The 236,554-nt window shown below is 54.9% G+C and overlaps 9 protein-coding genes across 25 annotated transcripts; 2 read left to right on the top strand and 7 right to left on the bottom strand.

Annotated features, from left to right (window-relative positions):
- The first annotated feature begins 5,581 nt into the window (after positions 1-5,581).
- On the top strand, positions 5,582-61,371 carry GPATCH8 (G-patch domain containing 8). Of its 3 annotated transcripts, XM_083877563.1 has the most exons (9): positions 20,922-20,996; positions 26,688-26,705; positions 28,774-28,846; positions 38,789-38,833; positions 40,833-40,900; positions 41,330-41,416; positions 45,597-45,740; positions 54,996-55,126; positions 55,497-61,371. In XM_083877563.1, the coding sequence occupies exons 5-9, from the start codon at positions 40,874-40,876 to the stop codon at positions 59,311-59,313; spliced, it is 4,206 nt and encodes a 1,401-aa protein (XP_083733689.1). In that variant the 5' UTR covers positions 20,922-20,996; positions 26,688-26,705; positions 28,774-28,846; positions 38,789-38,833; positions 40,833-40,873; the 3' UTR covers positions 59,314-61,371. The 3 variants fall into 3 exon arrangements, with proteins under 3 accessions (XP_083733688.1, XP_083733689.1, XP_083733690.1); XM_083877562.1 differs by lacking the exons at positions 26,688-26,705; positions 38,789-38,833 and adding an exon at positions 5,582-5,667; XM_083877564.1 differs by lacking the exon at positions 26,688-26,705 and having other exon boundaries at positions 20,954-20,996.
- Positions 61,372-62,857: 1,486 nt separating this feature from the next.
- On the top strand, positions 62,858-76,891 carry ITGA2B (integrin subunit alpha 2b). Its single transcript, XM_083877848.1, has 35 exons — positions 62,858-62,997; positions 63,072-63,202; positions 63,298-63,395; positions 63,476-63,641; positions 63,712-63,761; positions 64,085-64,130; positions 64,294-64,419; positions 64,503-64,550; positions 64,798-64,841; positions 64,950-65,009; positions 65,164-65,216; positions 65,369-65,571; positions 65,678-65,860; positions 65,948-65,993; positions 66,071-66,175; positions 66,302-66,357; positions 66,456-66,607; positions 66,821-66,934; positions 67,671-67,741; positions 67,813-67,960; positions 68,436-68,528; positions 68,611-68,690; positions 68,811-68,891; positions 68,960-69,062; positions 69,161-69,313; positions 69,395-69,505; positions 69,646-69,759; positions 69,961-70,068; positions 70,144-70,266; positions 74,555-74,782; positions 75,541-75,633; positions 75,853-76,011; positions 76,098-76,274; positions 76,378-76,494; positions 76,783-76,891. Exons 1-34 carry the CDS (start codon positions 62,984-62,986, stop codon positions 76,405-76,407), a joined length of 3,567 nt encoding a protein of 1,188 aa, XP_083733974.1. The 5' UTR covers positions 62,858-62,983; the 3' UTR covers positions 76,408-76,494; positions 76,783-76,891.
- A 3,046-nt stretch (positions 76,892-79,937) lies between these two features.
- Positions 79,938-85,584, bottom strand: GRN (granulin precursor). 7 transcript variants are annotated; one of them, XM_083877752.1, is made up of 13 exons: positions 85,114-85,568; positions 84,457-84,560; positions 84,310-84,384; positions 84,126-84,210; positions 83,934-84,037; positions 83,704-83,851; positions 83,524-83,630; positions 82,744-82,858; positions 82,568-82,665; positions 81,739-81,981; positions 80,853-81,095; positions 80,166-80,450; positions 79,938-80,089 (listed from the first exon to the last, which is right to left on the bottom strand). In XM_083877752.1, exons 1-13 carry the CDS (start codon positions 85,169-85,171, stop codon positions 79,991-79,993), a joined length of 1,764 nt encoding a protein of 587 aa, XP_083733878.1. In that variant the 5' UTR covers positions 85,172-85,568; the 3' UTR covers positions 79,938-79,990. The 7 variants fall into 7 exon arrangements, with proteins under 7 accessions (XP_083733878.1, XP_083733873.1, XP_083733872.1 ...); XM_083877747.1 differs by having other exon boundaries at positions 82,568-82,858; positions 85,512-85,584; XM_083877746.1 differs by having other exon boundaries at positions 82,568-82,858.
- Positions 85,585-87,096: 1,512 nt separating this feature from the next.
- On the bottom strand, positions 87,097-91,886 carry TMEM98 (transmembrane protein 98; the record flags this gene model as incomplete). The annotated part of the gene is made up of 7 exons (XM_083877719.1): positions 91,806-91,886; positions 89,586-89,765; positions 89,039-89,170; positions 88,754-88,787; positions 88,323-88,438; positions 87,842-87,901; positions 87,097-87,304 (listed from the first exon to the last, which is right to left on the bottom strand). Exons 2-7 carry the CDS (start codon positions 89,744-89,746, stop codon positions 87,097-87,099), a joined length of 711 nt encoding a protein of 236 aa, XP_083733845.1. The 5' UTR covers positions 89,747-89,765; positions 91,806-91,886.
- Positions 91,887-93,133: 1,247 nt separating this feature from the next.
- ARHGAP27 (Rho GTPase activating protein 27) lies at positions 93,134-104,017 on the bottom strand. Of its 2 annotated transcripts, XM_083877707.1 has the most exons (16): positions 103,988-104,017; positions 102,926-103,715; positions 99,260-99,691; positions 98,365-98,580; positions 97,918-98,028; positions 97,759-97,826; positions 97,568-97,655; positions 96,201-96,305; positions 95,720-95,818; positions 95,559-95,649; positions 95,303-95,422; positions 94,811-94,909; positions 94,452-94,529; positions 94,194-94,328; positions 93,743-93,848; positions 93,134-93,633 (listed from the first exon to the last, which is right to left on the bottom strand). In XM_083877707.1, exons 2-16 carry the CDS (start codon positions 103,694-103,696, stop codon positions 93,456-93,458), a joined length of 2,697 nt encoding a protein of 898 aa, XP_083733833.1. In that variant the 5' UTR covers positions 103,697-103,715; positions 103,988-104,017; the 3' UTR covers positions 93,134-93,455. The 2 variants fall into 2 exon arrangements, with proteins under 2 accessions (XP_083733833.1, XP_083733832.1); XM_083877706.1 differs by lacking the exons at positions 102,926-103,715; positions 103,988-104,017 and adding an exon at positions 101,250-101,354.
- Positions 104,018-104,731: 714 nt separating this feature from the next.
- On the bottom strand, positions 104,732-126,146 carry PLEKHM1 (pleckstrin homology and RUN domain containing M1). Of its 5 annotated transcripts, none has more exons than XM_083877417.1 (13): positions 126,074-126,146; positions 124,969-125,395; positions 120,886-120,967; positions 119,175-119,422; positions 117,186-117,821; positions 115,664-116,015; positions 113,247-113,481; positions 111,897-112,799; positions 110,228-110,373; positions 109,865-110,058; positions 109,360-109,423; positions 108,771-108,928; positions 104,732-105,475 (listed from the first exon to the last, which is right to left on the bottom strand). In XM_083877417.1, the coding sequence occupies exons 3-13, from the start codon at positions 120,925-120,927 to the stop codon at positions 105,352-105,354; spliced, it is 3,102 nt and encodes a 1,033-aa protein (XP_083733543.1). In that variant the 5' UTR covers positions 120,928-120,967; positions 124,969-125,395; positions 126,074-126,146; the 3' UTR covers positions 104,732-105,351. The 5 variants fall into 5 exon arrangements, with proteins under 5 accessions (XP_083733543.1, XP_083733547.1, XP_083733544.1 ...); XM_083877421.1 differs by having other exon boundaries at positions 113,247-113,478; XM_083877418.1 differs by having other exon boundaries at positions 125,136-125,395.
- Positions 126,147-176,915: 50,769 nt separating this feature from the next.
- On the bottom strand, positions 176,916-181,137 carry LOC310918795 (somatotropin; the record flags this gene model as incomplete). The annotated part of the gene is made up of 5 exons (XM_083877771.1): positions 176,916-177,116; positions 178,716-178,877; positions 179,219-179,335; positions 180,088-180,251; positions 181,128-181,137. 5 exons carry the CDS (start codon positions 181,135-181,137, stop codon positions 176,916-176,918), a joined length of 654 nt encoding a protein of 217 aa, XP_083733897.1.
- Positions 181,138-184,007: 2,870 nt separating this feature from the next.
- On the bottom strand, positions 184,008-191,083 carry CD79B (CD79b molecule). Of its 2 annotated transcripts, none has more exons than XM_083877475.1 (7): positions 190,948-191,083; positions 189,074-189,115; positions 187,880-188,188; positions 187,250-187,368; positions 186,941-186,982; positions 184,889-186,603; positions 184,008-184,303 (listed from the first exon to the last, which is right to left on the bottom strand). In XM_083877475.1, exons 1-6 carry the CDS (start codon positions 191,012-191,014, stop codon positions 186,505-186,507), a joined length of 678 nt encoding a protein of 225 aa, XP_083733601.1. In that variant the 5' UTR covers positions 191,015-191,083; the 3' UTR covers positions 184,008-184,303; positions 184,889-186,504. The 2 variants fall into 2 exon arrangements, with proteins under 2 accessions (XP_083733601.1, XP_083733602.1); XM_083877476.1 differs by having other exon boundaries at positions 184,008-184,318; positions 184,905-186,603.
- A 2,402-nt stretch (positions 191,084-193,485) lies between these two features.
- Positions 193,486-235,906, bottom strand: SCN4A (sodium voltage-gated channel alpha subunit 4). 3 transcript variants are annotated; one of them, XM_083877342.1, is made up of 26 exons: positions 235,838-235,906; positions 225,614-225,912; positions 225,208-225,328; positions 224,179-224,275; positions 223,421-223,549; positions 223,231-223,322; positions 221,347-221,664; positions 219,629-219,692; positions 218,894-219,035; positions 217,937-218,149; positions 216,597-216,752; positions 216,253-216,376; positions 214,888-215,126; positions 212,897-213,070; positions 212,269-212,625; positions 208,746-209,177; positions 204,240-204,369; positions 203,771-203,925; positions 202,403-202,576; positions 201,640-201,762; positions 201,128-201,406; positions 199,856-199,909; positions 198,292-198,429; positions 197,675-197,779; positions 196,710-196,980; positions 193,486-196,272 (listed from the first exon to the last, which is right to left on the bottom strand). In XM_083877342.1, the coding sequence occupies exons 2-26, from the start codon at positions 225,875-225,877 to the stop codon at positions 195,083-195,085; spliced, it is 5,541 nt and encodes a 1,846-aa protein (XP_083733468.1). In that variant the 5' UTR covers positions 225,878-225,912; positions 235,838-235,906; the 3' UTR covers positions 193,486-195,082. The 3 variants fall into 3 exon arrangements, with proteins under 3 accessions (XP_083733468.1, XP_083733466.1, XP_083733467.1); XM_083877340.1 differs by lacking the exons at positions 225,208-225,328; positions 225,614-225,912; positions 235,838-235,906 and adding an exon at positions 202,028-202,093 and having other exon boundaries at positions 224,179-224,262; XM_083877341.1 differs by lacking the exons at positions 225,208-225,328; positions 225,614-225,912; positions 235,838-235,906 and having other exon boundaries at positions 224,179-224,262.
- Positions 235,907-236,554: the final 648 nt, after the last annotated feature.

Genomic DNA, 236,554 nt, shown 5'->3' with positions numbered 1-236,554 from the left:
AAGAGTCTGGTGGATCCTGTGTCCTTTGTGGAGCAGGACATGGTGCCCATGCAGTCCCCCACCTTGAGATTCCTCCAGTACCATGAGGTGCCAGGGTGCCTGTGGGGGCCTCCCTGCACCTACCAAAGCCAGAGAGGAGAGACACAGCTGGGAACACCCATGTCACACCCAACAGCACCTTAGCCCAGACAGAGGCTGGTGGCCTCTTTCTGAGCCTCCACCCTGGGGACAGGTACCCTGGGGGTGACACTGGGGGTGGCACCACTTCTGGCACAGAACCTGTACACGGCCCCATGCAAAGCTGGTGGCCAGCACCACTCTGAAGAGCAGTACTTTGAGGGGGCACTGGCAGCATCAGTTTCCAAGTAGGTGTCCCTTGGGATGAGCACAGAGGATGACAAAACAGAAGTGGGGAACGGAGGGGCTGTGGCAGGCAATGCCAGGCAGGACAAGGCCCTCAGGGGTCCCCCAGGAGTGCAGAGGAATGGAAGGGCCCCTGGCCCTGCCCTCGGCTTTGTTTCACACTTAAGAGCCTCTAATTAAAACCAGGCACAAAGGCCCTGGCTGGCGGTGGGTGTGAGGTGCCAGCAGAGGACGGGGGGTCTGTCACCAAGGGAACAGGAGTGACACGGGGTCCTGAGCATGGGCACTGCGGGGCCCCCGCGTGCCTGGGCATGAGCGGGCACACAAGTGCCCACACACACACACGTGTGCACACACACATGCTCTCTACCCTGTGGGCTAAGGAGAGCAGTGCTCAGGCCTGGTTTGTACTGGTCTAAACTGGTCGGTCTGATGGTCTGCAGTAGCTCCGTGCATGGGAGGGGTCTGTGAGCAGCACTGCCCGGGGGTTTGGGGCAGAGATGAGCCCTGGGGTCTGTGTGGGGTGAGCCAAGCCCTGGGGTGCCCCTGCCCTGGGGACAGCCTGGTAGGCAGTGGGCACAACTTTAGCCAAGGACCACAGAGGGTCCCCAGCTGGATCAGGGGGCTGGTGGGTGACCCCAAGACTGGCTGTGACAAGCTGGGGGATGAGCCTTCCCCACAATATGGGTCTGGCTGCCTGGATCCCTTGGGGTGGTGAGACCCCAAAGCCATGGTATCCCTCAAAGCCACCCGCAGTGCCGGCGGGGCATGGAGCCCACCGGGGTGGGTGTGGGGAAAGTGGCTTAAGCACACCTTGACCTTGCTGGCGGGGGAGGGATCCCCTCAGCTTGTCGGACACATCTCCTGCCAGCGCCGGCATTGAGAGCGCTCGAGCCCGCGCGCGGAGGAGCCGGCATGAAAAGGCAGCTTAGGCATCTCCTGCTGCGAGAGATGGATTAGGGGCTTCGGGGAGGCCGGGGGACAGCCAGCGCCACAGCCACCGTGCCGCGACGGCCGCGTGCCGGCGGCCGGGCCGCGGGGCCGGGGTGGGCACGGTGGGCACGCAGCCACTCCCCCATGGCACCATCCCGCTGGGATACCGGGGCAGTGGGGCGGGACCCTGGGGGTCCCCAAAAATGGAGAAAAGCGTGTGTGTCAAAGTGCCAAGGGCTGTCCTGGCAGGGAGGGGACACCCGCGGCTGGCAGCCCCGGCCCCCCTGCGGGTCCCCCTGGCCCGGCCGCAGCTGTCACTGTCAGGGCTTGGGTATTTTTAGAGCCGTCCTGGACTGCAGTGACCATTTCTGCCCATGGAGTGCATGGGATCGGGGGGAAATGGGCACTAATTTCCCTTTCTGCTTTGCTCTGGGGTTGGAAATGCCCTTTAAGTCCCCAGGGAAGCACCTGGAGCTGGCAATGGGTTCCCATGGGGTGCAGGGACCCTATACTGGGGGGGTGGGCATGGTACAGCCACTTCAGCCCTATCTGGTTGGGGTCTGTGTTCCCAGGGAACTGACACTGATGGCCCCACAGGGACAGCCTGGAACCCTGGATGTCCCTTAGGAACTGTTCCAGGTCTGTGGGTGACCCCTGTGGTGGAAGTTCAGGAAGGGATGGGGTGCCCCCCTGGTCATCCCTCCCTCTCCCAGGAACAACTGTGCCCCCAGCTGGGGGCAGGGGACCTGCTAGCACCAGGCATGTGACAGGAGGTGATAGAGCTGCTATTTATACCCTCCTGTGTCAGGGCTGGGTGTGGGGACATCAGCGAGCCCATGCCACTGGCCCATGGTGACTCTCAAGGTCCCTTGAGTGCCAATCTGTCCCCCAGCACCAACGAAATTCTCCTGTAGGGAGGGGTGGGCTCAGTGCAACCAGAAGTGTCACACTCCATGGTGTCACACAGCCATTCCAACTCTCCCCAGCCCATTGGGGACACAGAGTCACCACTGTGCCAAGTGGGGCACAGAGCCGACACAGGGACATTGAGCTGTCCCCACACCGAATAGGGACAGAGTTGTCCCTATGCTCAGTGTGGACACTGAGCTGTCCCTGTGTCTGACAGTGGAATGAAGTTGTTCCCAACAAGGACACTGAGTTGTCCCTGTGCCCAGTGGGACACAGAGCTGTCCCAGTACCAGTCCCTCCAGGATAGAGGGGCAGATGTGTCCCTCAACCACCACAGGTCCTGGTGAGCACGTCCCCAGCAGCAGAGGCCCTTGGCACAGAGACAGTGCCAAGTGGGGAGGTATTTATTCCTGGCCTCCCTCCTGCTCCTGTCACAGCAGGGCTGGGGAGCACAGCCCAGAGAGGGCCCCACGGAGAAGAGGGGCCTTGGTGAATGCAGCACCAGCTCCTGGTCCTGCAGTGAGGGGCCTCTGCCCATGCTGGGGTCTGGGGTCCCCTGGCCTGGGGACACTGTACCCCTCGAGCACCCCAGGCAGAGAAACCCAGGGGTTGTCCCAGCTCATCCCTATGGCACCAGGTGACACAGGCAGGGCTGAGAGGCCTTGGGCAGCACTGTGAGCACCCAGGACCACCATGCTCTGAGCTCAGTGTCCATGGAGTGTCAGGTTCCCAAAGCCCAGGCCTGCAGGGCTGGGTACCCCCACCCATGGGTGATGATGAGCACCAGCTTTGTGCACCCAGAGGGGTGGGGGGATGTTGAGAAGAGGCAAAGGACACCAGTACAGCGGGGTCCTGCCAGGAGAGCTGCCACCTTCCCCACATTCCCTGTTCCAGGTTCATCCCACTTGGGTTGACACAGCCCCATCTGCTTGCAGGGCCTGGTTCAGCACCCCATGGTGGGTGGGGGTCCCAGTGGCCACCTGGGTGGGGTAGGAGCTCCCTGTTGTGGGCACAGCCCCTGCACTGGGCCCAAGGGTGCCCACCCAGGACTCACGGGTGGCCTGGGTTGCAGGACATTTGACTGAGTCACCCACAGGGCTGTTCTGCATGGGATGGCCAAGCTCCTGGGGCACGGGTCCATCCAATCCTGCCCACATGGACCCACCTGGATGCTTTGGAAGGACAAGGAGAGGACCACAGACCTGACATGGGACATTGGTGTTTTTGCAGGGAGTTGAGTAAAGCAGACAGGCAGAGCATCAACAGGACTTTCTCAGGGCAATGAGGAGCAAATTCAATCATGTTTCTGCCCAGCAAGAAACAGACAGAAACACAGCCCTCCTGCAATGCAAAAGTCCCAGCTCACAGCCACCAAGCCCCTCTCAGCAAACAGGGCTGGCTGGTCCCAGGAAAGAGCCAAGATTAGAATCATAGGATGTTAAGGGGTAGGGATGGACCTTAAAGACCATCTAGTCCCACCCCTTCCTCCACAGGCAGGGGTCACTCCCACTAGACCAGGTTGCTCAAGGCATTGCCCAGCCTGGCTTAGAACACTGCCAGGGTTGGGACATCCACAGCCTCCCTTTCCTGGGAGGTTTTAATTTCCAGGATATCCCGGGGGAATTCTCTCAAGGCTGCTGAGGTGGGGCAGTAGGCCGAGTAAAGCATTCTCTCCTGACAAATGAGAGGCACATGTTCCACGCAGGAGTTCTGGCAGCACAGACCAGCCTGGCTCACTGTAGGACCAACTCGAGCCTAGAACTACTCCGTGGAGCACAAAGCACAACTAGTGCTTCAGGACTCACAGCCTCACTGCGCAAGGCACAGGTGTCCCCTCAGGGACAGGTCTGGTGGCACATGGAGACTCAGAAAACACCCTGCAGACAGCCCCGATCTCAAACTCTCCCTCACCCGGCCCTGACAGGCAGCAGAGGGCAGCAGGGCCCGGGCAGAGCGGCTGCTGTGGAGAGGAAAAGCAATGAATGAATGGAGAGACAGATGGGATCCGTTTTTCCTGCTGTCAGGGGAGGTGGAGGGCCGGCGACACACGGCACTGTGCTCAGGGACAGCTGGTGACAGCTGTCCTGGGGGATGGGGAAGCAGAGACCTCTGCAGAACCAAATCTTAGACCCAGAACCCAGATCCAGACTCCAAAAGCAACTCTAGCCCACAAATCCAGACCCAGCCCTAGCCCCATCCCCAGACGCCAAACCCAGCCAAGGCCTCCAAATCCCACAGCTCCAAGTCCCCAGTCCTGGCCCCAAATCCAGACCCTAGAGCCGACCCCGATCCCGATCCCAAAACCAGACCCACACCCTAACCTAGCACCTGCCCCAGCCCCATTGCCCACGGCACTGCTGCTGTGCCACTGCAGAGAAGAACAGGGCTGTGGCTGCACGAGCCGGGCGCACATTTCCCACTCAGGAGCGAGGAGAGGCCTCTGCAGCCCGGCTGGAGGGCTGGGGCAGGAGCCAGGGATACGAGCACACTCCTGTCGGGCCCTGGGCTGTAGCGCGGGGCTGGCTCTGAGCACCGCGATCCGGCTCAGGATTTGTGCTGGGCACCGCCTCAGGGTTGGGTACGATTACTGCGATCTCCGTCCCGGCTCACCCCGGGTTCGGGGCCGCCCCCGCGCCGAGGGGTCCTGGATGCCCTCAGCCACGCCCCGCGCGGCCCCGCCGAGCTAGCTCTGCGCATGCGCCGCCTCAGCAGGCGGCACGGACCGCGGTTCACAGCGGGAGCGGTGGCGAGCCCGCGGTCCCATTGGCTCACACGACCATCACTCAAACGATTGGGACAGCTCCCATTGGCTCGAGTGGGAGAGCGGGAAGGCTGAAGCGGAGCTCGCGCTCCCCGTTCTCCGGATCGTGCCCTCGCCGTGTGATGCCTTTACACATGCGCGGCGCAGGGGGCGGGAAAGGGAGCCCCGCGCTGCGGCGCAGCTCCCGCCCTAATTGGCTGCTAGGCACGGGCATGCGCTGCTCGCGCCCTCATTGGTTGTCGGGCGCGCGCGTGTCGCCGCTTGCGTCCTCATTGGCCGCCGGGGCGTGCATGCGCGCTGCCATCTGCAGTCAGATGCGCAACGAGGCTCGGCGGGACGTGATCTGTCCCGCGGCGCAGGCCTGAGGGCGCGGCCGGCCGTGCGAGCCGGTTGTGCCGCCTTGGTGTGCCAGACCCCGGCGTGCCGCTGTCTCCAGGCCGGTCCTGCCGCCGCCGCTCCGCCGGGTTCCGCTGCAGCAGCCACTCCGCTCCGCGCGGTGGCGCCGCCGAGAGGGACCGCCTTCTTACAGATCACGTGACCCTGGTTGCTGCGCACGTGACCGGTGGGCGGCGCATGCGCGGTGCGGCGGGGGCGGTGCAGGCGGGCGGTGCTGAGGGCGGAGGCGGCGGCGGCGGCCGGAGCGGGGCCGGCGTGAAATGGCGGACAGGTTCTCCCGCTTCAACGAGGACAGGGATTTCCAGGTACTTCCTTCGCGCCGCCCCGCCCCGCGCGGTCACGGCCCCTTATGCCGGGCTCCACCGCCTTCCCCGTCCCCCCCACCTGCACACTGGGGCTTTGTGTGCGGGCCCGACGCTGCGCCGCGGCGGGGAGCGACACAGAGGGCAGCGAGAGGGGCCGAGGCCGGCTCTCAAGATGACCCGCGGCCGGAGAGAGCGGCCCGGGCACGGTGGGCAGCGGGCGGCGTGTTGTGACGGTGGCGGCGAGGGGCCGACTCCGCGGAGGGACCCGGCGGGGGAGTCGGTGAGGGGATCAACCCTCCACCAGTGATGGGGCCGACCACCCCCGTGAGGGGTTGGGCCTGTCCTTGGTGAGGGAACCAGCCTCGCGATGAGGGGATCACCCACCCTGCCGTGAGGGCTCTGATCACTCCCCCCGAGACCCGCACCTCACCGTCCGAACATCTGCCAGCGACCCCTTCTATGTGGAAAACGCCACTTCCTTCTCACACCCGGCCCCCCCGCCAAAACATCAGTATTTCGACGTAATTAACGCCACTGATGCTGTTTGAAAGGGGGTTTAAATAAACAATGGGAAAATTAACGTTGACTCATTAAGCTTGAACAATGACATGTTGTTCTCTGACTTCAGTCCGAGAGAGTCTCGGGGTTAGAAAGGAAAACAAAAGGAGCGAGGGTAATGCTGCTCGAGGAGAGCCATGGATGAGCTGTTCTGTGGGCCCTTGTTTTGGGAGCTTGGCGTTGGAATGGTGCCGTTCATCCTCACTCGGGCCTTTCACCCAAAAGACTTGGGAAGATTTTTTATATTGTGGAGCTTGTGTAATTCTGCTTAATCTGGCATTAAGGTGCAGTCTTGGAAGCAGTCAGGACATCCAGGAGTGACTAATTTATGTTGCTTCTAAGAGGTGCACGCTTCAAAAATTGTTATTTAACTGTGTTAGAAACACAGAAGGAAATAAATGCCAGCGTGGTTGTGTGCAATGTAGGCATTGCCTGCTCTGAGGAGGGAGGTTTTGCTCCTGCCACAGCCCCAGACATGGGCTCGTTTGCATCCTTCATTTCCTTCAATGAAGAAATGAGCCATAGTTAACGCTGAAATAGTCTCATTTGGCTTTGAAGTTTGTGTTTCAGGAAGTGGAGTGAGCCAGATCTTGGGCTTGAAAACATATTTCTCCTAATCCTTTGGTAAGGGAGAGATGCAGAACCTAAACCAAGTCAGGTACTGTGGCTGTGCCCAGGGAATGGGTGAGCTCTGCAGTCGTGTCCACATTTGCCTTTGGGTGTCCTTGTTCCTGTCCCTTTGTGGGGAAGCCCCATGGCAAGAAAAATAATTGTAGGGGCAAAACCTGTTACTGTGTCGTGGCTCTGGGCGCGCAGGGGGAACGTGTGGTGATGTCAGGGAGAAAACTTGGCTCCGTTACCTGATCCCAAGATCTTGGAAGCTGCTGAGTGTGCCTGGGGACAATAACTCAAGTCACAACCTTGTTTCCCCATGACTTTAAAAAAGGGCACTGTTCTAAATTGGGATTTATCTGTTCTAAATACCATGCTTTCCTTGTCTTTCCTATAGACTAGAGTGAAAAATAAAAAGATAAGGTTTGGTTTTATGTAAGTGTCAGTGCTCTGTTCTTCCCTGCCTGAAAATATGCCAGGGAGAAGAGAGAAATTTTATTTTGTGTTAAAGCTTCCTGTGAGGGAAAAGTGGAATCGATCCCTTGGGATGAGCAGTTTAGAGCTGATTGAGGCTGCAGAGGACTGAAGGTGAAAACAGTGAGCTGTGGAAGAGATGATCTGAGGGGGACTGGGCCAAGGTCACACTGAATTTTGGGAGGCAAGGGCCTGTGCACCTGCCCTTGACAGCTGGGCAATCTTAACAGTTTTTCCAAAACATATTGATGGAGGAAAGCTTTTTGATGAAGAAGAGGGAAAAATGGGGTTCAACGTCACTTTCAGAGAAGACTTCTGAATTTTCTTCTCTGTATTGAGACAGAGATTGCTTGAGCTGTAACATGGGTGTGGAATACAGGAAATGTTTGCTGTGCTGGGTATTTACAGGGCTGCTGTGGCCATAGGTAAAAATACTCTTGCCTGTGCCTCTGTAGAAAATCCTGGTCTGCACATATAGCAAAGACAGGAGCGTTTCTGTCGGTGTTAGGGATGCCCTTTTCACACAGTTATAGTTCTTTGGCAGGTGAAATTTCTGTCCTTTGAGCAGGTGTGACTCTGGATGCAATCCTGTGTCCCTGCCAGGCTGGTGAGTCCCACGGAGCATGGCCAGAGGGACAGAGGCTCTAAAATTACACAGCTTGATCAGGGATGGATGCAGTGTGGGGGGGGAGGCTGGGGACAGTCCTTGGATTTTGTTCTGGGGTGATCTACTTGTGATGTCCTTGAAGTGAAAGGGTGTGTAGCAGTTGGAGAGAGAAACAAAAGGTGAGGAGTAAAGAGTATAGGTCAAAGGAACCTTTTAGCTGTTTGGAAGAAAGGCAAATATCTTGGGATTAGTGATGTGGCTAATGGAAAAGTCACTGGATAAAAAAAAGGTGTTTCAGAGTTCTCATTATTGTTATCAGCTGCCTTTCTGAAGAGAAGATGGAAAGAGTCTGGGTTGGGAGGATCGGTTTGGCAAGGGTGCAAGTTGAGCATGGTAGGCAGGGGAGAGCTGGCAGTGCAGGGTTAGCAGAGGTTATCCTCAGATTTCTGAGCTTCTGATGTGCTGGAGAAAAGTGGATTAAAGGTGAGATCTGCTGGGAGCTGTTCTTCCCTCCCCTGTGCCTGACTGAGGAAAGATCGGTGCTATCAAGGGAGGCAGGAATGGAAACATACAACACTACAGGAAAATCAGGAAGGAAGGACCTAAATCAGCTGAGAAGGAGAAAGTATCTGTGGTCTGAAGTGCATGGAAAGGTGCTGAGGGGAGAAGGGTTATTGGGCAGAGGGATCAGCTGAGAACTGGAGAGAGAAGAGGGAGTGAGGGATCTTCCCATTAACTGCAGCCCAGTGATGCGGTGGGCATGCAGAGAGCTGCAGAGGGAGTGATGCTCCTCCTGGGGAGTTATAGGGACCCCTATAGAAAAGAGTGGCTTGTGTAAGGATAAGAAATCATATATCCCTAAGGATGAAGGTTGTGGTGTGGAGGGAGAGAAGAAAGATTGTATACACTGAAATTGTTGTGACTCCTCTCTGTGTTTTGGTGGAAGGAACCTTGAAGCTGAGGGTGATTTGGAAGTTGAAATTGCCGAAGGAGCAGGAACGGCGCTGGAGGATATCACTGCAGTGAGCCGATTAGGCAGCCCTGGGGTTTTTCTTCGCAGGATTGTTGTGCTGTTGCTGTGCTCTGCAGCTTTAGAAGCCACACTAAAGGCTTAGATCCTCTTCTCTTTTTGCTTTAAGCTCTGAAACCTTAGAGAAACTTGGAAAGCCCCTGGTTTTGAGTGTACTTTGCAGGTGCCGAACCTAATGACAGCTCCATAGAAAGGCCTTGAGCTGTGCTCTGCCTGTCGAGGGAGATCTTTCCATTACCAGATCAGCACAGGGCTTCATTTGGGAGCCTTGGACAGGGAAATAGATTAGTGGAGGGGAAGGGATATCCCTGACCTTCCTTCTCTTGCCTCTTTTCTAGGCTCTGCAATGGCAAGTGAAGTCTTGGGTGGCACTTTCAAATAAATCCCAACCTTTTTTCCATTTTCCATCCAGGAGAGGTTATTTTTGGGTTTCTGACAAGCTTAGTTCTTGGGGTGAAGGACTGGGGAGCTTGTCTGTCTCAGGCTCTGTCACTTGTCCGTGCCACTGTCCCCTGGACTGATGGGCTTCTCTGGCAGAAACAGATGGGAACCACCATAACTTTGAGGAATTCTGAACAATAGCTGTAGTTGATGCTAACAGATTATTGTAGGAGCATTAATGAAGGCTGTATGAACGTATGAAACTGCTGCAAAAAGTAAATATATTTTTAGTGCTATTTTTGCATTTGCAATGATTTTATTCTTCAGATCAGGTATGCAAGCTCAAAGAATAAATATTGTGGATGTCTCTCTCACTGAAAGCCAGTGGAACTCCCTCTTACTCCCAGATGTTGATAAGATGTTTTCTTGCTGCATTTTTCTCCTTTTCATTGTTGAAGCAGAAATATTACCAGCCATATGTGTCTATGTGTACAATAATTTCCTCTTCCTACGTACATTGCACTTACTGGCATCATTAGCCAGACGGAACACAGGCTGTTCTGTCTCTTGGTTTTTTGGTGTTGTGTAGTCTGTGTAATGGAATAACACTTCCACCCAGCAGGAAGAACCATGCCTGGTTTTCCCTGCTGGGTGGAAGTGTGGCTAGTCTGAATCTCAGCTCGGGTATTCCTGTTAATTCCAAGAAGATAGGTGGTTTTTTCTTTCCCTCCACAAAGGATTTGAAGAGCTAAGCCAGCACATCGCTGTGCTTCTGGCCCTGTCCGCTTCCAGCAGGTTGAGCTGAGTGCTGCTGGCAGGGGGATTTTATGCTTTTTAATTGGCAGAATGTCAGGGATAAGTTCTGTTCCCAAGCAGCTTAGGCAGCGCTTTACTGGACAGCTGGGCCAGCAGCGAGGAGGTTTAGAATCCATCCTTAATGAGTGTGGCCATGGCTGCAGCCTCACTTCACTTCCCAGGTACTGCCTAAGGGAAGTGCATTTGATTTTCATGTCCTTCAGCAGGCCCAGCTGCTCAGGGCGATGTGGCACTGGGAGCTGATGCCTGTGCTCTGCACTGCAGAGAGATAAAGAGGGTCATTTTCTCTGCCTGCCTTTACTAATTGGGAAAAGAAAAACTTAATGTGGGGGAACGAGGATTGGAATCTCTGCAAAATCTGTTACGCTGAGCTTTCAAGTGATCCAAGATCCTGGGGTGTGAGTTTGCCTTTGGCGGGAGTAGCTGCAAGCAGTCAGGCGGCAGCCTGTGCCTTTTCATGGGGTGTTTTCTAACTGAAGAATTAATCTGAGATTCTAGAAGATGTGTTAGAATTGTTTAGAGATCTTAATTTATCATTTGATTTGGGTTATATTTCTGGTGTGGGTCCAGCACAGGAAAAATACAGCTCTTACCTCCCTGCAGGACGTTCTGACCTCTCAGTTGAGCAAAGCAGGAACAGCAGAACTGTGACTGATTTTTTTTAACCTCCCAGTGTGAGTGAGGAGGGCAGGAGAAGTCTGGGGGAAAATGTGGTCTAAAGTAGATCAAGTAATATAAAAATTCTATAACTGGAACAATCCAGTTACAGAATATCGTAGTAGGGTCTGAAATTTATTGTGGATTTCTGGGACTCACGTGGTGAGGTAATTTTGTATAGATCTTTCCTGTCTTGGTTATGCCTTCCCCCAGTCTATGTTGTCACTTCTCTCCTACAGTGATGTTCTCTGTTGCCGAGGCCGAGTGAATGGGAAAGAAAACACTTTATCCTGCAGTTCCACAAGCCATTGCCGAGCTGCCTCGGCTTCTTCTGAGTCACCGCCTCTAAGACAAAACCCACCCCTCTAACCAGGCTCATGCCACCTGATGTGTGGGAATGTGGAGCTTCAGGAGCTCGTCTGATAAAAAGCATTGCAGCAGTTCTAGGGCAGTACTTCCTCAGCTGACAGAAGCTTTTCTGCTACCTCATGGTTTTAAACCTATAGTAATTCTTGCTACTTTCTCCTTTCAGGCAGCTCTGTGGGCAGTTAATTTGAGATTTTGGCCATTCACAGTTTTAAAGCCAGAAGTTAATATCAGGCTGCTGGCTTTGAATATCCAAGTATCACTTAGGTTTCAATTCCCATTGTTTGATCCAGTTCTGAATCCAGGAGTTTGTGTTTGGCTGCAGTGTCTCTCCCTTGAAGACTGCTGGTGATGGGAAACATTTTCCTTCGTAGATTGTTCTGGTAGTTTAGTCATTGAAAGCTGCATTTTCCTTAATTTTTCTTCTAGATTTTCTTTATTTTCAGCTTTTAGCTGAGCTTTATGTCCTTCTCTGCTATGCCAAAGCACACATTACTACTCTGTGTCCTCTTACGTGAAGGCATATATAGCATTTCTGCTCAATTTTAGCTTCTTCTGAGAGCCTTAATGGCTCTGAATTCTGTTACTCCCTTTGTGTTGTTACTACTTTCTGCATCCTAAATTGTCCATGCTTGTGATTGGAAAACTTGCTCAGAGGAGTCTAGAGCAGACTCTTAGCTGGTATAGCATACTGAGATAAACATCTTTTTTACTGAAAGATAAACATCTATTTACTACTTTTTTCGTGTTTGCCGTTCCTTTGTTGCACACCCTTGGACTATATTTTTATCCTTTCTGCTACCATGTTGCATGAGGAGGCTTTAACTGAGATTTCTCAGCCTGCTGGGTACAGCCCTGTGCTGTGGCTATGTTTGTACAGGGCTCTGTGAAAGCCGACATGGTGTGTTAGGGAGTTGAAGCCACTTTTACACGGGTCAGGTTGGCTCTGTACAAACACATCCTCACTCTTGCCTCCTCTTTGTTGGACTGCCTGGTCTGCAAATTGAGCTGGCAGGTGCTCTGTTTCCTCTGATCATTGATAACAGTATTGAATGGAGTTTGAATCGTGTTAATGTACTCCTGAGGGAGATTTTCTGTGAGATTTTGGTTTAGAAACAATTCTTTAATCAAGTCAGACACCACAGTAAGAAAGAGAAGGCAGATAATGTTATAGAAGCTTGGGAGTTCATAGTGGTAAATAGATTACACCCTCAATATTACGTGATTAGCACCCTATCCCACCAGGGTGATTTCTCTTTGCCTTGTACTATCTGCTGTGGTCACACACAGGAGGGAAGGGATGGACCAGAGGGACCTGAACAGGCTGGAGAGGTTGGTCGATGTGAACCTCATGAAGTTCAACAAGGGCAAGTGCACAGTCCTGCACCTGGGTCAGGTCAATTCCAAGCACAAATCCAGGCTGGAGGAGAATGGATTGAAAGGAGCTTTGAGGAGGACAGGTAGTATTGTTTGATGAGAAGTTAAGTGACTCAGCTCTGTGTGCTCACAGCCCAGGAGCCAACCATGGGCAGCAGGTGACGGGGGAATTCTGCCCTGCTCAGGTGAGACCCCACCTCCAGAGCTGCCTCCAGCCCTGAGGTCCCCAGTGCAGAAAAGACGTGGAGCTGCTGGAGTCAGTCCAGAGGAGGCCACAGAGATGCTCCGAGGGCTGGAACCCCTCTGCTCTGGAGCCAGGCTGGGAGAGCTGGGGGTGTTCATCTGGAGAGGAGAAGCTCCAAGGAGAGCTCAGAGCCACTTCAAGGGGCTCCAGGAGAGCTGAAGAGGGACTGGGAGCAAGGGACAGGACAAGGAGAAATCACTTCCCACTGACAAAGAGCAGGGTTATATGGGATGTTGGGAAGGAATTCCTCCCTGTAAGGATGATGAGGCCCTGGCACAGGGTGCCCAGAGTAGCTGAGGCTGTCCCTGGGAATGTCTAAGGCCAGGTGGAGCTGCCTGGGATAGTGGAAGATGTCCTGTCCATCCCCTGGGGGGGATAGAACAAGATCATCTTGAAGGTCCTTCCCCACCCATCTTCTTCCATGATTCTTGGGTTGTTGGAAAGTCCTGGTTAGCCGTGAAGTTGTGGGTGCTGGAAGCTGCAGCAGCTTCTGCATCAAGGCACATTAAACATGACAAAGAGAAAATTGTGTGAGTGAGGCCAGTGCTGGCTCTTGAGTAGAGCTTGCTGAAGGACTGCAGAGCATCCCTCGTGTTCTGGAACAAATCCACAGCTGGTGTTGGTGCGGCAGAAGGAATCTGAAAGACATGAAATTGTTCTTGTTTGGTGCCAAAGTATGCAAAGCAGAGACCTGCCTCTGGCTCCCACTCCTTGTGTGGTACAAGCTGTTTATCTCTGAACTGTAGAACATGTTTTTATTTGGAGAGCTCTAAGTGGGTATTTATATGCACGTTTTCCTGGTTTAAACCTCTTGACCTGTGACTAGTCTTAAATGTGTTCTGCTGAGTGAGTTTTCAGTGGGTTTGGATTTAGTAGGAAAAATTTTGTCAAAATTATTTTTTAGTTTGGTAAACAAAAGGTGCCATCAACTTCTCAATGTGCAATTCCAAGGTACTTCTTTCAAACCTTGCCAATTTAAATTCATCTCTGAGTCTCAAGTGATTGCTTTTGTTGTATTGACTTGAGAGGATTTTCCTGTTAAGTACTCTCAGAATAATTGATGTGTGTGTCTGCTGAAAATGAGGTTTTGCTGCAGCTTTCACAAGATGTTGACTGTAAATATTCAGCTGTTTCTGGGGGTGTGCAGATGTGCCATGTCCGTACTTCCCACTTATATTGCAGGGAGAGGTCTGGGAAAGCGATTCCTAACATGTGGAGGGTGGTGAGAACGTGTTGTTTGGGAATGCTTCACCTCTGTGTTGCTAGGAAAGAATCTGTGGGGTTTTTTGTGTCTTTACAGACACTACAGGGAACAACAGGAAGAAAGATAATTTTGTTCTGGGAAGCATTAACAAAGGCTTTTCAGGTGCCAATACAAAGTTGCTTTTGTATTGCTTTTTATAGCTTTGAGAACCCATGTATCCTTTAAAATTATCCAAGAAAGTTTCCAGGATTGGATGGAGCTGTCTCCTAGGTGCATGTCGATATTAATTTTTTTTTTTTCTGACTACATAATGAATATTCAGAAAACACTGTAAGCTACACTTTCCTGGAGTTGTTTTTGAGTTCTTTGAGTGGATTTCTAAACATCAACATGGTTGTCTGCATCAATTACGTTTTGGAGCCCTTCCATGATATAGAGTCATCAGGCCCTGCCGAGCTGCAAAGGGCAGCATGAATTACTGCTGTGATCTGCAGTCAGCCTGCGTAGGGAGGTGTGGATCTTGCAGAGGTATTAGAAACCCGTTACATTTTGATTGTGTGTAATAAACACAACGATCAGTCATGGGGAGCTGCATTTGGGTTTAACACCTTCCTTCCCCCACTGGTCTTGGCTGAAATTCGCTGCGAGATTGGTGGCGATGTTGGTGATAGAGCCCCACAAATAAATCAGAGCACTGGCAGACCTTGGCACTTTTATGTCTTGTGTCTCATCCACGCCTGGGATGAGCTTTTATCCTGCCTGTCCCAAACATGCTACTGCAGCTGCAGGTGATGGGTGTCTCACCCTCAGGCCGCGTGCAGAGAAGTGAAACCAGCATGTCTGGAAACAGCTGCCTGAGCTGGAAAGGTTTGTCAAAGGAGAACTAAATACAAAATAAGTGTCAATGGTGGTTTGCTGAAATTCATGATCTTTGGGTCAGGCAAGAGGCTGGTGCTCCATCAGGGCTTAACAGAGTGATTCCTGAACCTCTTGGCAGCTGTGCTGATGCTGGACAGGCAGCATTCACCCAGGTGTCCTGGATGTGGGATGTTTGCAAGAGTGCTGGGAGCCATCTTTGGGAAAAGTGGATGGATGTGAGGGTGCCTTATCCATATAAAGATTTTGTAATTGCTCCATCTCTTTTAAAAAAGAAACTTTCAATTTTAACAGGATATTTGCTTCTGAAGTCAGAGGGTTTTTTTCCCTGCTCCGTGGGAGTGCTGTGTGCATGCAGGGAGGGAAGATTTGCCAAGATGGCATTTGCTCCCTTGTGCTCAGATGCTGCGCCAGTTCCCTGTGCTCAGACCTTGCATCTGTGCTGACCCGTCCCGGGAGGGCTGCAGGAAATGTCAGCTGTGCTTCCCAGCCGCAGGAGCAAAACATTCTGGGATCTGCAGCTCACATGGCCTGTTCTGGCTTTATCTACACTAAAAAATGGCTTTTTGCGGAGGGACTTAGTTCTCTTTTTGGCTATTCCTGTGTCTCAGCTGCTGTTCTCAGCCTAATGCCTGCAGGGCTTTTAGGAGTGGGGAGTGGGCTTGGTTAAATGCTTTTAAGTGATACTTGTGGGTAACAACCATGAATTTTATGACTTGACGTAATATTTTTGGAGTTTAAGATTTATTGATTGAATTAATGGATAAATAGAATATGAAGAAGTGTTGCTGATTTGCTTTAGTGTTTTAAAAATCCATTTTCTAAGGTAAATGCAGTATAAATGTGATTTTTTTTTGAGTCTCTTTCTGGTACTCTCCTAGCGTAAAACTAATTTTTGAATATCTAAGGAGCACACTGCACTCTTTTCAAGTGCAGTTAAGCAGTCATGATCATGCTGTGCTCTTTTCCAGTGCATTGAAGAAATAATAACAGTGAGTATAGTAAGGCTTTTCTACAAAATTGCTTTCTTTAGATTGTCATTGGCGTAGTCTCACGAAGCAGCGTTTCTGAGTGCCTTCCTGAAAATCCAGTAGGGACGTAAATAGATTGTTTCTGCTGTGACGTCTCAGCAGCTGCATTCTGCCTGTTCCCTCCGCAGCCATCCCCGCTTTAATGCTCCCAGGCAGAGCCGCAGGGTTTTATGCCAGAATCTTTTCCTATTTTGCTCCGTTCACAGCATTGAAGGCGTTGTCCCTCTGCTTGGAACAGGCAGTGTTTTCCAATCCGGGGCTCTTGCTATCTGACTTGTGTTGGGCTTATAACTCACCTTATCCTCTCTGGTGTTAATAACAGCAGGCTGGTGTGACGGGGCTCTGCTGGAGCAGGAGCCCAAGGACAGCTGAGTGGAGGTGTCCTGGAAGGATCCCCAGACTCCATTGTCCGGCTCCTTTGTGTCCTGCTCCTAGCTCTCTGAGCTTCGTGTCCCCAGCTCTGGCCCAGCTGCCACATTTTCTTTGGGAATAATACATGGATAACTTAGGGCTGTTCATCAAAGAAACCTCTCACATGGAATGTGTTCTGCATGCTGACATCTTAATATGCTCTGTGTTTGGGCGGATTGCACAGAGCAGTCCAGTAATTAATATCCAGGGAGGTCTAATGGGCCTAAAGCAGTTGAAGTGACTCATCCTTATTTTGTCACTGTGTTGGTAGTGTTTTAGGTGACTTAGAAATTCAGGCAGTGCTCATGACCCAGCTCTAGTTTTGGATACACCCTTTGGGGTGTGAGAGGGAAGGAGAGAGCATATTTTCTTCTGCTTGTCATTGTGAAGGTGCTTTTATAGGGTTCTCCCTTTCAGTGATTCTGTGTACCGTATCAGCCTTGTGGTAACCCACCTTCCTGAAGGGGCTTCATGTAGAGGAGAGAGTGAATTCTGTGATACTAAACTGTGATAAATGATCTTTAATCAACAATTCATTTCACTTGCATTGAGTGATTTATTTGCAACAATTCTTGCCACTAAGGATTTTGGGGTGAAAGTGTAATTATGTTCTTAAAATTTTTTTATTATGCTGACTGGGTTTGGTTTCACTGCCACAATGTTTGGGACCTTGTAAGTAGGAAAGAAGCAACAATGCTCTTCCCCTGAGCTATTAACTTGAATTTCCCCAGAAATGCAGTAACTCTACTGGGTATGGTCTGGGACAAAATGGCATTTGTCAAGCCAGGGCTCCAAAGTATTTACAGTCCAAAAAAGGGAGAACAAGAGTTGAAATCCTGCATGGAGGCAGCTTTTATTGGTTGATTTTTCAAATGCCGTATTCAGTGTGTGAGAGCTCTAAGAAGGTTTGGCCGAGAGCTTCGAGCAAGGATCAAACAATGGGAAAGTGGAGGAGAGAGCAGAGAACACGTGACTATGAGTAACCAGAGTGGGTAGAGTGCCAAAGTTCAGATGATATTACACAAAAATTACAGGGCACAAACATGTTGGCTCCTGGAGATGAATGCACAAGGCAGCCAAGTGGTGTGTGTGGTGTATAATGAGGAGTGTTTGCATGCTGGAGTCTTGTCCTTGCTTCTCCTGAAGTAGGAAAATGTATTGAATTTCAGTGTGGTTGTAGGGAAGCACCAGTGTCGGAGCACTCGATGTAGCACAAAGTGAGAGCAATAAATGCTGCTTAAGTGGAAGCCTCTCATCTTACTTGCTGTGCTGTTCCAGGGTGGATGGAGAAGTGTCTGTGAGGAAGGGACAGTGCAACACATCTTGTTTCACAAAGCGGAAGTGAGAGACCCTGATACAAGCGGCTGTAAAATGGAGGGGCAGAGGATGAGGGGGAGGAGGGTGTTGCAGTCAGCCCCAAAATCCTTGTCCACAGGAGCAGGTGGAAGCTTTGCCATTTGCTCCCAGGGCTGGGAATTTACTGCATCTCTGTAACAGTCGTACAGGAAGAAGGTATGGGAGTAGGTTTTGAGTGGTGCTGGGTTTAATGCAGCTGTTATTTCATGTCGTAGTATCCATGGGGTTGAATCCAAGAGATTGAATCTTTCTTTAAGGTTTAATTAGTTGTTCATTTTAAGTGTTAAAACATTTTGTGTTCTTTGGATTCATTGTCTTGAAGATACAGCAAAACAGAAATGTTTTATGGTGCCTTTGATGCACCAGGTTGTAGGATTGGAAAAGAGGGAAACACAGAATTCCCCCCAACTTGTTCCTTAGCCAGTTCCAGTGATGAAGAAGCAAAGGGACAGATTCTGCTGCCTCCAGCTCCAAAAGGCCTGGGATCACCATGAAGACAAGCAGCACTGTGATCATAGCCATAGAAGCATTTTTCTCTTACCTGATTAAACATCACTGGGGTCTGAACCCCCATAAATCCAACCTCACAACAGTCACTGGGTTGTCTGCTTGCCTTTTTCCAGGGTGAGCTGCTTCATGATGGAAGGGAATTTTCCTTTTATCATTTATTCTAAATATTGATAAATAAAGAGCAGTGTCTATGATGAGTATTGATTTCAACTTGGTTTGGACACTTTATTATTTTGAGGCCTTGAATTTCCAAGCCTGACTCAGGAGCAGGCTGGCAGCATTCCCATGGGGCCTGTTCCTGTGCTCCATGGCCTTTTTCTGCCCAGGACTTCCAGCTGACAGGCAGCACCTGCCTCTCTGGAAAGCTCCAGTTTTAGTATTGCAGCTGTTTGGACCAGGAACAAGTAGATAGATGAAGTACCTAATAAATCCCAAAGAATAAGAATACATAAAATAACCCCCCAGAATACGTGGAGTGGGTAGTGATGGGATCACCAGAACTTAGAGATAAAGGCTTTGTTTGCTCTTTGTTTCTCTGGCCATGGCACAGGGAGTGCTCAGCCTTTTGCATAGTTTCAGGGAGGAGATGTTGTTTTAAGCATCAAAAAAGTGACTTGTGAAGCTTCAGAGCAGCAAGGCGTGCTCCCCTCGGACTGGGATTGACCCTTGCCTCGGTAAAAACAGCTTTCAGTGCCTTGGCAGGCAGCCCACCAGAGGAGCTGGCAGGAGTATTTAGCTGTTCCAGGTAATGTAGTGGTGTGTGCTGAGCTACCTACAGGCAGCGGGTGAAAGGAGGTACAGGGACGTGTCTGGGTTTGTGCTGTGAGAGTTTCAGCTGTTGGTGAACTGAACATTATGTGGGTATAATGTTTTAATAGATGAAGCTTAGCAATGTGGTTTTGCCAGTGTTGGCAGCATGTGCACTCCTGACTTGCTCTGGTTCTCTTGTGCACTATTTTTTGGGAGGCTGGGCTGTCCCTCAACCACTAAGGCAGGTTTTTGGTGTGTTTAGGTGTGGACTGTTGGATGCCTCACACCTGAAGTCTCTGCATCCACACTGTGCTGTTTCTGAATGTTGTTAGCTTTCCAAAGCAGCTCAAAGACGGCTTGTGCATAGTAAGTTTGCCTTCAGCTTGCTCCTTGAAGGCTGTCCAAAAAAAAAAAAAAGAGTGGGAGTGGAGTGCTGTCTTGCAGTTTAAACCCCAAATTTGCTCTGGAAAGGCCATGGGAAAGACGATGCCTGGGAGCAGAGCATGGACAGGGTGAATTTACCACCAGGGCCTGCAGGTGATGGATGGGCTGGAAGTTGGGGCACCAACATCAAAGCACATTCTCTTGGCACCAGGTTTTAGTCAAGATGTTCCCTTGCAGATTTGCATTGCTGCATAGGAACACTCCTTCCAGAGGATTTTTGGAGGCTGGTGCCTGGCTTGTAATATTCCAACCGTCGGTCTGTTACAACTGCAGTTTGCTCTTTCGCGTGCTGGCTTCCATTAAAATTCTTGCAGAAGGAAGAGTTGGTATTGGTGGAAGTAGGAGGGTGACAACATGTTTCTCTTGGCAGCAGTGCTGTGTATTCCTGCTCCAAGGGATTGTGGAGCTGGGATGCAAATAGAACCTGCCAGGGGTTTGGTGTGCACAGAGCAGGCAGAGATTCCAGTGGCACTGCGGGGACTGAGGAGGGAGTGGCGGGTGACAGCCAAGGCATGGCACCTCCTGGAGTTCCTCCTGTGACACTGAGCAGGGCCTGGGAGTGGAGGAGAGCCCAGTGAAACCATCCCCTTCAGTGGCTTTTGGTCTCATCCCAGCTGCAGGAATCTCACTTCTTTTGCTTCTGAGTTTGCAGCTGGAAAGTCCAAGTGTTTCCTTTCCAGGTCTGTGCTAGTGACAGTGGATGTGTTGCATCATGGACCTTTTGAACAGCCAAAAACGGTTCACCATGTTTGAAATCTCAGGAATTTGAGGTTTCAGAAACCTCAAATTATGGCAGAGCTGCAGTGGAGATGTTTGTTTTTCCTGAAATGGCCCTTACTCGTGTGTTCCTGTGCCAACACTTGCTCTGGAGAACAGAGATTACCATTGCCTTCCTAGCTCACGTTCTCAGTATCCAGCCAAAAAGGTGGGAAGATGCAGTTTTTCCAAGGGGGATGGTGGTCAGCTGGCAGGGGGACTGCTTCAGGTCAGGACGAAAGGCTGTGTGGTGTGTTGGGGGAATCACTTCCACAGACAGATTGCTGTTCAGATTTGTGGGAAGGGCTGCTCCACACCATGGACCAGCACTGTGGGCACAGGGACAGGTTTCTTTTGGTACCACTGCGGGGTTTTGTTGGCTTAAGGTGTATGAAATCATATGTATCTCTCAAGCAAATTCCTGGTTCAGGGAAAGCCTTCTAGTGGTGGGGACAGCCATTCCTGCTGCTCCTTGTTGCGTATGGTTTCCATGCTGGCACTGGTGCTTATGCTCAGTGTTTTTGTAGACTTTTCTAAGGAAAAAAAAAATCCAGAGGCATTGTTATTGTAAATGTTTGGTATTTTGCCAACTTTAATAGTTTATGTTTGTCATCAAATTGGCTTAGTTTTTAGGGTTTTTTTGTTCTTACAGCTGTTACACTGAATTGAGCCTGTGTTTAATAAGTTCATTTGTTAGCAAAATTATATGAAATATAACACTGTAACCAAACCTGTCTGGACACTAAACTGTTGGAAGTGTGTGCTGTGGAGCTGACCCTGGTTTTCTCTTGCAGGGCAATCACTTTGATCAGTATGAAGAGGGACACCTGGAGATAGAGCAGGCGTCTCTAGACAAGCCCATCGAATCGGTAAGGCCCCCCCTGATCAGCATCGTTCCCTCTGGAATTAGGCCATGCTCGGATGGTCCTTGATGTGAATGCAGTCAAATCTGATAGCAGTGGGCACCTTGTTGGCAGTGAGGGGTAATTGGTGGTAAACTGCATGCTGACCTTAAGTGGGCCTGGGATTTAATCTTGAAATAGTCTTAAAACTAAAACCTGAAAATTGAGTCCAACGTGATATTTCAGGAATTATTTAAAATAATACATTCATTCATAGATATTTGTTTTAAGTTTTTATACTTTTCTTTGAAGAATCAATTTAACTTAAATGTGAACCTGATGGAATAGTATAGTAAAACACATTTTGATCCTTTTTAGTTTATATTTTTGGAAAAGTACCAGTGTATTTAAAGTGTTAGAATGACACCTGGCAGGTGTGGAGAGAGGGATCAGTGTTAGTCCAGCAGTCCTTCCCCATGGAGTTGAAACTGCCCTGAGCCGTTCTCTAAAGTTGCTTAACCTTGAGTTAGGTGTGAAGACTCCTGCTGTAAGATGGAGGAAAAGTAGGTTTTGTTTAGTTTTAATTTTTAAGCTTTTTGGAGCTTTTTAATTTTTCTCTTTGCAAAGCACCTTCTGCTGGTTTTAGGCACAACAGCTTGTTCAGTCTAAGCTGGACCCACATTTGGCATTTAGCTTTAGCTAAGTTTCATTTGCAGTTTCCTTCAGAAACAAGAAAACTGGTAGTGAATAATCAAGGGACACTTAGTGGTGTTCTGATTAAGTCTAGATTTTTGTTAAGAAAGCACTTGTCAAGTGTTTATTTTTCCTATTTATTGAAGTTAAAGTTTCTCCACCTTAGCCCCTAAAAGAACAAGTGTTAGCCAAAGCCCACTATATATTTTTGTTGGTGTGTAGGTTGGTGTTGTGCGTGTTTGTGTGTGTGTTAGATGTTTACCAAAAATTTACACAACTTGGGGTGTTCGACATTTTTCTTCCGCAGCAGTTGGCCCATATTAGCTAAGCAGCCATGATCTGGTTTGTATTGCACGGTCTGCCTTTTTTAATTTCTTCTCTAGGGTTTCCTTTCCCTTTCTTATTTCTGTTCTTCTGGTCCAGTGAACACTGCATATAGTACCTAATGTCTTAATGTGCTGGCATGATGCTAGATTTAGGCATGGCAGTAATTGATGACGCATGAGATAATGCTGCAGAGATGGGAATTGGTATTCACTGTTCTCCTGAATACTTCAGTCTTACCTTGGGACACGGGGATTTGAATTAAAATGCCAAGCTGAATGGAAATATCATGGGAAATGTGTGTTGGTAGCCTAATATGGGCTACACTGGAAATTAGCATTTCAAAATAATTCAAATGCTGCTTACAGACTAGACTGGTTACCTGATTTCCAAATAGCTTTCCCAAGGAGAGGAGTAGAAGAGATCACAGATTACATTTCTGGTATTCCAGAGGGAATGATGCCTATGGAAGTGTATAAAGCATGAGCAGGTACCCTGGGCCCACGTAGGCTCACTGTGCAGCTCTCATCATCCACAGGAGTAATGCTTTGGGCAGTTTGATTAATGCTGAACTGCAGCAGAAAAAATAAATTAAATTACGGCTTTAATGTTTTATTCATGTATGTCGCTCACCATTCAAATGTCAGGACATTTTTAATCTTTACAACTCCTTGGTAGGTACCTAATTGAAAACCATGGGATGAAGAGGACAAGAGACTGGCTTATTTTGGGAGGAGAAAGAGTTAAAACCTCAAATTGTTCTTTAAAATCAAGTTTGTTCCACTCTTCTTTTGTCTAAAATAAGAGAATCATAGAATCACTGAGGTTGGAAAAGCCCTCTAAGCTCATTGAGTCCAGCCAATTGCATAGCACTGCCAAGGCCACCCTTAACCCATGTCCCCAAATGCCACATCCCCATGGCCTGTGAACCTTTCTAGGGATGGTGACTTTAGCACTTCCCAGGGCAGCCGTGCCAGTGTCCATCCCAGGATTTCAAAGCTGTGGCTGCTGCACCGGGTGGGGTTTTGGCCTCCTGAACTAGTGTAGCGTCAAAAACTGCAGTCAGAAACAAACTAGTCCCTTGGTCCACATGGTCTTTGTAAAAATACATTGTTGATTTTTAAATTCCCTATCAGGGAAGCAGGAATTACTTTGTTGTTTTTTTCTGACACCTGTGGAGGTGATTTTGCTTCCACACTATTAATGATAAGTGTGCTCTTTGAATTGGCAAATTACACACATCACCAGAAGGAACAGTTTCCTTGGCAGAATTCAGTGGGGCACCTCTCCTGCAAGATATTTCACCGAGAAAGAAGTGTTCATTCTGCTGTTTTGGCTTTTTCCCCCTTCTTTTTTATGCTGTTTGCTCACCCAGAACCAAAATTGAGAGGGAAGAAGGAAAGGCAAGTCTATGTTTTAGAACTACCATACATCTAAGTATTTTCAATATTAACAAATTGGGTTTTAATCCTTAACCAGTTCTCTGTTAGCAGTCCAACTGGCCTTTTCCAAGGAGTCTGCTCAGAGTCATGAGGGAGCCTGTGCTCCATGGTATGGAAGCAGTTTGGGTGATGAACATCCTGTGTTTATAACCATGGCAGATCAAAGCCCTTCCCAGTTAAAACGTCATTCTTTAAAATGAAGAGTGGATTAAGAATATTCTCATAAATGTGCTCCTTGCAGCTTCCCAAATCTTAGTGACAGGCAGGTGCTCCAAAGCCTGCAGGTGTTTGGGGATGGGAGGAGGGTTTCCTGTGCCATGTCCCTGTGACAGTCCCTGCTGATGTGAGTGGCATCCATCTCTGCAGCATTATCTGTTGAGAGGTGCTGACTGTACTGCTACAGCATGCAACTCAAAGGTGGCTGGAAAAATAGGTTTGGGAGTCTACAGATCATTACAATGTTGAAACGTGTCCTCAATTAGCCTACTGGTGTTGTTGTTCCTGTTGAAATCCTACTGTGTATAGCTTGTTTAGGCCAAAGATGTCTGGACTGGAACATGCGACTCTAACCAGAGTACATTTATGGAAAACAGTGCTGCCAGGAGCTAGGGATGGACGTGGCCTGAATGAGTGCCAGCTGTTTTCCATTACTAAATTGAAGAAAGTATTTCATATCAATGGACTCTTCAGAGCTACAAATACTGATATTTTTTCCCCCCACAAGTAACATTTTATCTTGTTGTGCTTTGAAAGATGTTGCACTTACACTGGCTGTTCATGTCAGTGCAATCACTGGTGTCCTTGAAAAATCAGAGCACTTCACCCTTTTTTCTAAATTCAAGAAGCTGCATGCATTTGTTTTGGGGCATTTTGAGTGCACTGAGTTCAGGTACTTGAACGGGAAGTCACAAATTATTGCAGCTTTAATAGAATCCAGATTTTCTTCACGTTAATTCCTTATCTCTACTTGTTTATTGAGTTTCTTTGCTGTAAATTCCTGGTTTTCCTCATCCCAGCAGTGCAGATGGAGTAGGAGACAGCGATAGAGCATTAGAGCCCCCAAGGAGCAGCCTTGGCCCCATGCAGACAGTGTCAGGGGTCGACCCACGCCGTCACCGCTGCAGGTTGGAGGCCAGACTGGGAATCACCCCCTTATCCTGGAGCTTGTTAGTTTGTCCTTGTCCTGACTAACAAATGTCCTTTCTCCCTCTCTCTAATGCTGCTCGGTGCCACAAGAGCGCCTTGAGCCCCCCGTGTCAGGCTGCAGTCGGTGGTGCTTTGGCACCAGGGGCTGTCGCAGCCTGGCCGAGCCGGAGCCGGGCTTGTGGCACTGGAAATCTGTACGGATCTGTGGACTCCACTAGTTCCAAAGTGTCATTTGATGAGGCTGCTGATTTGACATTTAGCAGCAGCCATATGTGGACAGCGCTATAAATAATGTGCTTCTGGAAGCTGAATGGTGTAGCATTACTATTTGGCTTTTCTCTCTGGTCTTCATTGTGTCATCTGTAGTGAGCTCTAGGTTTTGTTTTGGGAATCTTTTTAACCTCTTGTTTGCATGGGTTCACCCAGTAGCATCCAGTCCTTGCTTATAGATTCCTCCATACACAGTCAGCACAGTTTACAATCCACTCAAGAGAGGAATGGTTCCTACCCATGCTGGGATGAGCAATGGAATTGTGGGGATCTCATGGAAAAACTGGTGGTGTGGGTTACACCCCACAGGCATCATCAGACTTTGGGCTTCTTCTACCTATCTTTTAATTGTAAGCAATTTTTTTTTCTATTGGCCAGAACCTTTATCAGAAATGTGGGGTGGGGATATCCCACTCAGCAATCACTGATCCCCATGGAAAGCAAAGAAGGGCATTTTGTCAGGGCACAGGATGAGGAACTGGGGAGGCCAGTTAGAGCTTGTGGAGCCTGGTCACTTTGGATGAGGTTTTTCCAAAGCAGCTTATCCAGCTATGTGAAGGTCTGGTGGATCCAAGGCCTTGCATTTCCTACACCTTTGGAAAAGTTCTGCTTTGTCATTGGAGCAGAGCTTTCCATCAGTGCTGCCCAACTCCAGAGCTGGCATTGTCCCACTCAGAGCTGCTGAGCCCTTTTCCCTGCATGGAGCACCCCACAGCCTGTGCCCACATGGTCCAGGAGAGCTCCCTTGCTCACCCAAACACCTTTTGGGAGACTTATTTTGGCTGCCTCAATAATTTTTATTGTGGCTGTAACACAAGGAGCTCCCAAATAGCAGAGGAAGAAAGTGAAGAGACTCATGCCAGCCCTCTGCTGAGAAATGAGGGGTGTCTTCCTAGGGCTGTGGTGTTTCTGTGGATCACTGCAGCTCTTCTGTAGGAAAACTGCTGCAATGTGAGGATAGTCTGTTCAAAAGGAATGACAGCTCTTGACATGGGCAGGAAGCTTGCTGTGAAAAGCCCCATCTCTTCTGTATGAAAATACCTGTATACTTTTATGGAACTTTCACTTAAAAATGCACTTTAAAGAAAAGCTGTCAGCTGTTGCAACATTTGTTGTCCCGTGTCACATTTTGGTCCCAATATCCCTGGCTACTCCCTAGGCTCTGCAGACAGGCTCTCATGTAGGATTAAGCAAGCCTGGCCTTCCATAATTTAGTTTTTAGGGCAGCATTTGCACTGGAGAGCAGTTCTGTCAGTTTGCCTCCATCAGAGGTCTGGGTTAGCCATTGGAAAAGGAGGGAGGAGCTGAACATGGCCAGAAAGAAGCAAAGTGATGGCCAGGTCCCAACTCAAAAGTTAATTTTAAATTATTACAGTTGTTCTCCTTATTCAATGCAACAGAAGATGCTCCATTTCAATTGAGTAGGATCTAAAATTAAGGAGTAGTTCCACTGCATAAACAAACAAATTGAAAAGTTTGTGAGGAAGCGACTCCTTCCTGGGAACCGAGACAGGGCAATGTTCAGGCATAATTCCAATTTATGTCAAACAACTCAGGACCATCCTCTTGAGTGGGTCTGTAAAAGTGGTGCTAATGTGTATAACCTTTCTAAATTTTTCTTTTTCCCTTTAACATTTGTTTCCCCCCTCACTGTCAGTCACAACACACCGCTCTTGAATCTCCCAGCTGGTCTTGACTTGTTGAATTTATTTTATGCTTTCACTCTTCTTTAATAAATACATTACTTGCAAGCAGTGAATTGAAAACAAAGCAAAAGAAAAAACTACCATTAGTGATTGGACAGTTTCTTACTTTGTGTTACATTTAACTGTTCTTTTGACAGCCCAGTTTTTAAAGCCAGGTTCGTATGGAAATGCTTTCACTCCACTTGCACTGCTTTTGGAATAGCGTTCTGCTTCATCTGTCTTTATTTTAGTGCATTCATAACACACACAGTCAGCACAATGTCTCATCTCCACTTGGCCAAGATTGCAAAGTACTCCTTGTCCTTTGGATTTTTTTGTTTTTGTTTTTTTCTTTCTTTTTTTCTTTTGGAAAACGCAGCCATTTTTGTCAGCAGCGGCTTTTAGATTCAATGATCCTTTGTCAGGGTAGGGCAATTAGTGCCTTATCCCAAACATATCCCAAGCTGCAGCCCCTCTCTGCCAGGATGGGGCACTCTGTGGCCATTGGGAATGGTGTGCCTGCAGGTAAGTGTCCCTGTCTTCCCAACAGTCAGCCTTCTCCATGGTGCTTGTGGTGGGGATCCATCCTCAGGCTTTTTTGGTTTTGATTTTTGGGGTTTTTTTGCATTTAACCTTTTATCCCCAGAAGTTTCCTTATGTCTCCTGGTTTAATTTTTTTTTCCATGTAGCCCTAATTATGTCCTAGGGCAGAGCTGATAGTGTGGGAAAAATGTACATTATTCCTTGGGAAATACAGGAATACAAAATGTCTGACTTTACTAGGATATGAGAAAAAAAATCCAAAAATTGTACTTGATTACATCTTTTTGAGGAAAAATGTATCCATGCAGCCAATATCTTTGGGAAAGTTGTGCCTTTCAAGCTGATTCACCAAAGCTGTGCAAACCTTGTGGTCATCTTTTTCATTGTGGGGTGACAAAACCTACTCTGTTTTCTGTTGATGACTGTTATTTAATTAAAGAAACCTGTAGCATATAGATATAATTATTTTTTAGGATTCCATGTACCACTCAGTGTTCTGGAGTCACATCCTGTTATAATTCAGGATATTTCTGTGGTACCTCGGGTTGTGGTTTGCCTGATGATCATTAATAATCAACAAGTTCATATCTGATTTTGATTTTTATTTTTTGTGATTAGAAGGTGAACATGGTCCCAGCCAAGAGTCCTTTTCTGAGGAGCTGGTCACTGCTTGTAACTGGGTGAACTGGTCACTGAGGGCGAGGTGGCAGATTGAGATGGTTCAAGGGTGCTGTGAGTGCTCTGCTCTTTGTCTGGGGGCAGAAACCTTGCATAAAACAGTTTCCACACTGAGCCCTGCTCAGCCCCTGCTCATTGCCAAAAGCTGACACTTAATTGCTGCATCAGTACTTTTCCAGTTATTCCAAAATAGCTTTTTTTTTTTTTTTTTTAGGAAGATGAGACATTATGCTTATTGTTTCCCCTACATGCACTAATGGTTCCTTGCTGTTAACTTATTGCTAGGCCTGTTTCATTCTAACATCTTAGTATTTTTGTTAGTTTACATGTGAAATGCATCACCCAGTCTGTGCTTGAGCTCATTTTATTTAATTGATTTTCTTTTTTTACTAACCTCACTGTTTTTTCAGTTTAATATTGGCTGCATGCTAGTTTTTATATATATATATATATATACATATATTAAAAAACCCAATCAAGTCTAGCCTGGATTTTGCTCTGATTGTGTTTTGGTTTCTAGTGGTGGGGCAGTCTTGCACTTACAACTTACTCAGTATTATAAAAGCCTGACACACAAACAAAATGACTAAACACATTGTAGATTTTCTTTACAAAAAAAAAAATCTTAAGTGGTGCTGTCTAGGTGATGGATATGATTGTATAAATAGCTTGATTTTATGCTTTTTACTGTCAATTTTTATTGGTACACTTTATTTTCTCCCACATTGCTTTTTATTTTTATTATTTTTTTAATTTCTTTTAAACGTGATGCACAAAAGTTGCCCAGCACACCATCAGAAAGTGGCCGTCCCCAATACCCATTCCCCTGGAAAAATTCTAGCCAGCAATTTTTGACATTTGTCTTTCCCTTTATTGGGCATATATTGCCTTTTCAGTAGCATTTTTTTGCATGCATATATATGTAGAAAAATCTCTTGCTCATCACATGTTTAAATGTCAGCGGGAAGGGAAGAATATATTATTGGAATATTTTTGGTTTGTTTTCTCTGTTCTGTCTGTCAGGATAATATTGGACACCGCTTACTCCAGAAACATGGGTGGAAGCTGGGCCAGGGATTGGGAAAGTCACTGCAGGGTAAGTCCAGTCCCTTGTGTCTGAAACCTTCAACTCCAGCCTCTGTCTTTAATAAAATTATTTCTGCTTTTTGTTCCTAGATTAGATTTTCTTTCCATTATTAATATATCCAAACAAATGCACTGTTGAGTTTCATGTTCGGCAGTTTGCAAGTGGAATCTGCTGCCTCACTTGTTGGTGCAGGTTAGAGCTGTGTGTGTGGTGGATGTGTGAGAGTCAGTGTGGAGGGAGGAGGATTCACTTTCCACACTGACAGGGGGTTGTGCAGCTTCCAACTGTGCTGATGTTTTTGGTGTTAAAGGAATTAAAGATTGGAGGTAGTTCCCATGATCTGTCAGTTTTCACTGGGGTCAGAAGCCTTTAGAAGGCCAGGAAAGGGCCCACTGAAGATGGAAAGTGGTGGCAGATGTCTGCATGGGAGAGGCTCACTCCTGCTTTCTCCACAGGACTGTCACAAATTGGAGTTACTCCTGTTCCCAGCAAGTTTGTCAGGGATTAGCAAATCTCACTGGGGCACCAAAGTGCTGGTTTAACCAGCACACACCAGACCTTGCTGTCTTGAGCCTAAATTCTTCCTATGACACTAAACCCCATTTCTGTAGAAACCTGTCGAAGTGTTTGAGGCTCAGGTGTGCCCTGAGCCCCTTGATAACTCACTCATGTTCCCATGCCCGTAGTCTGAAGACCTGGGAGCTTGTGGAATCCATCTTCCATGAGTGGGCCCATTAGAGATGGGGGTATCTGTGCTGTGGAGGACTGTGCAGAGGTAATGAGTTCTCCAGACTCTGGGAATGTTTATTAATCCCTCGGACTAAGGCTCTCTAAACTCTCAGGCAGGACTGCCTTGCTGGTTAATGCTTCTGGCTTCCTCTAACATGGTTTCATTGGAGTTCTCTAGTTGATGCATGGTGCTCTCCAGTCCTCTCATGTCTCTGCTGAGCAAGACCTCAGGTGGGGTTTGTAGCTGTCACCTCTGGGCCTTTCCTTTGGCATGTGGGATGTGTATCATGGAGTGGAACTTGGTCTGATCTTTCTTTTGGGTTCCCTGTATTGCTCTGGGTGTCATTAGTGTGGAAACAGACCTGAAAGAAAGAAAAGCCTTGTCCCAGCCCTGGGTGGATCCCAAGGCACAGCCCAAGAGCCTAGGGTGCTGCAGGCTCAGATGTGATGGAGTGAACATGGAATACAGGACTAGGTCTGGAGTCGGGGCAGGGGGTGGTGGTATCACCATGTCTCACGGGCTGAGCAGGAATTTGCACTTTGAGTCTTGTCCAGATGTAGATGTTCCCACTGTACCTCTCACTGCGCTGGAGCTGTTCCGGATCTCTCACGTATCATTGGAGCTCTGCTGATTGGGACTGTGTGGAAGCTACAGGCAAATCACAGATGTGGGCTCTGAGGGCTTTCCTGTGCCTCCTGCACGGTCACAGGAACACAGGAGTGATAATAACCCACCCAGTTTAACCCAGTTCAGTGCTGAAGCCTTCCTAATGTAGACTTTGGAACATGTGCAGGAATTTCAGCCCTTTCGGAAGGGAAATGCCCTGACCATCTGCCAGCCAACTTCTCCAGAGGTCTGTGCAGAGGATGTGGAAGGGAGAGTGCTGCTGCTCCAGCTTTTCTCCTCTAAGTTCTCAGCAGACAGAGACTGTGCCTGTTGCCTGTGGCATTGGTGATTATTGTGTTGAGAGTGTTTAATTCATTATCCAGTGACCTTTCTGCATGAATCTTAGATTGGCCCAAAAATCCAAATATAAAATGTCAGGACGGAGGCATTTGCATCCAAATTCTGTCTTATTCTAGGAGTTTGAAGACTGAAGTCACTTGATATGCAGTGAGAAGGGAGGAGCAGAACAGAAGTTCTTTCCCTCTTCTGCATTCCCTTGTTCAGGAAAGACCAAAAGATGTAAAGAGATGTAGGTGTGTTCTTGTTAAACTCTTCTTGCTTGACACTGCTTGAGCCTAAAATGTTACACAGCCTATGATGAGAAGATGCAGCAGAAACAGAACCCCTTCAAGCAGCCTTGAGCTGTGTGTGTAGTGTCTGACCTCCTGCAGAAAGTCCTTACATCAAACTCTCAAAAATTTTGGGTTGCATCTACAGAATTGATACTGCATTCATCTTCTTTCTGTGCACTTTAACAGAAGTGGATGAGTTCAGTGTGCTGAGTTTTGTGATGTTGCTTTGAATTCTAGCTGTTCATCTGAGCTGGGGCTCCCTCTTTTGTTCTGTTGAATCCCAAAGTAATACTGTATTACATCTGCCAAGCAGAAATGTTTCTTGTAGTCTTCTGGTGGTGTTCAGCAAGAACCTCACACTGCAGGATGTTACCCTGTGATGGGTTCCTTCCTCCTCACTACCCACTGAGGGATGGAATCCAGTGGGGAGAGTGCTGAGCTATTCTCTTGACCTGCATCAGCCTAAAATCTACACTTGCCAATTGCTGGTGGTAAAAATCTGCTGGTGCAAGGTGGCTCATTCTCAGGAAAATTCCAGAGGTGGAGGCGTTCCGTACCCCCTGGGGCAGCTGCCTTGTGGTGTAAATCTTGTTACTGAGAAGAGCTGAGCCCTTGGGTAGGGAAGCACAGAGCCCCTGGCTTGAGTGATGTCGCTGTCACCAGCTGTGTTCTGGCTGAAACATCTCCATCTTTCACTGAACTTGGGTTGTGTGCTGAGGGGAGCATCAGGCAGGGACAGCGCTGTCGACTCTGACCACACCAGTGCTGGAGTCCTTGTTCGGAGATACAAGGAATTCAGCAGAGTCATCCTTCAGCTCATCTCTCTCCCTGATGTTTTTCATAATTTTTTCCCACAAACAACTTGTGTTATATTTGGAAATGGTGCTTCAGCTTGCTAACAGCCAGTGAATATGAAAAAGCAGGAGCGGGGGTTGCTAGTTGACAGGCATCTTTTTTTAATTTGGAAAATATGGCTTAGGGAGTCACTTTTCCATAGAGATATGTGATGGTTGCACTCTGACAAGTGAGAAAATGGTGATTGTGGCCTCTTTAATCTTTGAGGGAATGCCTGTAGTTGATAATCCAAACTTTTGTGGTCTCCTGAAAAAATGAAACTAGCAAAAGATTGGTTAAAAGCATTGCCTGACCTTCGTGTGAAGTCCTGTGCTAAATGAGCCCAAGGATTGTGAATAAATCAGGAGTTACGTAAGTCAGGAGGGGAATGAGAGGGCTGAGGGAAATCTGAATTCAACCACACTCTAATGATTTCTCTTGGAATGAGTATTTCCCATCAAGTTAAAGTAGTATTATGAAAAGCCAGGAGACTGACGTGCAGAAGTGGGATAATTTGAATCATACATTTGAAAATATTTTTATAAGCTCTTTGCCTTTTCCCTGTCAATTTTTTTAACGAGCCTTGTTTGAAAAAAAAATTGTGCTGAAAACTTCTGGATTTTTTTTTTTACTTGTGTGTTTAATATGAAGTAATAATACTCTAGAGGTACATCTGCAAGACTAAAACCAGTAGTCTAATCTCATTTAATTAGACCAGGGGAAGCTGAGTAGGTTATCCTGCTGCTTCCTGGGTCATAGCAGGGCCTGAGGAGGGTGGGCAGCTCTGCAGGGAGGGTTTGGAGAGGGCAGAAAGAAGCTTTGATGTTTACTGGCCTAACTACCCCTCAGAGAGGAGACTCTGAGGAAGGATTGACCAGCTCTGGTGGACAGATCCAGCTCATCCTTAGCTAGTCTGGGTAACAACTGTAAGTATTCAACCCAGATTTGCCTCTCCAAAGTTCTCTTTTGTAAACATTCTTGCCTGATTGCAGTCTCGACCCTTTAAAAACAGCCCCACTTGTATAGAAGCAGTTACAAGTTCCCCTAAACCACAAACTGTGTCCTGTATAATTAATTTGATATGTTTAAAGGCATTGATTTACTGTACATTCCCACAATATTCCCGAGACTAAGATTATCCTGATCTTTTGTGGTATCTTTGAGAGGTGAATCCCAATGTAGTACTTTGCTATGGCAACAGAAATCACACAATTTGTCATGGCAGAGCTGCTCCTCAGTGTCTCAGTTGTGAATCAAACGGCTCAGGTAACGTGGAGGCTCAGTGTAGCTCTGGAATTCCTGTGTTTGCTCCTCAAGGACTGAGGCAGCTCATTCAGAGCTTGGTTATTGTCGTGAAAATGCTCAGAGTGAAACCAAAAGAAGTTTCAAGGTGGCTGGCTGCTGATCCATACTGGGACTTGGATTATCTCCAGTACTCAGGAAATAGAAGCAGCAGGTTGTTCTGTTTAGGGCAGGGATGTCCCTTTTGGGGCAGATCCTTGCAGTGGCAGGAACTTGCCCTGTAGCCTTTTGTCCTGAAGGCCTTCTGTCCCCTGCTTCCTTGCCTATTTAGTAATAACTTCCTTCATGTTTGCTTATGTTTTTGGCCAAATTTTGGCATCATTTCAGTGTAACTGTTCTGGAAGGGCTGCTTTCATCTCCCTGGGGAGCAGCTCTGCTGATGTAACGCTGCGAGGAGAGGGCAGGGCTGTGCCTGTGTCATTGGCAGTGCCATGCAGACCTGGGAACCCTTCCTGCATCTTTGTTCCCTTCCTGCATCTTTGTTCCCTTCCACTCAGGCTGAAAGCAATAAACCCGCACAGACTGTCAGGGCAGTGCTGTTCCTGTTGACCAAGGTGTGCCCCACACTGATTGTATAAATCATCCTGGTGAGACAGGGAGCAGCAGTTAATAAAAAGTGCTTTAGATTTATTTTATCCTTTCATGAGTACATCCAGCTAGGTAGAAAAGTCAGGTATAGCAAATTTGTTAGCAAATGCTAAAATCCAGTTCCTCCATTAAGCTGGATTTTTGTTGCATGGTTTTCAATTAAAAGAAAAAGCACAAGTGGAATTGTGCTCTGACTTGCAAATTCTGTGCGGATAAATATAGTCAGCACTTTCTCCCTCAGCATCACTATGGTGCAGCTTTTCTTTGGCACATTCCTCCCCAAATCTGTTCAGAAAAGGGAAAACATTCCCTCTAGGCCCAAGGGCTGAGCAGAGCGGCGGAGCAGAAGCGTCTGACAGGTGCTGGAAGCTGCTCAGAGCTGCAGGTGAAGCCATGATCCCGTGGCTCAGGCAGGAAATATCCTCTCCTGGCAGCCCCTGGGGTGATCCCTGGCAGTGGGATGGAGCCGGATCTGAGTCTCCGTTCCAAGGCGGTGCCAGGTGGCTGCGGGCGCTGCCTTTGCTGGATATTCCTCGGACTATGGGGAGCAATAAACAGAGCTTTGACCACTCAAGCAACTGAGATCAGTCACAAATGTGATCAGTTGGCAGCTGCAGCCTGGAGAGATGAGCTCAGGGTTTGAATTCCAAGGTCTTGAATCCTGGTGCTGTCACCCGCTCACCAAATGGCTTCAGCTCAGATATTAATGTGTTTTCCATTTGTTGGCTCCTCTGATCTTGTGGAGGCAGACAGTGGATATGTGTCAGGCCTGTGAACATTGAACAATGAGCATCTGAGGGACTGAGGGGTATCAAATTTCTTTCTGGGTTTTGAAGCTTTGTAATAAATACAGGAAAATACAGCAGAGGTAGATAAAAATGCTTTACAGTGCCTTTATTCATTAGGTACGTGTTGGTTTGGTTGGTTCTTACCCAAGAAATAGCTGTGACCACTCTCTTATCTTCTATCTTCACGTGTCCTCACAGGAACTTCAATCCTGGCATGGAGGAACATTTTCATGCTTGTTTTTGCAACACAAATCATGCCAGTAGTTTTAAGAGTGATTTTTTTCATGTGAAATTAGCTTTAGAAACCTGGCTGCTGTGGCTACTGTCATCATACCCATCTTCACTGCTGTGTTAAAACCCAGAAGACCACAGACGGAATGGGAGGTTTGCTCAGTGTCCTTTGGGGGAAGCAGTTGCCCCTTTATTTGCTTTTGGAGGTGCAATATCCTTCCCTTGATTACAGGGGGTGAGTTTGTGTTGCTTGAGTGGGTGTAGCCAGTGAAATCTGAAATCATTGTGCTTCCAGTGCCACGTGTTTGTTGTGACAGCCTTCACCTGGCTTGGGGTGAGGCCTTCTGGCCCTTTGTGCTGGTGCTATGGAAGAGCATTGTTATTAAACCGGGAGAGAGGAGCGTGGGGAAGGGAGAGGCTGGGGCCATGCACAGTCTCCCTCACTCTTCAGTGCAGCCTTGAGTCAGACCAGACCCTTCAGCCCTGTGCACTTACCCAGATGAGCACAGAATGCAACCCTTACCTTGAATTCCTAATCTAAATCAACCAGGAATTGTGTTTTTGCTCCAACACCTTCTGTGTTGCTCTTTAATCCATTGCTCAGCATTTGGAGTAGGGATGTTTTTTGACCCAGGCTCCACAATGTTCCTTCCCCTGCAAAAGTTCAAAAAGCTCTGCTTGGTGCCTCAGTTTTAAACCTCAGCTTGATTTTCTCCAAGGGGCACCCTTGGTTTGTGTGTCTGTAGAGTTTTGAGCTCCCATTGGAAGTTTTCCATGTGATTGGGGTGTTTACAACTTGACTTTATCTCATCATTTCTCCCCTACTTAGTAAGCATTAAATTCACAGGGCAGTTTCTGTGTTCTTGGAAAACACTTTCTCCTCTCTGGAACTTTGTTTGCCACCAAGGATGATGGACCTTTGTTTGAATCTCTTGATTGTTTTGACCCCTTCCAGAAATCTGACATAAACAGGATGAGCTCACAAATCTAATTCCCGAAGGGGACTGGGATTAAAGCTTGCCCTTGTTCGTTCATTTGCTTCTTGCAGCAGTTGGATCGAGTTTGATAACGTGGTGTCATTTTTAGCCAGTGAGGAGCAACCCAGGCTTTTGCACCAGTGAAAACGAGTGGATTTTCTCCCCTCTCCCCTCTTGATGTGCTGAATGAGGAGTCTGAATTTTCAACAGGACAGCTCTTGGTTTCTCATAGACTCTTAGGGAGCCCAGTGCTGCCAAGGCTATCACTCATCTCTGTGTCCCAGGTGCCACATTGACACAGCTTTTAAATCCCTTCAGGGTTGGGGACTCCAGCACTGCCCTGGGCATCCTCTGCCTAGGCTGGAAAACCCCTCCTCCCATGAAGAAGTTTCCCCAATATCCAAACTAAACCTTCCCTGGCACAATTTGAGGCTGTTCTCTTTTGTCCTGTCACTTGTTCCCTGGAAGCAGCGCCCAGCCCCACCATGCTGTATCAAAACAATCCCAGGAGTGTTGAGTGTTGCAAAGTCCTCATCTTTTGAAAATGTAACTCATTCATGAGCACGGGAACTCCTCCATCTCCCTCTTCCCAGACAGTGCAGCTGAAGGTGAGCCCTGTCCCTTTGGATCCATTCGTGTAGGTGTTAGTTGCTGCCTGCAGGCACCTGCTTCCCTTCCAGAGCCTGCAGTGGGGTTTGTGCTGACTGAACAAACCACCCCTTATCCACCAGAGCAACCCAGTGCTATGGTCATGAAACTGCCCTGCACACAGCTGAGTCATAATCCCTTTCCAGGAGCAGCTAAAAGCCCCTGGAAGGTTGTGTCTTACTGTGAGTTTCAGTTGCAGAATAAAGACAACAAATAAGGAGAAATCCTCTGCGTCCAACAAGATCAGATGCTCTTGTCTGTGTCCTCTGGAGATGCTGAGTTTATGAAATTCTTCTCCTGTGACAAGTGTGGTATTAATCAGTCCTCTGGGATTGGATCCTACAAAGCTTGTACCTGGGGGGAATTTCTATGAAGATGTCAACAAAACAAGCAGGATCACGGTTCTTGTGTTACTTCTGTGATGCTTACACACTGTGCATAAGGGATATGCTGAAAGAGATTTGATTGAATTATGTTAACATAGAGGTTTTGGGATACTTTTTTTTTCATCCTGTTATATCTGAATGTCTCTTTAACGGAGGAATTTACCTGTTGGGATAGGACAAGGAGTAGATGTTATAAATTAAAAAATGTCTCTTTAACGGAGGAATTTACCTGTTGGGATAGGACAAGGAGTAGATGTTATAAATTAAAAAAAGGTTCAATTTATATTTGATGTTGGGAGGAAACTCTTCCCTGTGAGAGTGGTGGGGCCCTGGCACAGGGTGCTCAGAGCAGCTGTGGCTGCCCCATCCCTGGAAGTGTCAAAGGGATGGGAACTTGGAGCAACTGAAGTTAGTGGAAGGTGTCCCTGTTCCATGGAGGAACTGTTTAAGTTCCCTCCCAACCCAGACCATTCTGGGATTCTATTGCCAGGATGCTATTTTTGGAGGGAGGAGTTCCTCTGAATCTGCCATCTGATGAAAACTGTTTTCTGTATTGACTTGTTAAAAACAGGATAAAACATGGACTGGTGTTGACGATGCTGGTGTTTCCAGGCAGGCTCAAATGGCAGCTCCAGATAGGATATTCCCATTCCAGAGGGCAGAGCAGTATCCACACTGTGTCCAGAGCCAGAGCATGGCCCTGAACCCACAGTCCTCTATGTGCACCATGATCTATGTCTGATACTAGAGCCCTGAAGCCTTAGGATGAATTTTCCCAAGATGTATTAATTTATAGCACTGTGGGGAAGTATTTGCTCATATGCAGTAACTTCATGCAGTTAAAAAGGAGGGGATCTGGAGAAGCCTGCTTGGCCACGTACTCCCTTCTCCCTGCCACTGCAGGGCTTTGGGAAGGGGTGCCTGTCAGGGTTTGTTTGGATCTGAGCAATTTTTCACAAGCTGGGAGAAAGGTTTTCCCCATTTCTTGGGGAGAGGAAAGCAAAACAGGTACAGCCGGTCAGTTTGGGAATCTCACTTCATTTCTGAGTCCAGGGAATCATTACTAATCTAATTCACTTGGAGATTGAGTTTTCTGAGTTGTGACTCTTGTGTGAGCTGTTTGTTTTTTACATCCTGCTGGAGGTTCCTGCTCTATTCTCTCCACGAGATTTCCTCTGTGTGTGGAAGTGTTTCATGCAATAACCCTCTCTGCTTTGGGGTCTGCAGCCTGTGCAGTGACCAGTCTGTGAAGGAGTTGTGACCTGTCTCAAAAATAAAATTAATGTTGTGGGCTGCAGGGGGCTGGGACAAGGACACAGCAAGATTTACCCTGGGAATTAGCTGTCTGTGTGGCACTGCTTGCAGCCCTGCTGAGTGGCAGGAAGTGTGGGAATTCTGGGCCTTGGAAGCTTACATTCCCTTCAAAGCATGCTGGTGTACTGGAAAGGCTCAGCAGGGACCCCAAACCTGGAAGGCTCCTGATGTCCAGACCACATTCACCTACTGGGAAAGATCCAGTTGTCATGGTCAGCAGTAGGATAAACTTTCCTCGAGGAAGTTCCTTCAAAGGTGAAGTAATGAGCTGTACTTGGAGAGCCTCATTTCCCACTTTGGTTGCTCCCATGTCCCACCTGGCAGCCAGCAGGCCAGGGGTGGCCCTGAGCCTGTCCCTGTCCCTTCACTATCGTGGCTTTCCTTGGACTGGGGGTGAGGCCACCCCAGTCCCCAGCAGCATGTCCTGCTGCCCCAGCTGGCTCCATTCATGTGGGCTTGGCCCTGCTGCCATAGCTGTGTTACGTGCCTGGACATGCCACTTGTCACCTGGATGTCACACATGAGGTTCCATTCATAATGAAACGGTGGTTCAGTTTAAAACAGGCATCACTTTTCACATGGAATATTCTCCTCTTAGCTGCAAGCAGAGCTCCTTTTGGCCCAGAGTATTTGCTACTTCCTTACGATCCTGATTTGTTTCCTTTTTAAATTGCCTGCTTACCTGTGCCTCAGTGCCTCCTAGGAGGGGGGCTGTCCCCAGGAGCTCTCCCAACACCCAGCAGGAGCCAGAGCTGCTCCAGTGGCTCCCTGGTTCTGCAGGGCAGAGCACGGTCATGGGGTGGAGGGGTGAGCAAGAAGCCTCCTGTTATTTTTTGTAACCCATCCTCCCTGCCAAACGGCCTGTTTTCTGCCCCTAATGGTTTCTGCCTAACAAATGGTGTTTCTTTTTTACAGCGTTATGATCCTGGACTTGTTGTGGTGATGGTAAACTTAGCAGTGGTAATTTTTTATTTTCAGACTGAATTACTCCTTTTGTCATCAGTGCACCAATGTTAGGCTTACTTTCTCTGTTGTAGCCATCATCCTTCTGCTTGGTCTTTCATTTTCCTTTCCTTTCCTTTCTTTATGCACACTTGTCTGATCCTTGTTCATTAAAGGGTATTGCTAAGAAGGGATGTTTCTGTTTGTGTTAGAACTGCCAAAATCAGTTTAAACATAAATTTTTAATACTGTCCAAACTTGATTTTTTTTTCCCCCCAACACAGTGGGCACTAGCACTTGCTACTGCAATTTCTAAATAGATTTTGAATTAAAAAGAACCAACCCAAAAAACTTTGACTGCCTTAGAAGGCAAAAGTACTGATGCATTGTTTGTATACAGGGGTTTACCAGGGCAATGAGGCTGCATCAAAAGATCTCAATTGCTGGAGAAACAAAAATGAACCAAAAATACCCAAAACCAAAGTAGAACAAAAAGAACAAAAAGCTTGAAAAAAATTTGAATAACAAATTGTTGGCACTTGGTGCCAGCCATTCTATTTGGTTTCACCACTTACCAGTAAATCCCTGGCTGAGACGTTATGAAAGTGATATTGCACATAGGAAGTCATTTTTATAACCTGTCTTTAATTTGGTCCTTTTGCTAAAAATTGCAGTCACTGCTTACTGTATTATACCGTTGGGCATAAGAGAAGCCTTGTCAAAGATGAGCATTAAATATCCAAAGGAAAGCTCAATCCAAACCATTTCAGATTAATGTGATCGCTACTTTTGAACCTGCTGGATTCCTGCCTGCCAAATCCCGGGCATATCAATGAAACTGTAAAGCAATTAATTCAATGGATTTATTTCTGAATAAAACCACATATCTGTATACTTTAAGGTTCAAAAGCCCCTCTGGGGCTGTGTTTTTGGCAGGAATTATGGCTGATGCTGGCAAAGAGTTCACACCTATCCAGGTTTTCTGAGGCAGTTTTAAAGACTTTAACCTTTTGCACATGTGGATGCCAGTGAAATATTTCAGCATGAATCCAACCTGTTGATCTTTTAGCCCAAAGGTATAATACCTGTGTATGTGTGTATAACAAAAGAGTTGTTTACACCAAACAAGAGCAATAATAAGGGAAGTAAACATTCTGTTTTTTCACTCAAGGTTTGCACTGGAGAAGGTAAGTACTTTGTCAGTGGGTTACATCACAACCACCAGTGCCAGTTGTGATGTAAAAATCAAAATCATAATAATTTAAAAAAAAAAAAAAAAAAAAAAAAAAAGCTGTGGTAGTAAAGTGCTTGTCTGCCCCATTTTGCTTTGTTTGGCTGGTTATGAGTGGATTAAAGATATGTTTTTTTTAAAAAATAAATCTCCAGCATAGTTTGATTAGTTCAAAGTCAATTTTCTTCGCAACCAGTCCTTTTCACAGCTTACAGGTGACACGGCGGGGCCAGAGCATCACTCCAGGGCTGGGGGAGCAGGGACCCACCCCTGGCCTAGACTGGCTGTTTGGGTGGGGGAAGTTTGGCTTCTGTGCCATTGTGTCCTCAGTATTCCTTACTCCTGGGGAGGGCAAAAGCTGGTGGGAGGCAGGCTTCCACATCCTTTGGGAAGTTCTAATTGATTATTCATCACCTGCAACAGTGGACAGTGATTAGCAGCTTCTTCACTCTTATGAGGAGATGAGGAGCCTGATGTGGAAGCTTTGAGGAGAAGGCTCAAGTCCTGTTATCAGCCCTGCCCCAGGGCTTGTCATGGGGGAACATTAACCATGAGAAGCTTTTACATGAGCAGTTAATGTTCAGAAAATGCATTTATCATCCTGAGTGCCACTGGGAGCTGGGCACAGGGTTGGCTGTAAGCTGTGAGAATGGCTCGTGTTTGGTTCACTGTAGCTTTCTGGTCTCTGCACTCCAAGGCAAGATCTCTAACCACCCAAACCCAATGTGTACAGTGAGCTGTGGTGCTGGGCTGTTGCTGACCCTTCTCTGTGTGTTCCTCTTCCAGGGAGGACGGATCCCATCCCTATCGTTGTCAAGTATGATGTCATGGGCATGGGCCGCATGGAGATGGAGGTGAGCTCCCCTCAGCCCTGCAGGGCTTCTGGGGGTGGGGTGGGAAAGATACGGAGAAGTGAGAGTTTGTGCATCTGAGGTAAAGAACAACTTGCTCTTAAATCAGCGCAGTAAGAAAACGCTTGTCTGCAAAGTGCATCCTCTGTTTATCCCTTTGAGCCTGAGTTCTGGGGTTTGGATGCTCCCCAAAATCCCTGGGCTCTGAGATTTTCCCTCCCCAATGCTGCCATGGGCTTGCCAGGGCCCTCCACATCAGGGGGATTAATGACCTCTGTTATACTTGGGGTGACAAAACAGGGAAAGTAAAATATGACTTGCAGAGATTCTGTTTCAGCTGAAGTTGTTAAGTTGTGCTTTCTGGTAGATTTGATAGTGCAATGTATTTATGGGCCAAATTGCATCTCTTCTCTATTTTTTTTTTTTAAACAGCTCGACTACGCCGAGGATGCCACAGAGCGGAGGCGAGTGCTGGAGGTGGAGAAGGAAGACACCGAGGAGCTGAGGCAGAAGTACAAGGTACAGAGAGAGGGGCATCAACATCAGTGTCTGTGGGCTGGTTGGGAAAAGATCTGTTCTGATGGGGCTGAGTTCTCTTCGTTCTGCTGCAGTGACGGTGGTAGAAATTCACTGCTCTTGGGTTTGGTCATTCTGGAAATAATTTATATTTTAAGACACTGGTTATTCACTTCCTGACATCAACCTTCCTGTTTGTTTAGCTGCTGAAGAGCCCCCAGACAGCAGCAGGGCTTTCTCTGTGTGCTTTGCTCCTGTTCTGGAATGAACAGTCCTGGAGTGAGCAGGACATTTCCTTCCCTACACCCAGGGCTGCCAGATTTTTTGAGTGAGCCTGTCTTGTCAGGACAAAACCTGCAGGTGGTAGAGGGGCAGTTACCAGCTGGGAGGGGAGGAGCTCTTGCGTTGTACTGAGCGAGGAGTGAGCAGTACATCATGATGTTACTGCATAAATCCTGCTTGCTTTGGAAAGGTAGGACATGGCTCCCGCTTGAAGAAATGGATGGGCTGGAGCTCTTTGGAAGAACTGTTCAGGCAACATTAAAAAAAGGGCAAATTCTATATTTCTATAGGATTTACAAAACCAGTGGGGTTATTTTGTAAGCCAAGGGCTGATAAAAATGAGCTGTGGTGTTGGGACTGAGTGTGACATGCATGAGCATTCTTGGACTAGATGTAGCTGGGTTCTCTGTGGAGACATGGTCTCTGCTCATCATTTAATCCACTCTTCCGTTTCCCAGCCTCTCAGCCCATCAGCTCTTAGGAAAGCCTGCTTGTTAAATTGTCTGGAGATTTGGGGCGTACCAGGGTTGAGGAAGAGCCTGGGACATCCAAATGCAGTGTCAGTCTTGCATGAATTTTAATTATTTGGGAAATAATGGGAAAGTAGTTTCAGTGCCATTAAAATTAAACATAACCTCTGCAAATCTAAAATTCCATTTCCCCAGCTGAACAGTTAATTCTTCAGGCAGTTTGTTCAGCTATGAAAATTTATAGCCTCCTCTCCTCTTTTTTCTTTTTTTTTTCTTGAGACCTTGACTTGTTTGGTATGTGAACTGCAGGTGTTTGGGTACCCAGAGGGGCTGTGGACTCCCCATCCCTGGAAAGGTTGGATAGGGCTTGGAGCAACCTGGTCTAGTGGGAGGTATCCCTGCCCATGGTAGGGAATGGGACTAGGGGAGCTTTAAGGTCCCTCCCAAGCAAAACCATTTTGTGATTCTGGAGTTCTTGGGGTTTACAATTATCTTTCCAAATGCAGCCCAACCTGTGTTGCTCTGAGAGTCTTTTCTCTTCCTGCCCTCATCCAGCACGGGTTTTTCTCAGGAGCTCTGAAGCAGTAGCAGTCTCTCCCAGCTCCAGTGAGGTTTTATTAGCTCAGTTCATCCTTAGCCCCTTGCATTTTGGTATTAATCTGTAAAAAATGTCTGCAGCCATTACTTTTTGCTGCTCCACAGGAGTCCATTATGTAACTGCTGATGGTGGTGCATCCTGATCAGCCATTCAGGGAGCCTCAGAGGAATTTTGGATAACTACAGCCAAGAAATGTTTTTTTAATTCCCTTCTTTTGTATAGATTCTGATCACTCAAATGGCTGGATTTCATTGTTTAGCCACAGGATGCTTGCTCAAAAAAACCTACACATGGCACAGGAAGCTTGTCTGGGATTCAGAGGAACTGTAAACGTCCGTGTTCTGTGGAGCTCACGCTGCTCTGTTTTCCTTTCTTGTCTTCCTGGGGACCTGCTTCAGGCTCAAAACTCCAGATTTGTTGGGGTTTTTTTTTTGGTTGGTTTTTTTTTTTTTTTTTTTTTTTGCACTTAACAAGGGCATCTGCTAATAGATGGAAGCAGGAAGTTGCTTCCTTTTTTATGTAGAAATGAACAGTGCTTTAAATTGAAAACAATCCCAAACATGAACACTAAAATTTTTTAGATTTTTTTTTTTCCTGTCCTGGGATGTTGAAGTTTTTTATATAAATTTTGCATCATAAAACACACTCAGTAATTTTATTTTAATGCCATTTTGATGTAACTAGGAGATAAACCATATTGCCTTGAACAAGATCTGAAATTCAAAGGAAAAACCTCTCAGACTTTTTTGTCTTAAATGTTTGCTGCCTCTTGCTGAGGAAGGAAGCTTCCCATAGGAAGTTTGTATTGAAGATTGAAAAAAAAAAATCCTTAAGTGCTTTTTTTCTAATGTTAGGCTGTTTTTTTAATATAATTTCTATTTATTCCAGTTGAAATGCCTATGGTCAATGGTTATATGGGGAATGCTGCAGTGAGTACAGTGGGCTTTGTGATGCAGCATTTGTAGCTGATTTTGAGTAAAAGCTTCCACCTCCTCAGGGTAAACCTCCCCCAGAGAGCTTGTGAAAAGTGGTGATGTTTTATTAATTCTACTGGTGGGGTTGTAATTGATACAGCCTGGCAAGAGGGAACAGCTGCTTTAGCTCCAAGGTTCCTGTGTCCTGGTATCAGGTGTGTCTTGGAGCCCCCCAGATGTGCAGCAGCCCTGGGGGGCAGCACAGGCTCCTTCCACACCTGGATTTCTAGCCAATGCAGCCACTTAGAGACTGGGATTTCCCCAGTCCCAGAGCTCAGTGCATATTGAAAACCTGTAGCAAAAGAAGGAAGGATGTGGCTGTTGCCAGGTGAGCCACCTCATCTCTGCCTGGAGGTTTTGTTTTCTATTTGTGCAAATGTTCAGTTATAGAAGGGAAAAGACTTCTCAGCGCTCCAAGGCTGTCTCCCTCCCCTGTCCATTAAATGCAGCTCCCTGTGCCCACTGCAGTGTGAGTCCTGTGCTGAGCCCAGCGTGAGAGACAGTTCTGCTCCTGGGAATATTTCACTGGAGTGGATTGGGCTTGGCAGGCTCTGAAGGATAATTCCCAGCCAGAGCCATGTTCCTCCCACCTGAATTCAGGCAGCCAAACCAAGATGAAGCAGACATCTCTTAGCACTCAAAATGGAGCAGTGTCAGCTTTAGAGTTGTAAGGTTCTGTTCCAAAGGCAGGGATCCTCTTAGGTTTGATGTCAGTGTGTCTCTGGGTTAGCTCGAGGTTTTGAACTTCTCCTTGGAGCACAGACAATCCAGGAGGCTCCCATGAGGCAGAGCTGCCTTCCCCCATCAGCACTACAGGCCTTGTTTTAAGCAGTCTCCTTTCAGTGATACTTCTCCTATGACCAGGGGATGTTCAGTCCTTGTGGGTTCTTTGCAGCGCAGAATATTGTGATTCTGGGTAAAAATGGAGCCAAGTATTGTGAAGTTCTGGAATCCCACCTGTGAATTTGCAAAGGCTGCTCAGCTTAGTGAGCTGGGTTCAGTAGAGCCAAGTGCTGGGACCTGTATTTGCATCACAGCAACCCCATGGGATGTTCCAGCTGGGGGCAAAGTGACTGGAAAACTGGACAGGACCTGGAGATGCTGGTCAGCTGTGGCTGGACATGAGCCCAGGGTGCCCAGGTGAGCAAGAGGCCAGTGGCACCTGGGCTATCCCAGGTGGGGTGGCAACAGGACCCGGGCTGGCACTGGCTGACTGTCCCCTGAGCTGGCACTGCTGAGGGACCTCAAGTGCTGTGTCCAGTTCTGGGCACCTCATGATAGAAAGAACATTGAGGGGCTAGAACATGCTCAGAGAAGGGACAGAGCTGGGAATGGGCTGGAGCCCCAGAAAGGGCTGAGGGAGGTGGGAAACGGGCTGAGCCTGGAGAAAAGGAGGCTCAGGGGGGACCTTGTGGCTCTGCACAACTCCCTGACAGGAGGAGACAGCTGGGCAGGTCGGGCTCTCCTCCCAGGGAACAGGGACAGGAGGAGAGGGAACGGCCTCAGGCTGGGCTAGGCCAGGCTCAGGTTGGACATCAGCAGGAATTTCTCCATGGAAAGGGTGCTCAGGCCTTGGCAGGGGCTGCCCAGGGAGATTTGGAGTGTCCATCCCTGGAGGTGTCCAGGGAAGGACTGGAAGTGGCGCTCAGAGCTCTGGGCTGGGGACAAGGTGGGGATTGGGCACAGGTTGGACCCAGTGATCTTGGGGGTGTTTTCCAGCCTCACCGATCCTGTAATAAATATAACCAATGTACACTAAGTTTTTATTGAGCACTATTTTTCCTCAAAGGACTAACCCATCATCTTCCAGCCTGTACTACAGGACGCTTAACAGAAGCATTTTTTTGTTAATTTTCCAGGATTATGTTGATAAAGAAAAGGCCATTGCCAAGGCTTTGGAAGACCTCAGAGCAAACTTCTACTGCGAGCTCTGTGACAAGCAGTATCAGAAGCACCAAGAGTTTGACAACCACATCAACTCTTATGACCACGCTCACAAGCAGGTAACCAGTTGTAGAGAGCACAGTTCATCAGTTTGATACTCATTGTGGTGGTCTTGTTTGTGGTTAATACTTGGAATTTCCCTGGTGTCTCTGTTTTCCTTACTGGTCCAGGAATAGGTGTTTTATGTTGCTGGGTAAGATTTTTATGGTCATCATTCATTTAAGATCACAAACCAACAAAAGAGCCCCAAGCCTCACTCCATGGTTGGCATCAAGGAGCCCCAGTTCTGAAAGACCCATGGGCAGGAATGTCCTGGTGTTAAACCGAGGAGGGTACACGTGGAGGTGGATGGCTCCCAGCTTGCTTTTAGCATTAGTACAGCTTTGGGGAGTGATGATTCCACACATGTGAGCATTTTACTATCTGAGTCTGTGTTCTGTGGAGTTACTGAAAACAGACTAGGAAATAATGGGCTGTGTCAAAGGAATCCTAAGAAAGGAGCACTTCCCAAATTCTGTAATTCTCAGGAGAAGGTGGATTCAGGACTCTCTGTGGAGCTGTTTTTTTTTCCCAAGGTAGGGATGTACTGTAGTGTCTTCATGCTGCACAGTAAGTAATGGGAGTTCTTATGTTAGCCTGATCTGTTTGACCATTTAAACTGCTAAATGAGATGTAACTGCACAGCAGATAGCAGTGTTGGGCTCCTCCAGGGCTGGAAGGGCTCAGAGGAGGGATTTGATGTTCCTAGTCATAAATTCTAACAACACAATCATCAGACTGCTGGTAACTCAAGGAGGATGTGCTGTAGAGCTGCAAAATAGCAGTGAAAACAGCTTAAAAACAAGAATGTGGCTTTAGAGTATGATTTTTGTGTGTGTGTATTAAATGTAGGATATGACAGAGAATCTGCTTTGAACTAAGGGAGTCTTGTCAGGATTTTCATGGCAGGGCTGTTGGGCTCTGTGAAAATTGTGGTTTGGTAGAATTGAGCAGAAATTAATTTATTCCTTTGGTTATTGGGCAGAGGAGTGGTTTTGGCTGAGCTCAGCCGTGACACCTGAGAGCAGAGAACTTCCTTGGAAAGTCTCCATCAGTTTGGCTGAAACCTGAGTGCAGTGACCTGCATTTACCAGGTGGCAGGACTTGTTTGTGTCACATTCTTGGTGTTCTGATGCTGTGGGATTCCATGAACTGCTCCAGCCCTCGGTGACTGATGGGGCACTGACGTGAGCCTGGCCAGGCTCAGAGCTCTTCCAGCAGCTGGAGGCGCTGTGGAGGAGGAAACCAACCTGTGGAAAACAATAAAAGGAGTCATCAGCAGGAGTGGCCTGAGAGAAAAATGTCTTGTGCACCCACAGGGTGGGGTCATCTCATCAGGAGAAGGAATTTGGAAGTTACTTGGTACTGCTGATTATGTTGAGAGGAATTACATTCTTGGATAATTCCATCCATTGCAGTCACTTCAGGCAGGCTTTGGAGAAAATGAGCCTCCAAACTCTGGCTGCATCACCCAGCATTAATTTCTAGTTACAGAGGGATTTAAACAGAAGCAATCATGCTTTGCTTAGGGAAAAAATTGCTTGTCCAGCTTTGTCGGGCTGAAATGTGTGTGACCCCACTGGGTCAGCATTCAGGAAGTGAACTTGAAACCCCCGAGACAGAATGACAGTGAATTTGCATAAGTAACATTATCTCACTGCTGTGCTCCCTCCTCCTCCAGGGAGGCTCATTTTCAGCAGCCCAGTTTAAATTTTAAAACAGTTAAAAGCTGTGCTTTTGATATGTTGCATGTTGATGTTTCATAGTTTGTCTCTCTAAACAAGAAGATGAGGTTGCAGAAAGGTGAGCCTAAAGTTTTTGAGGAAAACCATGAACTTTTCCTAAAAGTAGGCCATCAGTTGGCTTTCTTGGAAAGAAAGGCCATTACAGTATCTTAGTTACAGCAACCCAGCTTGGTATACATCATCTGTGAGATTTTTTTTGCCTCAGTGGTAATTTTTGAGGCAACAGAGCTTGTTTTTGCCTTTTTCTTGGCTCAGCTTCCACAGCATTTTTGCTTTTAAGTATTTTTAGTTCCACGTCCCCCTGACGCTGGAGTGTTTGGTTATCCCTCTGTGGCTCAGCAAGCATTAGGCTGTCCCTGTAAATAGATGTTCCATCCTCAGATCCCTTTCCACTCCTGAGTTATAAAGACACTGTCTTGTATTCCAGGAAGGAACTCAGGATTATTGCCCAACAGGGATGATAGGTAAGTGTATTGATCCCAACCGGATGAATTTTGGACCCACCAAAATTGTATCAACACCAAACAATTAAAGGGGAGGTTTATTCTCTTTATTTCCTGCCTGTCCTGGTTTCATAAACCATTTGGCTACATCTGAATCACCCTCAACACCAACTTTCTCCAAAAGGCAGCATTTCCTTACCTGGGAAAAGATCCTAGCATTTATTCTCCCAAATCATTGGCATGTTTTAGCCATTGTGTTGGAGGTGTGCAGTGTTGTTCTGGAGCTGTTTTTAATTAGGTTGATACTTGAGATGAGAAGTGCAGCTGTTTTAAGGACTAGTCACCCTCTGATCAGCACATGGCCTGTCCCTCTCAGGGGACTGAAAGCAGCTGGAGCAGGTGCAGATGGCCTTGCAGGAGGGACAGTGAGCTCAGTTCTCTCACACACCCTTCAGTGAGCAACTGGAAAAGGCTGCATCTCATAACTTCTTGCACAGCTGCTGATGTCTTTAGTGGTGGGTTTTTTTAGCTGTAGATTTTGATCTTGAAGGCCTGGCAGGTTATGAAGGGCCCTCACTCCTGATGGTGCCCAGCCCTGACAGTCAGCAGAGTAATAATTAACAATAATCAAAAGACAAAAGGTGGCAAATGTAGAAAGAAAGCTTCTGCAGCTAAGAAGGAGCTTGGGTGGTGAAGATGGACCCCGTGTATATCCCTGGAAGTGTTCAGGGCCAGGTTTGACAGGACTTGGAGAAACCTGGGATAGTGCAGGGTGTCCCTGCCCATGGCAGAGGGTGGAACAAGGTAATCTTTTTCTAAGCCAAACCAGTCTGTGATTCTGTGATTTTTGTTCTGCTTTACTGCAGATCCACAATGTTGTGATCCTTGGCAGCTCCCACAGTCCTTAGAACACTCTGGACTCAGTGGGAATGTGTCCTTAAGGCATTACACCTGTGAGAGCTCCTTATTTGCTTTGGAGTTTTGACATTAAGATAAAGGCCTCATATTAGATTTGTGTGAAGATGAGTGCAAGCCTCTTATCTGGGCTGTGCCCAGTCTGTGTGTTCCTGTCAAATAAACCTGTATGTGCAGGGCTCAGCACCTGGAACAGCTTGCAAGAGTTACTGTTGGAATTACCTTGTGTGTCAGTTATGTAGCATTTACAGTCAGCTTTTACTGTGTGGGGTTTTTAACAATCCAAGAACTTGGAGAATCTCCCACCATCACTTTGTTCTGCTTGTGTGCCTGCTGAGGGCTCGAGCTGTTTCCTGAGTCACTGACCCAACAGAATCAAAACATTCCTCTTCTGCATTCCCTGTGAAAAACAAACATGTTCCTGAGTGAACCTGTGCCAGGTTCCCTGGGAGAACACAAACCAGCATTGAAATGCAGGCTTTTATGTAGCTCTTTTTTTCCCCCCAAGTGCGTGGTGTTTTGGAGGTATAGGTGATTAATTCTGCCTAGATTCTCTTTGTAAAAGGACAAAGGGAGTGTATTCCATAAAGAAGTTCTTTGGGAAAGAGGGTGGAACTCAGAACCAAAAGTATAGATGTGCAGTTCTCTTTGTGCCCCAATTAGCTGCATCTTCACCTCTCATGCCGAGGGGGAGGGATCTGTTCAAGCACAATAAAATTATCAAGACAGTCACTGCTGGGGTTGAGGAATACTCTGAATGCAAGCTCTGAACTGTGTTTTGGGGAAATTTGGGATTTCCAAAACCTTGGGCCTCCAAGTACAGCTTGAATGGAGAAGACTGAGGAGGGAATCTCTGAGGTACTTGGTGTTACATGGGAGGTTCTTCTGCTCCAGAAATGCTTTGCCCTCAGAAAACCCACCAGTTACCAATAAAGGGGCTACAAGAGAACTGGAGAGGGACTTTGGACAAGAGCATGGAGTGATAAAACAAAGGGGAATGGATTTAACTGAAAAGGGACTAGGTTTAGAATAGAGATGATGGGGAAATTCTCCCCAGTGAGGATGGTTAGGCCCTGGCACAGGGTGCTCAGAGCAGCTGTGGCTGCCCCTGGATCCCTGGAAGCGTCCAAGGCCATGTTGGACAGGACTTGGAGCACCCTGGGATAGTGGAAGGTGTCCCTGCCCATGGCAGGGAGTGGGACTGGGTGAGATTTAAGGTCCCTTCCAACCCAAACCATTCTATATTTTTCTTAACCCAGCTAAGAAAAATACTGATTTCTTCCAGAGAGGAAATTAAGATGAAATAAAACAGCATTTGCAGGCCATTTCCCCTCTGTTCTTTTCACTTCGTTTATAAGTGTGCAGAGAATGTTGATGACCAAAGATAAGCCAGGCTTGTGTTCTCACTTCAATAAAATGATCAAAGTTGCCATTCTTTGAGCTTATGTTTAATGGTGTCGTTCACTCGCAGAAGCTTTTGGGGCAAAGAATCGAGCAGACATCAAAAGTTCAGAAAGCCAGAAATCTGCTGGCACAGAATGAAAAGTACATTATTATTATTTTATTTAATGTGGGTTGGCAGAGAGACATGAGAACAATGGCAAGGGAGGAGGGAGCTCTGATGTCATGGGAGCTGCCTCCTGCTTCGAGCCCCAGAGGTGGATCTGCTCTGACCCATCTCAATGGGGTTTGGTATGAAAGTCTCACATCTTCAGGTCTGGTGACAGTGCTTTTGTCTTGTGAGAATAACAGGGATTCTTTCTGCTCTGCACTTTCAGGCAAAGACTGTCTCTCAGTGGGCCTCAGTTCAATGATTCTGGGTGGCTTTGTCACCTTAGACAGAAAATCCATGTACTGCTGGTGCTGAGCCTGTTAAGCTCTGCACCCCAGCTGGGTACTGGGGAGGTCTTACCTGGTATCATCAGCAAAATCTGGGGTGTGCTGAGATTTTTCATGGCCCTGAGGCTGCCAGAGCTCCAGGAGCACTTGGACAACTCTCCCAGGGATGCACAGGGTAGGATTGTTTGGGGGGTTGGACTGGATGATCCTTGGGGATTCTTTCCTACTTAGGACATCCTGTGATGATCCAGTGGTTTTCCTGTTGCAACAGTTCCTGACTCCTGCTTACCCCCCTGATTTCCCCACTTTGCTGTGCCTGGGATGGGCTCTCAGGAGCTTTTCATTAGTGCTGTAGTGCAGCTGCTTTAAGCTGATTTGTGAGAATTGGAAGGTACTGGTGATGTTTGCCAGTTTGGCCTCCTGAGCCACGCAGGGATTGGGAGATAATCCAGCACTGTGGCCTCTTTGTGCTGCAGTCCAGAGGTAGCTGCAGATTTGATACCAAACCTGCTCTTTAGGAGCTCGATTTGCACTCCTGTGGAAATGTGAAGGCGAGTTTGGAATTTTGCTAGAAACAAGGCTGGAAACTTAAAATACAATACTTTGTTCCAAAGCTGAGGGGGGTGGCAGCTATTAATAAACCCCAGGAAGGCTGGAGGTAGTGAACTACTGCCTACAGCATTTGAAAATCTGGAGAAATTTTATGTAAGTGCTGGGTGATTTGTGTCACTGCTGGTCACTGCAGTGTGGCCCTTCTGACAGCTGGATAATAAACCAGCAGAATATTCCTTGGGTTTATGGTCCCCATGATCCTGCAGTTTGAAAGGATGTTGCTGATTAGATAAAGTGCTGCTTCCTCAGAAAACACGCTGCCAATGGAGAAAAAATGCCCCTTAATTTTGAAATCCTGTAGTAGCATGAAGCATGTGTTTGATTTAATACAGGTTTGGTGGCTCTAATCCTGTTGAAAAAAAATCATTGTCTTGCTAAGCACAATAGGAAGACTTAAAAAGAGAAGATTCACCCCAAGAGTATGAGTTCCCAGGATTCCTTGTGGAGGAGAGAAGCTCCCTGAGGATGGTTGAGTGGCTTTGTTAAATCCTTCTTGGAATTTCTCTGTGGTGCTGGGGAAGGGACAGTACCATGCTCCTCTGGCTTCTCACACACCCACACACATGGTGTGGTCCAAAAAGTCATTTTGAGGTTTTTGGGGGATTAGAATAATAAACACTCTCCTCAGGATTAGATGGAAATTTCTTTAGTGTAAGCTGAGTTTAAATATCTGTTTAATTCAAATGATTTCCAGGGCAGGCTGAGACCTGGAAGTGTGTGAGCAGCATTTCAGTGCTCCATGTGCTCCCTTCGCCCAGTGAAATTGTACTTGAGTCTTCAGATTGCTCTTTCCCAGTCAGAACTGGGGAGCAGGGTGGGCATGGCTGTAGTGAACTGGTTATCCAGTCTTTGGGGGGATCAATCACTGGATTCAGTGACATATTTGAAACAGTAAGTGAGGGGAGAGTTAACAGGTTATTTTGAAAAATTCTGGGTATTTTTCACTCCTGCAGCAGGTTGTTCTTACAGATGAGCAGTGTGGACTCTTGTTTTCCCCCCTTTCCCTCCCCCAGGATGCATTTAGGAAAGATAATGCAGTCCATCCAGGTCTCTTGCATGCCTGGTGTCATTTCTGATGACAGGTGTGTTGGTTTAGGTCAGTCTAAGATGCTGAGCTGTGTTCTGTTCTGTATTTTACATTTCCAAGGAGCTGGTGCATTTGTGAGCTTTTCTATCCTATACTTCCCTAGAAAGACTCTTTTTTCCTTCTGACTCCTGTGTGACAAAAAGAAACTCAGCCTTGAGATCTCTCGGTCCTTTGGAAGCCAGACCAACTCTTTCTTCCCCAATTTTGGAAGGTTTTGGGGAAGAATTTCCCCAGATTCTCAGCAGTCTTGACACCAGGGCCAGTGGTCTGTCAGCCTAAAGGGCTCAGGTTTGGGTGCAACTGGGAGCTGTTGTGGGGCATATTCCAGAGTTACAGTGCTTTGGGGTAGTTAATTTCCTTCACACCTCTAAATTTTGAGAGTAGGAAGTTTGGGGGAACAGAGACACACAAAGGTCAGCATTTAATAGTGGGCATTTAATTCTGTCTGCATTCAGTGGGCATTAAATGCTGTCTGCATGTAATGGAGGCAGGAGAGCCTGGGGGCAGCTGTATCGTTCCAAACACCTCTGAGCCCAGTTTGTATCCTGGGGGATGATCAGGACCATGCCTGGGGGCACAGGGGGCTCTGGGTGCACCATGCACCTTCCTCTTGAGAGGAAAAGGTCACAGTTCATGTCTGGTGTAAATAGCTGGGTCATACTTTTTTCCAAATGGGTGAGTGATCTTGAGACTTGGCATCAGCCCCCATTAAATAGTTTTGTCAGCTGTTGGTGGCTGTAACTTCCCAGAGCATTTCATACACACTTTTGAAATCAGCATGAAAAAGCTGATAGCATTACTCAGTCCATCTATATTTTTTTTTCCTTCCTCTTGGAAAAAAATTACTCTTCAACATTTAACATACACCACAAAACCCTTGAGCCCTTTACTTGTCCTGGTGAAAGTAGTTCTGCTGTTCCAGGTGGGATCATTGCTGTGTCCGTGCGTGTCTGTGTGTGTCCCCCTGCTCCAGACCCCGGCTCAGTCCCGTGGCTCCACTGGCTCCATTCCCACTCTGTAGAATAGCTGGCACACTCCCCCATAGCTCTCTAGTAATGCTTGCTTGTTTTTTTTTTTTTCCTCTCTTCCACTCTTGTTTTATTTTTACTTTCTTTTTTTTTCTTTGTGATGTGACGTTTTCAGCTGATGTATTGAAAGCAAACCCTTCTAATTTGGGAGTCCAGATCACAAGAGTGAGTTTCTTTCTACTGGTGTCTGTAGTTGTATCTTTTTGTGTGTCCTCCCCTCTGATTTTGGTAACAATCAACCACATTTAGTAAATACAATTAGGTAAGAGAATCCTCTGTCTTGTCCAATCTCCCTTTTTCACAAAGCAATGTTCTTTTTACATTGGGCCAGCTTAATTCCTCTAATTTGAGCTTTGGGTTGGTTTCCAGATCCACTGTTTCTGTGTGTGGCAGTCTGACTCTGCTCCAGGAAAGAGGCAGAGTCAGCCAGCCAGAAGCATTTAGAATTCACCAGTGATTTGTACATCCTGTACAAGAATTGTTCCAAAGTGACTCCTGATCTGAGTCCCGTTAGTCTCCCAGGCCCTGCATGAAATGCCTGAAAAACATGAAACTTTTTCCAAAAGCTGAGTACAGGATGCGTTCTGGAGCTGGGCCCTTTGAAAGGGTTTTGAATTGTGCACTAAAAAAGAACAATGAGTCCCTTTAGGATAGTAGAGGTCGGTCTTTGTTGCTTTCTGTTACTTAAACTTCTGTAGAGCACTCTAAAAAAATGTTGTGAATATCCACAACATACATATATATATATGTATGGAAAGGAAAAGCAGCAGCCTCTTCTCCTAGTGCTCTGAGACAAGGACTTTCCAAAATGTTCTGAAGTCTTGGATGTTTGTTTTCTATTAGATTTGACTACCTAGACTTCCTCAGTGATACTAGGATGTTTGAAATTCCTTAGGATTGGGTTTGCTCCCTCATGATAAGATTTTTGGGGAACTTGGTGCTTCTGCCCCACAAAGTATTCAACCCCAAGAGACCCTCCTGCCTTTAGAGCAGTTTGTTTCTTGACCCTCTCAGAACTACTGTCAGGAAAACAAGTAACTGGTTGTGGTGTATGTTGTATTCTGGATTTGCTTACAAAATCATTTGCATGGGATTTTTGGCTCCTTCTCCAATGTAATGGTACATTGCTTTTGTCAGATATCATTCCTGGGTAACTCTGGCACCAGCTAATCCTTCCTGTCCTTTGGCCCGTGCTCTTGACTTGTGTCATGCACTGTTTGTCAAGTACATCTGCACCCTGCAAGAGCAGCAAAGTAAACAATCCTTCTTCTTTTCCCCTTTTCCTTCCAGAATTTGCTTGTTGCTTCGAAATCAGCTTTGTTGTCCATGCTAAAGAAAACCAGTAGTGTTGATTGGAAGGGGGTACACAGAACTTGAAGTTATAGCCAAAAGTGACCACCAATTGTCTTTTCCTTCAGCTGCTGGGAGGATGGCAGTGTGCTCCGTGGGGTTTGTTGAGCTAAGATGCTGTTGCTCCATCCTGGCTCAATGAATATCCCTGGGGAGGGGCTTGACACCGCAATTTCCAGTGCTACAGCAAAGAGCTGCTCTTGGATAAACCACAAACACCTTTGAGCTGATTTTTCCCTGCTTTATTTTGCCTCAGAGGTTGAAAGATCTCAAGCAAAGGGAATTTGCTCGCAACGTCTCGTCGAGATCCCGGAAAGATGAGAGGAAGCAGGAGAAAGCCCTGCGGCGCCTGCACGAGCTGGCTGAGCAGAGGAGGCAGCCTGAGTGGTGAGTCTGGGTGGTCCCCAACAGTCCTGTGGGGCTGCTGTCCTGGGCTGACATTCCTGCTCTAGGATACTGCACAGGCTTTGAGGGCAAAGCTTCACACTGTGTTCGGGGCTCATGCTGTGGTTTTGGTAGGAGTTCACTGAACTGATCATGCAGAGTATCCCCAAATTGCTTTATCCAGCAATAGGTATTTTCTTCAGTAATTTAATATCATTAAACACTTTGAGTGTCTGTATAATGATATTTTAATATATGTGTCTGAGTGCAAGAACACTTGAACTGTGTTAAGATTGTCTCTGCTGAGGGATGGATCTTCCTGCAGAGGGACAGGGACACCAGTCAGCTGTGTTTTCTCTCTCCCCTGTTGCAGTGCTCCTGGAAGTGGGCCCATGTTCAGGACCACCACGGTGGCTGTGGATGAGGAAGGTGGAGATGATGATGATTCCGCAGCCAACAGTGGCTCCTTCATCCAGACGAGCTCTGGCCAGGGCACAGAGATGACCACGGACAGAGGCTTCCTGAACACTGGACAAGGCACTGTGATGCCAGGCCAGACACCTGCCCAGGGGGCACAGGCCATCAGCTTTGGCATTAAGAGCTCTCTGGGAACTCCTCTGCAGAAGATCGGGGTGTCCTTTTCCTTTGCCAAGAAGACCCCAGTGAAGCTGGAGACCATCGCTTCTGTTTTCAAGGACCATGTGGACGAGTCAAATTCTGCAGACGGGGCAAAAGGTGATGAGAAGGGGTCCTCAGAGGCTGGCAGCCTGCACAAGTCTGGGGAGGGTGAAGGCACCAATAATTCTGATGGCAAGGCAGAGGACGATGACCAGCATGACAAGGACAGCGGGGCTCTGGCCAGCACCTTATCCAAACTGAAGAAGATGAGGCGAGAAGATGGACCAACAGCCGTGGAACCAGAATATTACCACTACATCCCCCCAGCCCACTGTAAAGTAAAGCCAAACTTTCAATTCCTGCTTTTCATGAAGGCTACTGAGCAAACGGAAGCAGAAAACATGAACAAAAAAAACGCGCCCGAAGTGAAAAAGGGGAGTTCCCCCAAACCCAAACCCAGCAAGAACACAGAAAAGGCTGCTGAGAGCACAGCACAGCAGAAGGAGCAGAGTACTACTGAAAGTGCAGCTCAGCAGGGCAAAACAGAACGAAAAGACATCCCAGAGAATGAAAATACACAGGAGAGCAAGCACCTTCTAGAGAGCAATCTCCCGGAGCCAGACACTGCTCCTCCTCCTGCCTCAGGCTGCAGAGATGGCTCTGAGGGACCAAAGCACCCCACGGGACCTTTTTTCCCTGTTCTGAGTAAGGACGAGAGCACGACACTGCAGTGGCCTTCAGAGCTGCTCATCTTCACCAAAGCTGAGCCCTCTGTGTCCTACAGCTGCAACCCCCTGTACTTCGACTTCAAGCTCTCCCGTAACAAGGATGCAAAAGGGAAGGGGACAGAGAAGTCCAAGGATCCAGGGGGGCTTTGTAAAGACAACACTCAGAGCACAGAACCTGGTGAGGTGAGCAAAACCAAGGAGACTGAAAGTGTAGGGAACAGTTCTGCTCAAAAAATGGAAAACAAATCCCAGAGCAAGCAGGAGTCTGGTCTGGGAAACATCAGTAAGGGAGAGGGGGAGGACAGCAGTAAGAGTGTAACAGGTAAGAGTAAATCTGGAAGGTCCCATAAACACAAAAAGAAAAAGAAGCACAAAAAGTCCAGCAGACACAAACGCAAACACAAGGAGGAAGCTGAGGAGAAGGCCCGGAAAGCTGAGCTGGGGGAAGAGAAACCCAAGAAACGGAAAAGGCACAGGCACAAAAAAGGTAAATCTTCTCTTTCAACAGAGTCAGACCGGGCACTGAAACCTGAACCATCTGAAGACTGCAGCCGTTTCCAGAAGAAAAAGCGATGCTCCCAGGAGTCACAGAGGAAATCCCTGTCTGCTGAGGAGGGAAGCAGTGGTAAAAAAGAGGACGGGGGTAACTCCTGCCAGGAGCACGGCAGCAAAAGACACAAGGCTGAGCTGCAACAGGTGCCTGGTGTGAGGAGGCGCTGCCCGGGGCCGTCCCAGGCCCGGAGCAGCCGCCGGAGCCGGCAGAGCAGCGGCGACTACGACAGCGATGAGGGCTCCCCCGGCAAGCACTGCCACCAGAAGTCCCCGTCCCAGTACAGCGACGACTACGACTCGGGCAGCGAGCACTCCCGCAGCCGCTCCCGCTCAGGCCGCAGGCACTCCTCGCAGAGGTCCTACTCCACCAGCTCGGACGCATCCTCGGAGCACAGCCGCTACAGCCGCCACAGGAGCTACTCGGATGACAGCTACAGCGACTACAGCGACCACTCCCGCTGCCACTCCAAGCGCTCCCAGGACTCGGAGGACGACTCTGACTACAACAGCTCAAACCACCGCTCAAAGCGGCGCAAATACTCCTCATCGGAAGATGACTACAGTTCGAGCAGGAGCAGATCCAGGAGTCGGAGCAGGAGCCGAACCCACCCTCGAGGCAGGTCAAGATCCAGGAGCCGGGGCAGGAGCCATAGCAGCAGCTGCAGCCGCAGTCGGAGCAAGAGGAGGAGCCGCAGCATGACAGGCCGCAGCTGGAAGCGCAGCCGCAGCTACAGCCGGGACCGCAGCCGCAGCACCCGCAGCCACTCGCAGAGGTCCCTGTCAAGGAAGGGCTCACGGGGCCATGAGAGCCCCGAGGAGCGAAGGTCTGGCAGAAGAGACTTCATCAGGTCCAAGATATATCGCTCCCAGTCTCCTCACTATTTCCGGACAGGCCGAGGTGAGGGGTCGCTGCTGAAGAAGGAGGATGGCAAAGGAGAGGATCTGAAAGGGTCTGGCTCCCTGTCCCAGAACAGCAGCAGCTCTGGCACGGGACGGGCCTCGGAAGGGGACTGCAGTCCTGAGGAGAGGAACTCTGTCACTGCAAAGCTGCTCCTGGAAAAGGTGCAGTCCAGGAAGGTTGAGAAGAAGCCCTGTGTCACTGATGAGGTGCTGTCAGGGGCAAACAAGGTGGGCATAAAGCTCAAAGATCCTCCCCAGGGCTACTTTGGCCCCAAGCTCCCTCCTTCCTTAGGCAACAAACCAGTTCTGCCCTTAATTGGGAAATTGCCAACCATTCGGAAACCAAACTCCAAAAGGTACGAGGAGTCTGGCTTGGAGAGGGGTGAGGAGCAAGAGTTGTCAGATGGTGAGGACGGTTCCCAAGGCATGGAGGAGGGTCAGCTGGCCAGCCAGTCTCTCCTGGAAGATGTGGTGATGGTAATTCAGGACAAACCTCTGGATGAGCAGAAACATGATGAAGCCTCCGTGGAGATGCAGTCCCTTCCCCTGGATGCACCGGCACTCCCTGAGTGCTTTGGCTCCAGAGATCTGGTCATGCCACACAACTTCCTCTCAGATCCGAGTGATGGTGACGGGCTGGAGCCTATGGATGGGGGCAACCAACCGGTCCCAGTGGAAACCAGTATGATGCCCTTAGTTCCAGATGTTGAGCACTTTCCTGGCTACGTGCCTCAGAGTGGGGAGCCGAGCATAGAAGGGGATCGGGAGGGGGGAGAAGATTCCTCTCTAGCCCCACTGGAGAGCCAGCCCATCACCTTCACCCCCGAGGAGATGGAGAAGTACAGCAAGCTGCAGCAGGCTGCCCAGCAGCACATCCAGCAGCAGCTGCTGGCCAAGCAAGTCAAGGCCTTCCCCGCCTCAGCTGCCCTGGCACCGGCCACACCCGCTCTCCAGCCCATCCACATCCAGCAGCCAGCGGCAGCGTCGGCCACGTCCATCACGACGGTGCAGCACGCCATCCTGCAGCACCACGCCGCTGCCGCTGCCGCCGCCATCGGCATCCACCCCCACCCGCACCCGCAGCCCCTTGCTCAGGTCCACCACATCCCCCAGCCACACCTGACACCCATTTCCTTGTCCCACCTGACCCACTCCATTATTCCAGGGCACCCCGCCACGTTCCTGGCCAGCCACCCTATCCACATCATTCCAGCGTCTGCCATCCACCCGGGCCCCTTCACCTTCCACCCTGTCCCTCACGCTCTCTACCCGACCCTCCTGGCTCCAAGGCCCGCAGCTGCTGCTGCTGCCACAGCCCTGCACCTCCACCCCCTGCTGCACCCCATTTTCTCAGGACAGGACTTGCAGCATCCACCCAGCCATGGCACATGAAGGACAAAATGAAGGAACCTCGGAGGAAGGAGAATATTTGGCGTTTTGGGAAGGGGTTGGAGTTGAGCCAGCGGGCAAGTGAGGCCTGAGCATTTCCTTTCACTCTTGAGCAGCCAAAGAAGCCAGAGGCGCGAGGGCTGGGCTGTTGGCTGTATCCCAGGGATGTCTCGCTCCAACTCCTCCGTGCACACAGCAGCACCACTCTGGAAGAACCATTTCACCTTTAGAACAGCGAGACACTTGGAAAGGCTTTTTTTCCCCCTGAATTCTCACACTTGGTCATCTTCCTTTTGCCAACCTTGTATATGATAAATGAGGTTTCGTACACACTAATAGGATCTCTAAAAATCCTTTTAATGAGGTCATCTAATTAAAATAGCATGATTGAATCCGGCTTGTAATCAGCAATGGAACATCAGGAGCTGTCGGCTGTGGGGGTACTGGCATTGCAGGAGGTTCCTGGCCTCTGTCACTGCACACGTGGGTTTTTCTTGGTGTGAGCAGTAAAGGTGGAAGTAAAAGCTTACTGTAAAGAGGAGGAGGAGCTCTCTGTGTGTGTCCAGAGTTCCTGTCCTTCTCTATCCTGCATCTGCGTTCTCCCGCGCCGGGACCATGCCTGGATATCCCAGACTGGAGAGGGGTTCTCGGGTCAGGGGTTGGGATTCCAGCCTGAGCTTTGACCACTCTTCTCCTGAAACGAGGGGGGAAATCGCTCTGAGTTCTATCTTCTGTGCTGTTGGGAAAGAGGCACTGGGATGGGAGAGAGAAGGAAAATCCTGTTAGGAATTGAAGCAATACAGAGGATGGGGGAGCGCGGCTGGGATGTAAAGCGTGTTCTTTCCTCTGTAACACTGATGGTTTCCTTATTAATTTATAGGATTTTTTTTTTTTTAATGTAAAGAATTGCACTGAACTCTGTAAACAAAGATGCTGCTTTTTGTAGCTCCTATCAAAGGTTACATTTGTAGTATATCGCAATAATATTTTTTACAGCCAGTTCTTAGTGGTACTTGTTCTGGTGGCTTCTGTGTAAATATGTTTGCTGTAGGTGACCCAAGACACTTGTAAAGGTTCAATTTATAGTTTCAGCTAGATGCAGAACAGCTAAGCATGTATATTTTATCAAGCTCATGTATTTTTGAAGTTTTTATGTACTATAAAATGTAAAAACAAACAAAAAAAAAATCTTCATTTAGAATTTTGCAGAAGAAAAAAAGATCAACAGTTGAGACTTGGGCAAGGTGAGGGGTGTGGGAGTAGCAGTGGCTCTGGCAGGTAATGCTGCATTCCTCCCTGCCATAGGAATGGGCACTAGAGCAGCCTGGGGAGCAGCAGGAATTCAGGGTGCTCCCAGAGTATGGAGGGCCTTTTTTCTTTTTCTTTTCCTTCCCCCCTCCCCCCGTTGGAAGCAGTAAGGTGTGGACTGTGCTGGTGTAGGAGGAGCCTTGGGACTGTTCCCATCCCACACACAAGGTCACCTCAATTTGGTCCATAAGGGATTTCCCAGTTCTCCCTGCATCACCTGGCTCAGGTGACACGGCCCGTGGGAGCTTCCCCCCCCCAGTATGGGGGTGAGCTGCTGCTGTCCCCACTCACGGGGCATTGCAGGTGTCACAGCCCTTGGGCCACCACCACTGGAGAGAAGGAATTCAGAGCAGTGTGGTGATGTAGTAACATCCCTGTCCCCTCCTGAAGTGCAGCATGAGACCAGGCAAAGTCAAAGGAGCAAAACCCCCTGACCTCCCTCGCCATGTAAAAGAGAAATTGGAGCAGGTCAGAGTGACAGCAGTCACAAAAAAGGGACTCAAATTTCCTGTAAATACCGAACAATTCAGTGTTACTGTCAGAGCTGAGCTTTGTAGGGCCTATCTGTGCCCCAGCCCCATCACGCTGTGGGCAGGGATTGGTTTTGGACTTAAGGATAGCGCTAAAATAATTAACCTGTCATTACTTAACGAGCATAAACAGACTGTATTTAACTTTGTCACATAAGATATATATATAAATATATATATATATGCTGTAAAATGAGGGAAGAAAACCTTTCTAATAAACCAATGATTTGTGGAAGAAAAAGATGTGATGGTGTGTGGTGGTGGAGAACTGCCGTATAGAACACCACCCTCTCCTTTCCTAACAAAAGCCCTGGTTTGATGAAAGGAAAAAAATCCACGCTCCTGCATGCCAGCAGGGTCGGGGTCCAGGGTCCCACCTGCCCTGCCCTGGCGGTGGCCCTGGGAGGAGGTGGCTTATGAGGGATGGTGCAGAAGAGGTGAAAGAAACAGGAAATTAGGTAATTGGACAGAAGAAAGAATTTTAATTGCCCTGAGGAGTCTGGTGTGGGCTCCAGCTGGGTTCAGATGCTGATGCCAGCTGGGGACGAGACCTCCCGAGGAGGAGCAGCTGCGCCTGAGTCCGATGTCCTCCTCTCCCGGGACACGGAGCTGATCCGGACTCCGCTAAACCCTTCCCACCACTCGGAGCTCTGCCACGGCTTTGGGCGGGCAAATCCCGCTCTCTTCCAACTGCAGCTGTTCCGAAGGGCTGGAGCAGCCCCCGCTCCGCGGACTGTGTCCCCCGTCACGGGCCAAGGTGCTGTTTGTCTCTGTGGGGACCCCCTGTGCCCCCCTTAAATGCCCCGACTCCCTGGTCCTGCTTCCCACCTGCAGCTTCGGGGGTGGAAAGGAGAAAAGCCCCGTTTCACACGGGCTGGCGCTCCCAGGAGATGCTCCGCTGCTTCTCCCGGCCACCGACGCTTGGTTGGCACGAGGAGCCCCCGGAGATCTCGGGCAGGCTGAGGGTCCTTAACTGAGTTTAAATTAATTCTGTGGGTGGGTTCAGGGGCTGGCGCCGCTGTCCGGGCAGGGCTGGGCCCCCGCAGCTACCACAGGCCTGCTGGCTGCGGGGACAGGGACGAGGACACACCTTGCTCACTTGGCTGTGGGCTGCCCTCACCCTGCCCCCACTCCCTTGCCGGAGCCATTGCTCTGCACAGCGCTGGTGCTGCCTCTCCCCTGGCAGGGTTTTGTGGTGTCCCTGCCCCAAAGGGGACACTGTAGGGGTAATGCCCAGCGCGGGCGGGCTCGGTGCTATCAGCTCCATCCGGCTGCGGAGGGGATATCGGGGGCGATGGACGGGTTCTGTGCCCTGCTGTCCTCGCCACATTTCCGCTGGTAGGGACTGCCTGCACCCCGAAATAGCCACCCCAAGATGGACATCCCGAAATAGCCACCCCGAGACTGGCATCGTGCGGCGGCCTGGCTGCGGCCCCGGCGGGTAATAGACTCAAGCTGCTGTGGCCGTGTCCCCCCACCCTGTCACCGTGGCACCCGGTGGCACTGCCACCTCCTGTCCCCCGCCCTGCTCCGGCCGCATCCTTCTCCCCCGCACCTCTCTGGCTTCCTGTAGGAGGGGATGTGGGTCCGGGGGGGCCCTTCCTGTGTGCCCTGTTCCTGCTGGCCCCGTCTCCAGCTGCGTCCCCCGAGATAAGCCAGGGACGCCCCGGCACGGGGGGCTGTGGCCACAGTTTGGGGTGACGATGGGGCTGCTGCGGGTGCTGCTGCTCCTCGGGGGGCTGCGCCTGGCCCCCACGCTGGGGCTTCTCCAGGAACCCCCCATCATCTACGAGGGACCCCCCGGCAGCTATTTCGGTTTCGCCCTGGATTTCCATATGAACGAGGGAAGGTAGGGAGGCACCGGGGTGTCGGGGTCGGGCACGGCACACGCCCGCCGACCTTCACACCTGCTCTGCCCCCCAGGCCCAGCGTGGCGGTGGGGGCCCCCCGTGCCAACACCTCCCAGCCCGGCGTGGCTCAGCCCGGCGCCGTCTTCCTCTGCTCCTGGCCCCACGACAAGACTCCCTGCCACCCTCTCCCCATCGACACTGAGGGTGCGTGAGCGCCGTGGCGCGAGGGGTGGGCACGGGGGGGGCGGGGGGGGGGGAGTGTGCCAGCTCCGCACATTCCTCCTCTCCCGCTCCCCCAGGGGACGAGAGCGAGATCCAGGGCACCTTGGAGTTCCACGTCTACAAGTCGCACCAGTGGCTGGGAGCGTCCGTCACCAGCTGGGACGGCAAACTGCTGGTGGGTGCATCTGGGTGGAATGTGGGCCGCCTTGGGTGGCGGCGGGGTGGGCACCCAGCCTGTCCCATCGCCGTGCCCAGGTCTGTGCCCCGCTGCAGCACTGGAACGCGATGGAGGGGCAGCAGGAGGCGTTCCGCACCCCGACGGGCACCTGCTTCGTGCGGAGCCCGGGCCGGCGGAGCGCCGTGTGGTATTCGCCCTGCCGCGACCAGACCATGGCCAGCACCTACCGCCAGACAAACTACGGTGAGGGGGGACCGGGGGGCGGGGGGTGCCCCCAACCCCGCGTCCGTCTGACCCTGCCCTGTGCCCTCAGTGCACGACAAGCGCTACTGCGAGATCGGGTTCAGCGCCGCTGTCACCCCGGTGAGAGCGGACTTGAGCGGCTTGAGGGACTCGGGGGGCACCTTGGGGGGATCCAGGGGCGGCGCCCATGGGGTGCTGATAGAGATGCAGAGGATGTGGCCGGGACGGTGCCTGTGTCACGGCGGGGATGTTGGGATGCTGAAGGATGCTGAGATGGGGGATGCTGGAGTGGGAATTCCGGGAGGAGAGGTCCTAGGAGTGGGGGGGATGCTGAGGTGGGAATGCCAGGACGGGAAACACTGGGGTGGGGGATACTTGAGTGAGGATGCTTTGGGGGGATGCCAGGGTGCCCCGGGGTGGTGCTGATCCAGCTCCTCCCGCAGGACGGTACGCTGGTGCTGGGTGCCCCCGGTGGGTACTACTTCTCAGGTGAGTCCTTCCTGCCGACGTTGCCACCTCGGCTGGTACTCCCAGGGTGCTCCCTCTGGGTGGGGTACCCCATAAGTGCCACCCACAGTGGCACTGGCAGCCCAGGGAGTGTGGCAGCGTGTGCCCCATCAGCGCTGGTGTTCCCCGCCATGATGTTCCCCAGGGCTCGTGTACTCGGTAGAGCTGGACAAGATCCTCAGCCGCTTCCTCGGCAAGCCCCTGCTGTGGCTGGGGACCCCCGGGCGCCCCACGGAGCCGGTATTCGGGGATTACGAGGACGGGTACCGGGGTGAGCAACGAGCACAGCCACCCTGCCCCACTGCCAGCTCCTGCTGGGATACCCCGGGGTCACCAGTGCCCATTTCCCTGCAGGGTACTCGGTGGCTGTGGGCGAGTTTGATGGCAACCCCATAACCAAAGGTAGGGCTGGGGGGTGTAGGGAACAGGGGTTGATGGGCATGGGGCACCCCAGGGCTCCAGGGTGACCTTGTTTCCCTTCCCGAGGGGAGTGGACAGGTTGTGCCAGGACAGGGGTCCCATCCATCTCTGTGCCCTCATGCCCCCATGTCGCACCAGGGGTGTCCCTGTGCCCACTCCAATGCTGAGGATATCCCCGTGCCCCCCTCAATGTCCCAGTGGGGGCACTCAGGGATTTCATCCCTCACAGAGTACGTGGTGGGAGTCCCCAACAAGAGCAACACGAGGGGCGAGGTGAGTGCTGCTGAGTGCCTGGTGCCGGTGCCTGGCAGAGGGGACACGAGGGGACACCACCATGTGTCACCCCGGGCTGGGCCTGGCGTCTGACACTGCCCTGGGCAGGTGGAGATCTTCACTGCGGGGGACACCCTGCGCTGGCTGCGGGGCATCGCCAGCGAGCAGGTACCCACGCCTTGTGCCACTCCCAGCACCCCCGGTGCTCCACACCACTCCTGCCCCCCTCCCATAGCACCTCAGCAGCCCCCTGCTCCCCCAGCCTGCCCGCAACTGCACCCCTGGCACCCCCTGTGCCACCCTCTACTCGGACCCTTTCCAGGTGGCTTCGTACTTCGGGCACACGGTGTCAGTGGCCGATGTCGATGGGGACGGGTGAGAGCAGGGACAGTCGTGTCCCTCCCCCCCCCCCCCCTCCTCCATGGGGACACCCAGGGGTGCTGCCCCGTCCCTGGCACACCGCTGGGTACCCCCAGCCCCCAAACCTGCGGACCCTGACCCTGACCCTGACCCCGCGCCGGGCACAGGAGGGACGACCTGCTGGTGGGTGCACCCCTGTACATGGCCCGGCGCTCCGACGGGCAGCGCAGCGAACTGGGGCGCCTCTACCTCTACCTGGGGCGAGGACGCCTCGCCGGGCCCCCCCAGACCCTGACGGGCACCCACCCCTACGGCCGCTTCGCCGCCGCCATCACCAGCCTCGGGGACCTGGACAAGGACGGCTTCGGCGGTAATAGCGCGGCGCGGTCGGGACGAGGATGTTTCCCCGGTGCCGCGCCTTGGGGAAACTGTGGCAGAAGAGCGACGGTGGGTGCTCATGTCCCATCTGTCCCCAGACGTGGCCGTGGGCGCCCCGCAGGGTGGTGACAGTGGCAGCGGGCAGGTCTTCATCTTCCGCGGGCAGAGCGAGGGGCTGGTGCCGGTGCCCACCCAGTGCCTCAACAGCCCCTTCTCCGGCCCCGCCGCCTTCGGCTTCGCGCTTCGTGGTGCCACCGACCTGGACGGCAACGGCTACGCGGGTACAGCCCTGGCACGACACCGCCCCGCCACCGCCCTGCCACCCCTGTGTCACCACCCCGGCACCGACCCTCTGCTTGTCCCTGCAGATCTGCTCGTGGGGGCTTACGGGGCAGACAAGGTGGCCGTGTACCAGTGAGTGCCCGTCCCTGCCGCGGCCCGGGGGTCTCTGTTGGGTGTCCTGGCACCTCAGCAATGTCCCCGTGTCCCAGGGGACTATCCGTGGTGGTGGCCCAGACCCAGCTGCGTGTCCCTGATGGGCTGAACCCCGAGACCCTGGACTGTGTCCTGCCCGACTCCAGTGTCCGTGTCAGCTGGTGAGGGGGCACTACCGTGGGGACACTGCCGTGGGGACACTATGGGGACATCACTGTGGGGACCATGGGGCACCACCGTGGGCACAGGACAGGTCTCTGAGCACCTGTTGGTGTTGTCCCCCGCAGCTTCCACGTGGTGTTTTGTGTCAGCGTGACGGGCCAGCACATCCCTCAGAGCATCCGTGAGTGCCAGCGTCACCCTAGGGGCACCGCTGTCACACGGGCACCGCTGGGATGTCACCGCGGGTGTCACCAGTGCCACCTTCCTGTTCCCCACTAGAGCTGGAGGCTGAGCTGCAGCTGGACCGGCTGAAGCCCCGGCCGTCGCGGAGGGTCCTGCTGCTGCAGGGACACCAATCGTCCTGGCAGGAGCAGCTGGTGGTGGCACCGGGGACACCCCCTGTGTGCAGCAACCTCACCGCCTACCTGCGGGTACGGGCACAGGGACAGCGCGGCAGAGGGCGGGGACAATCCACGGAGGGCGGGGGACGGGAATGGGGATATGGCATCTCCAGCCCAGACGGGGACAGGGTTGGGGATAACAGTGTCTTCCTCTCTCAGGAGGGTGGGTAACAGGGATGGGAGCCCTGGGGTGGGGTGGGCACGGGATGCCCTCCAGAGTGCTCTGCTCGTGGGTGTCCCCAGGACGAGGCCGAGTTCAAGGACAAGCTGAGCCCGGTGGCCCTGAGCGTGGCCCTGACGCTGCCCACAGAGGCTCCGGGGTTGGTGCTCTACGGGGACACCCTGGTGCAGGCACAGGTAGGGGGGACATGGCTGTGTCACCGTGGTGACACGGGGTGGACTCATCCCCACAGTTGGGCCAGGGCACATGTGGGTACCCCCAGCCTCGGTGTGCCCAGCTCCAGGGTCTCCAGCCTGTGCCAGTGTCCCCAGCATCCCCCTGGGACACCACTTCTGTCTCCCCACACTGTCCCCTGCTTACACCGGGGTGTGGCTCCTACCCCCCCACTGTCCCTCATTCGCCCTGCTATGTGTCCCCACGCTGTCCCTGCCACTCCCTGGCGTGTCCGTCCTGTTCTGCCCTCTGCTCACCCTGCAGTCCCCAACCCCTCCCCTGGATGTGCCCTCTGTACCCAGCACTGTCCCTATTCCCAACCCTGAGAATATCTTCTCTGGTCCTTCTGCCATCCCAAATCCCTCCCCAGGATGTCCCCCTGCTGTCCCTGCTCCCCCTTTGGTGTGTCTCAGGGTATGTCCCCAATGGTCCCCCTGGATTTCCGCTCTGCTATCCCCATTCTTCCATCTCAGAGCTGTCACCAGCCTCCCCTCCATCCCTGCCCTCTCCTTGGAATGTCCCGTCTCTACTCTGCCCTGTCCCAAATCTTCCCTCTGGGATGTCCACCCTGGCACCCCACCAGCCCAATCCCTCCCCGGGATGTCCCCTCTGTGCGCCCTGCTGTCCCCAATGACTCCCCCTCCCACACCTCACCCTGGATGGGGGGGTACCCCTGTCTCCTCCCTGTCCCCCTCCCAGACCCACATCATCCTGGAGGACTGTGGCGACGACAACCTCTGTGTCCCCGACCTCCACCTGGCTGTTGACACGTGAGCACCGGGGGGATGAGGGAGTGCTTGGTGTCCCCGTGGGGTGCTGAGCCCTGTCCCCGTGTCCCCAGGCCCAGTCAGCGCCTGCTGATCGGTGCGGAGGCTGTGCTGTCCCTGCGTGCCAACGCCACCAATGCGGGCGAAGGCGCCTTCGAGGCCGAGCTGAGGGTGCAGCTGCCCCCTGGCACCCACTACCAGGCTGCCCGCAGCACCATCCCGGTGGGTGTCCAGTGGGGGCTCACAGGGGTGACCGGGGTGGGGGGGCTCATATTCTGCTCTTGGTGGTTGTCACTCTCTTTGCGGGTGCCCAGTGCTGATGGGCGCTGGGAGATGCCCAGGGCAGGGGGCTCAAACTCGGTGGCTGTCACCTTCCGTGACACCAGTGGTGATGGATGTCAGGGGATGCCCAGCACAGGGAGTGACCCAAAGTGGAAGCCTCACACCATGCCCTTAATCTCTGTCATCCTCCATGGGGCTGCCTGGTGGGGCTGGGTGCCCAGGGATCCTGGGATGGGAGGTTCATGTCCTGCCCTTGGTGGCTGTCACTCTCTACAGGGTCCCCACTGCTGATGGGTGTTCAGGGGTGTCTGAGGTGTGGGGCTCAAGCCCTGCCCTCAGCTCATGCAGGTCCCCAGCGTGGTTGGTTCATGGGGGGATGCATGATGTGTCCCCATCCCATGTCCCCACCCCACAGGGACAGGAGAAGCTGAGCTGCAACCCCAAGAAGGAGAATGGGACCCACGTGGTGCTCTGCGAGTTGGGCAACCCCATGAAAGCGGGGGCCTGGGTAAGGGGACAGGGAGTCCCTGCTGTGCCTGCCTTCCACTGGGGCTGTCACCCATCTGCCCCTCTCCTCTGCTGTCCCCCAGATCACCGTAGACATGGAGCTGAGCGTGTCCGGGTTGGAGGACATAGGGGACGCCATCACCTTTCACCTCCAGCTGCGGAGGTGACACCCTGCTGTCCCCCTGTCCCCCAGCCACTGCTGGGACACCGGTACCTTGGGCTCAGTGTCCTCAGCATGTCCCCAAACTCACTGTTCATAACTCATCTCGCTGTGTCCCCACAGCAAGAACAGCCCCAGTCCCAGCAATGCGTCGGTGACGGTGACAGTGCCCGTGGAGGCAGAGGCAGAGATGGAGCTGCGAGGGTGAGGGTCTGGGGGACATGGGGATAATGGGGGAGCAAAGGGGGACACTGACCCCCTTCTCCCACCAGCAACTCCCTTCCTGCCACCATGGTGCTGCCCACGAGCTGGCACTTGGTGGAGGGCAGCCAGCGGCTCGAGGACTACGGCATCAAGGTGGAGCACGTCTATGAGGTAGGACACGGCACCCGCGGGTGCTCAGGGGACGTCCCCTCTGCCCCCTCCCCGGCATCACCCCCTGTGCTGGGCATTATCCCACTGTCCTCCCGCAGCTCCACAACAAAGGTCCCGGCACCGTCAACGGGGTCACCCTGAGCCTCGCCGTCCCCCATCTGCTGGGCGACCACGTCCTGCTTTACCTGCTGGAGCTGGGCACCGAGGGGGGCATGAACTGCTCCCACCACCCCGTCCTCAACCCCGCCCAGGTAGGGGCTGCGGGACCGCTGCCACCGGCGGGCGCTGGGACATGTCAGGAAGATGCGTATCACCCCTGTGTCCCCTTCCAGCTGGAGATCCCCCGTCCGACGGCCGCAGCGCCCGGGAACCGCAGCCATCAGCGGGAGCGCCGGGAGGCGGAGCCGCTCCCGGGAGCCGGGCTGGGGGACCTCGTCCGTGTGGTGAGCGGGTGACCTGTGGGCTGTGCTAGGCTGGGGGCCGCATCCTTTGGGTGACCCTGGGCACCTGCAGCCCATGGTGGGCACAGGGCTGGGAGTATCCCCTGGCGTGGGGGCCCCTCAACATCCACCGTGTCCCTCAGGACTGTGACAATGCCACGTGCGTGGACATCACCTGCCACGTGCTCAGCCTGGGCAAGGACCAGCGGGCTCTGGTCAGCGTCCATGCCCTGCTCTGGATGGAGACCCTGCAGCAGGTACTGTCCCTTCCTGGGAACAGAGGGGATGCGGTGGCATTGTGGCCCCAGGGCATCCCTGCAATGTCCCCTCCTGCACGGTCGTCCCCAGAGATCACCCTGGGGATTCCATGTGTGGGGTCACGGGCGCCCTGTTAGCTGCCAGCAGCCCTGATGCCAAGTTCCCATGCGTCCCCCGATTGTCCCCTAATCTGTCCCTAGCGAGAGCACCTCCTGACGCAGTTCCTCATCCAGTCACAAGCGTGGTTCAACACCTCTTCCATGCCCTACCGCGTCCTGCCCCGGGTCCTGCCCACCGGCAAGGCTGAGGTAGGGCTACCGTGGGTGTGGGGACACAGGAACAGGCCGTGGTGGCAGCGGTATCACCCACCTGTCCCTCTGCAGACTGAAACCCGCGTGGTGCGCGCCAGCTCCGGGGGCGAGGGGGCTGTGCCTGTGTGGTGGGTGGTGCTGGGGGTCCTGGCCGGGCTCCTGCTCCTCACCCTCCTCATCCTCCTCATGTGGAAGGTGAGTGGGCTCAGGGGGATACTGGGGACACTGGTGACTGGTGAGTGGGGCCTCATTGGCACCAGAGGGACCATGAAACATGGGACAGAATGCTGGGGACAGAGGGACAGCAGCACGGGTGACACCGTGCAATCCAGGTGGGTGACACTGTGGGGTCCCCAGAGGCTGGTGCCAGGGGATCCCTCAGGAGTGGTGTCATGGGGTCCCTGCGGTGGTGCCACAGGGATCTCTGGGGGTTGATAATGCGGGATTACTGTCACTGTGTCCCCTTCCAGACGGGTTTCTTCAAGAGGACGCGGCCGCCTGCCGAGGGGGACGCACAGGAGCCCGGCCAGGCCCCGGAGCCGGGCAGTGCCCAGGACTAGCGGCGTCCCCGGGGTGCCCCTGTGCCCCACCCCCGCCCAGGTCCCGTTCCCCAGCCCCCCGAGTGCCCATGGGGCCCCAGCCCCACTCCGCTCCCCCCGGACAATAAATCCCTGCCCTGCCCTCCAGTGCTGCCCATGGGGATGTGGTTGTGTCCCCCTGGACCTGCACCGGCGGGGTCTGGAAGGGGACAGGGCAAAGCAGGGGGACAGGGAGGCTTTTGGGCTCCCCCGTGTGCCCTTGTGGGGTGCCCCGGGAGGGCAGTCGGGGGGGTTGGTACCGGGGTTAGTCCCGGGGGCTGGTGCAGTGCTGGGGGATCCGTACTGGGGCCGGTGCTTGATACCGTGGGTGGGTCACGGTACCGGGGTCAGTCCCAGGGAAGCGACCGGGGGATCGGGGCAGCGCCAAGGGCCAGTCCCAAAATGCCGCTGCGGTACCGGGGCGTCGACAGTGAGGCTCAAGGAAGTACTGCGAGAGGGTCCTGGGATGCTGGTGCCGGTACAGGGTCAGTCCCGGGATGACGGTGCCGGTACCATGTTCCCGTCCCGGGGCTTGGAGTGGAGCCGGAATGGGTCCCGGGAGGCCTGTGCGGTACCGGGGGCAGTGCAAGACTGCCGGTGCCGGTACCAGAGGGAATCTTGCAGCGCCAGGTCCCGGTCCTGGTCTCGGGGCGGTACCGGGGGTGGATACAGCGGGTCGGGATCGGTACCGGGGATAGTGCCGGTGCCCGAGGCAGTGTCAGAGACGGATCCAGGGGTCGGTGCCGATGTCAGGGGTGGGTCCTGAGATGCCGCTGCCGATAGCAGGGTCAGTCCCGGGATGCCGGTGACGGTACCGGGTCCCCGTCTAGGTCCCGGAGCGGTCCCTGGGAGGGGTGCTGGCGCCTGCTGCAGTACCGGTGGCGGGGCCCGGGTCTCGGGGCACTGTGGGGGGCGGTGCCGGAGGTCTGGGGCGGTGCCGGGGGTTGGTCCGGGGGTCTCGGGGCGGTGTCGGGGGTGGTCCCGGTGCCGGGGCGGTGCCGCTCCGGGGGTGGGCACTGGGCGGCCGTGCCCGGCGGCTCCGGCAGGTGGAGCCCGGTCCCCGCGGCGGGCGGGCGGACGGGCCGGGCGGGCCGGGCATGGCGGGGTAACGGCGCGGAGCCACCATGCGGCCCCGCCGCCTCCTGCCGCCGCTGCCGCCGCTGCCGGTGCTGCTGCTGCTGGCGGCCGCGGGCGGGCGGCGGGCGCGGGGCGCGGCGGAGCCGGGAGCGCACGGTGAGAGCGGCCTTTGTGTGCGGGGCGGGGGGCGCCGCCGGCAACACCCCCGCCGCCCTCCCCGCCCGACCCCCGCGCCCACATCCCTCCGGCATCCCTTGGTCCCCACCCCTTGCCCCGCACTACCCTAGCCCGACCAACGCCCCCACTCCCCCACACCCGCCCGAGCCCCGCACCGACATCCCCCCGGCATCCTTTGAATCCCATCGCCCCCCCGCGCACCACCCCCCGATCGACCCCTGCACCGGCCCCCCCATCCCCGCCCGAACCCCGCCCCGACATCCCCCCGGCATCCCCTGGCTCCGTTACCCCTTCAGCAGCACCGGCCCCCTCCCGACCCCCGCCCCGACACTCCCCAGCACCCCCCGGCCCCCACACCCCCATCCCCGCCCGCCCCCCGCGCCGAACCCGCACGATCACGACACCCCCATCCCCTCCGGGCCCCCCCGGCCCCGACACTCCCCGCCCCCCCCCGCTCCGACACCCCCATCCTTGCCCACCCGCCCTCCCACCGCGCCCACATCCCCCCGTCCATTTCCCCGTCCATCCCCGTTGTCCGTTCCCGCCTCTGTCTGTCCGGCCGCACCCCCGTCTGTCCGTCTGTCTCCCCCTCCCCGGGCGGTTCTGGCCACCGGCGGGCAGACGGCGATGGGTGGGGGGCCTGGGTAGTGCCAGGGGGTGTAGGGTGGGTGTGGGTCACGGACAGAGCCTGGGGGTACGAGGTGGTCGCAGACCTTGCGGTACAGGATGGGGGGGAGGGGGTCCCGTGCAGCGCTAGAGGCTCGTGATGGTGAGTGGGGGTCACAAACCAGGGGATGAAGGAAGTTGGGTGGAGATCGTGGTCAGAGCAGAGTGTGGGTGGGGGTCCTGAGCAGACCCTGAGGGTGTCTGGTGGTGGGTGGAGGTCCCAGGTCAGGGGGTGCATGACGGTGCAGGGGGGTCCTGAGGAGCACCCGGGGGTGCAGGATGGTGGGGAGTGCATCCGGCAGGCAGGGTGGGCCTTGGGGTCCCCGCAGTTCCCTGTGACCCCCTCCTGCACCCCAAACCCTCCTGGCAGAGCCCTTGTGCCGGGGTGAGGCGTGCCCGGGGGTGAGAGAGGGGCTGTGGGGTGAGGAGGTCCCTGACCCATCCTGTCTGTGCTGGCTCAGCTCCTTGCTGGCGTCACCCTTGCCCATCCCCGTCCCCGCGGGGTGACAGACATGACAGGGCTCCTCACTGCCACCCCAGGGCCTGGCATCCCCCGCTGCGCCTCATGGGACCCTGGGGTCAGACTGGGAGGCACTGGGGAGCCAGCGAGGGGCTCCGTGTGCCTCACGATGGCCGTGCCATGGGGACCCTTTGGTGATGGTGGGGGGGACAGAGAGTGGGGACGGGGACAGCCATGTCTGTGCCCCCGCGCTGGGAGTGGCACAATGCCCCCCCTCTCCGGCGGACACTGGGGTGGCAGTTGGTGCCAGCTGTACACCCCGGCAGCTGCGGGTGACCGGCGTGTGGCCGCGGGGACATTCCTGCCGGCGGGTGCCAGCTGTCCCCGCCGTGCCGGGGGACACCCCCAGCCCCTCCATTCCTGAAACCCGCTCCCCCACCCCTGTGCATCGCTGGAGCAGCTGCTGCGAATTTCCCCCCTCCCTCGCCCATTGCCACATCTGGGCCGCATCTGGGCCGGGGCGGGTCGGAGTGGGCTGCCCGGTGGAGTGGGGGGTTCCGGAGGGCCAGGGCTGCGGGGGGCCGGGCGGGAGCCCCGGGGCGGCGGGATGAAGGAGGTCGTTGCCTGGGTGACGGCGCCGGAGCCGGGACCGCTGCCAAGGGCTGCGGATCATGCGCAGGATGGCGCTAGCTCGGGGGGGCCGGGGGCACACGGGGGTTTAGGGTCCCCCCCTCCCTCGAGCCGGGCCCTGCAGCGGGGACTTGCCGGGGGATTCCTTCCTCTGCTGCTGGCCGGGCCTGCTGGGGGCGAGACCCCTGACCTTGGGACAGGTGTGAGCAGCATCTGGGGGTGGCCTCTGCTGGGGGAGTTGAGAGTGACGTGACTGAGTGCACCCACTCGGGTGGGCACGGCACCCTCGGGCCAGGACCCCCTCAAGGGGGCACAAGGTGGGCACAGCAGTGATGCTTACACTCCCTCAAGACAGTGCCTGCTGGGGAGCACCTGTGACCTGCCAGGGTGGTGCCTGTGACTTAGCTGGGTGGTGGCTGTGACCTGCTGGGGATGGTGGGCACTGGGATGGGGATGATGGCCATGACCCACCAGGATGGTGCCTATGTCTTTCTGGTATGCTGCCTGTGATCTGTCAGGGTGGGTCCCACCATTCTGCCTGGATCCACTGGGACAGATCCCACCACCTGCTGGGATGGTGACCATCACCTGCCAGGATCCTGGGATGGTGGTCATGACCCAGCAGGACAGGTCCTACCACCTGTTGGTGTGGTGCCCATCATCCATCAGGATGGTGCCCATGATCCCCTGGGATGGTGGCCATGACCCCCTGGGATGGTGTTGTGACCCCCGGGTTGTTTCCCACTCCCTGCTGGGATGGTGGCCGTGCCCGCTGGGCTGGTGGCTGTGACTCCCAAGGTGTGTCCCGCCCACCCTGTCCCTGTACTGGTGGTGCTCCGGGAGCGCCGTGCCCGTGCCTGTGCCCACGCCAATGTCCCTGCCCGTGTCCCCACAGAGGTGCTGCTGCGGGTGCAGGTGTTTGAGAGCGGGACGCTGGCCCCGCTGGCACAGGTGGCCCTGGACGTGTTTGGCACCCGCAGCACGCTGGCAGCCGGGACCACCGACCACACGGGCACCGGGGTGCTGCCCGTGCCCTACCGCCTGGGCTCCTGGCTGCTTGTCACCGCCACACGCCGTGGATACGTCACTGCCTCTGTCCCCTGGCGCGTCACCAAACTGCCACGTGAGTCAATGGGACCCCAAACCTGGGGGGGAACCCAGTGCCTTCCTAGGTGGCTCTGGTAGGGGATTCCCAATCCCTTCCTGAGGGTTCTGGGTCTGATTGGAGGTCCTCAGTTCCTATCTGGGGAGCTCTTGAGCCCTGCTGAGGGGTCCTCAGTCCCTTCCTTTCGGGAGACCCCTATGGGTTTTAGTGTAGGGGTCCTTTAGACAAGGGTGTTTGGGAAGGGTCTGGCCCTTTTGGGAGGGGACAACCATGTCCTGGTGGCCACCAAATCCCCCCATCCCAGGGCAGGGGAAGTTGGGGGTGCCCCCTGGGATGCACTCCAGCCCTTTTCCCCAGGGCAGGGGGGAATGGGGGGTGGCATCAATGGGAGAGGTCACCTTGTGGGAGTGGCACACATGGAAGCGCTCAACTGGGCAGGTGGGAATGGGGGTACAGGGACTGGGATACAGGATGGAGGATGGGGGAATTAGAGGTAGTGGGGTGAGGTGATACAGGGACAGAAATGGAGAGTGCATGGATGGGGTTGTGGAGGGGGTGCCCCCACCCTGCTCACTGCCTGCCCCCACCTGTTCCTCCTGTCCCTGTTCCCAAAAGCACCTCACCTCTTGCTGTCTCTCCTTCCCCACCCCCTCTGCAGACCCCATCTTTCCCCTCTCTCCATCACTCCCCCTAAGCCCAGGAGGAGTGTGTGTGTATTTTAGGGGTCCAGGTGTGTGTATTTTGGGATCCCCCATCACCCCCTCTTGCCCTTGCAGTCTACGCCTCCATCAGCCTCTACTTGCTCCCAGAGCGCCCAGCCACACTCATCCTCTACGAGGACCTGGTCCAGATCCTCCTGGGATCCCCAGGTGAGACACCGGGATGGCAGTGGGTGACACCACCAGACCCTTTGGGTGCTGCCACCCACCCTGTGCCCCCGGCTGAACCGTGGGGATGTCGGTGGGTGACACCACCAGCCCCCCCGGGTGCTGCCACCTGCCTTACGTTCCCCAGCTGAGCCATGGGCTTGGAGCTGGGTGGCACCACCAGCCCCCCCGCAGGTGCTGCCACCCGCCGTGTCCCCGCAGGTGGCCGTGGGCAGCCGTGGGCGCAGTTCCCACGGCGGGCAGCCCGCCTCCCCCGCAGCTCCACCTACAGCCAGCTCGCCGCGTCCCTCACCGCCGCCTCGGGCCCCAGCCTGGCCCGCGCCTTCCCCGCCTTCCTCGGGGCCGAGCAGGACGGCAGCGGTACGGGGGAAACAGGGGACTTGGGGAGTGGGGGATACACCCCATGTGGCCCCCCCTTAGGACTGTCCCCGTCCTTGTCCCCGCAGCCAATGGCACCTGGCTGGAGCTGGCGCCGGTGGCGGCTGTCAGTGTCCACCTGTTCACCGGGAACGGGACCGAGGTGCCGCTGGCCGGCCCCGTCCACCTGTCTGTCCCCCTGGCCCCCGACGCCGCTGCTGTGGTGGCCACTAGTGTGCCAGCCTGGAGGTTTGACCCCAAGAGCGGTGAGTGCTGGCTGGGGGGTGGCAGAGGAGGACACAGCTCCTGCTGGGGGTGGCGGGGGGTGTGATGAGTTTGAGGGGGTCACAGCCCGATGTGCCCCCACAGGGCTGTGGGTCCGTAACGGGACGGGGCTGATTCGAAAGGAAGGCCCGCAGCTGTACTGGACATTCGTCTCCTCCCAGCTGGGATATTGGGCAGCAGCTCTGCCCTCCCCCAGCACAGGTAAGGTGACACCTGTGGGTGCCCTCCCAGCCTGTGTCCCTTGGCAGCACCCTGAAATGCTTTCCTCTTTGACCCCCCTGTCCCAGGGCTGCCTGAGGGGGCTGGGACCGCCCTGGGGTGCTCCTGGTGGGCTGGGGGCTCCCAGGGCTTTGTGAGGCTGGGGTGACATTGCAGCCCCTGGGGTGCTCTGGGGGGGCGTCCCTTTGCCCCTCTGTCCCAGGGCTCTCTAGGGGCAGCCCCCCAGGATACTCTTAGGAGGGGCTCCCCCTCTGACCCTGTTGTTCCCAGGGCTGGTGGCGATGGCAGCGGGTGTGACAGACATCACCACCTACCATACCATCTTTCTTCTCACCATCCTGGGTGCCCTGGCCCTGCTCGTCCTCATCCTCCTCTGCCTCCTCATCTACTACTGCAGGTCAGCACCGGCTGCGTCCTGACCGTGGTGGGGGGTGGGAACAGAACTCGACATTCCATGTGGGAATGGGAGTCAGCACCCACCTGTAACCCCTGGGTGCCCTATAGCTGGGAGGGAGCATTTCCTGGCACGCTGTAACTGGTTATGGAGAGAGGGCAGCATCCTCCTGGTACCCCTGGTTGCTCTATATCTGGCTTTGGGAAGGGGGGCACCACCCCATGGCACCCCCAGGTGCCCTAGACCTGACTATGGGGAAGGGGCACCACCCTCCTCACACCCTTGAATACCCTGTAGCCATTTTTGGGGAGTCACTACCCAAATGCCCTATAGTTGGCCATGGGGAGGAGGCACCAGCCTGTGGCACTTCTGGGTGCTCTTCATCTGGATTTGGGAGCCAAACACCAATCTCCAGAACCCCTGGGTGTCCGACAGCTGGCTTGGGACGGGGAACACCACTCCCCAGCACCCCTGGGTGCCCTATAACTGGATTTGGGGTGTGACACACCACTCCCCAGCACTTCTGGGTGCCCTATAGCCCCCTCCTCTAGCTCCTTCCAGCAGGGGAGGGAGGGGAGGAGCAGGGGGACCCCCGGCCCTACGTGCCCCGGTCTCCCCGCAGGCGGCGGTGCCTGAAGCCGCGGGCGCAGCACCGCAAGCTGCCGCTGCCGGGGCCGCTGGACGCGGCGCGCCGGGACCAGGCCACCTCGGTGTCCCAGCTGGACCTCCTGTGCGGGGGCAGCCACCTGGAGACCGCCTCCTCGGGGGGGGACACCGACCTGCCCACCCCCAGCCTGCCCCCCTCGACCCGCGAGCTGACTCCCGCCCGGCCGGACTTCTTCCAGCCGCCGGCCCCCGTCCCGCTCCGTGCCGGCCCCCGGCCCCCGGCCGCCACGCTGGCCCCCCGCCGCCGCCAGCCCCCCGCCCACGAGGACTATGGGCGCCCCGGGGAAGCCTTCGGCCTCCGGGCCGCCCGCTCGGTGGATGGGCTGCAACCGCCCGACGAGCACCCCCGGGCCCCCCCCGCCTTCCCCCCGCGGCCCCCCTCGCCCTCGTTCTCCCGTTACGGGGCGCAGCCGACCGAGCACCCGCTGCCTGAGCCCCCCCCGCGCCCGCCCTCGCTGGCGCCCCCCGGGCCCCTGCTCCTGTGCGGCCCCCTGGACCGGGGCGGGGGGACCGAGGATGTTTACCGGGGGGTGATGCCCACCCTGCTCATTCCCGCCCGCTACATGCGCCTGGCCCCCGGCGAGCCCGAGGGTCCCCCCGAAGCTGATGGGGGACCCGGTTCGACGGCGGCGACGGCCGCGCCCCCGCCCCCCCCATCCTCCGGGCAGCCCTTCGAGGAAGGGGAAAATTGGGGCGGGGCTCGTGCCCCCCAACCGGTGAGTGGCTCGGTGGCCATCCCGGTGCTGCTGGACGGGTCGGCGGTGGCCCAGCTTAACGGGGAGCTGCAGGCGCTGGCGGGGCAGCAGCTCCTGGAACTAGGGGGGCCGCGACCCCCGAGAGCCTGGTTCGTGTCCCTGGACGGGCGCTCCTCCCAGGTTCGGCATTCCTACATCGACCTGCAGGGCAGCGAGAGGGGTCCCGGCCCCGCGCCCCCTCCCCGCCTTCCCCGGGCCGCCGGAGGCAGGGAGGAGGACGGGGGGCCTCGGCCCCCCCTGCCCGCGGCCTCCCCCGAGGACAGCTCTCTGGCCCCCTTGCTGGAAGCGGGCAGCGGGGGGCGGCGAGGGGGGGGCAGCGGGCGCAGCAGCGCCAGCGACGCCCCCCGAGACTCCCTGACCAGCCCCGAGGAGGAGGCGCTGGCCGAGGCGGGCGACGGGGGGGACGAGGGGGGCGACCGCAAGAGCCCCTGGCAGAAGCGGGAGGAGCGGCCTCTGATGGTCTTTAATGTCAAGTGAGTGTGGGGAAGGCGGTCCCCTGGTCCCGGGGTGGGGGCAAGTCCCTGGGGGTGCTGCGATGGTGGGGACACCACTTCTGTCACCTGTCTCAGCCCACTACTGTCTTGCCCAGCCACTGTCTCCTCCCACCACTGTCCTCTGTCACCAGTGTCCCACCGCTGTGCCATCTGACTGCCATCTCATCCCACCATCATCCCATCCGTCATCCTGTCCCCGGAGTCCCATCTCACCACAATCCCACACAGCCATCACCTCATCCCACCACTGTCATCCCCATCCTACCCTCCCACCACTGTCTGTCACTGTCCCATTGTATACTGCCATGCCATCCCACCATCCTCCCCACACCATCCTGACTTGTCACTGTCCTCTCCCACCATTGTCCCAGCCCACCACCATCCTCTCCTGCCACCATTGTGTCCCATCACTGTCCCAACCCACCACAATCTCATTCTACCACCATCTCATCACACCACCATGGTCTCTTTCTGTCACCAGCCCTCCCACTCCTCTCATCCATTCCGGTCCCTGTTCCTTGCCCAGCTCCTCCCAGTGTCCTGCCAGGGGAGGGACCAGAGATCCCACACTCAGGCCACCCATGTCCCCATCTGCTTGGGACCCCCACCCTGTGCCACCTGGCTCTGCCACATGGGATCCTGCTACCCCTGTCTCCTCCACGTCCCATCCCAACACCACCATCCACCTCCCTGTCTTTTGGGGGTGGGAACTGCATGCTCCATGTCCCCCAGTCCTGAGCTATGTCCTCACTTTTATCCCCACAGGACAGGGGGGGCTGGTACTGCCCCCCGAGCCAGCGGTGCCTCCAAGCTGCCATAGGAGCCGGGGGGGCCCAGTCCCCCCACCCTCATCTCCCTTCAAATTTTAACTGTGTTTCTAAATGTTTTCTACATGGTGAGGATGAAGAGGGGTCATTGGGGCCAGGCTGGCAGAGGGGGGGCCATGGGGACCCCCCTGGGTGCCAGGCTGGGCAGGGAGCTGCTGCCTGCACCTGCCTGCACGTCCTGCCTGCTCCTTAGCGGCATTAATATATTAAACACACAAAATCCCCCCTGTGTCTGCCTCCTGCCTCAGTTTCCCCCTCGCCAGGAGCCATGGATGGAGTCTCTCCTAGAAACTGTTTATTGGGGTGGTGGCACTCGGGGGGTGGTGGTGGTGTCCAGTGACATCAGAGCAGGTCCCAGCGCTGAGGGCTGCACCCCCAGCCCCCTGCAGTGCAGCGGGACCCTGCGGGGCAGCAGTGGCGGCCGTCAGAGCAGCAGGAGCCCTGCAGGGAGAGTCAGAGTGAGAGGGGGGTGATGCCACCCCCACCCCCACCCCCATCCTGATGTCCCCCCACTCACCTGGGTGAAGGGGCAGCACCCCCAGGAGCCTCCCCGGGCCTGGCAGCACCGCTGGCCTCTGCGGCAGGAGCCGGCGGCACCGCAGGGCACGAGGCCACCTGGGTGGGTGCCAGTGGCTCGTAGTGGGACGGGGGGTGCCCGGCGGGGGGCTGAGGGGGCCTGGCGGGGGGCTGACAGGGTTGGCAGTAGCAGGGTGGGCGCCAGCAGCTTCTCACAGCTCTCGGTGGCCACGTTGCAGGTGTAGCCTCGGGGACAGCAGTGCTGGTGGTCCCCACAGCAAACAGCCTGGGGGACACACAGGATGGGGTCAGTGGGGGACATGGGTGTCCAGGTACCAGGGACACAGGTACAGCAGTGACCCATGTACCCGGGTGTCCCTGGCAGAGCCCCAGGGACTGTGCCAAACCCTGTCCCCAAGGTGCCCACAAAGCATCCATGGATGGGACTAGTGATAAATGTGGAAGTGTCCCCTGTACCAGGCCTCCCCAGCTGTGCTTGTCCCCAAATAGGGACAGTCATGCTCTGTCCCAACCCCCCTCCATTCCATTCCATTCCATTCCATTCCATTCCATTCCATTCCATTCCATTCCATTCCATTCCATTCCCAAATCCTCATTCCCCAGGACAACACCCTACCCCTGGGATGCCGCCACCCCCAGGACCGGAAACCCCAGGGACATCCCCCACCTGCTCAAGGGGGCAGCACCCCCAGGTGCCCAGGCTCAGCTGGCAGCACGTGCTCCCGTCAGGACAGCTCGTCTTTTCATCACATTTGACATCCCTCAATGTTACCAGTCCCCCTCGGGGCAGCGCTGGGATCTTGCGCACCCAGGGCAGGCGGGTGCCCCCCTCCTTCAGGCAGCTGCTCCCCTTGGGGTCGCAGGTGTAGCCCTGGGGGCAGCAGTGCACGTGGTCAGAGCAGCAGACAGCCTAGGGGGCAAAGAGGCGGGGCTGAGCACAGAGGACCCCCAGCAATGCAGCTGGGGACCTCCAGGGTCCCCTCCTGCCTGTTCCTGCCCTCCTCTGTTCTGTGTGCCCCCCAGACCCAGCCTGGCTCCATCTCCACTTTGAGGGGGGCAGATATGGGGCCCCCTCGTGATGCTTCTGCCCCTCTGTGGCATGCACAAATGTCCCTGAGCATCCTCATGTGACCTCATATGCCTCTGTCACCTCCTGCCACTGGAGCCCCAAACTGGTCCCAGTTAGTAGAGGGGGTCTGACTGGGGTTGAGGGGCAGCAAAGGGGCCCTGTGTCCCATGGGGGCATCAGGAGGTTGGAGCCTGTCCTGTCCTTCCTGGAGGACAGGGGACATGTGCCCTCATCCTTCAAGCAGCAAAGAGGGGGACATCTGGCCTTGACCCTCCTGGGAAAAAGGAAACCTTGTCCTTTGTCCCCTCAGGGCACAGGAGACCCCCCCGTCCATGGGGCTGTTGAAGGGGACAGATAGTCGCTGTGCCCTGCTGGACATTCCCATGTCCCCCAGTTGGGTGCTCCACCTGGGGTCCATTGAGCCATGTCCCCCCTTCCAAGGACACCCCAGGACCCCCATGGCCATGGGCAGAGCCCCCCACACCTGTTCGAGGGGACAGCACCCCCAGGTGCCCAGGCTCATCCGGCAGCATGTGGTGCCATCAGGACAGCTCGTCGTTTGATCACAAATGACATTTCCAGATGTCACCTGTCCCTCCCGAGGCAGCGCCGAGGTCTTGCGCACCCAGGGCAGGCGGGTGCCTCCCTCCTGCAGGCAGCTGCCCCCCTTAGGGTCACAGGTGTAGCCTTGGGGACAGCAGTGCAAGTGGTCAGGGCAGCAGACAGCCTGGGAGACAAAGAGGGGGGCTGAGCACAATCCCCCATGGACTGCCAGCTCCACAAGAGGGGGGACAAATATGTCCTCTCCTGCCCATTCCTCCCATCCCCATCCCCTGCCCCTGCCCCAGCAGTGAGGAAGGGGGGATATGGGGACCCCCTCATTGTTCTTGACCTCCCTCCTCAGTGGAACTTGGGAAGGTCTCTTAGCATCCTGGTGGCTTCATGTCCCTTCACCACCTCCTGCCACTGGAGCCCCAAACTGGTCCCAGTTAGTACAGGGGGTCTGACTGGGGAATGTCAAAGTGACTCAATGTCACTCCCCATCCCCGTGTGACATCAGAGAATGGGAGCCCTGGGGGATATCTCCCAGTCGTGGAGGGGCACAGGGGACCCCCATCCTTGTCTCTCCCAAGGTGGACATCAAACCTTGTCCTGGGCAAGTACAAAGAATACCCACCCTTGTTCTTCCTTAGTGGAATAAGACACAGCTACCCTCATCCCACCCAGGGGGACAGGGGATATATGCCTTTATCCCAACCAGGGGGACAGGGGACATCTGCCTGTCCTGGGGGACACAGGGGACCCCCCCATACCTCCTCGAGGGGGCAGCACCCCCAGGCCCCTGAGATGAGGCGGCAGCATGTGTTCCCATCAGGACAGCTCGTTCTCCCATCACACTTGACATCACGAGCTGGGGACAGGGGACAGTCAGGGCTGGCGTCCCCTCCCCGAGACAGGGCAGGGGGTGGTTGCTCCCTGGGGGTCTTACCTGTGGGCAGTGCTGCGAGGGGTGCAGAGGCCCCCAGGGAGGTGCAGGTGGAGTGGGCCAGGTCACAGGTGGTGCCCTGGGGACAGCAGTGCTGCTTGTCACTGCAGCACACGGCCTGGGGGGAGATACAGGATGACAAGGACCCTGGGGATGGGAACAGGGGGTGCACAGGATAGGGGGCATAGTATGGAGGGGCCCTGGGAACAGCAGTGCTGCCCATCACTGCAGGACACGGCTTGGGGTGAGAGATAATGGGATGACAGGGACTCTGGGAACAAGGACAGGGTGTGCATGGCATGGAGGGCATGGCATAGGGTGCCTGGGGTACAGTGCAGGGTGCCTGCTATGAGGACATGGCACGGGGTGGGGTGTCCAGGGCCCAGTATCTACCACAGGATGCCCAGCAAAGTGTGTCTGTTGTGGGATGACTGGGACAGGGTGCCTAAAATAGGGTGCCTGGCATCACTGTGGGATACTTAGAATTGGGATGTCCAGAATGGCGTGCCTGCATGGACTGGTACAGGGTGAGTGGTGTGTGTTGGGGGTGTGAGGTGCCTGGTTTGGAGTGCCCAGTGAGGGGTGGCTGACAAGGGCTGCCTGGCAAGAGGTGCTTGGTTTGGGGTGCCTGCTGGAGGATGGAGGATGGCCAGAATTTGGGTGTCTGGCATGGGGTACTTGGTTTGGGGTGTTCAGTGAGGGGTGGCTGGTTTAGGGCGCTGGGCACAGGAGGTTTGGCACAGCTGCCCATCCCGGGGTGCCCACGGCTGTGCTAGCACTCACGTTCTGCAGGGGACAGCAGCCGTACTGCGTTGGGGACAGCTGGCAGCATGTCGCCCCGTCGGGACACACCGAGCGGCCGTCAGGACACAGCACCTGGCGCAGTGCGACTGAGGGGACACACAGTGTCACCGTGTCCTCTCTGAGGGCACAATGAGGGCACTCTGAGGGGACACCCCTTACCTGGGGTGGGGGGCTGGCGCTTCCAGGCAGGGAAGGGTATGCTCAGGGGGACATCAGTGTCACCGGTGGGGGACACACAGCGCCCGTGGGTCAGGTCGCAGATGGTGGCATGGGGACAGCAATGCACCTTGTCAGCACAGCATGAGGCCTGTGGGTGCCAGCCACACTTGTCACAGCAATGGCCATGCCAGGTCCCCCCCTCAGCGTCCCCGTGTCCCCACACCCCATACCTGGGGCATAGGGCAGCACCCCCAGGTGCCGCTGCTCGTCACACAGCACGTGGCATCATCGGGACACTCGGACTGGCCATCAGGACAGGGGACAGCACGGGGGGCTGCAGAGACAGGTGAGGCCTCCCCATGTCCATCCTGTCCCCTCGAGGCCCACCCCTGACCCCCTCCCACACACCCGTGTCCCCATACCCAGATCTGTGACACAGGACTCCCCATCAGCGCCGCAGTGGGACCCTCGGGGACAGCAGTGGTGGCCCCCAGCGCAGGGGACACTCTGGGGAGAGAGAACGGGGTGGGAGGACAGGGGGGTCAGGGAGGGTTCCCCAAATGGCACTGAGAGGGTGGAAAGTGAGACACAGGGGGTGGGGCTCACCTCTGGCAGCTGGCAACTGGTGGGAGGGCAGGATGAGCTGTCCTGGCACCCCATTGCACTGCGGGCAGGCAGGGCCTGGGGGGGCACAGAGGGGGTTATCATCCTCTGCTGAGGCCCCTCTGACCCCCCCAAACCCTGTGCACTCACCGGGGTGACAGGGCAGGGTCCTCCATGGAGACAGGGCAGCTGGGCCCCTGTGCTGGCCAGGGCCACCCACAGCAGCAGGAGGGTCCTCATGGCTCTGGGGGCACCTGCGGGACCCGCCCCCCCCGAAACCCCCGGCCTCAGTTTCCCTTCTCATTGAGCGGACGGGCAGCTCTAGCCCTCAAATCTCACTTCTTCTTTCAACCACATGCTGGGAAAATCCCAGCTCTCCACTTAACCCAGTCCCCCCTCTTCATCCAGCCCCCCGCACCTCCCCCAGCCCCCCCACCCCGGGGTGCTGGGGGGCACCTCAGGGTGCTGGGGGTGCCCCACAGAAAGCGGGGGGGGCACTGCGGTGTGTGGCACTCCAACCGCACCCCGATAACATCTCCCCGCGGCGCCGGACGGGCCCCCCCCGCCGCTCCCCGTCCCGTCCCACTTCCACAATCACTTTCACTTCCCTTTCCCCGCCGGTGTCACCTCCCCGCCGCTCAGGGGTGTCACAGGGGCTGTTGTGTCCCATGGCGGGTGACTCTGCTCTCCTCACTGCCGGGACCCCCCCAACCCCTGCGATCCCCCAGGGCAGGGCTGGGCTCTACCCCCGACATCCCCCAGCACCAGACCCAGGCTCCCCGGCCTCCCAGCAGGGACTCCCAGTACCTCCCAGTGTTCCCCCACGACCGCCAGGATCTCCCGGGGAATCCCAGTGCTCCCCCATGGCTCCCAGGGTCTTCCAGTGACCCCCGTGACTCACAGTTCCTCCTAGTATCTCCCAATGCTCCCAGCACCTCCCAGTCGTCCGTATGACTTCAGGTCCTTCCAGTACCTCCCAGTGACCTCCGGGACTCCCAGTTCCTCCCGGGACTCCCAGTTCCTCCCGGGACTCCCAGTTCCTCCCGGGACTCACAGTTCCTCCTAGCAGCTCCCAGTGTTCCCAGTCCCTCCCAGCTACGCCCGTGACTCCCAGCGCTCCCAGTCCGTGCGGGTTACCCCCGTGTCTCGCGGTGTCTCCCAGTCCCTCCGAGTCACCCCCGACCCCGGTGCCTCCCAGTACCCACCAGCGCTCCCAGTTCCCTCTCCCGGTCCCTGCTGCAAGCCTCCCCCTCCCGCTGGCCGCAAGCCCCGCCCCCACCTCCCATTGGCCGCCCGCTGGGCACGCCGCGTCCCTATTGGCCAGTCCGGGGTGAGGGGGCGGGCACAGCGGCCGCCTCACCCCTCGTCACGTGACAGGCGCTCACGTGACAGTACCCCCCTCCCCCCGAGGCTCCGGGGAATGGGATCGGGGGGGCTCGGCCGGACCCCCGAGTGACCGGGGCACGGGGACGCCTCTGCCCGCAGCCTTGAGCCCCCCTGTGCGGCCGAGGCCCCGGTCAGAGATCCCGTCCCAGGGCACAGACCTCCACCCGGGGCACAGGGTTTTGCCCCTCGGTGTTGCTGAGCCCTCCAGACCTCTCTCCTAGGGCAGGCAGCACCCCCAGATCTTCCCCAACCCCCTTAAACTTCCATCAGCCTCCACAACCCCCTCCAGCCCTCCCCAATCTCCCCGACCCTCCCAAAACGCCAATCTTTGCCCCCCAAACTCCCCCATCCTCCCTTCCAATGCCACAAATACCCCTAAATCCTTTCCAAATCCCCTCCAACCCCTCAAAGACCACTTCAACTTCTCCAACCCTTACCAAAATTTCCAACCTCCCTCTCCAAGCCTTTCCCACCCTCCCCAAGCCCCTCCAAACCCTCTACCTCCCCAAACTCCTCTTCCAACTGACCCCAAACATACCCTAAACTCCCGACTTCCCCTCCTACACCAACTCTCTTTCTCCCTCAACTCCCCCAAATCACCAACCTCCTAGTTCCAGTAAATTCACTCCAAAACCTCTTCCAACCACTCCAACATTCCCTAAATCTCCCTTCAACCCCCCTCAACTGCAACTTCCTCCAAACCCTCCCTAAACTCCAAACCTCCCCTTCCAACACCCCAAATCCACTGCAAACCGCCCAAACCACCTCCAACCATCCCAACCCTTCCAAAGCCCTTTTAGCCCATGCCAACCTCCCTCCACACTCCCTTCCCAGTCTCCCAGCCTCTCCCCAGACCCTCATCTCCTCCGAATCCCCCTCCAATGCCCTGAAATCCCCTCTAAACCCCTCATACCCCCTTGAAACTCCCTCCCAAGCCCCCCAAAACCATCCCTAACCCCTAACCCAAACAAGTCTGCCTCCAATCCCCCAAATCACCTCCAACTTTCCCAACCCCTCCACATTCCAAGTTCCCCAAATCCCGCCTAGACCCCCAACCCCTCCAAATCCCCCTCCAACCCCCCAAAATCCCCTCTAACCTTCCCAAACCACCTCCAACCTTCCCAACCCTTCAAAATCCTTTAAACAACTTTTCTCCACACTCCCTTCTAAGTCCCTCAACCCCTCCCTAGACCCCCCAGCTCCTCCAAGTCCCCCTCCAACGTCCTGAAATCCCCTCTAAACCCCTCAAGCCCCATCCACACTCCCTCCCAAGCCCCTCAATCCCTCAATAGACCCCCCCCACCAGACCCCTCCCTATCTCCTCTCCATCCAGACACCACATCACCAGCCCATCCCAGAGCTGCCCGTGCCCGGGTCGGGGGGCACTCGGGGCCTTTATTGGGGTCAGATGGCGGATTGCTCCTGGCGCGGGGGCTCGGCGGGGCCCGGGGGCCGCTCGGGCTCGGTGGCCATGGCGGCCTGGCGCAGCACGGCCATGTGCTCCTCGGCGGCCGCCAGGGACCGCTCCACCCAGTGCCGGGCGGCCGGCTGGCGACAGGCGCTGCGGGTCACCAGCACCAGGTGACTGACCGACAGCAGCAGCGCCGCGGCCCTGCGGGGACACGGGGCTGTCACGGGGCTGTCACCGCCCTGCCACTGCCCTGTCACCTCCCTGCCGCCGCCCTGTCACCCATGGTGGCTTCCTCAGCAGCAGCGTGGCCCTTAGTTTGCCTGTCTGTGGTGATCAGGGGCAGGGCCCAGGGAATGGCCTGAGGTTGTGTCACAGGGGGGTTGGGATGGATCTCTGGGAAAGGTTCATCCCCCCAGATGGTGCTGGGCACTGCCCAGGCTCCCCAGGGAATGGTCCCAGCCCGAGGCTGCCAGAGCTCCAGGAGTGTTTGGACAGCACTGCCAGGGATGCCCAGGGTGGGATTGCTGGGGGGCATGTGCAGGGACAGGGGTGGGAATGGGTGATCCTTGGGGTCCCTCCCAACCTGGGATATTCTGTCATCTGCTCACACCCAAGGGGCCTCCCTGTCCTCCTGGGTCACCCAGGTGTCCCCAGAAGTGTGGTATGGGATAGGGGGGTGTCCCCACCCGCAGGTATCCCCCCACCCAGGAGTGTCCCTGTCCTTCCCACTGCTGTCACCTTGCGTCCAGCAGTTTGGGGTCCAGCGGCGGGTACATGGATCTCACCACATCGTCCACCCTGCGGTGGGGACAGCATTAACCCCAGGGGACACTGTGGTGACACCTCCAGCACACCCAACCCAGGCCTCAAGAGCCCTCTTGGAGCCCTGGGACCCCCATAGAGCCCCAGGAACCTCCCAGAATCCCAGGACACCTCCCCGAGCTACAATATTACCCCAGGGCCTTGGGACACCTCCCAGACTCCTTGGACACCCCTAAAGTCCCCAGGGTCCCCCCCAGTGCCTCAGGATGCCCCCCCCCCCCCCTTTCCCAGAGCCCCAGGAAATCCCCAGAGCTCCCATGACCCCTCCAGACCTACCCTGTCCCAAAACTCTGGGGACCCTTCAGAGCCCTGGAATTTCCTCCCCCAGTCCCTGGGGCCACCCCGGAGCCTTAGAACCCCACTTGGGAGCCCTGGGACCCCCCAAACATCCCATCACCTGGGGCTGATACGCTTGGCCACCACGATGATGTCCCCCAGGCTGGCTGGGGATTTAACACGTGCACCTGAGCCCATGGTCATGGCCACCAACTTCTCCGTCAGTGTGTGACAGATCTGGGAGACAGTGCCACTGTCACCACCAGTGCCACTGTCACCACCAGTGCCACCATCACACCAGTGCCACAAGTGCCACCTACCATCAGCACCAGTGCCAACAGTACCAACAATGTCACCATTGCCACCATTACCGCAAGTGCTCCCCACCATTGGCACCTATGTCACTAGTGCCACTGGTACCACTGCTGCCACCAGAGTGACCCTTGCCACTAGTGCCACTGGTGGCACCATTGCTACCAGCTTGGGCAGTACCACCAGTGCTGCCACTGCAACCAGTGTCACCACTGCCACCAGTGCCATGCCCTGACTCACCTTCAGGATGGCGATGCAGTGGGACACCAGACCCCTGTGGAGAGGGAGGAGGGTGTGAATCCACCTGTGGTCCCTCTGCTCTGTCCTTGTCCCCTATATGTCCCCCCTCTCCTACCAGCTCACACCCCATGTCCCCCAGACTTGTGGGGATATTCCCACCCTAAGACCATCTTGAGGACCATCCCCATGGCTTGGTGACCTCCAAACCTGTCCCCTGCATCCCATGACGGGGGGCTGGCACTGCACAGGGGTCCCCAGCAGTGGGGAGACACAGGGGACACTCACGAGGCGTCCTCAACCCAGTCCTCGTTCTCCAGGATGGCCTCGATGTGGGGGTTGGTGATGACCACGTCATCCAGCTCCAGCTCCGAGGGCTCTGATGGTGTCTCCGTGGTCCCCATCAGGTCCACGATGGGTCTGTCAGAGACATGGGGGACATCTCACCAGGGGCCACCTCCTCGGGCTGCCCCACAGCCCCAGTGGCCCTGGTGCTGGTGGACATATTCCCACCTTTGTCTCCCTGGTGATGGGGATGTGTCCCAAACGTCTTCCCTCTGATGATGCTGGATGTGTCCCCTGCATCATCCCCCTGATCACAGTGGATGTGTCCCCATCTTTGTTCCCTGGATGATGCTGGACATGTCCCCAGCTTTGTCCCTTTGATGATGGCAGATGTGTCCCCATCTCTGTCCCCCTGATGATGGTGGGTGTGTCCTCATCTTTGTCCCTCCGATGACAGTGGACACGTCCCCAGCACTGTTGCCAGCCCAAGGGAGTTGGGGTCCCTCCCTGGTGGGGACAAGGATGCTGCTAACCCTGTGGGGTCACTCACTTGGTGTCGTAGTGGTGGTGCAGATCCTTGGGGTGACAGTAGCGCTGCCTGCACACCACCACCAGCGCCACAAAGGACGCCAGGAAGATGGTGGCCAGCACCCCGATGGCCACGATGACAACGGTCTCCATGGCTGGTCCCCGCTGGAGGGGCTCAGGCATCCGGTGCCATCACAGCACACTGTGGGCTGCAGTGACAGGGGACCGGGGAGTTGGAACCCCACAGATATTCTCCTCTCCATCCCCGCACCCCAAAATGCCTGGCCAGGACCTGATGTCACCCCCAGATGGATCCCTGTCCCCGGGCTCTTTCTAGAGGCAGTGTCACCTGGGGAATGTGGTGACTCTGGGTGTGGGGTGCAGCAGGATTTGGGGGGCTGCCCTCATCCCATTACTATGGCCATGGGGACACAGGGACAGGGGCCGGGGTCAGGAGAGCAAGGCCTGGGCCATAACAGCATAAGCCCTGTCCTTATGGGCATGTGGAGACCCCCAGATCCTTAAGGGGACCTCCAGAGCCTTTCCCTATGGGGCCATGGGGACCCCAGAGTTCCTGTCCCTGTGGGGACAACAGGGACACCCAGGGCCTTTCCCTACAGGGCCGTGGGGGCTCCCAGAGCCTGGTCCCTAAGGGGACACCCTCAGTTCTGATTCCTATGGGGTCATGTGGACCTCCAGAGGCCCCTTTCCATGGGGATCCCCTGAATCTGATCCTAGCTGGGCCACAGGGACCCCTGAGCCACCCCTGCTGCAGTAGCAGAGCCTGGGTGTTCCTGTCCTCATGGACGGCAGGACACCAGCCATACCAGGCCCCAGGGATCCCATGTCCCCGCATGAACAGACTGGGAGTCCCTGTCGGGTTCCCACCCTGCGGGGGGACCCCCCTGTGCCCACCCCGCGGGCCAGGGGCTCCATCCCTGCCCTCCCTACCTGCTCCAGCCGGGAGGCACCGCCGGGCCCGGGCGGGACACGGGGACACGCGGGGACGGTGCCACTTCCGTGCCGGGTGTGCAAACACGGCCAGCGCCGACCTTCGCCCCCTGACTCACACCTGGGTCCCCCACTAAGGGGGGGTGCAGAATGGGCCCCCGAAAACCTGCAGCCCCACTGCTCCCCTCCTCCCCCCACCCTTTTTATTTCTTTCTCCCCTAAATCCCATTGAATTTTAAGCCAGGTTTAGGGATTTGGCTTAAATTTCCAGCCCGGTTGCACTTGTCCCTGCAACCCCACAAGGCTGGGGACAGTGAAGGGGGGGGACAGGGTGCCCCCCCCCCGGCCACTTTCTCACTGCGATTAAAGCCTTAAGAGGGATTTTGGCTGCCAAAGCTGCTTTTGCTGTAACCCCCTGATGCCTGGTCCTGGGGGAGGGCACAGCGCCGGGGGTGTCTCCAGGCCCCCCAAAGTGTCCCCAGTGCCTCCCCCAGCCCCAGGGGGTGTCCCTGTCCCGGCTGGGTTGGGGTCCAACCCTGCCCATGCAGCACCAGCGAAGGTGGGACCTGGCAACAAGGGGGAACGGGGAGTCTGGGGGGGGCACTGGGGGGGGGGGCGGGGGTCATTGCTGGGGGCTTTGGGGGGTTCTGAGATGAGGGGGACGCTGCTGGGGTTTTGGCGGGCGGGTCCTGGGAGTGGGGGGTTTGCTGCTGGGAGGGCACTGGGGATATGGGAGGGGGGGCTGCTGCTGGGGGGGTGTCCAGAGAGTCACTGTGAGGGTCTGGGGGAGGGGGGGGTGGGAGCTGCTAGGGGGTGCCGTGAAGTTCTGTGGGGGAGGACGAGCCGCTGAGTGGGTCCTGTGCAGACCTGGTGGTGGGGGCTTTGCTGTTTAGTGGGCCCAGGGGACTCTGTGAGTGTCTGGGGGGTGCGTGTGGGGGCTCGCTGCTGGAGGGGGGTTCCGGGGGTGTCTGTCTGGAGGGATCTGGGGGAGTCGCTGCTGGTGGTTCCCGGTCCCGCACAGCCCCGGTTGCCGGGGGGGTGGGGAGGTGCTGATGGGGTCCCGCCTGGCCCTGGGGGTCACTCCGGGGGTCCCGAGTTGGGGGGCTCGGGGGGATGCCGGCACGGCTTTATGGGAGGGAATCGCTCCCTGGGGTCCCCTACAGCGCCTGGGGTCCCGTGGGGGTTGGGGAATGGCTGTGGGGGTCCCGGGCGGGAGATCCCCTCCCAGCTCCCTCGGTGGGTCCCGGCGACCCTCCCGGATCCCCCCAATCCCTCCCGCCCCTCCTCGCACCTGGAGCGGCTCCGCGGCGGCCGCGAACAAGATGGAGCCGGGCGGGGGGCGCGGAGCGGGGCCGGCAGCGGGGTGGGATCGGGATGGGAGCGGGGAGGGAGCAGAGATAGAGCGGGCTGGGAGCGGGGATCGGCCGAGCTCTGCCCCCGGCACCGCCCCCCTCCCGCCCCGCAGGGTCCCGAGGGGGCCCGAGGGTCCCTTGCGCCTCCCAAAGTTCTTAAAGTGCGTCCCATGCATCCAAAAGTGTCCCAAAATGTCCCAAAGCACTCCTACTACACTCCTGAAGAATCCCCTTTTGTCCCAAAGTACCTCCTTGTGCTCCAAAGCGGCCCCAGTGCATCCCACAGTGGCTCTGTTCTGTCCCAAAGTGCCTCTGCTGCACCCTCGAAGCATTGTCTTGTCCTCCAAGGTATCCCCTTTTGCCCCTAAATTTCCCCCCTGCATTCCAAACAGTCTCTTTCCTGTCCCCAGTTGTGTCCCCTCGTGTCCCAGTTGCATCCCAAATTGTCCCCATTGTGTCCCAAACCACCATCCCTGCACTCCTGAAGCTTTCCTTTGTGTCCTGAAAATCCTTGTGCCCCTATATGACTCCGCTGCACCCCGAAGTGTCTCTGTCTTGTCCCAAAGTGCCCCCATTGCAACCCAGCTTGGCCCCATTACATCCCCACACATCCCCACCACACCCCAAAGTGCCCTTGCTGCATCGCCAAGTGTTCCCTCTGTACCCCAGCCATTCCTGTGTCCCAAACCACTGCCACATGCTGTCCTTGCTGTGTTCCAAAAGCCATGAACATGTGTCCCATGTCCCCACACCTCCTCATCGTGTCCCTGCCATGCCCTTTATTGTCCCCATTATGTCCCAAAGCACTTTAGTCATGTCCCTTGCCATCCTTCTTGCATCCCATCCAGTCCTGGTTGTGTCCCAGCCCATCACCATCATGACCCAAAGTGCTCCCACCCCAGGAGATGGCTTTGGGTGATGGGAGCTCATGTCCCATGACTGCATGACTGTGTGGCTCTCATCACATCTTGCTGTCTGTGGTGACATTTGTGGTGACTCAGTATTTGGTGATGCCACCCAGGAATGGTGTCCCAGGTCACTGCCATGTCCTGCAGTCTCAGGTCATCCTCATGGGGTACAAAGGCCATGCAGTGTTCCCAAGGGTCACCAGGAGCCAAGGAGCACTGAACCCCTGCTGTACCCATGTCCCTGGGATGTCTGCAACACCTCACCCTTGTGTCTGAATGGAGTCTTTATTTGCGAATGGGGCGGGGGGCTCCAGCCACGGCACTGCCCGGCCTCTCCCTGCCCGCCTGCCGGTGCCACCGTCCAGCAGGCCCTGCCCGCCTGGACATTCCCTGCTGCCACCCTGGGAATGCCCAGCTCAGCCAGCTGGGCACTGCAGGGCTCCACTGACCACGGGGACCCCACCAAGCCCCACACACTCCCTGGGGATGGACCCCCTGGATCTGGCCCTGGTGGGACAGGGTGGCCAGGGAGGACCCACCGGGTGTCCCTCCCTTGAGCTGGGTCACCATGCTGCCCTTCATGGAGCCACCACTGAGGTGACACATGGCCAAGTCCTTCCTGGAGACGCTGCTCCATTAAGTCCCTACTGCTGGGCTTGTCCCCACATGTGTCTCCAGGGTTTATCCATCCGGGAAGATGTATCCATAGTGGTTGAGGATGTGCTCCACCACCTGGTTCTGGAAGACCATGTGCATGGCCATACTGGCTTCCTCGCTAGCTGGCCGCAGCAGGGTGGGGCCGAACACGATGGCGACACTCTGCACCGACATGCGGTTCTCCTCCTTGTGCTCCACCACCCTGTGGGGACAGGGGTGTCACTGGCATGGCCTGACCCTGGGGCCTGTCCCCAGAGTCATGTTCTGCCTTCCTGCAGTGGGCTGGGTTTGGGGGAACAAGGGGGTGTCACCTGCAGAGGTGGCGGAAAAGGACTTTCATGGTGTCATGGTGGGCGGGTGGCAGGGACTGCACCAGGTCCCGGATGCAGCGGCCCCGCAGGGACAGGTCCTGGATCTCTGCCAGGGAGGGAGGGCACGGTGGGGTGCTAGCTCCAGCAGTCACAGCATCCCTGTCCCCACTTCCATTCCCATCCTTATCCCATCCTTGTCCCCATCCTAATCCCCACCCTCATCCCATCTCTATCACCATCCCCATCCTAAATCCTGTCTCCATTAGCATCCCTCTTCTATCTCATTCCTATCCCTAACCCCATCCTTATACCATCCCCCTTCCCATCTCCATTCCATCCCATCTCAGTTCCCATCCTGGTAACCATCCCATCCTATTCCAACCCCATCCCATAGCTATCCTCATCCCATCCCTTCCCCAGCCCCAGCCCCAGCCCATCCCTTGTCCCTCACTGATGGCAGCGATGAACTTGTCGAAGTGGCTGAAGGGAACGAGTGGCTCCGGCAGCTCCCGCAGGAAGAGCTTCAGCGCCCCAGTGACAACGTGGATGTCCTCCCAGCGCCCGTCATCCAGGTCCAGCTGCTCATCTGGAGGTGGGGCAGCATCTCAGGTGTGTCCAGAGCCCCAGGGATGGGTGGGGATCCCTGGCTACCCCCTCCCCAACCCCAGCCCTGTCCCTCTGCCGCCACTGTCACCAGGGGTGACCATACCATGCTCCACCTTGTAGCGCAGTTTCTGGATGGTGGCCAAATTGCCACTGACCCGGTACAGCCCATCAATGTCTAGACCTGGGCAGATGGAGATGGGGGAAAGCTCTCAGTTAAACAATCCACCCTGGGACAGGACATTAGGCACTCTTGAGGACACTCCAGTGTCTCTGCTGTCCCCTAGAGGATGCCCACAGCCAGGTGGCACATGGTGACAGCAACTGGTACAGTTGTGTTGGTACCCACAGCAGCCAGCACTTGGCTTCCAAGGAAAACCCCAACTTCCCATGTAGGCTGTCGCTAGAGCTGTCTCCATCTCCCCATCCCGGTGCCCCAGGCTGTCCCTGTCCCCAGTGCAGTACCTCTCCTCTCCACGGTCCAGATGCACTGCAGGACAAAGTGTGGCACTGTGCCCCGCTCCCGCTCACACAGCGCCAGCAGCGAGCAGCCAAAAACCTGGTCTAGGAACACAGCAGGGACTTGAGCATGGCTAGGGGACACAAGAGGGTGGCTAGTGGGGGACGGGGTTGAGGACAGAAGGTCTTGCTCCCATAGGAGTGTCTCACAGGATGGCTGGAGGTGATGGGACACACTTGAGCCCAACACCAAGATGTTGGGTCAGGGTTGGGCTTGGTCACTCAACCCGGTGTCCCAGCTCCACCCTTGGCTGTCTCAGCTCCATCCCTGCCTGTCCCCACCTGCCCTCCAGCCTGGAGACATCCTGAGGGACAGGCCTGTTCCAGCACCCACCCTTGATAGGCTCTGACACCCCATCTCAGCACCCAGTCTGGATTTACTCTCATCCCAGCACGTATCCTTGATCCAGCCCCATCCCAGCACCCCCCGACACCCACCCTTGATGTAGCCCCTCTCCCGCAAGGATTGCAGCGTCGGCCGCCTCTGCAGGAACTTGCGGAGTTTGTTCCGGACTCTGTTGGTGTCACTCTCGGCACTGCCCGTCACCTGCCCGGCCACTGGCGGGGACATGGCACAAATCAGCATCATCCCAAAGGTCTGACTGGGGTGTCCCAGCCCATCCCACCCCGGGGGACCCGCAGGGTGTGTGGTGTTGCCGGGACCCCCGTGCCCATCCCGGGTGCCGGTGCTCACCTGCCCTCCTCTCCTCGCCGCCCCCCAGCTTCTCCCGGGAGCCAAATTCAGCCCGAATTTCGGCCTCCTCCTCTCCGGGGATGTCGGAGCCCTAAGGAAGGTGCACCGTGAGACGCCGGGGCCGGCCTCAGGGTGGCCGCGGGGCGGGGGACCCTGCTCACCCTCCGGCCGATGCTGTCGGCGATGGCCTTGTGCCAGGCGGTGATGATCTGTTCCGAGTCATGCTGGATGAGGAATTCCGAACCCTCCCGCGTCCTCAGCTGCCGGAGCAACGGGCAAAGGTCAGGGAAAGGGCACGGGGCTGCCACAACCACTCGGATTTGGGAACCAGGATGCGGCTGAACCCGGCGCCAACTCCGATGACAGCAGCTGGTGCCGTTTGCCGGGGAGCTGGAGCAGCTCCTCCCCGTGCAATGCCCCTCTGGGAGCCAGGATGTCCCTTGGTGACCTCTCCTTGCCCATCAGACAGTGACCGGCAGTGCAGTGTCCCTGTACTCTGTCCCACCCAGGCACGTCCCCAGTGTCCCCACTTCCATCCCCTGCACCACTGCTGGGATGAACTGGGCAGGTGTGGAATTGCCCTGCTGCCCACATGTGGACCCTGAGGTGTGATCAGTGTCCGTCCTGCTGTCACCTGCTCACCTCCAGGACGTTCTTCTTGCTGGATTTGTCCCTGCCAGCCCAGGTGAGGGAGGCTCCGCGCAGCTCCACCGTGTGCTCGGGGGTGGTCAGGGTGCTGGGATGCCTCTGTGGGGACAAGGGGATGAGGGTGGCACCTACCCAGAGAGGACAGGGACACCAGGATCCTGCTGGGGGGTGTGGGCTGCCCTCATCCAGAAAGTCAAGGTTGCCAGATGTCTTCTATGGGACTCCTCTGTCCCCTCCTATGGTCTCTGCAAGACCAGGATATGGGACTGCTATGGTGGAGTGAGGGTCATGGCCACCAGCTTGGGGACACCCAGGTCCTAGGGCTGCCATCACCTCAAGGGAGATTCCCAGCCCTCCCCAGGGAGCCCGGTAGGCTCCAACTTTGGGGTCCCTCTCAGTGCCACTGCAGGAAGGAAGAGGGTGGCTGCCCCGAAGGAGGGGAATTTTGCAGTGGGAGAGCATCAGACCCACTGCTGCTCCCCATGCCCTGGGTTTCGTGGTGCTTTGGCCATGGCTCCCCTGCCCCAAGAGCCTCTGCACCCCCAGACAGAGCCTTGAACCCCTGAGGGGAGGCCAGGACTGCTTCCCCCAGCTGTAGGTTCCCTGTCTTCCCCCTGTCCGCCCCCCCCCTCCCCCCCGCCATCTGCTGTCACCACAGGGTGTTGCAAGACCCACAGCAACTTCTGCATCCGGCAGCAGCCGCTGGGCACTGCAAGGGGAGACTGGCCCCGGGAGGGGGGACTGGAGCTGGCTCTGCTTCCTCCTGCTGGCTCCCACCAGCTCCGGGTGCTTCCACACTGGCACCCCTGTAGGGAGCATGTGTGTGCTGGGGGGGTGAGTGGACATGTCCCAGTGCTGGGGTCCCTGTGCAGGGCACCTGCCCTGGCCTGTGGTCTTGGTCCCATCCTTCAAGTGCTGATTCCCCACCCCCATGGAGCCGGGGGTCCTGTTTTGTGGGTGCTGGCCCTGTCCCTTGGATGTCGGCCTCATCCTATGGGTGCTGGTCCCATCCTGCAGCTTCAGCCCCGTCCTGTCGATCCTTGTCCTGTCCTACAGATGCTGGTCCTATCCTGTGGATGCTGGCCCCATTCTGTGGGTGCAGGCCATGGTCCCCCTTCCCCAAGAGCCTCTGCACCCACTAGACAGAGCCCTGAACCCCCACTCCAGAGGTGAGGCCAGCGCCGTGTTCCTTGTGGGTGCTGCCCCCACCCTACACATGTTGGCTGCATTCTCTGAGTCCTTGTCCAGTCTGGTCCTGTCCCATGGGTGCTGGCACTGTCCCATAGGTACTGGCCCTGTCCCATAGACACTGGTTCCATCCTATGGGAGCTGCCCTGCCCCAAGGCCACTGGGGCTCTTACCAAGGCACTGGCAGCTGAGTGCTTGGAGTCCTTGAAGAAGGTGAGGATTCCCCCTTCCAGCACTGTCCAGGAGGAGCTCCAGTTCTTCCTGGGAAGGAGAGCAGGGGTCACACACAGCTGTGGGATAGCACAGCTCCTTCCCCCTGCTGGACTCCTGCTTTCAGTGGCAGGGGACACTGGGGTGTTCTTACCGGAGCCGCTTCCCTCTGTCCAATGTCTTGGTCCGGTTGAGCACCCCGGCTTTTTCGAGGCTTTTAAACTGGAAAGTCAAGGTGGGGATGTCAAATTTGCCCCTTGCTCTCCCTGGTGCTGGTGTGAGGTCAGGCTGGGTGCCCCTCCCTGGTGCTCACCTTCTCCTCCTTACTGCCCGGTGCTGGTGACACAGAGCCGTGCCAGGCAAAGAGCCCGCTGTCCTGGCTGGAGCTGCTGCTGGCCCGCTCGTGACGGCTGCCCGATGGCACCTGGGCAGGGAGGGGTCAGGTAATGCCCAAGGTGTTCCTGCCAGGAGGGGGCTGTGCTGTGCACCCAGGGCACCCCAGAGCCCCTGTAACTCCTGCTCTGTGGGCTTGTGAGGATGTTTATCCCTGGCAGTCACCTCTGTTTGCATCTTTGTCCCTTATCCTGTCCCCATCCCCACTGCTGACCCTGTTATCCATACCCATGGGTTATCCATAACCCATCCCTGTTCCCATCCTAGTTCCTATCCCTGTATTCATCTTCCATTCCCAGTTCTTTTCCCTGTCCCCATCCCCATCCTCAACCCTGCCCCAATCCCTATTCCCATCCCTATCCCGTACCGTGTCAGGGCCGAAGTGCTCAGGGTAGAACATGATTCCCTCAGAGTGGCTGTGCCCGTACCAGCCCGGGGGTGAGCCCAGCTCCTCGGGGCGCCTCGGGGACAGGCAGAGAGAGGCCCCCTGATCATAGGAGCCCACGGGTGAATAGTCCTCCTCAGGATAACACTCCAGCTCATCCGGAGACAGGTCAGGATAATCCGTTTCTGGAGTGGGTGGCTGGAGGAAAGAGACAGTTCGAGATCTTGGCCCAACCAAGAGATCTGCATCCCTGTGCTGCTCATCCAGGTGGGGGCTGCCCCATTTCCATCATCTCCATTCCCATTTCCATCTCAATCCCTGTCTCCATCTCCATTCCCGTTCCTGTTTCCATCTCCATCTCAATCCCAGTATCCATTCCCATCTTCATCGGCACCTTCATCTTCATTCCCATCCCTGTCTCCCATTTCCAACTTCACCCGTTTCCATCTTCATCCCATCCCTGTTTCCATCTCCATTCCCCTCCCTTTCTACATCCCTCTATCTGTTCCCATCTCCATCTTTGTTTCCATATTCTTCTCCATTGCATCTCCCATCCTTTTTCAATCTTCAGCTCTCCCTCCATTTCCATCCCATCCCTGTTTTGATCTGCATTCTCATCCTTTCTTACACCCCTGTATCCATACCCCTGTCCATCTTCATCTGTCTTCATCTCCATTCCCATCTGTCTCCATCTCCATTCCCATCTATCTCCATTTTTTTCCATCTCCATCTCAATCTCCATCTCCACTGAATCTCCCATACTTTTCTCAATCCCAGTCTCCGTCTCCATTTCCATCCCACTCCTTTTTCATCTCCACTCCCATCTATGTCTCTGCTCCCACCCCAAGCCCATCCCCGCGCCTTGCCGGGTGCTCACCCTCTGCTCCATGGGCCCGTACCGCATCCCCCCAGGGTGCATCTCCTGGGGGCTGCCTGTGTCTCCCACGGTGGGGGGGTCCCACGACGTCTCACCTGTCACCGAATTATAGAAAAAAGTCTGTCCGCTTCCTTCATCCACGTGCTGTTCCCACTCGGGAAGGTCCGGGCTGTGTGCGAGTGAGGAGGCAGGAGAGGCGGCCGGACTCACTCCATCAGCCGCCTGCCCGAAGGGACAATCCCACGTGGTCTCGCCCGTCACTGGGTTATAATAAAACAAATGTCCACTGTCCGTGTCCGTGTGGGTTTCCCAGTCCGACACAGATCCACCCGGCTCCTCTGGGGCCGAGCTGGCAGCGGCAGCAGCCTCTTCCCGCAGCTCCTGGATATTGAGGTAGATGGGATCAGGCGTCTCCTCCGACTCCTTGTGTGCCTGGGGAAACACGGATTTGTCACTACTGCAGCTGGGATGGCAATCCTGGGATGTCCCCACTGTGGTGTCCAGGTGGCTGATGGGTGAGGCGCTGAGGAGCCAGATCCTGCCCTGGCTGCTGGGTCACCCCCCTGCCCAGGCCCCCAAAATTATGGGGCAGGAAGTGCCAGTGATGGGGTGTAGGAGGCCAGGAGGTGGAAAGGGGCACCCACAGCACCTAGAGTGGGGCAGGGAGCACCCAGGGACACAGGGATGAGCACATGGAGGGACATTGAGGTCCTCAGTGCCAGCATCTGTGTCACTGCTGCCTGTGTCATCTGCTGCTGGCAGCACCCTCACAACCAGCACCATGTCGGCGGCACCTGCGTGACCCACTGCATGCAGCACCTGCACCACTGGTACCCATGTCACTGCATCATCAGTACCTGCATCATCAGCACCCACATCAGAACCTGCATCACTGGTACCTGCATCACCTGCACCCGCATCATCACCTCAATCACCTGGTACCCATGTCACCCACATCATCAACACCTGTGTCCCTGGTACCCATTCATGCAGCACCTGTATCACTGGTACCTGCATCATCCACACATGCATCACTGCTACCTGCGTCATCCCCTGCATACAGCACCTGCATCACTGGCACCCACACACTGGTACCTGCAGTGTGTACTGTGCAGCGCCCACATCACTCGCACCCAAACCATGAACACCCACAAACTCGGCAGTGACATCTGCGGTCCCAACACTTCCAACCTGCTCATCCCCTGCACCCACAGCCTCTGCTCCCACCTCTCCAGCAACAGCACCCCAAAACTCACACCCATCTCACCCACACTTGGCACCCCAGCACCCTTATCACCTGCACCCTGGGACACTTCCAGCACCCACAGACAGCCCTGGCGTCCCGCCCAGAGCCGGATGCCAAACCAGACAGTCCCATCACCACATCCCAAAATAGTATCCCCAGCACCAGCCTGGCTGACTCCCACCTGTGGGGATGCTTGGGGTAGGGGGATGTGTCCCAAGGGACCAGGAGGGTGCTGCCAGTGGGGAACCCCCTCCTGTCACCCTCTGATTTTACAGCCTGAGTCTCTCACTAATGGCTGTGGGGACAAAGGTCCCAACTCCAGCCCTGCCTCCACCCGAGGGAGGTGACAGTGGGTCCCTGGGGACACCCTGAATCACAGTGGAACAGCAGCTCAATGACACCTCTCATCCTCCCCCCATTACCTCATGAGCCCCCCACCATGGTGAGCAGGGCCAGAAGCCAGCAGGGGGTCTGCCCTCCTGCTGGGGACGAGGGACGTGGGGGTGGCAATGGCAGATCCCTGGCATGGAGCCCCCCCAGCACCTCTCTCTCTCCCATGGGTGCATCCCCAGGGGTTTCTCACTGCTGTGGGGGGTGGGGTACCCCTCCCTGCTTTGGGATGGGCATTGTGGCACCCACCGGTGCCCATAAACCCCCAAGGACACCCAAGGGGGAGCCTGGCAAGGGGTGACCCCAAAACACCCTCCTGTCCCCTGGCTGGGTACACCCTTGGGTGCTGCCTACCTTCCCCGAGCGCAGCAGCTGCAACGCCCTGCTCCAGGCCCTCTGCCGACCCCCCGGCACCTGGTCACCCATCGTGGTGACACTGGGGCAGTTCTGGGGACCCCAGGGTGGGGACAGCCGTGGGGACACTGTGAGGCTCCGGTGACGCCGCTGGTGCCCTGAGCCGGGCCCTGCACCCACCGCGCTTCCTGCCAGGGCCCGGGGAGCGGAAGAGACGCCCAGGGCGGAACTGGCTTCTCTTGGGGTTGTTGTCACCCACCATCCCCAACCTGCCACTCGTCACTTGCTCCGGCAAAGCCAAGGCTAACTGAGCAGGAATTGCTCCGGGATGGTGTTGAGCAGGAACTGCACTGGGATTATCCCCCCACATTTTGGGTGGCCCATCTGGTGTCACACTGCTCCACTAGAAGCTGATCTGGGGCTGCTGCATCCCCATAACACCAGGATCATCCCATCCCACCCCATCCCATGGGTGGGGGGTGCAGATGGTGGCAGGACCGAGGTCACCATGGTCCTGCCATGCCTGATGCCGGATGTTTTTGGCACTGGCTGGATTTGGGCAGGGAAGGGGAATGCTCCTGTGGGGGCACTGGGGTTGGGGACTATGCTGGGTCACCCCCAGAGCTGAGTCATTGGCTTTGAGTGTGCAAAGGGCACAGCTGGGGGCAAAGGGTGTAAAATGGGATGAAAATAAGGTGAAAATTTGGTTCAAAATGGTGTGTAAAGCACAGCCTCCCACCACCAATACCCCACTTCCTCCAGCAGTTCCCCCAGGTGACACAATCTCACCCTGGATTGAAGTGGGGGACACTCAAGCTGGGGTGTTCCAGGTGTCTGGGGTTACTCCCAAGTGAGGTGCTCAGGGACAATTGAGGAGGGGACAAGGTCGTGGGACCCACCCCTCTACCGTCACTGTCTCACCCTGTGTACCCCAGCCTGCATTGGTGGCAGGTGAGTGGCCGGGGAGAGCCACACGCTTGGGTGCCCCCTCTGGGGAGGTTCAGCCCAGGGGGTGCTGGGCAGAGCCCTTTGTTACTTACTGGTGTAGGGTGAGCGTGGGTTTGGGGTGTCGGGGCGCTGGCCTGTGCCGGGGTGCACCCAGCACCCACCTCGGTCACTGGGTGCTGCACCCAGGTGAGGCTCCCGCCCAGGCAGGGAGGAGCTGCCGCATTTCCCTGTTAACCCCTTTGTGCCTCCTCTCATCCCGGAACGCTCCGGGAACCTGAGGGGGACACTCCAAAGTCCCCCTGGGTGACACCGAGCGCCACCTCCTGCCCCAGAGACCACAAAGTTCTCCAGAGTGGGGGGCTGGGAGAGTCCAGGGGTGCCCATGAGGGCGGGGAAGTGAGGCACGGGCCAGGGGGCTGAGGGTGGAGGGTGTATGGAGAAGTCCCTGTGTGAGGGGTCACTCACAATCCCGAAATGGTTAATTCTGGCAAACCCCTACGATGGGGTCACCTGCAGGTTTGTCCCATGGGGTCAGCTCGGTGGGGAGACGTGGGGGTCCCAGCAGTGGCTGTGGTGCCAGAGTGTCACCACACTCTGCGCTGGGGGTCACAAGGTCATGGTAGGGGAACACGACCACTGAATCAGTCGAGGGGCCCAGGCTCAACACCCCTACCCGCTAACCCCCCCCAGCGCAGTTTTTGGGGACAGCAGTGGGGATGTCACCGTACCTGAGCCGCGGGGCCGGCCCCCGGCCACCTCCTGGCCACGTCCCTGTCCTTGCCGGAGGGGCAGAGGGTCTCGGAGCGGCTCTTGCCGAGCGGGCGAGCGTGTCCTGGGAGGTCCCCGCGTGCCCCCGTGGTAGTGGCACTGCGTGATGCTGGTGTCACCCGCGGCAGGTCATCCAGGGACTGTGAAGGTCTCACAGGCTCAGCGGGGTGTGCGGTCAGCCCCGGGAGGACCCGAAAAGAGCTGAGTGATGGCGGTGAGTCCGTCCTGGGCACAGAGTCCCTCTGGAGCACCGAGTCTCTCCTGGGCACCGAGTCCCTCTGGAGCACCGAGTCCCTCCTGGGCACCGAGTCCTTCCTTGGCACCGAGTCCTTCCTGGGCATCGAGTCCCTCCTGGGCGCCGAGTCCCTGCGGGGCACCGGACACCCTCCTACCGGTTCCCCCGGCTCGGCGGCACCGATGAACCGATACTCGTAGGCTGGCGGGGGCTGAGGGACGAGCGTGGCCGGCTCTGTCGCAGCATGTGCCGATGGCGGGGGGTCAAGCGGGGCTGGGGCGGCGATGGGCGGCAGCTCCTTAACGTACTGCGCTGGGATGTAGAAAGGCCGGGCGTCCCCGCTCCTGCGGACGTGCCACCAGTGCGCGTTGGTGCGTTTGAGCAGGACATAGCGCTCGTTGGGTTTGATGGAGACCAAGGTGCCGTCCTTGGCGCGGTACTCGAAGCCGTACTCCACCAGCACCAGCGCCTCCTCCGCCGGCTCCGCCGCCTCCATGGCCTCCCCGCGCCTCCGCCTGCGGGACACGGGGCAGGGAAAGGGTGACGAGAGCGCCCAAGCCCTTCTGGGCTGAGGACCCCCCAGCTCAGCTCCCTCGGGGTCCCGGCTGAGCTCCAGCCTTACGCGGCCGCTCCGCAAACCGCCCAAACCTGCTGGAACAGCCCTGGGGTCACTATCCTTGCCACCATGCCCGAGACCCCAAAGCCACCGAGCCCCGAGTGGCTGAGCCCCCGAAGCCCCCGGGCCGCCGGCCCCCGAGCCCCCAGAGTCCCCGAGCCCCGCTCTCACCTGCGGCCGGCGCTGGGGCGGGGGCGCGCCCGCGGTGCCGCTCGTGCCCGCGCCGGGCCGGTCCCGACTCGCCCGGTTTCCGCCGCCGCCTCGACGAGAGACGGGGCCGGGCTCCGCGGCGGGGTGGGTGCCCCGTCCCCAGCTGCAGCACGGGGTGCTGGGGCGCGTTTCCTCCCCTCGGCGGGCGGGGAGGGACGGTGGCGGAGGGGACCCGCTGCCGCCCGACAAGGAAACGGCTCCTCGGGAGGTTCCTGCCGCAGGAAGGGCCCAGCCCCACGGCTGAGCCGGGATCTGCGCTGCTGCCGGATCTGGCACGGCCTCCCTGGGCAGTGGGATGGGGACCACATTATGGGGGCCCCACGGGAGCTGCCCTGTCCTGTTTTTTTTCTCCACGCATCCCAGGAAGTTCTGCTGGGTTGGTGGGCACGTCCCAAGTCCTCCCAGCACGTGAGTGGTGGGGAAGACAACAATGGGAGAGGCTTGACACCACTGGGGAGCAGCCAGGAAGGCAAATGGGGAAGGGACCCCCAAGCAATTGTCAAAGTGAAACCCTGGAGCATGGAGGATGGGCAAGAAGGATGGGGGATGGACAGGGAGGATGGAGGACGGAGGAAAAGAGACAGGCAGCACCCCCATTCCCAACCCTCTTCCCACAGACACTGTGTCAGGTTCAAACTCTGATGAGGTCCCACTGCAGAGAAGCAAACTCAAAAATCGCTTCACTTGTTGTTAAATAGACTTTAATTATGTTTGCATGGGGAGGGGTTAAAGGAAAATAAAACTCCCGAGGATGAGCAGCAGCAGGTGGGGAGGAGCGGCCCGGCTCTCCCCGGCTCTTTGCAGAGGCCACGGCCCTGGCTGGGCTCTCTGAGCGGGAGATGCTCGGGGCACCCAGAGTCCCCCTGGGGCACGCAGGTCCCTAAAGGCACAAGTGTCAATTTGTCCCCTCCCTGCATGGGTCCACCACCCAGAGCAGCCCAGTTGTGCAAAACCTCCATGTAAAAAAATACCGGTTTTCAGTATCCTAAAAAACTAGAGCTTTGATCAATGTCAGTTCTCCACACCCTTGATTGGAATCCTGGGATGACACCCTGAAGAGCCTCTGGGTTCCACTGAGAGGGGACATTGGCACCATGAGGGTGACAGCAAACAGCACCTGGTTAATGTGAAGGGGGATGGATTTTTCCAGCCTCCTTCTTTAGCCCTGGGTGGGCAGATGGTCCCTCCGTGGGGCAGGAGCACCCACCCCACATTGTCCCTGTCCCCAGGGCGGGGCCAGGTGCAGGATGGGCTCAGGCAGGGAGGGTGTGCTCAGTCCATCCTGCCGTCCCCATCCCGAGGGCAGTGTCGAGGTCAGTGCCAGGCTACAGGCTGGGCTCTGTGCTGGCCTCCAGCTGCTGCTGGTACCGCTGCCGCCGCTTGCAGCGCGGGCACGACGGGGCCCGGGCGTGGCAGTCCCGGTGGAAGACGGTTTTGCATTCACTGCACCTGGGAAAAGAAGGGAAAAAAACAAACCCACTGTGTTGGCAGCAGAGCAAAGACCAAATTTCCCCCACTGAACCAGGTGACAATTCCCTGTCCTGGTGTGTTTTGAGCACTCACTGAGCAGAGCCCCAGCCCCAGCTCAGGAGGAGCCTTGAGTGCAGGAGCAGCGGCTGCTTGAGTGGAACATCCACCTCAGCAGCTCCGCATCCAGCCCAGCAGCTCCAAGCGCAGCAGCTTGGCTGGAAGGAGCGTGGTGGGTGCTGCCGGCAGCTGCCAATGGGTGAGAGAGACGGGAGTGAGGTTTGAGCTGAGGTTTGTGCCCTGCTCTCCCAGCACTGAACGTGGCTTTGAGGGTGTGACAACGCCCCCTGCAACAACGAACCCTGTGACACCAAACCCTGGATATTGACTCTTCAGACACTGATCCCTTGACACCAATCTCGTGACACCAAGCCCTGTGGCAGCATCGCTGTTTGAGACCCTCTGCTTGGCATGGCTGGAGTGGGACACCCCACCCTGACCTGCATGCAGCAGGGAGGCTGTGGAGACAGTGAAGCTGCAGGGAAGGGACGGGCAGCCAGGAGGAAGCTGCCCTTGAGCAGGTGACTCTGTGGAGGTGTCTGAGCTCCCTGATCTGGCTCAGCAGCAGGAATGTGACACACTGCAAAGGACCCCAGCTTGGGCAGGAGCTTCACTGCTCAGTCACCAGCAGAAATGTCCCTGCTATGAGGGCTGAGGTCAATTTTTGGGTTTTGATCCCCAGCTCCTCAGTAGCAGTAAAATGTGGCTCAGCCACATGCCAGCTGGGCAGCCAGATTTACCTTCACTGTGCAAATACCTGGTGCACAATCCATGTGTGAACAGCATTAAACACCTTAATTTCCCAAAGTATGCGTGGGACCGAGGCAGAGAAACACCCATCAGTGCCAGGAAAGGGACCACATCATCACAGCTGGGGCCAAATCCTATTCCAGAGAGGATTCAGAACAGGGAAAGGCTTATGCACAAACAGGCAGGATTTGGGATGGAAAATACACATTTCTCCAGTGGAACACACTTCCATGTAGCTTCTGCAGATCAGCAGAGGTGGTGGCTGCTCCCCCCCCCAGGTGTGGGGGGATTTGGGAAGCCGGGTTTTACCCAGCGTGGTTCTGACTGGGAAGTGGCATCTCCTGTCTCCACCTCCCCCCGCGCTGCAGGAGCAGGAGAGGGTCCTGCGCTGGCGGGGTCATTGTTTGAGGTGCTGCAGACACATCCTGCAGTGAGTACCGGTGTGACCCGGTGGCCCTGAGGCGGGCAGAGGGGCAGGAAGCCGCGTTTAGCTCTGCGAGGATGTCTGAGCTGCCTTCCTGCTGCACAATCTCCTCCGTCAGGGTGAGAAAGAAAGACGTCAACAAACTTCAGAGCTCCACGGGACACGAGACCTCCGGCGGGCCGCTGGCCAGCTCAGCCCTGCGTGCCAGCACTTTCCAGAGCCCGGCTGCTCTTTTTCCAGGGAAAATCGGTCCCCTGGGGTTGTTGTTGTCCTTGATAATGAGCTCAGTGCTGTCCCCGTGGCAGGGAGGGGAGCGAGCAGCACTGCTCCTCCTCCACGGAAATACTCGCAGCCCTGGAACACATGGAGCACCCATAGATCCCAGCACCCTCAGTATTTTCTGCAGGTTCTGGGTGTTGCTGCTCACTTTTAGGGATTGCCAGGCAAAGTGATGCCACACAGCCCATGATCCTGTGAAATCTCTCTGCCAGGATTGTGCTCAATGCCAAATAGGCTAAGACAGCACAAGAGGAAATGGCCTCAAGTTGCCTCAGGGGAGGTTCAGATATTATGGAATATTATGGTTTATTATGGATATTATGGTTTGGATATTATGGAAAATTTCTTCACTGAAGGAGTTGTTGAACTCTGGCAGAGGCTGCCCGGCAAGTGGTGGAGTCCCCATCCCTGCAGGGATTTAAAAGCCATGTGGAGGTGGCACCTGGGGACATGGGTCAATGGTGGCCTTGGCAGTACTGGGGGAACTGGACTCAATGATCTTACAGGGCTTTTCCAACCTGAATGATTTCATGATTCTATGACATAACCATAGAAATGTGGCTCTCTCCACCTACAATGGAGCAGGATCCTTGGCTGGAAGGGTTTGACTTCTTCAGCAAACCCTGATGGTGGTGGGGATAGGAGTTCCCCTTTAACACCATCGCCATCCTGATTCTGTCAGCTGCTGTACCACAACCCACAGCTGACCCCACTGCAGGACATGTCCCTCTGTCTGTAAGGAATGGAAGCTCTGTGGGCAGAGGAAAAACCCAGGAGGAGCCAGTATCACCCCTCTCCTGCTGGGAACATCCTCAGCCTCTCCCAGCACATCCCACAGTGCTGTACCCCATCCATCTCTGCTGACTCAGAAGCTGTGGCTGCCCCATCCTGGGAAGTGTCCAAGGCCAGTTTGGACAAGACTTGTAAAGTGTCTCTGCTCATGGCAGGGGGTGGCATTGGATGGGCTTTAAGGTTCTTCCAACCCAAACCATTTTAGCATTCTATGAAATCTGTGTCCATGTCCTTCCTTCCGTGGCTGTAGAGGGATAGGACTGTAGTAGGACAGAGGCTGTAGAGGCTGTAGTAGGACAGTCCCACTACTGCTTCCCCTTCCCTCTTGCAGCCTCTGCAAGGGGTCAGACTGACCCTGAGTGGGAGAGGCACTGGCCAAGTAAGCAAAACAGGGACATACAGAACCTTCCTCCTCCTCCTCCCTCTATCCCCTTGGCAGCCCTGGCACCCAGCACCCAGCAAGGCCTTTGCAGACTGACAGCAAGGTGCTGGTGGCTCTGCATCATCAGTCTGCAAAGCCACCTCTCTTGGTGACATTCTGCCTCTGTGAGGACAGTCTGCTTCTGCCCCAGACAGCCCAGATTAGGTTTGGAGCATCCTGGATCTGATAGGTTCCATGAGGACATGGGCATAAGGATGTGGGAACTGTGAGGATGAGTCCCACAATGATAGGGGAACAACAAGGACGTGGCTCCCACGAGGACACGGGCACAATTAGGATGTGGCTCCCACGAGGGCATGGGCACCACAGTATGGTTCCCATGGTTGAGGATATGGGAGCCACAAGGCTCTGGGCATCACGAGGATGCACAAACACCTCAGCCATTTCCAATTCCCCACCTGCCTTGGATGTGGGGTCTGGTCATAGACCCCAAGCAGAACTTAGGGGTTGGTTGGGGCTCCTGGCGTAGGCCAGGCTGTGCCCCTGGGTGTCCTGGCTGCAGTGGGATGGGGCAGAGGTGGCTCACTCACCTGGTGGTAGTGTCAAACTCGAAGGGGAAGATGATGTCACTGCTGTTGCAGATCTGGCAGATGAAGCCCCGCTGGGTGCACAGGTCGCAGCTGTAGACATGGTGGGAAGCGAACTGCAGCAGTGACTGCAGGAAGGTCTCGAAGATGCCATCGGCGATCTGGGGGACACAGGGGTCAGTGCTCTTGGAGCCCGGACCTGGCGGGGTTTGCTATGTCACACCCATTCTTTGGGCTCCACCTGCAGGTAGGGCTGTCCTCCAAAACAACCCCCACCCCACACACCTGAGGTGCAATGGGACCCCGGATTGCTGAGAGCAGCACCCACAACCTGCCAGGATGGGGCTCCCAGCTTGGGAATCACTGAAAAACCCAACTGTTGGGAACCTCCTGCTGAAGCACCATCATGTGGCATCCCCACAGACACCGGGGTGTTTTCACCTGGAAAACCCCAACAACTGGGCCAGGGGGCTTGGAGCAACCTGGTCTAGTGAGAGGTGGAATTGGATGGCAGGGGGTGCGACTGGGTGGTCTTTAAGGTCCCTTCCAACTCAAACCATTCTGTGATTCTATGACCGTGCACAGCTCTCACCTGTCTCAGATCAGCCACGCTGTATTTGTGGGGACACTCCAGAAGGTAATGCCTCTGATCAAGCCTGCAAAGAAGCACAGAGAGGAAGGAGGTAGATGATCTCCATCACACCTCCAACAGCTTTGGAGCAAGGAGGAGCCTGGATGAAGCAGCCTCTTGAATTGAATCACTGCAGAGCCCATCTTCACATCCCAAATCCTGCCACTGTAAATCATGTGAGAGCATTTCAAAGGGGAGGAAAAAAGAAAATAAATATCTCATCTATTTTGCCAGGTGTTTCCTGTCCAGCCAGAAGCTCCTCAGCCAGGAAGGTGCTTCCTGAGTCACAGCTCATTGTGCTGATCCAGCCAACAGATGGGTAACTCCTTAGAGTAGATGATATGGAGGGAAAAACTAGCCTGAGCCTTGGCAGCACTGCTCCCTGCTCCCATGCTGAGTGAGGAGGGGGACCAGGAGACCACCAGAGTGCCAAGAAAGGGGAATGTCACCCCGAGAAGGACCTCACCGTTTACTGAGCTCCTTCAGGGCACCGCTGCGGCACATGATGAGATAATCCCCCAGCAGCTTCAGCTGCTCCCGGCTGTGCAGGATCCGCCCCATCCTCTCCACGTGCTCGTAGAGGCTCTCGTTGACCAGCCTCAGGTCAATCAGCGGCTGGTTTTGGATCTGTGTGAGGAACTTCAGGGCCTGCTTGCACACCTGGGGCACAGACAGAGGGGACAGGTGGACACAGACCATGGAGCAGCCCTAGAGCTCAGAGGGAGGTTGGGAGTGGGCATTTCCAGCCCAGGAATGCCCAGATGGACCTTCAGGAAGCAGATGCTGGAGCGTTTCCCTGCTCCCTGCATGGACCCAGCACAAGACTCACCCCTCGTTTGGTCAGATCCCAGTTGTGGATGAGGCGGGAGGGGATCACGGTCTCCTCGTCCCGGTGGCAGCTGTCACAGTAGTAGAGCCCGGAGAAGGCGCAGAGCTTGGGCCTGGCGAAGGAGAAGCCGATCTGGCGGGAGCAGCCTGTGGGAGCAGGGGGTGAGAGGGGACTGTGCTGCCCACAGCCTCTGCCCACCACTGCCGGGATGGGGGAGAAACTTTTGGTGGCATGGAATTGAACAGTGAAGTTTTGGGAGGGGGAGAGACCACTTAAAGCACCTGCAGGACATTCAGTGTGAGGCCTCCAGCCCCCACCTCATGGATTTAAGCCTATGATGGTTCAACAGTTGCTGCTTCACTCTTTCTCTCTTTCTCCATAAAAAGGAGGCTGAACCATCTGTGAACCCATTTTTATCCATCAAGTGGTTCAATTTTTTTTTTTTTTTTTTAGGAGAAATGAATTCTGGCAACATCCCAAGGGTTTTGGGAAGAACCTAAATCTCACTTGCTGTCCCATCACTTCCATCAGTAACTTTGCACTATTTTGCCTTCCCTCAGCCCTTTTCTGTTGCTGCCACAGGGTACCATCCTTAATCCACAGGATGGATTAAGCCCAAAACACCTTTATAATAGCAGTGGGGAACCCACTACCCCATCCATTGCACTCCAGAATAGCTGTAGCTCATCTCCCCAAAATATTCATGGAGATCATGTATTGCTTTCTGAATTAATAAGAAAAACCAGCCTTTACTGCTCACTACTCTGAGATGGAAGGGAACACATTGGGTGTCAGGTGGGGAGGGGGGTGAAAGCAGGGCAGGCACATCCCTAAAGAAAATCTAGACAGAAAAACTGAGAATTTGTCTTTTTGGCTTGTGGCTTCCAGCTGTGAGGAGGTGGAAGATGCAGGACAGAGCCTGGAAGGGAAGGCAGAGACCAAACAGACCAGAAAAAAAAATAATAAAAGGAGAGAGATTAAAAGAAAAAACCCAACCTGCTGGAGGGTACAAGAAATATAATTGAAGCAGGAGAGAAATCTGAAATTTAATTAATTTAGCAAGGTAAAGAGCAAATTAAGGCTCCTGTGGAGGTCAGTGAAGGTGCCACCAGAATCTCCCTGCGTGCCAAGAGGCGTCAGGGGAAGGATAAATGATTGTTTTGCAAAATCAGCCCGTCACACCCATGGCAATCCCTGCTCCCGTGCTGCCTTACTGGAAAAACTGCTCCAGATTGTACTTTCCCCACAGGCTGGGGCCTCAAAATGCCCAGGAAGAGAGTCCTGAGCTTTCTGATCCACCTAAGGTTACTTTAACCCCAGTTTCCCACTGTCTGTACCAAAAGCATCTTAAATGGGAGCCCAGTAACATCCCAGCTGGACTGGGCTTGGGCAGGATGGGGACTCAGCATGGGGGCCTCACCCTGTGCCCATAGGACACCAAAGGTGCCCTGACTGGGGACATGAAGCCCCACCAAGAGGATCTTATGTTGCTGGGATCCCTGGGAAAACAGAGAAGCTGCGGCTGCCTCATGCCTGGGGGTGTCCAAGACCAGCTTGGACAGAACTTGGAGCACCCTGGGATAGTGGAAGGTGTCCCTGTCCATGGCAGGGAGTGGGACCGGATGGGCTTTAGGGTCCTTCCAACCCAAACCATTCCCTGGTTCTGTACCTGCACAGATGAAGCTCTGTGAGTCCAGGCCCTTCTCCATGGGGATGGCCACCAGGTACTGCAACAAGAAGCTGTTTTCCTTCACGATGTTCTTCAGGACAATCTGGGAGTGCCCGTCCAAGCTGCCCCCCAGGGTCAGAGCCTCCTCGGCACTTTCCAGGTAGGACATGAGCACCTCTCGGACCAGCTCCCGCCACGAGGCTGCCTCCTCCGCGTTCTCAGCCTGCAGCTTCAGCACAGCCTTGGAGGTGATCACCTTGAAGAAGGAGGGTCCCCCCAGGCTTGTGTCTGGAAGGATGTCCTGGATGGTCTCTATGCCGTAACTGTTGCTTAAAATTTTGTCATTGTTTCTGATTTTAAAGCACTTTAGAGTTTCCAGAGACAGGGAAAAAATAAATGGGACCCAGGTTTTGTCCACATCCATGTACAGAACAGCCTCTTTGATCGCATCCAGCTCTGCCTCTGGAGCTGGAGTCCAGTCCCAGCTGTTCCCAGGCATGTCACTGTACTGGAGAACACTGGAATCGCCCTTGGGCTGGGCTTCGCCTCCATCCTCGGAACACTCCAGAGTCTCCCAGTCCTCCTCCTCCAGCTGCGGCCGGCACTTGCGCAGCGCCTCACGGATCCTGTCCAGCCAGTCCTCAGCCTCATCCTGGGAAGGAGCTCGGAGGAAGAGCTTTTTCCCCAGGAAAACCAGCTCGAAGCGGCCGTCAGAGTGGGTCAGTGCCAGGGACTCGCAGCGCAGCAGGGAGTAGGTCTCCACACAGATCCGCTCCTCGTGGTCCAGGAAGAGCCGCAGCTCCAGCGGGGACAGCTCGCAGGAAAACTCCTTCCAAATCCCCATGGCTCCTCGCCGTTCCAGGCTGCCCAGCTTCAGCAGCCCACGGAAAGGGTTGGAAAGACCTGGGGCAAGAGATGGCTCAGTTTAAGTGAGAGAGGGGAAGCTAGTGGGGAAAGAAAAGCTGAGAGGGGCTCAAAGCAAGCACCCAGAGGCACGTCAAGGGTGAGAGCCAGTGCTGGTACATGGTGGGCTGGAGCAGGAGCTGATGGGACCTTGGTCTCCATCACTATCCACTTGCGTTTGGGTTTCTGTCCCTCTGCATTTGGGTTTTGAGGTTGGGAACAAGTGGGTTGAAGGAAAGGCATCCCACAGGGTGGTCAGACCTTCTCCCACTAAAATGCTTCCCACCAGAGCTTCCCTGGGCTCAGCAATGCTTTGGGAAGCTGCTCCACTGCCTTCTGTAGCTCCCAGTGCTGCCATCAGCTCACAACAGCCAATGGCTCTCCCCAGACAGCCCATCCCCACTGGGGCAGCCCCCAAGCACGAGTGCAGCAGGAGGTGGCACGTACCCATTTGTCTGCGGTGCACCACACTGAAGCCCTTCTGCTCCCGCTCTGGGGACATTTTGGGCTTCCCAGTGTCTGAGGATGGCACTGAGAGCCTCCCCAAGTCCAGAGCACTGATGAGGCCTGGGGCTGGCCCCTCACTGTCCCCCTCTGGCCCAAAGCCATTGGTGTCGGCTGTGCTCCTGATGCTCTCTCCTGGGGAAGGTCTGTAGAAATCATCTTCTGAGATCCAGTTCTTCTTTTAAAAAATGAAATATTATGAATTATTAAGCTCATCAAATACCCTGTGCCCCTCAAACACACACATCCACAGCAAGCCCTCCTTGGGGGCTGCTACTATGCAGCCCAAATCCCAGGCACTGACGTGTGGATTTAATGGAAGGTGTCCCTGCTCACAGCAGGAGGTTGGGAATGAGATGAGTCTTAAGGTCCCTTCCTCCATGACTGTCTGATTTTCTGCTGGCCATTCCCAGATGGATGGCTCCACTGCTCCATCCAATCAGAGAATGATCCATGGAACTGTGTCAACAGCTGGAAAATACTGGGATTGTATTCTGATGGGAAAATAAAATAAAATAAAATAAAAATCAACCTATTCTCTCCTCCTCAAAACACTGTTGAAGGAGAGCACACTCCCTGGCAATGACAACAGGTCCATGGAGTTTTACTGATGGGGGTGAAATTCCAGCCCTGCCATGGAAGGGCATGAGCTGGAGCAGCAGCACCAGGAAGAACAGAGATGGGGAGAGGCACAGAGGTGTCCAGGGTGAAATAGAGACCTATGCCTCACAAGAGGATGCTACAGGGGCTTGGACTGTGTGTGGGAAAAATAAGGCAGGGAAAGCAGAAGAAGCCTCTGTCTGCATGTGCCAGGAGGGGATGAGATCCATGAGCTGAAAAAAATTTGGCTGTAGCTTTTCCGGGAGCTTTTTGGCTATAAGAATCCCAGAATCATTAAGGGAGAAGAGCCATTCAAATGCCACCTGTGCCCAATCCCCACCTTGGTAGCCAGACCAGGGCACTGGGTGCCATGCCCAGGTATTCCTTGGACTCCACCACCTCCCTGGGCACCCCCTTCCAATGCCTGACCACCCTTTCATTGAAGAAATTCTTCTGAAAGAAGCAAGGTTCTGGGACAAGGTCCCAGAGCAAACAACTCAGCTCAGTGCCCTGACACAGGAAAGCAGCATTCCTAGACCCTTCTAGGGCTGCATCCCAACAGGAACGTCCTTTCAACTCCTCTTCGTGGCCTTCCAAGTGCCTTTTATTTTGAATAACAACCTAAGTGACAGCAGAAGAGCTGTCACCACCCTGTGGGGAGGATCACGGGTGTCGGCTCCTGGATTACTCCCGGGGCAGGAATGCAGGTTGCTCCATGAGTCATGGAGAGCAGGGGGAATTTCCTGTTGACACAGTATGTTACACATAGATTAGGTCAAACTGGCTCTGGGCCAGGAGGAAGCAGCGGAAATGGGATAAGCGGGAGGGAACGGAGAGGAGCAGAGAGCAAAAGGAGAAATGGCCTGGGGGGTGTGAGGTATATCCTACCCTCACCAGTGTGGAAAGGATGGGAACTAGCATGGAAACAATGGGAACCAGGACCAAACAGTCAGTAACAAATTAGACAGAGGACAGGGCTGTTCAAAGAACTTCCTAAATGCAGAAGCCAGTGGATGCGGATCTGCTTCTGGTGGCAGCAGGGGAAATCCGGTGCTGCTCAAGACCCACACCCAGGAATGCCATCCTACTCTGGGAACAGATGTTCTGCAGGAGGATTTTTCCACTGGGAAACCAGTTTGTTTCCTGTCCAGTCAATCCTTTTCCCTCCTCTTATGTGGACCATAAATGAAGAAAAGTCCCCATGGGAACCTTGACTCTGGGGCTGTTTTATCACTTGCACACAGCCCACGGCCAGATTTGTGCAAGAGCTCACCCCTCTCCAGATACCCCTAACAAACCCAAAACTTCCTGCTGCAGCTGCTCCTGGAGAGGGATGACTGACAGGCCAGGCAGGGCTTCAAAAGCTTTGGTGCCTCTTTCACCAGGCAATACAGACTTTGATCCAGTTTCTCCCAAAGCAGCTGCATGGCCACAGCTCCATGGGGTGGGAATCATCACTGAAAACCAAGTGGGAGCAGCATGGAAGATGGGAGTTTGGAGAAATTTATCCATGGAAATGTCCAAGGCCAGGTTGAACAGGACTTGGAACAACCTGGTCTAGCAGTGTCCTTGCTGATGGCAGGGGGTGGAACTGGATGAACTTTAAGGTCCCTTCCAACCCAAACCATTCTAGGATTCCCTGATTCTAGAAAAGCAGTGCCTATTGGAGCTGTCCCCGGTTTTATTTCTCTTCTGGGTACCTCTTTCACCACTGGGTACAAACCCAAGGAGATGGGAAGGGAGGGAGCTGTAGCACCTACCGGACACCCCAGCAGGGGAGAGAGCAGATGCTGGGCCGTGGGGCTGGGGACGGTTTGGCTGCCCTCGCTGCCACCGCTCTCTGCTCTGCCCAGACCATCCCGAGGGGCTGGAATTCCAGACGTGCTGCTGACATCTCCATCCCCGTGGCCAGGGGGCGCAGGGTCTCCCATCTGAGTAGAGATGTCACTGCTGGGGGGAGGCTCCTGGTGTGTTCTGTGAGTCGGTGCCGGGCAGGCGGGTAACACCGGGGGGGCCGGGGGAGGCTGGGGGGAGCAGCCCAGCACGCTGGGGAGCAGCTGTCCCTCCGGGGCGTCCGGGCTTGGCCTGGCCTTGCTGAACTCTGACAACACCCTTGAAATGGAAAAGTGATCGGTATGAAGGCAGCTCAATAACCAAAACCTATAAACCCCCCTCCTCATTATTGCAAATTGTAACCATGTAAAAAGGGTTCAGTGTCATTTCTGGGCAGCACAGTGTGGCTGGAAAATCCCAGTGAGGCCAACAGAAAAATGTGGGATTTGTGCCCCACAGAGCATCCCCCCTTCATGGCACAGAGCAGGACCCTGACTGTGAAGCACACATTCCCCAATTACACCCATTAATGGGGTTTAATTTGGTGGGTGGAGGGAGAGCACTGGATGCTCCCCACAGCTCCAGCCCCATGTACAGCTCCTGGACAAGAATCTATAGTCTTGGACCATATACCAAATTCCAAGTGTTTTCATTAATGAGCAATTAACAGTGGACCCTGGCCAGAGGATCAGCTGTTCCCAAGGTCTCACTCCACTGCCAGCCCCAGAATTAAACTGGCCCAAGATTAAAACTCAAAGGAACGTCTCCATCACGAGTTTAATCCAATCAAGGCAGGTTCTTCCAGGATCATTAGAAGATGCAAAATCCTGGAAGTAGGGAATAATGCTATTATAGATGGGGAAGCACAGTCTGCAGCTCCACCTCTTCCTGAAGACTGGGAAGAGGCATCACCCCAAGGCTCGGTTCCCTCAGAGTCATACTCTAAAGGTGACAGGCAAAATATTTACAGATTACTCAGAGTTTATATAACCCTGGAAATCTTTGTTCTGGATGCTTGGCAGGAATAAATCACTAGGATGACAAACCAACAACCTCCCTCTCTGAATGATCTGCCAAAGCTGCAAATTACAACCCTTCCCTGTGACCAAACTCATTTCTTTCCCCCTGTGGAAAGCCCTGGAGCATCCCCCAGTGTACACCAGGAAGATGTGACATTCCTGAAACCAGGGAGTAGCATTTTTCTGACGTTTCTGCCCTGGTAAAGAGGACACACACACACTTCAGTGGCCACGAGCTCATTTGCAGTGGCAGCAGGGTCTCAACAAGCCATGCTGAGTGGTTCGTGAAAAGAACAAAAGCTCCTTCCAGAAGGGGAAAAGAGCTTGTTAAAGGCAAACAGGGAGAAAAACTTCCTGCCTACAGAGAGAAAATAACAAGAGCCCAGAGAGGGTAAAAAATCCCTTTGGAGAGATGTGGGGAGAGACTCACTCCTGCAGGGACCTGTCCAGGTCCTCGGCGGTGGCCGTGCCCAGGTCGGAGTCGCAGGACAGCGGCTCCTCAGCGCGCTCGGGGCTGCGGGCGCAGGGCACTGGGGGGAGGCTGTCAGAGCCCAGGCTGGATGAGAGCTGAGATGAGCTTGTGGTGTTCAAGCTCAGCGAGGATGACGTGAGCTTGATCTTGTTGCTGGCTTTGCTGATGGGCAGGACAGGGGCTTGGATCTCAATCTCATCCGACCCCGAGGACTGAGAGATGGAGCCCAGCGATGCTTTCCTGTGGGGTTCGGAGGCCGAGGATGTGAGGGGCTCCAGCAGCTCGGACACGGGACACAGACCCGACAGGGACAGCGGGGTGATGGTCCACTCATTCAGAACTGCTGACTTGTAGGAGAGCTCAAAGGTTAAGGACGATAAACCCTGCAAGTAGCAGAGGAGAAACTCGCACTCTTCAGTGTCCAGGAGCAGGGCTGGGGCTTGGTAGTACTCGTGCAGCCGGGTCCGGTCCCGCAGCAGCAGCTTCAGGTAACACTCCATGAGGCCGTCGTTCAGTGCCAGCCGCAGCCAGGCCCGGCAGCGCCCCACGTCCGTGTTGATAAACATCAGTTGTTCCAGCTCTGACACAGTATTTCTGGGAAAGGAGGAAAAAGAACAGAACAGGAGTGAGCAGCTCTGTTTTGGTACATTGCGGAGTGCAGGAGGGCCAGAGCCTTCTTCATCAGACACTGTCCAACCTGCTCTGCTGCAGGGAGTTCAGGAGTTTGGATAAAACCAGCTGTGGAAAATCTCTCTCCTTCACGGAAAATGTCGTTTTCCATGGAGGAAGATAGCTCCTGAATGGCCCAAACTAAATATGTTGGTAAGCACCCCAGGCAGTTCTGTGGTGCCTCTGGATGACCCTCCTCTCTCTGACTGGAGACATCTCCCACCCATTGCTTGCACTGGGTGAGGATGCAGAGGGAAGAATTCCTGCTGTCGTTGTGTATTTGCAGGGTTTGTGCTGGCTGAATCCTCCTTAGTGACAACCACGTGTCTAAATTCTCACTTCAAATTTAAAAGCAGTCAAAACACAGTGAAAACTGTTGTGGCAGCCCCAAAAAGAGCAACCTGGCTGGGGTTGAGTTCAAGTAACCCCAAACTCCTGAATTCAGCTGTTCTTCCCTAAAATCCAACAGTGCCACCATGCTCCCTGATCCTCCCTGCTCCCAGCTCACTGCACACACCTCAAAAACCAGAGCAAAGATTTTGTAAGGCTTCTTTTCTAATCTGTCTCTCAAGACAGAAGAAAAAACCTTCAAAGGGCACAAAAATATCCCCCATAGCATGTGAAAGAGTTATTTTCATCCCCTCTTTCATAATTCAGGAGTTAGTGATGGAGCTGGATGAGGCTTTCAATTTGTGTGTGGGCTGTTATTTACTGTGTGTGAACTTGACTTAGGGAGTGGCTTAGAAAACCCCACTAAACAGTGATCACTCACGAGAGACCTCCTCAAAGGCTGGCTGGACATAAAGAAACAGAGCCAACCAGTCCCAGCAGATCCAGGCCAGGAGAGAACTCAGATCCTGTTGTGCATAAGCATCCACTGCTGGAGACTAGTGTGCCCACTGGGGTTCTACTGGGCCCAGAAAGCCAGCCTGGGATCCAGAAATAAATAAGAAAGGGGTGTGCCTTCAGTTTCAATCCTCAACTTTTTGGGGACATCAGCTCACCCCCAGCACACACTGAGCAGGGATGTGGGGGATCAGCCCCTCTTGACACTGCAGGGGCTTCCCTCTGTTACCTCCATCTCCTAGGGTTCAGGGCAGCCCCCCAAATCCCTGTGAGAGTATACTCCTCTTCTGCTGAGGTGACTGAGCACACAGATGAGGTAGAGACACACCTGTCCATTGAGCCATCCTCCTCATTCCCTGAATCTGACAGCACCAAAAGAAGGGATAAACCTGAGGGTGTGTATAATCCCTGTCTGCAGCAAGAACCACTCACCGATGTGTGATGCTCTTCAGCAGGCCCCAAAAGACTGGTTGGGGAAGGGGGCCCCGACCCCCCGATTTTTTTGCCTTCCCCCCACTCTCTGCCTTGATGTGCTTTGCCTTCAGCCCGTGCACAAACACAGCTTCCAGGGCACTGCAGAGCATGTTGGCATTGCCATCATCACTGGTGACCACGGCATCCGAGCTCACGTACTGCTTCTGCAGAGCCTTGATGGCATTCACCAGTTGCTTCTTGATCAGCTGCAAGACAGGAGGTGCAGGTTTGGATTATAAAAGTGAAAATATTAAGAAGGATTTAATGTAAAAGAGTTCAAAAAACAGTAAGGCCTATCCACAGTGAAGCACCATGCGACTCCTGCCTCATCCTCACCCTTTGGAGTGGCTGAACCAGTCATGCTGGGGACTCACATCTCCTGGCATCTGGCTTATTTTGTTATAAAAATAATAATTTATGCAATTTTAGCTGGTGTTTCAGAATTGGGGTTGCCTTTAGAGCGTGGGTGCTTCCTCTGCAGAAAGGAAATTACTTAAGGGGATGAGGAAAAAGGAATTGGTTCTTTCCAGGCGCTCTCTCAGGGTAAACATGAGGATTAAGTGTGGGTGAGAAAGGAGAAACTCAGAGGAGGGAATGGATCCCCTGAGCTTGTCAGTCCAAGCAGCATGTGACATGTGACACAGGGCCGGCCAGCAGAAATCAAAGTCATTGACCTCACTCGCAGTGCTGGGTAAACACTCAGGGGATGGGCCCCAAAACAGCGGGAAAGACACTGGGGTTCAGCTGCTGCCCTCAGACAGACTCAATGGGTTCTGAAGCTGGGATGTAGGAATTTTGCCTTCCAGCAGCTTTACTTCCTCTTCCACCAGTTGAAAACAGCAAGTTTGGTGAATTTAACAATTTCATGCCGGTGGAGATTTTTCCTAAAGCAGCTGAGCCTGAATATCTCAATCAAGGTTGTGTTTCTCAGCAGGCACTTGGAACACACAACAAATTCCTCCTCCAATTCTAACCAAACAATCTATGTTTCAGTACCAAGCAGCATTCCCAGCAAAGGCTGAATGTTCCCTGAGCAGAGCTCTGCACATTTTGACTCCAGCCTGGGTTGGCTGCACAAACCCATATTAAATTTCCAGCCTGGGATATTTTTTTCAGCATCTAAATAAGATTCCCAGCAGCTGTAGCTCAAGGACAACAGCCAGGGGAGTGTGTGTTCCTTATTTGGGGTGTTGTTTTCCAGCTTTTTCAGCTGCTCCCCAGGTCTGCTGCTCCATGGAAGGAGCACTGAGGGCTGAGAAGATTAAAGAGTGCAGATGATCTTATCAGTCACACATGGATTCATCCATGGGATGAATAAAACACTTTGGTTTAACTGTTCATGTTGAACTTTGCTTGTTGAGTACATTTAGACTCCCAAAGTTGGGTGAAGAGACTCCAAATTGATGGGGACAACACTCCTTCATCCAGGTATCACAGCTGAGCACCTTCTCTGCCCCACATGAGGTCTTGCAAAGGCCAAGGTGTGATTTAACCCCTTACTTCCTTTAATCCCCCAATGCAGACAAACCATCAAGGATCCCTTTCCAATCCCAATATAAACCATCCTAATCCCAGCTGGCAGCACCCACGAGACCCACCTGTTCCCAGCAGTGCCTAGAGTTGCACTGGGAGCTGTCTGGGGTGGGGAGCACTGGGGGGTCTGTCTCACCTGGATGGCTTCCTTGGGGTCCTCAGGGTGGCTGGAATGCATCTCTGCTGCTGCCACTCCCCACGCTGCCTTCACATGTCACCTGTGGGACAAGGAGGGCATGGTTGAGAACCCAGGGGTTCCACCCCACTCACCTGCCAGGGGAAGGGCTCCTGGTGTCACCCAAAAGAGATGGATCCTGCCCTGAGGCATTCTGCAGGTGCTCACGGCCAGGACGCTGTGGGATCTGAGCTAGGAGTGAGTGACATGGAAAGGTACTGTGACTCCCAGGGACAATGCCCAGGGACACTTCCCAGGGACTAGGAGAGTTTCAGGCAAAATAGAGCATGGCCAAGAGACCTGGAGGGAGTAATGAACCCCTGTGAGGGGCCCTCAGGCAGCCCCCAGGCAGGTCTGGCCAGCAGTGCCACAGGCATGGCCAGGGACTGCTCCCCTTGTTCCTGTGTCACCTAGAATGCCTAAGCCTGGAAAAGGCACCCCAAAACCAAATGGGAGTGGCATTAGGTGGCCTGGACAAAGGGTGTCACCCCAAAGCAGAACCTGGGGAGAGGTGACAATAGTTCAGCTCTCTGTTACATACCAGAGGAGTGATGTTGCTCCAAACCCAGCTGGGACAGACCCTATCAGCACAGAGCTGTCTGGGGAGATGGGAAAGAATTGTGGAATGTTGGGATGGTTTGGATTGGAAAGGACCTTGAAGCCCACCCAGGTTCAACCCCTGCCATAGGCAGGAACACCTTCCACTATCCTAGGTGGTTCCAAGCCCTGTCCAGCTTGGCCTTGGACACTTGCAGGGATCCAGGGGCAGTCACAGCTGCTCTGGGCACCCTGTGCCAGGGCCTCCCCACCATCACAGGAGGATTTTCTGGCCAATATTCAATCTGAATCTCCATTTCTAGTTTAAATCCATTCTCCTTTGTCGTATCACTGTCTGCTGATGTAAAGTCCCTCTCAATATTTTTAAAAAGCTCCTCTAAGTACTGGAAGGCCTCTGGTTCTCCATGAGGCAGATGAAACCCAGCATCTCCCCATGCTGGGGGTTGCCAGGGCCGCTCTGCTGCTGGTGGGAGACAGAGAAAAAAAACTTTTATGGAAAACCCTGCAAAAACCTGATCCAAGCAGTCTGAGCAGCCTGGCCAGGTCACTTGCCACTGCAGGGACAACAAGGGACCTTTGACTTCTGACTCTGGACTTCAAGACTTCCTGCCCTGCTCCTCCCTCGGAGCCATCTGCGAAACCCAGCTGTGCCTAGAGCCTCTGAACAGAAGACATGGTGTCAGAAGGACACACATGGCACACCTGGATCCCTCTCCAAACACAGCTGGATGCCTCACCCCACACAGCTGGATCCCTGACCCCACACAGCAGGGCCTGGCATAAAAAGGGGTCTGAGAGCTGCTCCAGCATCTGCTACTGCTCACAGCTTCCTAAGGATATGAAAGGCTGGGGAAGGAATTTATTTATAGAATCCTAGAATGGCTTGAGCTGGAAGGGCCCTTAAGGATGAGCCAGTCCCACCCCCTCTCATGGGCAGGGACACCTTCCACTATTTCAGATTGCTCCAAGCCCCATCCAACCCTGGTCAACCCTAGCCTTGGATACTTGCAGGGATCCAGGGGTGGCCACAGCTGCTCTGGGCACCCAGTGCCAGGGTCTCACCACCCTCACAGGGAAGAGTTTCTTTTTAATATCCAATCTAATCCTCTCTTCTGTCAGTGTGAAACCATTCCACCTTGTCCTATCAAACTATTCCCTTAAGCTGGAATTACTTGCCATCCAAATGGAGAAAGAGAGCCCAGCTGTTAGCCACAGGGTTGGATCTGCCTCCAGCAGACAACAGGCTTGGAATGGCACTAATGTCTCAGATTTTATTTCCAAGCTAACACAAAATCCCCATCGCTTCCTCTAAGTAGATCTGACAGCATCAACTTGCCCCTCTCCTGCCAAGTCTGGGCAGAAACATGGTTTGCTGAGCAGCTCCTACATGACCATAGCCAGTCCTGAAGGCAGCTCCAAATCAGGATCAGTTTAAACCCAGAGTGGCCCAAATCTGCAGTGGTCCAAACACAGAGTAGCTCAAGTCTGGAGCAGCTCCAAGACAGACATCCCAGACCTGAAAACATCCCAGACACAGAGCATCCTGTGCAGGTACCACAGCAGCTGGCCCTGCTGAGAGCAGTAGGACAAGAACTCCTTGGGGCCAAACCCAGGACAGATCCTCAGTGTCTCCAGGGCTCACAGACCATTATCAGAGAAAATGAAACTGTTTTTGCTGTGGCTTGTCACAAGATTTCCTCTCCCTGTGTTGCAACACAGAAATGGGGGAGCACAGGAAAGTTAACCTCTGGCTCAGGGGCTGCTGGGGGGGTTGGGGGAGTGAGGGGCTCCTGAAGTGGCAGCAGTAGTTGACAAGGACTACAGGGAGCCACCCCCATCTCTGCCTTCCACATGGGACGTTCCAGCTCCTCAGGGCTGGGCAGCCTCTGTGCCTTTCCCCACCCTGCTACATCCTGAGGACAAGAGGCACACCCCCCCCCCCCCCCCCCCGCCCCCCGCCCCCGCCCCGAGACAATGAAGGTGGAAGACCTAAGGATGGGAAATCCAAGAGTGAGAGGAGACCCAGGTGTGGGAGAAGACCCAGGTGTGGGAGAAGACTCAAGGATGAGAGTCCCGAGGGAGATCTGAGGGTGAAACCTAGGGTGGGAGACTCAAGGAGAGGCACAGGGTGGCATTTCTCATGCCCAGGGAGGCAGTGCAGGTGTTCCAGCTCCAAGATCACCCTGGAGTTCTGAGCTGGTCACAGGGAAAGGGGTGACAGCAGAAGTGACAGCGAGAAGAAAAGAGTTCATCTTAGTTTTTCAAACACCTGGTCTAAATTTTACAAAGTGAGAGTTATTCCCCCAAAACACTCTCCTTTGCCAGCATCACCTCTCCCAGTGCCTGCAGGAGGCAAGAACTGAGGAGCACAACCTGCCACCTTCATCATGGGACTCTCCACTGCCACCACGACCAGTCCAACCAGTTTGTTCCAGCACCACGAATCCACACAGCACCACTTCTATGGGACAGCATTTTCCTGAATAATGAGTGCAAGGAAGCAGCTCTGAGGAGGATTTCACCAAACAAAATCTTAGGTGAAACACAGGGAAATCAGAACAGTAGCCCTGGCACTGGATTTAGAAGGCTCTAAAGGATCTAGAGGGCTCTGGAGCACTTCCAGGTGGATCCTGGAAAGCTATGGCTGTTCATTGTCATCTTGGAAGATAAAGAGATGGGATGAATGTGCAAACACAGACACAAGCACAGCTACAACAGAGAAAACCCACCAGATTTCCCAGTAGTCGCCACCCCGACAGCTCCCTGGGTGATACAAGGAAAAGCAAACAGGTGAGGAACAACCCCAGGCAGGGAGTCTGACCTACCCAGGAGAAGAGTCATGGTGCAAGGGCAGAGCTGCTGATTTCCTAAACTGCAGCAAACCAGCCAGATTCTTTGGAAACAGCTGGAATCAAGGCTCATGCCAGCAGAGCAGAGCCCCTGTCCCAGTGCTTGGCTCCTTGGTCTCCCAAGAAGCGACGCTCTGTGAGTTATAAATAAACAGCAGGTCACTGCCTGTGCTCTGGGATGGAAAACAACAACGGCAGCGTGAGTGGTGACTCAAGGCCTGGACACAGAGCAAGTCATTTTCCAAGCACGAGTGCTGTGCCAGTCACCCTCCACCCTGGGGACATGGGAGCTCTGGTGGCATGGTGGGTCCAAGGGCAGCTGTGGGGACAGCCCACTTCTACACAGCTCCTGCTTTCCACCCAGAGCCAAGTGCAAGCTGGGCCCAGAGACAGCCCAGGAGCAGGAAAGCCAGTGGCACGACATGGGGATTGGCTGGTTGGAGGACAAAACCCCTGCGAACACCCTGACGAGGGTTAGGACAGGATAAAGCCCCAGCAGGACGCTCATGGTCTGATTCTGGCTACTTCCCTGTGCCCAGCCTGAGGATGCTGGGATTCCCATGGCAGGAACACAGGCATGGAGTGAGGAATGGGACCATCACACCACCCTCGTCCCTATTTGTCACAGCTGACAAACCTGGTGGTGGCTGCAGAAGTGTCACCTCCGATGAGCCCGTCCAGCTTCTGCCCTGTGGGGGAACAGGAGCAGTGGGGGGAGGAAGAGCACCCACTGAGCTCCCAGCCTGGGTGGTGAGACTGTGCTTCCCAAACACTCCAAACTGGGAATTTCCTTCAGCCTATTACCTACTCCTGCACCAGGCTACAATTTGCCAGAGCCGCAGGGAGAGCTGAAGTTTTCTGTGATGCTGCAGCCTCTGGAGCCACCACGCACAGGCCAAGCAGGTTGTGAAAGCCCCAGCGTGTTGAGGCAAGATGTTCCCAGGTTTCTATTGCCAGTTTTTGTGTTGCTTTGGATTCCCAGTGCTGGAGTTTCTCCGTGGATGTTCCTGGTGCCATCCGGCTGGGTGGGTGGCTTGCATCCCTTGGCAGAGGGATGGCATTTGCTGTGAGGAAGGCAGTGAGGAAAGGGCTTTTTAATCTCTGCATTTTACACAAGAATTACCCAGGGCTTGTTTGCAACTGCTCATTTTATGTGAGAAAACGTGATTTATTGAGAATGTAACACATGATAAATCAGGGAAAGCTGTAAGGATCCCACAGGTGCTGGGATCTCTGGCTGGTGGGAGGAATAGGCCGAGAGATTTGGAGTATCGGCGCTGGTGGAAGTGAATTGAGGACCAGACACCAACCCCCCGTGGGACCCCATGCAAAGGCACATCTGACCCGCTTTCCCCACCATGGAGTACACGGAGAGCAGGAATGAGAGGTCAAGGTGGCTGGCTGGGCAGCGCAGCGTGCAGGGCCTGGCACGGGCGGGCCGGGGGCTGCGGGGGTGGCATCTGGGGGCCTCCGGGTGGCTGGGAAGGGATCCGGGCCTGCCCGGCCGTGGGGAGCTGGGGGAGCAGCGCTCGCTTGCAGCGCTCTGCACCCGCTGCCAGGCCCCCTCGCCCGCATCCCGGCTGACCCCAGCACCCCGCACTCCTCGCTAGACCCCCGTCACTCTGCATCCCATAGCATCCCATGGCCCTCATCACCGCGCACCCCCTGCACCCCACGGGACCCCTCAGCCCGCACCTCCTGCCAGGCCCAATCACCCCCGGTGCCGCCGGCCCCCCGCTCACCGGCTCCGCGTCTCCGGCCGGGAAACCCGGAAGTGCCGGGAGCGCGCATACCCCGCCCCTCATGACGTCATCACGCGGAGGGGCGGACCCCAGAGCGCCAGGCCACGCCCCGCGGGCGCCGAGCGGGGCCGCGTACGGTGACCGCAACGTGTAGGGACACAGCTGGACACAGCTGGACGACACACATGGAACCCGTCACATGCGCAGGGTGCCTCCAGGATGTCACAGCCCCGGGAAAGCTGCGGCTCCAAAGGTTGGACTGCGGCGACTCCTTGGGACACCCAGGGCTTCCTGGATCCCTCCTGTCCCAGTTCCCAGGGGACTTTGGGGTGTCCTAAGCATGGCACCCACCAGCATCATCTTCCTCTGCAGAGAGGGCTCATGGAGTCAGTGGTCCCAGATCTTGGGGTGCTGGATGCGGGACAGGGCCCTGGCAGGAACATATTGTCTCTGGGTAACAGCATTTCCTTAGGCTTCTTCCAACTGGAATAACAGCAGGGAAACATCATCTGAGGAAATAAGGGCAAGGAAATAACCATGAAGGAAATTAAAGGAAATAGTCAAGGAAAGAGTAGTAAGCATATTGCTTCCAAGGAAGTATTATCCAAGGAAATAAGAGCAAGTAAATGACGAGGAAACAACAATTAAAGAACTGGGATTCAAGGAAATATCCTGGGATATAGCCACCAAAGAAGCAGAATCCAAGGAAAGCCGCAGCAATTCCTATATGAGAAAAAACAGATGATGAAAAAGTGCAGGCATTGCCTGTACTAAAAGTACCTGTCAGGCCCTCAATTTCCAGGAAAAGTAAGCCCTGGCTGTGCAATGTAGGGTACTGGGATGTGGAGGAAGAGATTTTCCTATAGCCTTCAACTTGCTGGGAACACTGGACCTGAATTAAGTGGCCGAAAATGGGAAGAGCCTGGAAAGCACAGTGGAAGGGAAGGATTTGGAGAGGTGAGGAAGAGCAGGAAGCACATGGTACCTGACCTCACTTACTCTACATCCACTGCTTTGTACTTCTTCCTCTCCATCACAGATTTTCAAAGAATGACAGAACACTTAGCTCATGTCCCAGGGGTTCCAAGGGCCACCAAGAACTCCCTCTCTGGCCACCACTCAGTTCAGCTCCCAAGGACAGCATCAGGAATGAAAACAATGCAGCCATCAACCTCGGAGCCAGGCGGGTGTGAGGGAGGGCAAAAGGGAAGGAGGTGGACAGGGAAACTTCAGGAGTGCAGAGGGGACAATGCTGCTTGTGCAGCTCCATGTCTGCACCACGGGGACAGCGGTGCCATGGCCTCTGCAAGAGGACACCGGCCATTCCACTTCTCACCCACCACCCCGAGCTCTTGTGCTCGCAGGAGACATTGGTAACACAAAAGCGTTGACCCTGGAAAGGTACAGGGGCCTTGGGACATTTGAGAAGCACTGCTGCAAAGCCTTGTACTTTGCTATTCAAAGAGATATCCAGGAGGGGCTCGTTGGAATGAGAAAACACTACAGGGAGTGCTGGAGCCAGGAACTGAAACTGGGGCTGGCAGAAATAACACCTGTGGGAGGTGGAGGACCAGATGGATACTCTGCTCAGTCCAGTGGCAGAGTTGAAGGGGGAAATGAAAAGGTATGGAATGTCAAGCATGTAAGAGGGAGAGGGACTGGTGGAGCCATTCTGAAGCAGTCATTGGACAAATGTCTCAGACAGACACATCTCAGAAAGCTGAGTATCCCCAAGGCTATTGCCAGCAGGCAGGAGGGGACCCAAAAGACAGGGAGAATGGAAACTGGTCCCTGCTCGGGGCAGCAAGGGAATCCCCTCCTGACCCATCTTACCTTCCCAGCTCCCTCTACACAACACGGTGGAGGCTCTGGGCCTCTGGGGCCAGGACAATCATGGTGTGGAAAAAGGTCTGTGCAGGGTGGAGGGGCTGCCCAGGGTGAGTCAGTCCAGCCATGCTGGTTGAGAGGCTCCCTGGGGACGCTGCCCTGAGGGGCAGAGGAGTCCAGGGCTGCTGGACATTGTGCATGGAGAAATCCTTGAAGGCGCAGGCAAGGACAGGCCATGCCCCCTGTGTGGCCAGAGACAAGGTGGTGAGGAAGCAGAGCAGCTGATCAGGAAGCTTTGGCTGGGGCTCAGGGAAAACGCCAAATTTACAAAATTCAAAGAAGGGCAGCACTGCCAGAGGATGGTGAAGATGTTGTTGGGGCATGCAGGGAGAAAGGTAGAAAAGCAAAGGCCCAGCTGGAACTGAATTTGGCCAATGCCATAAGGGAGAGCAGAAACGGCTTTTACAAATACATCAGCAACAGCAGGAGGAATGAGGACAATCTTTGTTTTTATTGAATGCAGGGGGAATCATTGCCACAAGGGCTGAGAAAAACACTGAGGTACTGATGCCTTCTCTGGATGTTCTGGGCTTGTGGCCGCCCGCAGAACCCTGCGGTCTTCCCTCAGTGTGACAGAAAGAAAATAACAGTAAAGGAAAAAACATCCAAGGAAATAACAACAGCCAATGAAACAGCATTCAAGGAGAGCCTCAGCGGGCTCTCAGCATCCTGAGGTGAACAGTTGTTGGCAACCCATTAGCTTCTTCAGCCTCTTGAAAATCTTCCAGTCACTCGAGTTCTTCACATTGTCTCTTCCTGGAATGCTTTTCTGTCAGTTTCATAGGAATCCGTGATGCGCTGAACCAAAGGCATTTCAGATTTCTTGAATAGAGAAAAGCTCCGGAAATCACGGAGGAAGGGAAGGACTTTGAAAGGTAAGTATGCACAGGCAGTCCAGGAAGAGGGGTGGCGCTGGGAGGACTTCCCTGCCCCTTTCTGCTCTACATTCCGTGTCTCCTTGGTATTCTTCCTCCCTCTCTATGCATTTTTCCAAAGAACCTGAAAAAAAAAAAAAAAAACAGAAAGGGAAAATAGGGAGAAAAAGAGAAGGCAGCTGGTGATGGAGGCTGTGGGTAGCAGGGCTGCCTGTGCTCTGCCCTGTCTGGGAAGCAGCCGCTGGAGGAGTCGGGAAGTGGCATTTCCAGCGCTGCAAACCAATGCAGTGTGCAGGGCAAATGGGGAGAAAAAGGCTTCTGGGCATCACATCCTTCGAGGTCCCTGCTCCTGCTCCAAAAGCAGTGAGGTTTGGCCAGGGAGAGCTGCAGCAGGTGCCAGCACCTCTCCCTGCTCAGGGCCCTGTGTTGTCAGTAGAGCCTAGGGAAGATGGGGAGCCCCAGCAGGGGTGGCAGTGGCTCGAGTAGCTGGGAATGAGCCCTGGATGCAAAAGGCAACTGGAGGGGATGGGAGGGAGTTCTTCACCAGCTGCTCTGGGAGGAAGCGGGGCAAAATAGGGCAGAGCCATCAGCAGAGAAGACTGTTCTGGGAACAGAGAGGTATTGCTCATGCTCACAGAAATTTGAGATTGCACTGGAGCCCAGGACATCCATCCCAGCACCGGTGTGGGAAGGGCTGCTTGGGCTGGGAGCTCCTGGCCATGCCCAGTGCTGTCGCTCAGGACCCCCTTTCCCAGGGCTCCCCCAAATGCCATGTGTTTGAAACACAGCCAGGGGAGTCTTGGGCAGCGGCACCTGCACGGCTGTGGGGCTTGGGGAGGAGTTTCTCTTCACAGAAAAGACTCTTGTTGGCACAGCAGTGGCATGGGCAGGGAGGAGTTACCTTCTCAGGCAAGATTTCCTGGTGTGGCCGGGTTGGGAATCAGCTTCATGAGATAGGTAGCGCAGCTGGGGATGGAAAATGGGAGATTTTTAACTTCACTTTTCCTGTGAGATACTGCCAAATAGGAGAGGGCGAAAGCTCTCATTACTGTGTGGCTAAAGGCAGGAGAGCAAAGCAAAGCTGGGAGAACTGGGACAGGAGGCAGGACAAGCTTCCCCCAGGCAGCCTGAACCCTGCTGAGCTGCGTGCTGTGGAAGCTGCCACAAGCTCCAAGCTTGGGAAAGCATCTGGGGTGCCGGCACATGCAAGGGCATCTGCAGTGGCACATGGGGTGGGTCACCTGGGCACTCCAGCTACCAGGCAGACAGGTGTGTGTCAAACAAGATATTGGCTTACGTGGAAGAAGACTTTCAGCATCACACAGATTAAAATGAAGATGGATAACAAAACTACAAACATGACCACTTCATCTTTTTGCTTTGGTTTCTGTTCAGAGAAAAGGAAAGAAGATCATAGGAGTGAGAGGACTGCTCCCTCCATTCTCCCTTGCCCAGACAGACACATGCAGCAATGCCCAGCAGCTCTCCTACCTTCCCTCTGAATTCCTTGTTCTCCCCGAAGGCCATGCATCTGGAGATGTTCTCTTGTAGAGGACACTGGCCCATGCGACCAGAGGCTCCCTGGGTCTCTTGCCTGTCACTGAGCACCTTTAGAAGCAGCCCAGTTTTGGAGACCATCTTGGCACAGGCCAGCTGGACCTGGGGCAGGCTGCAGTCCATCCTCAGGGCTTGCTCCATGTGAGCCATGAAAGTCCGCAGGGCTTTGTCTGGCACCAGCAATCGCAGGTGACGATCAACCGTGGTTTCCAAGAGTTCTCCTGGAACCGGTGCAAGGTCTGGGTCTTGGGGGTTCCAAGGTTTATTGAAGAACCTGGAGCCTTCCTGCTTTTGCTTCCAGTGTGTGTGTGTGGTGTCAGGGATGACCAGGATTTGCCGAGTTAGAGAGGGATGCTCCTCCTCAGCCATGGCCTCTCCCCTGCTGCTTGCAGCAGAGAGGCTCTGAACCAATGGGTCAGAGAGAAAATCCAGGTTCCTGTTTAAAAGCTGCTCATCTTTGGTGGTGCTGGCTCTGGGCTCTCCCTCTGCTTTCACTGGGCTCAAAAACTGGTAGAAAAGCCGATTATGTGCAAGCCAATACTGGTTGTCCTCCTTGGGCAGTTTGTGAGTACTGACATAGTTCTGCCTTGGAGCTGGCCCTTCCACCTCATCTTTGAGGTGTCTATTGACAAACTTACCGTGAGTGGGGTTTAACTCACCAGCTACATCCCAGGGGTTCAGTACTTGCCAGTTCAAACGGGACTCCATCTCCCCTTGATGCACACTGGAGGGTGTCTTTTCCTCCATACCCTTCAGCCTGGCAGGCTGGAGCTGGTGTGGGACAATGCTTTTTGCAGTCTTGATACTTTTAGACTTGTGCAGCTTCTTCATGAGCTTGGCCCTCAGGTCACCACGACTTGTTCTGCCTCTTTGCCCCAAGAGGTGCTGAGGGGGATATGAATTTGTTCTGGAATTGTCCAGGCTGCTGATATCTCCCTCAGTGCTCAGGGTCAGGGAAACCGCAAGCGTTACAGTGCCACGATCTCCCAGTGAAGGCTCCTTGGGCTTGAGGCTCAACAGTGGGCTGCTGTTCAGCTCTCTGCCTTGTTCCATGTCCATTATCTCTCCGCGTGTCTGTACCAGAGCTGTGTGATCTGGAGAACAGCAAGAGAGCAGGTAAGCGAATGGGCACAAACACAGGCTCAGAGATGACCCCAAGCAGCAGGAGCTTGTCTCAAGGCCAGGGAGCGTGAGAGCAGAGGGCATGATGTGTTGTGGAGAGGAGAAGAGCCCTTCAATCCATCTTTATCCCCTCGACTGCGGGCAGAGAGCTGCTTCTTTCCTGATGTGTCCTCAGGCTCTGTTTAGATGGGAGGGAAACATCCATGGGGAATGACTTTGCTGTCAGGTGTTTTGTCCAAGTCCTGTACTCCAAGGGGGGATCAGGACCCCCAAAAATGGGGCAGGGCTGCAGCATCTCCCCAGGCTCAAGAGAAGTGGCATATTTGAGCTCCCCCCCAGCCCCTCCGGACACCAACCACACTGTGGGGCGCTGGTGCTGCACAGCTTCTCGCAGAAGAGCTGGATGGTCCTGCACGGGGTCTCGGTGCGGGGATGCTCCTGGCACAGGCAGCAGGCCACCTCCTTGGGCACTTGGCTGGAGACAAGAGGCCGTTACTGGAGGAGCACCCGGCCACCCCATCCACGGCTCTGAGCCCAACTCACGGAATACATGGACACCCCGCATGGGGGTTGTGCATCACTGTGTGCCACAGCTCTGGGAAATTCCCCTCACTCCCAATGCAAAGCATTCAAAAGGGGGATTTTATTGCGGAAAGTGGAACTGCTCCCAAAATAGCACCTGACACAGAAATGCACCCGCCTGGAGTTCAAACTCCCCTTGGAGAAACCTGCAGCAAGTCACCCAAAAGGTGAAATTCTGCCTCCGAGCTGGAGATTCTGGCAGGTTCCCAGAAGGAGACGGCAGCCCTTGAGCATACTAGGATTGCTCTGTTTTGTGGCACACAGAGTTGTTTGCCAAGCAGAGCCCTTGTCCCAGCACTCACGGCCTGCTGGTGGCTGGGGCACAGTCCCACACACTCACAGGGTTTCCAGGTTCTGCGTGGTCTGCAGGAGCAGCAGCAGCGTCTGCGGAGTCACTTGGGTGGCACTCAAGTCTCTGCAAGTATTGGAAAGACCTCACTAAGTTCTCTCTGGTGACATTGCCAGAATTGTGCTCTGAGAGCAAGCCCAGGGCAGCCCTGATGATGGTGGTGCTGTTGGCAGGGGCCTCCACGTCTGCCTGATCAAAGAGAAGCCATTCCAGAGCCCAGCTTCTCTCTGCCTTGTCCTGCTTTAGACCAGGCCATTGGAATCTGGATGACAATCCTGCAGCTCTTGTGGCAGACAGCTGCCAGCAGAAAGGATTGCCCCTCTCTCCGACCCGCCTGCTGCTCTCCCCTAAGGCTAGCTCCAGTCCTTGAAGGAGGTTTACTAGGAACAGCGGCGGGACGAGGATAACCGGTCTACCAGGAATAGCCAAGCTGAGTACTAAATCCAGCCATGGGGAACTGGTCTCCCCAGGGATTCAGTAGCCAGGTCCCAAGGCCAGCTGTGGACAGCCGGTCTACACAGGGTTTCGGAGGTACGGGGGCGGGACGAGGACATCCAGTCTACTGCGGGATTTCTCTAAGCTCGGTCCCAGGGCCAGCCGCGGACAATGGATATACCCAGGATCCCAAAGTTGGTGTAGGGGAACAGGTCTACCCTGGATCTGCCCACCAGGTACCAAGGCTGACCGTGGACAGCCGGTCTGCCGGTCTACCCTGAAAGTCAAAGTTGCGTCCCCAGTCCGGCCACGGAGAGCAAGACTACCCAGGCTTTAGGAGGTACGCGGGCAGGACAAGGACAACGGGTCTACCCTGGATTTAAAGGAGGTACAAGGGGCGGTGGCAGAACACAGGTCTGCTCCGGGATCCGAGGGCCAGGTGCTAAATACTGGCCTGCAGGAGCGCAGTTTATTCCCAGAGCCACTCTTGCAGGCCCCAGACCTGGATGGGCTGTCAACCTGTGGGTTTGTGTCCCAGTCCCTGGCTTGCTTTGCATCTGGGGACACACCAGCACTTCTTGGCCTTTGCCTTGCTCTGCTGGAGCTGCGGGTAGTTGTGTCTCCAGCAGACTCAGGCTGGGCAAGAGGGGGATTTGTTCTTGCAGCTCTGCTGCTTTCCTGAGAACAGGGCACTCAAGGGAGACACAGCTCTCTGTTGATCTGCTCCTAAGGAGGCAGTACTTACAGAGATCTCATTGCGGGCAGCTTGAAGAAGGCAGCGTCAGCAATGACAGCCAGCGGGTTATTGCTGAGGATCCTGAGAAACAAGAGAGCTGGGTCAGGGCTGATGGCAAGGATGTGAGCTGGGTGTGCTGGGCACATGGGCATGGCCTGGCCAGTTTGTAGGAAGCCTTGCAGGAGACAAGCAGGGCAGGGGAAAGGGCCTTTGCAGCTGCACACTCCTGGTGCTCCCTGGCTGACATCCACAGGCCAAATCAGGACTTGCCAGAGGGTAAATCTGCTCTTGCCACTGACCCTGCAGAGACCCTGCAGAGACTGGCCGTGCCCTGACTTTAGCCCTGGTGCCACTTACAGCTCCTGGAGAAACTGCAGGCCATGCCAGGCCTGGAAAGCGCCGCTGGGGATCTGCACGAGGCCATTCCCGGAGAGGTTTCTGAGGAAAGAGGAGGAGGTGACACGGAGGAATCGGGCCTGTCCTACAGGAAGAGGTGGCAAAGCAGGATCCCTTTGTAGGAAAGGTGCAAATCCAAGGTGGAAGAGGGAAGCAAGTGTTGCTTTCTCCATGTTTGTAAACTGCTCAGGAGGGGAAGTGAAGGGCTCAAGTGCTGAGTGTACTTCTGTTCCAGGATGCAGCCAAGGCTGCAAGAACGGGCTGCTCTGATGTCTGCGTGTGTACAACCCTGCTGGGGTCTGTCCCCCTGGCGTGTCCATTGGCCTGGACCTCTGCAGCCCAGCCGGGCTCTGAGCAGGGCAGATTTAGGGACTGTTGGGAAAAGAACAGGAGCATTTCCCGACACAGGTAGGGTGCCCAATGCAAAGCCTGTGCTAAAAACACCAGAAGGAAACTTTCTGACTCACAGAAGCTTCAGGAAAGGCAGCGGCTCAAAAGCCCGTTCCTCAATGGACAGGATCTCATTGCCAGACAAATCCCTGTTGCAGTTAGAACACCAAAGGTCACTTCCATTTGCCCTGTTGCTTTGACTTGCCTCTGCAGCCTGGATCCCAGGAGGGACAAAGGCTACATGGCCTCGGCTTGGCTGAGCAGCTGCGCCCCAGGGAGGGGCAGGCAGGAGCCGCAGGTGTGGGCAGGGCACGGTGCTTACAGGTGCTTCAGCAGGAACAGCCCCTCCAGGGAATGGCTCTTCACTGTCCGCAGCACATTGTCCCTGAGCGCTCTGCAGGGGGACACAGGGCCATTGTGACAGCAGCCGCTGGCCAGCAGCAAATGGCATTGGCATGGGAAAATCTCCTGCAGCAGCTTGACTGTTGCATCTCTTTGGCTCATTGCAGGCATCGTCCCCACTCCTGGCCAGGGCAGGCACTTACTCCTGGCCACCTGAAGCTGGCCACAGCTTGATCCCTGGGCAAACAGACCCAGGGCCGGTGCCCTGGGCTGGAGGAGACGCAGCTCACGGCATTTCTTGCTGTGCTGGGAAGCCGTGGTGATTCCCACCCCTCCTTGCAGGGCAGCCCAACTTTGAATTCCAGTGGAAACAAGTGGTGTGGGGGCTGCTGCTCCAACCACAGACCAAAAGATGGAACACACCTAAACTCCTGAGTTTTGAACTGCTGCAGGGCACTTACAAGGTCTCAGTCCATGGGTAGTCCTTCCAGGCTTGTTTTCCAACAGCAGCAATGGAGTTGCCAGTGAAATCTCTGCAAAGAAACAAAAGACCCCGTCTGGTCTCAGGAAAAGCTGTTTACCTGCCATTGTGTTGCTGAGCTGGAAGCGAGCTTTGCCTGGAGAAGGCCCGACGTGCCCAGCCTGGCTTCAGCCTCCTGCTGAGCTCTGGCCCCTAAGCCCCCGCTGTCTCTGGCTAGGGCGTCCCCCAGGTGTTCCACGGGGGGTTTGCAGCCACAGGGAGCTGAGGAGGCGGAGCTGCAGGGCTGTGTGGGGTAGAGGGACTCACAGGATGGCGAGGGCCCGATGGCGGCTGGCCGGAGGCACGGTGGCCAGGCCGGCGTGACGGCAATCCAGCCGCCTACGCCCTGGGCAGCGACAGGGCTGCGGGCAGAGCTCTTTGGCCCCTCCTGGGGAGGGGGCCACTGCCAGCAGCAGGGTCAGCAAGAGTAGAGCACGTGTGAGATGTGTCACCAGGTCCATGGCGAAGCAGGACTGGCTGCAGTCACCTGGGATGCAGACCTGAGGTGTAGCTGGGGCAGTTGCTGTGTCACAGTGGTGCTGCTGCCAATGTCATAGTACTCCTTCTCACGTCACTGTAGCAATGCTCGTGTCACCGTGGTGGTGGCTGGCATCGGAGCTCACAGAAACTCCAGTTCAGGCAATGCTGCCACCAAATGACTCTGTCTCAGAGCCATCAATCTGCGGAATTATGCAGTGGATTGGCTTGGAAGGGGCCTTAAGGATGAGCCAGTTCCAGCCCCCTGCCATGGGCAGGGACACCTTCCGCTATCCCAGATTGCTCCAAGCCCTGGCCAGCATGGCCTTGGACACTCCCAGGGATCCAGGGGCAGCCCCAGCTGCTCTGGGCACCCTGTGCCAGGGCCTTCCTGCCTTCACAGGGAAGAATTTCTCCCAAACACGCAATCTAACCCTGCTCTCTGTCACTGTGAAGCCATTGCCATTTGTAATGTATTTGTGTGGCCAGGTTTTGGTATGTGCTTGCGGCTGTTGCAATTTCAGCAGGTGCTGTTGAAAGGTCTTTTGCGTCTCGTTATCCTGCTCTGCTTTCGTTGGTAATAAAGGTAGCTAATATTGCCAAGTTCTGTCTGTTGTGTCCGTGACGGTGACGGGTGAGGGATCTCTCCCTCTCTTTCTGTAAACTCGTGAGCCTTTCGCTGCCTTTTCTCTCCTCGCCTGTCCACTTGCGCAGGGCGGTGAGAGCGCCGTTGGCGGGCACTCGGCATCCGGGCAGGGCCGCACCCCCGCCTGGCGCTGGGAGAGCGAGGGGAGCTTCCCGAAAGGCGGACAAAGCTCGGAATGTCCCCCGGGGGAGGCTGAGGGAGCCGCAGCGTCAGTGGCGGGAAGCGCCGAGAGCCTGAGGGGCGGCGGCTCCGCCTCAGCGCGCCGGGAACAGCAGCGGCGGCGGCGGCCGGGCCGAGGCCTCTGGAAGCGCCGCTGCAGCCGAGCCCCTGAGGGCTCCCTGAAGCGCTCCGGCACGGGGGCTCTGGAGGCGGCAGCGCCGGGAGACGGACGGCAGAGCTCCCGACGCGGCCGGAGCGCCGCATTAGCGCCGGCAGGGAGCGAGGGGCAGCTCGGCCTCAGCGCGGCAGCACCGGCAGCGGCCTCTCCGTGCCGAGGAAGCGGCGGGCAGCTTTGGGAAGCCCGGCACAGCCCCGCAAGCAGCGGCCAGAGAGGCGACCCGGGCCCGGCAGCGGCCCCGCCGGCCTGAGGAGAAACGCGCGGGCGAACAGCTCGGGCCGGGGCGGCTCGGGCAGCGCTTGGGGCAGGGCGAGCTCCAGTCTGGACACCGAGTCACGGAGGCTCAGAGTCAGTGCCGATGGAAAAGACCTGCGGGTTCAGCGAGTCCATCCTGTGCCCGATCCCCACCCTGGCAGCCGGGCCAGAGCCCTCAGTGCCACCTCCAGCCGTTCGTTGGACACCTCCAGGCATGGGGAGCCCAGCACCTCCTTGGGCAGCCTCTTCCAAGGCCTCGCCAGCCGTTCCATGAAGAAATTCCTCCCTCATGTCTGTGTTGCCCATCTCACACACCCTGACGCTATTTTAAGGCAATTCTGAGCCATATTAGACAAAGGTGCATTTCGTGCATGCACATTAAACCTCCTGGAGAAGATGATTCTTCTTGATGCCAGCAGCCCTTCTGCAGGAGGTACAACAGGGCAGCCACCAGCCTGAGAGCCAGGCGGGTGTGAGGGAGGGCAAAAGGGAAGGAGATGGACAGGGAAACTTCAGGAGTGAAGAGGGGACAATGCTGCTTGTGCAGCTCCATGTCTGCACCACGGGGACAGCGGTGCCATGGCCTCTGCAAGAGGACACCAGCCATTCCACTTCTCACCCACCACCCCGAGCTCTTGTGCTCGCAGGAGACATTGGTAACACAAAAGCGTTGACCCTGGAAAGGTACAGGGGCCTTGGGACATTTGAGAAGCACTGCTGCAAAGCCCTTTACTTTGCTATCCACAGAGATATCCAGGAAGGGCTCATTGGAATGAGAAACCACGTTGCAGCTGAAGCAGGGGCCTGGAAGGGAAACCCAAGTGCTGAGCAGCAGGGAGGTGACTGACGGCGCTGGGTGATGCCTTCTCTGGGTGTCCTGGGCTCGTGGCCGCTTGCAGCAACTTTCTCTGCAGAGTGGGATAAATGTGCCCACTCTTCAGGTGCACTGCAGTGACTGGGCATGGCCACCTCATCCTGGGGTGTTGGCATTTCCTTTCTGTTGGTCCTCTCTGGGGCACTTCCCACTTAAGTAACTTCAAGGAAATAAAGGGTAAAAGTTCCCAGGGAAAGCCTCAGCTGTTCCTTTGTTGGAATAGGAGGTAGTGGAGACTGGTTGGTGTACCAGTTACTGTGTCATCTTAAATTCTTTTCTCTCTCACCAAAGTTCTTTGCATTGTGTGTCTTCCTGCAATTCTTATTCTTTATTAAGGGCATCTATCATGTATTGAGGGGCAGGAGGACACATCCTGAGGAGGACACATGCAGCAGTGCCCAGCAGCTCTCCTACTTTCCCTCCGAGTTCCTTGCCCTACTCCAAGGCCATGCATCTGGAGATGTCCTCTTGCAGAAGACACTGGTCTATGGGATCAGAGGCTCCCTGGATCTCTTGCCTCTCACTGAGCACCTTTAGAAGCAGCCTGATCTTTGAGACCATCTTGGCACAGGCCAGCTGGAGCTGGAGCAGGCTGCAGTCCATCCTCAGAGCTTGCTCCACGTGGGCCATGAAAGCCTGCAGGCCTTTGTCTGGCTCCAGCAAGCACAGGTGACGATTAACCACGGTTTTCTCTCTCTGGGAACCAGAGCATGGTCTGGGTCTTGGGGGCTCTAAGGTTTATCGAGAAACCTGGAGTCTTCCTGCTGTTGCTTCCAGTGTGTGTTTGTGGTGTCAGGAGGTGTCCGCCTAGAGAGAAATGCTCCTCTCCCCTGCTGCTTGCAGCAGAGTGGCTCTGAACCAATGGATCAGGGAGAAAATCCAGGTTCCTGTTTAGGTGCTGCTCATCTTTGGTGGCAGTGGCTCTGGGCTCTCTCTCTGCTTTCACTGGGCTCAAAAACTGGTAGAAAAACATTATATCCAGCCCAATACTGGCTGTCCTCCTTTGGCTGTTTGTGACAGAGTTCTGCCTTGGAGCTTCCTCCTCATCTCTGGGGTGTCTATCAACAGACTTGTCATGAGTAGGTTTTAACCCAGCAGCTACATCCCAGGAGTTCAATGTTTGCCACTTCAAATGTGAGTCCTGCTTCTGGCACTAGGTATACAAGCACGATACTGTACACATATGTGCAGCCCCACAGAAATGGGAACAGCTCAGCAAATACGTGGACACTTCCAGGACGCACTAGCTGTACAAAACGAGCATTTATTGGGAAAGCATTCCCACCTGGGAACAGATACAACAGCTGCACACAGGGGGCCGTTTAAGAGGGCCCCATCACATGCACAGGGTGCCCCCCAGGATGTCACAGCCCCGGGAAGGCTGCAGCTCCCAGAGGCCGGGCTGCGGTGACTGCTTGGGACACCCACAGCTTCCTGGATCCCTCCTGTCCCAGTTCCCAGGGGACTTTGGGGTGTCCTAAGCATGGCACCCACCAGCATCATCCTCCTCTGCAGAGAGGGCTCATGGAGTCAGGGGTCCAGATCTTGGGGTGCTGGATGCAGGACAGGGCCCAGGCGGGAACATCTTGTCTCTGGGTAACAGCATTTCCTTAGGCTTCTTCCAACTGGAATAACAGCAGGGAAACATCATCTGAGAAAATAAGGGCAAGAAAAGAGTCAAAGAAATAGCAGTAAGAAAATAGCCAAGGAATAACCTCTAAGGCAAGAACTAGGATCCCAGGAAATAGATAAGAAAATAGCATCCAAGGAAAGTTTTAGCATTTCTTGTATCAGAATAAGAGCTGGAGAACAAGTGCTGGCATCCTACTTTCTTTGTTTTCCACATCTTGAAAATCATCTTCATTCGAGTTCTTCATGTGTGTCTTCCTGCAAGACATCTGTGTTCCCTTTCTGCGTTTACCTCAGCAATTCTTCCTCCTCTTTATCAAGGACATCCATGATGTATTGAACCAACAGCAATTCAGCTTCGCTGAGCTCAGGCAAGTCCTGGAAATTGCCATGGAAGAGAAGGAATTAGAGAGGTGAGGAAGAGCAGGGGGTGCAGGTAGAGGAGCAGCACTGGCATCTGCTCCCTGCCCTTACCTGCTCCGCCTCCTCTGCCTCCCTGTACTTGTTTTTCCTCCATGCCTGTTGGAGTTTTACAGACAACCTGAAAACCAAAGAAAATAAACAGGGAAGTTTGGCCAGGGCGGGCTGCAGGAGGTGCAGCACCTCTCCCTGCTTGAGGGCGTTTCAGCTGAGCCCAAGGAAGATGGGGGCCTCAGAAAGGACATCCCTGGCTGGCCCAACATAGGCACCCCAATCCGGGGGAGCACCACTGGTGCATGAAGGGCTACTTGGGCTTGGAGCTCCTGGCTGTGCCCAGCGCTGTCGCTCAGGACCCCCTTTCCTGGAGCTTCCCCAAAGACCAAAACACAGCCAGAGGAGTCCTGGGCAGCAGCACCTGCATGGCTTTGAGGTTTGGGGAGGAGTTTCTCTTCACAGGAAACACTCGTGGTAGCACAGCAGTGGCTTGGGCAGGGAGGAGTTACCTTCTCAGCCAAGATTTCCTGCTGAGTAGGTGTCGGCAAACAGCAGTAGGACATTGGAAACACACCTTGGAAAGGAGAGAGATTTGTAACACCAGAGTTTTTTTGTCATACTCTAGAGAACATGGGAGACCAAAAGCTCCTTCACCCAACCCAGTCTGTTCTACACAGGTGCAAGTCTGTGCCAGCAACAATGATTTTAAAAAGAACATGTCCTTCCTTCCCAATTTCCTGTTTCTCTCTGCAGGAACTCCTAGAGCTGTTCTGAACTCACAGAGCTCCCAATCTCATTATTGAGTGAGTGAAGGCAGGAGAGCAAAGCAAAGCTGGGGGAACTGGGACAGGAGCCAGGGCAAGCTTCCCCCAGGCAGCCTGAACCCTGCTGAGCTGCGTGCTGTGGAAGCTGCCACAAGCTCCAGGCTTGGGAAAGCATCTTCTGGGGTAGCTGGCACATGCAGGGGCATCTGCAGTGGCCCGTGGGGCTGTGTATCGAATGAGATATTTGCTTACGTGGCAGACACCCTTCACTATCAGCAAAATGATTGTGATGAGAGACAGCAATACAACGAATGTGATTGTGTCATCCATGGTCTCTGCCTTTGGCTGGGAGAAAAGGAAGGAAGATCACAGGGGTGAGAAGACTGCTCCCTCCATTCTCCCTTGCCAAGAAGAACATATACGTCAGGGCCAGTGAGTTCTCCTACCTTCCCTGTGGGCTCCTGATCCTCCTCCAAAGCTGTGCGTCTGGAGATGTTCTCTTGTAGAGGACACTGGCCCATGCGATCAGAGGCTCCCTGGGTCTCTTGCCTCTCACTGAGCACCTTTAGAAGCAGCCTGATCTTTGAGACCATCTTGGCACAGGCCAGCTGGAGCTGGAGCAGGCTGCAGTCCATCCTCAGGGCTTGCTCCACGTGGGCCATGAACACCTGCAGGGCTTTGTCTGGCTCCAGCAAGGGCTGGTGATGATCAACCATGGTTTCCAAGAGTTCTCCTGGAACTGATGCAAGGTCTGGGTCTTGGGGGTTCCAAGGTTTATTGAAGAACCTGGAGCCTTCTTGCTTTTGCTTCCAGTGTGTGTGTGTGATGTCAGGGATGACCAGGATTCGCCGAGAGGGATGCTCCACCTCAGCCATGGCCTCTCCCCTGCTGCTTGCAGCAGAGAGGCTCTGAACCAATGGGTCAGAGAGAAAATCCAGGTTCCTGTTTAAAAGCTGCTCATCTTTGGTGGTGCTGGCTCTGGGCTCTCCCTCTGCTTTCACTGGGCTCAAAAACTGGTAGAAAAGCCGATTATGTGCAAGCCAATACTGGTTGTCCTCCTTGGGCAGTTTGTGAGTACTGACATAGTTCTGCCTTGGAGCTGGCCCTTCCACTTCATCTTTGAGGTGTCTATTGACAGACTTACTGTGAGTGGGGTTTAACCCACCAGCTACATCCCAGGGGTTCAGTACTTGCCAATTCAAACGGGACTCCATCTCCCCTTGATGCACACTGGAGGGTGTCTTTTCCTCCATACCCTTCAGCCTGGCAGGCTGGAGCTGGTGTGGGACAATGCTTTTTGCAGTCTTGATACTTTTAGACTTGTGCAGCTTCTTCTTGAGCTTGGCCCTCAGGTCACCACGACTTGTTCTGCCTCTGTGCTCCAAGAGGTGCTGAGGGGGATATGAATTTGTTCTGGAATTGTCCAGGCTGCTGATAAACCCCTCAGTACTCATGGTCAGGGCAACTGCAAGCGTTACAGTGCCACGATCTCCCAGTGAAGGCTCCTTGGGCTTGAGGCTCAACAGTGGGCTGCTGTTCAGCTCTCTGCCTTGTTCCATGTCCATTATCTCTCCGCGTGTCTGTACCAGAGCTGTGTGATCTGGAGAACAGCAAGAGAGCAGGTAAGCGAATGGGCACAAACACAGGCTCAGAAATGACCCCAAGCAGCAGGAGCTCGTCTCAAGGCCAGGGAGTGTGAGAGCAGAGGGCATGATGTGTTGTGGAGAGGAGAAGAGCCCTTCAATCCATCTTTATCCCCTCGACTGCAGGCAGAGAGCTGCTTCTTTCCTGGTGTGTCCTCAGGCTCTGTTTAGATGGGAGGGAAACATCCATGGGGAATGGCTTTGCTGTCAGAGAGCTTCCCACAGCTCCAGATGAGCCAGGACTGGGTTGCTCTGCAGGAGCCAGTGAAGAGCCAGACTCCCCCCAGGAAAGATCAGGCCTGCAACAAGGGAACATACTGGCCACAGAGAAAAGCCCAGGAAATCCTTTGCTCCAGGGCTATTGTCAACAGCAGCAGCTCAAGCTGTTACAGCATGAAAAACTTCCTCAAGGGCACCAGAGCACTGGGACCTTTCTCTGGGAAACCCTGGGACTGAGGCAGTGGGAGAACCGAGCTCCCTGGGGACCTTGGAAAGCTGGCTGTATCTGTTTGCAGCAGTCCAGCCTGGCCCTGCTGTGGACAGGATGTTCTCTGCCCTGTGCCCAGCTGGAGCAGGATGATGCTTTGCTCCCCAAGCACAGGCCAATGAGGGCATAATGGTGCTACTGCTCCCCCAGAAGAGCACATCAGGAGGCCCTGCCTTTTCTTCTGCATGTGGGCACAGGGGTGAGGTGTCACAGAAACCGGGGAGTTGGCAGAATTTGGGGGGTTATGAGCAGATGTTGCCTTCCAGCACCAGGGAAGGGCACTTGGCATTCCTGCTTTCCCAGGCTGGAGGCACAGTGTGGACTGGAGGCTCGTAGGTTTGGTGAGCCCAGTGAGCTGTTCTGTCTCCAGACAGTATTGGGCACACAAGACCTGTACAATCCTCAGGAACTTTTCACCCCCAGGTGTTTTGTCCAAGTCCTGTACTCCAATGGGAGATCAGAATCCCCCAGCAGGGATCAGGGCTGCAGCATCTCCCCAGGCTCAAGAGAAGTGGCATATTTGAGCTCCCCCCCAGCCCCTCCGGACACCAACCACACTGTGGGGCGCTGGTGCTGCACAGCTTCTCGCAGAGGAACTCGATGGTCCTGCACGGGGTCTCGGTGCGGGGATGCTCCTGGCACAGGCAGCAGGCCACCTCCTTGGGCACTTGGCTGGAGACAAGAGGCCGTTACTGGAGGAGCACCCGGCCACCCCATCCACGGCTCTGAGCCCAACTCACGGAATACATGGACACCCCGCATGGGGGTTGTGCATCACTGTGTGCCACAGCTCTGGGAAATTCCCCTCACTCCCAATGCAAAGCATTCAAAAGGGGGATTTTATTGCGGAAAGTGGAACTGCTCCCAAAATAGCACCTGACACAGAAATGCACCCGCCTGGAGTTCAAACTCCCCTTGGAGAAACCTGCAGCAAGTCACCCAAAAGGTGAAATTCTGCCTCCGAGCTGGAGATTCTGGCAGGTTCCCAGAAGGAGACGGCAGCCCTTGAGCATACTAGGATTGCTCTGTTTTGTGGCACACAGAGTTGTTTGCCAAGCAGAGCCCTTGTCCCAGCACTCACGGCCTGCTGGTGGCTGGGGCACAGTCCCACACACTCACAGGGTTTCCAGGTTCTGCGTGGTCTGCAGGAGCAGCAGCAGCGTCTGCGGAGTCACTTGGGTGGCACTCAGGTCTCTGCAAGTATTGGAAAGACCTCACTAAGTTCTCTGGTGACATTGCCAGAATTGTGCTCTGAGAGCAAGCCCAGGGCAGCCCTGATGATGGTGGTGCTGTTGGCAGGGGCCTCCACGTCTGCCTGATCAAAGAGAAGCCATTCCAGAGCCCAGCTTCTCTCTGCCTTGTCCTGCTCTAGACTAGGCCGTTGGAATCTGGACGAAAATCCTGCAGCTCTTGTGGCAGACAGCTGCCAGCAGAAAGGATCGCCCCTCTCTCCGACCCGCCTGCTGCTCTCCCCTAAGGGCAGCTCCAGTCCTTGAAGGAGGCAGGAGCTTCCAGCTGCTGGCACGAGTGCGCCAGCAGGAGCGCAGTTTATTCCCAGAGCCACTCTTGCAGGCCCCAGACCTGGATGGGCTGTCGACCCTGTGAGTTTGTGTCCTAGTCCCTGGCTTGCTTTGCATCTGAGGACACACCAGTGCTGCTTGGCCTTTGCCTTGCTCTGCTGGAGCTGCGGGTAGTTGTGTCTCCAGCAGACTCAGGCTGGGCAAGAGGGGGATTTGTTCTTGCAGCTCTGCTGCTTTCCTGAGAACAGGGCACTCAAGGGAGACACAGCTCTCTGTTGATCTGCTCCTAAGGAGGCAGTACTTACAGTGATCTCATTGCAGGCAGCTTGAAGAAGGCAGTGTCAGCAATGACAGCCAGCGGGTTATTGCTGAGGATCCTGAGAAACAAGAGAGCTAGGTCAGGGCTGATGGCAAGGATGTGAGCTGGGTGTGCTGGGCACATGGGCATGGCCTGGCCAGTTTGTAGGAAGCCTTGCAGGAGACAAGCAGGGCAGGGGAAAGGGCCTTTGCAGCTGCACACTCCTGGTGCTCCCTGGCTGACATCCACAGGCCAAATCAGGACTTGCCAGAAGGCAAATCTGCTCTTGCCACTGACCCTGCAGAGACCCTGCAGAGACTGGCCGTGCCCTGACTTTAGCCCTGGTGCCACTTACAGCTCCTGGAGAAACTGCAGGCCATGCCAGGCCTGGAAAGTGCCGCTGGGGATCTGCACAAGGCCATTCCCGGAGAGGTTTCTGAGGAAAGAGGAGGAGGTGACACGGAGGAATCGGGCCTGTCCTACAGGAAGTGGGGGCAAAGCGGGATCCCTTTGTAGGAAAGGTGCAAATCCAAGGTGAAAGAGGGAGGCAAGTGCCGCTTTCTCCATGTTTGTAAACTGCCCAGGAGAGGAAGTGAAGGGCACAAATGCTGAGTGTACTTCTGTTCCAGGATGCAGCCAAGGCTGCAAGAACAGGCTGCTCTGATGTCTGCGTGTGGACAACCCTGCTGGGGTCTGTCCCCCTGGCGTGTCCATTGGCCTGGACCTCTGCAGCCCAGCCGGGCTCTGAGCAGGGCAGATTTAGGGACTGTTGGGAAAAGAACAGGAGCATTTCCCGACACAGGTAGGGTGCCCAATGGAAAGCCTGTGCTAAAAACACCAGAAATAAACTTTCTGACTCACAGAAGCTTCAGGAAAGGCAGCGGCTCAAAAGCCCGTTCCTCAATGGACAGGATCTCATTGCCGGACAAATCCCTGTTGCAGTTAGAACACCAAAGGTCACTTCCATTTGCCCTGTTGCTTTGACTTGCCTCTGCAGCCTGGATCCCAGGAGGGACAAAGGCTACATGGCCTCGGCTTGGCTGAGCAGCTGCGCCCCAGGGAGGGGCAGGCAGGAGCCGCAGGTGTGGGCAGGGCACGGTGCTTACAGGTGCTTCAGCAGGAACAGCCCCTCCAGGGAATGGCTCTTCACTGTCCGCAGCACATTGTCCCTGAGCGCTCTGCAGGGGGACACAGGGCCATTGTGACAGCAGCCGCTGGCCAGCAGCAAATGGCATTGGCATGGGAAAATCTCCTGCAGCAGCTTGACTGTTGCATCTCTTTGGCTCACTGCAGGCATCGTCCCCACTCCTGGCCAGGGCAGGCACTTGCTCCTGGCTGCCTGAAGCTGGCCACAGCTTGATCCCTGGGCAAACAGACCCAGGGCCGGTGCCCTGGGCTGGAGGAGATGCGGCTCACGGCATTTCTTGCTGTGCTGGGAAGCCGTGGTGATTCCCACCCCTCCTTGCAGGGCAGCCCAACTTTGAATTCCAGTGGAAACGAGTGGTGTGGGGGCTGCTGCTCCAACCGCAAACCAAAAGATGGAACACACCTAAACTCCTGAGTTTTGAACTGCTGCAGGGCACTTACAAGGTCTCAGTCCATGGGTAGTCCTTCCAGGCTTGTTTTCCAACAGCAGCAATGGAGTTGCCAGTGAAATCTCTGCAAAGAAACAAAAGACCCCGTCTGGTCTCAGGAAAACCTGTTTCCCTGCCATTGTGTTGCTGAGCTGGAAGCGAGCTTTGCCTGGAGAAGGCCCGACATGCCCAGCCTGGCTTCAGCCTCCTGCTGAGCTCTGGCCCCTAAGCCCCCGCTGTCTCTGGCTAGGGAGTCCCCCAGGTGTTCCACGGGGGATTGGCGGCAACAGGGAGCTGAGGAGGGGGAGCTGCAGGGCTGTGTGGGGTAGAGGGACTCACAGGATGGCAAGGGCCCGATGGCGGCTGGCCGGAGGCACGGTGGCCAGGCCGGTGTGGCGGCAATCCAGATGACAACATCCTGGGCAGCGACAGGGCTGCGGGCAGAGCTCTTTGGCCCCTCCTGGGGAGGGGGCCACTGCCAGCAGCAGGGTCAGCAAGAGCAGAGCACGTGTGAGATGTGTCACCAGGTCCATGGCGAAGCAGGACTGGCTGCAGTCACCTGGGATGCAGACCTGAGGTGTAGCTGGGGCAGTTGCTGTGTCACAGTGGTGCTGCTGCCAATGTCATAGTACTCCTTCTCACGTCACTGTAGCAATGCTCGTGTCACCGTGGTGGTGGCTGGCATCGGAGCTCACAGAAACTCCAGTTCAGGCAATGCTGCCACCAAATGACTCTGTCTCAGAGCCATCAATCTGCGGAATTATGCAGTGGATTGGCTTGGAAGGGGCCTTAAGGATGAGCCAGTTCCAGCCCCCTGCCATGGGCAGGGACACCTTCCGCTATCCCAGATTGCTCCAAGCCCTGGCCAGCATGGCCTTGGACACTCCCAGGGATCCAGGGGCAGCCCCAGCTGCTCTGGGCACCCTGTGCCAGGGCCTTCCTGCCTTCACAGGGAAGAATTTCTCCCAAACACGCAATCTAACCCTGCTCTCTGTCACTGTGAAGCCATTGCCATTTGTAATGTATTTGTGTGGCCAGGTTTTGGTATGTGCTTGCGGCTGTTGCAATTTCAGCAGGTGCTGTTGAAAGGTCTTTTGCGTCTCGTTATCCTGCTCTGCTTTCGTTGGTAATAAAGGTAGCTAATATTGCCAAGTTCTGTCTGTTGTGTCCGTGACGGTGACGGGTGAGGGATCTCTCCCTCTCTTTCTGTAAACTCGTGAGCCTTTCGCTGCCTTTTCTCTCCTCGCCTGTCCACTTGCGCAGGGCGGTGAGAGCGCCGTTGGCGGGCACTCGGCATCCGGGCAGGGCCGCACCCCCGCCTGGCGCTGGGAGAGCGAGGGGAGCTTCCCGAAAGGCGGACAAAGCTCGGAATGTCCCCCGGGGGAGGCTGAGGGAGCCGCAGCGTCAGTGGCGGGAAGCGCCGAGAGCCTGAGGGGCGGCGGCTCCGCCTCAGCGCGCCGGGAACAGCAGCGGCGGCGGCGGCCGGGCCGAGGCCTCTGGAAGCGCCGCTGCAGCCGAGCCCCTGAGGGCTCCCTGAAGCGCTCCGGCACGGGGGCTCTGGAGGCGGCAGCGCCGGGAGACGGACGGCAGAGCTCCCGACGCGGCCGGAGCGCCGCATTAGCGCCGGCAGGGAGCGAGGGGCAGCTCGGCCTCAGCGCGGCGGCACCGGCAGCGGCCTCTCCGTGCCGAGGAAGCGGCGGGCAGCTTTGGGAAGCCCGGCACAGCCCCGCAAGCAGCGGCCAGAGAGGCGACCCGGGCCCGGCAGCGGCCCCGCCGGCCTGAGGAGAAACGCGCGGGCGAACAGCTCGGGCCGGGGCGGCTCGGGCAGCGCTTGGGGCAGGGCGAGCTCCAGTCTGGACACCGAGTCACGGAGGCTCAGAGTCAGTGCCGATGGAAAAGACCTGCGGGTTCAGCGAGTCCATCCTGTGCCCGATCCCCACCCTGGCAGCCGGGCCAGAGCCCTCAGTGCCACCTCCAGCCGTTCGTTGGACACCTCCAGGCATGGGGAGCCCAGCACCTCCTTGGGCAGCCTCTTCCAAGGCCTCGCCAGCCGTTCCATGAAGAAATTCCTCCCTCATGTCTGTGTTGCCCATCTCACACACCCTGACGCTATTTTAAGGCAATTCTGAGCCATATTAGACAAAGGTGCATTTCGTGCATGCACATTAAACCTCCTGGAGAAGATGATTCTTCTTGATGCCAGCAGCCCTTCTGCAGGAGGTACAACAGGGCAGCCACCAGCCTGAGAGCCAGGCGGGTGTGAGGGAGGGCAAAAGGGAAGGAGATGGACAGGGAAACTTCAGGAGTGAAGAGGGGACAATGCTGCTTGTGCAGCTCCATGTCTGCACCACGGGGACAGCGGTGCCATGGCCTCTGCAAGAGGACACCAGCCATTCCACTTCTCACCCACCACCCCGAGCTCTTGTGCTCGCAGGAGACATTGGTAACACAAAAGCGTTGACCCTGGAAAGGTACAGGGGCCTTGGGACATTCGAGAAGCACTGCTGCAAAGCCCTTTATTTTGCTATCCACAGAGATATCCAGGAAGGGCTCGTTGGAATGAGAAACCACGTTGCAGCTGAAGCAGGGGCCTGGAAGGGAAACCCAAGTGCTGAGCAGCAGGGAGGTGACTGACGGCGCTGGGTGATGCTCGTTGTACCTGCAGCACCAGTGCAGGGCCAGCTGCTGGGTGCAGGCAGACAGAAGGGCACAGACAATGCCAAGGGGAGCAGCAGTGGTGGGAATGCACCTCTGGATCTGGGAAAGACCCAAAAGAATGGATGCGTGAGGGAAGCGGATTGGGAAGAGAGGTCCAAGCTGGAAACAAGCAGGAAGGCAGTTTCCTCCTCCAAGACTTTGGCTTTGTCCTCATTGGCCTTGCAGATGAGAATCCAGCTGTGGTTTCCGCTGTTCTCTGAGCCATAGACAGAATATGGCACGTGGTGGCCCAGAGGGAGCCCGTGCAGTTCCTGGGCTGCTGGCAGAGCCAGAGGCAGGCAGTGGCAGCGAGGCTGGCAGAGGTAACGGGGAAAACAGAGAGAGGTTCCTGCTCGGGGCAGCAAGGGAATCCCCTCCTGACCCATCTTACCTTCCCAGCTCCCTCTACACAACACGGTGGAGGCTCTGGGCCTCTGGGGCCAGGACAATCACGGTGTGGAAAAAGGTCTGTGCAGGGTGGAGGGGCTGCCCAGGGTGAGTCAGTCCAGCCATGCTGGTTGAGAGGCTCCCTGGGGACGCTGCCCTGAGGGGCAGAGGAGTCCAGGGCTGCTGGACATTGTGCATGGAGAAATCCTTGAAGGCGCAGGCAAGGACAGGCCATGCCCCCTGTGTGGCCAGAGACAAGGTGGTGAGGAAGCAGAGCGGCTGAGCAGGAAGCTTTGGCTGGGGCTCAGGGAAAACGCCAAATTTACAAAATTCAAAGAAGGGCAGTGCTCCCAGAGGATGGTGAAGATGTCGTTGGGGCATGCAGAGAGAAAGGTAGAAAAGCAAAGGCCCAGCTGGAACTGAATTTGGCCAATGCCATAAGAGAGAAAGAAACACTTTTACAAATACATCAGCAACAGCAGGAGGAACAATCTTTGTTTTTATTGAATGCAGGGGGAATCATTGCCACAAAGGCTGAGGAAAACACTGAGGTACTGATGCTTTCTCTGGGCATCTCAATCACCCTGCAGCCTTCCCTCAGTGTGACAGAAAGAAAATAACATTCAAGGAAAAGGCATCCAAGGAAATAACAACAGTTTATTTAAATCTTAACCAGTTATACTAACTAAAAACAAATGCTTCATTGGAAGCCAATGAAACGGCTTCCAACTAGAGCCTCAGCAGTTCCTTTACTAAAATGAGAAGTGAAAAACTGTTGAAATCTTATTAATGTCTTCTTCAAAGTCTTCCACCTGTGTTCTTCATACTATGTCTCTTCCTGGGATGCTTATCTCTGAGATTCATAGGCATCCCTGATGCGGTGAAGCCACGGCAACTCAGACCTACTGAACAGGGAACAGCACTGGGAAACACCATGGATGATGGGGGAACAGAGGCCCCACCGGGAGGAGCTCCCTTCACTTTTCTGCTCTACATTCCGTGTCTCCTTGGTATCCTTCTTCCCTCTCTCTGGCAGTTTTCCAAAAAACCTTAAAAAAAAAAAAAACAGGAAGGGAAAATAGGGAGAAAAAGAGAAGGCAGCTGGTGATGGAGGCTGTGGGTAGCAGGGCTGCCTGTGCTCTGCCCTGTCTGGGAAGCAGCCGCTGGAGGAGTCGGGAAGTGGCATTTCCAGCGCTGCAAACCAATGCAGTGTGCAGGGCAAATGGGGAGAAAAAGGCTTCTGGGCATCACATCCTTCGAGGTCCCTGCTCCTGCTCCAAAAGCAGTGAGGTTTGGCCAGGGAGAGCTGCAGCAGGTGCCAGCACCTCTCCCTGCTCAGGGCCCTGTGTTGTCAGTAGAGCCTAGGGAAGATGGGGAGCCCCAGCAGGGGTGGCAGTGGCTCGAGTAGCTGGGAATGAGCCCTGGATGCAAAAGGCAACTGGAGGGGATGGGAGGGAGTTCTTCACCAGCTGCTCTGGGAGGAAGCGGGGCAAAATAGGGCAGAGCCATCAGCAGAGGAGACTGTTCTGGGAACAGAGAGGTATTGCTCAAGCTCACAGAAATTTGGGATTGCACTGGAGCCCAGGACATCCATCCCAGCGCAGGTGTGGGAAGGGCTGCTTGGGCTGGGAGCTCCTGGCCATGCCCAGCGCTGTCGCTCAGGACCCCCTTTCCCAGGGCTCCCCCAAACGCCATGTGTTTGAAACACAGCCAGGGGAGTCTTGGGCAGCGGCACCTGCACGGCTGTGGGGCTTGGGGAGGAGTTTCTCTTCACAGAAAAGACTCTTGTTGGCACAGCAGTGGCATGGGCAGGGAGGAGTTACCTTCTCAGGCAAGATTTCCTGGTGTGGCCAGGTTGGGAATCAGCTTGGTGAGACAGGTCATGCTTCTGCAAATGGAAAACAGGAGATTTTTAACTTCACTTTTCCTGTGAGATACTGCCAAACAGGAGAGGGCGAAAGCTCTCATTACGGTGTGGCTGAAGGCAGGAGAGCAAAGCAAAGCTGGGAGAACTGGGACAGGAGGCAGGACAAGCTTCCCCCAGGCAGCCTGAACCCTGCTGAGCTGCGTGCTGTGGAAGCTGCCACAAGCTCCAGGCTTGGGAAAGCATCTTCTGGGGTAGTTGGCACATGCAAGGGCATCTGCAGTGACCCGTGGGGCTGTGTATCGAATGAGATATTGGCTTACGTGGTAGACACACTTCAGTATCAGAAAAACGATGATGAAGAAGAACAGCAACCCCACAAAGGTGACGACGTAGACCAGAGCCTCTAGTTTCTGTTGTGAGGAAAGGAAGATCATAGGGGTGAGAGAATTGATCCTTCCATTCTCCTTTGCCTAGAAGGACACATGCAGCAGTGCCCAGCAGCTCTCCTACCTTCCGTCTGAGTTTCTTGCCCTCCCCCAAGGCCATGTGAATGATCATGTTCTCTTGCAGACGACACTGCTCCATGGGATCAGAGGCTCCCTGGTTCTCTTCCCTCTCCCTGAGCACCTTTAGAAGCAGCCTGGTCTTCAAGACCATCTTGGCACAGGCCTGCTTGAGCTGGGGCAGGCTGCAGTCCATCCTCAGGGCTTGCTCCACATGGGCCATGAACACCTGCAGGCCCTTGTCTGGCTCCTGCGAGGGCCGGTGATGATCAGCCGTGGTTTCCAAGGGTTCCTTTGGAACGGGCGCAAGGTCTGGACTTTGGGGGATCCCAGGTTCTTTGAGGCGCATGGAGTGCGCCTCCTCTGTTTTGTCAGGCATGATACGAATGTGTCTGCCTAGAGAGGAATGCTGTTCTTCCTTCATGGCCCTTCCCCTGCTGCTCATAGCAGAGAGGCTCTGAACCAGTGGATCAGACAGAAAATCCAGGTTCCTGTTTAGACCCTGATCGGCTCTTGGCTTTCGATCCACATTCTCAGGTCTCCAAACCTGGTAGAAAAGCTGATTATGTCCAAGCCAATACTGATTGTCCTCCTCCTTGCGCCGTTTGTGTGTCCTGATGGAGTTCTTCCTGGGAGCTGGAACCTCCTCATCTCTGTGGCGTCCAGTGATAGAGCCATCATCATAAGGGCTTAATACACCAGCTCTGTGCGAGGGCTGTAATCCTTGCCAATTCAAACGGGACTCCATCTCCCCTTGATGCCAACTGGAGGGTGTCTTTTCCTCCACATCCTTCAGCCTGGCAGGCTGGAGCTGGTGTGGGACAATGCTTTTTGCAGTCTTGATGCTTTTAGACTTGTGCAGCTTCTTCTTGAGCTTGGCCCTCAGGCCACCATGACTTGTTCTGCCTTTGTGCCCCAAGAGGTGCTGAGGGGGATATGAATTTGTTCTGGAATTGTCCAGGCTGCTGATATCTCCCTCAGTGCTCAGGGTCAGGGAAACCGCAAGCGTTACAGTGCCACGATCTCCCAGTGAAGGCTCCTTGGGCTTGAGGCTCAACAGTGGGCTGCTGTTCAGCTCTCTGCCTTGTTCCATGTCCATTATCTCTCCGCGTGTCTGTACCAGAGCTGTGTGATCTGGAGAACAGCAAGAGAGCAGGTCAGCGAATGGGCACAAACACAGGCTCAGAGATGACGAGCAGGAGCTCGTCTCAAGGCCAGGGAGCGTGAGAGCAGAGGGCAGGCGTGTTGTGGAGAGGAGAAGAGCCCCTTCAATCCATCTCATTTTCTCCTTGAGTATGGACAGAGAGCTGCTTCTTTCCTGGTGTGTCCTCAGGCTCTGTTTAGATGGGAGGGAAACATCCATGGGGAATGGCTTTGCTGTCAGAGAGTTTCCCACAGCTCCAGATGAGCCAGGATTGGGTTGCTCTGCAGGAGCCAGTGAAGAGCCAGACTCCCCCCAGGAAAGATCAGGCCTGCAACAAGGGAACATACTGGCCACAGAGAAAGGCCCAGGGACTCCTTTGCTCCAGGGCTATTGTCAACAGCAGCAGCTCAAGCTGTTACAGCATGAAAAACTTCCTCAAGGGCACCAGAGCACTGGGACCTTTCTCTGGGAAACCCTGGGACTGAGGCAGTGGGAGAACCGAGCTCCCTGGGGACCTTGGAAAGCTGGCTGTATCTGTTTGCAGCAGTCCAGCCTGGCCCTGCTGTGGACAGGATGTTCTCTGCCCTGTGCCCAGCTGGAGCAGGATGATGCTTTGCTCCCCAAGCACAGGCCAATGAGGGCATAATGGTGCTACTGCTCCCCCAGAAGAGCACATCAGGAGGCCCTGCCTTTTCTTCTGCATGTGGGCACAGGGGTGAGGTGTCACAGAAACCGGGGAGTTGGCAGAATTTGGGGGGTTATGAGCAGATGTTGCCTTCCAGCACCAGGGAAGGGCACTTGGCATTCCTGCTTTCCCAGGCTGGAGGCACAGTGTGGACTGGAGGCTCGTAGGTTTGGTGAGCCCAGTGAGCTGTTCTGTCTCCAGACAGTATTGGGCACACAAGACCTGTACAATCCTCAGGAACTTTTCACCCCCAGGTGTTTTGTCCAAGTCCTGTACTCCAATGGGAGATCAGAATCCCCCAGCAGGGATCAGGGCTGCAGCATCTCCCCAGGCTCAAGAGAAGTGGCATATTTGAGCTCCCCCCCAGCCCCTCCGGACACCAACCACACTGTGGGGCGCTGGTGCTGCACAGCTTCTCGCAGAAGAGCTGGATGGTCCTGCACGGGGTCTCGGTGCGGGGATGCTCCTGGCACAGGCAGCAGGCCACCTCCTTGGGCACTTGGCTGGAGACAAGAGGCCGTTACTGGAGGAGCACCCGGCCACCCCATCCACGGCTCTGAGCCCAACTCACGGAATACATGGACACCCCGCATGGGGGTTGTGCATCACTGTGTGCCACAGCTCTGGGAAATTCCCCTCACTCCCAATGCAAAGCATTCAAAAGGGGGATTTTATTGCAGAAAGTGGAACTGCTCCCAGAATAGCACCTGACACAGAAATGCACCCGCCTGGAGTTCAAACTCCCCTTGGAGAAACCTGCAGCAAGTCACCCAAAAGGTGAAATTCTGCCTCCGAGCTGGAGATTCTGGCAGGTTCCCAGAAGGAGACGGCAGCCCTTGAGCATACTAGGATTGCTCTGTTTTGTGGCACACAGAGTTGTTTGCCAAGCAGAGCCCTTGTCCCAACACTCACGACCTGCTGGTGGCTGGGGCACAGTCCCACACACTCACAGGGTTTCCAGGTTCTGCGTGGTCTGCAGGAGCAGCAGCAGCGTCTGCGGAGTCACTTGGGTGGCACTCAGGTCTCTGCAAGTATTGGAAAGACCTCACTAAGTTCTCTGGTGACATTGCCAGAACTGTGCTCTGAGAGCAAGCCCAGGGCAGCCCTGATGATGGTGGTGCTGTTGGCAGGGGCCTCCACGTCTGCCTGATCAAAGAGAAGCCATTCCAGAGCCCAGCTTCTCTCTGCCTTGTCGTGCTCTAGATAAGGCCGTTGGAATCTGGATGACAATCCTGCAGCTCTCGTGGCAGACAGCTGCCAGCAGAAAGGATTGTCCCTCTCCTAACCCACCTGCTGCTCTCCCCTAAGGGCAGCTCCAGTGCCTGAAGGAGGCAGGAGTCTCGAGCTGCTGGCACGAGTGCGCCAGCAGGAGCGCAGTTTATTCCCAGAGCCACTCTTGCAGGCCCCAGACCTGGATGGGCTGTCAACCTGCGAGTTTGTGTCCCAGTCCCGGCTTGCTTTGCATCTGGGGACACACCAGTGCTGCTTGGCCTTTGCCTTGCTCTGCTGGAGCTGCGGGTAGTTGTGTCTCCAGCAGACTCAGGCTGGGCAAGAGGGGGATTTGTTCTTGCAGCTCTGCTGCTTTCCTGAGAACAGGGCACTCGAGGGAGACACAGCTCTCTGTTGATCTGCTCCTAAGGAGGCAGTACTTACAGAGATCTCATTGCGGGCAGCTTGAAGAAGGCAGCGTCAGCAATGACAGCCAGCGGGTTATTGCTGAGGATCCTGAGAAACAAGAGAGCTAGGTCAGGGCTGATGGCAAGGATGTGAGCTGGGTGTGCTGGGCACATGGGCATGGCCTGGCCAGTTTGTAGGAAGCCTTGCAGGAGACAAGCAGGGCAGGGGAAAGGGCCTTTGCAGCTGCACACTCCTGGTGCTCCCTGGCTGACATCCACAGGCCAAATCAGGACTTGCCAGAGGGTAAATCTGCTCTTGCCACTGACCCTGCAGAGACCCTGCAGAGACTGGCCGTGCCCTGACTTTAGCCCTGGTGCCACTTACAGCTCCTGGAGAAACTGCAGGCCATGCCAGGCCTGGAAAGCGCCGCTGGGGATCTGCACGAGGCCATTCCCGGAGAGGTTTCTGAGGAAAGAGGAGGAGGTGACACGGAGGAATCGGGCCTGTCCTACAGGAAGAGGTGGCAAAGCGGGATCCCTTTGTAGGAAAGGTGCAAATCCAAGGTGAAAGAGGGAGGCAAGTGCCGCTTTCTCCATGTTTGTAAACTGCCCAGGAGAGGAAGTGAAGGGCACAAGTGCTGAGTGTACTTCTGTTCCAGGATGCAGCCAAGGCTGCAAGAACAGGCTGCTCTGATGTCTGCGTGTGGACAACCCTGCTGGGGTCTGTCCCCCTGGCGTGTCCATTGGCCTGGACCTCTGCAGCCCAGCCGGGCTCTGAGCAGGGCAGATTTAGGGACTGTTGGGAAAAGAACAGGAGCATTTCCCGACACAGGTAGGGTGCCCAATGCAAAGCCTGTGCTAAAAACACCAGAAAGAAACTTTCTGACTCACAGAAGCTTCAGGAAAGGCAGCGGCTCAAAAGCCCGTTCCTCAATGGACAGGATCTCATTGCCGGACAAATCCCTGTTGCAGTTAGAACACCAAAGGTCACTTCCATTTGCCCTGTTGCTTTGACTTGCCTCTGCAGCCTGGATCCCAGGAGGGACAAAGGCCACATGGCCTCGGCTTGGCTGAGCAGCTGCGCCCCAGGGAGGGGCAGGCAGGAGCCGCAGGTGTGGGCAGGGCACGGTGCTTACAGGTGCTTCAGCAGGAACAGCCCCTCCAGGGAATGGCTCTTCACTGTCCGCAGCACATTGTCCCTGAGCGCTCTGCAGGGGGACACAGGGCCATTGTGACAGCAGCCGCTGGCCAGCAGCAAATGGCATTGGCATGGGAAAATCTCCTGCAGCAGCTTGACTGTTGCATCTCTTTGGCTCATTGCAGGCATCGTCCCCACTCCTGGCCAGGGCAGGCACTTGCTCCTGGCTGCCTGAAGCTGGCCACAGCTTGATCCCTGGGCAAACAGACCCAGGGCCGGTGCCCTGGGCTGGAGGAGACGCGGCTCACGGCATTTCTTGCCGTGCTGGGAAGCCGTGGTGATTCCCACCCCTCCTTGCAGGGCAGCCCAACTTTGAATTCCAGTGGAAACGGGTGGTGTGGGGGCTGCTGCTCCAACCGCAGACCAAAGGATGGAACACACCCAAACTCCTGACTTTTGAACTGCTGCAGGGCACTTACAAGGTCTCGGTCCATGGGTAGTCCTTCCAGGCTTGTTTTCCAACAGCAGCAATGGAGTTGCCAGTGAAATCTCTGCAAAGAAACAAAAGACCCCGTCTGGTCTCAGGAAAACCTGTTTCCCTGCCATTTGGCTGCTGAGCTGGAAACGAGCTTTGCCTGGAGAAGGCCCGACGTGCCCAGCCTGGCTTCAGCCTCCTGCTGAGCTCTGGCCCCTAAGCCCCCGCTGTCTCTGGCTAGGGCGTCCCCCAGGTGTTCCACGGGGGGTTTGCAGCCACAGGGAGCTGAGGAGGGGGAGCTGCAGGGCTGTGTGGGGTAGAGGGACTCACAGGATGGCGAGGGCCCGACGGTGGCTGGCCGGAGGCACGGTGGCCAGGCCGGCGTGACGGCAATCCAGCCGCCTACGCCCTGGGCAGCGACAGGGCTGCGGGCAGAGCTCTTTGGCCCCTCCTGGGGAGGGGGCCACTGCCAGCAGCAGGGTCAGCAAGAGTAGAGCACGTGTGAGATGTGTCACCAGGTCCATGGCGAAGCAGGACTGGCTGCAGTCACCTGGGATGCAGACCTGAGGTGTAGCTGGGGCAGTTGCTGTGTCACAGTGGTGCTGCTGCCAATGTCATAGTACTCCTTCTCACGTCACTGTAGCAATGCTCGTGTCACCGTGGTGGTGGCTGGCATCGGAGCTTGCAGCAAACGCGAGTTCAGGCAATGCTGCCAACAAATGACTCTGTCTCAGAGCCATCAATCTGCGGAATTACGCAGTGGATTGGCTTGGAAGGGGCCTTAAGGATGAGCCAGTTCCAGCCCCCTGCCATGGGCAGGGACACCTTCCACTATCCCAGGTTGCTCCAAGCCCTGGCCAGCATGGCCTTGGACACTTGCAGGGATCCAGGCGCAGCCCCAGCTGCTCTGGGCACCCTGTGCCAAGGCCTCCTCCCTGTTACAGGGAAGAATTTCTCCCAAACACACAATCTAACCCTGCTCTCTGTCACTGCGAGGCCATTGCCATTGGTATTAGGTTTATGTATCCAGGTTTTGATCGTGGAAGTTGGTGGGATGAACATGGGTCAGCTTTTCTAATAAGGTGCCAGAACCTTCCCCCATGTCTGGCATAGGTAATTCTAGCAGTCTTCAGGGTAGACATACCTCTGTCCAAGTCTAAGCCCATCTGAAATTTGGAAACCCACTTTGCTTAACATATCTAAGGAGGGAAGAATAATAACTTTTGTGGAATGACAGCCAGAGATAGGAGTGGGAAGATGTGAGAGGAACAGCTCTGCAGCCACACACCAGGGTCAGAGGAGAAGGAGGGGCAGGATCTGCTCGAAGCACCAGAGCTGAGATTCTCCTGCAGCCTAGGGTGTAGGCCATAATGAGGGAGCTGTGCCTCTGGAGCCTGTGGAAATTCACAGGTATGCAGAGATCCACCTGAAGCCTCTGGAGGACCCATTTTGGAGCAGGTGGATGCATGAAAGAGGCTGTGATCCCGTGGGAAGCCTGTGCTCGAACAGGCTTGCCTTACCTAAGACAAGCTGAAATTGCTGTTAGTTCAATACTTCCTGGGCACCTTGAAAGGAAGAAGAGAAACACAGAGGCAATGGATGTGGTCTCCCACAATGTGATACAATGTGAAGAACTTGGGTGAGGGTGAGAAGACTTTCAAGAAAATTGTCCTTGATCTACTGTTCCAATGTAGAAACTGCTGAAACTTTTATGTTATTCCTATGACTGCTGTTCTCATTTCCTTGGATTTTTCTTTCCCTGTTATTTCTTTGATGTTATTTGAGTGGGAAGTACCCCAGAGAAGCAGCAACAGTGAGGGAATGCCATCACCCCAGGATGAGGTGCCTGTGCCCAGTCACTGTTATGCACCCCAAGAGCTGGCACATTTATCCCACTCTGCAGAAAAGGGTGCTTCAGGCGGCCATGAGCCCGGGACACCCAGAGAAGGCATCAGTACCTCAGTGTTCTCCTCAGCCCTTGTGGCAACGATTCCCCCTGCATTCAATAAAAACAAAGATTGTCCTTGTTTCTCCTATTTTTGATGTATTTGTAGAAACAGTTTCTGTTCTCTCTTATGGCATTGACCAAATTCAGTTTGAGAATGTTGTGGGTTGACCCTGGCCACATGCCAGGCACTCACGAAGCTGCTCACTCATTCCTCTCTGCAGCTGGACAGAGGGCAGAAAATTTAATGAAGGTTCGTAAGTTCTCTGTCACTGTGAAGCCATTGCCATTTGTAATGTATTTGTGTGGCCAGGTTTTGGTATGTGCTTGCGGCTGTTGCAATTTCAGCAGGTGCTGTTGAAAGGTCTTTTGCGTCTCGTTATCCTGCTCTGCTTTCGTTGGTAATAAAGGTAGCTAATATTGCCAAGTTCTGTCTGTTGTGTCCGTGACGGTGACGGGTGAGGGATCTCTCCCTCTCTTTCTGTAAACTCGTGAGCCTTTCGCTGCCTTTTCTCTCCTCGCCTGTCCACTTGCGCAGGGCGGTGAGAGCGCCGTTGGCGGGCACTCGGCATCCGGGCAGGGCCGCACCCCCGCCTGGCGCTGGGAGAGCGAGGGGAGCTTCCCGAAAGGCGGACAAAGCTCGGAATGTCCCCCGGGGGAGGCTGAGGGAGCCGCAGCGTCAGTGGCGGGAAGCGCCGAGAGCCTGAGGGGCGGCGGCTCCGCCTCAGCGCGCCGGGAACAGCAGCGGCGGCGGCGGCCGGGCCGAGGCCTCTGGAAGCGCCGCTGCAGCCGAGCCCCTGAGGGCTCCCTGAAGCGCTCCGGCACGGGGGCTCTGGAGGCGGCAGCGCCGGGAGACGGACGGCAGAGCTCCCGACGCGGCCGGAGCGCCGCATTAGCGCCGGCAGGGAGCGAGGGGCAGCTCGGCCTCAGCGTGGCGGCACCGGCAGCGGCCTCTCCGGCCTGAGGAGAAATGCGGGGAAGGCGGGCTGCAGTCGTGGGTACAGTTACAAAGATGTAAGAAGCTTCTGGAAGCTTCCATATTCCACCCTGTCCGGTAGAATGATTCCCTGGTGACTCTACAGATGGGTTTGCTACTGACCAAGGCTGAGCCAATTAGAAAGGGCGGTTACACCTCTGTGGTAACAGATTTAAGAAGAAAAATCAAGTTGTGAGACACTTTTAATTTTGGCTAGACACCTTCTGTGGAACCCATGCCACAGAAGTTTTGGGAGCAGCGTTGCTTGTGGGATGGAGTTTGCATTGAACTGCAAATCCTTAAGATGGAGCCACACTGGCGAAATTCTTGGAGAACTGTCTCCCATGGAAAGAACACTACAGGGTGCAGGGTGCAGCAGGGTAACAGTTTCTCTCCCTGAAAGCGGGAGAAGCCTCAGGTGATGAGCTGGCCATAACCCCCATTCCCTGTCTCCTTGTGCCAGTGAGGTAGGGCAGAAGAGCTGGGAAGGAGGGAGGCGTGGGGGGGGGAATGTGTTTTTAAAGCTTATTTTACTTCTCATTATCCTGCTCTGATTGTGTTAGTAATAAATTCATTTTATATCATTAAGTCAAGCCTGTTTTACCCTTGATGGTATTCGATGAGTGTTTTCTCCTGGTCCATATCTCAACTTACGAACCTTCATTAAATTTTCTGCCCTCTGTCCAGCTGCAGAGAGGAATGAGTGAGCAGCTTCGTGAGTGCCTGGCATGTGGCCAGGGTCAACCCACAACATTCTCAAACTGAATTTGGTCAATGCCATAAGAGAGAACAGAAACTGTTTCTACAAATACATCAAAAATAGGAGAAACAAGGACAATCTTTGTTTTTATTGAATGCAGGGGGAATCGTTGCCACAAGGGCTGAGGAGAACACTGAGGTACTGATGCCTTCTCTGGGTGTCCCGGGCTCATGGCCGCCTGAAGCACCCTTTTCTGCAGAGTGGGATAAATGTGCCAGCTCTTGGGGTGCATAACAGTGACTGGGCACAGGCACCTCATCCTGGGGTGATGGCATTCCCTCACTGTTGCTGCTTCTCTGGGGTACTTCCCACTCAAATAACATCAAAGAAATAACAGGGAAAGAAAAATCCAAGGAAATGAGAACAGCAGTCATAGGAATAACATAAAAGTTTCAGCAGTTTCTACATTGGAACAGTAGATCAAGGACAATTTTCTTGAAAGTCTTCTCACCCTCACCCAAGTTCTTCACATTGTATCACATTGTGGGAGACCACATCCATTGCCTCTGTGTTTCTCTTCTTCCTTTCAAGGTGCCCAGGAAGTATTGAACTAACAGCAATTTCAGCTTGTCTTAGGTAAGGCAAGCCTGTTCGAGCACAGGCTTCCCACGGGATCACAGCCTCTTTCATGCATCCACCTGCTCCAAAATGGGTCCTCCAGAGGCTTCAGGTGGATCTCTGCATACCTGTGAATTTCCACAGGCTCCAGAGGCACAGCTCCCTCATTATGGCCTACACCCTAGGCTGCAGGAGAATCTCAGCTCTGGTGCTTCGAGCAGATCCTGCCCCTCCTTCTCCTCTGACCCTGGTGTGTGGCTGCAGAGCTGTTCCTCTCACATCTTCCCACTCCTATCTCTGGCTGTCATTCCACAAAAGTTATTATTCTTCCCTCCTTAGATATGTTAAGCAAAGTGGGTTTCCAAATTTCAGATGGGCTTAGACTTGGACAGAGGTATGTCTACCCTGAAGACTGCTAGAATTACCTATGCCAGACATGGGGGAAGGTTCTGGCACCTTATTAGAAAAGCTGACCCATGTTCATCCCACCAACTTCCACGATCAAAACCTGGATACATAAACCTAATACCAATGGCAATGGCCTCGCAGTGACAGAGAGCAGGGTTAGATTGTGTGTTTGGGAGAAATTCTTCCCTGTAACAGGGAGGAGGCCTTGGCACAGGGTGCCCAGAGCAGCTGGGGCTGCGCCTGGATCCCTGCAAGTGTCCAAGGCCATGCTGGCCAGGGCTTGGAGCAACCTGGGATAGTGGAAGGTGTCCCTGCCCATGGCAGGGGGCTGGAACTGGCTCATCCTTAAGGCCCCTTCCAAGCCAATCCACTGCGTAATTCCGCAGATTGATGGCTCTGAGACAGAGTCATTTGTTGGCAGCATTGCCTGAACTCGCGTTTGCTGCAAGCTCCGATGCCAGCCACCACCACGGTGACACGAGCATTGCTACAGTGACGTGAGAAGGAGTACTATGACATTGGCAGCAGCACCACTGTGACACAGCAACTGCCCCAGCTACACCTCAGGTCTGCATCCCAGGTGACTGCAGCCAGTCCTGCTTCGCCATGGACCTGGTGACACATCTCACACGTGCTCTACTCTTGCTGACCCTGCTGCTGGCAGTGGCCCCCTCCCCAGGAGGGGCCAAAGAGCTCTGCCCGCAGCCCTGTCGCTGCCCAGGGCGTAGGCGGCTGGATTGCCGTCACGCCGGCCTGGCCACCGTGCCTCCGGCCAGCCACCGTCGGGCCCTCGCCATCCTGTGAGTCCCTCTACCCCACACAGCCCTGCAGCTCCCCCTCCTCAGCTCCCTGTGGCTGCAAACCCCCCGTGGAACACCTGGGGGACGCCCTAGCCAGAGACAGCGGGGGCTTAGGGGCCAGAGCTCAGCAGGAGGCTGAAGCCAGGCTGGGCACGTCGGGCCTTCTCCAGGCAAAGCTCGTTTCCAGCTCAGCAGCCAAATGGCAGGGAAACAGGTTTTCCTGAGACCAGACGGGGTCTTTTGTTTCTTTGCAGAGATTTCACTGGCAACTCCATTGCTGCTGTTGGAAAACAAGCCTGGAAGGACTACCCATGGACCGAGACCTTGTAAGTGCCCTGCAGCAGTTCAAAAGTCAGGAGTTTGGGTGTGTTCCATCCTTTGGTCTGCGGTTGGAGCAGCAGCCCCCACACCACCCGTTTCCACTGGAATTCAAAGTTGGGCTGCCCTGCAAGGAGGGGTGGGAATCACCACGGCTTCCCAGCACGGCAAGAAATGCCGTGAGCCGCGTCTCCTCCAGCCCAGGGCACCGGCCCTGGGTCTGTTTGCCCAGGGATCAAGCTGTGGCCAGCTTCAGGCAGCCAGGAGCAAGTGCCTGCCCTGGCCAGGAGTGGGGACGATGCCTGCAATGAGCCAAAGAGATGCAACAGTCAAGCTGCTGCAGGAGATTTTCCCATGCCAATGCCATTTGCTGCTGGCCAGCGGCTGCTGTCACAATGGCCCTGTGTCCCCCTGCAGAGCGCTCAGGGACAATGTGCTGCGGACAGTGAAGAGCCATTCCCTGGAGGGGCTGTTCCTGCTGAAGCACCTGTAAGCACCGTGCCCTGCCCACACCTGCGGCTCCTGCCTGCCCCTCCCTGGGGCGCAGCTGCTCAGCCAAGCCGAGGCCATGTGGCCTTTGTCCCTCCTGGGATCCAGGCTGCAGAGGCAAGTCAAAGCAACAGGGCAAATGGAAGTGACCTTTGGTGTTCTAACTGCAACAGGGATTTGTCCGGCAATGAGATCCTGTCCATTGAGGAACGGGCTTTTGAGCCGCTGCCTTTCCTGAAGCTTCTGTGAGTCAGAAAGTTTCTTTCTGGTGTTTTTAGCACAGGCTTTGCATTGGGCACCCTACCTGTGTCGGGAAATGCTCCTGTTCTTTTCCCAACAGTCCCTAAATCTGCCCTGCTCAGAGCCCGGCTGGGCTGCAGAGGTCCAGGCCAATGGACACGCCAGGGGGACAGACCCCAGCAGGGTTGTCCACACGCAGACATCAGAGCAGCCTGTTCTTGCAGCCTTGGCTGCATCCTGGAACAGAAGTACACTCAGCACTTGTGCCCTTCACTTCCTCTCCTGGGCAGTTTACAAACATGGAGAAAGCGGCACTTGCCTCCCTCTTTCACCTTGGATTTGCACCTTTCCTACAAAGGGATCCCGCTTTGCCACCTCTTCCTGTAGGACAGGCCCGATTCCTCCGTGTCACCTCCTCCTCTTTCCTCAGAAACCTCTCCGGGAATGGCCTCGTGCAGATCCCCAGCGGCGCTTTCCAGGCCTGGCATGGCCTGCAGTTTCTCCAGGAGCTGTAAGTGGCACCAGGGCTAAAGTCAGGGCACGGCCAGTCTCTGCAGGGTCTCTGCAGGGTCAGTGGCAAGAGCAGATTTACCCTCTGGCAAGTCCTGATTTGGCCTGTGGATGTCAGCCAGGGAGCACCAGGAGTGTGCAGCTGCAAAGGCCCTTTCCCCTGCCCTGCTTGTCTCCTGCAAGGCTTCCTACAAACTGGCCAGGCCATGCCCATGTGCCCAGCACACCCAGCTCACATCCTTGCCATCAGCCCTGACCTAGCTCTCTTGTTTCTCAGGATCCTCAGCAATAACCCGCTGGCTGTCATTGCTGACGCTGCCTTCTTCAAGCTGCCCGCAATGAGATCTCTGTAAGTACTGCCTCCTTAGGAGCAGATCAACAGAGAGCTGTGTCTCCCTCGAGTGCCCTGTTCTCAGGAAAGCAGCAGAGCTGCAAGAACAAATCCCCCTCTTGCCCAGCCTGAGTCTGCTGGAGACACAACTACCCGCAGCTCCAGCAGAGCAAGGCAAAGGCCAAGCAGCACTGGTGTGTCCCCAGATGCAAAGCAAGCCGGGACTGGGACACAAACTCGCAGGTTGACAGCCCATCCAGGTCTGGGGCCTGCAAGAGTGGCTCTGGGAATAAACTGCGCTCCTGCTGGCGCACTCGTGCCAGCAGCTCGAGACTCCTGCCTCCTTCAGGCACTGGAGCTGCCCTTAGGGGAGAGCAGCAGGTGGGTTAGGAGAGGGACAATCCTTTCTGCTGGCAGCTGTCTGCCACGAGAGCTGCAGGATTGTCATCCAGATTCCAACGGCCTTATCTAGAGCACGACAAGGCAGAGAGAAGCTGGGCTCTGGAATGGCTTCTCTTTGATCAGGCAGACGTGGAGGCCCCTGCCAACAGCACCACCATCATCAGGGCTGCCCTGGGCTTGCTCTCAGAGCACAGTTCTGGCAATGTCACCAGAGAACTTAGTGAGGTCTTTCCAATACTTGCAGAGACCTGAGTGCCACCCAAGTGACTCCGCAGACGCTGCTGCTGCTCCTGCAGACCACGCAGAACCTGGAAACCCTGTGAGTGTGTGGGACTGTGCCCCAGCCACCAGCAGGTCGTGAGTGTTGGGACAAGGGCTCTGCTTGGCAAACAACTCTGTGTGCCACAAAACAGAGCAATCCTAGTATGCTCAAGGGCTGCCGTCTCCTTCTGGGAACCTGCCAGAATCTCCAGCTCGGAGGCAGAATTTCACCTTTTGGGTGACTTGCTGCAGGTTTCTCCAAGGGGAGTTTGAACTCCAGGCGGGTGCATTTCTGTGTCAGGTGCTATTCTGGGAGCAGTTCCACTTTCTGCAATAAAATCCCCCTTTTGAATGCTTTGCATTGGGAGTGAGGGGAATTTCCCAGAGCTGTGGCACACAGTGATGCACAACCCCCATGCGGGGTGTCCATGTATTCCGTGAGTTGGGCTCAGAGCCGTGGATGGGGTGGCCGGGTGCTCCTCCAGTAACGGCCTCTTGTCTCCAGCCAAGTGCCCAAGGAGGTGGCCTGCTGCCTGTGCCAGGAGCATCCCCGCACCGAGACCCCGTGCAGGACCATCCAGCTCTTCTGCGAGAAGCTGTGCAGCACCAGCGCCCCACAGTGTGGTTGGTGTCCGGAGGGGCTGGGGGGGAGCTCAAATATGCCACTTCTCTTGAGCCTGGGGAGATGCTGCAGCCCTGATCCCTGCTGGGGGATTCTGATCTCCCATTGGAGTACAGGACTTGGACAAAACACCTGGGGGTGAAAAGTTCCTGAGGATTGTACAGGTCTTGTGTGCCCAATACTGTCTGGAGACAGAACAGCTCACTGGGCTCACCAAACCTACGAGCCTCCAGTCCACACTGTGCCTCCAGCCTGGGAAAGCAGGAATGCCAAGTGCCCTTCCCTGGTGCTGGAAGGCAACATCTGCTCATAACCCCCCAAATTCTGCCAACTCCCCGGTTTCTGTGACACCTCACCCCTGTGCCCACATGCAGAAGAAAAGGCAGGGCCTCCTGATGTGCTCTTCTGGGGGAGCAGTAGCACCATTATGCCCTCATTGGCCTGTGCTTGGGGAGCAAAGCATCATCCTGCTCCAGCTGGGCACAGGGCAGAGAACATCCTGTCCACAGCAGGGCCAGGCTGGACTGCTGCAAACAGATACAGCCAGCTTTCCAAGGTCCCCAGGGAGCTCGGTTCTCCCACTGCCTCAGTCCCAGGGTTTCCCAGAGAAAGGTCCCAGTGCTCTGGTGCCCTTGAGGAAGTTTTTCATGCTGTAACAGCTTGAGCTGCTGCTGTTGACAATAGCCCTGGAGCAAAGGAGTCCCTGGGCCTTTCTCTGTGGCCAGTATGTTCCCTTGTTGCAGGCCTGATCTTTCCTGGGGGGAGTCTGGCTCTTCACTGGCTCCTGCAGAGCAACCCAATCCTGGCTCATCTGGAGCTGTGGGAAACTCTCTGACAGCAAAGCCATTCCCCATGGATGTTTCCCTCCCATCTAAACAGAGCCTGAGGACACACCAGGAAAGAAGCAGCTCTCTGTCCATACTCAAGGAGAAAATGAGATGGATTGAAGGGGCTCTTCTCCTCTCCACAACACGCCTGCCCTCTGCTCTCACGCTCCCTGGCCTTGAGACGAGCTCCTGCTCGTCATCTCTGAGCCTGTGTTTGTGCCCATTCGCTGACCTGCTCTCTTGCTGTTCTCCAGATCACACAGCTCTGGTACAGACACGCGGAGAGATAATGGACATGGAACAAGGCAGAGAGCTGAACAGCAGCCCACTGTTGAGCCTCAAGCCCAAGGAGCCTTCACTGGGAGATCGTGGCACTGTAACGCTTGCGGTTTCCCTGACCCTGAGCACTGAGGGAGATATCAGCAGCCTGGACAATTCCAGAACAAATTCATATCCCCCTCAGCACCTCTTGGGGCACAAAGGCAGAACAAGTCATGGTGGCCTGAGGGCCAAGCTCAAGAAGAAGCTGCACAAGTCTAAAAGCATCAAGACTGCAAAAAGCATTGTCCCACACCAGCTCCAGCCTGCCAGGCTGAAGGATGTGGAGGAAAAGACACCCTCCAGTTGGCATCAAGGGGAGATGGAGTCCCGTTTGAATTGGCAAGGATTACAGCCCTCGCACAGAGCTGGTGTATTAAGCCCTTATGATGATGGCTCTATCACTGGACGCCACAGAGATGAGGAGGTTCCAGCTCCCAGGAAGAACTCCATCAGGACACACAAACGGCGCAAGGAGGAGGACAATCAGTATTGGCTTGGACATAATCAGCTTTTCTACCAGGTTTGGAGACCTGAGAATGTGGATCGAAAGCCAAGAGCCGATCAGGGTCTAAACAGGAACCTGGATTTTCTGTCTGATCCACTGGTTCAGAGCCTCTCTGCTATGAGCAGCAGGGGAAGGGCCATGAAGGAAGAACAGCATTCCTCTCTAGGCAGACACATTCGTATCATGCCTGACAAAACAGAGGAGGCGCACTCCATGCGCCTCAAAGAACCTGGGATCCCCCAAAGTCCAGACCTTGCGCCCGTTCCAAAGGAACCCTTGGAAACCACGGCTGATCATCACCGGCCCTCGCAGGAGCCAGACAAGGGCCTGCAGGTGTTCATGGCCCATGTGGAGCAAGCCCTGAGGATGGACTGCAGCCTGCCCCAGCTCAAGCAGGCCTGTGCCAAGATGGTCTTGAAGACCAGGCTGCTTCTAAAGGTGCTCAGGGAGAGGGAAGAGAACCAGGGAGCCTCTGATCCCATGGAGCAGTGTCGTCTGCAAGAGAACATGATCATTCACATGGCCTTGGGGGAGGGCAAGAAACTCAGACGGAAGGTAGGAGAGCTGCTGGGCACTGCTGCATGTGTCCTTCTAGGCAAAGGAGAATGGAAGGATCAATTCTCTCACCCCTATGATCTTCCTTTCCTCACAACAGAAACTAGAGGCTCTGGTCTACGTCGTCACCTTTGTGGGGTTGCTGTTCTTCTTCATCATCGTTTTTCTGATACTGAAGTGTGTCTACCACGTAAGCCAATATCTCATTCGATACACAGCCCCACGGGTCACTGCAGATGCCCTTGCATGTGCCAACTACCCCAGAAGATGCTTTCCCAAGCCTGGAGCTTGTGGCAGCTTCCACAGCACGCAGCTCAGCAGGGTTCAGGCTGCCTGGGGGAAGCTTGTCCTGCCTCCTGTCCCAGTTCTCCCAGCTTTGCTTTGCTCTCCTGCCTTCAGCCACACCGTAATGAGAGCTTTCGCCCTCTCCTGTTTGGCAGTATCTCACAGGAAAAGTGAAGTTAAAAATCTCCTGTTTTCCATTTGCAGAAGCATGACCTGTCTCACCAAGCTGATTCCCAACCTGGCCACACCAGGAAATCTTGCCTGAGAAGGTAACTCCTCCCTGCCCATGCCACTGCTGTGCCAACAAGAGTCTTTTCTGTGAAGAGAAACTCCTCCCCAAGCCCCACAGCCGTGCAGGTGCCGCTGCCCAAGACTCCCCTGGCTGTGTTTCAAACACATGGCGTTTGGGGGAGCCCTGGGAAAGGGGGTCCTGAGCGACAGCGCTGGGCATGGCCAGGAGCTCCCAGCCCAAGCAGCCCTTCCCACACCTGCGCTGGGATGGATGTCCTGGGCTCCAGTGCAATCCCAAATTTCTGTGAGCTTGAGCAATACCTCTCTGTTCCCAGAACAGTCTCCTCTGCTGATGGCTCTGCCCTATTTTGCCCCGCTTCCTCCCAGAGCAGCTGGTGAAGAACTCCCTCCCATCCCCTCCAGTTGCCTTTTGCATCCAGGGCTCATTCCCAGCTACTCGAGCCACTGCCACCCCTGCTGGGGCTCCCCATCTTCCCTAGGCTCTACTGACAACACAGGGCCCTGAGCAGGGAGAGGTGCTGGCACCTGCTGCAGCTCTCCCTGGCCAAACCTCACTGCTTTTGGAGCAGGAGCAGGGACCTCGAAGGATGTGATGCCCAGAAGCCTTTTTCTCCCCATTTGCCCTGCACACTGCATTGGTTTGCAGCGCTGGAAATGCCACTTCCCGACTCCTCCAGCGGCTGCTTCCCAGACAGGGCAGAGCACAGGCAGCCCTGCTACCCACAGCCTCCATCACCAGCTGCCTTCTCTTTTTCTCCCTATTTTCCCTTCCTGTTTTTTTTTTTTTTAAGGTTTTTTGGAAAACTGCCAGAGAGAGGGAAGAAGGATACCAAGGAGACACGGAATGTAGAGCAGAAAAGTGAAGGGAGCTCCTCCCGGTGGGGCCTCTGTTCCCCCATCATCCATGGTGTTTCCCAGTGCTGTTCCCTGTTCAGTAGGTCTGAGTTGCCGTGGCTTCACCGCATCAGGGATGCCTATGAATCTCAGAGATAAGCATCCCAGGAAGAGACATAGTATGAAGAACACAGGTGGAAGACTTTGAAGAAGACATTAATAAGATTTCAACAGTTTTTCACTTCTCATTTTAGTAAAGGAACTGCTGAGGCTCTAGTTGGAAGCCGTTTCATTGGCTTCCAATGAAGCATTTGTTTTTAGTTAGTATAACTGGTTAAGATTTAAATAAACTGTTGTTATTTCCTTGGATGCCTTTTCCTTGAATGTTATTTTCTTTCTGTCACACTGAGGGAAGGCTGCAGGGTGATTGAGATGCCCAGAGAAAGCATCAGTACCTCAGTGTTTTCCTCAGCCTTTGTGGCAATGATTCCCCCTGCATTCAATAAAAACAAAGATTGTTCCTCCTGCTGTTGCTGATGTATTTGTAAAAGTGTTTCTTTCTCTCTTATGGCATTGGCCAAATTCAGTTCCAGCTGGGCCTTTGCTTTTCTACCTTTCTCTCTGCATGCCCCAACGACATCTTCACCATCCTCTGGGAGCACTGCCCTTCTTTGAATTTTGTAAATTTGGCGTTTTCCCTGAGCCCCAGCCAAAGCTTCCTGCTCAGCCGCTCTGCTTCCTCACCACCTTGTCTCTGGCCACACAGGGGGCATGGCCTGTCCTTGCCTGCGCCTTCAAGGATTTCTCCATGCACAATGTCCAGCAGCCCTGGACTCCTCTGCCCCTCAGGGCAGCGTCCCCAGGGAGCCTCTCAACCAGCATGGCTGGACTGACTCACCCTGGGCAGCCCCTCCACCCTGCACAGACCTTTTTCCACACCGTGATTGTCCTGGCCCCAGAGGCCCAGAGCCTCCACCGTGTTGTGTAGAGGGAGCTGGGAAGGTAAGATGGGTCAGGAGGGGATTCCCTTGCTGCCCCGAGCAGGAACCTCTCTCTGTTTTCCCCGTTACCTCTGCCAGCCTCGCTGCCACTGCCTGCCTCTGGCTCTGCCAGCAGCCCAGGAACTGCACGGGCTCCCTCTGGGCCACCACGTGCCATATTCTGTCTATGGCTCAGAGAACAGCGGAAACCACAGCTGGATTCTCATCTGCAAGGCCAATGAGGACAAAGCCAAAGTCTTGGAGGAGGAAACTGCCTTCCTGCTTGTTTCCAGCTTGGACCTCTCTTCCCAATCCGCTTCCCTCACGCATCCATTCTTTTGGGTCTTTCCCAGATCCAGAGGTGCATTCCCACCACTGCTGCTCCCCTTGGCATTGTCTGTGCCCTTCTGTCTGCCTGCACCCAGCAGCTGGCCCTGCACTGGTGCTGCAGGTACAACGAGCATCACCCAGCGCCGTCAGTCACCTCCCTGCTGCTCAGCACTTGGGTTTCCCTTCCAGGCCCCTGCTTCAGCTGCAACGTGGTTTCTCATTCCAACGAGCCCTTCCTGGATATCTCTGTGGATAGCAAAATAAAGGGCTTTGCAGCAGTGCTTCTCGAATGTCCCAAGGCCCCTGTACCTTTCCAGGGTCAACGCTTTTGTGTTACCAATGTCTCCTGCGAGCACAAGAGCTCGGGGTGGTGGGTGAGAAGTGGAATGGCTGGTGTCCTCTTGCAGAGGCCATGGCACCGCTGTCCCCGTGGTGCAGACATGGAGCTGCACAAGCAGCATTGTCCCCTCTTCACTCCTGAAGTTTCCCTGTCCATCTCCTTCCCTTTTGCCCTCCCTCACACCCGCCTGGCTCTCAGGCTGGTGGCTGCCCTGTTGTACCTCCTGCAGAAGGGCTGCTGGCATCAAGAAGAATCATCTTCTCCAGGAGGTTTAATGTGCATGCACGAAATGCACCTTTGTCTAATATGGCTCAGAATTGCCTTAAAATAGCGTCAGGGTGTGTGAGATGGGCAACACAGACATGAGGGAGGAATTTCTTCATGGAACGGCTGGCGAGGCCTTGGAAGAGGCTGCCCAAGGAGGTGCTGGGCTCCCCATGCCTGGAGGTGTCCAACGAACGGCTGGAGGTGGCACTGAGGGCTCTGGCCCGGCTGCCAGGGTGGGGATCGGGCACAGGATGGACTCGCTGAACCCGCAGGTCTTTTCCATCGGCACTGACTCTGAGCCTCCGTGACTCGGTGTCCAGACTGGAGCTCGCCCTGCCCCAAGCGCTGCCCGAGCCGCCCCGGCCCGAGCTGTTCGCCCGCGCGTTTCTCCTCAGGCCGGCGGGGCCGCTGCCGGGCCCGGGTCGCCTCTCTGGCCGCTGCTTGCGGGGCTGTGCCGGGCTTCCCAAAGCTGCCCGCCGCTTCCTCGGCACGGAGAGGCCGCTGCCGGTGCCGCCGCGCTGAGGCCGAGCTGCCCCTCGCTCCCTGCCGGCGCTAATGCGGCGCTCCGGCCGCGTCGGGAGCTCTGCCGTCCGTCTCCCGGCGCTGCCGCCTCCAGAGCCCCCGTGCCGGAGCGCTTCAGGGAGCCCTCAGGGGCTCGGCTGCAGCGGCGCTTCCAGAGGCCTCGGCCCGGCCGCCGCCGCCGCTGCTGTTCCCGGCGCGCTGAGGCGGAGCCGCCGCCCCTCAGGCTCTCGGCGCTTCCCGCCACTGACGCTGCGGCTCCCTCAGCCTCCCCCGGGGGACATTCCGAGCTTTGTCCGCCTTTCGGGAAGCTCCCCTCGCTCTCCCAGCGCCATGTGGGGTTGTGTGTTTCAAATACTTTGCTTTTGAAGGAGCCCCGGGAATGGGGTCCCGGGTTATAATGCTGGGCCAGGCAGAGATGCTCGTTTTGGGGCCCCTATGTTCCTTGGTCTCAGCTGAAATGCCCCCGGATCAGAGAGAGGTGCTGCACCTGCTGTAGCGCTCCCGGGCCAAACCTCCTTGTTCATTTTCCTTGGTATTGAGATGGAAGATGTATGCTAATGTCTTTATAGATGGTTTCACAGCAAAGGTTTGAGTATTAACGTCTTTGGAAACATGTCTCAACTATCTCCAAGCAGCAGGTTTGTTGCAGAGGCCAGACATCCTGGCTCCTGAGGGAGACAAGGGTCTGCAGAAGTCTGAACTTCTGAACTTTGGGGTAAAACAGTAGGTTCAAGGGGGTATATGCAGTAGGCAGTTTGGGAAGGTTGTATGTTCCTAGTACCTCTGCAGTGGGGAAAGGAAGAGGGCAACATGTGGTGGGGAGCTCGGGATAAAAGGGAGGCTGAAACCCTGAGAGAGGCTGTGAGTGTGGACTCTCCATTTATTTGAATGAAGTTGAAGGACTCCTCTGTCTCCTTTTTGGACATAAACCTCTGTCGTTTGTGGATTTTCCTGACAGTTTGCAGGTTGTCTGTAAAACTGCCAAAGGCATGGAGGAACAACAAGTACAGGGAGGCAGAGGAGGCAGAGCAGGTTAAGGGCAGGGAGCAGATGCCAGTGCTGCTCCTCTACCTGCACCCCCTGCTCTTCCTCACCCCTCTAAATCCTTCCCTTCAATGGCAATTTCCAGGACTTACCTGAGCTCAGCGAAGCTGAATTGCTGTTGGTCCAATACATCATGGATGTCCTTGATAAAGAGGAGGAAGAATTGCAGAAGCAAATGCAGAAAGAGAAGACAGATGTCTCTCAGGAAGAGAAACAATGTGAAAAACTTGGGTGAAAGGAAGAAGACAGATGCCAACACTGCTTCTCCAGCTCCTGCACCTATATCAGAATTGCTGAAACTTTCCTTTGATTCTAATCCTTGACTGTTATTCCCTTATCTATTTCCTTGGATCCCAGTTCTTGCCTTGGAGGCTATTGTTTTAGCTATTTCCTTACTGATACTTCTTTGACTCTCATTGAATGTTACTTCCTTCACAGTTCTTTCCTTGGATCTTACTTCCTAACAAATGCTGGTTTTGTGCAGCCAGAGTGTCCTGTGAGCAGGGAGAAACATCTGTGCATGTGTTTTTGTGTGTATGTGCTTGTGTGTCCGGTGCCAAAAGCGGGACTCACATTTCAGCTGGCAAGAATTAAATCCTTGGGATGGAGCTGGTGGATTAAATCCCACTGGCGATGAAACTCCACTGAATGAAAGTTCTCCTTTCCTCCCATTTCTGTTGATGTATTTGTAAAAGCACTGTCACTCCTCTCCTCTCCTCTCCTCTCCTCTCCTCTCCTCTCCTCTCCTCTCCTCTCCTCTCCTCTCCTCTCCTCTCCTCTCCTCTCCTCTCCTCTCCTCTCCTCTCCTCTCCTCTCCTCTCCTCTCCTCTCCTCTCCTCTCCTCTCCTCTCCTCTCCTCTCCTCTCCTCTCCTCTCCTCTCCTCTCCTCTCCTCTCCTCTCCTCTCCTCTCCTCTCCTCTCCTCTCCTCTCCTCTCCTCTCCTCTCCTCTCTCCCTTGTCCCAAGTCCCTCTCCAGCTCTCCTGGAGCCCCTTGAAGTGGCTCTGAGCTCTCCCTGGAGCCTTCTCCTCTTGAGATGAACACCTCCAGCTCTCCCAGCCTGGCTCCAGAGCAGAGGGGTTCCAGCCCTTGGAGCATCTCTGTCACCTCCTCTGGACTGGCTCCAGCAGCTCCACGTCTTTCCTGTGCTGGGGACCTCAGGGCTGGAGGCAACTCTGCAGGTGGGGTCTCACCTGAGCAGGGCACAGGGGCAGAATTCCCCCCTCACCATCTGGTCACACTGCTGGGGATGGTGAAAATTTCACATTTTGATGCATTTATAAGACAGTAGAATATAGAGATTGCATTTCCACCTGAGAAATTGCCCCAGCAGGGATTTACATTCACAGAGGCCAGGTTCCCTGGTTGCTCTCTCCCCTTGTGAATCACTACATCTTCCCACTTGGAGTTCTCCAAGTTCTGTGTCCAGACATTGGATTTTGCTTTACCTTTGCCTTTGCGGTTCCAGCTCAGCCAGGACCAGGTGATTTCTCCATTTCTCCTGTAGCAAATCACCCCTTTCCTGTTTTTCTTTTGTTAAACAGGCTACATTTCCCTCATTTCAAGAAGGATCTCACATCATTCCTGTGGCTCATCTCTGAGCTCTCCCAGTTTGTTTTTTTTTTTTTTTTTTTTTTTTTTTTTTTTTTTTTTTTTGTTTTGTTTTGTTTTGTTTTTCCCTCTCTTTTCCACAAAGAGAGTTCAGAATACCTGGGCAGGAGATCGTTATGAAAGAAGACACCCCCTCACTCTCTTCATGATTTGGTGAGCATGGTACCCCGTCCCGTTGCTTGAGCTACCCCTCAGATGTTCATTTATTACCAGGTTACAAAACCTTATTTCATTTAATGGAAAATATGTTTGAAAGTAGAAAGAAGCTTTATTTTACATAATGTTAATGCCCCAGCTACTTGGGGTTCAACACCTGTGGTTCAACACCTGTGGTTCACAAGGCTCTTGTGGCTCAACACATTTATTACAAGACTTATTTCTTTTCTTCTAAGAGAAATACTTTTCCCGTGCCTGTGCAAACGAGTCCCACAGCTACTCCTACTGGTAAAACACCTTCCACCTCCAGTTTTCTCAGAGCAACTCTGGGCTTTACGTGGGCTGCTGCAGGGAGAGCACATTCCTTTTGTTGTTCTCGAAGTGCCGCACACATCTGATACTGTCTAAATAATCCTGCAGCTCTGCTGGTTCCAGATATAGCTGACCTCAATAAGTTGACAGGAAAACACCTCCTTTCCAAAACCAGCATTTATTTTGGGGCCTAATTTTAGTAGCATTTAGTTTTATTGCCCATTTCTGTTGCTGTTATATATTTGGAGGAGAAGCAGACGTTGGATGTGATGCTGGTGGTGTCTTACAACATTAAACTTTCATCTCTAATAAAACACTGCAAAACTTTTGGAAATGATGAAGATAATTGCTCCAATTCAGTGGCATCATTAAAACTGAGATCTAAAAAAACTTCTTTGAGATCAAACTGTTCCAATGAAAATTTATTGCCCTGGGAGAGAAATCAAGGGCAGATTACTCTCTACAACATGTTTCATTTTCAGCCCTATGCACATATTTTTGTCATATATAAGGGACAACTTCCCCAGAATTTACCACTTGGAAATGTTTCTGCTTTGGAAGGACTGACTGACACCACAAGGCAATGAGCCAGAAGGACACCGAGCCACTCTCATCCTGAGCAAGTCCTTCCAAATCCCTGTTTGTTCTCCTTTCCATCGGGCTGGACGATGCCTTACAGACAGCGAGCGCCGAATTCCCTCCCACACTCTGTCACAAGGGAAGTGAGTAGGCAGGGAACTGAGGGATGACTTCTGCAGGAACAGAGGTTTCTGACTCTCCTGCTCACTTCCCCTGTGGGCAGTACTAGTCAGGTCAGCCCTCTGTGGCTTTGGAAGGGGCTGGAGAGCAGGGGCTGCAAGGGGGAGTGTGGAGAGACAGCAAACCAGCAGAAATTCCATCTTCTCAACTGATAAACAAAAAACCCGATGGGTATTGCTTGTGTCACACCCCAAAACGCTCATTTTGATGCTGCTCTTCAGTAAGGACCAGTTGTGCCCATGGGCAGCAGATGACTCATTGTCATCACAGGGAACAGGGTGTTACAAGGGTGGGCAGACACTGCTCCAGGCAAACTCCAGGAGGAGTCAGAACCATGGAATATCCTGAGTTGGGAAGATCATTCCAGCCCCACCCCTAGCTCTGCACAGACACTCCAACAATCCCACCCTGGGCATCCCTGGCAGTGCTGTCCAAATGCTCCTGGAGCTCTGGCAGCCTCGGGGCTTGGACCATTCCCTGGGGAGCCCGGGCAGTGCCTAAGGCTGGCTCACGGCAGGAGCAGCTCCAGGGAAGCCAAGGCCATCCTGGACTTGGCTCCTTCCAAGCAGACAAGAAAATTCAAACCCTCCTTTTTGTGGGATGAATGGAAGCACATCAGGGTCTCAGGAAATGACACCACAAGAGCAAGCAGTGATAGAGCTGAGCACTGGAAATGAGCTACAACAACTGAGGGGTTTTGGGGACACATTTCTGTGCCCTCCTTTCATCTGCTTTAATAACAAAACATGACCCTGCAAGGCCAGGGCTTCGCTTGCTGTCAGCTTTTCCCCCTTTGCCATGAGGTTTGTGTTGAGAAGTGCCTGTACCTACTCAAGTGAGTGGGCTCTGGCCACAAAACAGCCTCCCCAGGGAAGCTGTGGTATTCCCAAACTCAGTGACAGGAAAATCCTCTGCTCAAGGCTGGCTTGTATCAAGGCTGGCCCCAGCACCTACCTCATGAGCACCACCAACTAAGACCACCTTGGACTCAGCTCCTTCCAAATTCACCCCCCAGCTCCACCCTCCTCAGACCTCAAATCCACTTTCCCAGCCCTCAATTTGCTGCTCAGTCCCAAATTTATCCCCAAATCCCTCCCAAGCTACAAATTCATTCCCCTCAGTCCCAGCTCAGCCTCCAGCCCTAAATCCAAGCCCTAATTCATCCTTCCCACCCCAAATCCACCCCCAGCCCCAAATCACTGTTCAGCCTCAAATACACTCTCAACCCCCCCCAGCCCCAAATCCACCCTTCTAGGTCCAAATTCACCCTCAGAGCCCCAAGTCCTTATCCTCCAGCTCCAAATCCACCACTCAGTCCCAAATCTACCCCCAAATCTTCCCCAAAGCCTCAAATCCACTCCCCAATCAGCCCGAATTGTGCCCCTCCACCCCAAATCCACCCCACAGTCCCAAGTCTATCCCCAAATCCAACCTCACAGCCCTAAATCCACCCCAATTTCCCCCCAGCTCCAAATTCAATCAAATTTTCAGATCTAAATCCCCCCTCCCAGCCCCAAATCCTCATCCTCCAACGTCAAATACACCTCCCAGCCCCAAACCCTCACCCCCCAGCCCCAAATCGCCCCTGCGGCATCTCGCCCCCCCCCACTCCCCCGAACATGCTGTACCCCCCCAAAAGCCAGACTCGTGTCGGCAGTAGCGGGTTTTATTCTCCAGTTTCCTCTCCCAGGAGCGGGGCGGGCTCAGAGGGCGCAGTTCCCCTCTCCGTAGCGCCGGCATCTCATCACCTTCAGGTAGGTCTCCACCTTGTGCAGGTCCTTTTTAAAGCACGACAGCAGCCCGTAGTTCTTGAACAGCGCGTCCTCGCCACGCAGGTGGAGCTCGAATTTCTCGTAGGTGGGTTTGAGCACCTGAGGGCCCCGCGGGCTCCGCTCCTCCAGCTCCTGCGGGACAACGGGGACATCCCGGGAGAGGCGGGGCCGGGGCATCTCCCAGGGAAAAACCTCCTGCCGAGCTCTGGGAGAGGTCAGGGGGCTTCCCCCGCCCCCCCCGCTTAAATGGGATTTCAGACGTGGTTTTGGGCGTGTGTGTGGCAGAACGCACAGGTGAGGTGGTGCCGCGGGATGATGCCACACTGAGTGTCTCAGTGACACACACGGGGCTGCAGAGAGGGAGGAGTGTCCTGGGGGGGCTTAAAATAAATGCAAAATCACAGGGTCTCTCTGCACCCCCTCCAGCCAAGGAGATGGGGAACTGCGCAAATAATTCTCTATTTGCCCACTTTCCCAAAGCTGTGATCCGATCCCACATCCCCATCTGGAGATCTGTAGGCAGCCATTCCCCGTGCTGTGCTCAGCAACAGAATGGTTTTGGTGAAGTTAAAAATGTCATAAAAGGTGAAAAGGGAAATCAATTGGTGAAAAAGAAGTATTTGTGTCATTTCTGTGTGTGGCTTCTCAATGCCCAAACACATATGGAATGCAGAGCAAAGTCTGCAGTGGTCCTGATTCCTTTGCCTGCTTACTCCAGCACAGAAGGTCTGTGTTTGCTCACACGGCCTGACTTGCAGAGTTATTTAACTGCTAGAAGATGTAAATAATGGCCCAGACTCATTTCTCACAGCTACTGCTTCAGGGTGATGCTGGCAGATAAACTTGTAGAATAAGCATAACTAAAAGGTGTCCTGGCAGATAATGGGCAATTTAATTTAAAACAACAAACCCCAAATTAAGAAGACCTTAAAGGGGCTTATAAAAGAGAGGAAGAGTGACAAGGAGGAATGGTTTTAAACTAAAGGAGGGAACATTCAGGTTAAGTTTCAGGAAGAAATTCCTCCCTGTGAGGGTGGGGCGGCCCTGGCACAGGGTGCCCAGAGCAGCTGTGGCTGCCCCTGGATCCCTGGCAGTGCCCAAGGCAGGTTGGACAGGGCTTGGAGCACCCTGGGACAGTGGAAGGTGTCCCTGCCTATGGCAGGGGATGGCACTGGTTGGGCTTTAAAGTCCTTCCTACCCAAGCCATTCTGGGATTCTCTGACAAGATCTTTGTTGGAGAGATCACCCTCCAGCTCTCAGCTTGGAGTGTTGTATTAATGGAAGAGGGAAATATCAGAGCAAGTCCTTCCCTGCACAAAAATGTGTTTTTAAAATGTTGTGAGGTTACAAATCTTGCAAAGTTTGCCCCATTTCAAAGTACTTTCCCTGGAGACGTAACAAACATTGTGCTGCTGTTTGTCCGATGTATTTCAGCAACTGGGAATTCTTTGGTGCTGTGTTTGGAAAGATTTTGGATATGTAATGTTGTGATTCCTGGTGGATTCTGCTCCCTGAGGGGTTGTGGCAGTGCTGGTAACACCTGTCCTGTGTTCTTACCCTCCTCAGTGATGGGACCTGTGCACTGGGGGATCAGGATCTTGTTATCTAAAGGGAAGCAAAGTCCAAAGGATGCCCTGTGGAAGGCAGGGAGATTTCTCACGGTGTGTGGATCCTCAAGAGTGCCCCATGCCTGGGAGATCTCTGTTATTCCACAGTCATGCTGGGACTTACCCTCATCAGAGCTTGGATCCCTTCTTCCAGGTCCTTTAGCTTTTCATACACCCTGTCTGAGGTGCCAAAAACCAAGTTGTTTGTGAACACCTTGCTCAGGTACTGCACTGGAGTCAGCCAGGACTGGATGAGAACCAGGGAAAACCGGAGAAGCTCCATGTCCTGAAATTGAGGCAGGAAAGGGTCAAAGCTGAGTAGGTGTGGTTCTTGGTGGAGTGTCCTGCTCCCTCTGGAACAGCCTGGAGTGACCCAGGGAGGGACACTGCTCTTGCAGCTTCAGTTTGCAGGCTGAGGGCACCACCCAGCCCCATGTCCCGTGCGGACAGCAGTGTTTCTCATCCTGGAGGCAGGAATATGATTTAACCCAGAACAGTCTGCAGGGTTTAAATAGCAAAGAAGAGAGAGGAGGGTGAAAACACCAAAGGTCTCACAGGTAGAAACCCTCTGATCCTGCAGCAGGGACTCTACAAACAGGTCTGTCCCTGCCCCAGGTCAGAACTCACCGATTTCTGCTGGGCATCCTCCTTTCCTGTGGGAGCAGGGATGGTTTCTGAGTAGCAGTAGGCTACCTGGGAGTTTTTGTTGGTGTGCCTTTGGTCTTCTGGGATGTAGCTGCGTTCCTGTGGAGACATCCCAGATTCACTCAGGTCTGCTGCCCATGGACTGGAGAAGAGCACAGAGAATTCCCAAACTGTTCTGCATGGTTCCTCTTTGCAAGGAATAAATGGGAGACAGGAGGTGCCTCTGGGCAGGGTGGAGAGCTGGGAAACAGGAGTTTGTCTGTTGACACAACAGCTGCCCTGAAGGTCTCCCTCTCCCTAGGGCAAGGTGCTGCCCTTCAGTAAGGGCCAGTTGTACCCATGTACAGGTGACTCAAGTGTCACCACAGGGTGTCACAAGGGTGGGCAGACACTGCTCCAGGCAAACTGCAGGAGCAGGAGGAACAGAATACACCTGGGACAGGTTCTCCCAAGGAGGAGATGATCCCCAGGGACAGCCTATGCCAAAGGGACAGCCCATGCCAACTCCTGGGCAGCAGCAGACACTTGCTGGGTTAAAGCACTCAGACCCTCCCAGGGACAAAGGTGACAAACACAGGGAAGTCCTGCAAAATATCTGTGACATCTCCCAGCTGCCCCTGTGAAGTGGGTCTGGACACAGGTGGAAATGGCCCCATGGAGGCATCAGAGAGGGGACAGAGGGGTGACAGTGTCCGGGCTGGTGGGACACAATCTGCCCTATCCTCTTAAGGTTCTTTCTTCTTCCTGAGAGCTGGCAAAGACAGCAACAGCTGGGAATTCTCTGTGAAATTCTACAGTACTGGAGCCATCAAGGAAACACAGAGGAGGTGCCCTCAGGCCACAGCACTCACAAACTCTTTGTAGGTCTCGGCAGCCAAGAGGTGAAGATGCTGAGCCCTCAGCACAGCGTTGGCAAACAGGCTGGACAGGGGCATGGCTGGGAAGGTGGCAGCTGGCTGTGGCCACTGCAGTCCCAGGGTGATCACAGCAATGGCCAGAGGAGAGAGCCAGGACCCTGCAAAGTGAGAGGAAGGTGTTGGGAGTCCTTGGGGACTGTGCTGAGGAGGAGGTGGCACCTGGAAATTAATTCCCAGCCTGTTCTGCCTGTGCTGGATCCATGCTCACCTTCAGTGGTGCCCTGTTGGACAATGGGTGGGCTCAGCCCTCCCCAAAATTGAGGGCAACCCTTTCACTGGACCTGCCCTCAAGGCTGGGGCTGCTCCCAGTGTGACCAGCAGCATCTTCCTGGCTGGAATTGTGGTTGCTCCATGAAAACTAAGGAGTGGTTTTCCCTGACACAGTCATGTTTTCCCCTTGGCCTTGTCACTGCCCTCACTGGGACAAGAGCTGATGGCATCACCTGTGCTGTGACCGGCTGCTTTTGCTTCCTGGATCATACCTTTAGGATTTGGTGATCTTGGTCAAGCCTAGAAGTTTTCAACCCATGATATCCAACACAAGTATCCACTTGTGGTCACACAGACCACAAAGCCCATCTCAAACAAAGACCCTGGGGATGAGGAATGCCCTGGAGCCTGTAGGACTTGGACATTATTAGACATCATCCTCATCCCTGTCTGAAGTTTGGAATATGAGTTTTACTATCTCTGCCAACATTTATAGTAATAGTAACTATTATAACTGTGGCTTGATCTTGTTCCTCAAGCTCACAACACTCTCCCTGCCCATTTCAGGTTAAAGATTAATTCATGGATTAGAGTCACACTGCAGGGAAAGGTTTTCTTTTTCGTGGATTTAGAAGTTGCCATATTTTAATTTAGAGATGCCAAGGAGTGTGTGTAGCCCACCACAGAACCATCCCATCATCATCATCTCCTGTCACCCTACACACCCAGCACTGGAAATCCTTTAAAACGGAAATAAAATGTACCTGGAGCCATTTCTGCTGGTGAGCTGCTCAGGTGTGGCTTAGTTGGGAATGTTTCCTCCTTTCACCTGATGAAGGAAACTGTGGAGCCCCCCCTTATATAGCAAGGGGTCTGTTTAAAATGGATCTGTGTGTCCATGATCACAACAACAGCTCAGCACCTTCCCCCTGCATAAATGCACAATTGTTCACGGTGGTGCTACCTCATCACAGGCATTTTCACAGATGTGCAGCTTGGGGAGGTTTGTTTGCCTCGAGATGAGACCAGTGCTCCATGATTTCGCCATATTCTCCTGTTTATGGCAATTAAAAGTTTCCTCATCACAGCAAGACCCATCCCAAATCAGATTGTGGAGGAATTGGTTGCATCCTCCTGATGTTCCTGCCTGGCTCTGCAGTCTTGGCCCACAGTTCATAGGGCTGACCAGCCCGCTTGGGACATTCCTGGCTTAAAGCAAGTGGCAAGTGGCACCGGGAGAGGTTTAGGTTGGATATTAAAGAAAAGTTTTTCCTGAAAGGAGTGTCCAGCCCTGGCACAGCTGCCCAGGGCAGTGGTGGAGTCCCCATCCCTGGAGAGATTTAAAGCTCTGTGGATGTGGCACTTGGGGACAGGGGTCAGTGGTGGCCATGACAGTGCTGGGGGAATGGTTGGACTGATGATCTTAAAAACCTTTTCCAACCTAAAAGATTCCATAATTGTGTAATATTTTCCTCTCTATTGTTTGTGGGGATAGAGCTGGCTGCATGTTGTCAGATGAATCCTATTTCTGCCAAGGAATTGCTTCCAATTTCCCCCAAAATGTCAAATCAGCAAACATTTTTGCTGAGCTGGTTTGTCACAGGTGTGACAAGGAGTTGTCCTGCCCTGGTGCTGGTTTGGATTCCAACCTGCCCAGTGCAAATCCAGAGCTATGGGAGCTTTTCCTGATCCTCAGCTGGACAAGGCTGTGGGAGAACCTGGTCATGTACATCTTCCTGCTCCTGCTTGAGATGCAAATGTGAAATACCATGGGATTAAGAAGAGGAATGGTGTGGAAAGGAGATAGGAGGGATGGGGAAGAGAAGATGGGGAAGGGAATCAGAGAATCTTGGAGTGGTTTGGGTTGGAAGGAACTTTAAAGCCCATCCAGTGCCACTCCCCACCATGGGCAGGGATGCCTTCCACTGTCCCAGGGTGCTCCAAGCCCCAACCAACCTGGCCTTGGAGCAGACAGGACACAGCTTTACCCATCCCTGCATTTGAGAAAAACAAGATAGAACCGAGGATGAGCATTTAAAGGACTTTTACTTTGCATAAACCCCCCATTTCCCCAAGCCAGACTGGTTTGGCCTTTGTCTGGTGTTCAGGGGATGTCCTGTGTTGGGAGGTGATTTGGCTCCCCCAGGCCCCGGTTTTTGCTCTGTGTGCCTTCGGTTTCCAAGCAGCAGCATCACCCCCGGAGCCGCTGGAGCTGCTGGAGTAGAGAGAGAAGAGCTGCTCGATAAACATGAGGGAGAACAGAGCTGTTCTGAGAAGCCCCTGGATGTTGCTGCTGGAGACGCGGTGGTCACAGGGAAATGTCAGTCCCGGTAGCAGAGGGAACAGCAGGTCCTGCCGCTATCAGGTGTCCCGTCACCCCGTTGCGGCAACATCTGGGCGTGTTTTTGTGTTTTCTACTCCGGGTCGTGTTTAAATCTGTCAGCGCTGGTCAGGGATGAGCCGAGCCGCAGCTCCCCAGCCCAGCCCTGAATGACGCTGCCGTGTCACTGCAGCTCCCGCGTGTCCTGCGCGGCGCGGGCGGAGAGAGCGGGGAGAATTCACATCATTTGTGCCGCAGCCGGCACGGAGGGGCTGGGGTGATCCGGGCCGACGGCTCCCCGAGGCTGGCTTTGTCCCTGGCGCTGTCTGGGCAGTAAATGAGGCAGAAGCGGCGCATGACGAGCGCCGGGCCGGGCAGAGCCGCGGGCAGAGCCGCGGTTGCATAAGCGGCTCCCAAACCTCAGCCGGGCCATTTTCCGCCTCTCTAACTCCTGCATTTCCAACCCACAGCATCCTATCTAAAGCAGCGTCACACTCCGTGATTTCCACATTCCTTGGAAGAGGAAAAAAACCTCCATTCTCTTCAGGATGGTTCCGTGTTCACCCACCTTTCTCTGAGCTTTTAAACAAATGAAACATCTTTTCCTGGATGCACCGTGTGCTCCAAGACCCCGGGTGATCCCCAGCTCGGGGGAATCCTGACCGAGGAGCTGCTATTGAGCCACAGCCCAGTTCTGCCGAGGGTTTAGGGTGTGGGGGATGATCTCTCCTAACTCACTGCTCCAAGTGAAATTCCATTTCAGATTCATGGGGATTATTTACCAGAGCTGGAACTGCTGGGTTTCACTGAACTCCTGTGGAAAGATGAGGCTGAACTCTCAGGGTCAGTTTCTCCAGGACCTGCAACCCCTCCTGTCTGCCTGAGCATCCCGATGGAAAACAGGGATTTTCCCTCCCTACAATTACCTGCAAGGAGGTTGTAGCCAGGTGGGGATTGGTATCTTCTCCCAAGGACAAGAAGAAACAGCCTTAAGCTGTGCCAGGGGATAGGTTGGATAGGGAAAATTCCTTCCTTGTGTCCATCCCTGCATAGCTGCCCAGGGCAGTGGTGGAGTCCTCATCCCTGGAAGGATTTAAAAGTTGTGTGGATGTGGCACTTGAGGACATGGGCCAGTAGTGGCCTTGGCAGTGCTGGCGGTCACAATGATCTTACAGGGCTTTTCCAACCTGAGTGATTCCATGAGTTGATGACAGAAATTAGGACAAAATACAGAGCCTGGACTGTATATACTGATATATTTATTTACATTAAATGTGTTTTAAACACAGGCCACCCTCAACATAGAATGAAACCAACCCCCATCTCCAGGCTCCTTAGAAACTACTCCAAGCATTTCAAATAAACCAACAGCACTACAGAAATATTTATTTACTTATGCCATTTTAAAGGGGGCCAAAGCCCTGGTCCGAGGGAGCAGCAGAGCAGGACTGGAGTCACAAAAACTGCTTTTGACATCAGTGGCTCCTCACCAGGTGCAAACAGCAAATTTTCTTTATTTTTTCTATTATTCTATTCAGTCATTTGAGTGAGTTGTTTACACAGATCTGAGGAATCTGGAGCTGGGAAGGCCAGAAAAAACTTCCATCTTCCTTTTCAAAACTTAAAACAAGTGTCCTGGGTTGCAGTGTAGGATGTACACAAAGTATTTATTCTATCACCATCCTCATGAACTGTTGAAACCAGGTGGGCTAGTGTTTTCCCAAGCCCCCTGCCTTTTCTGCTAATGGCCCATTAATGCCTTTGGGGTGTTTTTCTGCTAATGACTTCTGGGGTGTCTCCTGCTAATGGCCCATGAGTCACAGGTAACTCCCTCCAGGGGTTATCTCTGTTAATGGGCCATCAAGGACACATTTCACACTTCTCATGCTATTGTGAGGTGCTCTGCCCAGGGGGAGGAGCCAAGCATTCTCACCTGGATATAAGCTGGGATTTGGGACAGTGCAGTGGGCACTTACCCACTGGATTCTCAGAGGACCAGAGCTCCCAGACCTCTCTACAGGATCACTGCTTCAGGAAGAGCACTTCACCTGGACTGCTTCCACCATCCTGCTCAGGTTGTATTCTGACCCTGTCAGTGATTCTTTGTGTTATTGCATTTATTTTATTTTATTTTTACCTTTTTACCTTTCTTCTCATTAAATTATATCTCTGACTTGGAGCCTCTCACTCGTTTTGTTTTCAAACCACAACAACAAGGAACGGAGGGATGAGCTCTGCTAGTCCTAATATCTTGGCAAACGTGGAAACCAGGAAAAGCCAGTTCTTTTCTCTCCCTGTGAATGCTCCATTTTTAATTAACCCATTTTATAAGTAAAATATGCTTAAATAACTTTTTTATATATGTGGCAGAACTAATTTGGGGTAGTTTTATTTAACTAGTAAAAATCAATTTTAAAGTGCTGGGTTTTGTGCTGTTTAAAATGAATTCTAGTTTTCCACAGAGGTGCTTTACTGGTAAAGAACTATCCTGTTACTTCTAAAAAGCCCTTTTTGCTTAGAATTCTACCTTTCTCTTGCTGTTTTTGGGGTGCAGAGCAGTTGCAGGAGCTACTTAGAGCCCAAAATGTTGTGAACCATCAAGACACAGAGGCCTTGGGCTCTGAGAGGGGATAGTTTGAGCCACAATGTCCTTGTCACCCTTGTCCAGACAAGCCCCTAGCCCCAGTTTGGGTGCCCAGCTGACCCTGAGCCCACCACTCTCAGCTGCTGCTGCCATGCCAAGATAATTTAATTACAAACCCAATCTCCAGATGTTTTTTAGCTTCTCCTTCAGATCTATCTGAGAGTGGAGCTGCTGATCTTGGGCCCTGTTCTCCTGCTTTGGATCCTGGTGATTCTCTTTGTCCCTTCCCAAGCCGATATTTTGGGACTGCTGAGGTCCCTAGAGGGAGCCTCCCATCTGCTCTTGGTTTTCCATCCCTGCCTGGCCTCGGGGTGAAGTTTGAAGAGGTGAAGTTTGGTTTCCAGCTAAGTGGGACCCAGAAAGCTGCTTGTTATTCCCAGGAAATCAGCAGCAGGGTTATGGGACATCTCTGGAATGGGCACAGCAGGATGGAGCAAGATGAGGATTTACCCATTACCTTTATTAGGACTTCAAAAGCAGTTGGAGGTTTGTGTCCCACAGTTTACAACTTTCCCAGATGTTCTGAGGTCACACCTGTCCCTCACCATGGGGTTGACCTTGTGACAGGGGCCAGCTCTTGCCTGGGGAGCAGCAAGCCTTTGGGTGAGACCTTTCTCCCCATCTTTTCCATAGTCTTTGGAGAAAAAAGAGATGCTTTTGGGGAATCCTCCACCTCAGACCACCTGGGCCTGTGGACACAGCCATGGCTTTGACAGCTGAAGAGTGGCCTCGAATCCACTTCTCACAACACCCACACGGTGCTGTTGGCAGTATCCTTGTAGTGCCTGGTCCTGTCCTTCCCAGGGTGGTGGGGTTGGAGCAGATCCCTCATTCCTAGTCCTTCCATGGCACCGACCAGGCTGGAGCTCAGTGCTGGGTGTGGGGCTGGCCAGGCTGTGGAACCAGTTTGCTACTGGGGGGATCACAGGTGGCTCCTAATTTCTACAGAGGCTTTAGGGGTTGGTCAGCGGGGTGGGGACAGTGACAGCCAGGGCGGGGCAGCCTCGGAGACACAGCCTGGACATGTGAGCACCCCAGGGCAGCAGGATCCCAGCCCTGAGCGGGGCTGTGCAAGTGTTTGCAGCCCGGGATCCAGGCAGAGCTGTGCTTCCAGGGGATCTGTCCCCACGGGGGCTGGCAGGGTGCTGGCAGGGCCTGCCAGAGGGTGCAGGACTCCTCACTCTTCACCTGGGTGCTCCCCCACTGCCCACTTGGCCTTCACGTCCCGGAAAGGAGTGATGTCCTCGTAGGTGGCCATCTGCTCCACCTCCAGCCCCTGCAGCAATGACAAGGAGGGTGGGACATGAGAGGAGGTTCCAGCCACAGCACATCCCTTGGGACACCCAGCTGGGGACCCTACCAGAGCCCCTGAGACTGGAGCAGCTTCTGACAGGGAGAGAGGGTGGAGATGGCTGGATGTTGGATATTGGATGGGAGCTTGCTGCTTCTTGAGGCAGCTCAGCACAGCTGATATGTAATTTGGGATGAAGGTGCCCTGACCCTCCTCCCAAGGAAGGGGCTGCAAGGTGACCCCCAGCAGACACCCAGCAGGGGCAGAACCCCTGTGTCAAGGCCCAGGGTGATGTTAGGGAGGTCCTGCTATCATTAATTACCTCATAGGTGTGGTCTTCCTCTGGGCTTTTCTTGTCTTCACCCTATGGAGAACCACAGGTTGGTGTCAGCACCCACCAGGTCCCCTGTCCCCAGCCTTGGTACCCCAGGCCAGGCCCTACCACTTCCACAGGCACATCCATGGAGTCCCCACACAGCATTTGAGAGGGTTATGTTGCCACTTCAGATATCCGTGTTCCCACCCACAACCCCAAACCCATCCCATGCCCAGGACTGCCTGGGATGCACTGGAGAATACTGCTGTGAGCCCAGCTGGGGACATCCCCTCTGCTGGAGGCACTGTCACTTGCCTTATCTAGGAAGAGGAGGATGGGGATGCTGATGAAGATGACAAGAAGGATGGACTGAATGATGATGATGGCATCTTTCAGCGTGTTCCTGTTCTGGACCTGCTGGATGCTGCTGGTACCTGGGAGCAACAGCACAGGGAGAGCCCAGGTCTCACCTTTGTGCTGGGCTGCAGGGAGGGGGATGAGCTCGCCATGGCCAGAATGTGTCACCAAGGGGGTATGTGGGGACCAGGGTGACCTGTCCTCTGCACTGGGAGAGACCAGAGGACTGCAGCTGCCCCCAGGATTGGCACCAGGGACCAGCTCTGGGATGAGACACCTTGGGCAGTACCCAGCAGTCACCAGGAACAGGACAAATCTGGTTTATCAGAGGAACATGTCCCTGGTTTTTGCAGGATGGACGTGCCAGGGCAGACTCAGGGAGATTGTCCTGCTCCTTAGGGCTGGCAGTGAGGAACAGAACCTCTGTGGTGCCACAGGGCACCCACAGCTGGGTCAGGGAGGGTCCCACCAGCATAGGGAGAGGAGGAGTTGTGGGAGCACTATGTGGGGTTCATATGGAGGGGGAAATGGGACAGGAGGAGAAAAAACATCTTCTGGTGTGCAGGAGGATGGGGAGCTGCCACTCACCCATGACCCGGAGCTCTGTCCCACACGAGTGCAGCTTCTCCTTCTGCACCAGGCCCTTCCTGTCACACACATAGATCCCGCTGTCCTGGGAGGTGGCCCTGAAGAGGGTGAGATTGATGAAGGCGCTCGTCCTCTCGATGCTGTAGCTGGACGTGTTCTGATCCAGCACACCGAGGTCATCCCTGGACTTTGCTGTCTTGTACCACTGCATGCTCTGGGCATCCTCAGAGTAGCACATGAGGTAGATAGGCATGTTTTTCTTGATGGCCACATACCGCAGGTTCTGGTACACCGGGGGACACTTGCTACCTGCAGAGGACAAAGCTGTCACTACCGTCACTCCCATGAGATCCCCTCAGCACTTCCCAAACAAAGAGCTACCCATTTTCATGCTGCCTTTGAGCATCCAGCTTGGTTTGGGTGAATTATCCTCATCCCAGGCTCCCCATGGAATGGTCCCAGCCCAAGCCTGCCAGAGCTCCAGGAGCCTTTGGACAGTGCTGCCAGGGATCCCCAGGGTGGGATTGTTGGGGTGTCCTGGGCAGAGCCAGGAGTGGGACTGGATGATCCCTGTGGATCTCTTCCAATCAGGATATTCTGTGATTCTATGAGATCTGAGGCTTTTGGTGGAAGTCTGCTTTTAATGGAAACTCCAATTTTCTGAGGGAATACCTTTGTTTCAATACTTCAGTCCTGCTCCCACCCCTCTCTGTGCACATTTAGTTAATCCCAGCTCCAGTATTACAGCCTGTGGAATCCCAGTTGGTTTCTCTTTTGCTTCCACATTTTTGTGCCTTTTCGTTTATTTAATATTTTCTGGCCATGTTTTAGTCCCAGAGTGGTGACTTTGAGAGCCTGTTTGGGTTGCAGAGGTCACCCTAGAGCCCCATGGGAGGGAATGGCACAAGGACTGTGGAACAAGTGGTGTGGCACAAGCCCAGTGCTGGTCCTAGACTTGGTCATGCAGCAAATGCAGAGGGAAAAATTGTGGGTGCTCAGGAAAGACAAAACAGATCCAACTTTGCAGAGGGAGAGGAAGGTGCAGGACTGGGGATGAGCCATGGGGGATGTCACAGCCTGGGAATGGCTTTTGTGGGGGGAAAGGCCTGTGGGTGGTGGGACAGCAGCTCTGTAGGGACAGGAGGGACCCTGGGAGACACATGCAGGGGAAGAGCCCAGCATGTCTGAGGGTACCTGTGCTGTTCCTGGTGTTGCACTTGTCTGCTGAGATCCCACCTGCAAGAAAGGAGAAGGGTCTGAGATCGTGGCTAGGAGCCCACCAGAATGTCCCCAGTGGGATGAACGTGCCCTGGGCCCTTCCTGCCCACTCCATATGGGATGGAGCTCTGAGGAGCAACAGCAGAGGCCTCTCAGAGCACCTGGGGCAGCGCAGATTTGGGTACAAACCCTTCAATTTCCATCCTGTCTCCTGAAAGTTTTCCCAGTTGTTTCTGGTTGATACCCCAGTGAAACCAGCTCCCTATAATGTCCCCAAGGCTGGTGTCTCTTGGGAAGGTTCCAGATACTCCCAGCTCTGCATTTCCACTCTCTGAACCAACCAGAAACCCTTTCCTGCTGGTATTTCCTGGGCTCAGAGCCCTGCGATGGCCAGGGGCATTCCCAGATCCTGTGGCCACACAGCCCCCTGGGACAAGGGCTGTGGGTTGGTGCTGTGGGACCTGCAGTGCAGGAAGCAGGGTGAGGTGGGGACCCCCCCAGCACCCACGGGTGCCCTGCCCGCAGCTCCAGTGCTGCTGGGCCTGGTTCCTCTTGCTGCAGCTGGGCAGGAAGCCCCAGCCTTGTTTACTGCCCCGCTTGAGTGCCCAGCTCCCTCCTCATGATGGAGGTTCACCACACTCCGTGGAGGAGCTGGCACAGAAATGAGGCTGCAGCACCTCCCTGCAGGGCAGCTGCAATCCTCCCTATCCCCAGAAGGAGAAGAAGGAACAGAAAAAGAAGAGTTCAATTCCCCAGCCTGAGCTTTGTGCCACTCTCCTGCAGACTCACAGCCTGCTGGGACCTCCTGGCTTGGACAGGGGCTCCTCTAATTGCCCCAGAGCCCCTTCCAGGTCCCTGCTGACTTTCATATACAGCACTCTGCAGGCAAATCCTCCCTTCCAGCCCCATTCCATTTTTTTTCCAGGATGGGAGATGCCCTTTGTCCTGGCTGTGCAGTGGCTGTGTGTCCCTGTCACCTGCAGTGCCACTGGCCAAGGCTTTGCTCTCCAGGTTCTGTTGATGTTTCTAAAGGAAGACCAGGCTGGTCCCTCACCTGAAAGCCCTCACACCCCTCCAAGTCAGGAGTTCCATTGCAGCCACAGGTGAGCTGAACTTCCCCTGTCCTCCCGCAAAGCCACCATGAGAGCCAAGTTCAAATCCTGCAGCCTTGAATCCATGCTGGACTTGTGTGGCCACCACAGGAACCCTTAAAGGCCCTTTTTCCTGTGGGCACACGTTTCCCTCTGAGAGTGGGATTTGCTGCGGGTTCTCATAGCTATCCCTGCACCAGGCAAGAGGAGCTGGAAGGGGACAGGAGCCATGTCCTGGGTTTTGCTGCTGCTTCTCCAAGGGGAACAATGCAGGGATGTTCACACAGACCCTAGAGATCACCCCCAAAACCTTTTTCCTCTCATTTCTCCTCTGCTCCTGGGCACTGAACCCCACAGAGCAGAGATGTGGCTTGGCCATGGCCTCGGGGATGTGCCAGCTCCATTCCCAGGCCTCTGAGAGTAATAAATGGTTAAAAAACCCTCAACAAGCCTTCTTTCCTGCCACCTGCAGCCCCAGCCAGGCTGGCTTTGCACCCGCTCGGCCAAAGCCACCTGCCTGCCCCAGAATATGTCCTGGCTGCACACCCTCGAGGGAAGCACAACCCAAAGCCAAGGCAGGCGCTGGGCTCCGAGCCCTGTATGCTCTCCCAGCACAGACCAGGACTGAGAGAGACCAGCACAAAGCTAAAAATTATTGCCCTGAGAGGCAGAGCTGGGGGAAGCCCCTGAGCAGGGGATACACCCCAGGCCATTGTCCTGGCTCCATGCTCTGAAGTGCAAAGCCCGTTTGGTGCCTACCTGTGAGCAGGGCCAGCAGCCAGAGGGTCACCGGGAGCAGCCAGAGCCTCGTGCCCAGATCAGCCATATTTCAGTGCCCAGGGCAGGCAAACATCCAACCTGTGCTTCTGCAGAAACAGCGGCTGCTCCCACCACCCTGGCCTCAGTACCTAAAAATGGCAAAGCTGCTGCTCTGAGCTCGGCCCCTTTCCTGCTCATGTAAATCCTCCCCGCTGGGGACTTTCCCTCGGGGCTGGTTTTGAATGCGGTGCAGACGCTGGGGCGGCCATGCCTGTGGGCTGGGTACCATCCAGCCCCAGGGCCCTGGGCTTCATCCATCCTCCTGTCCCTGGGCATTGTCCACCCTCATATCCCTGGGCATTGTCCACCCTCATATCCCTGGGCACTGTCTACCCTCGTGTCCCATGCTGGCTCCCCATGGTGCCAGTATTCCCTGCAGGTGGCCAGGACTGGTGTGGACCTGCAGCAGAGCTGAGATGGGCCCATCTGCAAAGCAGGATGTGCCAAACCTGGGCTGAGCATGAGATGTGTCCAGGAATGGGATTGGTGCTGCCTGGCCATATCCCTGGGGGGACAGGATGGGGGTGACCCTCAGGGTTTCCTCCCAGGTCTACAGATCCCCTCAGGGTGTTTGGCCCTGAAGGGGATCGCAGGGATTGATGGTGGCCCAGTAGCCAAGAGTTGCAGCAGGAATGGGGTAAGAATAGGGGATGTTTGTGGAGTTGCTTGTTGTGGGATGCAGTGGGATGGGTCCCCCAGCTCCCATCCCTGCATCCCAGGGAGACCAGAAATTTAAAATCATAGAAACATCCATCAATCACAAAATCATTATGGCTTGAATAGACTTTTAGGATCATCAGCTCAGCGGCACCACCATGATCACCACTAGCCCATGACCTCTAGTGCCACATCCACGTGTTTTTTGAGCACTTCCAGGGAGAAGATGAGAGGAGGAAATGGCTAAAATAAGGAGTCACTTGGATGCCAGCTGTACCCACCCCTTCTCCATACCCCATTTGCCACTTCCAAGAGCATTCTCCAAGGAACCTTTGAGACAGTCAGGCCTCAGGGAAGCACAGTGAGGCCCCCCAAGGTGAGCTCTGATGCAGAAACAGTTTCCCCCAGGCTCTGCCCCTCTGTTGTTGCTCGTTATCGACTGTGGGTGAGCACTGAACTGTAACTCCAGTGAAAAACACCTTTGGGTACTTCTGCCAGTCGTGTTGGTCCCCAGAGCCCAATGCCACTGCCCGGGGCCTCCCCAGACCTTCTTCTTCTGCAGGCTGGGTGGGTGTTTTGCCAGTTCTGAGCATCTGATGGGTGTTGGGAACCAGCCCCAGCCTGATTTTGCATACAAAGGGACAGGAAGCAAGAGAAATAAAGTTTTCTAGAGAAAAACTGTCTCCATGAGGGAATGATGATGGGAGAAGCACCTTCTCCTGGTCTGTACATAGGGGCAGCACTACCAAGTTCTTGCTGCCATCACCCCTGGGTACGACTGGAAGAGCAGAGCCTGGCCCTAATATCCCAGTAGGGCAAAGGGAGAGGGATGCCCACGTGCTTGGCAGGCACTGGAGCGGTTTTTATGGCACTCTGGGGCTGCAGATGGGAGCTGGGATGCTGGAGGTTCCTGAGAAAGTCCTCTGAAGTAAAACCAGGAGTGGGGCACAAACTGAGGAGGGTTTGCACTGACAGTGGCCAAATCATCCCCTGTGCTGCCTGAGGGCTCCTTGGAACCCTTGAAAGGCACAGAGGGGCTCAGTCTCCCCTTACAGCAACCACATCATGGGGTAAAGGGGAACCTGGTGGCCCCATGGGGAGGGTCCCATGTCCCCACGCCTCTTCCCCTGGGCCACTCTGGCTCCACAGCTGCCAGAGCAGAGCAGAGCCACTGCCGGCAGCTGCACCTTCCCCACGTTCCCCAGTCCTTCCCTGTTGGCTGGGGTTTGGGTTTCACAGCGCCGGGGCGGGTGGGCTGTGCCCCGGCCCCTGCAGCCCCCGCCCGCGTGCACAGCCGGCTGTGCCCGGCTTACGCCAGCCCCGGGACGAGCTGTTCCAGCGTCCCCGGGGACGTCAGCGGGGCCCGGGGGCGGCTCCTCCTCGCTGACGCAGAACCTCCTTCACCCACCCCGTCCTCTCCCAGCGATGCTCACCTGCTCCCACGTGGTTGCTGGGGTGGGCTTGGAGCCTGTGTGGCCCAACTCAGGGGTTCGAACCTCCTCCAAACCCTCCTCTGTCCTTGGTGGAGCCCACAGTAGCGTCTCCTGTGGCTCCCAGTGTCAGCGAGTACCAAGGGCTCCAGGGGATGGGACCACGAGCAGAGCAGAAGCTCTGGGAGCTGGGCTGGAGGTCCCAGGGGACAGCCCTGAGGCCTCCTGTGTAGGGTAAGACCCCCAGGTCCTGCTGGGGCTGGCAGGTCCAAGACCAAGCAGAGGGAGCCAAGGGAAGGAGTGTTCACCCCTCCCAGGGCAGGGAAAACATTCCTACCCCAAGACACCCCAACACTCTTGGTATCGTAATAACAGATAATTTACAGTTTATTGTAAGAAATGTACAAAGAAAAACGGCTTTAGCTCACACAAACCCTGCTCTGGGGCATTTCCCCATCCCTGACGACACAAACGTAGAAGCAGCATCGATTGTGAACCACGATCCGGGCAGGGACTGCCACACCAGGTGTTCTTCCCATGGAAACACCAGCGACAGCAGCTCAGGCTCCTGCTGCAGGGAGCATTGACATGGAAATGAGAGCACAAGGCCACTGGACAAACCGAGTGTCCCTAGCTCTGCCACCTGACTGGCAGCTGATGGGTGCAAGCCAAGCTCAGCACCACTCCTGGCCAGCCTGGCTGTGGGGCGTCCGTGAGGGTGGTGCCCAAAGCAGCCCAGGAAGAGAATCATCAGAGTACAAAAAGACAGAGCCTTTGGCTTCAGGAACAGCCCTTGTTTGAACTGGAAGAGGTTTTGGTTCATGTTTACTTTGATCTCAAGAGGGTTTTTTTTCCCTTTTGAAGGCGGAAGATGGTCAGAGGTGAACTTGGGGACTTTCGCCTACTTTTTACAGAATCACAGGATGGTTTGGGTTGGAAGGACCTCAAAGCTCATCCAGTGCCACCCCCTGCCATGGGCAGAGGCACCTTCCACTGTCCCAGGGTGCTCCAAGCCTTGTCCAACCTGGCCTTGCACACTTCCAGGGATGGGGCAGCCACAGCTGTGCCAGGGCCATTTTCCTTGATTTACTTTCCTTTTGCTCACCTGTGTGAAGAACAGTAAATACCTTTTCCCCCTGGGAAAATGCTCCTCTGCCTGGAGGTTTCCTGGTGAGGACCTGCCTGGCCCAAACCCTACCTTGCCCATTGCTTTCCTGCCACAAAAACTGGATGGAAATGGGAAAACTGAGTAGAACCTGATTATAAATAGTGTTTACATTCATCCTACAGAGACCTGAATGATTTCTGGTTTCAATGCATATTCAGAGACCTTGAAAACCTGATATTTAACCCTGAGAACAAATTTGCAGATTCTTTGCTTTGCTTTGGCTTTGCAAACCAATTTTTAAGACATAATTGCACTTTCTCTTGTATGTAACAAGAAAATAATCAAGCTTATTCAGAGGTTCAAAAGAAAGGTGCTACTTTAAGACTTTGGAGATTTTTGTTCACAAAACTTTCTGTTTTCTGTAATTATTCTTAATATTATTTCACTTGGCTCATCTTTCACCGATTGCTTGGCTGCACTCTGGAAGAATAAAATACAGGAAAAGATCTTAATTGTGAAATAACATTAATAAATAATTACTTTAAGTGAAAGAACAACCATACTCTTCTGTTCATGCCTGAAAACCATCGTTACAGTGATGAGATCATTTCAAAAGTAACTTGTTTCTCTTTCACTGACAACAGATTTCACATTTGAGTTCTCATAAGAAAAAGAATAAAGAATTAAGCTCTTTGCAAGTGCAGTGGGCTGTGAAACCCAGGATCAGGAGGAGATCCTGCTTTGAAATTCAAGGTGGTTGCTTAAAATATCTGAAAATAGCTCAATATCTAAGATCTAGAGATCTGTGCCTGGAAGAGCTTTGAACAGGAGATACAAATGAAGTCTCTTCAGGCTGGGCTAGAGGTGGAATCTCCTTGTGTTACACCAGTGACTCTTTGACCACGCGTTCCTTATCCCAAGCCTGTGCCTCCTCAGGAGCATACTGGGGTGTCTCTGAGCTGGGCATGGGCTCAAGGCCCAGGGCAGGGGCTGTCTCCACATCTGTCCCAGTGTTCCCATACATCTCCTGCATTCTGGTGGCAATCAGTCCTTCCTTCTCGGGCGCGTCCTGGCCCAGGGTGTCTTGGCTATGCCTGTACATGTAGGACGCCTGCTTCACTGAGCGCCGCAGGAGGTACCTCCGGAAAGCCCTCTGGATCTTGGTAGCACAGACCTCCTCTTGTTTCCTCTTCAGGGTGGTGGTGATGGGTTCATAGGAAACCTTTGAGGGGTTGGCAGCCATGAACTTCTCTTCCATGGTGGCCTTCAGGGCATCCATCTCTCCCGAGTCTCCCAGCACTTCCTTAGTCAGGGCAAAGAGGATGTCTAGGCAGTGGATTTTGTCCCCAGCAACCATTGGTAGATCCATGGTGATGAGTTTGATCTTGTTGGGCTTGGGAACTCTGAGTGGCTCCTGCAAGGTGTCCACAAAGTCAGACAGGGTGCTGTAGGCGATGAACTGGGTGGCGTCTGGATCAAACTTCTCCCAGGTTTCATAAAACATTTCAAAATCATCTTCACAGAGGGGCTCGCTGCTCTCCTCTGTGGCCACACTGAAGTTCTCCAGGATGATGGCGATGTACATGTTCACGACAATGAGAAAGGAGATGATGATGTAGCTGCAGAAGAAGAAGATCCCAATGGAGGGATTCCCACAGTCTCCTTTCACCGAACTCCCGGGGTTCTCTAGCTCGGGGTCACAGTCTGGGGGGCCGCTGTTGAGGATGGGGTTGAGGAGCCCATCCCACCCCGCTGATGTGGTGATCTGGAAGAGGCAGATGATGCTGTTCCCAAAGGTTTCGAAGTTGAAGATGTCATCAATTCCTGACTCCTTCTTGACGTAGGCAAAGTTAGACATCCCAAAGATGGAGTAGATGAACATGACGAGGAAGAGCAGGAGGCCGATGTTGAACAGGGCAGGCAGGGACATCATCAGGGCAAAGAGGAGCGTCCGGATGCCTTTGGCTCCTCGGATCAGCCGGAGCACACGGCCGATCCTTGCCAGCCGGATGACCCTGAAGAGGGTTGGGGACACAAAGTACTTCTCGATGATGTCCGAGAGGACAATACCTGTGGAGGATGAAGGACAGATGAGTTTGTTGTGCCACTAACAGAGGGTGAAGGGGAGCTGCTCCACTCCATCTGGGCAAACACAGTGAGGTGAGGCCACCCCCGATGGCTCCTCCAGTGACAGGGAAAACATTAAAAAATAACCTTTGAACACAGGCCCAAGGTTAAACTCTGGCTGCTTTGTTTCAGAGAAAGAGAGCACCAAGGGAAATAACACCAAGGAGGAGCAGAGATGTCCCCAGCCCCTCGCCCAGCCTGGTGGCCTGCAGTGGCCTCACATCTGTCATGTCTCAGAGTCCTGCTGGCTTGGCCCTGCTTAAAGGATGGGTGCAAGTGGGGTCCAGTGACAGCTCAGTGGGTGTGGATTAGTGAGACCATTTCCAGTCTTCATTGCCCAGTGGGATCTCTGAGGGACAGGTGGGAGCAGCAGGACTCACCTAGGATGGAGAGGATGACCACCACGAAGTCGAAGATGTTCCAGCCCACAGTGAAGAAATAGTGGCGCAGGGCGAACATCTTGAGCAAGCACTCCCCAGTGAAGATGACGATGAAGACCAGATTTATCTTGTAGAGGACAGAGGTTTTGAGCTCGCTCTGGTCGTCTGTTTCCACCATCATGGTCACCATGTTCAGGCAAATCAGGATCATGATGGTGATGTCAAACACTTGCTTCGTAACGAAGTCAAACACCTTCCCTTGGACTTTGTTCTGCAACGAGGGACACGAGGGCGATGAAGGAGCACCAGAGAAGAGGTGGGAACATGGGACAGACACAACAAAACAAAAACATAACAGAAAGAGAAGAAGGAACCATATTTACAAGTGTGGGAAACCTCAGGGTTGTGGCCAGCATGGCTCTCACAGCCCCAAAAGTTATAGGGGGAGGAATCTCAGCACCTCTCAGGATGGAGCACACCTGGGAACGCCACGGCCAGGAGGAATGGGCACAGGGCACAGCCACTTGCTAGTTACACCCACAGCTAATAGGGCACAAATTAACACATGGGAAGAACCTCCCTTGTGCAGGGCTAGGAAAACCCAAATCACAACTGAGAATGTTTTGGCTTGACCAGGGTCCCTTCTGGTGGGTTGAAAGCTGAGCTTTCCCTGAGCCCACTTCCTTCCAGAGAGGAGCTGGGAGCCGAACTAGGAAAAACCCCAAATTCCTGCAAAAGAAACCCCATCATTGCTCTTGCCAGCAGACCAAGGGCTAACAGGCAGACCCAAAGGAGGTGGCCTGATGTCAACCTCTTTTTGAAGCCCCAGCTCTTGGCCAGGTCTTGTCTGAAGAGTAACAGTGGGGCAAATGGTCTTCCCTGGACCCTTCTTGTTCCCTTTGGGACAGCTGGTGCCTTGAAGTGTTCCCTGTGTGCTCCACTCCAGGAGGATGAGCCCAACATACCGCTGGCCTGGGGATGGGCTTCTGGGGTTTCTTGGAGCCCAACTTCTTCATGGCATTGTAGTATTTCTTCTGCTCCTCTGTCATGAAGATGTCTTTGCCTCCAAAGTATAAAGGGAATCACTGCTGTTAGTCTCAGGAATTCCCTTCCCACCAGGTATCTCCAGCCCCTCAGAGATCCTGCTGGGAGCAAGGTGTCCTCTCTGTGTCCTGCAGACCTGGCTCAGCACTACCAGTGTGCTTGGCCCTGCCCACCCTCTGCTAAGCCCCTGCTCTGGGCTGTCAGTCCTGAGCTACTGGCTTGGAAGCAGAAGTTGAGTCTCAACCTCATGCATGGGAAAATGATCCCAGGATGGGAAAAGAAAATAAAAGTGATGGCCCAGGCAAGAGAAAACACAGCCTCCCTTTGCTTCCTCCCTCTGCACCCATAAATTAAGTTCTCTGTATCTGCTATGACCAGGACACAAAGCTCCATGTGCTGCTTGTCCAGTGCAGGAAGGCACTAATGGATAAGAATTCTGGGATCCATCCTGGGCATAGTGGCCCTGGTCTCATCACCCCACTGCTGTGCTGGCCCCCTCCAGCCTAGAGCAGCACCTCAGGAGCCAGGAAATACTCATCTTTTTCTTCTGCTGATTGAAGTTGTCAATGATGACACCGATGAAGAGGTTCAGGGTGAAGAAGGCACCGAAGATGATGAAGATGACAAAGTAGATGTACATGTAGAGGTTGATCTCATACTGTGGCTGATCTTCAATCTGGGTAGGAGAGACGGGAAATGTGAGACTGACTCTGTCCCAAAAAGGTGTCCCCAGGCCCCCAGACAAGGGTTTGTGGTGTTTGGACAGAGCCAGGGGGTGGCTGCTCCAAAACTTTTGGCCGTGTGCTCCCAATGGACGAAGCCATGGGAAGGGACATCCATGTGACACTGACTAAGGCACAAGGACATCCTGACCCCTGATCCCACAGCATGGGCTGGGGAATAGGAAAGGATCCCCTTTGCAGTGATATTAATGAGCAAATGAGTTTCTTCCCAATAATCAGCATTCCAAGGGCTGAAATATCTGAGAGGGGAAAGGAAAAGTGGATTAATTTGCCACACCAGCACAGTTGGGTGACACAGCCCAACAACCCTCTACAATGATCCTCATCCCAAGGAGCATCCCTTAATCTTGCTCTGTGTTTGACCAGAGACACCCCAAGGTGACCCCAATGGCTTCCCCTGTTTTGAGGAACACTCTTGCAGAACAGAGAGGATTTTCTCCCAAACCCACTTTGCTCCAGGTGAGGCAAAGTCCTGAGGGATTTTCAGAGGGTGATGGAAGGGTGCTAAAAAAAGCAATGAAAACTACCCCTTCAGGCCTGTGGGTGTGTGGGGTGACCCCCAGAGTAATTGGAGAAGAGTAGGAAACCCCTTCTGCTGTCGGGACACTTTTGGGGATGGATAGTAGGAATAGCCTTTGCACAACACTCTTCAAACACTTGGGGTTTTTTAATAACTCATTGAACCCAATGGTTAAATGCTGGCTGCTCTCTTCTCATAACACATTGACTGCTCAAGGCAAGCCAGGCACTTTCTCCAGGATGGGATGAGCTTTCCCAGCTAGAGGGGTCATGGAGGACATCATGTCACAGCAGGCAGAAGGACAAGCCCTCCAGGTTGGAGCAGTGGGGGCAGAACAGGGATTTTGGTCCCTGGGACTGAAGCTGAGTGAGCAGATTCAGCCCCAGCTGTGGGGTGGGGTGGGAGCCCAGCGTGGGGCCAGGCTGCAGGTGACAATGACATGGGTGGTACAGGAAGACATGGCTGCCCTTTTTGAGGCTGTGCACCTCAGCAGGATGTTGTGGCTGTCCAGGTGTCCAAGGCTGGATTGGACAGAGCTTAGAGCAACCTGAGATAGAGGAAGGCGTCACTGCCCATGGGAGGGGGAGGCACTGGATTGTTTTTAGGGTCACTTCCAACACAAACTGTGCTGATATATTCTCGGGTTTCTCCACCCTGTAGCCCATGTCCTGACTGAAGTCATGGGTGGGATGCAGGCAGCTCCTGGCACTAGAAGGCAGAGCCAGAGGTGATGCTGTAGCCGAGGATTCATCCCAGCATCGGTTCTGGGATCCTGTTCCCAGTCTGCCAAGGGTAATCCCCCTCTGGAATCAGTGATGTGTCCCTGCGTGTCCCCTCACCTCGCGTGAGTCCACAGCCGCATACATGATGTCCATCCAGCCTTTGAAGGTTGCCTGTGGGAACAGGAATGGTCAGACTTGGAGGCTTTTCCAACATAAAGGATTTTGTGATTCTGTGGCAGTGGAGAAGAATATTTTCTGAGAGTTGTTTGGGGCTGGGAAGAAAGGGAAGGTGATGGGTGCATGTCTGGGGTTTAGCTCTGGGCACTCTGGCTTCTCTCTAGGAATGGCAAGAGAAGAACGTGGGTTGAATTCACAACAAAAATATCCCAGAAATATGGAAATTCCCATGTGAATATGCATGAACCATTCTGGGGCTGAGGTTACCAGTGACTTCCCAAAACACCACTGCAAATATAGAAGGGCAAAGAAGCAATTGACTCTTTTGTCCTTTCTCCTCTTGACTTTGAAGTCATTTTCCCAAAGGCAGAGCTGTGCCAGGGCCAGCTGCCTCCTTTCCAGTCCCAAACTGTGTCACCTCCATAGCTCTGGCATCCATATCCTCCCTCTGGTTCTGCTGAATTCCCATCCCAGCGGGGTGGGGGATTACACCAAATCTTTTACAGGGTCTCCACTGCATCTCTTGAAGCCTTTTTCTGCTGATTTGTTAAACAAAAGCTCTGCAGATCTTGTTTCCTGAATCTGATGGAACAACAAGGCTGAAGAGGAAGCTGAATTTAGAAGCAGGGTTATCAGCTGGGTTTGTTTTCCGATTCTGCAGCCACCAGTTCCCCTGGATTTGATGGGAGTAGCCCCAGCCTGCCCCAAAATGGAGCCCACACCTATATTTTTATTCAAGCTGTGGTAAGCAGTTCCCCTTTGCTGCCTGGCCCAGCTGTGGGGTGTTCGGTGGAACCCGGCTGCGTTCGCCCATTGCCCACAGGAGACACGTGCACCACTTTTCCAGTTGTCACCTGCCCCACGCAAAGTCCCACAACCTATGGCTGGAGCAGACTGAACTTTCCAAAGGGGTGCAGGGGTAAAACAGGGCCTCCCCTCCTGACTCCTGCACCCTGTGCTGTGCAGGGGCTGCTTTGCAGCGCCAGCTTTGGTGCTATCTGTAGCAGATCCCTGGTGACAGTTTCCCCTCCCATGTTCTACCCTGCCCCTTTTCCTCCTTGGCTAGGAGGAAACCCCTTCCTAAGGCTTTTTTTGGTGTTAAAAACCAGCTTTGGAGCTAAGAAGCAGCTAAAAAACCCCATCCAGCCTGATGCTCATCCCACTGGCCTGCTCCATGCATCTTGGATGGTGACACCCGATGTCATGACGTACCACCTGCAGCAAGGACAGGTATCCCAAGCCCACGTTGTCGAAGTTGACCTTGACGTTGACCCATCTGACCTCGTTGGTGTAGAGCAGGGCCATGCAGTCGCTCTTGTTGTTGACCACGTCGATGTCGAAGAGCTCGCCCGTGGTGGTGTTGACACACCTGTAGTACTTCCCTGCAAACAGGTTCACCCCCATGATGCTGAAGATCAGCCAGAAGATGAGGCAGACCAGCAGGACGTTCATGATGGAGGGGATGGCACCCAGAAGGGCATTCACCACCACCTGCAAGGAGAGAAAAGACCTTGGGGGACATGGATAGAACCTTCATGTCCTCATGCCCCAACCTTGCCCTCCCCAGCAGCACTAAGTGAGGTCAGACTGGACCAAAGGTACCTTAGCATTGATCCCACTGATCTGGAGGTCCCTGAAAACCAACTGGGATGTCTGTGATGTAGGGGGCTGCTGAAGGCTCTCATGTCCCTGTCAGGGTCAGCAGCACATGGGGACACACTTACCCTCATGCCCTCAAACCGGGATAGAGCACGCAGAGGTCGCAGAGCCCTCAGTGTCCGCAGGGATTTGATGGCTCCCAGCTCTGAGTATCCCAGCCAGTTTGCTGTCAGGCTGACCAGAGACACCTGGAAGGAGCAGCCCAAGTGACCAGCAGCACCTCGGGTGGAAACACAACCACAGCTCCTGCCCTTCCCTCTCTCCCCAGTCCCTCGGGCTTCCGGTCATTCCTGGGACACAGACATTGAGTCCTTGGGGGACCAGACACCTCAAGTGTCACAGAATCCCAGAATGGTTTGTGTTGGAAGGGACCTTAAAGCCCATCCAGTCCCACCTCCTGCCATGGGCAGGGACACCTCCCACTGTCCCAGGCTGCTCCAAGCCCCGTCCAACCTGGTCTTGGACACTTCCAGGGATCCAGGGGCAGGATGACACCTCTTGAGTGTGAGGGTGGAATGGCTGTGGGGCACAGAAAGGACAGATTGCTCTGTCACGGACCATTTGGGAGACCCCATGTCCCTTCACAGCTCTACTGGGCCTGGTGGAACTGCAGGGGCTGTTCTTGGCTTGGGTGTAAAACAGAAGGGTTTGAAAGGTTTCTGCAACCAGGAATGAAGTGTTCCTTCCTGTGGGGGACCATCACTTTAAGTAATGGTGTAAGCCCTCATTCCACAGCCACCCCTTTAACCTCTAAAATACAATCTAGGCCCATTTACAACAGCCCCTAACACACCCAAACCGCTTGGCTTGGTCCTGCTAACCACGTACATCCACAATGAGGAAATCCAGCCAGCACCAAGCATTGGTGAAGTACACCTTGAAGCCATAGGCCACCCACTTGAGCAGCATCTCGATGACGAAGATGTAGGAGAAGACCTTGTCTGCGTATTCCAGGATGGTGCGGATCACCTTGCGCTGCTCGATGTAGATGTCCTCGAAAGCCTGCAAGGGGCACGGAGCTATGTGGCATCATCCTTCCATGGAGAACCTTACAGAGCTACCTGACATCATCCTTCCATGGAGAACCCTACAGAGCTATGTGACATCATCCTTCCATAGAACCCCCCAGAGCTATGTGACAGTCATCTTCCGTGGCACCTGTGGCATCCCAGAGTACACCCAGATGTTGGCATCTCCCTGCGTTCCCAGGGCTCAGGATGCTGGGAGCCTAAGGATGGCTGGTTCACGAGGACCTGATCAACATGGGGTCCAGCTCCTATTTGCAAGTTCCTGTTGGCTTTGCGGGATTGGACCTAAAGCAGAGCTTCACTGAAGCCAAAGTCTAGCTGCATCCTGTCCCCAGGTGTCTCAGCTCAAACCCCAGGACACCAGCCCACACCTTGGGATACTTTGGGAGTTTTGAAAATACCCTGAGGAGTTGGGGTGTGTGCTACACCCACATGTTGAGTAAGCGCTCAGAGGTAGGGCTGTGGTCATCAGGTGTTGCACAGCTGGCGTAGCACAGCTTTCAATTCCTGCACCAGCTACAGCCTCAGACATCCCCAAACCACCTCAGAGCAAGCTGCAGACATGTAAAGTGTGTCTGAAAACTCTCTCAGTCCCTCTGTTCTCCTTCCCTCTCTTCACCTCCAAACCTGCAGAAAAGTTGGTATTTCCTGGGTTAAATCCAGCCCAAACACTCAGAGAAGTGCACCGGGCCAACAGAGATAATTAATTAATTTAATGGAACATCCAGGTTCTGAGAAGGGGCACGAGGTACTGAGGGAGGTGCTGAACAGCGAAATAAAACCCATGAATTCTTTGTCAAGCACCTCCTGACAGCTGGTGATGGTGGTGGTGAAATGAGGAACCACACAAAGCTCAATAAATGGTTCAGATGGTTCACAGTTGGCATTAAGAGCAGGAGTGGGAGTTGTAGGCAGTGACATCCCCTCGAGCCTATGGACCACAGCCCGTGGATGATGGTCCAGGGCTGTTGGGAAGGCTGACCAGGGGGTACCAGGACTCCCGGAGGATGTTAGACCTGAGCCAAATGGGGTTTGAAATAAAATATCTACCCACAGCTGGATTATTTGGCACAGAAGATGCCCAGAGCTTGGGCTCTGTCACCTCTCTGGGCTCTCCCAGGCTGGGAAGCTGCTGCAGAGCCCTTGGGATGGGAGAGGTGGGACCTACCAGTGCCCCACTGCTGAGGAGGATCATGAAGACGATGAAGGTCTCAAACCAATCGTGCTCCACGATGCGGAAGCAGGTTTTCCTGAGGTTCCACCAAATCCTCCCCTTCTCACTGGTGATGTCCACATAGAGGCAGGGGAATCTCTTCACACAGCCTGGGGACACAGGGCTGGGGGTCATTCCTGGCCAGGCTGTTCCCACTATTCTCAGTTTTATTGGCATTTTAAACCCTCCCTGGTGGAAGGTGGACCAGGATCCTGCTGGGCTTAGGTGGGGTGCACGAGGGGCGCTCCATGGAGATCATCTCTGTGGTGGTACAGGAGGATTTGGAGTTGGGGCTGAGCTCAGGGAGCCTGGAGGTCCCTTTGCTGCAAGAACTGCTTGGCAGGGGTCCTTCCACTCCCATTTTCCCCTCTCCATACCCATCTCCCCCTGTCCACAGGGTTTCCAGCCCTGCTCTGTCCCTCACCTTCAGTGAAACACTCCTCGGGCTCATTGCTCTCCTCAGCCACTTCTGCCACCTCCTCCTCCTCGGGTGCGGGGGGTTTGTAATCCACTGTGCTGCACACGGATGAGGCGTTGTCACTGGACAGGGGGTTCTGCAGAGGGACAGGAATTCAGGCCAGGCTTGAGACTTTGGCTGCCTCCAGCCATGCTTCTCCTGCCCCACAGAGCCCAGGCAGGACCAGATGGGTGGTGGGACCCTGTTGTTTGGAGGATGCTCTGAGTCCCTCCCTCCTCCTATGGACACACAGCCCAGAATCTGTTGATTCATCCAGAGCTTCAAACCTTGGAGGATTGTTGGTACCTGAGCTTTGCTTTTCATCCATGTTCAGAGAAACAAAAAGTCCCCTGATGCCAGCCTTCCTCCCAGCACAGCAGCTCCATCTCCCATCGCCTGTGCCACCACCTCAGGCTGATTTTCTTGCCTCTTCCATATGTCCCCATCAAAAAATTGCTCTGCCAACCCCCCCTTTGGTGCAGAAACCCAAGCAGCCTCTCCTCTCTCCTCCCTCTGGGTCAGCTCATGCTGAAGGGCCCTCAGCCTGAGGTCCACCCAAGTTCAAAACCTTCATCCCAAATACCTCTCTCCAGCTCCATCCTGCTCCACAGCTCAGCTTGGCTGCCTTCCCAGACACCACTCAGCAAGGCCAGAGGAGCTGATTGCAAGAAAAAACCTTGGCAAGTCCCTGGGACTCTTTTTTCCTCCCTTTATTTTATTTTATTTTATTTTATTTTATTTTATTTTATTTTATTTTATTTTTTTCATTTTTTTTTTCCTGAGAAACCCTCGTGCAACACTTGAGGAATAAGCAGATCACCAGCCCTGCCTGTCTCAGCAGGAACCAGAGGATACAGGATGGGTATTTCCAGCACAGAAAGGTGTTGGCTTACATGGGAAAGAGATAATCCTCCCCTCAGGCTGTTTCTGCTTTTGGTAATCCATAAAGGAGCTGCTCCATCCTCCAAAGATCAGGGAAAAGCCTCTGGGGTAAACTGAGGCACTGTCACTGCCCACAGCTTCAGGGGCCACAGCCACATCTCTGTGAGATGTTGCTGTGGGAGACCTTTGGGAACATGCAGGAGGGGACACAGCAGCAGAGGTGGCACCAGCTCTCAGGTAGTGGCTTTCAAGGACCACTGGGACCACTCTCAGTTGAGGCTTGGGGGAGGGACAAGAGGGGCAGGGGGATTAGAGAGTCTCAGCATGGAGCCAGGCAAGCTGTGACCCCAGGGAAGGACACACAGGAGCCATCTGCCTCCAGGACAACCTTACAAAGGGTGAAGGTGTGGACAAACCAGTGCAACTGCCCTGGAGATGTGGGGGAAGGTCCAAAAGGCCCTTGAATGGCTCACGGAACCCAGGGAGTTCTGTGAGTGGAGATCAGGGCAGGTTCTCCTGGGTGGGGACAAGGATAAAACCCATTCCTGGGGGCTCCTGAGCCCTCCCACACCTGGAACCAACAGGTTGGGAGGGGAATTTCCGTCACAGACCTGGCACAGCATCTCCAGCCTGGCTGGGGCTTTCCCATCCTTGGTGCTGCACACCCTGACTCAGCCCATGACCCCACAATCCACAGACTGAGAATCACAGAATTGTTCAGGCTGGAAAAGTCTGCCAAGACCACTGAGTCCAGCAGGGCCAAGGCCACCACTGACCCCTGTCCTCAAGTGCCACATCCACAGGCCTTTTAAACACCTCCACCACCTGCCCTGGGCAGCTGTGCCAGGGATGGGCAACCCTTTTAGTGAAGAAATTTTCTTTAATCTCCAATTCAAACCGCCCCTGGCCCAGCCTGAGGCCGTTTCCTCTCCTCCTGTCCCTGTTCCCTGGGAGCAGAGCTCGACCCCCCCCCGGCTGTCCCCTCCTGTCAGGGAGTTGTGCAGAGCCACAAGGTCCCCCCTGAGCCTCCTTTTCTCCAGGCTCAGCCCCTTTCCCAGCTCCCTCAGCTCCATTGACAGCCCCCCTGTGCTGCACCACAGCCTGGAGCACCTCAGGACACATCACCCTGCCCAGCAGGATAGGATCTCCATGGAAAAAGCCCCTGGAAGAGCCCTGAGCCCCTGCACTGATTCTGCAGAGCCACAGAACAGGCTGGCACCTCCTCACTGCTTTGACCTGCAAAAAGAGATCAGCCACAAAACGCAACATCGCAGCTGCGATGATCCTGCCGCTGTCATTTCCCCAAAAAAGAGCTTTTCCTTGGAAACAGGCTGCTCTGGAAGTGGAAAGGATTTATCAGCGTTGTCTGAGCTACCCGTGTGGAGAAGCCCCCGCGGTTTGGGATGGTCGCGGTGGGAGGAGTGTCCCCGGAGCGGGTGCTGTACGGGGCTCTGGCTCCATCTGGAGCTCATCCCTGGCTGTGAACACTCTCGGCTGGCACCAACCCCCGGGAACAGCGCAGGGCTCCCACCAATTAGCACCTGATTGCTAATTGTTATTTCACCTTGTATATACAGGCTGGGAGAGCAGAAGGTGCTCAGCCTGGAGAAAAGAAGGGTCTGGGAGAGCTTAGAGCCTCTTCCAGGCCCCAAAGGGGGTCCAGGAGAGCTGGAGAGAGACTGGGGACAAGGGATGGAGGAACAGGACACAGGGAATGGCTTCCCACTGCACAGGGCAGGGCTGGATAGGATATTGGGAAGGAATTGTTCCCTGGGAGGGTGGGGAGGCCCTGGCACAGGGTGCCCAGAGCAGCTGTGGCTGCCCCTGGATCCCTGGGAGTGTCCAAGGCCAGGCTGGACAGGGCTTGGAGCAGCCTGGGATAGTGGAAGGTGTCCCTGCCATGGCAGAGGATGGTCTTTGAGGCTCTTACCAACCCAAATAATTTGTGATTCCATGATAAATTGCAGCCCATCATTCCCCCTGCCTGGGCAGGGCTTGTTTTTAATGCACCCCCTTGCCTCCCACCTAGGTCAGCTTTGACTGAATTTAGGCACTGAACCCAGCAGCCCTGATGGGCTGAGCTCTTATTTACTGGTTGAGAGATGCCCTTTGCCCACTGCACAAGCAGCCAGGGATGGCTCAGAGTTTTCCCATGCAGTGTTTGGAGTGGGTGCCATCAGCTGAACACACCCTAAAGCCCAGAGCTGTGCCAGGATGGGTCTGACAACTGCACACCAAGGATTTCCCATTTGCTGGGATGCACTTTGTGGTGACAGGGAGCTTAGGTCCATGAGCACCCCATGTGTCCTCTCCCACCGTGGCCAGGCTGGCATTGGCATCACCTCTGCAGTGCACCCAGTGTTCTGGGCACTGCGGCTGTGGGACTGGGGTTGTGGTAGGAAAAATTTTGGGGGAAATACCAACTCTCAGCCTTCCTGGTGTCAACACTGAGGGAACTGAGAGCAGCCACCCCCTGACCCATTCCCTTGACCGAAGTGCTTGACGCAAGTTTGTCTCCTCTGTAGGGCTTGGCAGTGACCACCTTTCCTCCTGTCCTCCTCCTGCACCCCAAATGCTGAATGAAGCCCCGCTATTGTCCCAGATAACACTAAATAATCAGGATTGTCCTCTCTCCTTGCCCCACGTTCTGCCAAGCTGGGTCCCTGTCACCATGCTGAGCTGTCAGGAGCCTGCAGATAGGAGGGAGCTCTGCAGTTTTGGGAGCCCTGCTTCTTTTTTCAGCCTTTCCCGGGGCTCCCTGTGCAGTCCTCAGCCAGGTGTTCAGCAGCACCAGATGCCTCCTGGACCTGGCAGAGCTGATTGGGATGGAGCTTTCCAAGTTCCCTCAGCTCCTGGGCACACATTTGCCATCCAGTCATGAGAAATCCCTGCTCAGAGCTGTCCTATTGTCCAAACAAACCCCCTTCCCAGGCTGATGCACCTGCTCCTGTCCCTCTCAGCACCTCCAGCTGCCCCCTGTGTCCCCAGGACCTTGGAGGGAGCAGTAATTTCCCACCACACCATCATCCTTTTGTGTCTACTTGGGTCTTCCCAAGTTTTTTGTCCCCCTGCCACCCCTCCAGTGGACCCCAGCAGTCCCCTGGAGACTGGACTCAGCTGTCTCAGCTTTGGATCCCACATCCCTGGCTTCATGTTCACCCCTGCTAAGCTCCTCCATCTGGTTCAGGCCCCCCCAGGACGATGCTTTCCGAGGCATTAGCAGTGGATCCAATGATAGTGCCATCAGCAGATTTCCTGGCATCGGATTCCTCTGGAACAGCTTTAACCCCAAACTGAGCGCTCTGACCCTTGCACTGCCCCTGTGGTGCTGTGGGGCCCTTGCATCAGCAATTGCATCAGCAATAACCCTACGGTCTGACCCAAATCAGCCAAAGCCCTCCTTGGACCCTCCCCTACCACTCCAGCTTATGCTGGGAAATGCCAGCTTGGAAAATGCCAAGTTTGGCTCATGCCATGCCCTGTGAGAAAGCCTAAAGTGACCCAAACCAACATCATTCTTTGGGCAGCACAGCAAGCATGGGCCAGTCCCAGTTTTGGGGTGAAACCTTCCCTTCCACCCGCCTTGCTGACCTTGGTGGTGTCCTCAGTGTCAGACTGGGTGCTGGTCTCCTCGTAGAGGTCAGACTCCTCAGAGGCAATGGGGACCTGCACTGTCAGATTGGGGTTGTTGATGAAATTCATGTGGTCCAGCTCATCCATGAAAATGTGCTCCTTGCCTGTGATGCCATCCAGGTACCCTGACTTGGGCTCCAGGGCCAAGTCCACGTGGTTGAGCACAGAGTTGTCCCTTTTACTAGGGTCTTGCTCTTCCTCTGGTGCCACCTTCTTGCCCTTCCAGAGGCGGCGCAGCAGCCCGAGGAGCGCGGCCTTGGCGAAGGCGATGCCGCGGGTGATGCGGCCAATGGCGATCTGCAGGTTGTTCATCTCCCCATCGTCGTCTGACGCCGCCAGGCTGTCAGCGCTGAAGGAGCTCAGCAGTAGAGCCAGGAACAGGTTTAGCACCTGGAGGGACAAAGCAAACACCAGCCCTGAGGTCCAGCAGGTCCTGAGCCTCAGGATTTCCCTCTGGAGCTGCAGGGATCCCTCATGGCTGTAGAGAAACCCCTTCATGGAGCATCTCATGGGCTCTGCCCTGCCCTCACCAGCTCTGGGGACTGCAGAGAGACCAGTCCCAGTTCCTGGAGGACATGGACATGCTCCTCCTCAAACCCCCTGGGCTCTGATGCCTTCAACCTCACCCTGGGCTCCCACAGTCCTGGAGATCTCTCTGCAAGGAATGCCAGTCATGGTTTCAACTCCTCTCAAGCTCCGCTGTGGATCCATGAGTGCCCCTTCCCTTGGTCTCTTGGAGCTCCAGGAATCCCATGGGGGACTCCCCAAGCCTCTGGTGCTTCTCCCCACCACCCTCAGGGATGCAACTCAGTTCTTGAGGCTGCCCCATCACTTGAAGTGTCCAGGGCCAGGTTGGGCAGGGCTTGGAGCAATCTGGGATAGTGGAAGGTGTCCCTGACCACAGCAGGGGATGGGGCTGAGTGCTCTTTAATGTCCCTTCCAACCCAAACCACTCTGGGATTCCATGATCTGTGATTATGTGTCTTCTCTCCCCAGAGTGAAACCTCCTGCTTGTCCTCTCAGCTGCAGCTCTTCCTCTCCTGGCTCTCTTGGCCCAGCAACCTCCCGAGGGTCTCCTACACCCTGGAGCCATGGAGGAACCCCAGCTGTGACCCCATCCCTGTGTCCCAGACACTCCTCTGCCCCATCAAAGCAAAGTTTCACCTCAGCACGAGCCAATAAATGCTCTCTGTAACTCCAAGCATGGGCTCGTGTGCTTCCCCTTCTACTTCACCATCCCAAAACGTTGACTGGACCCCACCACGGCCTCTCCTGGCACAGCTGGGGTTGCTGCCTGCCAGAAACCTGGAGCGGCTTGGGAACAGAGGAGTGGGACAGGCACCCCCGTGGAGCGGAGCAGGGACAGACCCAGCCCACAGCTGTCGGTGTTTGTGCCGTGCCGTGCGGTGCCAGCAGCGCATCTGAGACGGGAATTAGCTGCTATCCAAGGACACTGCTGTTTTCACATGGCTCATGCCATGTGCCTTAAACCACGTCTTTAAATAAATCCCCACGGGCCCAGCAGTGAATGCCCCCGTTAAGTACCAGTTACAGTTAATGGGTGCCGCTGGCTCTGTCTTTGTTGGACAGGACTCCGTTACCTTGTCACCTGACCGACTTCCTCCCTTTTCCCTGAATAACCCCAAAGGAAATGCTCAAAGTGTCATTAGGAGCAAAGGACGGGTCACCTTCTTCCTGCGCAGGGGAAGCGCGGAGAAACACACACCTCCTTGCACCGGGATACTTGGGAGCCTCTGGGACGGGCTCCAGGATTCGGAAATACCTGAGGCACGGCCACGAGAGCCTGGCAGAGGAGGAGGGCACAGAGGGCTCTGGCCGTGTTTGTGCTCCGTGTTTCTCTGCTGGGCTGGAAATGGAGCCCGTGCAGAAGTTGCAGAGCTGCCCCAAGGGCTGGGGTGCAGCTCAGGGAGGGGACACCCCCACCTCTGGGATGGGAAGACCCCCGCCTCTGGGATGGGGACACTCCCACCTCTGGGAGGGCTGTCACTGACCACAGCACGTGAAATTGTGCTGCTCCCGTGTCTTCTCCAGAGCAGTCTCCTGGAGAGGAGGGTAGACTGTGCTACTCCAAAAGTGAGCTCCAGTAGAGGGAAACTTTCCAGAGCCTCTTTTAGGGCCCTCTTTTGGGAGGGCTCTGCAGGGAGCCCCAGCTGTGATTCCCATCTGTAATTCTGTGAGTCCAAACTCCTGCACTCCCTGCGGATGGTTCTGGAGAGGCTCCTGCTCCTTACAGGTGCCCTTGTGGGTGATTTTCAGCCTGACCCAGCCTTACGGTCCCCTGGAAAGGTGACATCACAAACTTAGGCTGACTGGTGGGGGATGGGCAGTCCGGGGGGACACGAGGCTGCTCCCCTAGTTTGCCCAGCACAGGCCTGGGGCAAGGTCTGCAGCCAGGGGCTCTCCCTTCAGAGCCCCAAATTCCTGGCATGAGCCAGGGAAGACAAGAGAAACCCAAATCTCAAATTTCTGCCCTCAAAGTGGAGCACTCCAAGCTGACCCGAGCCAGGGGCTGCTCTGGGTTTCTCCCCGGGCTCCTTTCAGAGCCTCCCTGGGGACAGGGGTCAGCAGCTCCCGGGGGCAGATAGTTTTTCAAAGCAAATTCCAAAGGGATTACACCATCCCGGCAAGTAATAGGAGCGAGTCGATGCTTCCCTCCCCTACCCTGCTTCTCAAGAAGGGAGAGCAGGGCCCACGCAGGCTGCAAAACAAGCTCCAGAGCTGCCAGTGCTGGGGTTACCAAGTTTAGAAAGGATTTCACCCTCGCCTGGAACTCTCAAACCTGTAGCTCAGGCAGCACAGGCAGCCGGGGGAGTGGGGAGGGGAGGGGCAGGATGGGGTGAGGGGAGCAGGGGGTCCCACAGACACAGGGAAGGAAGTTGGCCATCACCAGATGCCACCTGGAGCACAGTGAGGACAGGGGAGGTTGGGGATCTGCAGGAGCCTTGCGGGGTGCGGGGGGGTGGGGAGGGGGGGGCTGCTGCCTAAAGCACCTGGAGCAAAGGGTGGGATGGATAAATGGATGGATGGATGGATGGATGGATGGATGGATGGATGGATGGATGGATGGATGGAGCTCTGCCTCATCAGGAGAGTGGGAAATAGGGCAGGAAAGCTGGAAAAGCCAAGTGGAGGATACAGGGCAGCTTGAAGCTGAGCTGTGTTTGAACCCTGTGCTTTATGAAGCCCATTTGTGTTTTCCATGCCTCAGTTTCCCCCCAGTTCCTGATATGGTTTCAGCTGGAAGTCCCTCAGGAATCAGTTCTCTCTGTTTCACACAGAGCTGACACAGCCCATCCCAAGGGCCTGGGAGGGAGGAGAATCCCTGTGCTCCCTGCAGCTCCAACCAGACCCTGCCCATGGCACAGCCCCATGGAAGGGCTGAGCTGGACAGAGGTGTCCCCACCCCACGACCCCCTCTGTCTCTGCCCCTAGCCAGGGTCCCCCCAGCCCCCAGCCTCACCACGAGGTTCCCAATGACCATGACCATCATGAAGACGATGAGGCACATGGTCTGGCCGGCCACCTCCATGCAGTCCCACATGGTCTCGATCCACTCCCCGCAGAGGATGCGGAAGACGATGAGGAAGGAGTGAAAGAAGTCGTTCATGTGCCAGCGGGGCAGGGTGCAGTCCACAGAGATCTTGCACACGCACTCGATGTAGCTCTTGCCAAAGAGCTGCATCCCCACCACGGCGAAGATGAAGACGATGATGGCCAGAACCAGCGTCAGGTTGCCCAGGGCGCCCACGGAGTTGCCGATGATCTTGATGAGCATGTTGAGGGTGGGCCAGGACTTGGCCAGCTTGAAAACCCTGAGCTGTGGGGGGCAAGAAGAGAAGGGTGGAGGTGTCATTGCCACAAGGTGCCAGCAAGGCTGTGGCACTGCCATTTGACCCTGCCAGGGCCGTTTGATCACGGCAGGATGGGTTAAACCCCCAACTGCTCTGACTCCGACTTCCCTGAATATTTAATTTGACTCAGTCTTTTCTTTAATAGGGTCCAAGTTGGTCCCTCCCAGGCTGAGCCTCCACCATGAAGGAGGCTGAGCAAGTCACTCCCAGGATGTCCAGGTGTCCCCTGGCACGTACCAGGCGGAAGGAGCGGAGCACGGAGAGCCCCTGCACGTTGGCCAAGCCCAGCTCCACCAGGCTCAGAGTGACAATGAAGCTGTCGAAGATGTTCCAGCCCTGCTGGAAATACTCGTAGGGATCCAGAGCAATGAGCTTCAGGACCATCTCTGCTGTGAAGATCCCTGTGAAGACCTGTGGGAAGCAGCACCCTTGATCACTTGTTCATAAACTAGTGCTGAGCTGTAGAGTGGGGTGGGCAGCATCCCTCTTTTTAGGTGTATCCCCAAAGCATTTCACCCTGTTAGGGCCAGTCCCAGTTGGGAATGAGCTCCCCAGATGCTGCCCAGTGTGGCTGGTAAAGCCAGACTGGGAATACTGGTGACTGATTCCTCTGGAGGGACACAAAGGTGAGCGTTGGCAGCTGGAAATTAAAAATAAAATTTCCTTGGCAAAGAGACTCCTTTGGAATGACTGGGAAATCACAGATGTCCAGCACTGGAAATGGGCTGCTACTGGAACACCCTTGTCCCTCTCTGAGCCCTGTGACAGCTGAGCTGGATTTTACACAATGCTCCTTTCCTGGGACCACAACAGCACCTGCAGTATTGTGTCACTGCAGAGAGGGCTCAGCCAGGTGGCAATTGACATCTCTACTGCAATTCCATGGCACAGCACATGCAGAGGGCCTGGTGACAGATTTGCCCTGGCTGGGGATGGTGTTGGGACAGGTCTGTCTCTCACTGAGCAGGGAGGAACAGCAGGGAGACTGCTACTTCTGCATCCCCAAGGTCGTCCCCACATGTCCCTTGCTTGCCAGCCCACAAATGTTCCTGTCCTGCTCCTGCAGCTGCATCCCATGGGACTGTCCCCACGTGTCCTTTGCATGGCAGGCCACAAACATCCCTTGTCCTGCTCCAGTATCCCAGGAGATTGTCCCCACATGTCCCCAGCATGCCAGCCCACAAATGTCCCCTGTCCTCTTCCTGCTCCCCTATCCAGGAGATGATCCCCACGTGTCCCTTGCATGGCAGCCCACAAACATCTCCTGTCCTGCTCCTCCCGGCTGATCCCTGCCCTTGTCCTTTACTCCCTGCGGCGGGACAGGCAGCAGAGCTGCAGCTCCCGCCGCGGGCACAGGCAGGGGATTTGGGGGAGCCCTACCCCAGTGGGATCCCTCCGACCTGCTCCCGTCCCCACCTGGCCCTTCCCCAGCAGATCATTCCCCCGGGGGTGCACCCGCAGCCAGACTCCGCTCCTGGCTCGAAGGAAGGGCTGGAGCCACCTCAGCCCGGCCGTGCCTTGAGCACCGGCCCATTAATACCCTTGTATTTCCTGAATGAAACCAGAGCCAGTCCCGTCCGCCCGGGGCATCTGTCACTCCAGGGTTGCGCTTCCAGAGGCCCCGGCAGGTGCTGGAGCAGGGCAAAGCGCAGCAGAGGGGATGGGAACTCTCCCATTCTTTAGCGCATTTCCCACCGCTGCCAGGGGCCTCCCGGGCTTGTCCCACCAGCAGATCCACCCAGCTCAGAGCCATTTGTCACCTGCTCCAATCAGGAGCAGCCACTAAATGCACCTATAAAATCAGGACAGCTGAGATTTGCAATGATTCCACTGGGCAAATTCCTGATTATTATTAATTTTAATGCTGCATTGTTGCTTCCTGCTCAGTGGGGACCTGTTTGTTCCCACAATCTGGAATACCTTCTGCTCTGCCCCATGGCCACCTAAAGTTTCAAGGACATTGTGGTGTCACCCAGGGCTGGCAGCAGGGTTGTGGTGTAGAGGGTGGCTCAGGATGCACCAAGCCAGGCAGGGACTGCAGCAGGAGAGGAGCAGGGAATGCTGGATCCCAATTCCACATTGGTCTGGGCCATGCCACAGCCCAGCCCTGTGCAGGGGTGCTGTAGGCAGAGCCCTGCAGTGCTCTGTCAGCAGCTGGGATGTTTCACACAGCAGCAGAGGGAGATCTGCCCTCCAGGATGGGGCTGGGGCTGGATGGAGCTCCCTACCAGGTTCCCCACGCTCAGCACGTTCTCGAACTCATCCGTCATGGGGTAGTGCTCCATGGCCATGAAGAGAGTGTTGAGCACGATGCAGATGGTGATGCCCAGGTCCACGAAGGGGTCCATCACCACCAGCTTGACAAACTCCTTCAGCTTCACCCATGGAAGGCAGCAATTCCAGACCAGGAATGTGTGGGCGAATTTGTACCACCAGGGTGGGCATTTCTGGTGAGCTTCTTCCAGCTCTGAGGGTGGGAAAGGAAAAGTGTGGGATTATCTTGTCCTCACCTGGGTGGGCAAGTGCTGACTCTCAGGAGAAGTTCTCCTGAGATCCTGGGCCAGCTCTGGATGGTCTATGATTTTAAGTATCGTGGAATACCCTGAGCTGGAAGACATCCACAGGGATCATTGATCCAGCTCCTGGACAGACACCCCAACAATCCCACCCTGGGCATCCCTGGCAGCGCTGTCCAAACACTCCTGGAGTTCTGGCAGCCTCAGGCTGGGACCATTCCCTGGGGAGTCTGGGCATTGCCCAGCACCCTCTGGGGGAAGAACCTTCCCCTGACCTCCATCCCCACCCACTGGCACAGCTCCAGCTGTTCCCTTGTCCTGTCCTTGGTCACAAGGAGCAGAGATTGGAGCTGCCCCTTGGGAGATATGGGAGATATGACCATAGGGTCCTCTTCTCCAGCTGAACAAAATGACCTCAGCCACTCCTCATATGGCTCCTCCAGATGCTTCTTCATCTTCTTAGCCCTCCTTTGGACACTTTCTAAAAGCTTTAGATATTTTTTATATTGTGGCACCCAAAAAATATGGGAGCTAAAAGGAGGAGCCTTCCCATGCCCAGGCACAGAGATGATGCAGAACCTGACTCTTCAAACTGGAGAGAGATGGAAAGGCAGATAAGCCGGGGAATTGTAGATCCAATCCTGCTCCCAGCCCCTGGGCAGGATTTGAGGTGTCCTTGCCACCCTGAGATTGCCAGGACATCCAAGGAGACTGCTCTGTGTTGACCAGAGGGTTTTGTTCCTGTTCTTGGGGGGACAGGGGCATGAACTACTGAGTTCGTGGTGCTTTTTGCTGAAGCTGACACAGCAGCTCCTGGGAAGCTGCTCGGCAGTTCCCAGCTGGCTCTAGAGACTCCTCTAATCACCTGCAATCCCATTAATGTGTGTGAGATATTCGATTATTGCCTCCAGGCATCATCCCAGTGGGCTGGGATGAAAAGTCTGGCTTGAGCATCACTGACCCCGTACAGAGATCCCAGGGCTGGAGTCATCCCTTATGTGGGGCTGGGAATTTGGGACAGCCACTGTCACCGAGGCCCTCCAGCACTGACCAGGACCCTCACCCAACAGGACATACCTTCCACAGCATTGGAGATGACACTGATAGCACTTCCCACCCTCTTCTCCAGCCCTGGCCCATCTTGGTTGCCCACAGTGAGGTGGTTGAGGTCCGGCTTCTCCGACTCATAGGTGGGATTGAACTGGGAGGAGAGGAGGGAGGGATGCAGAGTTATTCCATGCTCTGAAAGACAGAGCAGGACAGAAAACAGAGAATGGTCTGGAGGGACCTCTGGGTGCAATGTGGGGACCCCAAAAAGGCTTGTAGGACCCAACCCAAAGCGAGGTGGGCACAAGGCTGTCCCCTCAGGAGTTTGGTCAGTGTGGGCACCCAGGGATGGCAGGGGCAGGGATGGCACCTACATCAACCACAGTGTTGGATCTCTGCAGGGTGATCTTGGGCACCACCTGCCCGTTGCAGTCCTTGGCCTTGTCCTGGTCACTGTTGAGGTCCGAGTCGTGCCCCTTGCCGGCCACGCTGCTGGGCAGGGAATCGCTGCTGGACGCGCGTTCCTGCAACTGCACAACCCCCCGTCACCCCTGTGTCCACAGCCATGGGACATCCCACGGTGCCTGAAGGCTCAAGGGGCTGGGAAAACTCCTGTCCCTGGAAGTGGTGGATGGATGAGGCTTGGAGGAACTTAGGGCAGTGGGAGGTGTCCCATGGCAGGGGTGAGACGGGATAAGCTTTCAGGTCCTTTCCAACCCAAGACATCCTGGGATTTCCAAGCCTTTCCCTTTCCCTTTCCCTTTCCCTTGCAGCCCCTGTACTCAGCTCTCCACAGCTGAATTAGATCTGTTCAGATTTGGTCAGGGAGAATAATTCCTGAGGACAAAACTGAGCAAATCTTCATTCTTCAAGCAGGAAACTTTACCCTTTGCAATGAGTTCTCATCCAAAATGGCAAAGAAGGAAAATCCTCAAGGCTCTTACTGAAATGTGACCTCCAGGATTTTTGCATTTGCACTGAATTTGAGAATATGTGGATCAAAATTTAATTTTTTCCCCCCAAAATGTTATATTATCACATTTCCATTGCATGAACAATTTTTTCCTTTTTTGTTGTTATTTTGGTTTGGTTTTTTGCTTTTGTCTTTTTCTTTCTAACAGTGCTATTACATTTGAAGTTCCAACCCTCCTGCAATGAGCATGGACACAAGGAAACATTCCAGGTTTCCTTGGCTCCCGGAGGACACCAGGACCTCTCTGGTGTGGTGCAGAGTGTCTCGAGCCCTTTGTTGTGTCTCCAAAGCCAAGGGTTTGCTGACACATTGAGCTGTGCTGCAGCTCCTCCAGGAGTCTTCCAGGAATGACTTCTTTGCGTCCTGGTGACACCGAGCTGGGGTCCTGCCAGGTTCCTGATGTGCTGCAGGAGATCCACTGAGGCTTTTTATGTCCCTCACCTCCTCCTCCCAAACAACACCTCACCCCTGTGCTGCTCCTCTCTGCTGCCTGCCAATGCACCCTGGGCTGGCATATGGATGTGGAAATCTGATATTTTCAGCCTTTTTTGTCTCCACCCATGATAGTACATCAGTTTTTCGATTCAGATGTGATGCCCAAAATAGTTACTCCATTTTTTCTTTACTTCCTATGGACCAAATGGAGTTTTACTTTGGATTTTACACTGTGCTTGTTGCTGCCTCCATTTCCTCTCCGTATTCCCAAGACCTCTCATTTTGGCCTCCACTCTTCCCACTCACCAGCCTTTCCTGCTCCTCTTGCTGCTTCTTCAGCTGCTCCATGAGCTGCTGGAATTCCTCCTCCTTCTGCTGCTCCTCCAGCATAGTGGCGTCATTCTGCTCAGCATAAGCCATGGCCACCACAGCCAGGATGAGGTTGATGAGGTAGAAGGAGCCCAGGAAGATGATCACCACGAAGAAGATCATGTAGGTTTTCCCTGCTGCTCTCAGTGTCTGTAGGAAGAGGTGGAAGGGACGTCACAATGTCACTTTGCTGATGTTCCCAAGAGAAGGTGCTGCCCTGGGACACCCTCCTGGTTGTGGTAGGAGGGAAATATTTTGTTCCTGTCTTCTCCAAGGGTTGGTCATTGCCCAGTGGACCTTCCTGCAGGCCCTGGAACTGGGTTGGGACTGGTGGGAGGCAGAGAGAAGCCTTGATTCCCAAGGTTCCCAAGGGCTGGGAGCAGTGGAGGTGGGATCAATATTCCATCACTGGTTTGCTTTGCTCAGCCCTCACCTTCTCAGGCCTCACCTTCAGGGCAACACGGTCCTTTTCTGACTCATGATCTGGGCAAACCTTTCCAGAGGACGGGGTAGCCGTAGGTGTAGGATCCCTTTTACCTGGTTGGCCTCTGGAGCTGGGGTCAGCTGGGGTTTTCTGGTGCCTCCCAAGAGGACAGCTCAATGAGGAGACAAGTGACATGGTTTCTCCTATTTATCCTGTCCCTCAGCTTGAGCTAGAGATGCTCTGGACAATCTGATAAATCCCTGATTTCCATAACAGAGATGACAGCACCCTGGGAAATACACTGCACTCCCATGTTAGGGAAACAGTAAATGGGACCATCCCCATCTCCACTGATCTCGCCTGGATCCACAGGAAAAGGACCCACAAGCTTCCAGTCAGTGACTTTTCACCTCAGAGGCAGCATGGAAACAAGAGGAACACTTGCACAGGGATGGAGGGGCAGTGCCTACCAGCTGGAAGAGGTTCTCCCAGTAGTCCTGGGTCATGAGGCGGAAGAGGGCCAGGAAGGCCCAGCTGAAGGTGTCGTAGCTGGTGTAGCCATAGTTGGGGTTCCTCCCGGCCTTCATGCACTCGTAGCCCTCAGGGCACTTCCTGCCAAGGGGGCAGCAGGGATGAGACCCTGGCACGGCCCCACAGCCAAACCCATCCCTGTGGAGAGGGGGTGCAGTGGGGGGGACACTCCCCTCAAGGGTGAGACAGGTGGGATGCCTGGACTGGCAGCATCTGCCCCTGTCTGATACCTGATACCTCCAAAACTGATCCAGGCAGGATGCTCAGACTGAGACCCCTCAAGATGATGCATTTGGGATACCTGAACTGATTCCACCTGAAGTTCATAAAGTTGTGATGCCCAGACTGATACCCTCAAGCTGATACCATTGGGATGCTCTGACTGATACCCCCTCAAGCTGATACCCTCATGATGCGGCAGCTGATTGATAGCCCCAAAGCTGATACAGTTGGGATGCCTGGATCAATACCTGCTCATGTTGATACTATTGGGATGATCCAGTTGATAACCTCAGGATGGTCCCCAGGCTGATCCATTGGGATTCCTGGACTGTTCCCTGGCAGAGCCACATTCCCAGCCCCAACCCTGTCCCATCCCAAGCATCAGGGATCCCACGAGCTGTGCCAGCTCCCTGTCCCCTCCCAGGGATCCAGAGGGAGGGGATCTCACTCACCCAGCATCACTGCTATTCCCGCAGAGCAGGGCGTCGAGGGCTCCCTCCAGGAAGTAGTAGTTGGCTTTGCATGTGGAAAAAGAGCAAGAAATATAAATAAATAAATAAGCACAAACATTGTTTTTCAAACTCGTGGGTGCAACTTGCTGTCAGGAAAATCCTTTGAATCCCAGGGGAATTTGCTGACTCCCAGTGTCAAGCATGTGGGTATCTACTCTCTGTTGACTTCGTTGTTTGTCTTGGCTCTGTCTCAGGGAGCTCCTGGGATTGTTTCATCAATCCAACCAGGTTCCTTCCAAGCCTGGAAAGCTCTCTGGATCTGGCAGGGCCAGGCCACCTGGCAAATGGGTTAACATGGGGCCAAAGGATCAGGGCTGGCCCATTTTCCTGGGAAATCAGGGCATTTGCAGGAAACATCAAGCATGGGGCACTGCAGGAGTCCCAGAAAGACCTGGGGAAACTGCTCCTGCTCCATGGCTACACCTTCTCCTGCTGCTCCCATTGCTAGTGGGGACACACCCATCCTGCTCACAGACCAGAGGTCCTTAAAGCTCTTCCTTACAGCTCCAGCACAGATCCAGAGCCACAGGAGCTGCCAAGCAGTGCCACCACAGGTCACATGCCACAGGGACACAGAGGAGTACCTGCAGACACCCACACCTGGATATGGCAGAGGGCAGCTGGATCTAATCCTGAACATCGCCCAGCACAGCCCGCCCAGGACTTCTGGAGCTTCCTGAATCCTCCCTGGCTCTGCCTGCCTTCTTGCCACGAGGCTTCTCTTTATCCCATGTGGGCTCAGGGAGGAAATATCTTGTTTGTGCAATTCCAGGTTTCAGCCTGGCCCCAGCAGCTGCTCTGCTGCACCCTTGGGCAGTGGCCTTGGGCAGCTGCTCTTTGCACAGAGCTCATCAGATCCTATGGATTGAATTTGTCCCCTACCAAAACCTTCCTGTAATTAACCCTGGACCTGATTGTTGGGCCAACCAGCTTAGCTGAGACCCAGCCTGGCCATCTGAGCTCTGTTGAGGGTCCTGAATGAGCTATGGAGCATCCTTGAGGGGCACCCTGCTGCCCTGTAGCTCTACCAGGCAGCATTGCTGAGATGTTTACATTTTCAAGGAGTTTGAAAACTCAAAACTGGAGAACAAACAAAAAACCCACCACGCTTTGGGTAAAATTTTCAAAGAAGGGGTAGGAAAGGAGCACCTTAGACCTTTCCGAAAACCTGTGCTGGTCCCACCTCTCCCTCCCTCCCTCCCTTCCTGTGGCTTTTGTGGTGTTGCATAAAAGGTTGATTTGGCACTGTGGTGCCTGGGGAAGGTTCCAGATAGTGAAAAGTGGGTTAAAAATGTCATTCCTGCATATTTTCCTTTGGTTTTCCACCCAAAGTTTCACCTGCTCCTCAAGAGTTTGGTCTCTCTGCTGTAACCACCCCGATGGGACATTGGCCCTGACCAGCAAGTGAGAGAGATGGAGACACTTCCTGTTGTGAAACCTTCCTGGAAGAGCTTGGCTTGCCCAGGTGGAGCTCATTTTTCCTGTCCAGGGGGATTTGATCTCATCCGTCCCTTCTGTGAGGGTGCACAGCCTGTTCCACTCACCAGCCTTGGCAGGAAGGTCCATGTGGGCAAACCTTGGAGCAGCCAGGATGAGCAGGAAACTGAGGAGCAAACCAGGGTGAGGGGTGAGAGGAGAAGGGGCTGCAGGAGCTTTACCTTCATCATTGATGTAGGCATCGAAGTCAAAGGTGCTGTTGCTGGTGAAGTTGCCAGTGAAGTTGCCAGTGAAATTCCCGGTGAAGTCATCCATGAAGTCATAGAAGGTTGAGTTGACCACGGTGTCGTTGTCCAGCCCCAAATCCTCCAGGAAGGTGCTGTTGGGGGGAGGCCACCGCACACACTTCTGCCGGAGGTTGCCCATGAAGAGCTGGAGGCCGATGAGGGCGAAGACGCTGAGGCAGAAAACCGTGAGGATCATCACGTCCGAGAGCTTCTTCACTGACTGGATCAGAGCCCCCACAATGGTCTTCAGCCCTGGGGGGAGGTGTCACTGCTGAGCTGATTGCTCATTTGTTAATTGTGGGGAGCAGGCTGAGGTGTCCTCAAACGGTGCTGGCTTTGGTGGGGACGTGTGTCATCACTGAGCTCAGCCCCCAGCTCTGTGCTCACATCACATCCCAGCTCTGTCCCCACACATGGCTGGGTCCCCCAGAACTGTCACCTTTGGGTTGGTGCTGGTGACTTCCCCATCCCAGCCTTGGGATATCCAAACTAAAGCCCATCCCAGCCTGGCAGCCACCAATTCATTTAGATTTTCTTTTTTCCCTAAATGCCACAATCTGGCACTCCAAACCACTGGAGTGAAGCACTTTAGAGTGGGACATGGAGAAGCTCTTTGCTGGCCCAACTGGATGATGCTGAGCACCTCTCCCAGCTCCAGAAAAGCCTCTGTGGTCTAACTCTTGTCCCTGGGTGCTTGGGAGCTCAGCCAGACCCTTCATCCTTATCCCTTCAAGCTGGAAAATCCCTAGTGTGCCCAAGTAAAGGTGACAAAGTGACATGTGGGTTAACTCATCTCTCCCCGCAACATCACCATTCCCTCCCCAGAGGAGGCTCATCCACAGATCCTCAGTGGGATTTTTCCATGGAGGGTGGAGTTCCTATCCGCCAAGGTCTACATGGATGATGGGCAATGCTGGGACATCCCAATGTTCATTGTTAGAGCTTCTCTGAGCCCAGAGCTTTCTCACATGGAGAAATTCTCCAGGGAAATGATTTTTAGCCCTGTCCTCCTGCCAGCTCCTCGTTCCCCAAACTATTTAGGTAAAATCCTGTTCTTCAAGGTCAGATGTTCTAAACCAGCTTATTTTTGCCACTGCTATTTCTGCAGAGCCCTTGGGGATGTCATTCCAGAAAGAAGCAGCAGTTTACATTTTGCTCAATGCAATTTTTAGCCTGTTTGATGAAGAGAAAAAAACATTCAAATGTGAACCCTCACTATCTGGACCCTGCAGGGACACCACAAGGATTTATTCACGACAAGGAATTTGCATTTTCAATTCAATCGCACTCTTCAGATTTCCGTGTGCTTTCACCAGGTGTTGAAAGCACAGTGTTGAAATGGTATCAAATTTGGAAATCAGCAATCAGAGGGATTTGATAAGGTGCTCCTCACATGAGTCTGGATGTTTCAGGTGATGTTAAACCAATACCTGTTAAATATCTCAGCTGCAGCACCAGAGCAGCCAACAATGGTCACAAAACTGAGCCCATAGCTTCAAAAATGGAGAGATTTGGTTTATCAACCCCATAAACCCACTGGGAGCACCAATTCCCTTAATTCACCTCCAAAGAGAGCCTTAAAAACATCACATCTGTCCTTTCAGGGGCTGCCAAACAACCTGACAAGTGCAGCTGATTTCAAGATGTAAAATCAGCAGGACCTGACCCAAAAGCCAAATTACGTGGAAAATTTATCAAATGCCTCATTTTCTCTGTTTTCTCATGGAGCGGCCAAAAGAACCAGGAATTGCTGATGACGGTGGGAATAACTGGGCTCAGGGGAAGGCATGGAGGGGAGGCCCCTCCTCTAAGTCCCACCTGGTATCACTGTGATGGTTTTCAAGGCACGGAGGACACGGAAGGTCCTGAGAGCAGAGATGTTCCCCAGGTCCACAAACTCGGTAATGTAGCTGTGGGACAGGAGAGGGAAGAGCTCCAGGGGCTCTGCCTGGAACACTCCTTGTTCCTCCAAATTTCCCTCCTATCCTCCCCATCCCACCGGACTCACGCCATGGAGATGACCATGAAGTCCAGCCAGTTCCACGGGTCACGCAGGAATGTGAAGTCATCGATGCAGAAGCCTCTCGACAGGATCTTGATGAGAGACTCAAAGGTGTAGATCCCAGTGAAGGCATATCTGAAATGGGACTGGTCACTCAGGAGACAGTTGCCCATATCCAAGGTTTTGTCCACCCCACCCAAGGAGAATATCTTGAGGAGCTGAGTTTGGGGGCTGTTGGTTTTTTGGGGTGTTTCAGCACTGGGACAGGTTTTCACCTCACCCTGTAAGGTGGGTTGGGACATCTTGAGGTACCAATCTCTCTGATGACCATTCTGCAACACTTCTGTCCCTGCTGATGTCCCATCACCCCCACGCTCTTTGTAAAGCCCAGCTGAGACATGACTGTGCATAACCACAGCAGAAAATTCTGGATTTCCCCTCTCCCCTGGGTTGTCCATGGTTCCTGGACAGGTGGATCAGCTTGGCTTCTCCAGGCTGACAGTGCTGACCGACCCCAGCCCAACCTGCTCCTCCAGGCTCTCCAGACATGGGGACCCCACCAGATTTTGGGCAGCTCTGAAACATTCTCACTCTTCAATGCCATATGGAGAGTGTGGACATCCCTTCCGAGGGCCAGTGACACTTCTCCTGCTCTGAAGGGTGCCTGGATCCCCACCCCCACTCTCTCAGCCTTGTTGTGTCCCTCCTGAGGGACATTGTCAAGCTGGGCTGTCCCCATGGGTGGGGGAGGTCTCAGGACTCACTCCACATTCTTGGACCACGCTGGGGGGTTGCTTAGCGTCATAAACACGCAGTTGGTTAAAATGGTGATCATGATGAACATGCTGAATAATTTAAAATCTAGTCAAGGACAAATGCTCTGGGTGGTGCCTGGATCCCCCCTTCCCATGGTCAGGAAGCCAAGTGTCCCTGTTCTTCTTGTCCTGGCTGCCTCCTTGGTCCCTCACCCTGCCCTGCTCCTCTCCTTCTTCAGTCCTGTGCTCACACTTCCCTCTCTTCCTCTCTGCTCCCGTGCATGGTCCCAGCTTCTTCCCTTCTTTTCTGCTCCCCTTCCCAGCTCTATGGTGCTGGCTCTGCCTTCCTTTCTGCCTCCTGTGCTCCTTCGTATTCATCACCTTGGGATACAGCTTTCCCTTCCTTTCATAGTCTCTCCAGACCTCAAAAACCTTCAACCTCTTTCTAGAAAGTTCTAACTCTTATGCTTAGACCCCTCTACCGCCAAACCTCCCTCTTTTCCTCCTCCCTCGTGGCCATGAACCCCCACTTCCTCCAGAGCCCTGCTGGTATCACTTCTATCTTCCCTGCAATGCCCCTCATGCTCTTGGGCTCCTTTCCTGCCTTTCCCTCTCTGTCCTGGTTCCTCTGCTTCCCTCTCCCAAAGCCTCCTTGGAGCTTCCCTGCTCACGCACTTCCCAGTGGGACCAGATTCCCTGACCCATGACCATTTCCCTTCCTTTCCAAGTCTCCCCAGACCTCAAAACCCCTCAACCTCTCTCTAGGAAGCTTCACCACTTGGGCTTCTTCCCTTCCCAAACTGGTTCCTCCCTGCTCCAACCTGGAGTGAACTCTTGGTGCCACCAAGGTGCCCATCAAGCACCTACTTCTCGGACTAAAGCACTGCACAACAGGTCCTGGCTGTGCTGGGGCCCAGGAGGTTTCCTTACCACCCCCTCATGAACCCCTTCCCTTGTCCCTCTCTCTCCTGGGGCTGTTTGGACTCTGAACAGCAGAGCTTGACCTGTCCATGGAGTGGCATCACAGAGATCAAGGATATGAATGGATGAGGATTTTGATGGCTCCTCTGCGGACAGGGTGGAAGGGCCCCAGCATGTAGAGGGCAGGGGTGGCCGAGAAGCGGAAGATGGACTTGCCCTTGTTGAGGACTATGAACGTCTGTGGAGAAAAGAGAGGGGGGGGATTAATCCTTCTGCACCCCCCAAAACACCATAGACCAAGGGCTGCCTTCAGAGGGGACATCTCTCTGCATGTTTGGAGCTCCAAAGGCTCAGAGATGCTCTCTGCTTTGGAAGAGAAGCAACCAGAGCATTTTGGGGTGGTGGATCACCCAGATGGGCTCAGGTAAGCATGGTGGAAAGCACAGGAGGTTTCTGCTTGAGCCTTTTGCTTGGGACTTACACTTAAGGCCAAACCTATCATGGACAAAGCTCTGGCTCTCACCTTCTTGTCCTTGTAGAAAGGGTCCAGGTCCTCCAGGGGGGTCCCAATGAGCTCCAGGGGTGGGTCACCATAGATGAGGGGCAGGTTCTTGCCGGCTTCCAGGTCACTGCTGGGCTTGACCTCCTCCTCCTCGGGCATCTCCACGTGCTGCCGCTTTATCCGGAGCGCCTCGGCCTCGGCCATGCGCTGCTCGATGGCGGCCAGCGAGGCCGGGGTGAAGGGGCGCAGGTTCTCGGGGCCCGGGATGTGCGGCAGGCCAGCCATCCTCTCATTCTGCTTCTGGGCCACCTGCGCCCTGCCTGCGGGGACAGCGGGCTGAAATGCCACCCAGGGACATCTCAGGGGCACTCAGTGGCAAGGTCTCAGTGGGGTTTTAGCAAATGGGTTTATGGCAGAAACGTGGAGCTCACAGGGAAGGTTGTCGTACGTGGATCATGGAGCAACCTGTGTGTTCCTGCTCCTCACAGACCCCCATTCCCTTTTGGAGCTGGGAAGCCTCAGTCTGGAGGAGGCTCAGGGGTATCTTCTGGCTCTCCACAACTCCCTGACAGGAGGGGCAGCCAGGGGTGGGTGTGGGACTCTGCTCCCAGGAACAGTGACAGGATAAGCGGACACAACCTTAAGCTGCACCAGGGGAAGTTCAGGCTGGACATCAGGAGAATTTTTTCCCCAGAAAGACAGGACATTGGAAGGGGCTGCTCCATGGTGGTGGAGTCACCATCCCTGGAGGCGTTTAAGGAAAGCCTGGATGTGGCACTGAGTGCCATGCTCTGGGTGACAAGGGGCTGTTGGGTCATGGATTGGACTTGAAGATCTCAAAGGTCTTTTCCAACCTCATTAATTCTGTGATTCTACCTCCGATCAGGAGGCACCATGAGGCTGGGACACCCGATGTCCCTGTCACCACCTGGCTCTGTCAGACACACAATTTCACAACCCAAACACGGTATTTCAACACAACCAAACACCTTGGGGTGCAGTGGCCTCTCTCCAGCTGCCTCCTCTTGGCAGGGCATCAACAACTTTGCTCCTGCAGCTCCTGCAAGGGGCCTCTGGTGCCCTAAACGAGAGGTTCCTCAGCCAGAGGAGCTGGGTCCTGCAGGGCTGTGGCCCTGGCACAGCTCCCAGCCATGGGAAGCATGAGGAGCCTGCACTGGTTGGGTGGCTCTGCTCCCAGGAAGCATTAAAATCTTATCCTGAGCCAAAAAGTAAAGCAGTAATGGCACTTTTGAATGTTACAGGGATCAGGATGACTTCCCAGAAGGAATAGGGTGGGTGGATTAGGAAAGGTGAGGATGTTCTGCTGCACAAAAAGGGTTGGAGAGAGGGAAGTGTGGAAGAGAGGAGTGGCTGCACCTGAGGGAAGAGGTTGACATGCCCTGGGAGAGGTGGAGACGCTGGCAGAGGCTCCCCCAACACCACAGAGGTTCTTGCTTTGAGCCCTTGTGCCCTGACAATGCCCCATGACCACCAGATTGTGTGGGACATGAGCCCAGCATTCTGTAAAACACAACCCTGTTTCTCATGGATACTGGGACAGCTGCACCTCTGTGCCTCACCCTCTCAAACCAAGCATCCCACTGGCAAACCAAAACTTTCTGTGAAGCTGCCAAGCACCTGCCCCCCAAAAACCTTCAGGATCAATACTCCTCACAGCCCCAGTCCTGCCATGTTGAGAGTTGGAAACCCTCAGCCCTTCAGGATTAGGGAGAACTGGACATTTACAGCCCTGATGGGAAAAGAGACTGGAAATGGAGCTGAGGGGGCTCAGCCTGGAGAAAAGGAGGCTCAGGATGGTCCTTCTGTCTCTGCACAACTCCCTGACAGGAGGGGACAGCTGGGGGGTTCAGGCTCTGCTTCCAGGGAACAGGGACAGGAGGAGAGGGAACGGCCTCAGGCTGGGCCAGGGGAGGTTTAAATTGGGTGGTGGGAAAATTTCTTCATGGAAACGTTGGCCAGACTTTGGAACAGGCTGCCCAGGGCAGTGGTGGGGTCCCCATCCATGGAGGGGTTTAAAAGCTGTGTGAATGTGAGACTTGGGGACAGGAGCCAGTGGTGGCCTTGGCAGAGTTGGGCTTTATGTGATCCCTGAGGGCTCTTCCAACCTGAAGGATTCTCTGACTCCATTTGTTTTAGGAGAGTTTTGTCCTTGTTGAAGGGGGTTATTTAATGGCACAAACTGAGACACATCACTGCAAAGTGGAGTCTGGCCCCAGCCCAACTTGTGGCCCCAACTGCTGCAAAACAGAGCCCAGAGCAGGTCCCCCATGAGGGGCATGGACCCCAGAGGTGGGACCTCATCAAAGCAAACAAAAAGGGAATTTTGGCCCTCAGGTGTCTCTGGGAGGAGACAATGCCTGGGCAGGGACAGAGGTGCCACCAGTGCTGCTTCTCATGGAATTACTCAGGGCTTACACTCAGCTCCTGCTTGAGCAGAACTTGAGCAGCTCTGGGACCTTCCCCTCGATAACAGGGAGCTCAAAAAAGCCAAAAAGCACCGGGCTGTGTCTAGCTTTATCACCCCAAATCCCATTGGGAGTGCGCTGGTGCCGGGGATGACAGAACACCTCCGGCTGGGAATGGATCCATCGTGATCATCGGGAGCAGCAGCCGCGCTCCCGCAGGACCCCTGGACCCCACGGGAACCGAATCTCTGGCAGCTCTGAGCACTCAGAGGAGCTTATTGCTTTGGGCAGCCTCAATTTCCCTGGCAGCCAGGATTTGCAGAGCTGTCAGGACCAGCCCATGGGCTGTCCCAGGGCGCTGCTGTCCCACCCTCCGTGGAGGGGGTGCTGCCCGGGCCGTGTTTCCCCGGGCGCTGCCGCTGCGGTTCCCCAGCGCTGTCCCCGCTGCCGGAGGTGGCTCTGCCTCCAGCTGCCACCAGCGATCAGCGCCGGGCTCGGGTTTCCGCAGCCCCATGACTCTGCTCATTCCTGTGCCGGCCGCAGCCGCAGCGAGCGGCCCCAGCCCCGCTCCTGCCCGTGTCCCTCTCGGTGTCGCTGGGCTGGAGCCGCCGCGCCGCACCAGGAGCGGGCTGGCAGCCACCGAGGGAGATGCTGGGGCAGGGCAGCACTGCCTGGGCTCACACCGGGAGGCTCAAAGGGGGTGTTGCCCCTGGCATGGGAATTCTTTGTGGCTTTTTGGGGTTTTTTTTTGCAGCTCTTGGTCCTGCTCTGAGCCCTTTGAGGCCACGCAGAGAGGATGGGATGGCTCCAGGCAGCAGGGGCAGGACTAATCCCGTGTCCACATCCCACACACCACAGTCGGGAACCCAAATTCGGAAGCAAAGCCAAGCCCAGGCTCTTTGAGGGCTCAGCCCAGCACCCCTGTGTCCCCAGTGTCCCCAGTCCCACACCGGTGTGGGTGGGCACAGGGTGGGGTAAATGGTTGGGTCCCACCAGCCCAGGTGAAGGGTCCCACCCTGGAACCAGCCCCTGGCCATGGGGACAGGAGGAGCAGCCCTGCCCTGGCCTGGCATATCCTGGCACATTTTTAGCAGCTCCTATAAATAACCCAGATCAAACTCTTTGTGCCTCCATAGGTAAAGGCAGTTCAGGCCCAGTGACAGGTGCCGCCCTGGGCACAAATCACCCACGAGGTTCCTCAGGGCTCTGGCCCAGCTCTCCAGGATCTGAGTCCGCCAAGAGTTCCTGATTAAGGAAGATCCCTGCCCCATCATCATGGGAAATCAATCACTTAAAATGTCTCTACAGTGCACTCTTTAATTTGCTTCTTAAATTTTGGCCACCCAGCTAAGCTGAATGACTTCTTTTTGCTGTGATAGAGGTGAGTTGCAGCTTTGGGACACTGCCCATGGCATCTGAACCCCCAGATCCTGCATCAGGAATTGCCAGCAGGGAAGCTCCCAGCTCAGGAATGCCCAGGCTGCACTTGAAGAGAAATTCAGTTCTCCCTGATATTTTTGCTGCTCTGAGGGCACACAAGATTCAGGCTCCAAAATAACAGGCTTGGTTTGGGAGCTCCCAGGGCTGCTGTGTGAGGGGTTCTGTGTAACAGGACAGAGGGTGGCAGGTCCTGTCTGAGGCTGCTGGAAAAGTCACCCCATCCAGACACTTCATTCTGCCCAGAGAATGACCTCCCATGGGCTGAGGAAGAGGAGGGGAGGACATTCTTGGCTCTGGGGGACACAAGAGAATCTTCTTGCACCTGCCTGACGCAGGCTCCAGCTTCTCCCTCCCTAAGGCATTTTTCTGGGGGATCCCCTGGAGTCTCCTATGCTCTGGGGGAGCATCTGCAGCCCTGGAGTTTCTCATGGAGTCAGCCCAGAGCGGTGCAGATTCCCCCTCACCACACTCGGGGCCGGGTTAGTGAGGGCAGGCACCGCTGGGGGTGTGCCAGGGGTGGAGGCTGCTCCTGGGAGATCCCAGCCCTACCGACATCGGGAACAGCAGTGGGATGCCCTGACCATCCAAACAAAGCTCAGGGAGCTGCCCTGACTGCTCTGGGAGGAGTTCACCTGTGAACCTGCCCTGCAAGCTTCATCCTCTTGGGACACTCTGGAAAAAACCCCGCAGAGACCAAGCGGGACACGAGTCCAAGAGAGAAAACACCCGGAGCGGCCCCGAGCAGGTGTAAATCAGCTTCACTCAGCAGGAACAGCAGAGCCAGCCTGGGGCCCTGCAGCAGGGATTAGTGTGGGACAAGGGACTCGTGTGACCAGGGCAGCAAGGGGACAGACGGTGCCAAGCGGGCGCGGGGCTGGCCGCGCTCTGGAGCTGTTAGCACCCAGCGCTCCGGAAACCAGAGCCTGTCACACCCCGCCCAAACCCAGCACAGTCCTGCAGCATCCCCTCCGTGCCTCCCAGAACCTCCTGGAGGCACCACTTCCACCCCAACAGCGCCCGGGGCTGATGCCCACAGGAAATCCCCGATCCCTCTGCATTCCGAGCATCCCCGGCAGGTGGGCACGGTGGGGCAGCAGGGCCCAGCTGGTCCCGCAGGGTTTGGGGATGAGTCACAGCTCAGCCCGGGGAGCTCGGGGATGTCCCCAGCGCTGCCGTGGACACCATCCCCCCCTCCAGGAGCAGCTTTGCCTCTCTGTGCTGGGCTGCATTGCCTGGGCAGCAGGGAAAGGAAGGGTGGGGATTCTGCATCCATCCCCCACATCAGAGGGGTATGGGATGAGTTCAGAGGAGGCCACGGAGCTGCCCTGGAGCCAGGCTGGGAGAGCTGAGGGTGCTCACCTGAAGAGGAGAAGGATCCAGGGAGAGCGCAGAGCCCCTTCCAGGGCCCAAAGGGGCTCCAGGAGAGCTGGAGAGGGACTGGGGACAAGGGATGGAGGGACAGGACACAGGGAATGGCTTCCCACTGCCCAGGGCAGGGCTGGATGGGATATTGGGCAGGAATTGTTCCCTGGGAGGGTGGGGAGACCCTGGCACAGGGTGCCCAGAGCAGCTCCAGAGCAGCTCCAGAACAGCTCCAGATCCAGGCTGCCCCTGGATCCCTGGCAGTGTCTAAGGCCAGGCTGGACAGGGCTTGGAGCAGCCCGGGACAGTGGAAGGTGTCCCTGCTATGGCAGGGGTGGAATTAAATGGTTTTTAAGGTCCCTTTCAACCCAAATCATTCCATGATTCTGTGATCCCTGAGCCATTCCCAACCCTGCTCTCCCAACCCTACTGTGTGTCCATGAAAACCCCTCCCCACCCCTGCATGCATTGAACAGGTTTTAAAACCCCCCAAATTCCATGGATTAGGCTGCCAGGAAAACACAAATTTGCTGCAAGCCCAACCAGGGCACCAGAAGCCTGCAGGGTGACAGGAGCTGTGTTGGAAAGTCTGATGGCTGCAGGTAACCCTCCTGTCATGGTCCTAGGGATGCCATGGGCTGAAAAAGTCTCATGCGGTGTTTATTTGTTTCATTCCTACTGTATTTCCCAAAAACTTTAGGAAAAAAAGGAAGAAGATTGAAAAAAGTTGACATGAAATGGATTTTTTAATCCACAAGTGGCAGAAGGGTGGAGAACTTCAATCCTGCAGGTGAGGGAGATTGACCTCAGGTCCTGCAGATTTCCGAGGGGCTGAGCAGGGCATTGGGATTCTCAGGATTATGGGAATTTCTCTCAGGAACTTGGATAAGTATCCTCAGTTGTGCCAGGCAAAATCAACCATTTTATAAACAAATTTACATCCCTTTCTGTGTCATTGAAGAGTTTGATGCTTCCATCCCTGGATAAATGCTAGTCCCTTAATTCTATGCTGTAAGTCCATTACAAAAACCATAGGGAAAGATCCAGGAATTCTCCACAATTTCCTTTTGCACAAAAATGGCTCTTAGGACACTGCTGTGGGATGCTGAAATTCCACCACCATGGTGGTGCTGGAAACTCGCTGGGTTTTTAGGCTGCTTTAAAGGCAGATTTTAAAGGTGATTTTCACAAGAAAACACCACAATTAAGGAAATTAAGTTACCTCAAGCCTTTTCCCACTCTATTTTAAAATGGTGGTGGGCTCAGAAGACTTAGAGTGAGAAAAAAAAATTATTTTTTATTTTCCAGCATTATCCTTTGAATGTCTGATGTTTTTAAGTGCTCAGTGGGGCTGTGTAGCTCAGACACCTCTTGCCCTGGTGGCTCCCATGAGTGGCACGTCTCAGGGCTGGTTCCTGTCACCACCGCGGCTCTTTACCCTGCTCTGGGTGGGGTTTGTTGCTGTGCCTGCAGTACGGCCCAGGCCAAGTGTGCCAGCAGGAATGTGGGATGTTTCCAAGCACATCCGTCACCCTGGGACTGCCTGGAATCCACCCTGAACCCAGCCAAAGGGAAGGTCTGCTGAAAGCCCTTGGGAAATTATTCCAGAGCCAGCTCAGCGCTGCTGGATGCCTTTTCCCAGCTAGAACAGGGACACTGAGATGCTGCAGCAGTTCCTGCTCCTCAGGTGCCACCACAGTCCCTCAGGCAGGGCCACTGTGTGTCACCCACAGGTCACCCAGGGCAGAGGACAGACTTGGGACAAGGGATGGAGGAACAGGACTGGGAATGGCTTCCCACTGCCAGAGGGCAGGGAAAGATGGCATATTGGGAAGGGATTCCTCCCTATGAGGGTGAGGAGGGACTGGGATGGATTTCCCAGAGCAGCTGTGGCTGCCCCTGGATCCCCAGCAGTTTCCAAGGCAGGCTGGACAGGGCTTGGAGCTGCCTGGGACAGTGGGAGGTGTCCCTGCCCATGAATGAGCTGAGCTTTAAGGTCTTTCCAACCCAAACCCTTCAATGATTCCATGATTTTAAGCACATGGAAAATTAATTCCCTGCTATGGGAACGATGCAGCTCTGCTGCCTTTTGCCTGTCTCGAGCAAAGAGGAGCCCTCCCAACACTCTCCAGCCTCTTCCTGGCAGCAGCCAACCCTCTCCAGCCTTGTGCTGCACTGGGACAAGGACACCCAGCAGCTGTGCTGGCCCTGGGGGATTTCCACAGAACAGGATGGATGCACAGTTCCATGGGAGTTGTGTCCCATTCCACAGCACCTTCCATGGGCCCTCCACCGCTTTGGGTGCTCTGCACCTGCCAAAAAATGGTGCTGCTCCCTCCTCCAGCTCCTTGCAAAGACTCAGCCGAGCCCATCCCGGCACTGCCTTCCTTTGGAGAGCCAAACCCTCTGTGCTGAACCTCCAACGGGGGCACAGCTCCTCCACGCACATCAACCCAAAACATCCAGCCCTGCAGAGCTGCCTCCGCTCCTGCACCAGCATCAAACCCACGAGGGAATGAATTCCCCACGGCTCTCGGATCGGATCGCTGCTGCCCCGGAGCTCCCGGGGCTCGGTGCCCTGAGGCTGTACCTGCTGTGCTCAGGGCGGGGTGGCACACACAGCCTGGGAGCTGTGAAATCCTGGGATACTCTCCCCGGCCACAGATGGAAATAGGAGGTTGCACCATCCTGCAGCCACGCACTGACCCGTTCCTGCCTGGAGCCGAGGATGCCACCCCATCCTCGCTCCTGCTGTCCCTGCTGGGGGACAGGGCATTTCTGGAAAGGGGACACCGGGCTGGGTGGCGACTTGGGGTTATTTTTGGAGGGTTGGCAGTGCTGGGAGCTTGAGCAGCCAGGGAAGGGTTAAAGTGGGGACCCTGCACTTGCCCACTGCCCACCCTGCACTCGGGTGTCATCCGGAGCTGCGGCTCCTCCCTGCCAGCAGCTCCCGTGTCAGGCTTGGAAAAGATCTGAGCCGTGCTGGGAGGGCAGCGAGGGGACAGCGAGGGGACAGCGAGGGGGAAGGGAGGGTGGTGTGGGGCTGGAGTGATCTGCTGCCCCCCCGGAGTCCCCCAGCTCGGGGGCAGGGGGGCAGGGATGTCCCCAGCTCCGGGGTTGCCGGGAGAGACAGCAGCTCCCACAGGGATGCCCAGCGTAGCACCAGGGGCAGGTCCCAGACCTGCTGCTCCCATGAGATTTGCAATACTGGGAGCCCTGCAACTTCCCAGGGCCGGAGGAAGCCCCTTTTCCCTTTGCAGCCTCTGGATCCCAATTCCCTGGACCAACACGGGGCACCTGGAGCTGTCACAGATTCTGACCCTCACAGCCCAAGGGATTTCATTCACATCCACCTGGAAATGGAGAAGGGGGACCCAAAGACAAGATGTTCCAGGGATTTATGAATCCCAGGAGGGAGGCAGCAGAACAGGAACAGAGGCTGAGCATCCTCCCTGATCTTCCCTGAGCTAAACTGGGATCTTTTCTGTCACAACTTCCCAAAGCATCCACCACCTTCTCACCTGCACAGAAACCACCTCATTAATCCAACCTGCTGCAAGCAGAACCTCGTTAGTCCAATCTGCTGCAAACAGGAACAGTGCTGGGTGTCTCCTCATGGCTCTGCCACTCATGGTCCTACCCCAAATCCAGCAATTTTCCCTGCGTGGAGCTGCCCAAGGGACTCCGCAGAGCCCTTTTGCCTGAACTGGACCCTTCTGCACACATCAGAAAACAGAAAATGCTATTTAAATATTAGCACAGCAGAGTCAAGGCAGGATTTTGTGCTCGTTAATCAGTTCCTGTAAATATGCTTTTCCCCCCTCAAGCCATTATAAATCCGACATTTTTCCTGGAAAGGACCAGACTGGGCAGCTCCAGTGCTGCATCAACCCATCCAGGATCTCCCCGGGATAATGGGACTGACTGGGATATCCTGCTGTCCCCAGGGCTGTATGGAATTGTTGTCTCTTGCTGGCAGCCGCAGTTCCATCCCTTGCCTGCCGCAGGCTGGTCCCTGACAGCTCCATCAGTGCCCGTGAGGGCAGGGGAGGAAATGCTCGGCAAACTTCCCTCCACACAGGCCCCGGGAATGAGGGATGGGGGAATGGAGGGAATGGGGGGAATGGGGACTGACTGCCCCTGGATAAACCCCAAAATGGCTCTGGGGGTGCACAGTGGGCCCTGCCCGTGCCGTGGCTGAAGGGAGCTGGCACAGGGGGATACAGTACCCAAAAACCCCGAGCTGAACCCTACCCTGGCACTGCCTGATTCCTGTGGGGGATCCAGCTCTGAACCCCACCCTGGGCTCACCCTGGAACCCTTTTGGCTGTGCCTGTGCACCCACAGCCCCAGTGTGAGAACAGCTTCCTATTCCCACCCCATCCCTGACATTCCTGTGTGGAACAGGGGTCCCACCACTTGCCCTCTGCCCTCGGGGTCCATCCCTGCTGCCCCACGGGGGACAGGGGCTCTGCAGAGACAGGGCCCTTCCCGAAAGGAGACACTGAGAACACCCGCAGACCTTTCCTGCAACCTTGGCTTGCCCAGGCCGGGGTTTATATTTAGACCTCCAGGAGGAGAAGCCAGGAGAAAGGAGCCTTGCAACTTGTGAGCCCTGCTGAATCCCCTTACTGCCGCGGGGAGGGTGGCTCGGGAACCCACTGCCCGCCACGTCTCCGACTGTCCCCTCTCATCCTGACACAGCTCTGTGGCCACTGAGGGCCCAGTGGCTGCTGCCACCCTTGTCCCTGTGCCCTACCTGCATCTTTGTGGGGACTTTCTCCCCTGTCCTGGACAGTTTTTCATGCAGGGGTGTCCAGCAGGTGCCTCCAGCCCTAAAACACCCCCCCCCAGAGAAAACAGAATCCCATCCACCACCAGTGCCTGGACCGCAAATCCCAGGACATTGCCAATACCACTCCAGGCACGGCGACAACGACCAACCTGGGGACATCCAAGAGCCTGCAGCCCCTCCCCGGGGGCCTGGCAGCAGCCCAGGGCTGACCCCAGTACTTACTGTTGGGTGGAGAGTGCGAAATCCCAAGGAGAGACCTTTTAGGGCCAGAATTTCCCTCTCCTTCGACTCCTGGAGGCTTTGGCTCGGCGAGTTGGCAGAGCAGCTGCTGCTGCTGTCAGATGGTCATGAGTGAAACCTGAGGACATGCGGGGTCCTTCAGGTAGCCTGGCCCGTCTCAGCTGTGGCATTCGTCCCCCGCCGCGCCAATCACGGCGCTGGCGGGCCCGGGGCCCCCGCGGCCCCATCGCCCCCGGCCCCGGCTCCTGTCCCGGGACGCCCCTGCCCCGGGCACAGCGCAGTGTCCCAGGTGTGGAGGTGGCTCCGGGCTGGCTCTGGCACCCGACGGGACGCGGGGAGGTGGAGGGGAGGTGGGAGCCACCCTGGCCAGCGCCTCCCCGGCAGTGACAGGCGACTGGAAAGCGCAGCGGGACAACTGCGAAGGGCGGGGGGGCACTCGGTGCCAACGCCGCTGCCAACGCTGTCCCCGAGCCCGTGGCTCTTTGGGAGCGTCATTCCCATTGTTCAGCACCCTGGAGCAGTCACGCTCCTTCCCTTGCGGGCAAACGAGGGGTGTCTGTCACTTTTTTGTCCCCCCCCTCCCCGGCCACCCTCTTGCACCAGAACATCCCGGCAGCCTCCGATGGCCCCTGTGCCTCTCATGTGCTGCCCTCGGGGACCTCGTGAGCCATAGCCGGGGTGACACAGAAAGGGGGGTTT

Source organism: Zosterops lateralis (genome assembly GCF_965231275.1).
Source record: "Zosterops lateralis genome assembly, chromosome: 24".
Taxonomy (NCBI): domain Eukaryota; kingdom Metazoa; phylum Chordata; class Aves; order Passeriformes; family Zosteropidae; genus Zosterops; species Zosterops lateralis.
The sequence above is the reverse complement of the archived record's forward strand: the minus strand, read 5'-3'. Positions and strand labels throughout refer to the sequence as shown.

Bases quoted from the DNA above. Each gene is read 5' to 3' on its own strand.
- GPATCH8 (XM_083877562.1), top strand. From the start codon at position 5,623: ATGGCGGACAGGTTCTCCCGCTTCAACGAGGACAGGGATTTCCAG. The intron at 5,668-20,921 runs GTACTTCCTTCG...TTTCTCTTGCAG, and splicing joins ACGAGGACAGGGATTTCCAG to GGCAATCACTTTGATCAGTA. The intron at 41,417-45,596 runs GTACAGAGAGAG...TTAATTTTCCAG, and splicing joins AGCTGAGGCAGAAGTACAAG to GATTATGTTGATAAAGAAAA.
- ITGA2B (XM_083877848.1), top strand. The intron at 65,572-65,677 runs GTAATAGCGCGG...ATCTGTCCCCAG, and splicing joins GGACAAGGACGGCTTCGGCG to ACGTGGCCGTGGGCGCCCCG. The intron at 66,935-67,670 runs GTAGGGGGGACA...TCCCCCTCCCAG, and splicing joins ACACCCTGGTGCAGGCACAG to ACCCACATCATCCTGGAGGA.
- GRN (XM_083877746.1), bottom strand. From the start codon at position 85,171: ATGGGGGAGCACTGGGATTCCCCGGGAGATCCTGGCGGTCGTGGGGGA. The intron at 82,859-83,523 runs GTGAGTGCTAGC...ATCTCCCCCCAG, and splicing joins GCTGCTGTCCCCTGCAGAAC to GCCGTGTGCTGCAGTGACAA. The intron at 81,982-82,567 runs GTATGGGGGGGT...TTTGTCTCCCAG, and splicing joins GGTGCTGCCCCCTCGAGGAG to GCTGTCTGCTGCCCTGACCA.
- ARHGAP27 (XM_083877707.1), bottom strand. From the start codon at position 103,696: ATGGAGGCGGCGGAGCCGGCGGAGGAGGCGCTGGTGCTGGTGGAGTAC. The intron at 99,692-102,925 runs GTACGGTGACAT...GTGTTTCCCCAG, and splicing joins GGGCCGGCCCCGCGGCTCAG to GCACACAAGGAGTCGGAGGA. The intron at 98,581-99,259 runs GTGAGCACCCGG...TCTTTCCTCCAG, and splicing joins ACGGGCCCATGGAGCAGAGG to CCACCCACTCCAGAAACGGA.
- PLEKHM1 (XM_083877417.1), bottom strand. From the start codon at position 120,927: ATGCATTCCAGCCACCCTGAGGACCCCAAGGAAGCCATCCAG. The intron at 119,423-120,885 runs GTGAGACAGACC...CCTGTCTTGCAG, and splicing joins ACCCCAAGGAAGCCATCCAG to CTGATCAAGAAGCAACTGGT. The intron at 110,059-110,227 runs GTGAGTCTTGTG...TCTGTGCCCCAG, and splicing joins GGGATCTGACCAAACGAGGG to GTGTGCAAGCAGGCCCTGAA.
- CD79B (XM_083877475.1), bottom strand. From the start codon at position 191,014: ATGGCTGATCTGGGCACGAGGCTCTGGCTGCTCCCGGTGACCCTCTGG. The intron at 187,369-187,879 runs GTGAGTGGCAGC...TGTTGCTCCCAG, and splicing joins GACAGAGCTCCGGGTCATGG to GTACCAGCAGCATCCAGCAG. The intron at 186,604-186,940 runs GTAATTAATGAT...TCATTGCTGCAG, and splicing joins AGGAAGACCACACCTATGAG to GGGCTGGAGGTGGAGCAGAT.
- SCN4A (XM_083877342.1), bottom strand. From the start codon at position 225,877: ATGGCTGGCCTGCCGCACATCCCGGGCCCCGAGAACCTGCGCCCCTTC. The intron at 224,276-225,207 runs ATCCTTGATCTC...GTCCTTGACTAG, and splicing joins CAAAATCCTCATCCATTCAT to ATTTTAAATTATTCAGCATG. The intron at 221,665-223,230 runs GTGGGACTTAGA...ACCTCCCCCCAG, and splicing joins AACCATCACAGTGATACCAG to GGCTGAAGACCATTGTGGGG.